The sequence below is a fragment of the Grampus griseus genome (assembly GCF_964374135.1).
Source record: "Grampus griseus genome assembly, chromosome: 7".
Classification (NCBI taxonomy): domain Eukaryota; kingdom Metazoa; phylum Chordata; class Mammalia; order Artiodactyla; family Delphinidae; genus Grampus; species Grampus griseus.
This window is the reverse complement of record NC_139001.1, coordinates 93,742,940-94,016,468: the sequence shown is the minus strand read 5'-3', so window position 1 is coordinate 94,016,468 and position 273,529 is coordinate 93,742,940. Positions and strand designations below refer to the sequence as shown.

The following is a 273,529-nucleotide window of genomic DNA, read 5'->3' as shown; positions in this document are numbered from 1 at the left end:
AAACATATTCCATGCAAATGAAAATCAAAAGAAAGCTGGAGTAGCAATGCTCATATCAGATAAAATAAAGTTTAAAATAAAGAATGTTACAAGAGACAAGGAAGGACACTACATAATGATCAAGGGATCAATCCAGGAAAAAGATATAATAATTATAAATATATATGCACCCAACATAGGAGCACCTCAATACATAAGGCAACTGCTAACAGCTATAAAAGAGGAAATCGACAGTAACACAATAATAGTGGGGGACTTTAACACCTCACTTACACCAATGAACAGATCATCCAAACAGAAAATATATTTTTTTCTTTTCAAACAGAAAATTAATAAGGAAACACAAGCTTTGAATGACACAATAAACCAGATAGATTTCATTGATGTTTATAGGATATTCCATCCAAAAACAGCAGATTACACTTTCTTCTCAAGTGTGCACGGAAATTCTCCAGAATAGATCACATCTTGGGTCACAAACCAAGCCACACTAAATTTAAGAAAATTGTAATCATATCAAGCATCTTTTCTGACCACAACGCTATGAGATTAGAAATGAATTACAGGGTAAAAACGTAAAAAACACAAACACATGGAGGCTAAACAATACATTACTAAATAACCAAGAGATCACTGAAGAAATCAAAGAGGAAATCAGAAAATACCTAGAGACAAATGATAATGAAAACACGACGATCCAAAACCTATGGGATGCAGCAAAAGCAGTTCTAAGAGGGAAGTTTATAGCTATACAAGCCTACCTCAAGAAACAAGAAAAATCTCAAATAAACAATCTAACCTTACACCTAAAAGAACTAGAGAAAGAAGAACAAACAAAACCCAAAGTTACTAGAAGGAAAAAAATCATAAAGATCAGAGCAGAAATAAATGAAATAGGAACAAAAAAAACAAGAGCAAAGATCAATAAAACTAAAAGCTGGTTCTTCGAGAAGATAAACAAAATTGATAAACCATTAACCAGACTCATCAAGAAAAAGAGGGAGAGGACTCAAATCAATAAAATTAGAAATGAAAAAGAAGTTGCAACAGACACTGCAGAAATACAAAGCATCCTAGGAGACTACTACAAGCAGCTCTATGCCAATAAAATGGACAACCTGGAAGAAATGGACAAATTCTTAGAAAGGTATAACCTTCCAAGACTGAACCAGGAAGAAACAGAAAATATGAACAGACCAATCACAAGTAATGACATTGAAACTGTGATTAAAAATCTTCCAACAGGGCTTCCCTGATGGCACAGTGGTTAAGAATCCACCTGCCAATGCAGGGGACACGGGTTTGAGCCCTGTCTGGGAAGATCCCACATGCCGCGGAGCAACTAAGCCCACGTGCCTAGAGCCTGTGCTCTGCAACAAAAGAAGCCACTGCAAAGAGAAGGCTGCGCACACCGCAACGAAGAGTAGCCCCCACTCTCTGCAACTAGAGAAAGCCCACATGCAGCAACGAAAACCTGATGCAGCCAGTAAATAAATAAATAAAATTAATTAATTAAAAAAAAATTTTTAAAAACAAACAACAAAACAAAATCTTCCAACAAACAAAAGTCCAGGACCAGATGGCTTCACAGATGAATTCTATCATTTAGAGAAGAACTAACACCCATCCTTCGCAAACTCTTCCCAAAAATTGCAGAGGAAGGAACACTCCCAAACTCATTCTATGAGGCCACCATCACCCTGATACCAAAACAAGACAAAGATACTACAAAAGAAGACAATTACAGACCAATATCACTGATGAATAGAGATGTAAAAATCCTCAACAAAATACTAGCAAACAGAATCCAACAACACATTCAAAGGATCATACACCATGATCAAGTGGGATTTACGCAGGGATGCAAGGATTCAATATACACAAATCAATCAATGTGATACACCATATTAACAAACTGAATAATAAAAAAAATATGATCATCTCAATAGATGCAGAAAAAGCTTTTGACAAAATTCAACACCCATTTATGATAAAAGCACTCCAGAAAGTGGGCATAGAGGGAACCTACTTCAACATAATAAAGGCCATATACAACAAACCCACAGCAAACATCACTCTCAATGGTGAAAAACTGAAAGCATTTTCTCTAAGATCAGGAACAAGATAAGGATGTCCACTCTCACCACTATTATTCAACATAGTTTTGGAAGTCCTAGCCATGGCAATCAGAGAAGAAAAAGAAATAAAAGGAATCCAAATTGGAAAACAAAAAGTAAAACTGTCACTGTTTGCAGATGAGATGATACTATACATAGAGAATCCAACAGACGCCACGAGAATACTACTAGAGCTAATTAATGAAATTGGTAAAGTTGCAGGATACAAAATTAATGCACAGAAATCTTTTGCATTCCCATACACTAATGATGAAAAATCTGAAAGAGAAATTAAGGAAACACTCCCATTTACCATTGCAACAAAAAGAATAAAATACCTAGGAATAAACCTACCTAGGGAGACAAAAGACCTGTATGCAGAAAACTATAAGACACTGATACCAACAGATGGAGAGATATACCATGTTCTTGGATTGGAAGAATCAATACTGTGAAAATTACTATACTACCCAAAGCAATCTACAGATTCAATGTAAGCCCTATCAAATTACCAATGGCATTTTTTACAGAACTAGAATAAAAAATCTTAAAATTTGTATGGAGTCACAAAAGACCCCGAATAGCCAAAGCAGTATTGAGGGAAAAAAACGGAGTTGGAGGAATCAGACTTCCTGACTTCAGACTATACTACAAAGCTACAGTAATCAAGACAATATCATACTGTCACAAAAACACAAATATTGATCAATGGAACAGGATAGAAAGCTCAGATATAAACCTGCGCACCTACGGTCAACTAATTTATGACAAATAAGGCAAGGATATACAATGGAGAAAAGACAGTCTCTTCAATAAGTGGTGCTGGGAAAACTGGACAGCTACATGTAAAAGAATGAAATTAGAACACTCCCTAACACCACACACAAAAATAAACTCAAAATGGATTAGAGACCTAAATGTAAGGCCAGACACTATAAAACTCTTAGAGGAATACATAAGCAGAACACTCTATGACATAAACCATAGCAAGATCCTTTTTGACCCACCTCCTAGAGAAATGGAAATAAAAACAAAAATAAACAAATGGGACCTAACGAAACTTAAAAGCTTTTGCACAGCAAAGGAAACCATAAAGAAAACGAAAAGACAACCTTCAGAATGGGAGAAATTTTTTGCAAACGAATCAATGGACAAAGGATTAATCTCCGAAATATATAAACAGCTCATGCAGCTCAATATTGAAAAAACAAACAACCCAATCCAAAAATGGGCAGAAGACCGAAATAGACATTTCTCCAAAGAAGATATACAGATGGCCAAGAAGCACATGAAAACCTGCTCAACATCACTAATTATTAGAGAAATGCAAATCAAAACTACAATGAGGTATCACCTCACACTGGTTAGAATGGGCATCATCAGAAAATCTACAAACAACAAATGCTTCACAGGGTGTGGAGAAAAGGGCACCCTATTGCACTGTTGGTGGGAATGTAAATGGATGCAGCCACTATGGAGAACAGTATGGAGGTTCCTTAAATAACTAAAAATAGAATTACCATGTGACCCAGCAATCCCACTACTGGGCATATACCCAGAGAAAACCATAATTCAAAAAGACACGTGCGGTTTCCCTGGTGGCGCAGTGGTTGAGAGTCCACCTGCCGATGCAGGGGACACGGGTTCGTGCCCCAGTCCAGGAAGATCCCACATGTTGCGGAGCGACTAGGCCTGGGAGCCATGGCCGCTGAGCCTGCGTGTCTGGAGCCTGTGCTCCACAACGGAAGAGGCCACAACAGGGAGAGGCCCGTGTACCGCAAAAAAAAAAAAAAAAAAAAAAAAAAAAAAAAAGACACATGCACCTCAATGTTTATTGCAGCACTATTTACAATAGCCAGAACATGGAAGCAAAATGCCCATCAACAGGCGAATGGATAAAGATGTGGGGGAGACTTCCGGGAAGATGGCGGAAGAGTAAGACGCGGAGATCACCTTTCTCCCCACAGATACACCAGAAATACATCTACACGTGAAACAACTTCTACAGAACACCTACTGAACGCTGAAAGAAGACCTCAGACCTCCTAAAAGGCAAGAAACCCCCCACGTACCTGGGTAGGGCAAAAGAAAAAAGAATAAACAGAGACACAAGGATAGGAATGGGACCTGCACCAGTGGGAGGGAGCCGTGACGGAGGAAACATTTCCACACACTAGGAAGCCCCTTCGCGGGCAGAGACTGCGGGTGGCGGAGGGGGAAAGCTTCGGAACCGCGGAGGAGAGCACAGCAACAGGGGTGCGGGGGGCAAAGCGGAGACATTCCCGCACAGAGGATCGGTGCCAACCAGCACTCACCAGGCCGAGAGGCTGCTTGTCTGCTCCCCCGCCGGGGCGGGCGGGGCTGGGAGCTGAGGCTCGGGCTTCGGTCAGATCGCAGGGAGAGGACTGGGGTTGGCGGCGTGAACACAGCCTGCAGGGGTTAGTGCACCACGGCTAGCCGGGAGGGAGTCCGGGGAAAAGTTTGGACCTGCTGAAGAGGCAAGAGACTTTTTCTTCCCTCTTTCTTTCCTGGTGAGCGAGGAGAGGGGAATAAGAGCGCTGCTTAAAGGAGCTCCAGAGACGGGCGCGAGCGGCGGCTAAAAGCTCGAACCCCAGAGACGGGCATAAGATGCTAGGGCTGCTGCTGCTGCCACCAAGAAGCCTGTGTGAGGGCACAGGTCACTATCCACACCCCGCTTCCGGGGAGCCTGTGCAGTCCGCCACTGCCAGGGTCCCGGGATCCAGGGACAACTCCCCCAGAAGAACGCACGGCGCGCCTCAGGCTGGTGCAACGTCACGCTGGCCTCTGCCGCCGCAGGCTCGCCCCGCACTCCTTGCCCCTCCCTCCACCCCGGCCTGAGTGAGCCAGAGCCCCCGAATCAGCTGCTCTTTTAACCCCATCCTGTCTGAGCGAAGAACAGATGCCCTCTGGCGACCTACGCGCAGAGGCGGGGCCAAATCCAAAGCTGAGTCCCTGGGAGCTGTGAGAACAGAGAGAAAGGGAAATCTCTCCCAGCAGCCTCAGAAGCAGCCGATTAAAGCTCCACAATCAATTTGATGTACCCTGCATCTGTGGAATACATGAATAGACAACGAATCATCCCAAATTAAGGACGTGGACTTTGAGACCAAGATTTATGATTTTTTCCCCTTTTCCTTTTTTTGTGAGTGTGTATGTGTATGCTTCTGTGTCAGATTTTGTCTGTATAGCTTTGCTTCCACCATCTGTCCGAGGTCCTATCTGTCCGTTTTTTGGTTGTTTTTTTAAAAATTTTTTTCTTAATAATAACTTTTTATTTTAATTATTTTATTTTACTTTATCTTCGTTCTTTCTTTCCTTCCTTCCCTCCTTTAGACAACGAATCATCCCAAATTAAGGAGGTGGACGTTGAGAGCAAGATTTACGATTTTTTTCCCCTTTTCCTCTTTTTGTGAGTGTGTATGTGTATGGTTCTATGTGAGATTTTGTCTGTATAGCTTTGCTTCCACCATTTGTCCTAGGGCTCTATCCGTCCGTTTTTTTTCTCTTAATAATTATGATTTTATTTTAATAACTTTATTATATTTTATCTTACTTTTATTTTACTTTATCTTCTTTCTTTCTTTTTTCCTTCCTTCCCTCCTTCCTTCCTCCCTTTCTTTCTTTCTTTCTTTCCTTCCTTCCTTCTCTTCTTCTTCTTCTTTCTTTCTACTTTTTCTCTCTTTTATTCAGAGCCGTGTGGATGAAAGGCTCTTAGTGCTGCAGCCAGGAGTCAGTGCTGTGCCTCTGAGGTGGGAGAGCCAATTTCAGGACACTGGTCCACAATAGACTTACCAGCTCCACATAATATCAAACGGCGAAAATCTCCCAGAGATCTCCATCTCAACACCAGCACCCAGCTTCACTCAACGACCAGCAAGCTTCAGTGCTGAACATCCTATGCCAAACAACTAGCAAGATAGGAACACAACCCCACCCAGTAGCAGAGAGGATGTCTAAATTCATAATAAGTCCACAGACACCCCAAAACACACCACCAGACGTGGACCAGCCCACCAGAAAGACAAGATCCAGCCTCATCCACCAGAACACAGGCACTAGGCCCCTCCACCAGGAAGCCTACACAACCCACAGAACCAACCTTAGCCACTGGGGACAGACACCAAAAACAACGGGAACTACGAACCTGCAGCCTGCAAAAAGGAGACCCCAAACACAGTAAGATAAGCAAAATGAGAAGACAGAAAAACACACAGCAGATAAAGGAGCAAGGTAAAAACCCACCAGACCTAACAAATGAAGAGGAAATAGGCAGTCTACCTGAAAAAGAATTCAGAACCATGATAGTAAAGATGATCCAAAATCTTGGAAATAGAATAGACAAAATGCAAGAAACATTTAACAAGGACCTAGAAGAACTAAAGATGAAACAACGATGAACAACACAATAAATGAAATGAAAAATACTCTAGATGGGATCAATAGCAGAATAACTGAGGCAGAAGAACGGATAAGTGACCTGGAAGATAAAATAGTGGAAATAACTACTGCAGAGCAGAATAAAGAAAAAAGAATGAAAAGAACTGAGGACAGTCTCAGAGACCTCTGGGACAACATTAAAGGCACCAACATTCGAATGATAGGGGTTCCAGAAGAAGAAGAGAAAAAGAAAGGGACTGAGAAAATATTTGAAGAGATTATGGTTGAAAACTTCCCTAATATGGGAAAGGAAATAGTTAATCAAGTCCAGGAAGCACAGAGAGTCCCATACAGGATAAATCCAAGGAGAAATATGCCAAGACACATATTAATCAAACTGTCTAAAATTAAATACAAAGAAAACATATTAAAAGCAGCAACAGAAAAACAACAAATAACATACAAGGGAATCCCCATAAGGTTAACTGCTGACCTTTCAGCAGAAACTCTGCAAGCCAGAAGGGACTGGCAGGACATATTTAAAGTGATGAAGGAGAAAAACCTGAAACCCAGATTACTCTACCCAGCAAGGATTTCATTCAGATTTGATGGAGAAATTAAAACCTTTACAGAGAAGCAAAAGCTGAGAGAGCTCAGCACCACCAAACCAGCTTTACAACAACTGCTAAAGGAACTTCTCTAGGCAAGAAACACTAGAGAAGGAAAAGACCTACAATAACGAACCCAAAACAATTAAGAAAATGGGAATAGGAACATACATATCGATAAATACCTTAAATGTAAATGGACTAAATGCTCCCACCATAAGACACAGATTGGCTGAATGGATACAAAAACAAGACCCATATATTTGCTGTCTACAAGAGACCCACTTCAGAACTAGACTCACATACAGACTGAAAATAAGGGGATGGAAAAAGATATTTCATGCAAATAGAAACCAAAGGAAAGCTGGAGTACCAATTCTCATATCAGACAAAATAGACTTTAAAATAAAGACTATTAGAAGAGACAAAGAAGGACACTACATAATGATCAAGGGATCGATCCAAGAAGAAAATATAACAATTGTAAATATTTATGCACCCAACATAGGAGCACCTCAATACATAAGGCAAATACTAACAGCCATAAAAGGGGAAATCGACAGTAACACATTCATAGTAGGGCACTTTAACACCCCACTTTCACCAATGGACAGATCATCCAAAATGAAAATAAATAAGGAAGCACAAGCTTTAAATGATACATTAAACAAGATGGACTTAATTGATATTTATAGGACATTCCATCCAAAAACAACAGAATACACATTTTTCTCTAGTGCTTATGGAACATTGTCCAGGATAGATCATATCTTGGGTCACAAATCAAGCCTTGGTAAATTTAAGAAAATTGAAATTGTATCAAGTATCTTTTCCGACCACAACGCTATGAGACTAGATATGGATTACAGGAAAAGATCTGTAAAAAATACAAACACATGGAGGCTAAACAATACACTACTTAATAACGAAGTGATCACTGAAGAAATCAAAGAGGAAATTTAAAAATATCTAGAAACAAATGATAATGGAGACACGACGACTCAAAATCTATGGGATGCAGCAAAAGCAGTTCTAAGAGGGAAGTTTATAGCAATACAATCCTACCCTAAGAAACAGGAAACATCTCGAATAAACAACCTAACCTTGCACCTAAAGCAATTAGAGAAAGAAGAACAAAAAAACCCCAAAGTTAGCAGAAGGAAAGAAATCATAAAAATCAGCTCAGAAATAAATGAAAAAGAAATGAAGGAAACGATAGCAAAGATCAATAAAACTAAAAGCTGGTTCTTTGAGAAGATAAACAAAATTGATAAACCATTAGCCAGACTCATCAAGAAAAAAAGAGAGAAGACTCAAATCAATAGAATTAGAAATGAAAAAGGAGAAGTAACAACTGATACTGCAGAAATATAAAAGGTCATGAGAGATTATTACAAGCAACTCTATGCCAATAAAATGGACAACCTGGAAGAAATGGACAAATTTTTAGAAATGCACAAACTGCCAAGACTGAATCAGGAAGAAATAGAAAATATGAACAAACCAATCACAAGCACTGAAATTGAAACTGTGATTTAAAATCTTCAAACAAACAAAAGCCCAGGACCAGATGGCTTCACAGGCGAATTCTGTCAAACATTTAGAGAAGAGCTAACACCTATCCTTCTCAAACTCTTCCAAAATATAGCAAAGGGAGGAACACTCCCAAACTCATTCTACGAGGCCACCATCACCCTGATACCAAAACCAGACAAGGATGTCACAGAGAAAGAAAACTACAGGCCAATATTACTGATGAACATAGATGCAAAAATCCTCAACAAAATACTAGCAAACAGAATCCAACAGCACATTAAACGGATTATACACCATGATCAACTGGGGTTCATTCCAGGAATGCAAGGATTCTTCAATATACGCAAATCAATCAACGTGATACACCATATTAACAAATTGAAGGAGAAAAACCATATGATCATCTCAATAGATGCAGAGAAAGCTTTCAACAGAATTCAACACCCATTTATGATAAAAACCCTGCAGAAAGTAGGCATAGAGGGAACTTTCCTCAACATAATAAGGGCCATATATGACAAACCCACAGCCAACATTGTCCTCAATGGTGAAAAACAGAAACCATTTCCACTAAGATCAGGAAAAAGACAAGGTTGCCCACTTTCACCACTCTTATTCAACAGAGTTTTGGAAGTTTTAGCCATAGCAATCAGAGAAGAAAAGGAAATAAATGGAATCCAAATTGAAAAGAAGAAGTAAATCTTGCACTGTGTGCAGATGACATGATACTATATATAGAGAATCCTAAAGATGCTACCAGAAAACTACTAGAGCTAATCAATGAATTTGATAAAGTAGCAGAATACAAAATTAATGCACAGAAATCTCTGGCATTGCTAAACACTAATGATGAAAAATCTGAAAGTGAAATCAAGAAAACACTCCCACTTACCATTGCAACAAAAAGAATAAAATATCTAGGAATAAACCTACCTAAGGAGACAAAAGACCTGTATGCAGAAAATTGTAAGACACTGATGAAAGAAATTAAAGATGATACAAATAGATGGAGAGATATACCATGTTCTTGGATTGGAAGAATCAACATTGTGAACATGACTCTACTACCCAAAGCAATCTACAGATTCAATGCAATCCCTATCAAACTACCACTGACATTTTTCACAGAACTAGAAGAAAAAAATTCACAATTTGTATGGAAACACAAAAGACCCTGAATAGCCAAAGCAATCTTGAGAACAAAAAGCGGAGCTGGAGGAATCAGGCTCCCTGACTTCAGACTATATTACAAAGCTACAGTAATCAAGACAGTATGGTACTGGCACAAAAACAGATAGATCAATGGAACAGGATAGAAAGCCCAGAGATAAACCCACGCACATATGGTCACCTTATCTTTGATAAAGGAGGCAGGAATGTATAGTGGAGGAAGGACAGCCTCTTCAATAAGTGGTGCTGGGAAAACTGGACAGGTACATGTAAAAGAATGAGATTAGATGACTCCCTAACACCATACACAAAAATAAGCTCAAAATGGATTAAAGACCTAAATATAAGGCCCGAAATTATCAAACTCTTAGAGGAAAACATAGGTAGGACACTCTATGACATAAATCACAGCAAGATCCTTTTTGACCCACCTCCTAGAGAAATGGAAATAAAAACCAAAAAACAAATGGGACCTAATGAAACTTCAAAGCTTTTGCACAGCAAAGGAAACCATAAACAAGACCAAAAGACAGTCCTCAGAATGGGAGAAAATATTTGCAAATGAAGCAACTGACAATGGATTAATCTCCAAAATTTACAAGCAGCTCATGCAGCTCAATAACAAAAAAACAAACAACCCAATCCAAAAATGGGCAGAAGACCTAAATAGACATTTCTCCAAAGAAGATATACAGACTGCCAACAAACACATGAAAGAATGCTCAACATCACTAATCATTAGAGAAATGCAAATCAAAACTACAATGAGATATCATCTCACACCAGTCAGAATGGCCATCATCAAAAAATCTAGAAACAATAAATGCTGGAGAGGGTGTGGAGAAAAGGGAACCCTCTTGCACTGTTGGTGGGAATGTAAATTAATACAGCCACTGTGGAGAACAGTATGGCGGTTCCTTAAAAAACTACAAATAGAACTACCATATGACCCAGCAATCCCACTACTGGGCATATACCCTGAGAAAACCATAATTCAAAAAGAGTCATGTACCAAAATGTTCATTGCAGCTCTATTTACAATAGCCCGGAGATGGAAAGAACCTAAGTGTCCATCATCGGATGAATGGATAAAGATGTGGCACATATATACAATGGAATATTACTCAGCCATAAAAAGAAACGAAATTGAGCTATCGGTATGAGGTGGATAGATCTAGAGTCTGTCATACAGAGTGAAGTAAGTCAGAAAGAGAGAGAAATACCGTATGCTAACACATATATATGGAATTTAAGAAATAAAAAATGTCAGGAAGAACCTAAGGGTAAGACAGGAATAAAGACACAGACCTACTAGAGAATGGACTTGAGGATATGGGGAGGGGGAGTGGTAAGCTGTGTCAAAGCGAGAGAGAGGCATGGACATATATACACTACCAAACGTAAGGTAGATAGCTAGTGGGAAGCAGCCGCATAGCACAGGGAGATCATCTCGGTGCTTTGTGATCGCCTGGAGGGGTTGGATAGGGAGGGTGGGAGGGAGGGAGACGCAAGAGGGAAGAGATATGGGAACTTATGTATATATATAACTGATTCATTTTGTTGTAAAGCAGAAACTAACACACCATTGTAAAGCAATTATACTCCAATAAAGATGTTAAAAAAAAATGTGGTATATATATATATATATATATAGAATGGAATATTCCTCAGCCATAAAAAGGAACAAAACTGAGTTATTTGTAGAGATGTGGATGGATCTAGAGGCTGTCATACAGAGTGAAGTAAGTCAGAAAGAGAAAAACAAATATCGTACATTAACACATATATGTGGAACCTAGAAAAATGGTACAGATGAACTGGTTTGCAGGGCAGAAATTGAGACACAGATGTAGAGAACAAACGTATGGACACCAAGGAGGAAAAGCAGCGGCGGCTGGGGGTGGGGGTGTGATGAATTGGGAGTTTGGGATTGACATGTATACACTGATGTGTATAAAATCGATGACTAATAAGAACGTGCTCTATAAAAAAATAAAAATTCAAAAAAGTATATTCACTTAAGATTAACTTAATTGAAATAAATACCCACTTTATATTTTTTTTAGCTTACAGACACCATTCTGAGGCTTCTTTACAATGAAAATTGAACACAAGTGAATTGAAGTCTTCATTTCTGAATATAAAACACTACGCAGTTTTATTAGGTACCTAATAAAAAATTTTAAGTTTATTTTTGAAAAGTCAATATATGAACATGTTAGAAGAGTTCAAAAAGTCAAATTCAATGTATGTCTCCCAGAGGGAACCAATTTTGCCTGTTGTGTGTATATGTGTATTCTTGTAAAGAAAATCTATACAAATATGTTCCTATAAGAGGGTTTCATCTTCAAGGAATTCATGGAAAAGACTCTGACAAGTACAGGTTTCTGGTAACTGACTATACTGCTGAACTGAGTGAATAAGCATTTTCAGAACTCTGATGGAAAACTGATGAACTCATAAAAGTGCTAACAAAAGATCAAGATAAAAAAAAATTAATTACATGGGACTGAGTGAACTGATGAGGATGATTATAATTTTTGTGACTTTCTGTATGAATAAAAAAAAAATCCCACAAGGACTCAGAGGCAAAAAATATACAAATCAATTTTCACTGCAAAGTAAAGGAGCTGTTACAGTGGAGGATTACTGGACTGAATGTCAATATTATGACATAGTATGAGTGTGTTTCCTGTTTGGTAATTGTAATCATTGTTGCTTTTGTTGTGGTCATCCATTTACAATGCTTGGTGTCAGTCTATTTATCTCTTGTAAAAATAAAATACAACGTGTGTGTGTGTGTGTGTGTGTGTGTGTGTGAGAGAGAGAGAGAGAGAGAGAAAATAAATAAATTAATTAATTAAAAAGAAAATCTATAATCATACAAGCACTTACATGTACATATTCCTTTGTTCATGTTACCCAAACAGTAGCATCTTCCTTTTTTTCCCTACTTAATACCTTGGTGGTCCTTCCACATAAAAGCTGCCTTCTTTTTTTTTTAAAGGTATCCTTTTTTAATTTTTATTTATTTTTAAAATAAATTTATTTATATATTTTTGGCTGCGTTGGCTCTACGCTGCTGCGCAAGGGCTTCCTCTAGTTGGGGTGAGCAGGAGCCACGCCTCGTTGCAGTGCACAGGCTTCCCAATGTGGTGGCTTCTCTTGTTGCGGAGCATGGGCTCTTGGCACACGGGCTCAGCAGTTGTGACACACAGGCTCAGCAGTTGTGGCATACGGGCTCAGTAGCTGTGGCGCACGGGCCTAGCTGCTCCGTGGAATGTGGGATCCTCCCGGACCACGGCTTGAACCCGTGTCCCCTGCACTGGCAGGCGGATTCTTAACCACTGCACCACCAGGGAAGTCCCTGCCTTCTTTTTATATCAGTCTATTTTAAGTTGATAACTTAAGTTTGGATGCATTATAGAACTCTGTATTTTAATTCCCTCTCTGCCAATGTTTTATGTTTTTGATGTCACAATTTAACATCTTTTTATCTTGTGTATCTCTTACCTAAGTATTGTAGTTATAGCTTTTATTTACTATTTATGTCTTTTTATCTCATACAAGCTTTGTAAGTGATTAACCTACCACGTTTACAACTTTAAATTATTCTGATTTTTACTGCATATTTACCTTTCCTAGTAAGATTTATACTTTCATATGTTTTCCTGCAACTAATTAGCACCCTCTTGTTTCAGCTTAAGTAAGTCCTTTTAACATTTCTTGTAAGGCCAGTCTAGTGGTGATGAACTCCGTTAGCTTTTGCTTGTCTGGAAAACTCTTTCTCTCTCCTTCAACTCTGAAGGATAGCTTTTTTGGTAGAGTATTCTTGGTTGGTAGCTTTTCTTCTTTCAGCACTTTGATGCCTTCTTTTTTTTTTTTTTTTTTTTTTGCCGCCTTCTTTTTAAGAGCTGACTAGTATCTTATTGCATAGATATATCAAATCATCCAATCCTCAATTCATGGACAGTCATACTTGCAAACTTTTGCAATTATAAACTACTACTAAGAATACCCATATGATATATGATGTCAAACATCTTCTCATATGTCTATTTCCCTTCTGTATATCTTCTCTGTGAAGTATCTGTTCAGATCCTTTGCCTATTTTTAAATTGGGTTCTTTGTTTTCTTATTGAGTTTTAAGAGTTCTTTGCATATTTGGGATACAAGTTCCTTATTAGATATGTGTTTTGCAAAGATTTTCTCCTTGTATTTTCACTCTTAACAGTGTCTTTCACAGAGCAGAGGTTTTTAATTTTAATGAAGTCCAACTTAATTTTTTCTTTCATGGATCATCTTTTGGTGTTGTATCCAAAAACTCATTGCTTATGACAATAAAATGCACAACCTGGAAGAAATGGACAAATTCTTAGAAAGGTACAGTCTTCAAAGACTGAACCAGAAAGAAATAGAAAATATGAACAAACCAATGACAAGTACTGAAATTTAAACTCTGATTAAAAATCTTCCAACAGACAAAAGTCCAGGACCAGACTGCTTCACAGGCAAATTTAATCAAACATTTACAGAAGAGTTAACACCTCTCCTTCTCAAACCATTGCAAAAAATTGCAAACAAAAGAACACTCCCAAGCTCATTCTAAGAGTTCATCATCTCCCTGATAACAAAACCAGACAACGATATCACAAAAAAAGGAAATTACAGGCCAATATCACTGATGAACACAGACGCAAAAATCCTCAACAAAATACTAGCAAACAGAATCCAGCAACACATTAAAAGGATCATACACCATTATCAAGTGCAGTTTATTCCAGGAATGCAAGGATTCTTCGATATATGCAAATCAATCAAAATGATACACCATATTAACAAGTTGAAGGAGAAAAACCATATGATCATCTCAATAGATGCAGAGAAAGCTTTCAACAAAATTCAACACCCATTTATGATAAAAACCCTGCAGGAAGTAGGCATAGAGGGAAATTTCCTCAACATAATAAAGGCCATATATGACAAACCCACAGCCAACAACATCCTCAATGGTGAAAAACTGAAACCATTTCCACTAAGATCTGGAACAAGACAAGGTTGCCCACTTTCACCACTCTTATTCAACAGAGTTTTGGAAGTTCTAGCCACAGCAATCAGAGAAGAAAAATAAATAAAAGGTATCCAAATCAGAAAAGAAGAAGTAAAGCTGTCACTGTTTGCAGATGACATGACACTATACATAGAGAATCCTAAAGATGCCACCAGAAAACTACTAGAGCTAATCAATGAATTTGGTAAAGTGGCAGGATACAATATTAATGCACAGAAGTCTCTGGCATTCTTATACACTAATGATGAAAAATCTGAAAGTGAAATTAAGAAAACACTCCCATTTACCATTGCAACAAAAAGAATAAAATATCTAGGAATAAACCTACCTAAGGAGACAAAAGACCTGTATGCAGAAAATTATAAGACACTGATGAAAGAAATTAAAGATGATACAAATAGATGGAGAAATATACCATGTTCTTGGATTGGAAGAATCAACATTGTGAACATGACTCTACTACCCAAAGCAATCTACAGATTCAATGCAATCCCTATCAAACTACCACTGACATTTTTCACAGAACTAGAAGAAAAAATTTCACAATTTGTATGGAAACACAAAAGACCTCGAATAGCCAAAGCAATCTTAAGAACGAAAAATGGAGCTGAAGGAATCAGGCTCCCTGACTTCAGACTATACTACAAAGCTACAGTAATCAAGACAGTATGGTACTGGCACAAAAACAGAAATATAGAGCAATGGAACAGAATAGAAAGCCCAGATATAAACCCACACACATATGGTCACCTTATCTTTGATAAAGGAGGCAAGAATATGGAGTGGAGAAAAGACAGCCTCTTCAATAAGTGGTGCTGGGAAAAGTGGACAGGTACATGTAAAAGTATGAAATTAGAACACTCCCTAACACCATACACAAAAATAAACTCAAAATGGATTAAAGACCTAAATGTAAGGCCAGACACTATCAAACTCTTAGAGGAAAACATAGGCAGAACACTCTATGACAATATACTTTTTGACACACCTCCTAGAGAAATGGAAATAATAACAAGAATAAATAAATGGGACCTAATGAAACTTCAAAGCTTTTACACAGTAAAGGAAACCATAAACAAGACCAAAAGACAACCCTCAGAATGGGAGAAAATATTTGCAAATGAAGCAACTGACAAAGGATTAATCTCCAAAATTTACAAGCAGCTCATGCAGCTCAATAACAAAAAAACAAACAACCCAATCCAAAAATGGGCAGAAGACCTAAATAGACATTTCTCCAAAGAAGATATGCAGATTGCCAACAAACACATGAAAGAATGCTCAACATCATTAATCATTAGAGAAATGCAAATCAAAACTACAATGAGATATCATCTCACACCAGTCAGAATGGCCATCATCAAAAAATCTAGAAACAATAAATGCTGGAGAGGGTGTGGAGAAAAGGGAACACTCGTGCACTGTTGCTGGGAATGTAAATTGATACAGCCACTGTGGAAAACAGTATGGATGTTACTTAAAAAACTAAAAACAGAACTACCATGCAACCCAGCAATCCCACTACTGGGCATATACCCTGAGAAAACCATAATTCAAAAAGAGTCAGGTACCAAAACGTTCATTGCAGCTCTATTTACAATAGCCAGGACATGGAAGCAACCTAAGTGTCCAGCAACAGATGAATGGATAAAGAAGATGTGGCACATATATACAATGGAATATTACTCAGCCATTAAAAGAAACGAAATTGAGTTATTTGTAGTGAGGTGGATGGACCTGGAGTCTGTTATACAGAGTGAAGTAAGTCAGAAGAAGAAAAACAAATGCCGTATGCTAACACATATATATGGAATCTAAGAAAGAAAAAAATGTCATGAAGAGCCTAGGGGTAGGACGGGAATAAAGACACAGACCTACTAGAGCATGGACTTGAGGATATGGGGAGCGGGAGGGGTAAGCTCTGACGAAGTGAGAGAGAGGCATGGACATATATACACTACCAAACATAGGGTGGATAGCTAGTGGGAAGCAGCCGCATGGCACAGGGAGATCAGCTCGGTGGTTTGTGACCGCCTAGAGGGGTGGGATAGGGAGGGTGGGAGGGAGGGAGACGCAAGAGGGAAGATATATGGGAACATATGTATATGTATAACCGATTCACTTTGTTGTAAAGCAGAAACTAACACACTATTGTAAAGCAATTATACTCCAATAAAGATGTTAAGAAAAAAAAAAAAGGATTATACACCATGATCAAGTGGGATTTATCCCAGGGATGTAAGGATTCTTCAATACACGCAAATCAATCAATGTGATACACCATATTAACAAATTGAATAAAAACCATATGATCATCTCAATAGATGCAGAAAAGGCTTCTGACAAAATTCAACACCTATTTATGATGAAAACACTCCAGAAAGTGGGCATACAGGGAACCTACCTCAGCATATAAAGGCCATATACGATAAGCCCACATTTAACATCATTCTCAGTGGTGAAAAACTGAAAGCATTTCCTCTAAGATCAGGAACAAGACAAGGATGTCCACTCTTACCACTTTATTCAACACAATTTTGGAAGTCCTAGCCATGTCAGAGAAGAAAAATAAATAAAAGGAATCTAAATCGGAAAAGAAGTAAAACTGTCACTGTTTGCAGATGACATGATGCTATACATAGAAAATCCTAAAGATGTTACCAGAAAACTACTAGAGCTAATCAATGAATTTGGTAGAGTTGCAGAATACAAAATTAATACACAGAAATCTCTTGCATTCCTATACACTAACAACAAAAGATCAAAGAGATAAATTATGAAACAATCCCATTTACCATCATGTCAAAAAGAATAAAATACCTAGGAATAAACCTACCTAAGGAGGCAAAAGACCTGTACTCAAAAAACTATAAGATACTGATGAAAGAAACCAAGAATGACACAGATGGAGATATACCATGTTCTTGGATTCGAAGAATTGATATTGTGAAAATGACTCTACTACCCAAAGCAATCTACAGATTCAGTGCAATCCCTAGCAAATTACCAACAGCATTTTTCAAAGAATTAGAACAAAAAATGTTACAATTTGTATGGAAACACAAAAGACCCCCAATAGCCCAAGCAATTTTGAGAAAGAAAAATGGAGTTTGAGGAATCAGGCTCCCTGACTTCAGACTACCTACAAAACTACAGCCATCAAAAAAGTATGGTAGGGACTTCCCTGGCAGTCCAGTGATTAAGACTTCACCTTCCAGTGAAGGGGATGCGGGTTTGATCCCTGGTCAGGGAGCTAAGATCCTACATGTCTTGGGGCCAAAAAACCGAAACATAAAACAGAAGCAACATTGTAACACATTCAATAAAGACTTTAAAAATGGTCCACATTTTTAAAAATTTAAAAAAATTTATAATTAAAAAAAGAAGAAAAAAATGGTCCACATTAAAATAAAAAACCTTGGGAAAAAAAGAAAAGCAGCATGGTACTGGCACAAAAACAGAAATATAGATCAATGGAACAGGATAGAAAGTCCAATGATAAACCCATGCACCTAGGGTCACCTCATCTATGACAAAGGAGGCAAGAATATACAATGGAGAAAAGACAGTCTCTTCAATAAGTGGTGCTGGGAAAACTGGACAGCTATATGTAAGAGAATGAAACTGGAACACTCCCTAACACCATACACAAAAATAAACTCAAAGTGGATTAAAGACCTAAATGTAAGGCTGGACACTATAAAACTCTTAGAGGAAAACATAGGCAGAACACAAACCGCAGCAAGCTCTTTTTTGATCCACCTCCTAGAGTAACACAAATAGAAACAAAAATAAACAAATGGGATCAAGTAAACTGAAAAGCTTTTGCACAGCAATGGAAACCATAAACAATACAAAAAGACAACCTCAGTACAGGAGAAAATAGTTGCAAACAAAGCAACCAACAAGGGATTAATCTCCAAAATATGCAAACAGCTCATACAACTCAATATCAGAAAAACAAACAACCCAATCAAAAAATGGGTGGAAGGGCTCCCCTGGTGGCGCAGTGGTTGAGTCCACCTGCCGATGCAGGGGACACGGGTTCGTGCCTCCACATGCCGCGCAGCGGCTGGGCCCATGAACCATGGCCGCTGGGCCTGCGCGTCCGCAGCCTCTGCTCCGCAGCAGGAGAGGCCACACGGTGAGAGGCCCGCGTACCGCAAAAATAAATAAATGGGTGGAAGATCTAACTAGACATTTCTCCAAAGAAGACATACAGATGGCCAAAAAAGCACATGAAAAGATGCTCAACGTCACTAATTATTAGAGAAATGCAAATCGAAACTACAATGAGGTATCACCTCTCACCGGTGATGGCCATCATCAAAAAATCTACAAACAATAAATGCTGGAGAGGGTGTGGAGAAAAGGGAACCCTCCTACACCGTTGGTGGGAAGGTAAACTGGTACAGCCACTATGGAGTACAGTATGGAGTTCCCTTAAAAAACTAAAAATAGAGCTACTGGGGACTTCCCTGGTGGTCCAGTGGTTAAGAATCTGCCTTCCAATGCAGGGGACACGGGTTCAATCCCTGGTCGGGGAACTAAGATTCCACACGTGTGGGGCAACTAAGCCTGCGCACTGCAACTAGTGAGTCTGTGCGCTCTAGAGCCTATGTGCCACAATTAGAGAGCCCACGTGCTGCAACTACTGAGCCTGCACACTCTGGAGCCCACCACAACTAGAGTGAAGCCTGCATACTGCAACAAAGAGCCCGCGCCGCAACGAAGAATTCCGCATGCTGCAACGAAGATCCGGCGTGCCGCAACTAAGAACTGCCGCAGCCAAATAAATAAATATATTAAAAAAAAATAAAAATAGAGCTACCGTATGACTAGCAATCCCACTCCTAGGCATATACCTGGAGAAAACCGTAATTTGAAAAGATACATGCACCCCAATGTTCATTGCAGCACTATTTACAGTAGCCAGGACATGGAAGCAAGCTGATGTCCATCAACAGAAGAATGGATAAAGAAGACGTGGTACATATATAACAATGGAATATTACTCAGCAATATAAAAGAACAAAATAATGCCATTTGCTGCAACATGGATGGATCTAGAGATTGTTATACTGAGTGAATTTAAGTCAGACACAGAAAGACAAATATCATATGATATCACTTATACGTGGAATCTAAGAAAAGGGTACAAGTGACCTTAGTTACATAACAGAAGTAGAGTCACAGATGTGGAAAACAAACTTAGGGTTGCCTGGGGACAAGTGGGGTAGGGGAGGGATGAGTTGGGATTGACATATGCATACTACTATATATAGAATAGATGACTAGTGGGGACCTGCTGTACAGCACAGGGAACTCTGCTCAATTCTGTAACGGCCTATATGGGAAAAGAATCTAAAAAAAGAGTGTATATATGTATGACTGATTCACTTTGCTATACACCTGAAGCTAACACAGCACTGTGAATCAACTATACTCCAATAATAATTTTAAAAAAAAACCTCATTGCTACACACAAGGTCACCTCCATTTTCTCCTGTTATCTTCCAGAGGTTTTAAAGTTCTGCATTTTACATTTAGGGATATGATCTACTTAATTTTTGTGAAAGTTGTGAGATGTGTCTCGATTCTTTTTTTTCCATACACATGTCCAGTTGTTCCGGCACTATCTGTTGAAAAGACTATCTTTTCTCAATTGAATTACCTTTGCTCCTTTGTCAAAGATCAGTTGACCATGTTTGTGTGGATCTATTCCCAGGCTCCCTATTCTGTTCCACTGATGTATGTGTCTATTCTTTTGCCAGCAAACGCTGTCTTTGGTACTGTAGCTTTGAGGTCGGATAAAGTCAGTTCAGCTTCTCTGGTATTGTGTTGGCTATTTTGGGTCTTTTACCTTTCCATATAAACTTTAGAATCGATTTGCACATATCTATAAAATAACTTCCTAAATTTTTTTATTGGGATTGCATTTGAATCTACAGATCAAGTTGGGAAGAACTGACATCTAATGATATTAAATCTTCGAATCCATGAACCCAGAAAATCCTTCCACTTATATCTACTTTGATTTCCTTAATCAGAGTTTTGTTGTTTTCTGTATACAGATCCTGTACATATTTTAGAATCATACCTAAGTATTACTTTTTGTAAATGGTATTATGTTTTTAACCGCAAATTTCAATTATACGTTGCTGGTATACAGGAAAGCAATTCACTCTTGTATATTATAATCCTGCCATAGCCACTTACTAGTTCCAGTTTTTTTTAGTACTCTGAGATCTTCTACATGAACAATTGTTATCCATGAACAAAGCTAGTTTTATTTCTTTCTTCCCAATCTACTTAGCTTTGATTTCCTTTTCTTATAGGACGTATAATACAACGTTGAAAGGAGCAGTGACAGGGGACATCCATGCCTTAGCAGGAAAGCTTCTAGTTTCTCACCATTAAGTATGATGCTAGCTGTAAGGTTTTTATAAACGTTCTTCATGAAGTTGAAGAAGTTCTCCTCTATTCCTAGTTTGTTAGAGCTTTTATCATGAATGAGCGTTGGAGGTAGCCACTTTTTAAATGCTGCTTTAAGTCAATCTATCCTGGAACCTCTAAGCAGCCTAAGATGTGAGGCAAGGTAGGTAAGAAGTTAGACAATGTTCATGATAGCTGCCTACCAAATCAGCAGCTCAACACTGTGGCCTGACGGGGGCAGGCAGAGCCAAGGTATATCAGTACATTCAGCGTGGGAGCCCTGAAACAATGACAAAAGCCTGGAGATATAATCAAGAACTCAATGAAAAGTAGTATTTATTGCCTTTCGAAGTATGACTTCCTGCATGTATACACTACTATGTATAAAACAGATAACTAATGAGAACCTACTGTAGAGCACAGGGAACTCTACTCAGTGCTCTGTGATGACCTAAATGGGAAGGAAATCCAAAAAAGAGGGGATATATGTATACTTATAGCTGATTCACTTTGCTGTACAGCAGAAACTAACACAACATTGTAAAGCAACTGTTCTCCAATAAAAAGTTAATTTAAGAAGGAATCCTGATATAACAATGCAAACAAAAAAGTATGTCTTCCTGTACGCTGTATCTTTGGCAAATAGCTAAAATTTAAAACTTAGCAACTTTATTCACACATATTAGGCGTTGGCTCAGAGCCAGAGACCCACCGACTCCCAGTCTGCAAAATTTCTTGCAGGCACAGGATAAAGAGTTAATCAATAGATATGTGCGGTATTACCATATTAAACACTAATAACTTTTTAACTCAGTTCCTTTTACACTGTCTGCTTCTCTTTAACCTTCTCTTTCAAATCACAGACTGATTTGAAAACACACTACAGAAAGGGACTCCAAACCTAGTTTAGAAATTCAGCGCCTCTGGTTGCTAATAACCTTTGGCAAGTAATTAAAAAAATAAACCCACGGCCTGCGTGGTCGTAGGATTCAAACAAGATAATGTAGGAAAAAAGAACTAAAGTGCGGCACAAACGTAGGCGGGTGGGGGGGGCGAGGGGAAGCATTTCTTATGCACCCTTTCCCAGGTAGGTCCTTCCGAGGGCCGCCCGCTGGGCGGAGGCTGTCCGTCGAGGACTCCGGAGTCCGCAACCTACGAGACTGCGCAGACCGACGCTAGAGGAAAATGGAGGATGTGCCGCGCGACTGCGACAGAGGAAAGTTCTTCTCTTTTTTAAACCGCCGCCAGACTCCCGGCCCAAAAAGCAGCCGGGATTTCAGAGCCCACGCCCAGGCCCCACGGCGCAGCCGCCCGCCCGCGTCTCTCGCCACCCGACCCAAAACCAGCCTTTTCTCGTCTCTCCTCCCCGCCCTTCTCCCAGCCAATCCTAGGCCCGGCATGCACCGCGCTGACCTTTCCCTTCCAGCCTACCCCCACCTTTGGGCGCCTCCAAATGACAAGCGGCGCGGAGCATTGTGGTCCCGTGCGCGAGAGCGAGGCCCGGGCCGGAAAAAGAAAGCAAAAGACTAGGGCGAGCCGGTAGGGCGGCCCCCGCGCACGCGCACGGGCGGCGGCGGTGGTGAAAAAGGGTGGTGCGCGGTCTACGGCGAGCGGAGTGGGGCGGGGTCGCGCGGCCTTGGCTGGGTGTCCGCGAGCCGGGAGGGGCGGGGGGTGGGTGAGGGAGCGGGCGGAGGAGGAAGTGTCATGGCGTCCGGCCGTGGAGCTTCTTCTCGCTGGTTCTTTACTCGGGAACAGCTGGAGAACACGCCGAGCCGCCGCTGCGGAGTGGAGGCGGATAAAGAGCTCTCGTACCGCCAGCAGGCGGCCAACCTCATCCAGGACATGGGACAGCGTCTCAATGTGTATCCTTTCCTATTTTTGGCCCTGCGCCTCTCACGCCCTGTCCCCCTCACTACTCGCCGGGTCGCCGGGCCTGGTGCCCCGCGAACATGGCGCCGCCGCCTCGGTCTTTCCTGGGCCTCGGCCGCGCCGTAAGGGAAGACAGGCTAGAGTTCTGGAGGCTCCGAGCGGCCGGCAGCGGAGGAGGGGAGGAGAAAGGGAGTCCGGTGAATGCGGGCTGGGAGGCTGCGTTGTGTAATCTGTTTGGGGCCGCGCGTAGTGACGGCGGGGGATGGGAGTGCCGCCCGGGCGAGAGGGAAATCTTAGGGATTATCGCAGAAAAGAGGCGGCTGCTTCTACTTTTAGTCCGAGAAGGGGTTGAGAGCTAGGAGGGAGATGCTGAAAGGCGTAAGTGTTCTCTGCAGCCTTTCCCCGCTCTCCTCGCCGGTTTGATGGCGGTTCACTTGTACCTTGGGAGCGCACGGGACGTCTTCATGTTCCTGGCATGGTTTTGCATGGGTGCGCGCGCGCGTGTTTCAACTGTTTGATTTTGGGTTTAGTCGTAGCCATTGATAAATGCTTCCTGGGCTCGCTTAATAGCAGTATTGGAGCGGAATGCTCGGCGTTTGTTATTATTCCGGCTATTTATTCGGTGGGGAGCCTTTCCGATTCGCCAGCCCCCACGCCATCATCCTGTGGGTATTTAGTTCCTTATTATTACAGTTTGGGGATTGGTTTTGAGTGAACGGGGGCCTTGGAAAAGAACCGTAGATCGGGAATTTTCCTTCAAAATTGTTTTGGAAAAGAGATCTTGTTTTTCTCCGATATTTCCTAAATGTTAACGTTCCAGCTCTCAGCTTACGATAAACACTGCGATTGTTTATATGCACAGGTTTTACATGCACCATTCTTTCACCAAATTCAATAGAAATGTAAGTATTGTTTTATTAATCTGTTTTTGAAACAACCAAATTTTAAGATATAATCGATACGCAGAAAAAAGTTGGTCGTGGATTTTACTATTGTATTTAATGTTCTGTTAACAGTGAAGGTGAATCGCGTGATAAACATTTTGCTTCAAATGTGGGGTTTCTGGTTGGTTGGTTGGTTTTTTTAATTTGTGTTGACAAGCTGCCAGGCGCTGTGTCAGGCTCTGCCAGGTCTTTTGAGCTAAGAGATAAATCAGAAGCATTTTTCTTCTCAAAGAGTATTTATTACATTGGTATTCATTTAAATTTTACACTCAACATTTGAACAATTTATAGGTACGATGTAATTGTAGAAAACCCAGTCATTCTGTTGTACATCTTAATTGTATTGGACTCATTGCTTCAAATACGGTGAATTGGGCTTAGTTTAATTGTAACATTGTTTTCAAATGACCCTTTGAAAGAGTTAAATGTTTAGCAGAAATATTTCATTTGCTAACAAAATTTAAGTTGTAAAACGTTCTTGTTTATCACATTTTAGCATTAGTTGTCTACTTAAATTTTTGGTGGTTTGAATGGTGTCTTGCTTCAGAAATACTATGTCAGAGGTGTGTCTGTGTATGTACAATTAGTTTGAAGTAAATCTTACCTTCCAATACTAAAGTACTGATTTGGAACATATTCTGTAAATTTTGACAAACTAGTAGTGGCGTTTAGTTGAAATTTTCATTTTAAGTTATGAAAATGGCACTTCGGTGTCTGTTCTTTTCAGAGAAACACGAATACTGTATTGTACCTGTTATCAAAGAAAATTGCGTATTGTTTAGAAATATTTAGCTCTACCTTATTTCTCACCATATTTTTTGCTCACAGCTATTTATAGAATGCTATTCTGAAAGGAGTGTGGAAAAGTTGACCCTGGAAGACTTTATGCAATTTGTGGATTGTCATTAGGACCTTTTAAGAAAACAGTCTTTGAAAAGGTCCTTTTTTTTAGTTGGAAGGAAAAGCTTCATAGTTTAGATTGATTCCTATTTTAACCTCTTCTGATCATAAATCTGATTTGGTTTATCAGATTGGCATATAGGTTTATATTAAACAGTATACATTTTGGTTTCTTGCAGTCTCCACTGCTTCTACTTTTCATCTTTTAAATCTGTTTGATTCTTGCTCTTTATATTTTTCCAGTTATTTCTTGTACACAGAACTTAGGTCAGTGATAGTGTTAGGGAAGAGAGAGGAAGCCTTTTTGGTATAACATTTAGATTGAGAGAAATACAGTTTTATTTAAATTGTCTCCTAAGGCAGTAGTGAACTGATGAATACTAATGTAAGTGTGGCTTCCCTTAAGTAGCCCTGGAATATGCTGGTAGGAATCACAAATCAAAATAGTTCTGGAAATTCTTTTTTTTTTTTTTTTTGCGGTACGCGGGCCTCTCACTGTTGTGGCCTCTCCCGTTGCGGAGCACAGGCTCCGGACGCGCAGGCTCAGCGGCCATGGCTCACGGGCCCAGCTGCTCCGCGGCATGTGGGATCTTCCCGGACCGGGGCACGAACCCGTGTCCCCTGCATCGGCAGGCGGACTCTCAACCACTGCGCCACCAGGGAAGCCCAGCCCTGGAAATTCTTGATGTGGCTACAGATGTCCTGTTTGCTTACTTTTCTACTTCAGTAATGATTTCACCACAAGACTACACTTCTCTTTTTGAACCCTCCGTCTTTCATAGTTTGTCTCTATGGCCTGGTTGATGTGCTTTAAAGCAAAACCTTACTTAACAGCCAAAATTCACGGCTGTAACCTTAAGTTGACTGGTGAAGCCCAGGTCACTTGCATTCTAACTCTTATTATTTTATTTAAATGCCATCATTTAATAAGAAAGCCAGAGTATTCATTTTTATTACCCTACTTTCTGTCTTCTGTGTGTATAAAGGCAAACTTCAGTGTTTTGCATTGAGTCATTATTAGAATAATTGAAATCTGATGCTAATTTCTGTTTTGAGAAGTAAATTGCACCCTTCATATCTAACCATTGTCTTTTTTACCTTTGCTATTTTATCAAAAGTGGTTTTAATATTTATTTGTGTTGGTACACTTGCATCAATTGCACAGCCTCACTCTTTTATCTTTTTTTTTTTCCTATTCTTTTAGGGTGAAGGGGGTGGTCTCAAATTGAATGTGAGTCACTTTCAAATTCATACTCCCTGACATCACTGGGAAAATTTTTCTTACAAGGTTATAATGGAATGTCATGGTAGACTTTAAAAAAGCATGAGTCTCCACCACTAAGTAAATTGAACACCATTCGGTAAATTAAACCATAACAAGCTTCAATTTAAAGATGCTAGTAACAACATATATCTAGTTTTATAATAAATATGCATTCATTATGTAAAAATATTTAAAAATATTTATGTGGCTTTATTTTATTTTTTCACATTAACAAATTTAAAAATAAAAAACTCCCCTAAAGGTCAAGTTGGTCTTATTTTAAAAGTTAGTGTCAACAGAGCTGTCGTTTATCATTGTTACTTTCTCTTTTTAGAAGGTTGGATGGCTACCAGCAGGAAATGACTTTTATATGTAACCTAATTAGATAAATCTATTCTTTGCTCACTGGATGCAGTGAGGTTTATGTAATTGAGATTAGTAATTGAAGAATGGCCTTGCTGGATCAAGCTCAAGATAAATCTAATGAAGTATATAAAAAAGCCCTGGAACCAGTAGTGCCTCCACAAAGTATGTACTGTGGGAGAGCATCCTCCCCAGTGTCAGTCGTAGAATAGATAATTGACCCAGCTTTTCCTAGAAACTCTGTTCATTAGTTTGGTTAGTCAAGTTTATGATGCATTTGTTTCTTATATTAATTCCAAGTCTTTTGAGTTCTCTTAAGATAAGGTTGTAATGAACACACTCTTAGTATTTTTGTTGGTCATGGTCTAGTCTCATATCTCTCTCCAATTTGTGTGATCATTTTAATCTTCTCTTTCTTTAGTTCTGTTGCCTCTTTTTTGAGCTGCAGCAGTTGAAACATTATAGTATGCCAAATTTAAATGTAGCTTTGTTTAATGTCTCAAGAGTACACAATAAGTTAAGGGCAGTATTCAGAACTAATGATTTTTGACTGTGATGACATCTAAGAATGCACCATCTATGTCATATCTGAGTTTCACTTAATACATTTAAGATTAGTCAGCTGATACACATAAAGGAACTTGTATTTGCTTGTGCTAAAATTTGATTACCACTTTTTGCTTGCAGTCTTAATCTTTCTTAGTTGGCTTGGTTCTTGACTAGTAGATACCACTTGAAAATTTAAAGATTTTCTTTTTGCATTCGTTTCTTCCCCTGTAAAGACTTAAGTGATTTAAAGGAAAGCCATTCTTTTCTCTCTAGAAAAGTGCCCACAATCCCTGTTCTTTATCTGATAATAAAGCATTCTCCCATTCTAATTTTTATTAATAGTCTTTGCATAGAAATTTATTCAAGATTTTTTAATGGTAGATTTCATTCAGTTTACACCAGCTGTTGCTTATTTATACTCAGATTGCTCATAAAATTGTCATAACCAATTGCCACTTGTGAAAGAATAACATTTTGGGCAATTTGGTGAGTTAAGGATTTTGTTTAAATTTGTATTGTGAAAGCCCTAAATTCCTCTCAAACATAGGAATCTAGATAAAGTTAAATGTAACCTCCCTGCCCCAAAAGGACAGGGGGGGTTTTGTTTCCTTTCTTTTTTGGCTATACTCACCAGTACCTCACATAAAGTTGGTATTTGGCAATAGTTTGTCAATAGAATGTATCAAATCTTGTTGCTCATAGGTCTGTTGAGTGAATTCTTCCACATTTTCCTCTATATTCATCCTCCCCACATAGACACATTTTAAATGTTTTATTATTGAAAACTAACATACACATGGTAAATGAAAACAGTAGAAAAAGGGATATGATAAACCTCCCTCCCATCCAGGTATCTAAGCCCCCTGCCCTACAGCATTTGCTGTGCACAGTTTCTGTGTGCCCTTTCAGAAATAGTTTTTGCTTGTGCAAGCATATATGTGTGTATTTTTTTCAGCACAGAAAAGGGTTTTTGTCTGTTTTTTTCACAATTCTTAGATCCAGCACACAACAGCAATATGAGAACAGACAGAATTGGACTGGTCCTAGTTGGGGTTAGATGTGGCTGTTTCTGGAGAAGTAATTTTTAATATGGCACCAGAAAAGGATAGTATAGATTGACCCAGTGTAACTCAACCAGAGGCAGCTTTGCCCACCAAGGGACATTTTACAATGTTTAGAGACATTTTTGGTTGTCACAGATGGGAAAGGGGTACTACTGGCATCTGGTGGATAGAAGCCGGGAATGCTGTTAAACATCCTACGATGCATAGGATATTCCTGCAAAACAAAAAGTTAACCTGGTACAAAATGTCAGTAGTGCTGAGGTTGAAAAAACCATGGGTAAACCTCCTAAAGTGTTAAGAAGTGAGACTAAAAGCTATGTTATTATCACTAGATTGATTTTGAGTGTTTGGTGAATTTTATCTGTTCTAGTAAGAAATAGCCTATTCATCTGTAGTTCTTCAAGGACCATAAGAACACAGATCACATTTGTAATCTTCTAATTGGGGGCTTTAGGGAAACTTTTTGGTATTTCTAAAATTTAAAGTTTAAATTTAGCTCATTAATAAATGTTGCTTTTCTGTTAAGTACTAATGTGTTTTTTAGCCTCTTATTTGAGTTTGTTATGAATCTTACCATATTAGAAGATGTTTTAGTAGTTTGGCTTCTAATTTTGTTTATGGTGGGGGTTTTTTGTTTTGTTTGTTTGTTTGTTTTTGCGGTACGCGGGCCTCTCACTGTTGTGGCCTCTCCCGTTGCGGAGCACAGGCTCTGGACGCGCAGGCTCAGCGGCCATGGCTCACGGGCCCAGCCGCTCCGCAGCTTGTGGGTCTTCCCGGACCCGGGCACAAACCCGTGTCCCCTGCATCGGCAGGCGGATTCTCAACCACTGCACCACCAGGGAAGCCCTATGGTAGGTTTTGACATAAATTTTTTTGTTACTCAAATCTGCCAGCCTTTAATTTTGCTTTATTTCATTACCTTTATGTTTATCTGGAGATAAATGTCTACCTATATTTATTTATTTATTTCATGGGAAGAGATTCTTGGGTTTTGACATTTGTTTTACCTTGTTAGGTTTATTTTGGTATGTGGTTCCTGAACACTTACTTAAGGTTGATATTCTCTTTCTTACCCCAGATAAGGAAGAAAAGAATCATAAAGGTTAAACACTTTGTCTGAAGTCACACAGCAGCTGAGTGACAAAAGCTAAAAATCGCACCCAGATCTAGACTCCATTGTTGATGCAGTTATCAGTATTTCTGCCTCAAGTATCTGTTACTAGGAATCTTTTCATAGCCCTGAAATTTTTCACTAAAAGCAGTTGATGTGTAAAGCTTTTGTGATGTGCCAGTTGTGATTCACCAACGCTCGGCATGAGAATTATCAGGATGCTCCTCTAAAACATGCTTTAGTGGGCTGTACCTTAAACCTATGTAATCAGAATATTTGTGGTGGGACCTGGGATCCTCTACCTTAACAAGCTTCCCAGGTGATACTGATGCCTGCTAAAGTTGAAGACTGTTCGTTTAAATTTTGATGTTTCCCCTGTGTCTCATAATCTGTTATACAGTCAGCCCTCCATGTCTGTGGGTTCTGCATCTGTGGATTCAACCAACTGCAGATCAAAAATATTTGGGAAAAAATTCATTTACAAAAAGCAAAACTTGTATTTACCCCACACCAGCAACTATTTACATAGCATTTGCATTGTATTAGGTATTATAAGTAATCTAGAGATGACTTAAAGTGTAAGGAAGGATGTGCGTAGGATATATGCCATTACTATGCCATTTTACATGAGACTTGAGTATCCATGGATTTCGGTAAATGTGGAGGGGTCCTAAAACCAATCCCCCACCTGTGGCTACTGAGAGATGACTGTACACTGGCCGTTTTGTAGAAGTTAAATCAGCATGTTTAATTCTTTTACCTACAAAAGTAAAATGTCTTTGAAATCTGAGTGGTTGTTTATATTATAGCTCACTTATGCTTCTGCTTTTTAATTTAATAAAGCAATTAGTCGAAGAAGAATCTTATGTTCAAAATCCATTAATGCTACTGGGAAATACTGTAGGGCTGTCCAGTAGAACTTTCTGTGATAATGGACGTATTCTGTATCTTTTATGTTCAAAATGATATGTACTGACCAAACACGTTTCCTGGATTGTAAATTTGAGATTATTAGACTAGATGATTTCTAAATTCCTTTTCAACTATAAATTGTGTGGATGAAAATTTATTAAGATCCCACTCTGTAGGGCTTCCCTGGTGGCACAGTGGTTAAGAATCCGCCTGCCCATGCAGGGGACATGGGTTCGAGCCCTGGTCCGGAAAGGTACCACGAGCTGGAGAGCAACTAAGCCCGTGCGCCATAACTACTGAGCCTGCACTCTATAGCCCGCGAGTCACAACTACTGAGCCCACATGCCACAACTACTGAAGCCTACGCACCTAGAGCCCATGCTCTGCAACAAGAGAAGCCACTGCAATGAGAAGCCCGTGCACTGCAATGAAGAGTAGCCCCCACTCGCTGCAACTAGAGAAAGCCCATGCGCAGCAACAAAGACCCAACGCAGCCAAAAATAAAGAAATAAAATAAATAAATTTATTTTTTTTTTAAAAATCCCACTATGTAATAGGCGTTTTACTTATGGCAGCTGAAGTATTCTCCTCCTGAGGAAACATGCAATTACTAAGTTACTTGTCCAGAAAGTAGCCGTTACGTGATTGGCATTTGAACCTAGATCCCTAGCCTGATCGCATGCTGCAGTTCTCGCTTGTGTCTAATATGTTTAAGAAATGTTCCTAATGTGTTTCAGAAATAGGGCACACTAATTATTGATGCCAGTGATTTCTAAGGAGGAGATGAGTATACAAGTGAATAATGAAAATACTGTCAGATTTTGATTTGCTTTTCTCATTGGGTGAAATCCAGTGAAGTCCTCTTTTGAGTTAGGCCCCAATTCCTCCTTCAGCCATATATCAATCTTAGGATTTACGCATTGTGCATCCCTATTTTTCCATGTGGTGCTTTCCCTTCACTTTTCATGTGATCCTGACCTGTCAGGTTGTGAGACTGAGCTGACGTTACAACTCTTCATAAACCATTCCCCAGATAACTCCACTCTTTCACTTCTGTTTGATTCTCTGACCTTATCCTTTGGGTCCTGTTCTATTTCATCTATTTGGTATTCTTTAGTGCTGTAGTGTAACTGTGCGTATATGAAATGAAGTGGGGTTTTTTATGTTTTTTGTTTCGTTGGTTGGTTGAGTTTTTTTGGCCATGCCACGTGGCATGCAAGATCTTAGTTCCCCGACCAGGGATCGAACCCATGCCCCCCAACAGTGGAAGCGCTGAGGAGGTGGTTTTTTTTAATTGTTACAAAATGAAACACAAACATGTAAAACCACTAAATATATAGCATAGTGAATTATTATAAGGTAAACAACTTTGTAACTACCACTCAAATCAAACAAGGGAACTTTGCTAACTACCCCAGAAGTGCCTTCATGTGCTACATCCCAATGTCAACCCTTTCCTTCCCTCCACAAAGGGATAGAAAAACTGTCCTATCCTTTCCCATTATTAAGGATTTGGTAGGTTTCTTAAATCTCTCAAGGTACAGGTTTCCCCTCTATCCCTTTCTTTTACTTAAATTTTATCTGTTGAAGGACCTAGGACATTATACCTGTAGAGTTTCCACCTGTCTGGGTTTTACTAACTGTGTATTCATGGTGCAGTTTATTATGTTCCTTTGTTGCTGTATTCCCTGCAAATTGCCAGTTGGATCCAGAAATTTGATCAGACTCATGTTAGATCCCTTTGGCAGGACTACAGGTGATGTTATATTCTTTAATCAGCAGGCACCTGATGTCTGGTTGTCTTTTTGTGGTGTTAGCAGCTGTCGATATTCAATGCCTAGATCCTTTTATTCGTTGTGATACTTTAATTCTGTCATTTCTTCTTCATTTATTAATTGGAATATTTGTATACTGAAATGTTGTGATTCATCACTATTTGGACATCCGGTGGTACAAGTTCATATAGGAAAGGCAGAATAAATACTTGATTCTTGCCCTGTATTTACCACCTTTGTTGAGATAAAATTTACATACCATATATTTCATCCTTTGAAAGTGTACAATTCAGTGGTTTTTGCGTACGTTCACAAAGTTGTACGTCAATTTTAGAAATCTGTATCACCCCAAGAAGAAATCTCACATCCTTTAGCCATCTCTTCCCATTCTTCCAACCAGCCTATTCTGGACATACCCTATAAATGGAATCATTCAATGTGTGGTCCTTTGTGACTGGCCTCTTTCACTTAGTACATAATGTTTTCAAGGTTCGTCTGTGTTGTAGCATGTATCAGTACTTCATTTATTTTTCTTGCTGAACTACCATTATACCACATTTTGTATATACATTTATCAGTTAGTGGACATTTGGGTTGTTTCTACTGTTTGGCTGTTATATTGCTACTATGAACATTTATGTATGTTTTTGTGTAGATAGATGTTTTGGTTTCTATTGAATATATACCCAGGAGTAGAATTGCTGGACCATCTGGTAACTCTGTCTGTACCCATATAGTCTGGGATAGTTTCCTCAGTATCTGTTATAGCAAGATATTCCAGGTTCATCCTGTATGTTTTATATCCACAGCTGAAATGGCCATTTCTTTAAGAAACCCTGCTTTTTCTTTTAGTAGAAAGTGGTATTACAAGATATCAACCTGGACCCTGGAGATACTCATTGTTGCTATGTTTGTCTTGTTTTTAGGCATCTTCAATGAACAGAGCAAGGAAATACATAGTAAATATGTATTCACTATACACGTCAACATATTGTTTTTCATTTAACAGTAAATATATGAACTATACAAAATATAGGTGGACTTGTTATATATATATATACATTTTAAATATATATATTTAAGATATCTTAGGAATTCATTCTGATTCAAGCAACAATAGCATTTTTTACTTAACTTCTTTCTTTTTTCTTTTCTTTAACCTCTTTTGTATTACATCTCTGTGACCTTTCTTTCACACCAAAAATCTTAGTTTTGAAGGATGTGGGAATGACAGGATTTAAATATCCCAATATCACTTGTTAATCCCACATTACACAAACATGTCTCAGAATTACAGTATAACCACCACCAGTGTAATTACTGAGAACAGTTAAATGTTTTTGTTTGCTTTCCCCTCTCACCCCTGGTTTTTAAAAGTTGTACCTACATTATCATAAACAGCCATTGCAAAACTCTCCCTTTTAATCTTCATTCAAGCTTAGTTCTGCAAGTAACTTTATTTGTATTGTTCACTACCAGTGCGTATGTTGAAGTCTCTGTAGTCATTTTGATTGTTTAAAGTTATCTTGAAGATCATGGAAACAATATTGTCTGAATCCTTGGATGTTGATAATTGTTTGTGCCCTTTATATCCAAGGTCAGTTTTGCTGGATATAAAATTTTTGGCTTGTGCTTTCTTTTCTTAAGTATCTTAAATGTGTAACAATTGCTTTTTTCTTTTTTTCTGGTATAAAGCATTGCTGGCAGTTTGGGTGGTGATCTAACTTTCTTATATTTATTTTTGCCTAAGTGGCCAAAGGATTTTTTTTCCTTAAAAATCTAGGTGGTTCTGGGTTGATATGCTCTTATGTTCTGGGTGTGATGTGCTCTTTGAATGTGTGATTTCATATCTTTTTTACTTAGGTTTTGTGTTATGAATCTTTTTTTTCTTTTATTTTCAACATCTTTATTGGAGTATAATTGCTTTACAATGCTGTGTTAGTTTCTGCTGTGTAACAGTGAATCAGTTATACATGTACATACATCCACATATTTCCTCCGTCTTGTGTCTCCCTCCCACCCTCCCTATCCCACCCCTCTAGGTGGACACAAAGCACCTAGCTGATTTCCCTGTGCTATGCGGCTGATTCCCACTAGCTATCTACTTTACATCTGGTAGTGTATATATGTCCATGCCACTCTCTCACTTCATCCCAGCTTACCCTTCCCCCACCCCGTGTCAAGTCCATTCTCTATGTCTGCATCTTTATTCCTGTCCTGCCCCTATGTTCTTCAGAACCATTTTTTTTGTGTGGGGGGATTCCATATATATGTGTTAGCATACAGTATTTGTTTTTCTCTTTCTGACTTACTTCACTCTGTATGAAAGACTCTAGGTCTTTCCACCTCACTACAGATAACTCAGTTTCGTTTCTATATATGGCTCAGTAATATGCCATTGTATATATATATATGCCACATCTTCTTTATCCACTCATCTGTCAGTGGACACACAGGTTGCTTCCATGTCCTGGCTATTGTAAATAGAGCTGCAATGAACATTGTGGTACATGACTTTTTGAATTTTGGTTTTCTCAGGGTATATGCCCAGTAGTGGGATTACTGGGTCGTATGGTAGTTCTAGTTTTTTAAGGAACCTCCATACCGTTCTCCATAGTGGCTGTATCAATTTACATTCCTACCAACAGTGCAAGAGGGTTCCCTGTTCTCCACACCGTCTCCAGCATTTATTGTTTGTAGATTTTTTTTTTAAGATGTTGGGGGTAGGAGTTTATTAATTTATTTATTTATTTTTGCTGTGTTGGGTCTTCGTTTCTGTGCGAGGGCTTTCTCTAGTTGTGGCAAGTGGGGGCCACTGTTCATCGCGGTGCGTGGGCCTCTCTTGTTGTGGAGCACAGGCTCCAGACGCGCAGGCTCAGTAGTTGTGGCTCACGGGCCTAGTTGCTCCGCGGCATGTGGGTTCCTCCCAGACCAGGGCTCGAACCCGTGTCCCCTGCATTAGCAGGCAGATTCTCAACCACTGTGCCACAGGGAAGCCCGTGTTTGTAGATTTTTTGATGATGACCATTCTGACTGGTGTGAGGTGATACTTCATGGTAGTTTTGATTTGCATTTCTCTAATGATTAGTGATGTTCAGCATCCTTTCATGTATTTGTTGGCAGTCTGTATATCTTCTTTGGAGAAATGTTTGTTTAGGTCTTCTGCCCATTTTTGGATCGGGTTGTTTGTTTTTTTGTTATTGAGCTGCATGAGCTGCTTGTAAATTTTGGAGATTAATCCTTTGTCAGTTACTTTATTTGCAAATGTTTTCTCCCATTCTGAGCGTTGTCTTTTGGTGTTGTTTATGGTTTCCTTTGCTGTGCAAAAGTTTTAAGGTTCATTAGCTCCCATTTGTTTATTTTTGTTTTTATTTCCATTTCTCTAGGAGATGGGTCAAAAAGGATCTTGCTGTGATTTATGTCATAGAGTGTTCTGCCTATGTTTTCCTCTAAGAGTTTGATAGTGTCCGGCCTTAGGTTTAGGTCTTTAATGCATTTTGAGTTTATTTTTGTGTATGGTGTTAGGGAGTGTTCTAATTTCTTTCTTTTACATGTACCTGTTCACTTTTCCCAGCACCACTTACTGAAGAGGCTGTCTTTTCTCCATTGTATATTCTAGCCTCCTTTATCAAAGATAAAGTGACCATATGTGCGTGGGTTTATCTCTGGGCTTTCTATCTTGTTCCATTGATCTATATTTCTGTTTTTGTGCCAGTACCATACTTTCTTGATTACTGTAGCTTTTTAGTATAGTCTGAAGTCAGGGAGCCTGATTCCTCCAGCTCCGTTTTCTTTCTCAGGGTTGCTTTGGCTATTTGGGGTCTTTTGTGTTTCCATATAAATAGTGAAGTTTTTTGTTCTAGTGCTGTGAAAAATGCCATTGGTAGTTTGATAGGGATTGCACTGAATCTGTAGATTGCCTTGAGTAGTATGGTCTTTTTAACAATGTTAATTGTTCCAATCCATGAACACAATACATCTCTCAATCTGTTTGTGTCATCTTTAATTTCTTTCATCAGTGTCTTATAGTTTTCTGCATACAGGTCTTTTGTCTCCCTAAGTAGGTTTATTCCTAGGTATTTTGTTGTTGTTGTTGCAGTGGTAAATGGGAGTGTTTCTTTAATTTCTCTTTCAGATTTTTCATCATTAATGTATAGGAATGCAAAAGATTTCTGTGCTTTAATTTTGTATCCTGCTACTTTACAAATTCATTGATTAGCTCTAGTAGTTTTCTGGTAGCATTTTTAGGATTCTCTATGTATAGTATCATGTTATCTGCAAACAGTGACAGTTTTACTTCTTCTTTTCCAATTTGGATTCCTTTTATTTCTTTTTCTTCTCTGATTGCTATGGCTAAAACTTCCAAAATAATGTTGAATAAAAGTGGTGAGAGTGGGCAACCTTGTCTTGTTCCTGATCTTCGTGGAAGTGCTTTCAGTTTTTCACCATTGAGAACGATGTTGGATGTGGGTTTGTCATATATGGCCTTTATTATGTTGAAGTAAGTTCCCTCTATGCCTACTTTCTGGAGGGTTTTTATCATACATGGGTGTTGAATTTTGTCGAAAGCTTTTTCTGCGTCTGTTGAGATGATCATATGGTTTTTCTCGTTCAGTTTGTTAATATGGTGTATCACATTGATTGATTTGCATATATTGAAAATATTGAAGAATCTTTGCATTCCTGCAATAAACCCCACTTGATCATGGTGTGTACCGTTTAATGTGCTGTTGGATTCTGTGTGCTAGTATTTTGTTGAGGATTTTTGCATCTATGTTCATCACTGATACTGGCCTGTAGTTTTCTTTCTTTGTGACATCTTTGTCTGGTTTTGGTATCAGGGTGATGGTGGCCTTGTAGAATGAGTTCGGGAGTATTCCTCCCTCTGGTATGTTTTGGAAGAGTTTAAGAAGGATAGGTGTTAGCTCTTCTCTAAATGTTTGAATTCACCTGTGAAGCCATCTGGTCCTGGGCTTTTGTTTGTTGGAAGATTTTTAATCACAGTTTCAATTTCAGTGCTTGCGATCGGTCTGTTTATATTTTCTGTTTCTTCCTGGTTCAGTCTCAGAAGGTTGTGCTTTTCTAAGAATGTCCATTTCTCCCAGTTTGTTCATTTTATTGGCATACACTTGCTTGTAGTAATCTCTCATGATCCTTTGTATTTCTGCAGTGTCAGTTGTTACTTCTCCTTTTTCATTTCTAATTCTGTTGATTTGAGTCTTCCTTTTTTCTTGATGAGTCTGGCTAATTGTTTATTAATTTTAGTTTTTAGTTTTACTGATCTTTGCTATCATTTCCTTCATTTCTTTTTCATTTATTTCTGATCTGATGTTTATGCTTTCTTTCCTTCTGCTAACTTTGGTGGGTTTTTGTTCTTCTTTCTCTAATTGCTTTAGGTGTAAGTTTTGGTTGTTTATTTGAAATTTTTCTTGTTTCTTGTGGTAGGATTGTATTGCTATAAACTTCCCTCTTAGAACTGCTTTTGCTGCATCCCATAGGTTTTGGGTTATCGTGTTTTCATTGTCATTTGTTTCTAGGTATTCTTTGGTTTCCTTTTTGATTTCTTCTCTGATCTCTTGGTTAAATAATGTATTGTTTAGCCTCCATGTATTTGTATTTTTTACAGATATTTTCCTGTAATTGATATCTAGTCTCATAGCATTGTGGTTGGAAAAGATACTTGATACGATTTAATTTTTCTTACATTTACCTAGGCTTGGTTTGTGACCCAAGATATCTATCTTGGACAGTGTTCCATGAGCACTTGAGAAGAAAGTGTAATCTTCTGTTTTTGGATGGAATGTCCTATAAATATCAATTAAGTCCATCTTGTTTAACGTATCATTTAAAGCTTGTGTTTCCTTATTTATTTTCATTTTGGATGATCTGTCCATTGGTGAAAGTGGGGTGCTAAAGTCCCCTACTATGATTGTGTTACTGTTGATTTCCCCTTTTATGGCTGTTAGCATTTGCCTTAGGTATTGAGGTGCTCCTACGTTGGGTGCATAAATATTTACAATTGTTATATCTTTTTCTTGGATTGATCCCTTGATCATTATGTAGGGTGCATCTTTGTTTCTTGTAATAGTCTTTATTTTGGAGTCTATTTTGTCTGATTTGAGAATTGCTACTCCAGCTTTCTTTTGATTTCCATTTGCATGGCATATCTTTTCCCATTCCCTCACTTTCTGTCTGCATGTGTCCCTAGGTCTGAAGTGGGTCTCTTGTAGACAGCATATATATGGGTGGTGTTTTTGTATCCATTCAGCCAGTCTGTGTCTTTTGGTTGGAGCATTTAATCCATTTATAGTTAAGGTAGTTATTGATATGTATGTTCCTATTACCATTCTCTTAATTGTTTTGGGTTTGTTATTGTAAGTCTTTTCCTCCTCTTGTGTTTCCTGCTTAGAGAAGTTCCTTTAGCATTTGTTGTAGAGCTGGTTTGGTGGTGCAGAATTCTCTTAGCTTTTGCTTATCTGTAAAGGTTTTAGTTTCTACATCCAATCTGAATGAGATCCTCTCTGGGTAGAGTAATCTGGTTGTAGGTTTTTCCCTTTCATCACTTTAAATATGTCCTGCCACTCCCTTCTGGCTTGCAGAGTTTCTGCTGAAAGATCAGCTGTTAACCTTCTGGGGATTCCCTTGTATGTTATTTTTCCCTTGCTGGTTTTAATATGTTTTCTTTGTATTTAATTTTTGATAGTTTGATTAATGTGTGTCTTGGCATGTTTCTCCGTGGATTTATCCTGTATGGGACTCTCTGTGCTTCCTGGACTTGATTGACTATTTCCTTTCCCATATTAGGGAAGTTTTCAACTGTAATCTCTTCAAATATTTTTTCAGTCCCTTTTTTTTTTCTCTTCTTCTTCTGGGATCCCTGTAATTTGAATGTTGTTGCGTTTAATGTTGTTCCAGAGGTCTCTGAGATTGTCCTCAATTCTTTTCATTCTTTGTTCTTTATTCTGCTTTGCAGTAGTTATTTCCACTATTTTATCTTCCAGGTCATGTATCCGTTCTTCTCCCTCAGTTATTCTGCTATTGATTCCTTCTAGAGAATTTTTAACTTCAGTTATTGTGGTGTTCATCACTGTTGTTTTGCTCTTTAGTTCTTCTAGGTCCTTATTAAACATTTCTTGTATTTTCTTCCTTCTATTTCCAAGATTTTGGATCATCTTTACTGTCATTACTCTGAATTCTTTTTCAGGTAGACTGCCTATTTCCTCTTCATTTGTTAGGTCTGGTGGGTTTTTATCCTGCTCTTTCATCCGCTGTGTATGTCTCTGTCTTCTCATTTTGCCTAACTTGCTGTGTTTGGGGTCTCCATTTCGCAGGCTGCAGGTTCGTAGTTTCCATTGTTTTTGGTGTCTCCTTCCAGTGGGTAAGGTTGGTTCGGTGGGTTGTGTAGGCTTCCTGGTGGAGGGGACTAGTGCCTGTGTTCTGGTGGATGAGGCTGGATCTTGTCTTTCTGATAGGCAGGACAGCATCTGGTGGTGTGTTTTGGGGTGTCTGTGACCATGATTTTAGGCAGCCTCTCTGCTAATGGGTGTGTTTGTGTTCCTGTGTTGCTAGTTGTTTGGCATAGCGTGTCCAGAACTGTAGCTTGCTGCTCGTTGAGTTGAGCTCGGTCTTGGCTTTGAGATGGAGATCTGTGGGAGAGCTTTCGCAGTTTGATATTATGTGAGGTCGGGAGGTCTCTGGTGGACCAGTGTCCTGAACTCGCCTCTCCCACCTCAGAGACACAGGCCTGACACCCGCCCAGAGCACCAAGACCCTGTCAGTCACACAGCTCAGAAGAAAAGGGAGAAAAAAGAAAGAAAGAAAAGAAATAAATAAAATAAAGGTGTTAAAATTAATTATTAAAAATAATAAAAGTAATTTTAAAAAGAAGGAAAGAAAGAGTGCAACCAAACCAAAAAAAACAAATCTTCCAATGATAACAAGTGCTAAAATCTATACTAAAAAACAAAAACAAAAAACGGACAGTCAGAACCCTAGGACAAATGGCAAAAGCAAAGCTATACAGACAGAAATCACACGAAGAAGCATACACATACACACAAAAAGAGAAAAAGGAAAAAATATATATATATAAAAAATTAAAAAAGGAAGAGAGCAACCAAATCAATAAAAATCTACCAGTCATAATAAGCTCTAAATACTAAACTAAGATAAACATAAAACCAGAAATAAATTAGATGCAGAAAGCAAACCCCAAGTCTATAGTTGCTCCCAAAGTCCACCACCTCAACTTTGGGATGATTTGTTGTCTATTTAGGTATTCCACAGATGCAGGTACATCAAGTTGATTGTGGAGATTTAATCCGCTGCTCCTGAGGCTACCTGGAGAAATTTCCCTTTCCCTTCTATGTTGCACAGCTCTTGGGGTTCAGCTTTGGGTTTGGACCCACCTTTGCGTGTAGGTTGCCTGAGGGCGTCTGCTCCCCACCCAGACAGGACAAGGTTAAAGAATTGGCTGATTCGGGGGCTCACTCAGGCTCTGGGGTGGGGAGGGGTATGGATGCAGGGCGAGGCTGCGGCAGCAGGCAGCAGAGGCCAGCAGGACGTTGCACCAGCCTTAGGCGCACCGTGTGTTCTCCCAGGGAAATTGTCCCTGGATCACGGGACCCTGGCAGTGGCGGGCTGCACAGGCTCCCGGGAGGGGCGGTGTGGACAGTGACCTGTGCTCGCACACAGGCTTCTTGGTGACTGCAGCGGCAGCCTTAGGGTCTCATGCCCATCTCTGGTGTCCGTGCTGATAGCCACGGCTCGTGCCTGTCTCTGGAGCTCATTTAGGCGGTGCTCTGAATCCCCTCTCCTCGCACACCTGGAAACAGTGGTCTTTTGCTTCTTCGGCAGCTCCAGACTTTTTCCGGACTCCCTCCCAGCTAGCTGTGGCGCACTAGCCCCCTTCAGGCTGTGTTCACGCAGCCAACCCCAGTCCTGTCCCTGGGATCTGACCTCTGAAGCCTGAGCCTCAGCTCCCAGCCCCCGCCCGCCCCGGTGGGTGAGCAGACAAGCCTCTTGGGCTGGTGAGTGCTGGTCAGCACCGATCCTCTGTGCGGGGATCTCTCCGCTTTGCCCTCCGCACCCCTGTTGCTGTGCTCTCCTCCGTGGCCCCGAAGCTCCCTGCTCCACCACCCGCAGTCTCTGCCTGCGAAGGGGCTTCCTAGTGTGTGGAAACCTTTCCTCCTTCACAGCTCCCTCCCACTGGTGCAGGTCCCGTCCCTATCCTTTTGTCTCTGTTCTGTAGCTTGCTCCATATGTAGATGTAGTTTTGATGTATTTGTGGGGAGGAAGGTGATCTCCATGTCTTACTCCTCCACCGTCTTGTAGGTGCAAATTCACCATCTGAATCATTTTTTTAATGTCTGTTAGTTTGGAGGTGTGTTGGTTTGTTAAATTTTTTGGTGTTTTTAATTGTGGTAAAATATAACATAAAATGTAACATTTAAACCATTTTTAAGTGTACAGTTCAGTGACATTAAGTACATTCACATTGTGTGCACCCATCCCCACCATCCATCCATATCCAGAACGTTTTATCTTCACAAACTGAAAGTCTGTTTTGTAATCAAACTTCACATTTCCCCTTTCTCCCCACCCCCAGCAACCACCATTCTACATTGCTATGAATTTCACTATTCTTGGTACCTCCTGTAAGTGGAATCTTAAAATATTTGAACTTTCGTGTCTAGCTTATTTCACTTTACCTGATGTCTTCAAGATTCGTGTTTGTTGTAGCATGTGTCAGAATTTCCTTTCTTTCTAAAGCTGAGTAATATTCCATTGTATGTTTGTACTACAGTTGTTCATCCATTTTAATTTGTTAATGGACAGATGGATAGCTGCTATAAACATGAATATACAGATTGCTCAATTCCTTGCTTTCAGTATTTCAGGGTGTATACCCAGAAATGGATTTACTGGATCACATTGTAATTCTGGGTTTAATTTTTTGAGGAACTGCCGTACTGTTTTCCATAGCAATAGCACCATCTCATATTCCAACTAGTAGTGCACACAGATGCCAATTTCACATCCTCACCAACACTCTTTTTTGGTGTTTTTGGCTGCATTGGGTCTTTGTTGCTGCGCACAGGCTTTTCTCTGGTTGCGGAAAGTGGCTACTCTTCATTGCTGTGGCTTCTCTTGTTGCAGAGCACGGGCTCTGGGCATGTGGGCTCTAGAATGCAGGCTCAGTAGTTGTGGCGCATGGGCTTAGTTGCTCCACAGCATGTGGGATCTTCCCAGACCAGGGCTCGAACCCATGTCCCCTGCATTTGCAGGCGGATTCTTGACCCCTGTGCCACCAGGGAAGCCCCACCAACACTTACTCTTCTGGTTTTCTGATAATAACCATCCTAACAGGTGTGAAATAATATTTCATTGTAGTTTTGATTTGAGATTCTCTGATGACTACTGGTGTTGAGCATCTTTTCATGTGATTATTGGTCATTTATCTTCTTTGGAGAAATGTCTACTCAAGTCCTTTGTCCATATTTTAGTTGAGTATTTTGTTGTTAAGTTGTATGAGTTCTTCATATACTCTGGATATTGATCCCTTATCATATACATGATTTGCAAGTATTTTCTCCCATTCTGTAGGCCAACTTCATATATACGTGTATATATATATATATATATATATAAAATATATATTTTAGTGCACAAAAGGTTTTAATTTTGATGAAGTCCAAATTTTTTCTTTTGTTGCCTGTGCTTTCTTTTTTTTTTTCCCGGCAGTACGCGGGCCTCTCACTGTTGTGGCCTCTCCTGTTGCAGAGCACAGACTCCGGACGCACAGTCCCAGCGGCCATGGCTCATGGGCCCAGCCGCTCCACGGCATGTGGGATCTTCCCAGACCGGGCCACGAACCCATGTCCCCTGCATCGGCACCAGGGAAGCCTGTTGCCTGTGCTTTTGGTGTCATATCCAAGAAATCATTGCTGGGCTTCCCTGGTGGCGCAGTGGTTGAGAGTCCGCCTGCCGATGCAGGGGACATGGGTTTGTGCCCTGGTCCGGGAAGATCCCACATGCCGTGGAGCGGCTGGGCCCATGAGCCGTGGCCGCTGGGACTGTGCGTCTGGAGTCTGTGCTCTGCAACAGGAGAGGCCACAACAGTGAGAGGCCCGCGTACTGCGGGGAAAAAGAAAAAGAAATAATTGCCAAATCCAAAATTATAATCCAAAATTATTTCCCGTATTCTTCTAAGTTTTATAGTTTTAGTTCTTACATTTAAGTCTTTGGTCCATAGTGAGCTAATTTTTATATGTGGTGTAAGGTAAGGGTCTGATTTTTGCATGCGGATATTGTTTTCTCAGTACCATTTGTTGACTTTTTTTTTAAGCAGTTCTTTCTAGTGTGATTTTTGTTGCTTAGGGACAACTCTTCTAATTTTTTTCTTATAGTATCTTTGTGAGACCTAAATACTTTTTGTGATACTCACTTTTTTCAGAGATTAGTTTTCCTGAGTTTTAAGTAGATGTGTTTCAGAGGAGCTTTTCTAACTTCACTGTTATTTTGTGTGATATTCAGAAATGTAGCAGGTTGCTTTCTGGGGTTTCCTGGCTGTGTTCCCCTACCTCATTTTTATCTCTGCTTTGCCTTGTACCTGTCCTGCCAATTTTGCTTTTTGTTCCCAGAAGTTTTTCTTCAATATGGAGTCCTGGAAGAGAGCCTTGGGAGATCAGTTTCAAAAGTTCATAGAAGTTAGCTTCAACCCTTTAAGCCTTATTCTAGGCCTCATGCATTCATCCACTTAATTGGACTTGACAAAATTTTTCCCAGGTTTAGCTGCTGTTATCAAATTGGCCTGCCATGGTTTCCAGTGGGTGCCTGTTGGCTACTTTGAGTTTCTTCTGTTATCAAGTCCAGCACATGCCCCATTACTTCCCTTTCCTTACTGCATAGATGCTGATACTGTAGGTATTGTGGTTACAGTAGCCTGTTTTCTCCTCTCCCATTTGTATTTTGGGATTTCCTTGTTAAGTGGTGTGGTTATAAGCATCCATAGGCTCTTGGTTTTGCTATCTTGTTACTCTGATTTTCTGTGGAGATTTGAGGAAGCAAGAAGATTTGAGTAAGCAAGAAGATCCATCAGAGAGAGTTTGATAGACATATGAAAGCATGTGATATTCTTGTTAGATTATTTTTCAGATTGATTCTGAAAAGAGCTCAAAGTTTTTAAAAAAAGCTTTAAGGTTATTTTGAAACATGGTGCTCTATATGTCTAGTTACATATGTTGACTGGTGGAATGTATTGACCATATCTTATACAAGTCTTTATAAAGTCTTCATGAAGCAGCTTTTTTCCCTCAAAATTAAATGATTGTAAAATATTCATATAATTCATACTTTCTTTCGTGCACACACACATACTTGTGTCTGCTAGTCTTGTTAGTTCATATGCTTCTTTGATGGCTTTAGCTTATTTGTCCCAGAACTAAGAAAGTATTTTATACAACTTGGTGATGTGGTAATTCTAAACTGAGCCTGGTCTATAGAATAGAGCAGATTTTTATGTTAACAAATATGCAAAGAGTGTTTGCATTAGCCAAGGCACACAAAGGTCTCTGTATGAAGACTGACTTTATGTAATTTATAAACTGATTTTGAAGGCATAACAAAGATATTTTTAGTACATAAAATTGTTTACAGTAATTTTTTTAAGTGAAAATCAGATTATATCACTATACATTCTACTATAAACATGTGTACACATTCTAGGGAATGAGGAAAGTGATAAAAACATCCTTACCACCCCACAGCATTTTGGGGCATTAACTTAATATTTTATACTTAAATATAAGTTGTGGTCCTAGTTGTAATGCTGGCATGTTAAGTACTCCGTGTATGTCATATTTAAGGAAATAGATGTGATGTGAACTAATGGGCATAGGGTTTCTTTTGCGGGTGATGAAAATATACCTTAAATTCACCAGTTTAGAATGTGTAATTCAGTGGGTATATTTATAGAGTTATGCAGACATTATCACAATCTAAGTGTATAGTACTTTCATCACCCCAAAAAGAAACCCCATGCCTATTAGCAGTTCGCTGATTTTTCTCCCCCCTCCCAATCCTGGACAACCATTCTGTCTCTGTAGATTTGCCTATTCTGGACATTGCATATAAATGGAATTATGCAATATGTGGTATTACACTTAGCATAATGTTTCCAAGATTCGCCCATGGTGTAGCATATATTAGCACTTCATTCCTTTTTACTGCTGAGTAACATTCCATTCATTGTGTGGATATACCTCATTTTATTCGTCCATTTATCAGTTTGTGGACATCTAGGTTGTTTCAAATTTTTTGCTATTGTGAATAATGCTGGTGTGAACATTCGTGTGCAAGGTTTTGTGTGGAGTTAAGGTTTTGTTTTCTCTTGAGTATATATCTGGGAGTGGAATTGCTAGATTGCATGGTAAACCTAGACCTCAGTAATCTTAGGTAGCTTTTTTTTTTTAAATATTTTATTTATTTATTTATTTTGGCAGCACCGGGTCTTAGTTGTGGCACATGGGATCTTCCTTGTGGCGTGAGGGATCTTTTAGTTGAGGCATGTGGACTTCTTAGTTGCTGCATGTGGACACTCAGTTGCAACATGCATGCGGGATCTAGTTCCCTGACTAGGGATTGAACCCGGGCCCCCTGCATTGTGAGTGAGGAGTCTTACCCACTGAACCACCAGGGAAGTCCCTTGGGTAGCTTTTTTAAAGACATTTTGTGAAACTGCCAAATGGTTTTCCAAAGTATTCATACCATTTTACCTTCCCATAAACAGCGTTAAATGGTTCCACTTTCTCCACATCTTTGCCAACACTTAAACTGGCTTTTTTCAAAATTATGGTTATCCTAGTGAGTGTACAGTAGTATCTCATGGTTTTGATTTGCATTTCCGTAGTGATTAATGGTCTGGAGCATCTTTTCTTGTGTGTGTTGGCTGTTTGTATATGCTTAAGCCTTGAACAGTACAGGGTTTAGGGACCCCACCCCCCCCACACTAGGAAATATGCATAGAACTTTACCGTTGCCCTGCCCTCTGTATACAAGGTTCTACATCTGTGGATTCAACCCACTGCAGTTGCTAAGGCACTGTAGTATGTATTTATTGAAAAAAAAAATCTAAGTTGTAGGACGTCTTTATATATTCTGGGTAATAATCGCTTATCAGAAAAATAATTTGAGAGTATTTTCTTCCATTCCATTGCTTGTCTTTTTCACATTCTTGATGGTGTCATTTGTAGCACATGTATCCAATTTATTAATATTTTTCTTTTGTCACTTGTGCTTTGGTATATCTAAGAAGGCATTGCCTGATCCAAAGTTATGAAGATTTATTGCTGTATTCTTATAGGAGTTTTTTTAAATAGCTTTAGTGCTTACATTTTGTCCTGTGATCCATTTTCAGTTACTTTTGGTTTGTGGTGTTAAAGAGGGAGGGATGGACTTCATTTTTTTGCATGTGATTATATGGTTGTCCCAGCACTATTAGGTGAAAAGACTGTTTATTGAATTATCTTGACACTCTTGTTGAAAAATAAGTTGACCATAAATATAATGTTTATTTCTGAACTCTTTGTTCTATTCCACAACCTGTATGTCTTTATGCAGTACCACATAGTCTTGATTACTCTAGCTTGTAAGTTTTGAATTCAGGAAGTATGAGTCTTTCAACTTTGTTCTTCTTTTTCAAGGTTGTTTTGGTTATTCTCTGTCCCTTGCATTTCCATATGAATTTTAGGATCAGCTGGTCAGTTACTGCAGAAAAGAAGCTGGGATTTGACAGGGATTGTGTGAATCTGTAGATCAATTTGGAGAATCAGGCCATCTTCACAGTATTAATTCTTCTATAATATTAGTTTTTGTTTGTTTAGCCATCTGAAGAAAAGTGGTTTTTTTAAGGTTTATGTGGTATGATAGAATACATATGCAACGTTAATGTTCTTATTTCACAGTACTATGATTGTTTATTATGGGCTGGTAGGAGCTGAATATGTAAGGGAGAGTTGAACACCAACATTTGAAATGCTAAGGGTATTTTAAACTATAAATTGATTTTTTTTTGGTAACAAATTCATAATGATGAGGTACTCCTCAATAAATAAATTTTAAAATGCCAAATTGTGTTAAGCATATTAAATGTATTTAAGTATAATGTAATTACTCTGGAAATCAAGCCCTGTTCTCTTCATCAGTACTATTTTTCAGCCATACTGAATACTAGTATTTTTTCAGTCTTTATTAAGCCAGCTCTTTTTAAAATGTAACTAGATGTTCCAAATAACATCCAACCTGAAGATTTGTTTAAATTCTCAACATAAAATTTCTTACGTTGACAGTATTACACTCACACATAATTATATGGGTAGGAAAACAGCTAAAATGCCAGAGTGAGTTAATGACATTTTCTGTAACACTGAAATGTCAGTCTTTTCAGTGCAGTAAAATTAAGGGTTTAAACCCCTTTTTAACATTGTACTGGAATTTTGGTTTAATTTGTTGAAGCTTGGTGATCTTTCTTAGTAACAAACGGACATTTTGACCTATTCCGTTTTCTTCTTTGTTGAGGGGCTGTTTTTCTTCATATCTAAGTTTTTACTTTACTTTTCCTGTTCTGGGATCCTCTTTCTGTGAGTCTTTGCTGAAGTTAAACCATTACCACTTTTCCGTAACTATAGCCATAGGCAAGTGAGTTCCAGATTCAGACTGTGGTATCTAGAACTAGCTGGATATTTATTAATGAAGCGTCTTCAAGGCACAGAAAATAGTTACTCCTATTCTTAGGGGACAGGAAGTGTTGGGGCAGTTAAGGGACAAGGCAGAAATGGCCTCACCAGCCTGTAGGACCTAAAGATGAAACCTAAGAAAAGATTAGAAAAAGCTGGTTGATGATGTATTAGCAAATAGAAAGCAGACTTGGAGGTCTTTGCTTCTGTTAAGGGCTTTTTTGCATTTAAAGTTGAAGAGTAATAAAACAGCTATGGCTAGTTCTTAAATAAAAATGTATACACAAAGTGTATGCAGAAAATTAACTACTAAAAGAATAAAGACCAGAATGATTTATTTGAAACTGATTTTGATGTAGCCATTTTCAGTGACTTAGAAATCACCCAAGCTTTTTGTTATTGCAAACTGACCTTGCCTCCAACTATCAGGGTTGAAGGCAGCAATGGAGAGTGAAGAATGTCAGCAGTGAGGGCATCATGAGCAGAAGGGGGAGACAGCGGCCAGGAATGGGCAGGAGGAAAAAGATGGAGAAGGAAGGGAGTCAGATCAAGAGGTAGGAATGGAAACATACAAAGGAATAGAATAAGAGAAGAATGTAAAAACAGCTGGAGGGAGAAGGGAAGAGAGGAGTACAAGTGTAATCATTGAAGTAAAGTCAGGTGTCATCATTTCAGTGTTTGAATCTGCTTATTAGTTAGGACTACAATGAACCCTTTAAAGAATTGAGTTTAACCGTGGAAGAAAGAAGGTGAGCGAGAAAGAAGGGAATTTTGATGAGCATGTTAAATCACTTTTTAAATTTAAGATCAACCCTAAAAATACACAACTGTTGTTTCATTTTGCAGCATAGTAATAATAATATTTGAGTCATATTACAATGGGGCACTATTCTAAGTGCTTTACATATATTGATTCATTTAATCCTTACCACAACTTAATAAGCAGATACTATTTCTCCCATTTTACAGATGCGGAAACAGAGCCACAAAGAGAATAAGTAATTTGCCTAGGCTAGTCAGATAACAGAGCCAGGATTCCACTGAGGCAGTCTGACTACTGTGCTACAGCTGGCTTCATCACCTCTACCTCCCCCTCTCCATCATTTGTATGGTATATTTCTGTAGAAATTTGTCTTGTTTTGAGAATGTAATATACCCTTGAAATAGTTGTACATCTGCTAGAGTGACAAACTGTGGACACTATTTAAAGATCAGTTTTTCTTCCCTTTAGTTACAGTAACTTGAGAAAGTTTATTAAACTCAGTACCAGAACACAAAAGATGAATAGTGCATGGTCCCTGTCCCCAGTGAACTGAATCTCAGTTTGTAATTGGTCATTTGAACCAACCAAATGTCTACTCCAATATTGGTGTGAATTCTTTTACTTTGAACCAAGTTTGCTAATGAATGTTTGTTGCCTTCAGAAGTATGCTCACCTTTAAAAGCCACCGACCAACTAGAAGTATTGTCGTTACTTAAAGGTTTTTGAGTTATTTTTGTTTTAATAAGCTAAACAACAAAGTCAGCTTTTCATACAAAAAGCAGTGGTACCTAGTTTGATTACCTTCCTTAGTCATCCTTAAAATTAAAGCCTCGCATGGATAATTCACAAAGTATCTAAAAAGGTGTTTTGTTTTGTTTTGTTTTTACAGCCCTGATGGAGTAAGATGTTTGCAGGCAGTAGAGGAGGAAATGTGAATGGAGGTAGTGGATTTCACCAGGAACTTTGGAAGAGTGTTGGGTATTAGTTGCACTGGAGGAGGATGAGAATTGAGCCCTATTTAGAGGGAGAACAGAAAGACTTCTGTGAGGAGTGTGGGTAAATAAACCAGGAACCTATCCTGAAGATCATTGCTTAGCTCCTTGAATACTTAATTTTTAAAACTTTTTTGTAGAATTTTAGAATCATTCACTAGCATGCATATTTTGTGTCCATTGAGACTGTCTTCTAAGGAGAAGAGCTATGTGGTTTGAAAGTGCTTCTTGATATTGAGGTTTACAAAAAGTCTGAAGAGGATGGAGCTGTGACTGGGAGTCCTAAGAGATTTTACCAAGAAAAACTCATTGGAGACTTTTAGAAGTGCCCTTTAGGCAAGTAAGAGAAATTCTGGATTATTTGGTGTTAGGAAGACAGTTTAAATATTAAGTTCAGTCTAATTTGACTTTTCATTTGAGCCTGTATTGCTTCACTGTTTGACAAAGAGTTCTAGCATTTGAAGGTTGACTTAGCCATTTCCCTCTTAGACATGAACGAGATAATAAATGAGAGATTGTGGGAAACTGAGAGTATCTTCATTTTATTGAGTGTTTCTTGCATTTCTTACCTTGGCATTGGCTCTTAGATTTTTTGTTTTGACATTTGGAATACTCTGAACTTAATATTGGTGCCTTTATATTAATATGTGGATTATCCACATGTCATTCATTAAGCAAGCATTTTGAACAGCAGCTCACAATGCTGGATAACGAATGAATAATTTAGTCTCTGTGTTCAAGCTGCTTCTAGACTGGTAGGGCAGACAAAATTAATAAACCCCAAGTTAGAGTACAGTGTAAGTACAATGATAGAGGAATACACCATTTGCTATTGAATAAAGAAGAGCAATTCACTCTTACTCGGGAATTTTACCTTGGGTGGGTGTGATCTTTTGAGGCAAGCTGTTAAATAGAAAAGGAATTAATCAAACAGACTAGGTAGCAGTGGTAAGAAATTTTCAGTATGTAGACAGAATGACAGAACAGATAGAAGATAATTGTCCACTCTCAGTTATCTTACACTTTCTACATCTCAGGGACCCCCCTGCCCTGGATGACTGCCATATAACTGGTATTTCAAGAATATTGACTAATTTTGGTATTGCTTAATTAAATCTGTTGTAAAGAATAACAGTTTAGTCTGTATCTATGAAAACTAAGAATAAGTTGCTTTTCTGAGCATTCTCAGTTTTTTAAATCATTTCCTGTTGTAATTTTAAGAGACTGAAATAAATTGAAAGTCCAAGATGGAATTATTCAGTCTATTTAAGGTAACATTATTGCTGGTTGTTTGTAGCCAAACTCACTTAATTTTAGGTATGTTTTAAAGATTTATACACAGGAAGAGAACTTCGTGAAGTCATTTTTACTCCATTGACTCATCTGCAAATGCAGTTGGACTAGAGAAGGCCCCTTTCAGATCCAAAATCCAGTGATTAAATTTTATATCTCAAGAATATTTATAAGTTGTTTTAAAAGCTATCAGAAGAAAGATCCATCTCCCCTGTATCAAATTTTCTCCTTATGTTAACTACCCAAATCATGTAGCTTGACTTATGCCCCCCTCTCTCCTCCCCTCCTTCTTTTGGCATTGTTTCTGTATAGTGATTGATAACCCCTCAGATGCAGTTAGACTTAGATACTCATCTCTTGAAAAATAATGTACCTGAATCTTGACGTTTAGAAATTATCTTTCCATGAAAAATTTTTTGTATATATTCCTAGAATGTTATTTGAACTTAAATTATGCCAGTTTTCTGAGTCAGCAATTATTTGGTTTACTACTAAGTTTTTGGGTAAATATTTGCTCAAAATTGGTGTTCTCTTAGTATCTTTATAGTGCAATGTTCTTATGTTTCTGTCCCAAGAACATAACTTACTAAAGCTAAAAAAAAAAAAAGTTAATTTTTTCATCTCCAGTTAGAAAGGTTTCTGCTCTATTGGTTTGTCTTACATGTTTATATTCCCTGGTTTTTTAGCTACTTTTAATATTGCTGTATTGAAGTAATAGAGATATTAGGGAGCAGTTTCATGTTCAGAATCCTCTTATTTTGCCTTGTAGATTCTTTTTCTTTTTCTCTCTTAAGCAAGATTGTATAGCTCTTAGCCGCAAAATGAAGCATTGATTAAAAGAATCCTAGTAAGTGGTGACTGCCTCCAAAGGGAAAATCTGGGTATACTTTACCCACTTTTCTTTTTTTTCTTTTTTCTTTCTTTCTTTTTTTTTTTTTTAAAGCTTTGGCTTCATTATTTTGCTTGAGTTTTTTCCTTTACCTCTACAATGTGCGTTAATATTATTTAAACTCTCTTTTAGCTAAAGTGTAAGTCTTTTTCCTTTTAGAATTCTACTTGCAAAACAAGTAAAACAGATTTTATAGACTGAGGTAACTAGTTCTATCTAATGAATAACTTTTAAAAAATTTAATCTCGTCATAGCCCAACTTCAGTTCATACTATTAATATGGTATTCCTTTTTTGCATGCCCCCTCCCTTAGAAAGTAGAAGGTGTTTCCAAAATTTATTTGTTTTTAAATCACCAAATATTATCTTTTCCACAGATAATATCACCTACTGCATTATTTTTGGCTGCAAAAGTAGAAGAACAGGCTCGAAAACTTGAACATGTTATCAAAGTAGCACATGCTTGTCTTCATCCCCTAGAGCCACTGCTGGATACTAAATGTGATGTATGTAAAAATTGGATGTTTTGGGTTTTGAAACCTTTTCATTATTTAGATTTAATAAAAATACAATTCGATTAGTGTTGCCTTCCAATGCTGCTTATTACTATTACGACTTAGGAATGTAATACTAGGAAGTGATCTGACAGAACCATATTTCATGTTATGTTCATGAATTTCATTGTCATTCTGCATCACGTAAAGCTTTGAGTCAAAGGTACTTTTTAAGTGTTTCACATTTTGTTTATCCTCACAGCAAACCTGTGATATATGTAGAGGGTATATCATATCACCTTCATCGTTTGGGTGTATTTAAGACCAGAGATATATAATTCTCTTAAATTGTCGGCAAGTGAGGGAATAGAAAAACCTCTGGATTTATCTCTAGACCAGTAATTACTCTTTTTATAGAAGTGTTCCTTTATTAATGCGTGTATGCTACTACTATTCTCTGACACATAAAGATTTATTTTACCATGCTTTCATGAGTGTCATTTTGAAATTATTTTTGTTTTCCTAAAGAGTAATATTTACAGGCTGGTTTACAGGCAGCTTGTTCATCACCAATGTTTCAATAGACCTTGTCTGAAAACACCATTTTTAAATGTTCTGACATCTTAAAACAGAAGCTAGCATTCTGGGCCTTTGAAATCCTTTTTCTAGCACTCCTATGTAAGTGAGTTGCTTTATCAGGAACTGTTAACTACTGAATGACTACCAGACTGTATTAATTCAGTTTGATTTGGATCAAGTTTAAGGTCCAAATTAAATATATCTGATTTTATTAATGACAGGTTTTATCCTACATGTTGGCTTTTAGGGACTAAAATATTAATGTAGCTATTCAATAATAGAGAATGTATGATTATTTAAAGTTACTTCTTATAGTTTCTATTAACTTTACAAATTCAGAATTATTTCTTGTGAATGCTTAGGGTATTGTTCAAATAATAGAAAAATCTGTTTTAAAATTCAGTTCAGTGATCTCAAAATGGGCATAAATAAAATTAAAGGTGCTTTCACTCTAAGTTTAGCAATGTGTCCTTAGAAATGAATATTTATATATAATATAGTTTTCTTATCACCTTAGTCAATTGTCATGATATAAGAATGAGATGGCAGGAAAGTTTTCATACCTTTTATTCCCCGAGTAATTACATTAGGGCAATGATTTATTGAAGTTGAGGGAGAAGATCGTCTATTTTTGTCCCCACAGGTGTATGGTACATTGTTTTGGTATTTTATAGCTAAAATTTTTTCTTTTAATCTAGGGGTTTGAGGGATTGTTTTATTTTGTCTTTTCTGAAGAGAGGAATTTAATTCTAAAAAATAACGCACTGACCTACTGTGACAGTCAAGGAATTACTACATGAAATATCCTAGAGTGAGTTGATAAATCCTTTTCTTTAAAGGCCAGTTCGAATTTAATCTTACTTGGGTTGGCGCTTCCTGTCCTTAATGAGTCTTGAAGCACCAATGCCTAGGTAAAGTTTTACGTTACAGACTGGAGATGTCTTTCTTCAATTAACCTACCCCTTTCATATTATTATTTTTAGATTGGTTTTTGTTTTGTTTTGTTTTGTTTTGTTTTGCATTGTTTACATTTCCTGTATTAGAAGTAATTGAATTTAGAGTTTCCTATATTAGAAGTAATTGAATTTAGAATTATCACAGAAAATAGGTTTTCTCTATCACCCTCAGTTTTATTTTCTTCATATTTCCAAACTACCTTGTAGTAGTTTGTAATGAATCTATAATACTCATGAGATTTAACAGCCCCATAGTCTAGTAGTGTTATGTTTATTAAGCATTTTAATATTATTATTTTTACCTGGCAGGCTTACCTTCAGCAGACTCAAGAACTGGTTTTACTTGAAACCATAATGCTACAAACCCTAGGTATGTACTTATGTCAGGTATTATTTGTGTGTGTGTTCTTCAGTGCAGTATTCTAAATAAAGGGAAAGATTTCTGGAGTAATTTTATCATTGAAGAAAGTTTCATTTGAAAATAAAGTTTGGTGCCAGAATAGTATTACCTGGTCCTAAGGAAGCCATTTTTTAAATTTTAATTTTGTTTAGCATTTAATTGAATGGCAAACATAGCCTTCAGTGTGATTTCTTATATTTTCAGATAGTTGAGACACAGTGCTTCATTTTGGATTTGCATTGGGGAATAAAATGGTCCTTTAGGGCTGTGGTGTGTGACTGTAATATGTATAAACATACATGGCAGTCCTGCTCTACTAGAGCTTATGAATTTATCACATCATTTTATTGTATTTTTTAAAATATTTATTTGGTTGCGCTGGGTCTTAGTTGGGGCAGGTGGGCTCCTTAGTTGAGGCAGGCAGGCTCCTTAGTTGTGGCATGTGGGCTCCTTAGTTGTGGCATGCGAACTCTTAGTTGCAGCATGCATGTGGGATCTAGTTCCCTGACCAGGGATGGAACCCAGGCCCCCTGCATTGGGAGCATGGAGTCTTATCCGCTGTGCCACCAGAGAAGTCCCTATCACATCATTTTAAATGTGACATAGTAGTTTATTTAAATGTTGATCGTCCTTGTCTAAAAGTTATATTGTCTGCAAGGTTTGTGCAACTAAGTATCTGTAAAAATTGTTTATTCTAATCTTTTACTTTACTCATGAGGAAATTGAGCCCTAAGCAGGTTTTGACTGTGTACAGTCATATATTACTTCTGGAAGAACCTAGCAGGGTGTAGTGGGAAGAACATAGGCTTTATGGAGATCTGCGCTTAAATGTGTAAGCCTCTTTACTTTCTAAACTTGGTCAGAGTTCCTTTACCTTTCGTACCTCCATCCTGTATGTGCAAGGTGGAATAATAATGTAGCTATAACATTGTGACTTTGAAGATGAAAGATTGTTGTGGGGTTTTTTTTGCTGTACGCGGGCCTCTCACTGTTGTGGCCTCTCCTGTTGCGGAGCACAGGCTCCGGACGCGCAGGCTCAGTGGCCATGGCTCACGGGCCCAGCCGCTCCGTGGCATGTGGAATCTTCCCGGACCGGGACACAAACCCATGTCCCCTGCATCGGCAGGCGGACTCTCAACCACTGCGCCACCACGGAAGCCCGAAAGATTGTTTTTTTAAAACATTGCCACATAGTGTTTCATAAATAATCATTATTTATTATGGTAGTTATTTTTATCTTATTTATACTCCATTCCCAAATGTTGAATAGAAGTCTAACAATCATAGCTTTCCATCGTGACAGATTCTTTTTATTATAAAAGTAGGTTGTTTGAAACACATATAACTTGTTGAAAGTTTTTATAATATAAATATATAAAAATAAAAGTGAGAATATTTTTATTCCCTTCAAATCTATTTAGCATGTTACCATTTTATTATATAAATATGAAATTTTACAAATAATGAAAGTTGAAGGAAAATAACATTTTAAAATAGTTATTTTATCATATGAAATCAGTGTATTGTATTCATATTGTTGATGACAGATTCTTCAACACAGAGAATGAATAGCATTATTTTAAGGGGAGCATTAGAATTTACAAGATATAAATATGGCTCTTGTTAAAGTGCGATTTTGCAGGTTTAATAACAGTAGAAATGTGAAGAGACCACACAATAACTTTATAAATCCAGATAATCTGTTTATTAGGATGTTATTCCTTTACTACTGCTGAAGGCACCATACAGCGACCTCCACTTCAAAAAAAAAAAAAGGAAACGGAAAAACCCTGCCCTACCTAAGGGGTTGACTGGACATGATAGCTTTTCAATATGTTGTCTTTGGTTTTAGAAACAGTGATTTAATCTTGAGGCCTATAAGGTTCACTTGCCTTAACAATTTTATTTTTATTAGTAATGAAATGTAGTTATAAGCTAACTGAAACCCACTGATCTAAGGTACAGTGAGAAAATAAGAGGACCATATTTAAAAGGTCATTTCTCCCACTGTGGCCCAAAGGTTGTATTTATGAAAAATGTTCTTTTCACATCTTCTGAAAGAGTTGGAATATATTTAAGAAATATGTTACGTAGTTGAATTCCCTCCTTAAACTGTGGGGCAAGCTTAATAATTGTATTTGTCATGATTTTAGTTAGTTTTTTTTTTCTTAGTTTGTTTTTAACTTGAGGATAGTCTCAAACTAATTGTAATTGAGAATTTTGAATACATATTACTTACCTCTAAATAACTTTGTCAGTTTTCATAATTGGAACACTATTTTTGAGAAGATATTATTTATTATGTTTGGGGGTATAATAAACATGTCAGTGATGAGAAACTTTGTCTTTGAGTTTTTTTAATAATGAAAAATATACGTTTATGGTTATGAGTGGCATTTCTCAGGCAAGTATTATAGTGGTAAATGACTGGGAAAAAAAGTGCTTTTCATTTCAGGTTTTGAGATCACCATTGAACACCCACACACAGATGTGGTGAAATGTACCCAGTTAGTAAGAGGTAAGTGAAACTTTTAAGTTAAGTTTTAATGCTTTTTATTGTCTATAATTGATAATTGAATGCTATTTTGTTCTAGCCTTGAGTTTTATTAAAATGGCAGAAATGTCATTTTGAAGCATTATTTTTCAGTGTTCTACACCTGCCTATTCATCTACTTCTATTTTTGGTTCTTCCTGGTGAATTAGCTTCCTTTAACTTTAGGTGAGAGTCTTGTTTCTCTAAAAAATTAGAGGGCTTCCAAATACTAGGACTCTTTCTACTTCCCCATTGGGCTATGCCCATCCCAATTCAGGTAGTATTTAAGATGTAGGCCAAATTTAACATATAGGTGCAGAAAATAGTATTGATTTCCAATTTATGTCAAACTTTGATTGACTTCCTGAAAAGTGTTTATGGTTTAAGAATTCAAATCTTTCAGGTAAAAATTGCCTTTCTTAGCGGATTTGTCGTTTTGGGAAATGTTTTGCCCATGTTCGTTTGAACAGAATTGATTTAATACATTTTTCAAAGTTCTTTAGCATTACTAAAAATGGTTTCCTTTTTGTGTATAATGAGGAAATTATTATATAGCATGATATATAACAGCATGTGATGTACTTATTAAACCTTTTATAAACAGGAGTACAGAGTTTTTGTATTGTTTTCTTTACTCCTTATAAAGCATGTGGTATATATTTTTCTACTCTTGTTAATGAATCCTGTGTATCTATCGTTGTATCTCTAGAAATAATTTTTCACACAGATGCATGCAGTACTACTACTTTCCTGTTTACCATGTGAAGTGTTACACACTAATAGCAACCACTTGGAACCTTTAGTGTGCCTTTTTCTGATACTTCTTTTTGAAAATGAAATTTTGCAGTTTCATTCCTTTACCACCAGACTTGTTTAGGTTTATTCTAAACAAAATGGGTAAGACTTTTGAAGGCCTTGAATCTAGTGTTTACCTAAATGTTCTCTTATTCATTCTAAATTGAATTCACTTTATATCTAGGTTAAGGTTTTATTACTATGCTAATGGCTACATATAAAAACAGACAAACCTGTTGTCTGGTACCACAGTTGTCATTGTTAAGAAATGGACTAATAAAAATCCCATTTATATTTTTTTAATCCTAAAAGCAAATGTTATCATTTATAAACTAAACTAGAACATAGTTAATTTTGGTTTCTGTTCTTCATGGTTATATATTTTATAGCACTTTCTCATCCTCAGTATTACAGTGTAGTATAGAATTGTATAGATAACTATTGTAGATGCTGGATTAAGAAATAGAGCTTGAGAGAAGTTCTGTTTTCCTGAAAACTTGAAAGGGTAAGCTGTTTTGTTTAAATAATGGAGAGCCATATAATTTGCCTTAAGTTGAGATTAGTAAAGACAGATGTTGAAGATATTAAATATAGGTTAAAAATATGTACGTGTATGTGCATATACATACACACACACTCTTAGTAGGAAATGAAACTGAATTTTCAGCTTAGTATTGTGAAATTTGAGTCAGCTTCTCTTAAATCCTATCTAGAGAAGCTAGAGACATTAAAGTCCATTTATTTTGCCAAATTGAACAGTAAAATTTAAACATTTACAAAAACTATGAATTTGATATATCATCCAAAGCAAAATATTTAAATCTGATTTTTTTGTTGTTGTTGTTAATGTTTAAAATGTGACCAATTCTTAAATTTTAGTATGACTCTCATATGTGTTTAACATCATTTTGTCTGACTAACATTTCAAGTAACTATAATTTGCATCTTACTGCATTTTTAAAATGTTCTTTCGTGTTTGGTATATTTTTTTTCCTTTGCCCCTAAAACCACTTTCAGCTAACAAAAGAACATTTTCCCTACATTCTTCTCTGTTGCAATGACTTTTAATAGGTTATTGAATTTACATTTGTTCTGAGGTGAAAACTGCAATAGCAATTTAAACTTACTTTTACTTACTTTTCTATATGTTTTGATTCTTTCGTGGGTGGGGGTGAGGGTAAAAGGTTTGAGTTCTTTGAAGTTCTCCCCTGCCCCCGACCTCTGGAGATGAGAAAGTTATTATGCTACTTTGCTGCAGGATTGGCTGATGTCATTTTACAGGGACCTTTCATTTCTGTGATTTCTCCTTCCCTCCCCACCAGGAAAGAATGCCATACTTAAGTCACACTGCCTCCAAGACATCTGATGCTTTGACACTCTTCCTTAGCACAACTCTGCTAAACCCAAATCCCTTTTGTAAACCTTTATGTTGATGATCCACATGGGGCAGCGGGGAATTACAGGTGCCACAAATACAAATAGGAGAGGGCAAGGAATTTGAGACCTGTTAGAGGGGGTGAGCTGAGGTGAACTGATCCTAGGTGAGCAGAGAGGAAAGGTATGTCAGTGATTATGAATGTAACTGGGGAAAGGGGGGAGACTAATAGCAGAGGCATCCCTGTTGGGAAGAATAAGAAGCAGAAGAAGGGAGAGGGGCACTGTTTTCCATTTCAGTATTTCAAGAAGCTAGTTGTTAAAAATTGCTTTTCTATTGAGGACCAGTATTGAAGCATCCTGATTCCCTCTAGAGTACTTGTATCTTTTCTAACGTTATGGTTAACTGGATTATATAATTTAAAAATAATACAGTGGTGTTTTCTGTATCTACATCCTTATGATGTTTCTAGGTTGTTTATTCTCTGTTGATGCTTAGTAGCATGATGAAAAACTGAGCAGTTTGTGCTCTCTGAGTTTGGGGGTTGGGGGTTTGTTTTTGTTTTTTCTTTTGGTGGAAGTACTTAAACCAACTTAAATATGATGACTGAGGATTAAGTCTGGCAGGCAACTCTTTGTATTTTGTATTAGACTTCAAAATCTTTTCTTCTTCTTCTTCTTTTTTTTTTTTTTAAATCCAGGAGAATGCTTTATTGCAACTTTTAGCTGACTAGATGCTTAACTTAGTAACAAGTTTAGCCCTTGTAACTGGCTAGCTAAAAGCAAATCGGCTTGTTTCTCAGATCTTTGGGGGATAGCAAGAAACATTTGAGTGAATGTTGTTGAAGATTTTCAGTAGTATAGAAAATGATGGCGCTCTTGTGATATTTGTAAGTAGTAAGTAAAATTTACTTTTTGTGTACAAATCTTTGAAGTTTTTGTTGTGTTGAGAACTTTTCGATGGTAGCATGTTAATGCTGATAGTATTGTCTTCGTTTTTTTTTCTTTTCTTACAGCAAGCAAGGATTTGGCACAGACATCCTATTTCATGGCTACCAACAGGTTGTTATCCTGACCCTCTTTGTTGCACTGTTGTAGCACACTATAGCTTCCTTTAATGCAGGGCCCCCTCAATGTGTCTCTTACCCTTGTTGCAGCAGGAGACTGGACCATCTACTGTGGTGGTACCTTCCTGTCTGCTTTGCGGTGTATTGTACAAGGGACTTTTGGCACAGAGGGGTTAAATGCACAATGTGAAGTGTAGTGGTGCTTTCTGATGACATATTCTCGATTTGTGAGTGCATAAGTCTAAAATTGGTAGCCTGAATAGCAGCTAAAGATTACAAAGAGCTAAACTTAACGTAGAAATTCGAGCAACTTGGTAAGTATAAAGCTATTTCTAGTTTACAATTATAGTTAAATGACAATTTAAAAAAATTTCACATTGATCCAATCTTAACTTTAAAATAATCATTAAAGCTTTTTTAATAAACAAAATTTATATAACTTGGTTTTTTTTTTCCAGATATTACCCGCCAGTAGTAGATTAGTAGTAGTCACATCCTATCAGTGCCTTGATTTGCATAAGTATAATTTTTACTTTAAAAAAGAAAACTTACTCTTCAGTTCATATAAAGAATGGTATGGGTTTGTGCTTGATCAGTAGACATTTTCATCAATTCTGAAACTGAACTGGAAGAATAGTTTTTGAAAGTCTTTCACATCTAATATATTAATTTTGTTCTAGATTGATTATATTAATGATGTAAATTTGTTTTTAAAGTGAGTCATTAGGGAGGAGTGGACCAAACCATCTTTATGTGGTCCTTAATTTCTTGTGACACTGTTAAGTTTTGTTTAAAACTTTGGATTGGCAAAAGCCAATATATTTTCTTAGGTATATGTTGTTGGGATTTAACCTCTATCCCTAGAAATTCTGAACAACAAGGCCAAAAAAAATCACTTAAATTTAAAACTTTGGTTAGAAGAGGCTAGCTGTGACATGCTACATGCCCAGTGTTTGGCATGTCATGGAAGGAGAGAGGTAGTATTTTTGTAGTATTTAACAACATTGGGCCTTCAAGCTGTTCAGCAAAAGGTAAGTTTCCTCTGTGGCTTTGCTGAGAAGAAGTTAGTTTTACCTAGATAGGTTTTAAGTTGTCTGAGTTACTTAAGAATTAATGTTTGTTAAGCCACATCAAATGGTAATCCCTGATTATGATGTGTTATTGAAATTACCTTGTCAGTTTTATAGTCGTCTGCTTTTTCTTTAGTTTTTTGCCATGACATTACAAAAGAAACAAAAATACCACCAAAGAAAGTTTAAAGCGTTTTACTTGTATGTAGTAATTAGTTGAAATATACTGTCTTCCTCTCCTTTTATAGAGAGGTAAAAATACTTTTAACTTAGATGTAAAAAAAAAATTAGAAATATTAATATATTAGTAGTATTAATAATATACTCTAGGAAGTAAGAGTGTGAAAATGTTCATAATCTATATAGGTTTTTTAGTGTTCAAATTTTTATGACCATAGTCATAAAAAGTGTTATAATGTTAACTTTTAATTTAATAAAATAAGGTTTTATACTCTAGACTTGAAAAAGAAAACCTTTATAATTTTATTTTTGCTCTAATCTTATTGGTAAATGTTTTTCTTTGTTTTACATATTTGAATTTCTATGACTCTTCGTTCCAAACCTGCTCCACAACAGTCTGCATCTTACAACCTTCTGTCTTCAGTATAAACCAACAGTGATAGCATGTGTATGCATTCATTTGGCTTGCAAATGGTCCAATTGGGAGATTCCCGTGTCAACTGATGGAAAACATTGGTGGGAATATGTGGATCCTACAGTTACTCTGGAATTACTAGATGGTAAGTAGAGAAAATAAATCTTTTTGTTACATTTAAATTTTTTCTTTTTATTATGGATTAAAACTTCTATCTACTTTTGTATAGGTTTGAAAAAATACTCAGTCCCCATATACTCATGCTCATTTGAAGTTATCAGTTCTGGCCAATCCAACATCCTCCTTCCCCCATAGTTATTTTGATGCCAATCCCAGACATCATTTCATCTATTAATATTTCATCTATTTTGAAAAGATAAAGACTCTTTAAAAACATAATTCCATTTTAACAATTTGGCAGTAGAATTTAAAAGTATAGTTAATGATCAGGGCTTCCCTGGTGGCGCAGTGCTTAAGAACCCACCTGCCAGTGCAAGGGACACAGGTTCGAGCCCTGGTCCGGGAAGATCCCACATGATGCGGAGCAACTAAGCCCGTGCGCCACAACTGCTGAACCTGTGTACTAGAGCCCATGAGCCACAACTACTGAAGCCCGCATGCCTAGAGCCCATGCTCCGCAACAAGAGAAGCCACTGCAATGAGAAGCCCGCTCTCCGCAACGAAGAGTAGCCCCTGCTTGCCGTAACTAGAGAAAGCCCACGTGCAGCAACGAAGACCCAACACAGCCATAAATAAATAAATTTATTTTTTTAAAAAAAGTATAGTAACATGATCAAATGAACAGGATGAAAATAAGGATTCATTAGCCTAAAGGGGGGGGAAATGAGCATATATTAACCAGCACTCAATATCTAAAGCCTTTTCAGGACTTTTCAAAGAAATATGATTTATAATGCTACAGGTTGATAATACAGGAATACCTAATTTAAAGTATGCTAATTTGGGGCTTCCCTGGTGGCACAGTGGTTGAGAATCCACCTGCCAGTGCAGGGGACACGGGTTCAATCCCTGGTCCGGGAATATCCCACATGCAGCTGAGCAACTCAGCCCATGTGCTACAACTACTGAGCCTGTGTGCTACAACTACTGAGCCTGTGTGCCACAACTACTGAAGTCCACGCGCCTAGAGCCCCTGCCCCGCAACGAGAGAAGCCACCGCAATGAGAAGCCCGCACACCGCAACAAAGAGTAGCCCCCACTCGCTGCAACTAGAGAAAGCCGCCCGTGCACAGCAACGAAGACCCGATGCAGCCAAAAAATAAATAAAATAAATAAATTTTAAAAAATAAATAAAAAATAAAGTAAACTAATTTTGTTGAGTTTAAAATGTATAAGCACAAAGTCAGGTATTAGCTTACTGTAAAAGATGTGAAGCAGTGAGCTAAAGGTATTTTCATGGTAATATTCCTTGCTCTGTTCCACTGATGGTAAAGTGTGTCATTGTTGTCTTGCATTAATAAGTATGAATTCACAAGGAAAGATTGGGAGTATAAGTTCTGTACATCATGGACCTGGAATTTGGAGGTCTCCTGATAGGACGTTTTTCTGGTAGAGAAATAAGCAGGCCAGAGGCAGGGGATTCCTGGGGATTAAGACATTTTAACCAGGCACTCTAGATTTCAGAAAGGAAATAGATAACATTTCTTACCTAATATATGCATAAATCTAAACTGGTATGTTAGGTTTTCTGCTTCTTTTTGTGGGCTTTCCCCAATTTCCTTTACAAAATTGAAGCTAATTTGAAAACTGGATTTGCATGACTTGCGTTATATAAAGTGAGAGACCCCTATGGCTTTGGAATGTGGTTTTCCATTAATATCTTAGATGCTTTAAGACAGAAGTTTCATTAAGGGTCTGCTCCCTTTTCTGTGAAGGGCCAGATAGTAACTATTTTAGGGTTTGTGGGCTATACTATCTATGCACCTAGACAACTCTGCCACCGTAACTGGAAAGCAGCCATAGGCAACCTGTAAAATGAGTGGCTGTGTTCCAGTAAAACTTTATTTACAGAAACAGGATGCAGGTCATATTTGGCCCACTGGTGATAGTTTGTCTACCCTTGTGGTAAAATATCCTCTTTGTTAGGTCTCTTGATTTTGTTTTGGTATTTTTTTTTCCTCCCTGAAAAATTTCTCCTGGATTATATACCTCATGCTGTATTACTGCCGCATGATTATCCTCTTTTCCTTACATTGCCAGAGGTTTTTCTAAAGGTTATTCAGAGTGGTAGGAAATCTTCAGTGAGTTGAAATAACATCTTCTAAAAACTAGTGGCGGGGGGTGCTTCCCTGGAGGTCCAGTGGTTAGGGCTCCACGCTTCCATTGCAGGGGATGCGGGTTCGATCCCTGGTCGGGGAAGTTCTGTGTGCTGCGAGATGTGGGCAAAAAAAAAAAAACATTGTAAAGCAACTATACTCCAGTAAAAAAATTTTTTTAATAATAATAAAAAATAAAAAACTAGGGTGGTGCAGTGGTTGGCAGTCCGCCTGCCGATGCGGGGGGCGCAGGTTCGTGCCCCAATCCGGGAGGATCCCGCGTGCCGCAGAGCGGCTGGGCCCGTGGGCCCATGGCCGCTGGGCCTGCGCGTCGCTCCGTGGCGGGAGAGGCCACAGCGGTGAGAGGCCCACGTACCGCAAAAAAATAAAAAACTAGTAGGGGCTTTTTTTTTTCCATCTGTGACTTGAAATTAGGTTACCTATGCCACCGTCTTATTTTAGCAGTCAATAGATAAAGATAAAATAGGCATAAACTTAATAAAAATAGTTTGTATATATGGTGCTAAAATAAAGCTCACAGAAAGCGAGTAATCTGCCTTTTATCCTGCTCTTAAATTGTATCAATAGGTAAAGTCTTTTTTTGACACAACAGGAGGCACCTAAATATCCCTTTGCTTCTATTCTGAAAAGGCTCCAGTACGTTATTCATTTGGAGAACCACTGAATAGGAATCTTGGACACTTAACACATTGAAAATTTCAATGTATTATGTGGCAGCCTTTTCTCACATTTTTATGGGATCACATCGTGATCCCGTAAAAATAAAGTAACAAAGTATAAGATACTAAGAGTATCTGAATTTTATCGCGGTGTCTGAAGCATCAGTGTTTACTAAAATAATTCATTTAATGACTGTCCCCAAAACAACATTGGCTTGTATTTGGCCTACCTGTAACAGGGTTGGCGGGGGGGGGGGGCTTGGTTGTTTTTAATGATTAATAACAAACCTTCATGTGTTTTTTATAACTTGAATTTTTTCTGAAATTGAGTCAAAACAGTTTATTGTTAATTTTGGACCCAAAGGCATGTGTCTACTAGACTTACTGCTGTGTCCAAGTAGAAAAGTGGTCATTTTTTTTTCAGATGAAGAAATGGTAGTACAGACATTAGATTGTTTTCATCCAGACTGAATCGAAAAGCTCCTGAGTCTTTAGCAGGAATTAGTTGTCACAGCTTGTGAGCATATAATGGTGCCGAGTTTTTGCATGAATCTAGTCTCTATTAAATTGGCATTAATAATATTACGTGACATTGTAATTCATTTGACTAATATTATTTATCTTGAGAGTGGCCAATAACTTTATTAATGACACTATTTTGGAGTCAAAAACTAATTCATCATAACCACACCACTTTGGAAAAGTGGGTCATCTCATTGTAATCCTAAATTTTAGGAAAAAAATTGTAAAAATATAACCAGGGTGATTTACTGATAATGTTACTAGTGTTGATTGCTAGGAAGTTATGAGTATAGGTAAAGGAATTTTTTTCATTTAACTTTGAAATGATTTTAAATCTAAAGAAATTGTGAAGTAGTACAGATTCTATACTATTATACCTTGTACCCAGTTTCTCTAATGTTAACATCTTCTATAATAATAATATGAATATCAAAACGAAGAAGTTAACATTGGTATAATACTATTAACTACAGATTTTACTCAAATTTCCCCCATTTTCTATTCTAGAATCCCATGTTCCATTTAGTTGGCATGCCCCTTTAATCTCTTCTAATCTGTGATAATTTTTCAGTCTTTCCTTTTCTTTCATGTCCTTGACACTTTGAAGAAGAATGGTCAGTTACTTTATAAAATGTTCCTCAATTGGAGTTTTGTCTGATGTTTTCCCATTATTAGAGTGAAGTTATGCGTTTTGGGCAAGAATACCACAGAAGTGGGTTTTATTCTACTGTGCATTTTATCATGGGGTATTATGTTGATATGTCATTGCTGGTAATGATAATCATGATCACTTGGTTAAGGTCATAAAGTTACTGATTTTCTGTTTATAATTAATATCTTGAGGACGGTATGTTGGGATTACACAAATATTCTCTTTTTCCTTAAACTTTTGCCCACTGATTTTAAAGAATCTACTGATGGATCTTGCCCATCCCAATTATTACTATGATGTTTGCGTAATAGAGATTTTCTATTTGGAAGGAATTTTTTAAATGTGACTAAATTTTCCAGAGATTCTAAGTAAGCATGTAAAATCAGGGGGGTGTGGGAGGAGTGTTTTGTTTTATTTATTTAAAACAAATTTTTTTAAGATTCATCTTTGAAAATACCAGTTCAGAGCTGTGTCTGCTTCTGTATGTGCTGATGGTTGAATTAGGAGGGTGATGGTGAAGTAGATGAACTCTTGCGCTTTCTTTCTAATATTGCCCACTTGAGAGAATTCTAAATCTAAAGGCACCTTCTAAGTTTTAAATTTGAATTTTATCTTTAGAGCTAACACATGAGTTTCTACAAATATTGGAGAAAACGCCTAGTAGGTTGAAGAGGATTCGAAACTGGAGGGTAAGAGAATTGGCGGGTTTTTAGAACATCAATTTGTTAACTACATAGCTAATCAGTTTGAATTTTTGTTGTTAAATATTCTTATTTCCAGTATTCGTAAGTAATTACAGTGTTTCGTAAGCTACATACACTCATAATTTATTCAACTACAGTGTCCAGTAGACTTTGCTATAAATACTTTATAAACTCCTTATTTAATTTTCATAGTGATTACCGTGGAAATAGTCTCCTCACTTTACAAACAGGAAAATTAAAGCTTAGACGAGTTAAATTCCTTTCTCAAATGCTGGGCTAGGATTTAGTCTGCATCTAATTTAAAACCAGTGCTTTCAACTATTTATATCCTTTTTATGCCTCTAAATAAGATATTTATTTACTGGTAACATAAAGTGAAACCCCAGGTGATTTTATTTCCATGTATTTAATATAGAATTTTTATAAGCAAAGAAATTTGTATTAAATTCCTTTGCTGTCATTGCTTCTTCTGTGTTTTATTTAAATAGGCTAATCAGGCGGCTAAGAAACCAAAAGTAGATGGACAAGTATCAGAAACACCACTTCTTGGTTCATCTTTGGTCCAGAATTCCATTTTAGTAGATAGTGTTACTGGTGTGCCTACCAACCCAAGTTTTCAGAAACCATCTACATCAACATTCCCTGCACCAGTACCTCTAAATTCAGGAAATATTTCTGTTCAAGACAGCCATGCATCTGATAATTTGTCAGTGCTAGCAACAGGAATGCCAAGTACCTCATATGGTTTGTCATCACACCAAGAATGGCCTCAACATCAAGAGTCGGCAAGGACAGAACAGATATATTCACAGAAACAGGAGACATCTTTGTCTGGTAGCCAGTACAGCATCAACTTCCAGCAGGGACCTTCTGTATCACTGCATTCAGGACTACATCACAGACCTGACAAAATTTCTGACCATTCTAATATTAAGCAAGATTATACTCATAAAGCAGGAAGCAGTAAACACCATGGGCCAAGTTCTGCTACTCCTGGAGTAATTCCTCAGAAAATGTCTTTAGATAAATACAGAGAAAAACGTAAGCTAGAAACCCTTGATCTGGATGCAAGGGATCATTATATAGCTGCCCAGGTAGAACAGCAACACAAACATGTACAGTCCCAGGCAGCCAGCAGCAGTTCTGTAACCTCTCCCATTAAAATGAAAATTCCCATTACAAATGCTGAAAAACCTGAAAAATATATGGCAGATAAGAAGGAAAAGAGTGGATCACTGAAATTACGGATTCCAATACCACCCACTGATAAAAGTGTCAGTAAAGAAGAACTGAAAATGAAGATAAAAGTTTCTTCCTCAGAAAGACACAGCTCTTCTGATGAAGGCAGTGGGAAGAGCAAGCATTCCAGCCCGCATGTTAGCAGGGACCATAAGGAGAAGCACAAGGAGCATCCTTCCAACCGCCACCACCCCAGCAGTCACAAGTATTCCCACTCATACAGTGGCAGCAGCAGTGGTGGCAGCAAGCACAGTGCTGATGGGATACCACCCGCTGTTCTGAGGAGTCCTGTTGGCCTGAGCACTGATGGCATTTCCTCTAGTTCCAGCTCTTCAAGGAAGAAGCTGCATATCAATGATGCATCTCACAACCATCACTCCAAAATGAGCAAAAGTTCCAAAAGTTCAGGTAGTTCATCTAGTTCTTCCTCCTCTGTTAAGCAGTATGTATCCTCTCACAACTCTGTTTTTAACCATCCCTTACCCCCTCCTCCCCCTGTCACATACCAGGTGGGCTACGGACATCTCAGCACCCTCGTGAAACTGGACAAGAAGCCAGTGGAGACCAACGGTCCTGATGTCAATCACGAGTACAGTACAAACAGCCAGCATATGGACTACAAAGACACATTCGACATGCTGGACTCGCTGTTAAGTGCCCAAGGAATGAACATGTAATCATTTGTTTAGGTCAATTTTTCCTTTACTTTTTTAATTTAAAAATTGTTAGAATGGAAAACTTCCTCCTGATCTAGCAGTGGTAACACCTGCTGTTACTGCCACTGCTTCAATATTTGTAAGTGCTGCTTTATTCTTCATTCTGAAAAGAAGAGATTATAGTAAACAAGTCTTTATCTCCACATATGATAGTGTTATAAATACTGTAAAAGCATGGAAGGTGCAAAACTCAGTATTTCTACAATTGCAGCTAAGAACATTAGGGTGAATGGCTGGCTGCTTCTAGGAATATAAGATGCCTCAAGCATTCGTTTATTTATAATTTGAATACTGTAGCTATTTTTTGTTGTTGCTTGGCTTTTGAATGAGTGTAAATTGTTTTCTTTTGTGTATTTATACTCGTATGTATGATTTGCATGTTTCAATGATAAAGGGATAAAACAGTATACTGACAACTGTTTACAAGAAAGTGGAGAAAAATGTACATACATTTTTGTATGTTTAGATATTACCATAAATACTCAGGATTGGAGCTGCTTGTAAGTATAACAATATACAGAATAACTTTATTTTATCTTGTCAGAGTCCATCACTAATCTAAAACAAAGGTGGCACTTTTTCATGTTAACCTTAAACTCTAGGCCTTACTGGAAGCCACTGAAGGGGGACACTTCACTACCAGATGGGTATGCAGTGCCACAGATGGTCATTTACACTGTGAGGCACTGATTCTGCCTTCAGAGGTTCTGACCAGATTGGCTGCTGAAATAGCCCCTAATTTTCTGAAGGCTTGAAGAGGAAAAAATAAAGTTTACATACTCTTGATGTGAAGTGCATTTAAGTGTTTGTTGGCTTGTTGCAGTACTATAAACACAGAGCTGTTAATAATGGTTATGTAGATTACTGTGATTTGAAAACTAAATTCACAGAAACTTACATTAGTGAAGAATTAGTAAGTCTTTTTCTTAAATAGAGAACTTTAACACTACGTATTTTAACAGTAAACAGGAATCGCTTTTCCTTTAGCGTTCAGAAGGACACCATGTTCTTAAACATACTCCTCCCCTGAAGCGTGTTTGTGTGTGATGCCATATTTCTTTTTCAGGTAAATGCAGTCTTCCTTATAAAAATGAAATTAAACTTATTGCTCTTTCAGTTCTTTTATATTCTAACAATAAATAAAACAAAAAGATCACTGACTGTGCATTGTACCTGTATTTATAGCTTATGGTTGTTAACAGGAAGCTCACTGAGAAAAAAAAAAGGTAAGCCTCCAGGTAAACAGCTAGTGGAGGTTTTACATTTGTTTGCACATCTCAGTATATTCCTGTTGAAGTCAAGTTTGCACAGTCTTCTGACTTCGGAACAAACAATAGACTTTAACTTGTTTAAAATTTGTCTTAAATGCCGGTAACATGGCTCTGGTTTATCAGCTAATCTTCAATTCTGTGGTAAATCTTTGGGCTGTTGAGTATCTTTGAGATAGGTTGAATTCAACTTCTGTTGAATTGAAAACTGTCTTAATTTTTCCTCTATGTATATGAATTATTTTTGTTACAAAGCCACTGATATGTGCACAATTGTAATTTTACTCAAGTATGTTGCAGTTGTAAATATTAGAGAGTTTAATCTCGTGCTCTACTCTTATTTAGCAATTACCTGATTTGCCAGTAGCTTTATAATTTTTTTTTTTAAGATAATTGTTCATTATTTTGTCAATGTTATTTGAACTTAGGATACTAGGATCCTCTTTCTAGGGACTTTGCCTAGCTAGCATGTCCTAACTTTGTTCTTGTCTGGCATAACTTTAGTAATCTTTGTCATTACATGTAACTTTGTTACTCTGTATGACATATTATTGTATCCATAAACATGGTAATTTTGATACAGTTATACTTTTACAGTGGTACATAATCCAAGGACTAGTATAGAATTAAGATGAGTGCAAGATGAGGGAGGGAAGGGTTTTGTTCTTGGTAATTTAGATGTGAAACCTCTAAGGAGCTATCATGTGAAACGACGTAGGGTGATTGTGCTACTGTATAATTGGGGTGATAATACCAGGAATTTTAATAAGATTTTGTAAAGAATATCCAGAAAAGTAGTGAACTTATTTTCAGTATGACATAGAAAACAATGTGAATATTTAAGGTCTGTGACTATACTTCACTAAGAATTTGCAGAATTGTTTTGAGATGTGAGAATAAAGGTAATTTTGTTGAATCTTTATTGGTGCTAATGATGGACAGTTAAAAAGGTAGCTAGTGTATATTGTTATGGGTCAGTACTTATTAGTACTTCCAAAATCGAATTTGAAATGCTATGTATTCATTTTTCACTCTGTAAATGTAATTCTTTACAATGACTTTATTTATTAAAGGGCAGCCAGTTGTAATTTTTACAGGATTGTGTGAGCTATTCAAACTCTTAAACCTCTGAACAGGATATTAGCTTCCGTAAACCACAATGGGGATAAAATATGGAATTTCTTTTAAGTTTCGTTTCCATTAAATGAGAACCCTTATAATTCATATTGCCATGAATTTAACCATCTCATTTGCATAAAGTAGTTCATCAGCCTGGTCCCAATAGGCTCAACCAAAGAAAAAGACTCCAATGAATGGACATTATTACTGAGTCTTCTTGTAAGTAGCCATAAATAAACCAAAATAGTATCAAATTTAGGTATGAAATTCCACATGTGCAAAGTACTGTTAAGGTGATACATTTTTGATGAGATTTTTAAAAATATTTGAACTATTAAAAAGCATTATCTTTAAACATCCTATAAAAGAGTGATTCATTTTTTAGTTGTGTTTTCCCTAGATCAAAGATCATAGATTTGTTACCTTTACGCAGAAGCACATTACATAGAAAGGCTTTACTTCTACCTCTTTCAACTAATTTTTCAATATTGAGCTGTGCCCCCTAAATATTTGCCTTAGCTATTTTAAAATACAATATTTTCAGAACCAAAGCAAAGGAGTGGTTTTTTTCACAGAAACATTCTCAGAGGCTTACTTTACCAAATAAACTGATGGTAGTATCCTTGAGTGGTGAGACCTTGCATAATTCCTAGTTCCTATTTCTTGTTTAACCCTGAGGTTCATTTCTTGTTGCAGGTATTTAAATACTGAAAAGTTGTGTAGTCACCCCAAGGTTTATCTTTGAAAACAGTTACAAGTGCATCTTGATCTTCTCTGTGTATGCAGATTTGTTCTTGTTAGAGTTCTTAAGCGTCAAAAGAAAATTTCTACCATGATACGTGGTTTCATGCAGAATGTCATAAGGGGTGCATACACTACTTTGTGCGAACAGATTATGATTATGTAGGATACATTACTTTTCTGGCCTATCCTCTTTGAACTAAAGAAATGACTAGTTTCAGATAGTTGAAAGGAAATGACTATTTCAGATAACCAAATTTGAAATATGTTTGTTAGTTACCAAATGTCTTGCCTTAAAACATTTTAAGCACATTTTCTGGTTGTATTTGAGAACTTAAGTTACTGATTTTTATTCCTTAACTAATCTTAGAAATAAACCACTGCTTGCATATGCATGACTATTATGTACTCTCAAAGTACCCTTGGTTGATTAGATATTTTAGGTTTTGCGTTTACTATGGAAATAAGGATTTTTAAAAACATGGTAATATCTCTAAAGGGAGACAGTTCTACTGTCAAGATATTTCACCGTTCCCGAATTTTATCTACACAGAAAAGCCATTGTTTCTCACTTACTACTGTGCTTAAATAGCTAGATGATTTTTAAGATGTCTTTGCTAAGAAAAATAAGAGCTTTGGTTATGGAGAATTCTTGATTCAGCAGTCTGCTTTCTTGGGATGCAGTAGGATTCATTAACCACATTTACCCAGATGAAGGATTAATAAACCCCATACATGAGGGAAGCTTGGTGACACATGCTAATCTCATGTACCAGTTTGTTTATGATAGGCTGATTTAGGGGTTTTTGCATTGGAAAAGTAGCACATTCTGTTCCTACCTTTCTAGGGTCCCAGGTTATGGTACTAATGTGTTAACTTGAGAATTCACAGCTATATTAATATCCGAAATTTGATTGCTGTAAGCGGACAGATGTAAGCCAAATAATCAGAAGTTTGCTTGTTTTGTAAGAGATGTTTGCCTCTGAAACATCTGTCATTACAGTAGAGATGATCTTGCCAGTGGATCTGGAATGCTCTGAGGGTTTTAGGTCTGATACTATGCATCCATTTTTTATTCCACAATGTTAATTTGGGCACAGCCAGCTTTTGCTTCTATGACTCCTGTTTCTGTTAACTTATTAGTATGTATTCTGCCTGAAATTTCTTAAGGTAGCTAGATAAGCAAGATACATTGAAGGCTGTGTGGCTAGGAGTAATTCTGGTGTCGTAAAAGTGACTTAACCTGTTTGCTGTGATCCATTAATCTCAAAAGTAAATTCTGAGGGCTAATTTCCTTTATCTCCAAGTTCTGGGAAGAAGCCTCACTTAAAACCTGTTTAGTGGTTGGTTTAACTTTATTTGCCTATTGTTAAGTAATGAGTACATTCTTTTTTTTTAAGTTGTGTTTTTCAAGCAGCTTCCTTACTTTGAAAAACTTCACACGTGCTCACTTGTTGTCAGCAAATTGGGATTTCATTTTGTGAATGTACTCAAAACCCCCAAGGACTATTGAACAGGATGTTTGCTGATAGAAAATCTAAAACAGGAGTTTGTGTATATGGTATGAATTCAATCAGACATTGAATTTCAGCTCAGTATCTATTACAAGGAATCATTAATAAAGTTTGTTTATTGACTACATAAATCCAAGGCTCTAACATGTCTTGTTAATGTGAATCAAATAATTTTCAGTCCCTGGGAGATGTGGGAAATAAGGTCTCAATACTCTTTGAGTGACTTCATATATCATCAAGGAGTATGACCACTGAGATCAGATTGTCCATACTCCATTCTCAACCCCATCACTTAGTAGCTGATGTCCTTGGGTAAATTACTTTGTGCCTTGATTTCCTAATCTACAAAATGTCAGTAATAGTACCTATTCATTGGGTTGTGAGGTTTAAGGCTTGGGTGATCAGGGAATAAATGGAATAGATGGCATTGAAAAGAATCCTAATAGAAGCATGTTTTGGGTATTGGGGAGAGTGGTGAAGGCCCAATCCAGGTGCAGTAGACTTGAGTGTGTATTAAACACTGCATGTGTACCGTTTCCAGAATTTAAGTTGTTCATTCTGATTCATACTTTGGGATTTTCTTGTGTACCCTCTTGCGTCACCTTCACAAAAAGCAGAGAGTAATTGTAATTATCTGCAAGGGGAATTATCCCTGAGAAATTTAATCATCAACTGCTTTAATATTGCTGCTCCTTCCAACCCCCTTCCCTCCCTCCCCGATTTTCCTACACCTCACACTTGAGAAAGAAAATGGAAGCCTTGCAATGGCTTTTCATAAAATAGAGCTAAGATAGACAAGTTACTTTCTCTAGCATGAACTTTAAGCCTAAATATAAAAGTTTTGAAATCACATTAAAAGATTTGTCTTCATTTTATGTTGATAACAGCAGTAAGGGCGTCTTTTTTTTTCATATAATAAATTACATGAGCTTTATTTAGGAACATCACAAAGTTTAGTAATTCCCTTTAACCAAAGTTAGTAATCCCATTTACTAATTCACCGTACTCCATTGTTTCATCACTCTTTCACCCCCTGCTGTTTTTAATATAATGGAAAAAATTATACGTTTTTGTTTTAGCTCTAGTGTATGACCTGCCTGTTCCCTCCCCCCAACACCACCTCCCAAAGCAATATAGGGCTTCACTAAATGAGGGTTTTTAATCATATTGCCATGAAATTAACGGGCTATTGAGACCTTACAAATGTCCAGGCATATACCCAAGATCAGTTTTTTTTTTGGTCTTTCAAGTCATAATCCATAGGAGCAAGTGCTTTAGGGACAAATTCAGCCATGATTTTTCACAAGTTTGAGAAGTCATAACAGTGAGACAAAGTGCCACAGCTTTTCCTCAGGACTGTTTGCTATTTCAGCTTTTCACAGCACAGTGCCATACACAACAACTCTTCTTGTTAACGTTCCAGGAAGATGCAGACTGCCTACAGCCAGTACTTTCAAGTCAAAAGCTGTTTTTAAATGCAAGTTGCTTTATTATATAGCTGCCTTAAACTGAATACTTGCAGGTACAGCAAGTATGAGGAATAAAGATGGCCTGGTACGTGATGGAGGCTTTTGATGCTCATTGAACAGATTGAGTTTTTATCTTGGAGCTACTCAGTACACTAAAGGCCCAGGACTGCTGTTGTCAAGCAGGAGAGAGAGGGTAAAGCAAGTAAGTGGAATCCTGTGCACTCCCCAACCCTGTAATCCAGAGCTCGCTCTTTTCCACAACGGCAACTCTCATTCAGACACTGAGAAACGTCCAGTGGGCTGAAGTAGGTTAAAGTTAAGGAGACGCTCTAGAGCTGGAACTACTGTCAGGATTTTACTTGGGGAGTTAAATTTACTTTGGTTGAGCTTGAGACCCATTCAGTATGAAATGAAATGCGCTTCTGAATGTGATTGAAAACTGGGGTGGTGTTCATGGTGAGAAGGGAAGATAGTCATAGAAGGGAAGGCAATGTTGCTGCTAAGTGAAAAAGGAAAAGCTTTTGACAACGTTAAAGTCATCAAAGTGACTGGACTGGTGAATTTGTTTATCAGCATCTATGGAGTTTTGTTTGCGTAAAACTTAAAACTGTAACTGATTTCATTTATAAACTACAAATCTGGGAAGCAGCAGGGAGAAGGCTCTAAAGTCAGACAAATCTGGGTGGCAGTCCCAACTTGACCTTGAGAAAGTTAAGTACCTCTGAGCCTCATTGTGCATTAATAGAATGAGACTACTACCGACCCAAGCAACAGCCAGAATTAAATAATAGGCCTTTCTCCATTAAGAGCTCAAGGAATGCTAGCCCTCCCAGCCCACACCTTTCTTCCCTCTCAGTCTCCTTTTAGGACCTCTGCCCCCTAAAGGAAGATACCTGGGCAATGATAGACACAGTGAATGACAGAACAACAGAAAGCTGTTAATATCAAGCCTTGCCTATTAAAAACACAGGTTTTGAAGGTTCTGTGAAATTAGTGTTCAGTATTTTTCTATATCAGTAGAAGAGGGGTAGGTTTGTTAACAGCAACTTCCTGTGTCCATTACTGTGATCTGTATACACAGTATAAATATGTCTTAGTCCCTGCCCTTGCCTCATAGGGTTTAATAGGGTTGAATGTAAATAGGTAATTGCTCCGAAATCAGATACAATCATTCAGATTTTAAAGAATGCTGAAATCCCTACTAAGATTAAAAAACTAAACCCTACTTGAAATGGTGTTACGTTGATATACAAGTTAGTAAAATAAGGGACATATCCCTTAAATTTTTATCAAATATAAGGGAAGAACTCTGCAAACTGGAGAGAGAAGGAAGGTACACCCGCAAAGACCCTTCTAAACATGTTGGCCAAAGTAAAAGCTTTTATCTCAGCTGGACTGCATTTCACATTTATTTCAAAAACTTCTGAAGTAGCAGCTTGATTTTGACAAAGTCTGACAGACAACTGGTGTTGGAATTCACCTAAAGTTAGTTTGTAGTTGTGCCATGTTCAAATGACAGTAGCTAGTAAAACAAAATCTGTAGACCTAGCTTAAGACAACAGGTGTCAGTGAAATTTAGATGAGTGGAGTCACAGCAACCGAAACCTTACCAAAAATGCTCAGTCCACCAACTTAAGATCTTGTAATAACTGACAACTTGTCCCTGTTCATTTTTGCAAGGTTTTCCAATGTTCTGGGAATGAAAGCGAAGAGTGACCTTAGCAGGGGTGTCCTTCCTTCAGGTGAAGTGAGCAAAAGTGACCTGGAAAAGTTTATGTGCTCACCCAGTCTCCGCTTAACAGATCAGTGAGCTTTTATCCCACCAGCTGCCTTAGGTTTAGCTGGTTCTCGATGCAGTAATGTTCTAATTCACGCTGTAAATACATGAAGACCTCAAAACACAACCAGTCACAGAGAAGGCAGACTGAGGTTTATGGAAACACCTTGAAGAGCCCAGTTTCTTGTAGGTGGAGACTTCTGAGGAGTTAGGGGACCCTCTGGTAATGAAACGCCAAGGCCCTTAGCTCTTCCTGTTAATTTTGAGGCCCCTATAGTCTGCAGCGTTAAGGTTGCTGCCTAAGTAAACTGAATCTAGCGTCTTTCTACTCCTTTTACCTTCTCACCTTCCTCTACTCTCCTTTGTAAGAATTAAATGTCTACCCATCAAGCAAGAAAATACATTTTATTCTTGTTTCTACAATTTAATGACATTAAAATTGACAGGCCAAAAATAAAAGGAAATATCGTATAAAGCGAGAGATTGTAGTTACTGGATAATCAAAACTATAAACACTGGAATAGGTTTTCTGTTGTTAACTCTTTAAGACAATTTTCTTATGTATATGGGTAATTGTGCCTGAAGCTTGAGAAGGCTAACCTGTAACAAACTTTTCAGTTAGTGCCACTGCAGGATCTGGTTAAATTGGGTTAGATTGACTTTCCAGTAGGAAAACAAGGGTCCCTTAGCCATCATTTCCGCAATGAAGCAGTAACGGAGTAATCTATAGTGGAGCTGGGAAAGAAGTCCTGATGTATGTTCAATGACTTCTCTTCCAGAAGGAGTGCTTCAGGATCTGGACAGCAGAAGGTCTCTCATGCTGGTCCCTAAGAAGGGGAAAAAACACATTAGAGTAAACAGCACCCAGTATCGTGCCTGCCAACTAGATTCAGTTGACTCAAAATGCCAACTTTAACAATGGAAGTACAGCCTCTGCCAGTCAAACAGATTTGGATTGAGTCCAGCCTCCAGACTTTAACTGTGTGATCTTAGGTGAGGGACTCCAACTCTTTCCTCATCAGTAAAATGGGGATAACAATAACACCTAACTCACTGGGAGAGTGTTTTTTAAAATTTTTATTGCAGTATAGTTGATTTACAATGTTGTGTTAGTTTCTGCTGTACAGCAAAGTGAATCAATTATATTCATATATCCACTCTTTTTAAAATTCTTTTCTCATGTGGGTCATAACAGAGCATTGAGAAGAGTTCCCTGTACTATACATGAGGTCCTTATTAGTTATCTATTTTATATATAGTAGTGTGTATATGTCGATCCCAATTCATTGAGAGAATTTTTTTTTAATAATGAATTTAAAAAAAAATTTTTTTTTTTTTTTGGTCTGCACCGGGTCTTAGTTGCGGCATGAGGGAGCATTTTAGTTGCAGCATGTGGAGTTCCCTAGTTCCCTGACCAGGGATCGAACCTGGGCCCCCTGCATTGGGAGCAGGGAGTCTTAGCCACTGGACCACCAGGGAAGTCTCCACTGGGAGAATGTTTAAAAATGCATATACAACTTTGAAACAGTGTCACATACTAATAATTCAAAAATTAGTACCTATTATGATTCAAAACCAGTCCCTCCTTTTCCATTGTACTTTCGCTCAATTTGTTTGGGGTATAATCTATACACAGTAAAATTCACACTTTTAGATGTACAGTTTAATGCACTTTTAGTTAGCATGAAATTTATTTTTTAAATTTAGAGATATCCAGGATTGAAAAACCTTTAAGAAGTAGACATTTAAATATGTTTTGGTGATTAATTTGAATAATTCCATTTGGGGCACCCTTGGATGAGCATAAAGGGAGGCAGTTACTTAATTAGTACTATTATGGCTTAGGTTTACTCCCCCTCAAGAAATCAAAAAGCTTTTGCCAATGAACTAGTCAATGAACTAATGAACCAGTCACTGGTTATCTGCAGTGACCTATTCCAAAGGCATTCTTTTCGTTAAACTGGCTATCTTGATCATTTTGGAAGCAGATGACCAGGTAAAAATGGAAATAAAAATAAAATACGTTAAAAAGCAAGTGACCGGGCTTCCCTGGTGGCGCAGTGGTTGAGAGTCCGCCTGCCGATGCAGGGGACACGGGTTCGTGCCCCGGTCCGGGAAGATCCCACATGCCGCGGAGCAGCTGGGCCCATGAGCCATGGCCGCTGAGCCTGTGCGTCCGGAGCCTGTGCTCCGCGACGGGAGGGGCCCCAACAGTGAGAGGCCTGCGTACCGCAAAAAAAAAAAAAAAAGCAAGTGACCAAAAATCATTCTAAAATAAAAAACCTCTCCCCTTCTGGAGGCTCTTTCTCCTGCCTTCAAAATATGCAGAAATCTCTTTTCTCTTCAAAAAATCCTTAAATGACTACCATTTCTAGCTGCCATCCTATTTCTTCTATTCCTGCCAAATTTCTCTAAGTTGGTCAAACCTGAAGATTTCTTTTTCAACATTCACTAACCTAAATCCTTACCATTTGGCCTACTCTTCTCTATAGAAATTGCTCTTTTAAAACTAACCATGACCTTCTCCTTACCAGATTTAATGAGCTCACCCTCCTTGTCATCTCTGTAGCATTTGAGGTATTTCACTACCCCCTTTTCTCTGAAACAGTCTCTACTTAAGAGAAACTGTCCTCTTTGTTCTTCTCCCACACTGTGGCAACTTCCCTCCTTCCCTTTTTTCCAGTTGTGTACTGGACTTAATTCTATGCATATTTTGTTATCTTCTCCCATGAGCACTTTCAAAAACATTTTCCTCAGCCCTCTAATTTTTTCATGATTATAGCTACCAACCTTATGATTTTCAAATATGCACTTCCAATGTTCACTGCTTTCCTGAGCAACAATTCCACAGCTTCAAATGTTTCCTTCAACTTCCTCCGCTGTTCCTCTTTCACAACTTTCTATTACTTCTTCCATTATCCACGTTCAAAACCATGAGATCCTATTATCCTCTATCACCAAGTCCTGATTCACCTTCCTCTGAAATACTGATATATATTTTTTTAATGTTTATTTATTTAGCCTGTGCCAGGTCTTAGTTGCAGCATGTGGACTCTTAGTTGCGGCATGCATGTGGGATCTAGTTACCTGATGAGGGATCAAACCCGGGCCCCCTGCGTTGGGAGCATGGAGTCTTACCCACTGGACCACCAGGGAAGTCCCTGAAATACTGATATTTTGGAATCTTCTTTACACTCCCACTGCTTCCATCACCATCAAAACCCAAATTCTGGATTCCAGAATGGCCTCCATTCGAGGTCCCTCTACTGAATCTGCTGTCTGACCTGCCTCGCCAAAGACATTTTTCTTCATGGCATTCTCTACCCCAAATCCTTTGCAGTCCTCTGGTCTTCACTGCCTATCTCAACAAAGTTAAACTCCTTGGCCTGACTTCCCAAAACTTCTGAGACCTGCCCATAGGAGTACCCCCAGCCATGCTTCTTACTGCTTCCCCAGATTGATTTCTGTTCAGTCCTTGTTCCTGATTTTTACCTGACCATCTCTACTTCTGAATCTTTAAGAGTGCCTTACCCCTTTATTTATGACTATCCACACCTCCAAGAAGTTATTGTCATAGACAACAGGCAAGATTCTAGAGTCCTTAGGGTCTCTGGCATAGAATTGCAGGCTTGCAATATGACACTCATTAGGTAAGGTGTATTAGTATTCTCCCTAAGGGTTATTAACTGTTGAGCCCTAATTACATACCCCAAGCTGTGCTAAGCAATTTACATACACCATTTCCCTTACCCTTCACAACAATGCTGTTAATTGATTACTACTGGTGTGAGTTGTGTATTGCTTAGTTTATGAAGCAATGGTTCAAAAGGAGAGCCAGAAAAAAATATTCCACCCTTTCTCTTTAAAGCCGTGTGTGTGTGTGTGTGTGTGTGTGTGTGTGTGTGTAATGAGAACTAGAAAGAAAATGAGATAGCAAGCACTTTCTGTGGATCAATAATAGATAATTGTTCAATTCAGAACAAAGCAACTGCAGTATGTTTAAGAGCTAAGACCAATCTCCAAGACTAGTACTGGTCTATATGATATTCCTAACACCTTTATGTCCCTTTTGTGAGGCGTTTATTTTTTTGGTGGGGGGGCTGGGGGGGCAGCTCTGTGCCTGGAGCTCTGTCTGCAAAATCCATGCTGGAACGCTTACGGCATCTCTGCATGTAGGGGTGCCCAGAACTGCAACCCTGGAGTATGCGTTGCTGCCCTGGCCTATGTGATCCCCTGAAATCAACCAGGACATGCTGGGAGAGGGAGACAGTCTAAAAGAGACACACTCATCGGCAGACAGGGAGGCCTGTGGGTTCTGGAGGTTAACTGAGAAAGATAAAATTAACCCATTCAGGGAGCTGGAGGTTGCCATATATGTTTGCTGAAAGCTGGGGCACTAGAGTTTTTCATCTAGCAATAAGAAAGCATACTTCCTTGAAAGGCAAGAAATTTTGTTTGTTTCAGGCCTTCCTCATTCTGCACATGCAACTGAATTTTGAGCCTCACTAGGTGGGTGGATTTTAGGCTGTTCTACATCATCGTAGAGGCCAGGTACGTAGGCTTGAGCACCCCTACCCTACTCTTTAGCTCTCCTCCACCGTACACATACACGCATATACATATACACACTTTAACCAGAGCCATCTCTCTGCCTTTATCTTTTATTCTTTGAATTAAGATTTCATATGAGCAGAGAGTGCCTGGATAAGAAAAGTTTGAAAACCACACAAATGAGTAATCTCTAAGCTCCCTACAGTTCTAACATTTTACACAGAACTTTATTCCATAAATACCAGGAAGCCTCAGGACAGGAGAAAACAGGCAACCTTCTGGGGCTTTTCTGCTTCCCCAAACACTACCCATTTGATGCTTGAAACACTCCAATTAGAGATTTGTTCCTTCGGCTCATAATGCTTCCTCTCGCTTTAAATGCAAGTGTTTCTGGGGAAACAATACATTAACTCTGTCAATCATCAATCAATCAGTTCCTATCATTCCCTTGATACGAATGAATTTCTCATATACTCTCCTGAGAGCTGGTTTTAGGAAGGAATGAGAACACTGGTTCCCCGAGAGGGAAGGGAGGCTAAAACATAGGTGATGTCATTTCACCATGGCTAGTCCCTGGGAAGATGTCTCATTGGTAAATAAGTAGATCCTTAGCAATTTTTGCACACCCATTGACTTGAGGAAGTATTGTCTGGACCTGATAAGACATTTCATTGAGGCACTTCCCACTTGAAGCATTACCCCCATACCCTGGTACAACAAGGAACACAATCACCCAATATGGCCAATCATGATTCTTTTCAGCACAAAATCACTCCCTGCTTGATTTCATAACCCAAGCAGAGCTTATAATGGGCCATAAATTGCAGGGGAAACGTCAGCTGCTTGGAATCTCGGGATTTATCCTCCTCCTGCTTTCACTTTCTTACCCGGTGAGGCACACACGCACGAAGTCTGCTGCGTTTTCTGAGAAGTGTTCTGGTAAAGGAGGCATTAGCCCTCGGTGTGCGCCAATGTAAAACATGGCTGCCATCCTGTCCATGGAAGCTAGTGGGGGCTTCCCTGTGGCCATCTCAAACACAGTGCAGCCAATGCTCCAGACGTCTGACTTCCATCCATAGCCAGAGTCATTGATGATTTCCGGAGCCATCCAATACGGAGTCCCATGCATGGACTTCAGCATGTCACTGTGGGTACCATTTAAGCCAGCCCAGGCCAAACACTTGACACAGCCAAAGTCAGTCAGCTTTATTTTTCCATTTGGCATAAGCATAATATTATTTCCTTTGGTATCTCGATGCACCACACAGTTCTCATGGAGATAAGCAACACCTTGCAGAATTTGTTTTGTATATTTACAGAACACCATCTCAGGCAATGGCCCAAAATGGTTTATAATACTAGAGATTGAGCCACCAGGAACAAACTCCATGAAAATGCTTACAACGTTCTCCTCGAAGCATGTCCCCAAATAGGCCACAGTGTTGACATGTTTCAGTGCTTTGAGCAAATCTACTTCTTCCTGCAGTTTCCTATATTCTTTTTCAGTAGTTAACTTATCAGAGGTATCCAAAGCCACCTGTTCTACAGCTATTAGCTGTCCTTGGCAAGTAAGACGACAATATACCTAGAAGCAAACCAATGCCTTATTATTAAATGTAAATGATGACACTTGTTCACAAAATGCCTCCCAAACACTTGTCTTTCTCTAAGCTGATACATCCCTACCTAAATGCAAAGTACTTAAGCAAATTGAATGTTTCACTGGAGCCAAGATGGGGATAAATAAGTAGCATAGTGAATGTGTATCATAATGGCTTGGGTTCAGTCTTCTCTTTACCAATCTGTGTAAATATTATCTAAAGTGCTGGGAATTTAGATGATCTTTTATGCAATTCACAAAATGTAAGGAACATCTTTTGTTTTTGCCACTCAGCAATGATTCTTCCAACTTCTGGTAACATAACTTGAACCGTTGAACAAAGAGACTTCTTTCCCACAGGACTTGGACCTCAGAGAATTAGAGGCTTGAAATACAATGGCCATTGTACTACCCCGTGGAGCCTGAGAACCAGAGCCAGAAGGAGACACAGAGAGGCCAGATCCCCAAGGACATTGTCTGACCCCTGAAACCAGCTGTGCCCAGAGCCAGTCCTACTTCAAATCCTTCAGTTACATAAAGCTGTGGACATCCTTTTCCTCAAGCCAATTTAGGCTGGGTTTCCTATTACTTCCAACTGAAAGAGTTCTAAGTAAAAGAGTATACGGGGTGGGGAGGGCACTCAGGAAGATTAGGGAAGAGGGAGGAGTCGAGCAGGAGTGGAGACTTTTTATTTCAACATGTTTCGTGTTTCACTTACTGTGCCGTAGGCTCCCTTCCCAAGGGTCTCACCCTTGGTCCACAGGATAGGTTCTTCATACTTTAAACTGTTTTCAGAAAATGTCTTCTTTTCTTGTGAGTTGAAAAATCTCTCCTCTTTGTCACATACCCCAAAGCCATTACTGTATCTCTGGGAGAATGAGACACAAAGAAAAGTCATCATTACATTCTGAGTCCTTGGGACGGAGAGAAAGGGTGGAGAGTAAGGTCTTCCTTTCTTCTAACTTAGGACCAACCAGAGAAGGCCAAATATGCACCCCTCACCAATCCCGTGGGAGGCCCCTTCTAGTTAGCCCACCTACAGCTTCCCCAGGACAAGAGCCTCCAATCAGGGCACACCTGAAGCCTTTTTTCCACTAGAAAGCTTTCCTACTCCTTGCCTGCTTTTGAGTCTCAGCCAAACACAAGTGATGGCGGTTGACTCCTTTGCTATAGTGAGCTCTGAATAAACAACCTTTGTTCTATTTCCACAACATACGCATACACTCAAATATACACATAGGTAGGCACATATGCCTACACTTCCATACACATACACATTTACACACAAATATACATACAGATAGATACTGTCTCTCTTACACATACACGCACATACATTCACCCATGCACAGCCATGCAAGCAAGTGTAATGGTCAAGACCGGCTGCAGTAGACTCAACATCCATAGTCCTCTAGACCCTTGCTGCTCAAAGGAGAACCTACAGACCAGCTGTTAGACTTTCAGAATCTCAGGCCTCAGACATACCAAATCAGTGTCTACATTTCAGCATGACCCTCAAGAGATGTGCATCCACAGTAGACTTTGAAAGGCCTTCCCCTGGAAGTCAGGAAACAAGTATATTTCTGTAGCGCTTAGACCATGTTTACCAATTGTTTGATTAGGACCAAAACTACTTTGTCTTGATCTCCTCTATGAGTTCTTAAAAATAAATGATGATGGTGATGTAGAGGCACGGTGACGGTCCTTAAGAATAAGACAGGGCTTCCCTGGTGGCACAGTGGTTGAGAATCTGCCTGCCAATGCAGGGGACACGGGTTCGAGCCCTGGTCTGGGAAGATCCCACATGCCGCGGAGCAACTGGGCCCGTGAGCCACAACTACTGAGCCTGCGCATCTGGAACCTGTGCTCTGCAGCAAGAGACGCCGTGACAGTGAGAGGCCTGCGCACCACGAAGAAGAGTGGGCCCCGCTCGCCGCAACTAGAGAAAGCCCACGTGCAGCAACGAAGACCGAACACAGCCAAATAAATAAATAAATTTATTTTTTTAAAAAAAGAATAAGACATTGCACAGGATTTCCTTCCTCAGGAATGAGCACGGGTGCCTCCTGAGGGCCATTTGGGTTCCTCCTCCCCAGCCTCTCATGTTTCTATCCAAACTGAAATTTAAGGATTGCTTAGAGATGAAAAGATCACAAAAGGTCAGCTTTTGACTCTGTGATTGCAGGGTAAGGTTATGGGCTGATTGTATTTACTAGCTTGTTAGCTTTTCTTGAATGTGAAATGGCAGGCTGGTGGACCCATCTCAGACACACAGGCATGCACACACGTACCCCCAACTCCCAGCCAAGCCTGGCAGCCTCTGTGAATCACTGCCCACGTCCCAGCCAAGACCAGGCTCACCATGAGGGTGAAGCTGGCCTTTTACAACCAGGAATATTCCCACTGTGTAGTAATTAAGAGTGTGGGGCTGTCCTCACCACTCACTACCTGCATGCCTTTCTAAACCTCAGTTTCCTTGTCTGCAAAATGGGGACTTGTTATTACCTTTAGTATTGATCTCATGGAGCTGTTATGAAGTATAAAAAGGAGACAGTATGATGTGTCTCACTCATATGTGGTAAGTTCTCAGTAAACTTAGCTATGGTATAATTATTTACCTTGTGTATTCTTCTGATCAATTATTTAAAATAATGATTCCTGATCCTGAAAGAGTGTGATATAACCTGAGTTAGTGTACAGTAAATAATGTTTCAGCTAAACCTACTGTTTGTCTTTAAAATTTAGTAGAACAGGGGCTTCCCTGGTGGGGCAGTGGTTGAGAGTCCACCTGCCGATACAGGGGACACGGGTTCGTGCCCCGGTCTGGGAAGATCCCACATGCCGCGGAGCGGCTGGGCCCGTGAGCCATGGCCGCTGAGCCTGCGTGTCCAGAGCCTGTGCGCCGCAACAGTGAGAGGCCCGCGTACTGAAAAAAAAAAAAAATTTAGTAGAACAGGAGGCTCATATACTTCAGTGAAAACTAAAACAAACGTAACCTTACTACCTGCTGATATTCTTCTCACCGCCCCACTCCAGTGCCAAACAAATTTTTAAAAAATGTGTTCAGGATTGTTGTTTATGCTTCCCTGAGAGCAACGGCTAAGTCTTGTACCCGACCATGTCTTCAGTTCTTATCCCAATACCAAAAACACAGGAGGCATCAATAATATTTTTGTGTTAAAGTAAACCATTTGGGAACAAATGCTCAGGTGCAGGGAATCTTTGAGAAATGAGCTTTTCATGTTTTCATATGGTCTTTTGGAACTAGATGGTGAGCTACTTCGGGGGCTGTGTTAATTTCTTTCTATCTCACACACCACTTAGAGTAATGCTTTACCCATAATTACCTCCCTGCTGTTACTTGTTGATTGAAAACATCATCACTGAATATAATATCTACCTATTTCAATAAGTAGCTTTGCTATATTAATGTAACCAAAGTGATTCCATTGCAGTGTCAGGCTAGCTAAATTCTAGAAGTAAGGCAACATAATGAAAACGTCTTAGCCCGGGAGTCAGGGGATCTGGATTCCAAACTTGCAACCAAACAATGAGATCTTGATGAAACTAATTGTTTAGGGTTACTGATTCCTCATTTGAAAATAAGGGGTTTGAAACAGATTGTCTCTGAGATCCCTTCCCGCCCCAATGAATCTCTGATTGTAATTATACCCACCTGTATTTTGACAGTTGTCTCTCCGCCTAATTCTTGCATGGTATTTCCTCTCTTACTGCGGGCAAGATTTCGGCTTTCAGGATCTGTTTCATCTGCCATTATTTGGCAAGAGTTGTCGTCTTTCTCATCAAGAGCTAGTAGTTCTGCAGCTACACAACCTAACAGTTCATCTGGAGATTCTTCATTCTTTACAGGGTCTAGAATTTCTTGGGCAATTGAATCTGCATCATTTAAAGTTTTTCCAAATGTTTGACATGGAATTGACTTATTAGCCAAACTATCATGATCCAAAGAATGTGCCCAATGTTGATATGCTTGAGAAGATGCACTTTCTTGTTTCTCTTGGAAAGAGAAACTCATAAGTGTTTTAGACTTATCTGAAACACTATCAAACTCTACATCGTTAGTTAAAATTTGATTAGCAATTAGTTTCACCAGGAGATACTACAGTCTGCTTTTCTTGCAGTACATGCTTGCTGGAACTCTTCTCACTGGGCAGTGCCCAGCTGTTTTCTGAAAGGACAAATGGGGTTTGGTGATTTGCTCTTCGAGTTCATGCAGATCTCTGAGGCTCGTGGCAAGTATCCGATTGCTAGAAATGTCTCCTTCGTCAAGACTTCCTCCACAATGGACAAATCTGAGACAGGAAGGAATTCATTCTGTTCGGTGGACTGTTCATGAGTCTGAACCATGTTCATGGGCAGAGCTTCATCTTTGGAAGATAGAAAATCATTTCCTGAAGACTTTATCTGCTATTCTGGTTCTGAAATACCATCACCATTTTCAGTGTCATTGCTACTTACAGGCTGGCAACACTTTTCTTTTCTTTTTTTTTTTTTTTTGCGGTACGCGGGCCTCTCACTCCCGGGGCCCCTCCCGTTGCGGAGCACAGGCTCCGGACGCGCAGGCTCAGCGGCCATGGCTCACAGGCCCAGCCGCCTCGCGGCATGTGGGATCCTCCCGGACCGGGGCACGAACCCACGTCCCCTGCATCGGCAGGCGGACTCTCAACCACTGCGCCACCAGGAAAGCCCCAACGCTTTTCTTTAGAAATTAAACTTTTGTGCTTTTGTTTAATGCCAAGAGAAGACTTTGGGGGTTTAATATGTGGTCTTTTCTGAGAGAGTCTGGTTCGGCTCTTGCTGGTCCTCTCGCTGTGTGAAGATCGACATTTATTGGTGATACATCTGCCCGATGGAGCTGAGCATATCTCTCGGAAATATTTGTTTTCATGCTGTTCAGCCTCTCGCATCTGACGATAAATAGGAGTCCTGAACGTTTCGTAGATTCCACGTCCATTTGCAGTTGAACTGATTTCTTTGAACATGTCACTGTACTTCAGATCTAAGTAATTTAGTCTTGGCTCTGTTGGTTGAGCAGAGAGAGGAACAGAAGACATTTTTATTCCTGGATTTTTACAGATGCAAGAGAATGATTGCTTTTCAGGTTTCAAAGCCCGGTAAGTGGATTGCTTGTTTTCTATCTGTGGCATTCTCTTTTGAAACTTGGGTGATTGCCGAGGTCTGGGGTCCACAAGCCCCAGAGCAGGAAAAACTTGAGTTTTTATGCTGGTTTTGTGCATGGTAGGCTTCATGGAACTTTCAATGGAAACCATGAAATTCTGAGGTGTCCTGTTACTGGCCTTGGTCTTTGAATCCAACTTATTTCTATGGGTTTTCATTTTATGCCTGTCGTTTCTTGGTCTGCAAGTATGTTGAAGCTACTGTTGTTATGAAGGATGCCCTTTCTTTTTTGGAGGCTTGGTTTAGTTATTGCTGGTTCCTTGGGAGTTTCATCTCCAGGGAAAGTGATGTGGATAAGAGGCACCATCCCGTTCATTTCTGGTTTGGTTGCCTCTGCTACTGATATTTTTATGTTTGTCTCCATGCTTCTGTGATCTTCTGGGAGCTTTTCAATGGGGTCATGAGGAACTATATTGGACAAACTTTTAAGAACAGTATACTCTTCTGAAATATGATTTGGCTCAATTACTTCCCCTTTATGTGCTGAAGCAGTTTTTGAATCCGCTTTATCATTTCTAGTCCCTTCATCCTGGCTTAGAGTTATTTCTGAATGCAGGGCTTCTTGGAACTTGACTGGTTTGATATACCCAGCTTCTGAATCTTGTTCATAGTGTCTTTCCTGATGAAAGAGATTGAGTGTTCTCTTCTGCTCTTCTCACTTCAGCACCATTGCAGTCAATATCCACTTCCCTATCTGTAGGAAAATTGCCTTCCTTGAAATTCTCAAAGGACACCAAAGACTGTCCTTTTTCAAAGTGAGAGATTTCAGTGTTGACACATCACTCTGTTTCCTTGGATTTCCTACTCTCCTGTCTCCAGGTGTTGTCTGTGATGGTGAGCCTTCCAGAAAGAGCACATGTTTCTGGACCAGATAGAGCTATCAAATGACCTGAGAGTCTGATCCTCTAACACCTTGAACGGTGCTTCCTTCTGCTTGTTTGATGGTCTAAACTCATCAGATCGACTAACAGGCTCTGAGAGCTTAGGTATGAAAGATATGAAGCTTGGAATATTTCTTTCTCTCTCTTTCTGATCCTTATGATTTGGGGGTATAGTAAGAAGACAGGATCTCACAGGCAAGGGTGACAATGGTGGCTGAGGGAACTAAAAGGAAAGAGAAAAAGAATGAATGCAGAAACACATACGCATATCATATTAATAAAGTAATCTGAAGAAATTTCAAGATTCTCTTTAGGAAGTCCTTTAAAGTACAAAGTTATCCTGGAGATCACAGTTTTAAAAACTAAAATCTTATGCCTGGTGTTTTTTAAGAACCAAGGTAAGACAATACTTTTAAAAACCAATGTTAACATATGTAAAGATTCATGGTTATATGTTTAAAATAAAGGCCCTACATTGTAAACAATAGAACTTTTAAGTTTTTTAAAACTTCTATTCTCTTTTCTGTTTACTTTCTGTTTTATTTCATTCTCTTTTCTATTTACTTTCCATAGAATTGATCTAAGATTTTTAAAATTCCCTCTTAGAACAGCTTAAAATTGCTGTTACATTTACTGTAATAGTGATCCTTAGGTTGCAAACCAACCCAGAATTTGTATTCAGAACACAACTGTTCCTCATTATTTGGCTGAATTGTTTTGTTGAGAGTGGCTTATAAACGTGCCTCACTATACACTTGAGAGTTAGCTCCCTAAATGGGTTTTAATTCTCCTTGGCCCTCCAACTATTTTCAAATTAAGCAAGTTTATATTATTATCAACCTCTAGAGGTCAGTGTAACCCAATATATAATATTCAGCTTTTTGGTTGGTTAAGCTGTAAGCTCTAACTTTACAGTTTTCACTGTGGCCTTCCCCCTCCACCACCCCACCCTCCGGGTATAGAGATTTGATAACTAATTATATCAGAATATTTATAGGCATAGATCACGAGTGGTAATTGAGAGCTTTATGTTTAATTTTCATTCTGTTGCCACCTGTGTGTAAGAAGACAGGAAAAGGAAACTGACACTAGAAACAGGCATTAGAAACAGGTGAGATGCAGTATAATCCCCTAGTTTCATTACCTAGATGACTTTCTTCCATCTCTCAAAATACAGATTCTCCCAGTGCTTAAACACCTCTGCAGTAACAGCCATTATTTCATTTATTTACTTTTTAGGCCAATGAAGTCCTTTTTTCAACACTGAGCAGTACCTATGCATTTTCTCAAAGGCTCACAGAATACAGAAGAGTCAGTTGAGAGAATTGCAAGGCTCTTTCCAAACGCTTTACTTACAAATGAGACAACTAGGAAAATCTTTCTACCAATGGAAAAAGAATTACCTCATTTCTCAATATGTTAAAAGAAGAAAAATTAAATATGTCCAAAAGAGCTACTCACTTCATTATGTGGACAACGGGAAACACCCCAGAAAAGAAATATACGTGTCAAGATATAATTTTCCCAGAAATTAGCTCCTCTATAAACTGTATGTGAGTTGTGGTTTTTCCAAGATATATGCTGAGGATTTGGGCTCTGAGTTTTTTTTTTTTTTTTTTTGCGATATGTGGACCTCTCACTGATGTGGCCTCTCCCGTTGCGGAGCACAGGCTCTGGACGCGCAGGCTCAGCGGCCATGGCTCACGGGCCCAGCCGCTCCACAGCATGTGGGATCTTCCCGGACTGGGGCACGAACCCGTGTCCCCTGCATCAGCAGGCAGACTCTAAACCACTGTGCCTCCAGGGAAGCCCTGGGCTCTGAGTTCTTTGATAGGATTTGTCTCTAACAAGATGCTTTGGTTAATCCTTAAGTCAAAAATGCTCACACTACTCTTACCTCAATTCTCCGGCTACTATACTTCATATTAGAAGAGGAAAACACTGTAACAAGAAAAATTATTATTTTTTATAAGTTTTTTTTAAAAAAGATAAATTTATTTATTTATTTCTGGCTGCATTGGGTCTTCCTTGCTTTCTTCCTTTCTCTAGTTGTGGTGAGCAGGGGCTACTCTTTGTTGCAGTGCTCAGGCTTCTCATTGCAGTGGCTTCTCTTGTTGCGGAGCACGGGCTCTAGGAGCGCAGGCTTCAGTAGTTGTGACACATGGGCTCAGTAGTTGTGGTGCACAGGCTTAGTTGCTCCGCAGCATGTGGGATCTTCCAGGACCAGGGCTCGAACCCTTGTCTGCTGCATTGGCAGGCGATTCTTAACCACTGCACCACCAGGGAAGTCCCCAAAATTATTATTATTATTATCAGATATTCTTAGTAGTAGAGTGAACACAGTCGGCCTTAAGCCAGGCGATGGCGATGGAGTCATCTTGGTGCTGAGGTTTGAGGAAATGTTGTCAAAATGAAGAATTTTTCCAGGTGTAATCCACATGGCAGTGGGTACAGAATGATTACACAAAACTACTGCTACTGAAGAGGGTTGTTGTTTTATATACAATGTTGTTTTTTATATATATATATATGTTATATATATGTATATATCTCTGTTTTATATTTATAACATTTGCGTATATATAGTGATATTTATTTATTTTTATTTATATTCCTTTTGGAAGCACATGACCTCTGGATCAGAAAGCAGAGCACTTATCACCCACAGGGCATCCTAGTGCCAGTTCCCTGCAGCCCAATTTCCCACAGGTTGACACAAATGAGAACCAGGTGCTTACCTGCACCGGTAGTGAGGCTGCACCGTAGGAGGAGACCCTGAAATTATGAGACTCAGAGCTTATGTATAGAGTTCTGGCAGTTCAACCCATCTTCCCCTTCTGAGAAAGAGAGACCTTCACTATGAAATGTAAGCAAGTGTCTCCAGGAGAAGGGGGAAATGTGTCTCTGGGTTTTGTCTGTTTGTTTTTTACCCTATTAAGTAAGTAAATAGCTCTTGGCAAAGCCAGCTTCAGTCTTTCTGGAGCAATAGCTTATCTCTAACTTCCAAGGCATGTTTGCCATTCAGTCATCTTTCAACCCAATCTCCTAGTGCTTTTTGCTCAGAAAACCCAGACTTTGCAGAAATGTGAGAGTATTTATGTATAATTGTCTCCCATCCGTTGTTCGAACTCAAACATGGGATAGATCATAAATTCTGAAGGAGTGCGGGGAAGGGCGAGATGAGATTTACTAGGTAGGGTAAAACCCAGACACTGTTTTCTTCTTACCAAAACATCAGAATGTTTTGGTAAGTGGGGTAAACCACTTTGGTAAGTGGGGTAAACCCCACTCACCATCATGGGTTAAAGCTGAAGCCAAAAGCTCCAATGTGTTCAGGGTCAAAGTAGGCACATAAATGAATGAAGTGGGGTAAGTAGGGACCGTGGTGAACTGAAATTATGTGCCCCAATTACAGGGATATCCATTCCCCAGTTCTAGTTGGTGTTGTCCATTCCAGATGGGTAGTCCAGCACTGCTGGATCTTCCAATTGCCAAGAGAAGCCAGAGAGCTGGAGACTTTATGTGAAATCTCCTTCCCATTCCTTTTTAAAATACTTTGAAGGCCGAACAAAATATGCCTGTAGATCCTTTTTGGCCACAGGCTGCCATTTTGAAATTTCACTTAACAAGACCTCTCTGAGATGTACCACAGGTAGAAGCCATTCTCAGGTGAAAAATGGTCACCTAAGAAGAGGATTCCAATAGGAGGGGGATGCGGGCATTCCCCTTAGCCACAGCTGGCCAGAGCACCACCCCAATTCTTTTTTTTTTTTCTTTGCGGTAGGCGGGCCTCTCACTGTTGTGGCCTCTCCCGCTGCGGAGCACAGGCTCCGGACGCACAGGCTCAGCGGCCATGGCTCATGGGCCCAGCCACTCCGTGGCATGTGGGATCCTCCCGGACCGGGGCACGAACCCGTGTCCCCTGCATCGGCAGGCGGACTCTCAACCACTGTGCCACCAGGGAAGCCCCACCCCAATTCTTTATCCATTTATTTAACCAATATTCACTGAGTGCCTACTGAGTAGCCAACACTGTCCCAGAAGATGGCAATATAATTGTGAACAACAAAGACAAAATTCTTGCCCTCGTTGAGGTTGTATGCTAGAGGTTGAGATTTTCTGTTGAAAAGATATTACGAGTTAATACTAGAAATATAACTGAATATGATTTATAGTTGGGTGCTTATGTATAACACCTTGAGTTTAAAAAAATAGGGTATTATAAATATTTAGATGAGTAATGTCAAGTATTGATAAGGAATGACGTGAGATATAAAGGCACTCTTAAGCATTTCTGGTGAGAATGTAGAGGTAAGATCTTTCCAGTAGGTAATGTGGTAATATATATTGAAAGCCTTTTTAAATGTGTATAGAATTCCAGTTAAAAGATTGAATGTACAAGCTTTTCTCCACTCTCTCCACAAACCTCACTAAAATGATGGTAGACTAATTTTTTAAAAAGGTAAAGAAGGGAATTCCCTGACAGTCCAGTGGTTAGGACTCAGTGCTTTCACTGCCAGGGCCCGGCTTCGATCCCTGGTCTGGGAACTAAGATCCCGCAAGCCATGCAGCCAAACAAAAAAAAATAAAAATAAAAGGTAAAGAAAAAGAACAGCAAAAACCTAGAGGGTAAAACCACACATGCACGACATCAACAAAATTTTGGAAGGTGAAAACTGTATGGATGAACTTCCTTGGTGGCGTAGTGGTTGAGAATCCGCCTGCCGATGCAGGGGACACGGGTTCGAGCCCTGGTCCGGGAAGATCCCACATGCCGCGGAGCAACTAAGCCCATGCACCGCAACTACTGAACCTGTACTCTAAAGCCCACAAGCCACAGCTACTGAGCCCACGTACCACAACTACTGAAGCCCGTGCGCCTAGAGCCCATGCTCCGTAACAGAGAAGCCACCGCAAGGAGAAGCCCGTGCACCGCAACGAAGAGTAGCCCCTGCTCACCACAACTAGAGACAGCCCGCACGCAGCAACGAAGACCCAACACAACCATAAATAAATAAATTTATTTTTTAAAAAAACTGTATGGATGAATAATAACCAGTTTAGTAGTCAGCTTTCTCTGTTCTGCTCAATGCCTGCAGAGGGTAGAACTCAACAAGAAATAATAACCCCAGAAAGGAGCAGGAATTAAAGATACCAGGTACCTCTGAGGGTGGGGTTGCAGGTGAGTCTGAAACAAGGGGTTGCTTCAAACTCTGTACAAGGAGTTGGTTCCAGATTCCCTGTCCTGTGTCCTGCCCCACTTGTCAGGAGTTGCTCTTCTCCATTCCTGGCTGGAAGTTTATTCTCTGAAGAGCTTGAAACAAAGATGCGAAGGAGCTAGGTACAGCTGAGAGCAGAAAAGGGGTGCTGGACTGAAAATGTGAGGATAAATGAAAGCCTCCACATTGACATGTGAAGCTCCAGCCTTATAACCTACAGGCAGGAGCTTGGATTCTCCTTCCCTCGGGCAAACTAGCTGAGAGAAAAGCCTACCTACGCATCCTGACACTAGGGGAATCCGTCACCCAACCACCAGGTCTCTGTCCACTCCACAAGCCCTTTTGAGCCTCTGGCACTTTTTAGTCTCCCCCTCTTAAATACAAATAATCGCCAAGGATCAACTGATATATGGGAATAGCCTCTAACAATGAAAATACACAGAACAAAACAGAAAGAAAGAAGAGAGCTCAGAGGAAATAGAGACAATGAAAAACTACCGTTAATATCATTCATGTACCTTCTTCAGGAAGCTACAGGAAAATTTACCTTCCTAAAGTGAATGCATTAATCAAGAGAGAGGAAACCGTGTACCCAGTACACAGGGGTTCAACACAGAGGGTAGCCAAGGGCATTTCCAGGATAATGGTGAGGAACTCCCAAAGAGACAGCTGGTCAGGAGGTCCAAAGACCAAGTAACACAGAGTGAAACAGGAGGGCAGAGCATTCCAGGAGCAACGTCTTAGAAAACAAAAGAAACCAATGGATTACCTGGTGTGCAGTTGCTGTATTGAGGTGCGTTTCACAGGTTCATCAGACAGGATGGGGATGACTTAGTGACAGATATACAGAAAGTAAGCAAATGGTGAAATGAGGCAAGTGTTAAAGCCGGGATAAATAGAATGTCTCAAAAGAAAAGCAATGTAATCATAGCACACCCTGGGGCTCATCTGTGAATGGTATTTTACCTAGTCATAATAAGGGAGACATTGAATATTAATTTTTTTAAAGCACAAAGATTTCGAAGGTTGCCTGTGTGTGTACAGAGTAATATAAAATTGTTAAACCCTAATAGATAATGCCTAAATTAAGCAATCAAGCAATGTAGTTATAAACATGTTATTTAGAAAAGTGGAATTACATTCTAGAAGAAACGGTCTTGAAACAGTATTTGTACTTCTTATTTCCTTTTATTTTTGCTCACCTGTCTTTTCTGAATTTTTCTTAATCGACATATATATTGATCGTCTAAAATTTAAGATTGCATTTAAACAAAAATATTTTTAAAAAGGGAACAAACACCAGCCTGGTAAACCCAGCTGACTTCTTCAGACAAGATCGTAACACCAATGGAGCAGATCCCATCACAGAATACCGACCTAACCCAGTTTGTTCTTGTTTGAATGTGCTACTTTGATTACGTCTTCAAGACTTTCTGTGGTTTGGCCAGGAGAAGAGGATATTTCCATGATATCCAATTCAATCTCTCCATCCATCCTTCCTCCAGTTTGTACCTGAACCAACTGCCCTCCCTTTCTCTAAATTCACCTCCACCACAAGACTACATGTTTCTCCTTTTTTTCCCTCATAACTAAAGTGGGGCTCAAATGGGCAATGTGAGCTCTGAACACACATGACATAGTGCTTAAGCACGTTGGCTTCAAAGACAGGGGGTCCAGGTTTGAACGCAGCCTGTGTAACCCCTTAGTTAATGTGACCTGGGCATGCACTTAACCTTCTGAGGCTCACTTTCCTCATTTCTAAAACAAGCATGCTAATATCACCTATATCAGTGAATATTTGTGCCTTGAGGTAATAGGCACTCAATAAATGGTGACTGCCATTGTTATTAATTCAATATACATTTTAAAATAGTTATGTGTCAGATCTGGAGCGAGGTGTGCAGAGGTGCGATGGTTTTTGCCTTTGTCATCTGGTGAAGACCAGCACAAAAAAAGACAGTGACAATTCAGCATGATGGGTGTTATGTTGCAGACAAGGTCAGGATCCTATGGGAGTCCAAAGGCCTGGTGACTCCCCCAGTCTTGGGGACATTCAGGAAGACTTCCCATAGGAGGGGGTTTCTAAGGGGAGAGCTGAAGGATGGCTTAATGTTCCGGCAGAGAAAAACAACATGTGCAAATATTCACATATTTGTTCTGGGAACAGAAGGCGTTTGGTTATGCTTATGTTTAGCATCTGCTGAGGAAGAGTGGCAAGAGAGGAGGCCGAAGAGAGGCTGTAGACAACTGGGAGTGAGATTTCTGGATTTCAAGGAAGAAGACCCTGGGTCTACATCACAGTCCAGACCTGATGTTAACACTTTTATACACAGCCTATTGAAACTCGGCTTCAACATCATGTTAAATGAAATCAGCCAGACAGAAAAGGACAAATGTTGTATGATTTCACTTATATGGGGGACATAGAATAGTCAAATTCATAGAGACACAAAGTAGAACAGTGGCTACCAGGGGTACGGGGGGAAAGTAGAAACGAGAGTTAAAGTTGAATGGGTATAGATCTTCAGTTTTGCAAGATGAAAAAGTTCTGGGGATGCATAGTGGCAATGGTTGTGCAACAATGTAAATGTATTTAATTCCACTAAACCGTACACTTAAAAATGGTTAAAATAGTAAATTTAATGTGATGTACATTGTACCACAATAAATTTAAAATTAAAAAAATTTTTTAAAACACCACTGCGTCATTTAAATTTCATTTGAGCTCTACCCTTGCACCCAAATCCTATAAAAATAATTCTATTTTTTTCCCTTTTTTTGGTGAAATGCTTCACATTTCCTCCGCTGTGCGATATCTCTCATTGCAATAAGCCAATAAATGCAAAATTTTGGACAATAGGTTTGCCCTGGTGGTTTAGGCCACTTGGTTTCGGACAGTGGTAAGCAGACATCAATGAGAGCAACGTCCTAAGGGGAAACACTGGCACCAGTGTGCTATCTGGTAAATAAGTCTTGGGCTAGATAGAACAGCTAACTCAAATCTTGGAGGAAAGCATCCTCAGGAGGCCCCCCAAACTCCCATAGATAAAAATAAACCAAATATGAGTTCCCTGTAAAGATTTTCAAACGCTGAAGAAAAAGGTCAGTAAAGAAATATTTATGGACGAAAGAATAAAGGAATAACTGTGTAATTAAATGAACTCACCTTCAGATTTTCTCGGCTGCCCCTTCAGAAAGTGAGGAACATCTTCTCTGGCTACAGACTTGGAGATGTTCGGTTCTAAGCAAGGTCTTGGCAAAAAAAAGCCCAAGTTCACATTGCAGAGCTACTGGTAATGTTCCTCTTTCTTCAGGAGTAAAGGCTGCCTGGTCACCATATTTGTCCTGGAGCCTACCATCTCAATTTAATTGGAAGTGAAACAGAATGTGCTGGTACCCATTCCTGATGCACTGAGGTTATCTGACTAAAAGGCAGGAGAAACGGTTTGATTTAAAAGTCATTCCCCATGTCTTCTGGGTCTCCAGTTCTCAGCCCAGCCCAACATCACTAGAAAGTTTGGAGGACTACTTCCAAACGGTGCTGCTGTGTGGAATGGCTGTATTTCTGAAAGCACAAGACCTCCCTGTCCTCTGAGTTGCTCCCCACCTCATATGCCCTCTGCCCCTCACACTTTAGTTTTCCCATTCCCTGTTTCCTCAAGCAGAGAAATCAGAGGGGCAAAGGGGAGACGTAGGGGGTGCATCCTTGTACTTCTCCAAAGGTGTTGACCAAAGGCCTTTGACCATTCTCCAAAGGCCCAGTGCTTCTCAAACTATCTTTGGTGAAGAATGCTTTTAAAATTTTCCATTGCATTGTGGGCTGAAACTTTTGTAATATGTAATCAAAGTGAAAGACTATATGAAATGAACATATGAAAAATTAAAAGAAATTCAAAAACATGAAAATGAATTATAAGACACTGATGAAAGAAATTAAAGATGATACAAGTAGACAGAGAGATATACCATGTTCTTGGATTGGAAGAATCAACATTGTGAAAATGACTCTACTACCCAAAGCAATCTACAGATTCAGTGCAATCCCTATCAAACTACCACTGGCATTTTTCACAGAACTAGAACAAACAATTTCACAATTTGTATGGAAACACAAAAGACCCTGTAGCCAAAGCAATCTTGAGAAAGAAAAACGGAGCTGGAGGAATCAGGCTCCCTGACTTCAGACTATACTATAAAACTACAGTAATCAAGACAGTATGGTACCGGCACAAAAACAGAAATATAGATCAGTGGACCAGGATTGAAAGCCCAGAGATAAACCCATGCACATACGGTCACCTTATCTTTGATAAAGGAGGCAAGAATATACAATGGAGAAAAGACAGCCTCTTCAGCAAGTGGTGCTGGGAAAACTGGACAGCTACATGTAAAAGAATGAAATTAGAACACTCCCTAACATCATACACAAAAATAAACTCAAAATGGATTAAAGAGCTAAATGTAAGGCCAGACACTATCAAACTCTTAGAGGAAAACATAGGCAGAACACTCTGTGACATAAATCACAGCAAGATCCTTTTTGACCCACCTTCTAGAGAAATGGAAATAAAAACAAGAATAAACAAATGGGACCTAATGAAACTTCAAAGCTTTTGCACAGCAAAGGAAACCATAAACAAGACCAAAAGACAACCGTCAGAATGGGAGAAAATATTTGCAAATAAAGCAACTGACAAAAGATTAATCTCCAAAATTTACAAGCAGCTCAATAACAAAAAAACAAACAACCCAATCCAAAAATGGGCAGAAGACCTAAATAGACATTTCTCCAAAGAAGATATACAGATTGCCAACAAACACATGAAAGGATGCTCAACATCACTAATCATTAGAGAAAGGCAAATCAAAACTACAGTGAGATATCATCTCACACCAGTCAGAATGTCCATCAACAAAAAATCTAGAAACAATAACTGCTGGAGAGGGTGTGGAGAAAAGGGAACACTCTTGCACTGTTAGTGGGAATGTGAATTGGTTCAGCCACTATGGAGAACAGTATGGAGGTTCCTTACAAAACTACAAATAGAACTACCATATGACCAAGCAATCCCACTACTGGGCATATACCCTGAGAAAACCATAATTCAAAAAGAGTCATGTACCACAATGTTCATTGCAGCTCTATTTACAATAGCCAGGACATGGAAGCAACTTAAGTGTCCATCAACAGATGAATGGTTAAAGAATATGTGGCACATATATACAATGGAATATTACTCAGCCATAAAAAGAAAAGAAATTGAGTTATTTGTAGTGAGGTGGATGGACCTAGAGTCTGTCATACAGAGTGAAGTAAGTCAGAAGGAGAAAAACAAATACCATATGCTAACACATATATATGGAATCTAAAAAACAAAACAAAACACAACAAAAATTAAAAACTGGTCATGAAGAACCTAGGGGCAAGATGGGAATAAAGACGCAGACCTACTAGAGAATGGACTTGAGGACATGGGGAGGGGGAAGGGTAAGCTGGGACAAAGTGAGAGAGTGACATGGACATATATACACTACCAAATGTAAAATAGATAGCTAGTGGGAAGCAGCCACATAGCACAGGGAGATGGGTGTCTTTCATACCAGTTTTATAGTCATCCTTGAGGGCAAACACTTAGCTGACAAGTTGGAGTAAGAAAAACATACAGCATACTTTCCTAATAACTAAACTGTCAGTGAAAATGATGTTCTAGTAAAGGCTAGGTACAGTTAGTATTTTGCTGTGGAAATTAGAAAACTGGGCAGTGTATTCATGTGAACACGTTCTTAAGAATGACTGTACTTTTACAATCATTGAGGACTAATAAACCCAGGTTATTTTTTTTTTTACCCAGAATATTTTTAAGCAAATTTAAGGTGTTCAAAATCTGTTAATTGGTTGATTTCTTCTTTTATTTTAAAACAAGGAGCAAAGATACAATAAGCGAGTATGAGAAGTACCTGCCTTTTTAGACATTGTGAAAAGTTAATGGCTCCTAAATGGAAAAAAAAAAATTTTGGTCCTAAATGGCGGAGGGGAGGGGGAAAGATTATACAACATTCTGGCTCTGAAATCATCTTGGAACACGTCTGTTCTCTTTTTGTCTTTTGAATACTGTGAGTAGTCACGGGAGCCTCTAAACATATCCAGTGATCCAGGAAAGAGGATGCACTGTTAACATGTAAAAATAAAACACTTGCTCCCATCTGAGTGAATCTTTCCAGTAAGAGGATGTATTAATAAAATAACCCTGGGACTTCCTTGGTGGTCCAGTGGTTAAGACTTCACCTTCCAGTGCAGAGGGTGCAGGTTCGATTCCTGGTCGAGAAGATAAGATCCCACGTGCCTCACGGCCAAAGACCCAAAAAATATAAAACAGAAGCAGTATTGTAACAAATTCAATAAAGACTTTAAAAAAATGGTCCACATCAAAAGAATCTTTAAAATTAATTAATTAACCCCACCAGAAAATGTTACAGTGGAGAGAAACTAAAAGGCAACATTTAAACACAACCAGAAACATAATTTCCTTGCAGAAGAGGTGCAAATGACATTCATAAAAGTTTGGAAATGATGATTAATTTGTTAATGTAAGTGCTAAATCATTAAAATGAATATTTAAAGTTGGCCTAACCTAATTCATTCAATGAAGAAAAATTATTTTCTCCAGAAAAGTCTTACTTTTCTGTGTTTTCCACTTGTTCTATTTAAATTGATGGGAATCGAGGTTCAAAACATTTTGATAACCTCTCCATGTTTTGATAGTTTCCTAAATCATGATTTTCAACAGAATTTTTTAAAACTACATTTTCCAGCCTTTTTTGCCACTAGAGTTCAGAAAGCTAACTTGAGACATGGATTCACGTGGGTTACATGAGAAAAGATAAGGCACAGGCATCATTTGCTGACGTGGGTGTCAACAGAGGAGGGAGGTTCTGAGGTCAGTGTGGGAGCAGCTCCTGGTTGTGGATGAAGCAGCATGACCTGGGGGTCAGTAGCCAGTTTTGAGATGTAGCTACAAGAATTCTTTCTGACAATCCAACCTGGGGTCTGTTCTTCTCCTTTGGTTTTTCAATCGTCTGTGAACTTTCTAGTATCTTTGAAAACTTCCTTGCTTCTTCACTCAAGTAGAGTAGATTCTGTTATCTACACTTAAGAATTCTGATGATACACAATTAAAAATAAATTAAGCCCAGAAATTTCAGAAAATAGGTTCTTATTCACTCATGAAAAGGGTAATTTTACACGCTCAATTTCCAGTCTATGAGGTTTGCATCTGATATGTTCTGGGAAAATAGCTGATTGAGGAATGCAAGATTTTTACACTAAGGAAAAAGATGAGGGATTTTGCGGGGGGATTTTATTTTACAAGTTACCATCTGTAAAAGCCCATAATAAAGCAAATGTATGCTGCAGGAATACTTAGTTGTTAAAAGACCAGGGGGAGGGGCTTCCCTGCTGGCGCAGTGGTTGAGAGTCCGCCTGCCGATGCAGGGGACACGGGTTCGTGCCCCGGTTCGGGAGGATCCCACATGCCGAGGAGCGGCTGGGCCTGTGAGCCATGGCCCCTGAGCCTGCGCGTCCGGAACCTGCGCTCCGCAGCGGGAGAGGCCACAGCGGTGAGAGGCCCGCGTACCGCAAAAAAAAAAAAAAAAAAAAAAAAAAGACCAGGGGAGTTATCCAAACATTATATAAAGTTTATACATACTTTAGTCAGTGATGCTCCCTTTTTAAAAGAATAATACAATGAACAGATATAAACTAAACGTGCATATCTAGAGGTTCCCTGGTGGCACAGTGGTTAAGAATCTGCCTGCCAATGCAGGAGACATGGGTTCGAGCCCTGGTCCAGGAAGATCCTACATGCCGCGGAGCAACTAAGCCCGTGCGCCACAACTATTGAAGCCCACGTGCCTAGAGCCCGTGCTCCACAAGAGAAGCCACTGCAATGAGAAGCCTGCGCACCGCAATGAAGAGTAGCCCTCTTTCGCCGCAACTAAGGAAAGCCCACATGCAGCAACGAAGACCTAACACAGCCAAAAATAAATAAATAAAATGTTAAAATGTTCATATCTACAACAGAATAGTCACATGGTATGTGCATAAAGTCTTCATAACATGTGCAAGCACTTTAACATTAACAACCTGGAATATGTTATTGGTAGAAACATGTAAATGGGATTTAAAGAGATTTATTGCTATTTAAGATGTAGACAATGCACAATAATACCCCAAACAGTTTTATTTCAGGCTTTGTGACTTAAAAGAGTAACTAGCTCTAGTGAAGACTCTTATCAACTATGAGAGGAAAATTTAGAAACATAATTGCTTCTTTCAAATGTGTAACCCAAGTTATGAAAGCTTAAAACTACAAGGGCCTAGTCGAGATGCTGCATAAGTGTTATGGTTCCTATATGAAAACCTAAAATCTTGCAAATCGATTTTAAAAGAATTATAAGCACCTCAAATGGCAAGTCACTTCCAAATGGAGCAGAATAAACACATTATTTTAACCTCTTGGAAGATGATGGGAAACACAATCAGGCTTCTGAGAACTCAGCTTTGAAACCTTTGAAAGTCAAAGGCAGATCACATAGACTGTTTGGAAGGGGATCAGAACTTGTTTATTTTAATTAGGTCTTTCAGGGTTCATGGAGTTAATCATTTCAAATGTTATTAAATTATTCCCCGCCCTCCGCCAGGGGAGAGGAGATACCGAGTGAGTTTGAGAAAGACTGAAGACTCCCCAGAAGAGGGCAGCATCACATAAGGGGCCAAAGGAGACAGCAGCTAGGACAGCACTGTGGCATTCAGGGTGGCTGACAGGGATGAGAAGAAAGACATCCAGAGAGCAGCTTCCCTGGAGTGTTAGAAATACAAATAGGAAAATTATCAGAGATTGGAGCAGTTCAAATAAACATTTCATTTAAGAAGTTTGTAGGGGGACTTCCCTGGTGGCACAGTGGTTAAGAATCTGCCTGCCAATGCAGGGGACACGGGTTCGAGCCCTGGTCCAGGAAGATCCCACATGCCGTGGAGCAGTTAAGCCCGTGCCACAACTACTGAGCCTGCGCTCTAGAGCCCGCAAGCCACAACTACTGAGCCCACGTGCCACAACTACTGAAGCCTGTGCGCCTAGAGCCTGTGCTCCACAACAAGAGAAGCCACTGCAGTGAGAAGCCCACGCACCGCAAAGAAGAGTAGTCCCCGCTCGCCGCAACTAGAGAAAGTCTGCACATAGCAACGAAGACTCAATGCAGCCAAAAATAAACAAATAAATTTATTTTTTAAAAAAAGTTTATAGGCGAATAGATGACAGACAAATGTGATCTCTGTGATGACTATTTTTTGACGTGAGAATCTGCAAATACTTTGTGATCTGTTCAATGCAAGGACACTTATGGGTAGGACAGGATGACATATTTGGAATGGGCATTGTTCTGGAAAATTCCAGACTTATGACCTCCTAGAATACAAGAGTGCAACTTGGGGCTTTAGTTCTTTGTTCAGGCCCGCAACTCCCCCTCAAGGGAGGAGCTCTGGGATGACAGATAGTGGAGAAATGCTTGGTCCTGGAAGAGAACAGATCCCTGGAGCTGATGGAAGATTCTGAGAGGAAAGAAATGAGGAAAAAGATGTTATTAGACAGAAAAGATAGGAGATGAGGACAGTAGGCTGAGCTGGAGTCGGGTAGAACAAAGAGGAGAGACAGAAGAGGGATGCCCATTTTGGCTGGGCAGACTGACAAGACTCACTGATTCAGGTATGGACCAAAGGATAGGATTATAAGTGATTTTTCTTTTTCTTTGCGCTTATCTGTGATTTCAATGTTCCTGCACTGAGGACTATCAAAATTAGGGGGGAAATCCAAATAATCCATGTTATCTTTGTAACCATATCAAGGACAGAAGACAGATACCTTCTGTCCTGGGTTGCCAGTCTAGTCCATCACCACTTGGATCTCCTTTTTCATTAATCAATATGGAATGAGTGCAGACATCATCTTGGTCAAACTCCTGAAATATCATAAAATAGAAACTCAGTTGTTCAATGTCGTACTTGGTTGGCAGAGTGAATGTTGATTTTTTTTCTAGGCTAGAGTTTCACACTGTGGATTCCTTTTAAATCGGATAAAGCATTTAGGACTAAAAAAAATGGGAAACTATTCGCCTCCAGAGCACCAGGCTCAGACAGACACGGACGTGATTAACTGCATAATCAAAAATGAAGATCAAAGCTGAAATCACTGAGACACAGAGAAATTCAATATTTTATACTTTATCATGTCCGCGTCCAGGCTGTTAAACTGCCCCAAATTCCATCTGGGTGGGTAACTGGAAAGAATCCTTTGGCCACAGTCCGTGAACAACCCCAAAGGAACATGATCTTTTCCATAATGCCTCCCTGGGGCATCATTTGTAAATGATGAGGGTAGAAATCCCTGCCCCATATGGAAGCTGCAGATATAACCTTAGACTGAAAGGAGGCAGCAAAGCTGATTAAAGTTTTCACTATGACAGCTTTTTGATCTAATCGTGGTATGCAACCTCTAAAGCTTTCCTTTTACCCTCTAGAAAATAATCATTATGCTGAAAAACATGGTTGAGAAACAGCTTGATTTATAAAAAGTACTCCTAACTCTCTAAAGAAGAAATGTTTTCTATTAGAATTCATTGTTGTTGACAGTTTCCTTCATTAGAAGTTGTTGCTGGTGATTTTGCCCTTTTTAATGTCTAGAACAGTGATAGATGCAAGTAGTAGTTAAGATATCCTGTCACAACCTGGATGTTACAAGTGGCTCTCTGGCTTCTGTGATCTGGTTGAACCGTCTACTTAAGGAGACTGTTGGATAAAAAGTCTTTGCCCTAAATGCAGATGCCTGTTGGACAAGCAGGTAGCCTTTATCACCAAACATCATCTGATATTTCATTCATTAATTCCCAAGAGAGCTTGGGAATCTTTTCTTTTTGCTCTGTTCATTTTAATTATCACAGAAAAAAATAAAAATAAAACCCTGCATTTATACTGCCATGAAAATATTTTAGGTGTTCAATTGTAATAACTTAGCAGTACATGATTTTTAATATTTTTTTTGATGTGGACCATTTTTAAAGTCTTTACTGAATTTTTTTCTATTTTTTTAATCTTTATTAGAGTATAATTGGTTTATAATGTGTTAATTTCTGCTGTGCACCAAAGTGAATAGGTTATATGTATACATATATCCCCTCCCTCTTGAGCCTCCCTCCCACCCTCCCTATCCCACCCCTCTCAACTGCTTAGTTCATTCATTAGCTGGTCCTTTAAGAAAAGTTGGAAGACACAGAGTGTGGGCACACCTACCTACAAAACCCATAATGACAACTAGCATTTACACATAAAGTGCCAGACACTGTTGCACCTTTCACATATTAACTAATTTAATCCTCACAACAACTCTAGAGGTAGGAGGTCCAGAGAAGTTAAGTAACTTTTGTACGTGAGGTCCAGAGAAGTTAAGTAACTTACCCAAGGTCACATAGCTAGCCTATGGTAGAGCCAGAATTCACACCCAGACTCTGTAGTCTGGTTACAGAGGTCTTAACCACTCTGCTTTCTTGTTACCATAAAAAACTTGAAACAGAGTCTCAACAAGAACCAGAAAGAAAGGAATCAATAACAGTGAGCAAAATTAAAAGAAAGAATACTCAAACCTGATTTATAGGTTTTGCACAGGAAAAGATAAAATAAAAGATGTGTGATGCCTACAATCTCCTGACAAAAATTTCTTCCATAGAATAAACTGAAAAACCATAAGTATCACAAACAAAAAGGATGTAGGGAATAATGTCTACTTTGAAGGTTATAATGGAAATGAAGACAAAAGTAGAAACAGCTCAGAATTTTCTAATTTCTTTTAGAATACTAAATATGAATGACTTTAAGGAGTGCTTGGGTGCTACAAGGAGGAAAATTAAAATAATGACACTCAGTTGTGAGTGAAGGAGAGAAAATGTTAGAATAGCACATCCCAAACATAAATGGAGTTCATAAACCATTGACAGTGATGCAGGAGGTGACAACAGACTAGATAGAGGGCATAGCATTCTAATCTGTAAACAACAGAATGCCAACCACACAGAAAAGAGGCATAGAAATCATACGTAATTAAATTTAGAAAGACGATTCTCCTTAGATGAAAAGAGATTGGGAGAGGGTATAAAGAGCCTCTCAGGAGCAATCCTATAAGCAAGGCAGCTGCTTATATTTGTAAACTATGAAAACCTATTATAGACAACCCAAAAGAAAAGCAAGCTTTCATTCAAAGGAAAGAAGTGAAGAGTGACCTTGGGTTTTGCAATTTAAGCACTAGAGAAAGCACTGAGAAGAAGAGGCAAATTCAATAGTGAGAGTCTATTTCTCCTTCAGAAATGAGTTCAGTTATTTCAACCATAATAAGGAAAATATAGAGTGAAAGTTCAGAAAATGTTTTGCACGAAAAAATATACTAATATGAAAGGATTTTTAGTCTTTTTAAGAAAGAAAGTTCCTAACTATACCACAAAAAAAAAAAGAAAAGTAAATGAGTTTTTGTTTATCAATTTCTGATGCATGACACACATTTTAAAGATTGGTCTCTAGATATTTTGTTCCAATTACTATGTAATATCAGTAATCAAAAACAATACAACCTTCAATGTTGTGACAAAGCCTACTACACAGCAAGGTTTCTAAGCCTCGCTGCTACTGACATTTGGGGCTGGGTGATTCTTTGCTGTGGAAAGGCTGCCCTGCGCACTGTAGGATGTTAGCAGCATCCCTGACCTGTACCCACTGGATGCCAGCAGCGCTTCTGCCCCGGTTGTGACACCAAAAATGTCTCTAAGCCTTGCTAACTGCCTCCTGAGGGGTAAAATCACCCCCTTTTGACAACCACTGTACTAAAGCAACTTTGGTGAGAAGCAGGCTAACCTCTTTAGAAAAGTTGCAAATGCACAATAGTAAAATATTCAAATAGTATTAAAAAGAAATGTTTCCATTCTACCTCATCCCATCCCATGCCCCAGAGAAGTTGGGATTTAACCATTTCTGTATTTTAATTTTTAATTCGTTTTCATTGTTACCTAACTTATACATTTTTTAAAAGTCAAATAATGGTTAAAAACAAAAACTTATAACAAAAAAGGTCATCAGTTACCTTCCCCACTCTTTCCCCCAAAGGCAGCCAGTTCCAGCCTTTTAAGTGTTTCTTTTGGTATTTTCTTCCATATCTCTAGATAATGTACTTATCCTGCTGTCACTAAAGTGATATATTACCTACTGGCTTCTTATTATTGCAGTTGACAATTTAATATTCTCATACTTTGCCTCTATCTTCCCAGTAAATTCACCCTCTGTTTCTTGTTAAATCAATAGGCAAAGTTCAAATTATGATTATTTGAGTATTGTACTATACTGTATGTATTGCACTGTAGTAGTGCAATCGTAGTGTAGTATGTTTATACTTTCCTGAATAACTTCCTGCACAAAACCCAAAACCCCTATTTTTATTTCATTCACAATTTAATTTAATATTTAATTCCTTTTCTTATATTTTTTAACTCAAATCTTCCAAACATCCTGTGGTCTTTTCACTTGGTTAAATATATCAGATAATATATCAGTTCCATCTTCTTCCTGGAAATTTCCATTATCCTGTTCTCCCTTACTCCTCCCATCCCCCAAGGATCAGAGCTCTTTGTTCTCTAGACTTCATACGTTGCTGAAGCCCTGGGACTTGCTTTCTGCTTTATACCAAGGATACCCTCCTCTCTTGTGTTAGGTTTCAGATACCCTGAATCACGGATCCAATTTTCCCCTCCATTTTTATCTTATTTCGTTAATTTAACAGAGCACATAGTAGCTTCCTTAAAAGGTGTATGAAATGTAAAATGTTTGAGCATTTGTGTGTCTGAAAAATGTTTTTATTCAACCCTAATACTTGACTTATAGTTTGTCTGGATATAAAATTCGAGGTTGAAAACCATATTTTTTCTCAGATATTTGAAGGCATACCCCTTCCCTTTAATTTATTTTTAAGTATAGCATACATTCAGAAAAATGCACATATCATAAGTGTATAGACTAGTGAATGTTTATAAACTGAACACACCCATGTAACCAGGACCCGGATCAAGTAAAAGACTTCTTAGATGTAAAAATCAAGACCAGTAAAGGAAAAAGTGGGTACACTGGTTTTCATCAAAATTAAAAACTTCTGTTTGATAAAGGAATTGTCAAAAAGGTGAAAAAGTGCTTCCCTGGTGGCGCAGTGGTTGAGAGTCTGCCTGCCGATGCAGGGGACACAGGTTCGTGCCCCGGTCCGGGAAGATCCCACATGCCGCGGAGCGGCTGGGCCCGTGAGCCATGGCCGCTGAGCCTGCGCGTCCGGAGCCTGTGCTCTGCAACGGGAGAGGCCACAACAGTGAGAGGCCCGCGTACCGCAAAAAAAAAAAAAAAAAAAAAAAGGTGAAAAAACCTCCAAGTTTTTCTTATTGGCTAGCAGAAAATATCTGCGAGTCACACATCATTCAGAATATATAAAGAATACTCTAAACCCAACGATAAGAAAACAAACAATTCAATCAGAAAATGGACAAAATATTTGAACAATTTATGCTGATGGCAAATAAATTTTTTTTTTATTATTTTATTTTATTATTATTTTTTTTGCAGTACGCGGGCCTCTCACTGTTGTGGCCTCTCCCGTTGCGGAGCACAGGCTCCGGACGCGCAGGCTCAGAGGCCATGGCTCACGGGCCCAGCCGCTCCGCGGCATGTGGGATCTTCCCGGACTGGGGCATGAACCCGTGTACCCTGCATCGGCAGGCGGACTCTCAACCACTGCACCACCAGGGAAGCCCGCAAATAAATTTTTTTATAATGTTCAACATTGGTAATTAGGGAAATGCAAATTAAAACCACAATGAGATAACACCATATACTTATTTTGGTTTAAATTTTTTAAAATGGTTAAAATAGAAAATACTGATAGTACCAAATGCTGGCAAGGGTGTAGAGAAACTGGACATCTCATTTATTGCTGGTGGGAATATAAAATGGTAGAGCCACTCTGGAAAATTGTTTGGCAGTTTTTAAAAAAACTAAACATACATTTACCAAATGACCCACTAATTGGACTCCTGGGCATGTATCCTAGAGAAATGAAAACATAAGTCACGCAAAAATTTATACATGAATGTTCATAGTAGCTTTATTTGTAATAGCCCCAAACTAGAGACAACCCAAATGTCTTTCAACAAGTGAATGGCTAAAAAACTGTGAAACAAAATATAATTGTAATAGAATACTACCTAGCAATAGAAAAACTATTGGTACACACAACAGATTGGCTCTATCTCAAGAGCATTATGCTGAGTTGAAAAAGCAATCTTAAAAGTTCACATGTATGATAATTTCATTTATATGACCTTTGTGAAATTACAAAATTATACAGTTGGAGAATAGATCAGTGGTTGCCAGGAGTTAGCAGGGAGGATGTGGCAGTAAAGAGAGGAGTAAGAGCGCGTTCCTTTGTGGAGACAGACCAGTTTTGTATCTTGATCATGATAATACAGGGGATAAAATGTCATAGAACTGTACACACAGGCACACGAAAACAGAAGAAGAAAAAGGAATGCATTCACAGACTAGTGAAATCCAAGTAAGGTCTGTAGTCTAGTTCCTTGTATTGTGTCAATATCAGTTTCCTAGTTTTGACAATCAGCTATAGTTATGATGATAATTCCAATTGGTGGTAGCTTGTGAAGGTTAGACAGCACCTCTCTGTACTATTTTTACAAGTTCTTGTGAATCTATACTTATTTCAAACTAATTTTTTTTTTTTTCTGGTACGCGGGCCTTTCACTGTTGTGGCCTCTCGTGTTGCGGAGCACAGCCTCCAGACGCGCAGGCTCAGTGGCCATGGCTCACGGGCCCAGCCTCTCTGCGCACGCGCGGCACGTGGAATCTTGCCGGACCGGGGCACGAATCCGTGTCCCCTACATCAGCAGGTGGACTCTCAACCACTCTCAACCAACTCTCAAAATTAGTAAAAAACCACTAATTTTTTACTCAAATTTTTGTTTTTTGTCTTCTTGTTATTTGGGGATGGTTTTTGGAAGGAGAAAGGGACTGAAAGATCTTACTCCACCATCTCCAAAACTCTTCGTATTGTTTATACATATTATAGTACATACCTCATTACCTTTTAGAAATAGACAATTGTGTGGTCATATTCTTTATTACCAATAAAATATAGGGTAGGAATTTCTCTTTTTTTGGTTGGGATCAAATCCAGGTCCCCACAGTGAAAGCACCAAATCCTAACCACTGGACGACCAGGGAATTCCCATAGAGTAGTAATATTTTTAACAGTTTGGGCTATGTTAATTTTTATAAAAATTCAAAAGGTACACATGAGTATACCTTTTAAAGTTTTTCTCCAATTCTGTTCCTTTAGGTAACCACTTTACCAGTTTACTGTACCTCTTGGGAATCATTCCATAATTTTCCATGGGCACGATGTTTGTTACCACTACTGCTACTATACTTTATGGAGTCATTCATCATGGGCAGGGGGTGATGACCAGGGCCAAGAGGAGGTACCTCCTTTGTCGTACCCTGTGATGGATTTGACATGATCAGAATAATGATTTTCTCCTTTTCCACATTAACATACATAAAGACAAGCTACATTTTACTATTTAGTATGGATTCAACTGCAGTAATATTCTGTGGTATTCCATACACACAAACACACACACACACACACACACACACACACACACACACAGTGCATGAGACTCAGAGTTGACTAACTCATTACTGCCCTGAGATTAAACTCATGATAGACTGTCATTAATTGTACTTTAAGTTTCTTTATAATCACATTTAAATCTATAATTGTAATATATGATTGTTATAAATATTCAAGCAACACAAATGAAGTAGATGTAAATACAGTTAAGTGTAGATGGAGTAGCTTATCCATTTTTCTTTTACTTTGTTTTTTTAAAGAGAGTTTCTTACCTCCCTGCTGCTGATGCTCTGCAAGATTATATTTTGGTTTTTAGTGACTGTCATCATATCAGTTGGAGAAGAGTTTGTATCATGACAAATGTCAAGCAATGATTCAGCATGTCTTTCTGCCAAAAGAAACATAATAATGTGTTTTGATGAGATGCATCTCCAGCAGTTTCACAGCAAGATCTAGCTCTAGGTTCTAAAATCAGTTCCATTTTGTCTAAGATTTTCTTGAAATAGTGGACTGGGATCCTGATGAAGCTTCAGGGCCATAATTTTCACAAGAGTCCACCTAGAGGGGTGGGATAGGGAGGGTGGGAAGGAGGGGGACGCAAGAGGGAAGAAATATGGGAACATATGTATATGTATAACTGATTCACTTTGTTATAAAGCAGAAACTAACACACCATTGTAAAGCAATTATACTCCAATAAAGATGTTAAAAAAAAAAAGAAAAATAAGGAAAGAGAAATTATTATCATACAGACAGGAAGGTGATGGATGGTAAGGTAAAAACATACAAAAATGTTTGTCATTAATATTAAGTGGAAATATAGAAGATAACATAGAAAATAGATTAAAGATAAAAATATGTGAAAAATATGCATGTAAATGGACAAAAATCAAAAGAAAACATGGAAAAATGTTTATGTGTTATTAAGATTATGACAATTATTAAACATTTAAAATTTATTTTAATGTAATAACAAAAAAAGGAAGGAAATAAAAATTGTCCTTAGTTTAAAAAAAAAAAAAGTCCACAGAATGAACGGGGTTTTGTCTGTTTATTTTTAAAAGGGGGCCAAAGTTTCGAGCACACTTCCTGTCCAGCACTTGAAGCCACATTAAACTGATAGAGTTCTAAACACCAAACAGTGAATTTCCAGTTAGTTCTTGGGGGACATTGCTCTCATATTCATCCCTCTCCTGCTATCCTGACTTCTTCAAATAAGCACAGGCTTGTCCATGAAAACTTCCTCTTGCAATCGTTCTTCCATTTATCCTAATAACTGAAACAAATTTGAACGAGTGATCTATAATCATATCCTCCATTTCTTCACCATATCCTCTTTCTTTACTCTTTGCAACCTGTCTTCTGCCTCTATCCTGCCATTGAAACTCTCACTTCCTTATCACATCTGCTTTGTAACCTCTTTTCCAATTTGACGTTGTTTCCCACTCCTTCCTTCTTGTAACTCTCTCCCAATTCTCCTCCTTTTCTCATTCCCCTGAGTCTCTATGTGCACAGCTCTCTCTAACTGTGGGCGCACCTCCTCTGTTCAGCCCCTGCAATTTTCTTACCATCATCAGTACTTTAGTGATCTTACCTACTCTCAGGTCCTCACAATCTCCTTGTAGAGAACTCCCAAAAGAACATATCAACCCATCCATTCCCACAAGCCCTGTCCTACAGAAAATTGCTACTTTGAACATCCTAAGTTTCCATCAAATGTAGTGTTTTACAACTCATTACCTTCAACATCCTCACAAAACCAAAGTGTTCTCCTATCTTGTTGATTGTATTTCTATCTCCCCACTTCCTAGGGCTGAAACTTTGGAATCATGTTTAACTCAACTCCCTCAACCCTCGTCTCTGTGTCTCCTCTATCAATGTTACAGTACTAAATTCTGTGAATTCTTTCACAATCTCTTAGACTCACCATACCCAGCACTTCTCAGGACCACTACACACCATGACCAAGACTCTTCTCCTGGTTCTTATAACCGCACACAGGTACTTCTGTAGTTTCTTAAGAGAGCTTCCCTGGTATGAGTCTCTTCCTTCAAATTCATCCAACACAACGACAGGTTAAGTTTCCTAAAACATGGCTTTCATCATTACCTGGCTTAAAATTCTTTAGTGACTCTATTTTATTGGGAAAAAAAAATGTCCTTCAGGCTGACATTTAATGAGTCCTCAATGGACCCAGTTTCTTACTTTTTTTTCCCTAATAAATTTATTTATTTTATTTATTTATTTTTGGCTGCTGTGGGTCTTCATTGCTGCGTGCAGGCTTTCTCTAGTTGCAGTGAGCGGGGGCTACTCTTCTCTTCATTATGGCCCGCGGACTTCTCATTGCGGTGGCTTCTCTTGTTGCGGAGCACAGGCTCTAGGCATGCGGACTTCCGTAGTTGCGGCTCGTGGGCTATAGAGCACAGGCTCAGTAGTTGTGGCGCGCGGGCTTAGTTGCTCCGTGACGTGTGGGATCTTCCTGGACCAGGGCTCGAACCCGTGTCCCCTGCATTGGCAGGCGGATTCTTAACCACTGTGCCACCGGGGAAGTCCCTGGACCCAGTTTCTTTATGTATCTAATCTTCTGTATTCCTTTTTCCTGACATGAACTGTTGGTTCTAGTCTCCCATTTGCTCCTGGGATAAGCCATGCTCACTTACAGCATGATGCCTCTGCTCCACAAAATCAAATCTCATCATTTTTTAAGGACCAGATTGAGTCTCACCTCTTCCATGAAACCTCCCTGGGGATAACCTTGTTCCCTGCCAAGAAGCTTCCAAAAAAAGCCAATCAAACAGTAAAGTCAAGCAGCTTTCACAGTCACACGTGGTTCAGTGGCATTTTTTCTATTACACTTTTCTCTGTGGCTGGTTTTTTTGTCCTGCTCAGACTCTTTCTCCCTGCCTATATCACACCTTCTCTCTTCTTCTCTTCCTTCCTATCTTATCCAGCATATGAGAACCACTGTAAGTCCTTCTTCCCCTTTCAAGTTTACAACAAGCTGTTTCTCCTCTGACTTACATGATGTGTCCCTGACTGTACTGAACACTTTCAGACGTTTGGACCATGTCTTAGACTTCTTCGTCTGCCTCAGAGTATCTAGTTTTGGGTCTTGTACAAAGTCCCTGCTCAATAAATAGTTGTTCACTTGATTTCTTTTTTAAAAATTTTATTGAAGTATCATTGATTTACAATGTTGTGTTAATTTCTACTGTACAGCAACGTGATTCATTTATACATATATACACATTTAGTTTGATTTCTTTAAACGGATCCATCAAGTCCATGTAGAAAAAGAAAGATTTCTAATAGGGCTTTTGTAGTTAGAGACTTTTGAAAGTGGAATAGAAATATTTATCTGGTTTTGGCATAGAATTCATTAGAATGTCCAATAACTGCTGTTTCCTGAAACTTCCTATTTGTGACACATAATGTATTGCTGATTTTCCACTAAAATCACAGAGTTTAGGATCTCTAGGAAGAATAGAATCAACATCAAAGATTATTTAGTTTAATCTATTGAAAAAGAAAACCATTGACATCAAATAAATAAAAGTAATTTTATATAGTTTGGGGATAAAAATAATGACTTCAAAATGTATGAGAGAGAGTGACAAATTTTCAAGATTTTTTTAAAAATAAATTTATTTTATTTTATTTATTTTTGGCTGCATTGGGTCTTTGTTGCTGCACACGGGCTTACTCTAGTTGCAGGGAGCAGGGACCACTCTTCATTGCAGTGCCCGGGCCCCTCATTGCAGTGGCTTCAGCTGTTGCAGAGCACAGGCTCTAGGCGCGTGGGTCTCAGTAGTTGTGGCTCTTGGGCTCCAGAGCACAGGCTCAGCAGCTGTGGCGCACGGGCCCAGTTGCTCCGCAGCACGTGGGATCCTCCTGGACCAGGGCTCGAACCCATGTCCCCTGCACTGGCAGGCGAACTCCCAACCACTGTGCCACCAAGGAAGCAGAAATTTTCAAGATTTTTAAATGAGAAGAATATGCTGTATATCTTATGCCTCTCCCATTCTAAAAACCTTCTAAAGCAGAAAATTTCCAACTTTGGACAAGAAGTTTCATAATTCTTTAATAATGCCTAAATCAAGTAAAGATAAAAAAATTTTTTTTTAAATTTTTATTTATTCAAATATTTTTGGCTTTGTTGGGTCTTCGTTTCTGTGCGAGGGCTTTCTCTAGTTGTGGCAATCAGGGCCACTCCTCATTGCGGTGCACAGGCCTCTCACTATTACAGCCTCTCTTGTTGCAGAGCACAGGCTCCAGACGCGCAGGCTCAGTAGTTGTGGCTCACGGGCTGAGTTGCTCCGCGGCATGTGGGATCTTCCCAGACCAGGGCTCAGAACCCGTGTCCCCTGCATTGGCAGGCAGATTCTCAACCCCAGCACCACCAGGGAAGCCCTAAAAAAAATCTTGATTAACTGTTGTCTTATCACCGCCACATAGCTGACTTGACTGTTTTTTTCTTTCCAATGGTTTAGTTAATTGCTTAGTCTTGATATTTCTTTTTCCTAATGCTAACAGCTAGCTCTTTTATCATTCAAAATAGTAGAATGGCCTAGCATCTCACTTTGAAATTAAACTGATATGCTTATTTCACAGGCTTTTGGTTGAGTGGAGTGATCGTATCATAAAATCTCTCTCTGCGTGATTTTTTCATTCCTCTTTGCCTTGCCCTGTGACTGTTAAGCCCAACGGACTGGTCTTAGGTCACCTTGAATCAGCACAAATCTCCTCTCTCTGCTGTACTGGATCCTAGAATTAGACATGAGCTCAGAGAGGTCCAAAGGGTAAATGATGGGAACTCTTATTAAAAGATTATGGTGAGAGAAACAATGACTAAACTTGCTTCACTAGTCACATTCTGAGACCAGGAGCGAATTGATCATGGTTTCCAACCTAACACCTTTGAATTTGAATCTCTTTATTGCTATGGGACAGGGTAATGTTTTATGATCTGCAACAATATTCTTATGACCTTTTCTCCATCAAAAGTCATGATTCAAAAGAGTTAGCATGGCACCAAGAATCGATGAACTGCCACTACCTTGATATGTGGCCTTAAGCAAGTCATTTATCTTGTTAGGACCTTGTTTTGCTCATCTGCCTTGATTAGTGTTTCTTCACGTGGTGTCCTTTGATCTCCAGTATTCTGGACCCCACTCCAGGCCTACTGAACACCATCTCTGGGGTGATGTCCAGTAATCTCCATTTTTAACAATCTCTTCAGCTGTTGTTTAACACTAAAGTTTGACGTAGCTTCAGACTTCCATCTTCATCCTATTATACTAATTGATCCTTTTACAATAGATCATGTTCTTGACTATACTTTTGTTCTGGAAGTTTCATCTTCCTTTTTTATTCCCAAAACAAAATTCATGTGAAATACTGAGAAAGAGCTTTGGCTATCTTTTCTTATTTGATAACAAGATAAATAGGTAGCAAACAGAATTAGGAAACTGCAATTCTGACATGAAAGACTGTTTATTAACCCTCTAATTTTTAAAAGAAATTGTTTCGTCTCCTATCCTAAAAGAGCAGGCTGACATGTAATCTTTAGATAACTGTAAATCATTACTATAAATTGTTTTTGATAATTGACAATGCTTTCTGCAATAATTAGTAACATTTGGGGGTAGGGAGCTGTATACTCAAGAATTATTTGACATTCCCAGGAAGTACCAAAAGAGTAAGTATTTAAACAAGTAAAACAAAGGACCAATATCATAAGAATAATAGATAGCAACCTCTAACATCTGTACATCACTTTGCAACTTCGAAGTCCCTTTTGTGACCATGCATGTGCGTTTCATATATATATACATTATATATATATATCTTATATATATACAGCATTTAATATATATTCACTATATATTTATATATATATAAAGAATTATATATATATAGCAATCTATATGTCTAGGTTTGCAAATGACTTTGTAAGTAACAATGGCAGAGACCCCCTTCCTTGGGTGCTGACTAACCACTTATACTCACGCGTGATGCCTGAGGAGCTCAGACAGAACCTCCGCATGTCTACAGAGGGTTAACATCAAGACTCTCACACAGGTCCACATCTCTCACAGCCAGCATCAGAGGGGTGAAGCCATGCTGGTTTGGGAAATTTATATCTAGGAACTCTTCAGATGCCTTTATTTTTATTTACTTATTTTTTAACATCTTTATTGGAGTATAATTGCTTTACAATGGTGTGTTAGCTTCCGCTTTTCAGATGTCTTTAAAAACATGAAACTTTATTTCTGTTATGTCTTTACTGCATGTCTCTTAATACTAATCTTTGCATTTTCATTGTTTGGCCAAATTCTCAACTTTAAGTCATTCTTCCTCAATATCTTGAGAGGGAGCTGATTAACTGAAAGAACACAGGCCCGAGAGACAGACAGATCTCTGTTTGAACTTGAACTCCTTAAATTGGTTATTTAACCTCCCTGACAGGGTTATATCAAGGACAGTCTGTTAAAAGTTGATCAAATCACCCTGATGAAATAAGGGACCCCTAGTTAAATAATGAATACTTTTCATCTGGGACATAATCATACTAAAAAATTATTTGGTATTTATCTGAAATTCAAATTTAAATGAGTGTCCTGTATTTTTTTTTTTTTTTTGAGTGTCCTGTATTTTTATTTGCAAAATCTTGCAACCCTATACACTGAACTTCAGGGGCTTCAGCTGCAAAGTGGGAATAATAGTGTTTTCCCTGCAGGGTTGTTTTGATGATTGGAGATAGATAGAATATGAAAAGCACTGAGAAGAGTGTTTGCTACATGCACAGTAAACATTTGTGGAATGAATGAATGATTTACAATTACAAGGTAGCTTATTTAACAGTATTTATATAGTCAAATGGATGTGAATATATAGATGTTATATGTTTTTTTAATGAAAGTAAAATTTAATTTGGATAATTCAGAACTGAGAAGCTACTGGAAGGCCAAATTATCCAAATTGTTTATTTTCTAGACCAAAGTAACTCAAGAATTTCCATCTCTATTTCACTTTATGCCACGTCAATACAGTCGGTGTCTCTACCCCAGTTTCTCCAGGGACAGACTGGAGATAATGATACTACCTCAGAGGGGTGCTGTGGGAATTAATCAGTTATTATTTTTTTAATCTCTGAAAAGAAACCACTTCTTATATCAATGTTTATTATTAGTTAGAACTAACATGAAAGTTTTGAGCTGAGAATAGTTTTCCAATAGCACAGTAATTTGAGGATCTGTTGATTAAGCTCTGGATCCAGTTACAGGTACCAGTTTTTTAAAACTTAGAGGCTTATCTTGAGGAGTGAAAAATGTGGTTATGAAAACAGACATTGTCCCACTACTGGGAATATACCCTGAGAAAGCCATAATTCAAAAAAAGCCATGTACCAAAATGTTCATTGCAGCTCTATTTACAATAGCCAGGATGTGGAAGCAACCTAAGTGTCCATCAACAGATGAATGGATAAAGAAGATGTGGCACATATATACAATGGAATATTACTCAGCCATAAAAAGGAATGAAACTGAGTTATTTTTAGTGAGGTGGATGGACCTAGAGACTGTCATACAGAGTGAAGTAAGTCAGAAAGAGAAAAACAAATACCGTATGCTAACACATATATATGGAATCTAGAAAAAAAGAAAATGGTCAGAAGAACCTAGAGGTAAGATGGGAATAAAGATGTAAAGATGCAGACCTACTAGAGAATGGACTTAAGTATACGGGGAGGGGGAAGGGTAAGCTGGAACAAAGTGAGAGAGTGGCATGGACATATATACACTACCAAACATAAAATAGATAGCTAGTGGGAAGCAGCCACATAGCACAGGGAGATCAGCTCAGTGCTTTGTACCACCTACACAGGTGGGATAGGGAGGGTGTGAGGGAGGGAGATGCAAGAGGGAAGAGATATGGGAACATATGTATATTTATAACTGATTCACTTTGTTATAAAGCAGAAACTGACACACCATTGTAAAGCAATTATACTCTAATAAAAATGTTAAAAAATATATATATATATATGGTGATGGAGCTAACAGATTAAAAAAAAGAAAAGAAAACAGACATTGAATGACAGCAACAACTGTTGAAAATACCATTAAAATAAAATTTAGTGTCTTACAAAAATATTTCTAAACCTCAGTTTATGATGTATGGCAATTTTAGACTATCGTTTAGTACAACAAAATAAGTTAGAGTCCTTTGGATTTTGTTGTCTGTTTCCTTGAACTCTAGGTGACCAGAATATCTTTCACTTTTTCTTTATCTGTGTCTCTACCATAAGGGAATAGAAGAAACTTTCTTAGCAGCAATTGATTTTCTTTCAGTTGGAAAGTCATGTGATCTGACATTACCTCTGAAGGTAAATGCCAAGAGTAGCCAGTTGCCATTTACCAGTAATTAATGTCCTTGATTATGCATGTGGTTTTGCAAGTTACTTTGGGAAAGAGTCTCTATGGCCAGAAAATCTAAATAAGAAGATCAATACCCTAAAAAGACAGCATGTAAAAATGTATTCTCTTAGCATTTAAAAATGTATTCTCTTAACTTTAATCACAACTAAATATTATGCAAAGCATAGGCTCTCTGATTCCCTTTTCAAGATAAAGATAATACCTGCAAATGGTCCGAAGGGATCTAAACAGCAATCGTACAAATGGCAATGATGTCAAGGGAACACCTGTGAGCAAGTTGACAGTGGTTCTCCAGGGGTATCCTTGGGAGCACATCATTTCCCAGGGGTGCCACATGACTTCTCCTCGCATCCAGCCGGAAGAAGGTGTAAATAGGCTGCTGCTGTGTTCTTTTATTATTTTGTTTTCCACCCCAAGTGTCCAATTTAATTCTGTTTCTTTCTCATATTTCCTGCCTGAAACTTTCTGGAACTGCATTTGAAAAGAACTTATTTTTCTTTAAAAGGAGTCATACGTAGTCTGTTCCCTTCTCACCCCTCACCCACCCACCTACCCAAAGACAGAAGCAAACATCAGATTAAATGACCAGCAAGAGCTGAAGTTGTTCAAGGTCATCTTGCCATGAACTTTGTAGAAGTTGCATTTGGGGAGCCTGGATTCCATTGATGGCCAAGAGTTGCCTTTGGACATCACAATTAGCCACATGGACCGCAGTTTGATTTCTGTAATTGCAAAGGGTGATATCTACTCCGTTTTCCAGAAGAAATCCAACAACCTGCAACACCACAGCATTCTAATTTAGCCTTTTTGAGTACCAATAGTGTCTTCTGGGTTGGGTAGAAAACTTATTTAGTGGGGCACAGCTCTGATTCATGATATGAGAAAGGAGAATAAGAGAGGCATAAAAATGAAGGATCGATTTGGTTGCAGGTGACTGCTATTGCCTTTTTTTTAATTTGGGAAACAAAAAATCTCCATGATATGGTTAGTTTGGGGATACCTTTTTTTTTTTTTTTTTTTGCGGTACACGGGCCTCTTACTGTTGTGGCCTCTCCCATTGCGGAGCACAGGCTCCGGACGTGCAGACTCAGCGGCCATGGCTCACGGGCCCAGCCGCTCCACGGCATGTGGGATCTTCCCGGACCCGGGCACAAGCCCGTGTCCCCTGCATTGGCAGGCGGACTCTCAACCACTGCACCCCCAGGGAAGCCCCGATCTTGTTACTTTTTAACGTGACATGTTGTTTTTAAGATTTAACCTTATACTTATGTGTACCCCTGGTCGTTTGCTTCTAATGGCTGAATGGTATGCATCCGCCATATTCAATGTCTCTTCCCTTGGTGATGGACATCTAAGTTGCCTCCAACTTCCCACTCCACAAACAACACTGTGGTAAATATCCTTGTTCAGGCCTTGTTATGCACTGTGCAAAAGTTTCACGGAGTGAATGGTTTGAGTTCATTTAATTTCACTAAATACTGCTGGGGTTGTTCTCCAGAATGACTGCACCAGTTTACATTTCCACCAGTAGTGCCTGTCTCATTCCTTAAAGCTCTTCTAAATGAAGCAGACATTTGGCTGATCGCTTCACTTAATCATCATTATCCTAATCATTAACATTGAGTAAGCAGGGTATTTGGAACTTTAAAAAAAGCTGAGGAGCAAATGATACACTCAGAATCAGGCCACAGAAAAATTTAAAACCAATATACGTGTCTATTCCAGCAAACTGCTTTGCAACTTGGATTTATATACTTATTTTTGAAAACAATATTTGCAGTATCATTTCAGTTAAAAGAAAAGCTTTCAGAAACAAAAGATAATTAAAACCTGTCCTTCAATAAAGATGAAAACTGGATAATCAAATAACTAGACTAGAAATACATATTTATATCACCAGCTCGTCTATAAAGTGGAAATAAAACCCCAAAAATATTTTTTCCCAAGATTATTACCCCTAGCAATGAAATGACAATGCATGTTATGGAATTGTGGCTTAACTCTTAAGGGAGAGCATTTCAAAAGTAGTATCTACCTCAAAAATAAAAACTACAATTAATGTTTAAACCAACTGCAACTCTAAAGTTATTAAGTCAAATGACTACAGTACTGGGCAATGTGGTCGTTTATTTGGTAATCTACTGTCTCATACACTCAGCAGTGACTGGAGGAGGAAAATAATGATTGAATTGACATACAGCAGTATCCCTATACACAGGTAGCTCTTTCAATGAGAGTGGACGGACCCACCCTGCTTTTTATTAGTAAGCTCCATTTCCTTTTCTGATCTTCAGTCTGTACATTTCCATCTTAAGTTTTTTCATGAAAAAGCTTTTCTCAATTTTTCTTTTAGGATTGCTTTGATCAACGATTTTTTTAAGCAATAACATTTCATTCCACAGGGATTGCTGGTTTAGCATCTATTGAAGCCCCGTTCTTGTATCTTTAATTGTATGTATGATTAATCTACAATACTTGTAAAACAAAATCTTTATTATACCTTACATATGATTTGGAATCTTATGTAATTAAGACTTAAAGCAATGGGAGTCTCCTTTTATGTTAAGAAAATATAGCCAAGAACACATACAATACTGAGTGGCACAAGAAGGTTTAAACCATGTGAAGTTAACACATATATAGGTGATTAAACTAAAATGAAAGATTGTTGCTGGGTATAATTCAGTGGACATAAGGTTTGTTTGTTTGTTTTTTGCGGTACGCAGACCTGTCACTGCTGCGGCCTCTCCCATTGCGGAGCACAGGCTCCGGATGCGCAGGCTCAGAGGCCATGGCTCACGAGCCCAGCCGCTCCGCGGCATGTGGGATCTTCCCGGACCGGGGCACGAACCCGCGTCCCCTGCATCGGCAGGTGGACTCTCAACCACTGCGCCACCAGGGAAGCCCAACATAAGTGTTTTTATATACTTTTCTTGTCCTTCCCAGTTTAGCCTACTGGTTTAGAGGCATTTATATAAAGTATTGGTTGGGATTGTTTCAATATCTGAAAAGTCAAAAATAGCTTATTACAACGACTCTAAGGATATAATTATTTGAGATTAGGACACAGTTTCCTCTATCAGTTTACCTGATGTTCCTCCTTTGGGACATCCTTGGGGAGAAAAAAAAAAAGTTGCAACATTTGGTATTATCCAAAATGTGATGAAAAGTGGAGATTTGGCTTACCTGTGGTATGTTTTGCAGAGGAAGTTGGTACACTGTTGAAGAAACACCAAGCCAAACAGCAGTCAACATCATCCTAATTCATCGTGGCACTGATTTCTGGGACAGCTGTCAACCCACACTTCAACAAGGGATCCATTTAAAAGCAGCATAGATATCGATTTTTTTCTTTGATTATTTTCCAGTGGTTCACAGCTCACAGTACTTGGAAAAAAAGATATTTAAAGCTGGTTCTGCGTGTACAAACCCTTCAGTTAGCTGCAGGGACTGCTTAGTTTACGGCCTGTCACGTGGGCAACCATCCACTGTGCATTTAGCTTGGAGATTTGAAAGCAGTACAATTTCATTCAAGAAGGAAAACAAGTGTGTACACTCTTCGAAGTTGCTGTTTAGATGTTTAAAAGAGTTCGACCCCTATGGACTTTCACGGTTGGCACAATTGCCATTATCACCTTATCCACTGAGATTTTTTCCAGGAAAGCTGTACCTTTATAATTGCTGTAATGTGCCAAAAGGGCCCCTTTCCAAATCTGAATATGGGTTACAGAGTGAGAATCCTATAGATTACACCCAAAGTTGTTGTATTCTTAGAGTCATGCTTGAGAAAGCACTAGTGAATGGAAATTCTTATGTGAGAACATATTTCTTGTCTAGACTTGTGCTATTTCAGAGCGAAAGCTTCAGTAAATGGACTGGATTTTTGTCTGAGTCATAAATGGTAATAAATCCAGCTGAAAGAGACTTTAAACTGTGGTCTACAAAAACATACTCATGAGGAAGTAGACTCAGGGCACTCCAAAAAATAAGGTCACCTGGCATCCCTGTGCCGCCAAATTCTTTTCCACCACTTACTGAAGGATGCAGGGGTTTCTCTTCTAAAGATGTACTTAACACTACATATATTCAACTGAAAAGGATTTAAATATTTTATCATAACAACAACTAACATTTATTAAATGCTTCCTAGGTTCGTCTTTTACATGAATGATGTCATTGAACCCTCACAACAACTCTATGGAATAGATACTGTAATCACCATCTTTCCCATGTTACAGATGAGGACAATGAGGCTTAGACATTTTAAGCTAACAAATGGTAGAGCCTGGGATTAAATCTAAACAGCCTGGGGCTTCTCTGGTGGCGCAGTGGTTGAGAGTCCACCTGCCAATGCAGGGGACACGGGTTCGTGCCCCGGTCCGGGAAGATCCCACGTGCCGCGGAGCGGCTGGACTCGTGAGCCGTGGCCGCTGAGCCTGCGCGTCCGGAGCCTGTGCTCCGCAACGGGAGAGGCCACAACAGTGAGAGGCCCGTGTACCGCAATAAAAAAAAAATCTAAACAGCCTGACCGCCATGTTGAAATATTCACCACTTTTACTAAGCTAACATGCAACACACACACACACACACATTTACACACTCGCTCACACACACTTCTCTGGTGAGTGAACACGACAGGGTAAAAACCACTCAGAGATTGCTAGGTTTCTGTATACTCTTTCATCAACCAATTCAGCCTGACGCAGATTGACACGAATCCAAGTACAAAGCAGTTTGTTACTGCTTTACTTCCTACATCCTACCTTGTTTCTACTCCCAGGAGGAATAGTACTCTCTCTTAGCTTTTATGTCAAGAGAAAGTTACAAGTACTGTAGTTTCCGATGTTTAGCACTTTTGCAGCGTTACCCTTGGGTTCAGGATGGTCTGCAATCCATGAATCTTTCACTTGGTTCCCCAAAGAGTAATCCTCCTCCTGTGTCTCGTTTTGAGAAATAGTCATTCATTCAAATCATGTTTTTTCAAGAAACTCAGGTTTTCAGAAAAGTGATGAGACAAACATGCAAAACTAGGGCAGTATTAGGTGATAAGGCCACCAGAGAGCTGTGTAAAATGCTCTAAGGAAGCGCGGGAGAGGAGTGTCTAACTTTTGGAGATATACCATGTTCAGAATTAGGAGGCTTGATGTTGTAAAGACATAAATTCTTCTAGAAGTGTCACAATCAAAATCATAAAGTTATTTGGGGAGCATTAACAAGCTGATTTTAAAATTTATATGAAAATTTAAAGGGCCCTAAATAATGAAGATACTCATAAAGGGGAATAAGGTGCTATTTGAATGGAATAGCAGAGAGATCCCATAAACACACCCATACATACATGGTATACACACTTGATATGCAACCGGGGTAGCATTGCAAATAGTGGGAAAAACATGATCTGTTCAATAATGTGGAGCCAATGCGGTACCCATATGGGAAAAATAGATCTTCTCCTCACACTATATGCAGAAATAAATTCCATTACTTCAAGAGCTATATGTGAAAGGTAATACTAAAATGCTTTTAAAGGGACTTCCCTAGCGGTCCAGTGGTTAAGGCTCCACACTTCCACTGCAGGGAGCGTGGGCTTGATCCCTGGTGGGGGAGCTAACATCCTACATGCCCCGTGGTGCGGCCAAAATAAAATAAAATAAAAATACTTCCAGAATAGATTATAGTAGAATATCTTCATGAGCTCAAACTAGGGCAAGATTTCTTTTTTGGGGCGGGGGGAGAAGATTTCTTAAAAAAGACACAAAGTACAGTAACCATAAAGTAAAGTATTGAAATTTTGACTACATTAAAAGTAAGAACTTCTGTTCATAGAAAGACACCATTAAATGAGTGTGACAGGCACAGATGTGCCACTCAGAGCCCCCTTCAAGAAATGACTTGCTGCCCAGCTGCAAGTAGTGTGGTTTGATGACCGCCTCCAGCTATTAGCTTAGTCACGTTTGCCTAGCTGTGGAGCCAAGGTCATGCTATTCTTGAGGTGGTCCCCAGGCAAAAACTGACCAGTGATAGTCAAGGTCACTCTCCTCTTGGGGAGGTCCCTGGCCAACGACTAACTGAACTCGGCAGTGGTACAAGGGGCTTGTCATTTCTGCCCAACGGAACACTCATATAATGGAATATTTCTGTCCCAGTGCTCCCCGTGGGCTGGCAGAGACTCTCTGAGGTTGGAATTTTTGTCTGATGGCAATCCCTGCCCAACCTTACCTCCTCCCTTGTCCTTCACAGGTGTTACTCCTCAGTAAAATCTTTTTCACTTTCAATTCCAGCTCAGTGTCTGCTTTGCAGAGCACCAATTTGCCAAAGCTAACAGGCAAGTCACAGAGTGGGAGAGATATTTGCTGCCTATATAAACAATATTGGGGTCATGCATAGAATATATAAATAAATTCTAGATGTCAATAAATGACAGCCCTATAAAAATAATTTTAAAACTCAATTTTCCACTTTCACACACACACAAAGGATATCCAAATGGCCAATAAGCAAACAAAAAAGTGCTTAACCTAAACAGCAATAGGGAACTGCCAATTAAGATCACAGTGGAGGGCTTCTCTGGTGGCGCAGCGGTTGAGCGTCCACCTACTGAAGCAGGGGACACAGTTCGTGCCCCGGTCCGGGAAAATCCCACATGCCGTGGAACAGCTAGGCCCGTGAGCCATGGCCGCTGAGCCTGCGCGTCTGGAGCCTGTGTTCTGCAACGGGAGAGACCACAACAATGAGAGGACCACATTCTGCAAAAAAAAAAAAAAAATTATCACAGTGAAATACTCCGTACACCCATTGGAATTGCAAAAATTTTGTAAATCTGAAAATTCCAAGTGTTGGTGTGGATAAAGAGCAATGAGGATTCTCATAAACTGCTGGTGGGAATATAATTTGCTAAACCACTTTGAAACACCAGCATTATCTAGTAATGTTGATAACACTCTTATCCCATAACCTAGCAAATCCACTCCTAGTATCTCTCACAAATATATACCAGGGCACAAGTACAGGAATATTTACAGCAGTATTACTCACCAAAACCTGAAAACAATCTAAATGCCCATAAGTAGTTGAAGAGATAAATAAATTGTGTTATATTCATATGAAGGAATACCACATAGCAATAGAATAAATGAATTACTACTATGCATAGCAGTGTAGATGAATCTCGAAAGCACGATGTTGAACAAAAGAAGTAAAATACACGCAGAAAAATAGAATGATTCTATTTAAGGCAGGCAGCACTAACATATATTGTTTATGGATAGAATTTTATTACAGGTAATAAAACCACAAAGATTAACAAGGAAATCACCCCACAAAAGTCAGGATAATACTTGTGTCTATAGTGAGGTGGGTCTGTAATTGATAGGGGGCACATGAATGCTGGAAATATTCTATTTCTATTTCATCTGGTTGATATGTGGATGTTTGATTTATGAAATAGTAAGAAAACTAATGAAATTTTTCTTACAATTACAGAAGATACACAGGAGCTGAGACCTGGCGGATGAGAATGAACACGTCATACAAGAGCCTGTGGAAGAGCATTCCACAGAGAGGGTGTTGCCAGTGCAAAAGGCTAGGGAAAGGGAAGAACTTGAAGCTCTGTTCAAAAAACTAAATGGAGGTTGTGACTCAAGCACAATTGATTAAAGCAGAAAGTGGTAGTGTATGAGGATTGCATAGCAGGGTAATGCCGGACCATGCAGGTCACAGTGAGGAGTTTGAATTTTATTCCAAGGGCAATATAAAGCCATTGAGTTTTTAAAATTAATTAATTAATTAATTTTTATTTTGGGCTGTGTTGGGTCTTCATTGCTGTGTGCAGGCGTTCTCTAGTTGCAGCAAGCGGGGGGCTACTCTTCGTTGTGGTGCGCAGGCTTCTCACTGCGGTGGCTTCTCTTGTTGTGGAGGACAGGCTTTAGGTGTGCTGGCTTCAGTAGTTGTGGCTCACAGACTTTAAAGTGCAGGCTCAGTGGTTGTGGCGCCCGGGCTTAGTTGCTCTGAGGCATGTGGGATCTTCCCGGACCAGGGCTCGAACCCGTGTCCGCTGCATTGGCAGGCGGATTCTTAACCACTGTGCCACCAGGGAAGCCCCCATTGATGGGTTTTAAACAGGAAACTGGCATGGTCTGCTTTCCTTTTTTTTCAGAAGGTCATTCTGGTTGATGTATGGAAAACGAATTGGAGGATGGATCCACTTCTAGAAATGGTAAAATAGCTCCTGTTGGGATAGGAAGGGATCAAGGAAGACTATTAAATTTGGAGCTTAAGCAAATGTAAAAATGGGATCTCATTTATCAAGATGTAGAGAGTGGGAGAGGAACATTTGGGGCAAAAAAATCAAGAATTGTTTTTTAGACCTACTTAAGTTTGAGATGTTTGTTAATCTTCTAAAAATTGTTATAAGTAAGGCAGCTGGATGCAGAAGTCTGCAGTTCAGGGGCTGCTTTTTGGCTAGGAGATAAAAATTTCAGGGTCATCTACATATAGATGACATAAGATCACGTTTGAAGGTCAATGGTTTGGACCCTTTATTCTTTTCTAATGTAATCATAAAGGCTATACATTTTGGGAACTCCCTAGTGGTCTAGTGGTTAGGACTTGGTGCTTTCACAAAAAAAAATAAGAAAAAAAGGCTATACATTTCCCTCTAGGCACTGCTTTTGCTGTATCCCACAAATTTTGATATGCTGTATTTTTATTGTCATTCATTTCAAAATATGTTTAAATTTCTCTGATGATGATTTGTTCTTTGATACCTGGCTTTCTTATAAGTGTGTTGTATAATTTCCAAAGAGTTGAGAGTCGTCTATATATGGATGTAAGGTTAAACTACCTGAACGTGTACCTGAAAGAAAAGGAGGGCCCACTCATTCATTCATTCAACATCATATATTGAATGTCTTTTTTTGTGAAAAGCTTTATTCTAAGCACTGGAGAAATGCCAGATAAACAAGATAGTAGGATAAATGAATACATAATCAAGGTATTATACCATCAAATTGTTATAAATGCCATGAAGAAAATTAAAGTGATAGAGACTGATAGTTGTGGGTAAGAGAGTGTTTGTTTTATTAGATTGTATGCTCATGGAAGGTCTCCATTACAGGTAAACATTTGATCTATTACCTGAATGAAGAGAAGCAGCCAGTCCATTGTAGAGTGGGTGGCAGAGCATTCTAGGCAGTGGGAATAGCTGGTACAAATGTCCTAACGTATACATAAATATAACATGTTAAAGTTACAGAAAGAAGGAAGATGGTGAAGGTATTAGAATTGAGATTGGAGAGGTATGTAGGGGCCAGATCTTGAAGGACCTCATAGACATAGTAAGGAGTTTGATTTATTCCAAGTGAAATATAAAACCATCAGAGCATTTTCCTCAAGGGAGTGACAAGTTCTGATTTGGTTTTTATAAAAAATCGTATCAATAGTTCTACAGAGAAAAGATTGTAGGGTGCAGCAGTGGAAGTCAGAGGTGAATGTAAAAGCAGCTGGTGCTTGGTTTACCATAAGTAAACCCAGGGAGTGGAAGCTTTGAAGGCAAAGAATATAACTATAAGAGTGCTCTTGGTTGAAGGACATTCTTATGAGTATATTTTTGTAAAAACTAAGGCAGAGTGAAATAAAAGGCCTTGGGAAATGACTGCTTGCGTGAGGTTTCTATTACTTCTTTGGCACAAAGAAAGCAATTTGGAATAACATTTTTATAGGCTATGATTAAAGATGCTCAGAACCAAACTTCTAATACTTCTATTTCCTCACCACTGGCCACCTCTGATCATGGTTAAATATGGAAAAACTACAGGCTTATTTTTTTCTCTTTCCCACTACGGAGAATCTGGTAGTGTTTGGGAAGACGTACACGTATGGGGCCTATTCCTTTTTTTGTTTTAAATAAATACATTTATTTATTTTTGGCTGCATTGGGTCTTCGTTGCTGTGCAGGGTCTTTCTCTAGTTGTGGCGAGCGGGGGCTACTCTTCATTGTGGTGTGCAGGCTTCTCACTGTGGTGGCTTCTCTGTTGCAGAGCATGGGCTCTAGGTGCATGGGCTTCAGGAACTGTGACACGTGGGCTTGGTACTTGTGGCTCTAGAGCACAGGCTCAGTAGTTGTAGCACACGGGCTTAGTTGCTCCGCGGCATGTGGAATCTTCCCGGACCAGGGCTCGAACCCGTGTGCCCTGCACTGGCAGGCGGATTCTCAACCACTGCACTGCCAGGTAAGTCCAGGCCTATTTACTATTTATTGAATATTTAAGTATTAAGCAGGAAGAAGTTAAGACAGCTGGCCTGTCATCAATTTCTCTCCTATTACTGGGAGTGGAGAGGTCAACATACTCTTAGACAAAGAAAGAAAGTAGATGACCCAGTATTGTAAACATGACAATAACTGAACCTCTTGGAAGATACATGGTTATTTGCTAAGAGGAGCATCCTTGTTCGTGGAATGATCTTTACACGATATCCCTACTTCTTTAGGATTGCTTGTGGTGAATCTATGAATTTAAGGAACATGGCTTCCTGAAAAATGTTACAAAACCATTCAGCTATATGCCCATAAAATGGAAATGTTTCATTACAGAGAGCTTATGTCTTACATGGGAAGAAAGGACCTGGGAGCTCGCCTCAGTTTCTCAGACCTTCCCCTGCTTTGCCTGTTCCTGTTGATTGATTATATTCCTGAAATTATTCATAAAGCTTGATACTGGAAGAGATCTTAGATTTGCATGAGTCTGATTTGACAATATGATCCTTCGTGTTACACACACACACACACACACACACACACACACACACACATATTCAGCTACTGGATGCAGTTATCTTTGAAACATGCCTTTTGAGTTCCCACCTGTAGGTGACATCAAACACTGATATTTTGAGACAGAAGAGCAGAAAAGTTAAAACAATAAGCAAAGATTCTGGGGACAGCAAGGAGCCCTAGAAGAGGAGTCAGGATTACTGAGCTCTCTTCTTTAATGTTATCTAGCTGTGTGACTTGGGCTTAGTTTTCCTATTTATATATTGAAAGGGTTGTGTAATATGATTTCAGAAACCACCTCTGGTTCTAAAAATTTGGGAATCCAAAACAGAAAGTAAGAAAAACAATTTCATTGTATGAGAAAAACCAAGAAATGAGGGACTTCCCTGGTGGCGCAGTGGTTAAGAATACGCCTGCCAATGCAGCGCACAGGGGTTCGAGCCCTGGTCCGGGAAGATCCCACATGCCGCGGAGCAACTAAGCCCCTGTGCCACAACTACTGAGTCTGCGAGCCACAACTACTGAGCCCGTGAGCCACAACTACTGAGCCCGTGAGCCACAACTACTGAAGCCCGTGCACCTAGGGCCTGTGCTCCACAGCAAGAGAAGCCACTGTAATCAGAAGCCTGTGCACTGCAACAAAGAGTAGTCCCTGCTCGCCGCAACTAGAGAAAGCCCACGCACACAGCAACAAATACCCAACGCAGCCAGAAGTAAATAAATAAATTAATTAATTAATAAAAACAAACCAAAAAAAACCCAAGAAATGAGAAATAACACTGGGATCAAGCCTCCCTCTGGTGGTCACCGCATTCAAAAGCCTGCCCTCATTCAGCCATATCCTCAGGGCCTTTGTATTCCCAGGTTCTTCTTGCCTCTCAGATCCAATATGTACCCCTCCAATCCACTTTATTCTCCTGTCATTTTGTACTTCTATTATGACAGAGGCAGCCTTGTTTTAGAGTTATTTTAATCTCTCCATCAGATTCTAGTTTCTAGAGGACGAGGAATGTGTTTTAATTATCTTTGTTTCTCCTATTGTGTTTATGTGTTTTACCCATAGCAAGTTCTTGGTGACTATTTCTCGAACTGAATATATGCCCAGAAGAGCGAAAAAACTGAAGAATTTTATGTAGTGGCACATTGCTTACTATAGGCACTTTGCTTACTCAAGTTCTCAGTAGAGCTATGTTTTTTGTTTGTTTGTTTGTTTGTTTTTATTACATTCTGGCGAGGTAGAGAGGAGGAGAAAGAATCTCAGTGAGCAGTAGTAGCAAATGAGATGCTGTAAGGTGGGGGGGACTTGAAAAGGACAACAGTTAAAGTTTTGAATCCAAAGTTAGCTATAAGAATGCATTAATGAATAATTGAAAAAATCTGGGCAACCCCAATGTATTGAGTAGGAAAGGATTAAAGGATTTTAAAGTTCTAAAAAGAGCTCTTCTGCTGAGGCAGCAGTGGTTTGGATGTGAGCTACCTCTTCTGCATGTTAAGCACGACCTCTTTGTCCCCTGCAGCACAGTTGTAGAAATAGGTGGAAGCCTCTTCAGGAAGCCCATGAAGGGGGCTGTTAAGGAACACACTTTTCCTAGGAACACTTTCTCCCAAATCTCTTCTTTTCCACTTAAAAGGTGGTGGAGGGAGTGGAGGGTTGGGGGGTTGGTGAAGGAAAGGAAGGAAGATAAACTGGGCATCTTGGTGGATGGAGAAGAGAGACAAAGGAGATCACTGAGGTCCAAGGGGCGTAATAGTCTAGAGAAATTTGATAGAGAGAGACCAGGGTTTTCTGTGATGCTGAATGCAGGGGGTGGTGGTATTTTCGTTAACTAAGGTGTTTTGTTTTACAGCCCAGAAAGAGAATGTGAGCAGGGACAACTCCGGTTCTATGAGATGAAGCCAAAAATGACATTCCTTAAAGCCTTGGCAACAAAATATGGTTTAATGTCAGCTTCATCTGGACAGATTTTATAAAAGACACAGAGTCTGGGATGAAAAACAAGTGAAAGATTTGAAATCACTCTTTATAGGGGAAGGATATGAATGGCCAACAAATGCATGTAAAATTGTTTAACCTCACCAGGGATCAAGGAAATGCAGATCAAACCACTTTTTGTTCAGCATGCTGGCAAAATTTTAAAAGATGCCTGATATTAAATGTGTGGGGAAATGACTATTCTTTTACACTCTTAGTGGGTATATAAATTAATAATGCTCTTTTTGGACATTGCAATCTGGTGCTATCTATTACATTTTAAAATGTACGTACTCTTTAACCCAGCATTTCCATTTCTCACTATCCACCCTAGAGTAATTCTCACACCTGTTCACAAAGATGTAGGTATAATGAATTTTTACCCGAGGTGTTTTTTTTTTTTTGGAGCTCTTTTATCATAGAAAATTTCAAACATGCAAAGTAAACAGTAGTAGTATAATGAGCCTCCATGTACTTGTCACCCATCTAAGGATGTTATTAATAGCTTAAAGTAGTAAATAGTCTACATGTCAAGTCATGGGAGAAAATTAAATAAAAAGTAGTACATCCATACTTTGAATTTTGGAATGCTTTGCAGCAGTATGAAAAAGGTGGAAAGAGCTTTATATAACTTTCTAAATGGGTTCCAACATATAGCTAAGTAAAAAAAACTGAGTTGCCAAATAACCCACATAGTATGATACTGGTAGGTTGAAGAGGTTCAGAGCACATGCTCAGGAGCCAGCCCTACCACTTAGGAAGTGTGTGACTTGGGCAAGTTACCTGTTCTCTTTCTGCTTCAGTTTCCTCATCTGTAAAGTAAGGATGAATGAAAATAATAGTATCTACCTCATAGGGTAATTGTGAGAATGTTTGGCATGCATTAAGTACTAGACATTCTTACTTGTACAAAAAATTGATCAAAAGAAGGTAAAACTCTGTATTTTATATATACAAATATTTATGTAAAAGCATAGGAAAGATTCTGAAATTATTCACACTTAACTGGTATTAGTGATTTTATCTTGGGGGTATGGGAATTGAGAGGACGGTCAAGGAGGCCATTTGTTTTATGTATATCATTTGACCCTTTTACTATGAGAAGACATTCCTATTACTTGTATAATGCTTAGATAAATTAAACAATTCCCAGGCTCTACCTTTGGAGATAAATAGTGATTTAAATATTTCTTACTTGGAAGTATATTGCAGTATATAGATGGGCAAAAGCAAAGAGCAGGGATAAATGGAAGATATAAGATTCACTGCAGCAGAACTGCAGAAGCAGTTGAGATGGAAATTAGTCCATCTAGTCTCATTATAAACTAGACTGAAGTGGACGGTGAAAGGGATTTGAGGAGCAGATCTGAAGAGCACATAAGCACACATTTGGAGATATTATTAATGTAAATGTAGTTAGTGGGACTTACTAATATTTTGCATTTATTCATCATCTGTGGCTAGAATAGTTCTTATCCCTCACAAGGAAAGACTGGAGATTAAATAAGAATATGCCTGTGTAAAATATGGTAATGGTCCATATATACCCAACACCCGTAGAAGAATATGCTTATTCTGTAAACTTGTACATAATTCTTATGATTCTTTTTTTTTTTTTTTTTGTGGTACACAGGCCTCTCACTGTTGTGGCCTCTCCCGTTGTGGAGCACAGGCTCCGGACGCGCAGGCTCAGCGGCCATGGCTCACGGGCCCAGCCGCTCCGCGGCATGTGGGATCTTCCCGGACCGGGGCACGAACCCGTGTCCCCTGAATCGGCAGGAGGACTCTCAACCACTGCACCACCAGGGAAGCCCTCTTATGATTCTTTTTAATTAATTCTTTTGTTTTCCACATTCTGAGTTCAAAAATACATTAACCTTAAAATATTTTAAATAGAAAAACATTAACTTGGGCAAACTAAATCAACCTGGCAACAGGTAGTGTCCTTGCTGGATCTACCAGATGAGAAGTTAAGTTACAACTTTAGGAATTAGAACTAGCTGTTCTTGACTTATTATCATCTAGAAGGACTTCAATTAATTTATACTTGAAACTTCCTAAAGGCAGGCACCTTGTTTTTAAGTTTTCATTTCCCATTTTCTAAAACAGCACCAGGCACCTAACAGCTGCTTTTAACAGGTGTTTATTGAATGAAGGAAGGAGTGAATGAATGGTGAGTGAAGGACGGTTTAAATCACTTCTCCTGAAATTCTCTGGAGATTCCTGCCTTGGTGAGTGTACCTCTTTCTAGTTCAAGAAATAGTGGACTACTTATTTAGGATATATGATATTGCGTGTGTGTGTTCAGAAAGGTCACTTGATTATTTTCCCACTACTAATTTTACAAAGAGCTTTAAAAAGTTGGATAATCATCATGCATCCCTTTCTAAATCATATTATAGTTCTTCATGTCTTATCTCAGACTGTGGACACCTTGAGGGCAGGGATTATTATTCTTTGAATCACTCCTTACAGTTGACCATGACATGCCATGACAGTGGCTACTTGATAAATATTATTGAATTAATGAATGAATAAATGCTGACAATTTTCGTAACTTTGATTTAGAGAATTTCTCATACTCTGTTCTCATATTGTGTCTTCCTCTTCCAGCTGTACCTTCTATTGCAACTGGTCTCACAGCTGTATTGTTGAAAATTCCTGATTCTCTTTGCACTGAGGGCATCAAGGCAGGTGAGGATGGTGTAATCCCACAGCTGTTGCTTCTCTCACTAAGACCTAATTAAACTGTGATGCCCCTACATTCCTCTGGGGACTAAGCCTAGGGTGACTTTTCCAGGCTTCTAATCTCTTAAATTGCCTATGCGTCAAAATTCTCCCCGGGGCCATTATTGGTAACACCTTGAAATAAGTGAAAGTTAAGCCAGAGAGGGAGTACACTTGCATGGAAAAGCCCTTGCCTTTGGACTTGTAGCAAAATAGCTCTTAATACTGAAGAAACAAAATCTTTTCTGCTTTGTGAACCAGTGAAAATCTAATAAAAGCGTGTCTCTCCAGAGTACTTTACATTATTAGCATCCTGGCTTCACACTTCACTTTAACAAATAACTTATTTTAAAAGTTTCTCCAGGGAGGAGATAAGGAACCAAAAATATCTTGGAAGAAAACTTTACCTAGCAACCTGATCAGGCTGTTTCATACAGTTTCTGAAATTTAACCCCATGCAGCAAAGTGTTTGTGGCTTTTTTAGTTTCTGATTTTGGTATGTACAGAAACTTCTTCATGGTTAAGCAAGCAGGGAAAAAGAGCAGTGCCTTACACGTGAGTAGCACTTTATGGCTTTCATTATATAAAGCATTCATTATAATTGCTACTATCATAATTGATCACTTACTACAGGACATTGTGCTAACCATTCTACATATGTACAGAGAACTTAATCTTTGCCACAGTCCTATGCGGTAAAGGAGTATTACAAATCCTATTTTACTAATGAAGAAACTGAGGTTTAGAGGAGTTATGTAATTTGCCCAATGTCATATAGTTAGTAAATGGCTGAACCTGGATTTGTTTGACCTTAAAACCTGCAAACTTATTTCACTTGGAGAGAACCTTAAAAAGTTTTACGTGAACAGCTCTTTTCCTTTCATATGTACCACTGTCCCAATGTCTATGTCTGTCTCCAGCTTTTTCCTCCCTTCTTTCCGTTCTCAAGAAAAGCCAACCTCACAACATATCCTTTCCCTCCTGCTACATGTGCTCCGAATTCCTGGTACCACCTTGCTCCACAACTCCAGGCAGCGCTGTCCACAAGGTGCTTTCTGTGGGTGGCACCTCCTGAAGCAAGACTTCAGCATGCCATGTGAATGCTGCCCCCTGGGGTTGTGTGACTGCCAGCTCTGTGGATTTCCTGCCTCTCACTTTATGAAGAACTTCAGTCTTGCATCTCCCCTCCATCATCAATCTCTCTCTCATGCTCCTAGATTATTCGAATCAGCATACAAACATAGACACTATCCTCTACCTTAAAGACAAACAAAACCCAAGAAACAACACCAACAATCACCCTTGACCTTATATTCCTCTTTCACCTGCTTTATCAACAGCAATCAATATATTTTTAAAAAATATTTACTTATCTATTTATTTGGCTGCACCTGGTCTTTAGTTGCAGCATGCGAGCTCTTAGTTGCAGCATGCGGGATCTAGTTCCCTGACCAGGGATCAAACCTGCGACCCCTGCATTGGGAGCACAGAATCTTAATCACTGGACCACCAGAGAAGTCCTAGCAGCAGTCAATATTTACCATCCCGAAACATTCTCCTTTCTCGAGTTCTATGCCATTACTCTTTCCGTGTTTTCCTATTTCTCTACCCACTCCTTTCCTCTCTCACTATATACTTTCCTTTATCCATTCTCTAAATACAAAATTTCTTCAAGCTTTTTATGAGGCTCCTCTTCTTCTTTCTATATTCTCTTAAGTCTTCTCATCTGTTCTTGTGATTTAAAATACTCCCAAGTGCATATCTTTACCCCAGACCTTGCCTCTGAGTTCTATTCTTACACCCAATGTTCTCCTTTACAGCTCCCCTTGAATATCTTACAAGCATGTCAAACTTAACGCTTCCCAAACCAAACTCTAACTTTCTTGCTCCTTCCCATCTTCATCTCAGAAAATGGAATCATCCTCACACAGTTGCTTAGGCCAGAATCTTGCAAAATATCTTTGATTCCTACCTTTCCCTTATCCCTGCATTTAATCCATCATCAAGTCCTGTCTATTGTTTCTCCAAAATACATATCAAATCAGTTTACCTTGTCTGCTGACCCCCCTAGTCAAAGCCTCCACACCATCTCTCTTTGGATGCTTTAATAGTCACGAGCTGTTCCTATTTCTTCTTTTGTCCCCCTCCCCAATCCGTTCCTGTAGCATCCAGATTTTTGCAAAATGTAAATTGGATCACAATACTCTCTTGCTTAAAACATTTTAGTGAGGTCCATTGGGCTTCACATAAGGGCCATACAGAAGGCCCTATACGGTCTGGCACATGCCTACCTCTCCAACTTCATTGCAACCACTGTGCTCTAAGTGTCCTCTTTCAGTTCACTAGACAGATCAGACTTTCCTACGTTTAAGCCTCTGGATATGCTATTCTCTGTCCTTAAAAGTCTTCCCTGCCCCCAACCTGGCTGCCTCCACCTTATCCTTCAGCTGGCCCCCAAGATTCTTCTTGTGAAGGTCACCAATGACCTCCACGTTGCTAACAGTGATACTGATACATGTAGCATCTCCTCTTTCTGTTTGTGCAGTAATTTCCAGTTTCCCTGCTTGATCTTGAGTTCCTTGAAATCAGGGATTGTATCTGCCGTATGTCTTCATTTCCCTGCCGTCTACCATAATGGTTGGCTTATAGTAGGTATTTAATAAATGCTTATAAATGAATGAAGGTGGAAGTTCAGACCTCTTGGGAAAGATTGCTGCAGTAGTAACCCCCAACTCCCACTAGTGTAGTGAACAGAAACTAGAAAGAATATTAAGAGACAGGGATTCAAGTCTTGGCACTGGCAATAATTATCAAATTCTTCTGACCTAATTTAACTCATCTGCATCATCTACATCACTAAATTTTTGATATCTCTTGCTCTTAAGATTAAAAATTTTAATCGCTAAAGCTGTATTTCTGAGTCCTCTACCCACGAATCCCTTCTTGTGAGTTGCAGAAAATCAATAAATGAGATTTAATTTTTAAAAAACTTTAAAAAAATTTATTTTTTAAATTTATTTATTTTTTGCTGCATTGGGTCTTTGTTGCCATGCATGGGCTTTCCCTAGTTGTGGCGAGCGGGGGATACTCTTTGTTGAGGTGCATGGGCTTCTCATTGGGGTGGCTTCTCTTCTTGAACTGCATGGGCTCTAGGACTGCAGGCTTCAGTAGTTGTGGCACACGGGCTCAGTACTTGTGGCTTGTGGGCTCTAGAGTGCAGGCTCAGTAGTTGTGGCGCATGGGCTTAGTTGCTCCATGGCACGTGGGATCTTCCTGGACCAGGGATCAAACCCGTGTCCCCTGCATTGGCAGGCGGATTCTTAACCACTGCACCACCAGGGAAGCCCTTTAAAAAACTTTTAAAAAGCTTTTAATTACGAAAAATTTCAGGCCTAACAGAAGTAGGGGATAGTATAAATACCCAGGTAACCATCAGCAGCTTAAACAATAATCCACTCATGGCTAATCTTGTTTTATTTCTAGCTCTATCCACTCCTCCCTCCCCTCATTTTGAAACAAATCCTGGACATGGTATGATTTCCTCTGTAAATATTTCAGAATGTATGAGATATAATTACTAAATGCTAGCTGGCACTCCTTCTGTTCCTCAGTGACTTAAAAAGTGTTGTGTTCATTGCACAGCATGTTGCTCTTCTCAGAAACCAGATAAATAGCATAATGATTTTATTTGATGACTTACCCAAACTAAACTCTCTGAGGGGTAGGGGTAAGGGAGGGTGGATATTATGGCATCTAGCTCAGTGCCTTGCAATCAATCAACAGAGGTGGAAAGAAAAACAGAAACACAAGCGATGTGTTTTAGGTTTTTTAATACACTGGTACCCACATGGGTCTAGGGCCTTGTCTTACCTCTTTGCTTCTGTTCCTTTCCTGAATTCATTGCTCTACAGGAAAATTTTAAATTGTATTAAATCAGCCAAAGAACGGGGACTTGAGGGCAGAGTAAATTCTTCCTCCTCAGGAACAAAAAACATTAAAAAAGAAAAATCAAATGATTTCAACCTGAGATTTTTCCTAGCGGGACTCCGAGGGCGGGGCTGCGCGGAGGCCCCGCCCTTCCCCTCCCCGCCTCCGCCAGCTCTCGGCTCTCCTCCCCGCCACCGCCCCCCGCCCTCCGGCTCTTCTTCCCGGCAGCCCTAGCGCCCGCCTCGGCGCTCTTCAAGATGGCGGCCGACAGTGAGGTGAGGTGTTTACTCCCTCCGTATCCCTATCTCTGTATAAGTTTGCTCCTCCGTGTCAGCGCCCCGGAGCTCAATCTCTTTCTTTCCTTTCACTTCCCACAGCCCGAGTCCGAGGTATTTGAGATCACGGACTTCACCACTGCCTCGGAATGGGAAAGGTGAGTCGTTATCATTGGTTACCAGCACTTTGGGACCCGGCGTCTCCTCCCGCTACTCCCCCAGCATAGACTCCCCCAACCCAGACGCCACTTCTGCGAGAATAGTAAGACCCGTGGGTGTCCGGGTCTCCGCCTCCTCGCTGCTGTGGTCGGCCGCAAGCCTCTTCTGCGTCTCGCGTCTGACCAGCCCCGGCCCGCCCACATCGGCCAAACCCCGGAGGAGTTTAGTTTTCTCCGCTCTCCGGCCACTCTCCTTAGACCTTTGGTTCTCCAGAAACAGTTCCCAGGCTACCGCTGCCGTTCCTGCGTTCCTTTCCGTGTACGTCATTTTGTTATAGTGAGCAATAAACTTCGCAGGTGCTTTTTTCATCTTGCCGTGTACGTCCTTTTTAGGAGGAGGCCTTTCTTCAGAGTCCTGGTGGTTGTCCGTCTGCCACTCCCACCAGCTCCATCTTGTCTTTTAGAATAACCTTTTGAAATAGTCCGCGTCTGGCTTGGGAACGCTTTGATTCGAGTTGTTCCATTTCAGTGGGTAATGGGCCCAGGCTTCCGGTGCCATTAAACTCCCAGTTGAAACAGCTACGTGAAACTGTAGGATCGCTGGAATTAGTTGAAGGCCAAGTTTGGGGAGGAGTGATAGCTTGGATCCAGGTGTTATCAGTTTGATGTCCCAGAGACCCTTCAGGTTTTCTGAGTGTTGAGGTCAGTAGTTAACTTGTTGGAACATTTTATAATCTTTCTGGTTGGGAGAGGAAATCCATCTGGATGTGAATGTCATGTCATTAAACGGCATAGAAGAGATCCCTGCTGGGCTACTTGTTTGACCTGTTGTCCCTTCCCCCGCCCCCCCCCCCAAAAGTCGGTAAGACACAAGCACAGTGGCAAGGCTTTATTGAGCAAGTACTGTGTGTTCAGAACTATACTAACAGAGAAGAACAAAGCCAAAACAAAACTCTTTTTCCATGTGTTAAAAAAACAAAACAGCAAATAGTTAAATTACTTTAAGGATGCTATTGCTGTGCATTATAATTGTTGGAGGTATTTTCATAGAAAAGATAGGAAATGTGCTGGGCCTGGAAAGTGGAAAGTAATTGGTTAAATACGAGAAGGCCCTGACGTGAACAGAGACAGGTGAAAACCTTTGGGATTTAATGAAATGTCTTTACTGGAGTGAAGGCTGTTTGTTGAAGGGAAGTAAACAAGATTATTAAGGAGGATAGGACCAGGTTATAGATAGCTTCCAAAGCTAAGTAAAGGAATCTAAATTTGGTGCTTTAAGACCAGTGATTCTCAAACTTCAGTGTGCGTCAGAATCATAGTTGATGATTCTGTATGCCTGAGATTCAAAAATTTGCATTTCTAACAAGCTCCCAGGTGATGCTGCTGCTACTGCTGGTCAGGAGACCACACTTTAGAACATTAAAGAGCAGTACTGAGGGACCCTTGATTTTAAAGTGGCAAAATGATATGAGAGTGGTTTGAGGAGATGAGGTAAAATGAAGTTACTTTGATTAGGTTGTTGATTTGGAGACTGAAGAGAGAGGCTAGGAGGGAAGATTGTTAGACATTTCAAAGAAGTCGATGATAGGCTTGATGAAATGTACAAGTAGAAAAAAAAAACCGTGGAAATGCAGTTTCTTGCCTGAGAGAATGAAGATACGAAAGTGGCAAAGTGAGAAGAATCCAGTTTTAGACCTGTTGAATTTGAAATAATAACTTAATGTCTTAAAGGTAGTTAGAAAATATAATTTGAATCTTGGAGAGTGGGATGAGGAAACAAGAGGAAACAAGAGTATTTAATGGAAAAATGATTACTTTCCACTAGCTAAATATTTAAAGTATCCTGAAGTGGACTGTTAAATCCTTTAGCTCCTTATTTGGAAGTAATTGTTAACACAGCTTTGAAAACTACCACAAAGTAGGAACTTTGAGTTTTGACTTTTAAGCTCTTGTTTCTAGAGTAAAACCAGTGTTTTACAGTTTGTGGGAAAATGTTAAGACTTTGGAGTCTTTTAAACCTTGAGTTTAATGTTTGAATGAAATTTCTTGTCAGTATGTTATGAGCCATATGGACAGTTTATTGAGAGAAGCCAATAACTCTTTTTATCCCTTGTCAATTGAAAAAATACTGAGTACCCATGTGTCAGGCACAGTGCAGGGCATTAGGGATGTGGTGGTCAGTGAAAGCATATGGTTCCTGCTCTTGCTGAACGTACAGACTAATGGAATAGATAGATATGAATCAAATAATAGTACAGGAGCCTGTAATTACAATTGAAATACTGAGAAGAGAAAGAAACCTGGTCTTTTAAGAGCATATAACAAAAAAACGTAATACAGAATGAGAAGTAAGAGGAAGTGACTCTTCAGGTGAGATCTGGAGAGCTTTCAGGGATAAAGTTATTACATTTTTCTAATCAAATATCAATACTTACAGGATAGAGTCCTATTTTGGTTTGTTTTAGTACTGATAGGATTCATACAATGAATATTTTAAGATGTTCCTTCTTTTACCGTGAAAGCTGTATTATTTTAAATTATTTTTATTATAATACATCATTATAAAATAAAAAAGAAAGAAAAATCACCTGTAATCCTACCAGCAGGAGATAGCTACGGTTAATATTTTGAGAAAATTCCTTGTAATCTGTGTGTTGTAAACTTTTTGTGTTAAACTGTATTAATATTTATTTCTAAAATCATTTTTTAAAATTTATTTATTTTTGGCTGCGTTGGGTCTTCGTTGCTATGCGTGGGCTTTCTCTAGTTGTGGCGAGCAGGGGCTACTCTTTGTCGTGACATGCGGGCTTCTCTGTGCGGTGGCTTCTTTTGTTGCAGGCAACGGATTCCAGGCATGCAGTCTTCAGTAGTTGTGGCACGTGGGCCCAGTAGTTGTGGCACACGGGCTTAGTTGCTCTGCAGCATGTGGGATCTTCCTGGACCAGGACTCAAACCTGTGTCTCCTGCATTGGCAGGCAGATTCTTAACCACTGCGCCACTGGGGAAGTCCCAATATTTATTTCTATAGCTTCCATTTTTTCATCTAACATATGGACATTATCTTATTTCCTCAAATGGGCTTCAAAACATGATTTTTAATGGGTGCATATTAGTCCTTTGAATGGATGTACCATTAATTTACAGCTGGTTGCTGCAGTTGGACTTTAAGGCAGTTTCTAGTTTTTTACCTTTATAAATGTAATGTGTATTTCACATACAGATTTTTGCTCACGTATGCCTACATTTAAATTTTTTAGTTCTTTTTTTGCAAACGTGTTTATTTATTTCTAGAGCACTCTTCATAAAAACTGATAATTGCCATTTTAACCCCCTCAAAATATTGTATTAATTAATATCTTTTTTTAAATTTTAAAGAGGAGGTAATTAGAAGGTTCAGTTGAATCATAAAAACTCCCATTACTACCGTTACACCAAGAATGTAAATAAATAATTTATAATGTCACTGACAGGAAAAACCTGTTACTTTTGAATATATTTTGACTAGAATTAACTCTAGTACTCTAGCACTCTAGCAATACTATGTAAGTGTTTTAGGAGAGCCGTGTTGCTGTTAGATTGCATCATACATATACAGTGTAAGAAGGCAGCTTATTAGAGTAATAACAGGTCTTCTGACAGTGTCCTTTAATATGTATTGAACACTGCTACTGAGATGTGACGGTGTTCATTTGCTGAAATTGAGCATGTTGCTAGTCAGCGTTCATTCTCTTTAATAGTTCTGCTTGATCATTAGAATTAAAATCAGACAGTGAATAGTTTAAAAATCTGTTGATTATTCCTTAAAGCTGACAAATCTACTTTCAGTTTCTTGCCAGCTGTCCCTTAAAACTTGTTTTGTTTTAATGGGAAAGTTCCCAAATAATATTTTTTGGGGGAGGGGGAGGCAAATCAGGGAATTCATAAGTATCTTTAAAGGAAAAGTTAATTTAAATAGATCAGTTATTTGGAGGGTAGTGAAGAAATCATTAGCTTCATAATTATCTTTACTAGTATCATTTTAGTCTGTCAGTTTTCCTGTCTCAAATTTATTATATTCATTTCAATATGGAGGGATTTACTCTTATATTTTATAGAAGGCAGAACAGGTTTTGTTGGGTTGGCAGTAGACTTAAAAAAATCAATCTAAGAAATCTAAACAATTTTGCATTGTTTTGATTTTTTTTTAGCAGAAACTTTAAATCCACGTATTATCAAGGGAATTTATTATTTTTTAAAATTTATTTATTTTTGGTGGCGTTGGGTGTTTGTTGCTGCACACGGGCTTTTTCTAGTTGCGGAGAGTGGGGGCTACTCTTCCTTGCAGTGCGCAGGCTTCTCAGTGTGGTGGCTTCTCTTGTCGCAGAGCACGGGCTCTAGGTGCGCGGGCTTCAGTAGTTGTGGCACACGGGCTGTAGAGTGCAGACTCAGTAGTTGTGGCACGTGGGCTTAGTTACTCCGCGGCTTGTGGGATCTTACTGGAAAAGGGATCGAACCCGTGACCCCTGCATTGGCCGGCAGATTCATAACCACTGGGCCACCAGGGAAGTCCCTCAATCTAAGAATTCTTGGGCTAAAGATTATTTTCATTTTCATTTCACATCCATAAATTAGGCTAACAATACTAAACTTACTCAGCCTTCTTTGTTGAAAGTGTTAAAATATTAAAAAAAACTTTTAAAGGAATTATATAACAATAGGAAAAAATGTGGTTACATATTTAGAAAGTTTTTTCCTCTTTCCTAGGTTTATTTCCAAAATTGAAGAAGTCTTGAATGACTGGAAACTGATTGGAAACTCTTTGGGAAAGCCACTTGAAAAGGTCAGATCTATTTGCTGGTGTCTCTAAATGAGTATTTGCTTTAAAACTTCTATTTTTAAGTCTTTTGCTGCATTTGGTACATTTAAAGTAAATGCTTTTCAAGTTATATATAATCTATGAACATAGAACGGCATCTGGAAGAACTTGGATTGGAATCTATGGCGAACAATATTTGTAAGATACTTGTGACCTGTTTTTTAAATAATAAAATTTTGTATGTGTAATGTCATTCTTTGTGAGTGATTTTATTTCTGTTTCTCCTGATGTTTACTTCTCTCTTGCTTTCTCCCTTAGAATGTTCAAAAATAGTTTTTCAGATTTTTTTGGTCAGAGAAAAATTGCAACTACCAACTTCTTGGGTAGTATTTTGCGTAACTAATGAGGAAAAATCTTGGTTTCAAAAACTAACTTGATGTCATTAGTAGTTATTTTTCTCAGTTTTTGTTTTTTATGATACCACTAATAATGTTTGTCCTTCCCCTCTTCTTTTATAACTTTATGGATGTTTTGAGGATATTTGAGAATGAAAAACAAGAATGAAAAAAAAATTCAAAATTGAGGTGAAACTAATCCTAATTTAAGATATTGATAGTTTTGCTCATAAACCATGCTCCAGATGTTTACTGAAACACATACTCTGAGAACAAACCTAGATTTCCTGTATTTCACTGAAGGGAACTAACAATTTGATTTTAAGCTTATATAGATGCTCTCTTTGTTAGGTAAATGCTTTTCAAGTAAATTTGATCATTGTTTTTGTTAAAAATCTATTCTTAAAAAAAAAAAGAAAAATAAATCTATACTTAATTGCATTTTATCCCTATGTAAGGAACTCTCAATTCTCAATATTTGCTAGGGTTTTTCAGCTTTAAGTGTGATGTTAGCAGAATTTGAGACTCTCAAAATACTATGATTTTTTTCTTTATCCGTATGAATAAGAGCAGAAAAAGAAATCACATCATTTAATATAGTGTAATATATATACATTAAATCAACTGTGTTTAAATATTTTATGATTGTATTTTTGGATAGAGGAAATGTGAAGTTCTGAAACACAGATATTCTATTCCACTTGAAACAAAAACATAGCAGTTGATATAAAAGCCAATAAAAGGCAAAATAAGCTGGATATAACTGGAGTGGGAAGTGATTTGTACTGTCAAAAAGAGAGCTAAACTGTGTATTTGTGAGCTCTGATATTATATTCCTTAATGCTTTGATTTACACATATTCACTGGGTATCCTTTATGTGCCATGTCTGAAGAAGTAGTGAATAGGATAAGATCCTTGTTTGCCATTGCACATGAATTTTCATGAGAGAGAGGTAATTAATAAGTAAATAAGATTAAAATTCTAGATGCTAAATTCAACTTTGGGATTTAAGTTGGGTAATGTATTCAAAGTAGGTAGCATATTGCTATCAGGTAGTAGGGGCAAAAGGAGTGTTTTCTCCCTACAGGTAGTAGTAAATAAATCAAATATGGAAAATATGAACACATTTCAAGGTGAGCTGTAACTATGATGAATAAGATTAAAGAAAGTGTAAAGGAGTATATATATGCTGTATATATTCAGCATAAAAAAGAAAATTTAGAGCATACCTTAGTAAGAGATTGTAGTTTATATCATGGACAGTGATTACCAGTTTTCTTCCTCCACTGAGGGAGAATTAAGAGAAATTATTTTTTAAATACCTTTAATTATGGAAAATTTCAAAAATAGTATAGGGAACCTCCATGTGTGTGTCACTCAGGTTCAACAATTCTTTTATTTCTTATTTCAATATTACCACTATCTACTCACCACCCCTACTAGATTTTTTTTAAATAAAGTTACATAATGCACAAAACTGCTTATTTTGATAAATGTTTATATCATGTAAGATTCCTCACTCAAGAGATTGGACATTTCTGTCATCCCAGAAATGTCCATAGTGAACCTTTCCACTTGATTCCCATGTTCCTCACTCATGTCTTCTCCCTGCAACCCCCCCTGCCCCCTGCCCTTCCAAGGCATCTGCTGTTCTTTTCCTTTTTTCTTTTAAACCATAGATTACTTTTGCCTGCTCTGTGATTGGATATACATGCTATCATACAGTACATGCTCTTTATGCTGGCTTGTTTTACATAATATTTGAGATTATTTTAGGTTGTTGCAGGTATCAGTATTTTTATTGCTGAGTAGTAGTCTGTTGTATGAATATACCACAGTGTGTCACTTGTTGACAGACATATTTGCTATTATGAATAAAGCAGAACATTCTTACATGAGGCCTTTTGTAGAGGTATGTTTTTATTTCTCTTGGGTAAATACCTAGGAGTAGAATTACTGGGTCATAGGCTAAGTGTATGCTTAACTTTATGAGAAATTGCTAGATCTTTTGTAACATTTTACCTACCCACTAGCAATATGTGAGAGTTTGGGTCATTTCATATTTTCACCAACAGTTGTTCGTTTTCAGCCTTGTAAATTTTAGTCCTCCTAATGGGTATGTAGTTTGTGGAATTAATTTGTATTTCTCTTTCTGGTTTTACTTTTGTATTTCTGTGATGAATATTGGTATTGACTACTTTTTTCGTGTGCTTGTTAGCCATTTGTGTGTTGTCTTTTGTGAAATGACTGTTCAAGTTTTTTGTCCATATTTTAAATTGGGTTGAGTTTTTATTGAGTTGTAGAGATCTTTTAGTTCTATTATATATTTTGCTTTTAAGTCTTTTCACAGATAGTACTTTTGCTAGGTTGTGAAGATATGTTGTCTTCTAGAATTTATCATTTTAGCTTTTATTTAGGTATATGACCCATCATGAACTAATGACATGTATGGTGTGAGGTGGGAATCACAGTTCAGTTTTTTACTTATGGCTATCTTGTTCTAGAACCTTTTGTTGAAAACACTTTTTTTCTCCATTGAATTGCTTTGTTGCCTTTGTCAGACAGTTGACCTAGGGGGATCATCTTCTGGAATCTGTATTCTGTTTTATTAATCTGTTTGAAAATCCTGATGTCAATACCACATTGTCTTGACTACTGTAGTTTAGGGTTTCCCAGTTATGGCACTATTGAAATTTTGGGCCAGGTTGTTGTGGGGCTGTCTCGCGTATTATAGAATTTTAGTAGTATCCCTGTCCTCTACCTGTTAGATCCCAGTAGCATCCTACCCATGGTGAAAACCAAAAATGTATCTAGACATTGCCAAATGTCCCCTGAGGTGCAGAATTGCCTCCAACTGAGAACCACTGAATAGCTTTAGAGTAAGTCCCAAATTTAGTTAATGTAAATTCTCTAGCTTTTGTTGTTTTCCCAAATTGTTTTGTCTATTCTAGGACCTTTGTTTTCATTATTAATTTCAGAATGATCTTGTCAGTTTATATAAAAACATTATAATTATGCTAGGACTATGATTGGGATTGTGTTGAATTTATAGATTACTTTGAGAAGTAACATTTTGACAATCTTGAAGCTTGACATCCCTTCACTTATTAAGTTATCTTTATCGCAGCAATGTTTTATAGTTTTTGATGAGGTCTTGCATTTTTTTTGTTAAATTTATTACTAAATATGTTATATGATGCAGTTGTAAATGGAATTGTTTTTAAATTTTCTTTTTCGTTTGTTGCTAGTGCATAGACATACAATGAATTTTGTATATTGATTTGGTATCTTGAGACCTGGTTAAATGTAAAGATTCATAATCTTTTTGTTAATTCTTTTGCATCTTCTACATGCATAGTCATTTTGTTTGCAAATAGGGACAGTTATACTTCTTTTTCAATTTTTGTACCTTGCATTTCTTATTTTTAATTGCACCAACTGGGACCTTTAATAAAATTTTGAATGGAATTGTTGAGAGTAGACATCCTTGCCTCCTTCCCAATTTTAGGGGGGAAATGTCCAGCATTTCAATACTCAGAATTGTAGATTTTTCATATAACACAGGGGAAATTCTGTTCTTAATTAGCTGAGAGGTTTTTTTGAAATCATGGGTATAATTTATTCAAATCTTATTCTGTACCTATTGAAACAATCACATGGTTTTTCTTTTTTTCCTTTTTTTTTTTTTTTTTGTGGTACGCGGGCCTCTCACTGTTGTGGCCTCTCCCCGTTGCGGAGCGCAGGCTCAGCGGCCATGGCTCACGGGCCCAGCCGCTCCGCGGCATGTGGGATCTTCCCAGACCGGGGCACGAACCTGTGTCCCCTGCATCGGCAGGCAGACTCTCAACCACTGCGCCACCAGGGAAGTCCCTGGTTTTTCTTTTTTATTCTCTGAATATGGTTAAGTATGTTGATTAATTTTTTTTTTATTGTGGTAAAATATATACAGATGGTCTCCACCTTATGGTGGTCTGACTTAGGATTTTTCGATGGGTATGGTACAAAAGTGATACACTCAGTGGAAATTGTACTTTGAATTTTGATCTTTTCCCAGGCTAGCCTGTGTGGTACAGTACTCTCTTGTGATGCTGGGCAGCAAGCTGCAGCTCCCAGTAAACCATTCAGTCACGAGGGTAAGCAACTGATACACTTAAAACCGTTCTGTACCCGTGTAACCATTCTGTTTTTCACTTTGAGTACTCAATAAATTACATGAGGTAGTCAACATTTCATTACAAAATAGGCTCTGTGTTAGATGATTTTGTCTAACTAGGCTAATGTTAAGTGTTCTGAGCATGTTTAAGGTAGGCTAGGCTAAGCTATAATATATGATAGATTAGGTGTATTATGTTGACGTAACGATATTTCTAACCTGTTACGAGTTTATTGGGCCATAATAACACCATCATAAATCAAGGACGATTTGTACTTATGGTTTACCACTTTAACCATTTTTAAGTGTAAAATTCAGTGGCGTTACATTGTTGAAGTTTTCATCAACCCAAACTGAAACTCCCCTCCCCACCAACCCGAAGCCCCTGGTAACCACTGTTCTACTTCTGTTTCCATGAATTCACTAATTTACATCCTTCATATAGGTGGGATCATACAATATTTGTCCTTTTGTATCTGGTTGGTTTCACCTAGCATACTTAATGTCTTCAAGGTTCATCCATGTGGTAGAATGTGTCAGAATTTCATTCCTTTTTAAGTTGGAATAATATTCCATTGGATGTATATGTACCACATTTTGCTTATCCATTCATCTATCAATGGACACTTGGGTTATTTCCACTTTCTGGCTTTTGTGAATAATGCTGCTGTGAGCATGGGTGTGTAAATATCTGTTTGAGTCCCATTCAGTTCTTTTAGATATGTACCCAGAAGTGGAATATTTGCATCATATGCTAATTCTATTTTTAATTTTTTGAAGAATTGCCATACTGTTGGCTGGCTAAAAATACTGTTTTTCTTTATCTAAAAGTATCTTTATTTTACTTGATTTTTGAAGAGTAGTTTTGCTGAAGAATTCTGGCTGAAAAGTTTCCCCTCCAGTTCTTTAAAGTTACAGTTCCATTGTCTTCTGTTCTCTATAATTTCTGCTGAGAAGTTAGATGGCATTTATATTTTTGTTCTAGCTAGGTGTTTTTTTCCTCAGGCTACGTTCAAGATTTTTTTTTCTGTATCTTTTTAAGCCGTCTTAACTATGAATGTGCATAGGTTTATTTTGTTTGTATTTTTCCTGTTTAGTTTTATTAATACTGAATAGGTAAATTTTTTGTTTTTCACCAAACTGGGGAAGTTTTGGCCATTATTTTAAAAATAGATTTCTGGCCTATTCTTTTTTTCTGTGATTTAAGTTATGTTTGACTTCTTGATACTGTTCCACAGGTCTCTGAGGCTCTGCTCTCCTCAGTCTTTTTTCTCTCAGATAATTTCTCAGGATTTATCTTCTGTTGTCTCCAGTTTGCTGTTAAACCCACTTAATGTATCTTACAATTTAATTATTGTAGTTTTTAGTGTAGAATTTGTATTTGGTTCCTTTTATAATTTCCAATTATCTGTGATTGCTTATCTCTAAAGTTGTTTGAAAATATTTTCCTTTAGTCCTCCAATTGCAACATCTACATCTTGAGGTTGGATTTTGTTTACTGTATTCCCTTGTGTATACGTCACATTTTCTTGGTTTTTTATTTGTTTTGTGTTTTTTCTGTGTGTATACTGGATAGTAATTTCTTAATTTTACGCTTGTATTTTGAATGAAATTTAGGAACTAGATTCTGTTGTGTTCTCTGAAGAATATTTTTTTGTTCTAGCAAGCAGTTTGCCTAATTGGATTAAAATTCCATTCTCTTTTCAGTGGTGACAACAGCTGAAATCTTTTCTTTTAAGTTCCTTCTTTGTCACTGTACCCTGGAGTCTCTACAGCACATGCATGGTTTAGCAGTTAACCAAGATTTGGGGCAGAGTTTATATGCAAATTTTGGGGCTTACCCCCTAGTTGTGCACAGATTAGACTGCCATTAGGTCAGAAATTCTCATGGTGTGGTCTGAGGACCTCTTTTGGACCCTGAGAGCCTTTCAAGGTTGACAAGGTCTTGCCTTTTCCAACTATATTGTGTATGTGATGCCTTTTTTTCTTTATATGCTTCAGGAAGAACAATGGATTACAAAGAGTGAATGAAGATGCAGATATGAGAATCCAGTTGTCTTTTAAAAACTATATAATAAAGAGATTTACAAAATGTAAAACTCTACCGTTCTTCTTGTTAATATTTTTTTGTTCTGGAAAATATTAAAATTTTATTTTAATAGGTAATAAGTTCATTGTCATTTTAAATGAATTTTTTTTTTTTTTTTTTTTTGCGGTACTCGGGCCTGTCACTGTTGTGGCCTCTCCCGTTGCAGAGCACAGGCTCCGGACGCACAGGCTCAGCGGCTGTGGCTCACGGGCCCAGCTGCTCCGCGGCATGTGGGATCTTCCCGGACCGGGGCACAAACCCGTGTCCCCTGCATCAGCAGGCGAAGTCTCAACCACTGTGCCACCATGGAAGCCCTAAGTGAATTTAAAAATTAAATTTTTTTTCCTTTTTAATTTCTTACATGGGGTACTCAGTACTTTTAAGAAAGTAAAGGAATCCTGAGGCAGAAAAATTTGAGACTGCTGTCTTAGACGAGAAGTTACAAAATGCAGATCTCATTGGATGCAGTTTCATTTTTTCATGGATAAACTCTCAAGTTTCTGTCTCCATTTGGTCACTCTCCAGAGCCTTGAAAAAATGTTTTTTTTTAAAAACAGATTTTATAAGTTTTATCTAAAGGAGGGTTAATCTGTCCAACCAGGCAAGGAGGGACTTCCCTTGTGGCGCAGTGGTTAAGAATCCGCCTGCCAGTGCAGGGGACACGGGTTTGATCCCTGGTCCGGGAAGATCCCACATGCCATGGAGCACCTAAGCCCGTGTGCCACAACTACTGAGCCTGCGCTCTGGAATCCATGCACCGCAACTACTGAGCCCATGTGCCGCAACTACTGAAGCCCATGTGCACTAGGGCCCATGTGCCGCAACTACTGAGCCCATGCACCGCAACTACTGAAGCCCACGTGCTCTAGGGCCTGCTTGCCACAACAACTGAGCCCATGCACCGCAACTACTGAAGCCCATGTGCTCTAGGGCCCGCTTGCCGCAACAACTGAGCCCGTATGCTGCAACTACTGAAACCTGTGTACCTAGAGACTGTGCTCTGCAACGAGAGAAGCCACCTTAACAAGACGCCTGCGCACCGCCATGAAGAGTAGCCCCCGCTTGCTGCAACTAGAGAACGCCCATGTGCAGCAATGAAGACCCATCACAACCAAAGATTAAAAAAAAAAAAAAAGAGGAAGTGGCAGTTATTGACTATTAGCTATGGTACTGTGCAACATAATTGTGACTCCGCCTGTTAATCCTTAGACAAATTTTGGTGATGAACTATTACCGTATTTTATGGACAAGAAATGAGGCGTGGGTGCTTGTAGTAATTTCCCCAAAGCCATGTTGTCAGAAGTTGGTTTAAGCAGGATAGTAGGTCACGCTTGCCTTCAAAGACCCACATTTCTATTTTACTCTGCTCTTTTTGGCTTCAGAGATTTAAGAAAATGTAAAATTACATAAGGAAGTATTAGAATAGGTTTCTAAGGCAGATTTTGGAATTTTAGTTTCTTGGGCTTAATAAAATAGATAAAAATCTTGGTGGTATGAATATGATCCTGCTTGAAGACAAGGAAATTAAAGAAATGACCTTTTAAATTCTTTTTAGTCTTGTAATTTCGTGATTCTATGTATCTAGCAAAAATTTGAAGTACTTTTCATGAGATGTTAAGTTTAGGTATGGCATGATCTGAGAATAGAACTGTTTATGCTCTTTTTTTTTTTTTTTTTACTTATTTTGGCTGCACTGGGATCTTCATTGCGGCATGTGGGATCTTTAGTTTGCGGCACGCGGGCTTCTTAATTGCAGCATGAGAACTGTTAGTTGCGGCATGCGTGGGGGATCTAGTTCCCGACCAGGGATCCAACCTGGGCCCTCTGCATCGGGAGTGAGGCATCTTACCCACTGGAGCACCAGGGAAGTCCCAGTCAGTGACTGACTCTTATCTCACTGAAAGATAAGAAGAAAGATGGAAGAAAGATTATTATGGAAGAAAAATTCTTTCTTATGGAAGAAAGATTATTAACTTTAGAATATTAATAAAAGAAGAATGACTTTAATAGTATTGAAATGTGTTGAGATTTTTCATACCCACCCAGTAGACTGGAATGACATTTATTTCAGTACTTAAATTTCATAAGGCAAATGTAAAATAAATTTTAATTATAGTTTTGCTCTTGTTGAGAAACTTCCCAAACTACAGTAACAATAGGTCAGACTTGTGACTGATACCACCATTATAAACAATTTATATTTCTTTATTTGCCTTCTCTCCAAACACCGAAGTGTCACATGGATCATTAGAGTGGGGGGAGTGGAGATTTTTTAAACGCTAAAGTTTTGGGAGACTAGACAGTTGAGGATCAGTCAGTGATGAGAATATGGTGTTTCTGAAATGAAGTAAATCAAAATGAAAGAACATTGAGTTGCCTGTAACATTTTTAGGAATAGGATTATTTAAATTAATGTTTATACTCTTTTTCCTTTAAATAGTAATCATGTCTGTAGCTTTTCTGGATATTATACAGAAGGAAAAATATTTTATATTTCCTCTGCTTTCAAATTGGAAGTTTTTGGAGTTCTTTGCTGTTACTGTGTTAAAAATTTTATTGTAATAAATGGCAGACGATATCTTTAAGAGACAGCATAGCATAGCGATGAAGAGTACGGGCCCTAGGGAATTCCCTGGCAGTACAATGGTTAGGACTCCACGCTTCCACTGCAGGGGGCACGGGTTCGATCCCTTGTCAAGGAACTAGGATCCTGCATGCAGAGCAGTGCAGCCAAAAAATACATAAATAAATGAAGTGGTCCAAAAAAAAAAAGAGTATGGGCCCTACAATCATATGGCTTGTATTAGAATTCTAGTTTGTTTCTTTTTTTTTTTTTTTTGTGGTACGCGGGCCTCTCACTGCTACGGCCTCTCCTGCTGCGGAGCGCAGGCTCAGCGGCCATGGCTCACAGGCCCAGCCGCTCCGTGGCATGTGGGATCTTCCCAGACCGGGGCATGAACCCGTGTCCCCTGCATCGGCAGGCGGACTCTCAACCACTGCGCCACAAGGGAAGCCCCTGCTTAACTTATTTTTATTAAGGTATACTTGATGTACAATATTATATAAATTACAGGTGTACAGCAGTGATTCACAGTTTTTAAGGGTTATGCTCCATTTATAGTTACTATAAAATATTGGTTATACTCCCTGTGCTGTACAATGTATCCTTGTAGCTTATTTATTTTATACATAATAGTTTGTACCTCTTGATTTTCTCCCCCTTCCCTCTCTCCACTGGTAGCCACTAGTTTGTTCTTCATATCTCTGATTTTATTTCTGTTTTGTTACATCCATTTGTTTGTTTTATTCTTTAGACTCCACATATAAGTGATTACAGTATTTGCCTTTCTCTGACTTACTTCCCTAAGCATAAGACCCTCCAGGTCTATCCATGTTGTTGCAAATTGCAAAATTTCATTCTTGTTTTATGGCTGAGTAATATTCCATTGTGTGTGTGTGTATATATGTATCTATATATCACATCTTTTTTCCTTTTTGCTATTTAAAAATTTTTATGCCATTTTTAAAGATTATTTTCCATTTACAGTTATTACAAAATATTGGCTATGTTCTCTGTGTTGTACAATACATCCTTGAGCCTGTCTTACAGACATAGCTGTTACCTCCCACTCCACCCCTATAGTGCCACCCCTCCCACCCCATAACCACTAGTTTGTTCTCTGGATCTGTGAGTCTGCTTTCGTTTTTGTTATATTCACTAGTTGGCTGTAGATTTTAGATTCTACATGTAGATGATATCATACAGTATTTGCTTTTCCCTGACTTGTTTCACTTAGCGTAATGCCCTCCAAGTCCATCCATATTGCTGCAAATTGCAAAATTTTGTTCTTTTTTATGGCTGAGTAATAGTCCATGTGTGTGTGTGTGTGTGTATATATATATATATATATATATATATAAAAAAAAACATATCTTTATCCATTCATCAGTTGATGGACACTTAGGTTGTTTCTATATCTTGGCAATTGTAAATAATGCTGCTATGAACATTGGGGTCCATGTATATTTTCGAATTAGGGTTTTTGTTTTTTTCAGATATATACCCAGGAATGGAATTGCTGCGTCATATGGTAGTTCTGTTTTTAGTTTTTTGAGGAAACCTCTGTACTGTTTTCCACAGTGGCTGCACCAACTTACATTCCCAATAACAGTGTATGAGGGATTCCTTTTCTCCACATGCTCACCAACATTTGTTATTTGTGGTCTTTTTTTTCTTTTTTTTTTTTTTTTTGTGGTACTCGGGCCTCCACTGTTGTGGCCTCTCCTGCCGCGGAGCACAGGCTCCGGATGCGCAGGCTCAGCGGCCATGGCTCACGGGCCCAGCCGCTCCACGGCATGTGGGATCTTCCTGGACCGGGGCACGAACCCGTGTCCCCTGCATCGGCAGGCGGACTCTCAACCACCTCGCCACCAGAGAAGCCCTATTTGTGGTCTTTTTGATGATAGCCATTCTGAAAGGTGTAAGGTGATATCTCATTGTGGTTTTAATTTGCATTTCTCTGATGATTAACAATGTTTTCATGTGCCTGTTGGCCATCTGTATATCTTCTTCGGAAAAATGTCTATTCAGGTCTTCTGCCAATTTTTTCATTCATATTGAGTTGTTTTTTTGATATTGAGTTGTGTGAGCCATTTGTATATTTTGGGAATTAACTTCTTATCAGTCATACCATTTGAAAATATTTTCTCCCATTCAATAGGTAGTCTCTTTGTTTTGTTGGTGGTTTCCTTTGCTGTGCGAAAGCTTTTAAGTCTAATAGGGTACCATTTGTTTATTTTGGCTTTTATTTCCTTTGCTTTAGGAGAAAGATTCAAAAAAAAAAATTGCTACAGCTTATGCCAGAGTGTTCTGCCTATGTTTTCTTCTAGGAGTTTTATGGTTTCTGGTCTTACGTTTAGGTCTTTAATCCATTTTAAGTTTATTTTTGTATATGGTGTTAGAGAATGTTCTAATTTCATTCTTTTACACGTAGCTGTCCAGCTTTCCCAGAACCACTTATCGAAGGCTGTCTTTTCTTCAATGTATATTCTTGCCTCCTTTGTCATAGATTAATTGACTCTAAGTGTGTGGGTTTATTTCTGGGCTCTCCATTCTGTTACACTGATTTATGTGTGTTTTTGTGCCAGTATCTTACTGTTTTTTGTTTGTTTGGCCATGCTGCACGACTTGCGGGATCTTAGTTCCCTGACCAGGGATTGAACCTGGGCACTTGGCAGTGAAAGCGTGGAGCCCTGACCACTGGACCTCCAGGGAATTCCCCATGCTGTTTTGATTACTGTAGCTTTGTAGTATAGTCTGAAGTCAGGGAGCATGATTCCTCCAACTCTGTTCTTCTTTTTTAGGATTATTTTCACTATTTGGGGTCTTTTGAGTTTCCCAAGAAACTTTAAAATTATTGGCTCTAGTTTGGAATTCCCTGGTGATCCAGTGGTTAGGACTCTGCTTTCACTATGGGGGGCAAGGGTTCAGTCCCTGGTTGGGGAACTAAGATCCTGCATGCTGTGTGGCACAGACCAAAAAAAAAAAAAATTCTAGTTCTGTGAAAAATGCCTTTGGTTTTTTTTTTTTTTTTTTGTGGTACGTGGGCCTCTCACTGTTGTGGCCTCTTCTGTTGCGGAGCACAGGCTCCGGACGCGCAGGCTCAGCGGCCGTGGCTCACGGGCTTAGCTGCTCCGCGGCATGTGGGATCTTCCTGGACCGGGGCACGAACCCGCGTCCCCTGCATCGGCAGGCGGACTCTCAACCACTGCGCCATCAGGGAAGCCCATGCCTTTGGTATTTTGATAGAGATTGCACTGAATCTGTAGATTGTCTTGAGTAGTATGGTCATTTTAACAATGTTAATTCTTCCAATCCATGAACACGATATATCTCTCCATCTGTTTGTGTCATCTTTAATTTCTTTCATCAGGGTCTTACAGTTTTCTGAGTGTGGGTCTTTTACTTCCTTAGATAAGTTTATTCTTAAGTATTTTGTTCTTTTTGATGTGATGGTAAATGGGATTGTTTCCTTAATTTCTTTTACTGATAGTTCGTTGTTTGTGTGTAGAAATGCAACAGATTTCTGTATACTGATTTTGTATCCTGCAACTTTACTGCATTCATTAATGAGTTCTAGTAGTTTTCTGGTGATTTCTAAATTAAAATTTTTTTTATTGAGTATAGTTGATGTACAATGTTGTGGCAATCTCTGCTGTACAGCAGAGTGACTCACACACATACAGACATTCCTTTTTTCATATTCTTTTCCATTATGGTTTATCACAGGATATCGAATATAGTTCCCTGTGCTATACAGTAGGACCTTGTTGTATATCCTTCCTGTGTATAATAGTTTACATCTGCTAATCCCACACTCCCAATCCTTCCCTCTCAGGAATTCTAGTTTTAGTGCTTATTTCCTTTGTGGCATTGGGCCATCTCAATTAGTTTTTGCTGCTGCTGAGGTTGCCTCTCTTAAAAGTATTCACCAGAAGCTTTAAAATGATATTTGCTTAAGTAGAATAGAATATAAACTAATAGAATTACTTAACATTTATTTGCTATAAAAAGTATCATTTGCTTCCTTAGAGCTCCTAGAAGTTAAAAACTTAGCACCTAGCTGGGAAAAAATAAAACTACGTAATGTATTTTGGCTGAAAAGTTTCAGGTAGAGGTTCAGGTTTCATCAGAGATAGATGAGACGTCTCTTCAGACATTTTTAGTTCTATTATTTCATAGTTTTTATCTTCGTATATTTTAAAAGATTTTTGGGGGGCTTCCCAGGTGGCACAGTTGTTAGGAATCCGCTTCTCGTTGTGGTGGCTTAGCATGTGGTGGCTCTGTGCGTGTGGGCTTCAGTAGTTGTGGCACGTGGGCTCAGTAGTTGTGGCTTGAGGGTGCTAGAGTGCAGGTTCAGTAGTTGCTCCATGGCATGTAGGATCTTCCTGGATCAGGGCTCGAACCCACATCCCCTGCATTGGCAGGTGGATTCTTAATCACTGCGCCACCAGGGAAGTCCCTGGTGTATTTTAAAGTAAGTTAGTATTTAGTTGAATTTGTCTGCATTTAATTTTGTAGGTAGTCCTTTTCTTTATATTTTGATTTTATTTTTTTCCTCCTTTGACTTAGTAATTTTTCTCCATTTTTCTTTGATTTTGATTTAGTAATTTGATTTTTTCCTCCTAATGAATTTTATATATACTGCAATTGGGAAGTCTAATGGGTGAGTCATTTTCTAAAAATTTGGTTGTAAATATGGCTGTTGAGAATTTTGACTGTATTTTTCTATAGTGAGGAGGAAATGTTTAAATTATGTTTTCAGGGTAGTGCCCAAAATATTAAAATTCTCTCCCTATTACTGGAGCCATGTAGTAAGTCTCTTCAGCTCCTTCCTTTTGTTTATTTATTGTTTTATTCACTTTTCATTCATTCATTTATAGAGTTCCTACTATGGATCAGGAATTGTTATTCTGCTTCCTGTTGATTAAAACAACCTCTCGGCTTCCCTGGTGGCGCAGTGGTTGAGAGTCCGCCTGCTGATGCAGGGGACACGGGTTCGTGCCCCGGTCCGGGAAGATCCCACATACCGCGGAACGGCTAGGCCCGTGAGCCATGGCTACTGAGCCTGCGCGTCTGGAGCCTGTGCTCCGTAGCGGGAGAGGCCACGATAGTGAGAGGCCCGCGTACCGCAAAAAAAAAAAACAAAACAACAACCTCTCTACCCTCCCTCACCTCCAGATTGTTAAATACTTTAACTCTTTACTCCATAGTCATTTTATCTATTCCTCAGCTATCAGTATAGTCAACCCTCTGTATCTGTGGGTTCCACATCTGCAGATTCAACTGAGGATCAAAAATATTGTAAAAAAAAAAAAGTTCCAGAAAGTTCCAAAAAGCAAAACTTGAATTTGTGGCACTGGCAACTATTTACATAGTATTTACAACTATCTATATAGCATCTACATTGTATTAGTTATTATAAGTAATCTAGAGGTGATTTAAAGTACACAAGAGGATGTGCATAGTTTCTGTGCAAATATTACACTATTTTATGTAAGGGACTTGAGTATCTGATGATTTTGGTATCTTAGGGGGCTGTGGGAGAGACGTCCGTAGACCAGTTCTCTGCGGACACCAATGGAGGGCTGTATTCTTTCTGTTCCTCCCTCCATAAAGTGTACAACTAATGACTTGTAGGTGTTCAAGCAGTTAATCCCAAATTAGATCTCTGAACTCAGTTGCTTAAGCAAGTTATGGTTGGGACTTCCCTGGCAGTCCAGTGGTTAGCATTCCACGCTTGCAATGCAGGGGGCATGGGTTCGATCCCTGGTCAGGGAACGAGGATCCCACATGCCATGTGGTGCAGCCAAAAATAAATAAATAAATAAAAATAAAAAATTTAGGAAAAAAAATTATGGTGGAAGTTAGGTTTTATCATGTTAGTAGAATTAGAGTTAAGCCAGTTTAAAGGATGAAGTTCTTTGTGGACAGAGGGAGTCTTAACCCAGAGTCTTACGTCTCTTTAATACGAGTTCTTAACCCAGAGTCTTAGGTCTCTTTAAATTGTGTACATGCTTAATTTTTTTATACATGCTTAATTTTTAATGTGAATATGCATGATTTTCCTGGCAGATGGTCCAGAGCTTTCATTGGATACTTAAAGGAACCTGTGACTCAAAAAAGATTAAATAAAAGCTACTATTTTAAATCTTGTTTCGTATGCATTTACTATTTAAAAAATTAATGTATTTTGTTTTGGTTGAGTACATATCCAAAGGCTTACTTGATCTTGAAGTTTTTTTCTTTAATTAAATTTTGGCTGCATTCTTTGTTGCTGCTCACAGACTGTCTCTAGTTGCAGTGAGCGGGGGCTACTTGTTGCAGTGCGTGGACTTCTTGCTGCAGTGGCTTCTCTTGTTGAGGAGTACGGGTTCTAGGCGTGTGGGCTTCAGTTGTGGCACGTGGGCTCAATAGTTGTGGCTCGTGGGCTCTAGAGCGCAGGCTCAGTAGTTGTGACGCACGGGCTTGGTTGCTCTGCAGCATGTGGGATCTTCCCGGACCAGGGCTCGAACCCGTGTCCCCTGCATTGGCAGGCGGATTCTTAACCACTGTGCCACCAGGGAAGTCCGATCATGAAGTTCTGTACCCCACACACAGGTCTAATAATTTTTAAGACAGTGAAATTTGTCCTTAATATACCTCTACCTCCCTAGTCTTTTACTCAGTCTCTGGTATCCTGGCCTCAAGTTTTGATGGTCCGCCCTACCCTTAAAATGTTGAATGCTCCAAAATTACCTACTTCTTTCCTTTGTTTTCTGTTTCTATCCCCATCTCCAAAATATAATGCTAATCTTACTTGGGTTAGTAGAGTGTAGTTTTTTATTAATTTATTTAAAAAAGATTTGAATGGATGATAATCACTTGATCTTACAAGAAGTATTTTGGTTTCGTATGTTACTAAAATGCTAAAGGAAAATAAAAATGAAATTGAAATTGTTACTCTTCCAGGGAGAGTTCCTTATCCTATCAATGACTAAAGTAATTCACAGGAACTGCTTTTGGGCTCCTAGCCTGAATTCCTTTCCACCATATAATGCTCAAGTTTTTAATGTTTTTAAGAGGACACCAGTGGAATTTCAGAAAAATGTAAGAAAAGTAAATAAACAGCTTTAGATTGTATGGAGAAATATTTGGGGGCAAGATATCTGTCATATGGCCTAGAAGGTTATCTTCTGAAGTCAGTTTCCTGAAATTGTCTTTCCTGTCCTTTCCATTCTGTAGTTTTGAGGTCAGAATATTTTTATTAAAATTTAAAATACCCTGTAATTACAAAAATAATATAACCAAATCAAATAATGTTTGTATTTCAAAAGTGACAGTTTCCTCCTCATCACTTCCTTTCCGCCCATCTCCTTTTCAGAGCTAACAGTGTTTAACTGTTTGATATTCTGTCCCGTGTGTGTGTGTCATACCTTTAAAAAAAAAAGATCTGTTTTGTGCTACAACTGCCTTTTTTAAAAAACTTTATATTTTGTTGGCTTTTTTTCCAAGATAAGACACAGGCATTTATCTCATTATTTTAATGCTTGCATTGTAGTGTACTGTATAACTGTACCATAATGTCTTTGTTTATATTCCTATTGAAAGGATATTTAATTTTCAATTTTTGCAGTTGTAGCACTGGGGTAGTAAGCATTTTTGTACATACATTTCCAGACTTGTATGAATATTTCTATAACACTTCTAAAAGTAGGATTACTAAGTCAAAGGGAATGTGTTTTTTATTTTTGATAAATACAGCTTTGTTTTCCACCAAGATGATTGAATGTACTTCTGCTCTCCTCATGCATGGCACATGAATGCACACATTTCCTCAGTCCTCCAACACGATTTTCATTATATTTTTGTCAATATAAAACTATCTAATTTTTATGTTTATTTTCCTGAGCACTGTTGAAAATGAGTGTTCCTTCATGTTTATTAAACATTAGAATTTCCCTTTCGATTGCTCATTGCTCATTATATACATTGACCAATTTTCTACTGTCTTTCTTATTGAGTTATAGAAGGGCTTTGTTAATAACTGTGTTTCAGATCTTTTGCCTAGCCTGTCATTTTTCTTTTAATTTGAATGTGTCTTTTGCATTACAAAAATCATAAATTTTTCATTTTAGTAAAGAACATAAGAAAACTTGTAAAAAAATTACCAATTTAACCATTGTTAAGTGTACACTTCAGGCATTAATTAAGTGCATTCACACTGTTGTGCAATGATTACCACCATCCATATCGAGAACTTTTTCATCATCCTGAACTGAAACTATACTCATTAAACACTAACAATATCATATGAGAGGAATCATCCAATATTTATGTCTGGCTTGTTTCTCTTAGCATAGTGTCTTCAAAGTTTACCCATATTGTAGTGTGTATCAGTTTCATTCCTTTTTAAGGCTGAAATAAAATTCCATTGTATGTATATGCTACACTTTGTTAATCCATTCATTTATTTGTCATTAGACACAGGTTGCTTCTACCTTTGGCTATTGCAAATAATGCTGCTATGAATATGGTTGTACAAATACCAGTTTGAGTCCCTGCTTTTAAGTCTTTTGGGTATATACCCAAAAATGGAATTGCTAGATCATTGGTAGTTCTATTTTTAAGTTTTTGAAGAACCACCATATTGTTTTCCACAGGAGCTGCATCATTTTACATTTCCACTGGCAATGCACAAGGGTTCCAGTTTCTCCTCATCCACACCAACACTTGTGTTTTTTTTTTTTTTTGTGGCCATCTTAATGGGTGTAAAGTGGTTTTGATCTCATTGTGGCTTTGTTTTGCATTTCCCTAATGATTAGTGATGTTGAGCATCTTTTCTTGTGCTTATTGGCCATTTTGTATATCTGCTATGGAGATGATTTTGCTCATTTTTGTTTAACATCTTTAATGGAGTATAATTGCTTACCAATGGTGTGTTAATTTCCGCTTTATAACAAAGTGTACCAGCTATACATACATCCCCATATCTCCTTCCTCTTGCGTCTCCCTCCCACCCTCCTTATCCCATCCCTCTAGGTGGTCACAAAGCACCAAGCTGATCTCCCTGTGCTATGTGGCATCTTCCAACTAGCTATCTGTTTCACATTTGGTCCATGCCACTGTCTCACTTCGTCCCAGCATACCCTTCCCCCTCCCCGTGTCCTCAGGTCCATTCTGTACGTCTGTGTCTTTATTCCTGTCCTGGCCTGAGGTTCTTCAGAACCTTTTTTTTTTTTTTTTTTTTTTAGATTCCATGTATATATGTTAGCATATGGTATTTGTTTTTCTCTTTCTGACTTACTTCACTCTGTATGACAGATTCTAGGTCCATCCACCTCACTACAAATAACTCAATTTCTTTTCTTTTTATGGCTGAGTAATACTCCATTGTAAATATGAGCCACATTTTCTTTAGCCATTCATCAGTTGATGACACTTAGGTTGCTTCCATGTCCTGGCTATTGTAAATAGAGCTGCAGTGAACATTTTGGTACATGACTCTTTTTGAATTATGGTTTTCTCAGGGTATATGCCCAGTAATGGGATTGCTGGGTCATATGGTAGTTCTATTTGTAGTTTTTTAAGGAACTTCCATACTGTTCTCCATAGTGGCTGTATCAGTTTCCGTTCCCACCAACAGTGCAAGAGTGTTCCCTTTTCTCCACACCCTCTCCAGCATTTATCGTTTCTAGATTTTTTGATGATGGCCATTCTGACTGGTGTGAGATGGTATCTCATTGTAGTTTTGATTTGCATTTCTCTAATGATTAATGATGTTGAGCATTCTTTCATGTGTTTGTTGGCAATCTGTATATCTTCTTTAGAGAAATGTCTGTTTAGGTCTTCTGCCCATTTTTGGATTGGGTTGTTTGTTTTTTTGTTATTGAGCTGCATGAGCTGCTTGTAAATTTTGGAGACTGATCATTTGTCAGTTGCTTCATTTGCAAATATTTTCTCTCATTATGAGGATTGTCTTTTGGTCTTGTTTATGGTTTCCTTTGCTGTGCAAAAGCTTTGAAGTTTCATTAGGTCCCATTTGTTTATTCTTGTTTTTATTTCCATTTCTCTAGGTGGTGGGTAAAAAGGATCTTGCTGTGATTTATGTCATAGAGTGTCCTGCCTATGTTTTCCTCTAAGAGTTTGATAGTGTAAGGCCAGTTTGATAGTGTCTGGCCTTACATTGTGTTTAATCCATTTTGAGTTTATTTTTGTGTATGGTGTTAGGGAGTATTCTAACTTCATACTTTTACATGTACCTGTCCAGTTTTCCCAGCACCACTTATTGAAGAGGCTGTCTTTTCTCCACTGTGTATTCTTGCCTCCTTTATCAAAGATATCTCCTTTATCAAAGATAAGGTGACCATATGTGTGTGGGTTTATTTCTGGGCTTTCTGTCCTGTTTCATTGATCTATATTTCTTTTTTTGTTCCAGTACCATACTGTTTGATTACTGTAGCTTTGTAGCATTGTCTGAAGTCAGGGAGCCTGATTCCTCCAGCTCCGTTTTTCTTTCTCAAGATTGCTTTGGCTATTCGGGGTCTTTTGTGTTTCCATACAAATTGTGAAATGTTTTGTTCTAGGTCTGTTAAAAATGCCAGTGGTAGTTTGATAGGGATTGCAATGAATCTGTAGACTGCTTTGGATAATATAGTCACTTTCACAATGTTGATTCTTCCAATCCAAGAACATGGTATATCTCTCCATCTATTTATATCATCTTTAATTTCTTTCATCACTGTCTTGTAGTTTTTTGCATACAGGTCTTTTGTCTCCTTAGGTAGGTTTATTCCTAGGTATTTTATTCTTTTTGTTGCAGTGGTAAATGGGAGGGTTTCCTTAATTTCTCTTTCAGATTTTTCATCATCAGTGTATAAGAATGCAAGAGATTTCTGTGCATTAATTTTGTATCCTGCTACTTTGCCAAATTCATTGATTAGCTCTAGTAGTTTTCTGGTAGCATCTTTAGGATTCTGTACATATAGCGTCACGTCATCTGCAAACAGTGACAGCTTTACTTCTTTTCCGATTTGAATTCCTTTTATTTCTTTTTCTTCTCTGATTGCTGTGGCTAAAACTTCCAAAGCTATGTTGAATAATAGTGGTGAGAATGGACAACCTTGTCTTGTTCTTGATCTTAGAGGAAATGGTTTCAGTTTTTTACCATTGAGAACGATGTTGTCTGTGGGTTCGTCATATATGGCCTTTATTATGTTGAGGAAAGTTCCCTCTGTGCCTACCTTCTGGAGGGTTTTTTTTTTTATTTATCATAAATGGGTGTTGAATTTTGTCGAAAGCTTTTTCTGCATCATTTGAGAGGATCATATGGTTTCTCTCCTTCAATTTGTTAATGTGGTTTATCACATTGATTGATCTGTGTATATTGAAGAATCCTTGCATTCCTGGGATAAGCCCTGCTTGACCATGGTGTATGATCCTTTTAATGTGCTGTTGGAATCTGTTTGCTAGTATTTTGTTGAGGATATTTGTATCGATGTTCATCAGTAATATTGGCCTGTAGTTTTCTTTCTTTATGACATCTTTGTCTGGTTTTGGTATCAGGGTGATGGTGGCCTTGTAGAATGAGTTTTGGAGTGTTCCTCCCTCTGCTATATTTTGGAAGAGTTTGAGAAGGATAGGTGTTAGCTCTTCTGTAAGTGTTTGATAGAATTCACCTGTGAAGCCATCTGGTCCTGGGCTTTTGTTTGTTGGAAGATTTTTAATCACAGTTTCAGTTTCAGTGCTTGTGATTGGTCTGTTTATGTTTTCTATTTCTTCCTTGTTCCGTCTTGGAAGGTTGTGCTTTTCTAAGAATGTGTCCATTTCTTCCAGGTTGTCCATTTTATTGGCATACAGTTGCTTGTAGTAGTCTCTCATGATCCTTTGTATTTCTGCAGTGTCAGTTGTTACTTATCCTTTTTCATTTCTAATTGTGTGGATTTGAGTCTTCTCCCTTTTTTTCTTGATGAGTCTGGCTAATGGTTTATCAATTTTGTTTATCTTCTCAAAGAACCGGCTTTTAGTTTTATTGATGTTTGGTATTGTTTCCTTCATTTCTTTTTCATTTATTTGTGATCTGATCTTTATGATTTCTTTCCTTCTGCTAACTTTAGGGTTTTTTGGTTCTTCTTTCTCTAATTGCTTTAGGTGCAAGGTTAGGTTGTTTGAGGTGTTTCTTGTTCTTGAGGTAGGATTGTATTGCTATAAACTTCCCTCTTAGAACTGCTTTTGCTGCATCCCATAGGTTTTGGGTCATCATGTTTTCATTGTCATTTGTTTCTAGGTGTGTTTTGATTTCTCCTTTGATTTCTTCAGTGGTCTCTTGGTTATTTAGTAGTGTATTGTTTAGTCTCCACGTGTTTGTATTTTGTACAGTTTTTTTCCTGCAGTTGATATCTAGTCTCAGTGTTGTGCTCGGAAAAGATACTTGATACGATTTCAATTTTCTTAAATTTACCCAAGGCTTGATTTGTGACCCAAGATATGATCTGTCCCGGAGAATGTTCCATTAGCACTTGAGATGTATTCTGTTGTTTTTGGATGGAATGTCCTATAAATATCAATTAAGTCCATCTTGTTTAATGTATCATTTAAAGCTTGTGTTTCCTTATTTATTTTCACTTTGGATGATCTGTCCATTGGTGAAAGTGGGGTGTTAAAGTCCCCTACTATGATTGTGTTACTGTTGATTTCCCCTTTTATGGCTGTTAACATTTGCCTTATGTATTGGGGTGCTTGTATGTTGCGTGCTTAAATATTTACAATTGTTATATCTTCTTGTATTGATACCTTGAGCATTATGTAGTATCTTTCTTTGTCTTTTGTAATAATCTTTATTTTAAAGTCTATTTTGTCTGATACGAGAATTGCTGCTCTAGCTTTCTTTTGGTTTCCATTTGCATGGAATACCTTTTTCCATCCCCTCACTTTCAGTCTGTATGTGTCCCTAGGTCTGAAGTGGGTCTCTTGTAGACAGCATATATATGGGTTCTGTTTTTGTATCCATTCAGCCAGTGTGTGTCTTTTGCTTAGAGCATTTAATCCATTTACATTTAAGGTAGTTATCAATATGTATGTTTCTGTTACCATTTTCTTAATGTTTTGCGTTTGTTATTGTAGGTCTTTTCCTTCTCTTGCATTTCCTGCCTAGAGAAGTTCCTTTAACATTTGTTGTAAAGCTGGTTCGGTGGTGCTGAATTCTCTTAGCCTTTGCTTATCTCTTAAGGTTTTAATTTCTTCCTCGAATCTGAAAGAGATTGTTGCTGGGGAGAGTAATCTTGGTTGTGGGTTTTTCTCTTTCATCACTTTAAATATGTCCTGCCACTTCCTTCTGGCTTGCAGAGTTTCTGCTGAAAGATCAGCTGTTAACCTTATGGGGATTCCCTTGTGTCTTATTTGTTGTTTTTCCCTTGCTGCTTTTAATACTTTTTCTCTGTATTTAATTTTTGATAGTTTGCTTAATATGTGTCTTGGTGTGTTTTTCCTAGGTTTTATCCTGTATGGAACTCTCTGCCCTTCCTGGTATTGATTGACTATTTCCTTTCCCATGTTAGGGAAGTTTTGAACTATAATTTTTCCAAATATTTTCTCAGTCTCTTTCTTTCTTTCTTCTTCTTCTGGGACCCCTATAATTTGAATGTTGGTTCATTTAATGTCCCAGAGGTCTCTGAGACTCTCCTCAATTCTTTTCATTGTTTTTTTTTTTAATCTGCTCTGCAGTAGTTATTTCCACTATTTTATCTTCCAGGTCCCTTATCCATTCTTCTGCCTCATTTATTCTCTATTGATTCCTTCTAGAGATTTTCAAATTCATTTATTGTGGTGTTCATCATAATTTGTTTGCTCTTTAGTTCTTTTAGGTCCTTGTTCAGTGTTTCTTGTATTTTCTCTGTTGTATTTACAAGATTTTGGATCATCTTTACTATCATTACTCTGAATTGTTTTTCAGGTAGACTGCCTATTTCCTGTTCCTTTGTGTGATTGGTGGGTTTTTACCTTGCTCCCTCATCCGCTGTGTGTTTCTCTCTCTTCTCAATTTGCTTACCTTACTGTGTTTGGGGTCTGCTTTTCACAGGCTGCAGGTTCGTAGTTCATGTTGTTTTTGGTGTCTGTCCCCAGTGGCTAAGGTTGCTTCAGTGGGTTTTGTAGGCTTCCTGGTGGAGGGGAATGGTGCCTGTGTTCTGGTTGATGAGTCTGGATCTTGTCTTTCTGGTGGGCAGGACAGCATCTGGTGGTGTGTTTTGGGGTGTCTGTGGACTTACTATGATTTTAGGCAGCCTCTGTGCTAATGGGTGGGGTTGTGTTCCTGTCTTGTTAGTTGTTTCACATAGGGTTTCCAGCACTGTAGCTTGCTGGTCGTTGAGTAGAGCTGGGTTTTAGCATTGAGATGGAGATCTCTGGGAGAGCTTTTGCCATTTATTACTTGGAGCTGGGAGGTCTCTGGTGGACCAATGTCCTGAACTCGTCTCTCCTACCTCAGAGGCACAGGCCTGACAACCGGCCAGAGCACCAAGACCCTGTCAGCCACATGGCTCAGAAGAAAAGGGAGAAAAAAAAATTAAAAAAAAATAGTTATTAAAATAAAAAAATTATTAAAAATAACAAAAAATTAAAAAGTAATAAAAAAAAAGAAAAGAAAGAAGAGAGCAACCAAACCAAAAAACAAATCCACCAGTGATAACAAGTGCTAAAAACTATACTAAAAAAACAAAAACAAAAACACAGACAGAACCGTAGGACAAGTGGTAAAAGCAGTTATATAGGCAAAATCACACAAAGAAGCATACATCTACACCCACAAAAAGATAAAAAGAAAAAAAATATATATAATCCTTATAAAGAGAGAGAGCAAGCAAATCAATAAGTCTATCAATGATGATAAATTCTAAATACTAAACTAAGATAAACATAAAACCAGAAATAAATTAGATGCAGAAAGCAAACCCCAAGTCTACAGTTGCCCCCAGAGTCCACCGCCTCAATTTGGGATGATTTTTTGTCTATTCAGGTACTTCAGTGATGCGGGGTACATCAAGTGGATTGTGGAGACTTAATCCGCTGCTCCTGAGGCTGCTGGGAGAGATTTCCCTTTCTTTTCTTTGTTCGTACAGCTCCTGGGGTTCAGCTTTGGATTTGGCCCCGGCTCTGCGTGTAGGTCTCCTGAGGGCGTCTGTTCCTGCCCAGACAGGATGGATTTAAAGTAGCAGCTGATTAGGGGGCTCTGGCTCACTGAGGCCTGGGGGAGGTGGGGGGTAGAGAATGCAGGGCGAGCCTGCGACAGCAGAGGCCGGTGTGACATTGCAACAGCCTGAGGCCCCATGTGTTCTCCTGGGGAAGTTGTCCCTGGATCACGGGACCCTGGTAGTGGCGGGCTGCACAGGCTCCTGGGAGGAGTGGTGTGGATAGTGACCTGTGATTGCGCACAAGCTTCTTGGTGACTGCAGCAGCAGCCTTAGCGTCTCATGCTCGTCTAGTGTCCGTGCTGATAGCTGCGGCTCGCGCCCATCTCTGGAGCTCGTTTAGGCGATGCTCTGAATTCCCTCTCCTTCTGCACCCCGAAACAATGGTGTCTTGCCTCTTAGGCAGGTCCAGAGTTTCTCCCGGACTCCCTCCTGGCTAGCTGTGGCGCACTAGCCCCCTTCAGGCTGTGTTCACGCAGCCAACCCCAGTCCTGTCCCTGGGATCTGACCTCTGAAGCCTGAGCCTCAGCTCCCAGCCCCTGCCCGTCCCGGTGGGTGAGCAGACAAGCCTCTCGGGCTGGTGAGTGCTGGTCAGCACCCATCCTCTGTGCGGGAATCTCTCCGCTTTGCCCTCTGCACCCCTGTTGCTGCGCTGTCCTCTGTGGCTCCGAAGCTTCCCCCCCTGCCCACCCTCGGTCTCTACTAGTGAAGGCGCTTCCTAGTGTGTGGAAACTTTTCCTCCTTCACAGCTCCCTCCCAGAGGTGGAGGTTCCCTCCCAGAGGTGCAGGTTCCGTCCTATTCTTTCGTCTCTGTTTTTTCTTTTTTCTTTTGCCCTACCCAGGTACGTGGGGAGTTTCTTGCCTTTTGCGAAGTCTCAGTCTTCTGCCACAGTTCAGTAGGTGTTCTGTAGGAGTTGTTCCACATGTAGATGTGTTTCTGATATATTTGTGGGGAGGAAGGTGATCTCCATGTCTTACTCCTCTGCCATCTTGAAGGTCTCTCTGCTCACTTTTTAATGCACATGTTAAGTTGTAAGAGTTCTTTATTACATTCTAGATATTAATCTCATTGAGTTGGCCAAAATGTTCGTTCGGGTTTTTCCATAAGATGTTATGGAAAAACCCGAACGAACGTTTTGGCCTACCCAATATATGATACATAACCTGCAAATATTTTTTCCTATCCTCTTCCCTACCTTAGCTCTTTCCTATTTCTTCTTTCCATCCAGGGTGTTCAGAGGAATTCTCCTCAACTAATACCGTTATCTCGTTACAAGCCTACACAGAAGCCTTCAAAGGCTCTTCATTGCCCACAGGGTGAAGTTGAAACTCCTAGAACTGATATTCATAGACATCAACTGTCAGGTCTCTCTCTACCTTTTTTCTCTATTCCTTCTAGGAAACTTCAGCTGAATTGGACTATTTGTTCCCTAAATTTGACATCCAGTGTCCTGCCCCAGACCATTATCTGTTCTTTCTTATTAGCCTTACCTTACCTACAGACTAATGGGGATCCACTTTTCTGAATGAATCCATTTCTGACTCACTTGATATTTATCCAACCATCTCCTTAAGCTCTGACCCATATATTGTTCTCCTTGTTTATCTTGTTCGCATATGTACTATTGAATTTATATATGTATATGTGCGTGTTTATGTCTATCTGCCTTAGCTTCTACTGGAAAGAACCAGGCTGTGGTGGATCAAATTCTAGCTTTAGTACTTAATGGTATGGTAGCCTTGGACAGGTTTTTAAATCTTTGAACCTTTTCTTATCTATAAAATAGGGTTGAAACTTATATGACAGCGTTAGGAGATTTTATGTATGCAGACACACAATCATGAACATACACATATAATTACACATTAATTACTTGACTTAGTAGACACTCAGTGGGTGTAGTTCTTATCCTGAAGGTCAGGGAAGTAATCTGTACAGACATTTAAAAAATGTCTGGGGCTTCCCTGGTGGCGCAGTAGTTAAGAATCCACCTGCCAATGCAGGGGACAGGCGTTCGAGCCCTGGTTTGGGAAGATCCCACCTGCCGCGGAGCACCTAAGCCTGTGCACCACAACTACTGAGCCAGCGCTTTGGAGCCCGCAAGCCACAACTACTGAGCCCGTGTGCTACAACTACTGAAGTTCGTGCACCTAGAGCCCATGTTCCACAACAAGAAAAGCCACTGCAATGAGAAGCCCGTGCACCGTAACGAAGAGTAGCTCCCGCTTGCCACAACTAGAGAAAGCCCGCATGCAGCAATGAAGACCCAGTGCAGCCAAAGATAAATAAATAAATAAAATAAATAAATAAATAGCTAGAGGTGCTGGAGAGGTGCTTGGTGTGGGCCAGGGTGCCCACAGTTTGTGTGTGGTTTTGGGAAACCAGCCAGAGCCCAAGGAAGTTTCACTCTTCTTCCTAGGCCTTATTCCTGGGAGTAAGCAAGCATGTGTGTGCATTCTTCAGGAGTAGAATCTCAGTTTCTTATAGCCCTCCTATAAGTCCCACTAGTTTTCAAACCAGCTAAGGAGACACATCTTCCTGGTATTGAACCCCAGGGAGGTGGTGCTCAATATGTGGCTTGGACCGCTCAGTCCCCACGGAGGATCTCTGAGCCTGTGATATCCATCTCCTCTTCTGTGTCGCCTCCTAGTGCTGCAGATCCTGATTGCTTCTCCTCACTTTCTACCTGACTTTGTGTGGATCTTTCCTCATAGCTTTGGTTGAAGAAGAGTCCTTCTGTCATTCTCCAATTTGTTTTCAATAAGAATTCCTCATGTAGCTGTATTGTGATGTGTTCCTGTGGGGAGGTGAGCTCAGCATTCTCCTACTCCACCAATTGATCTCCTCCCTTGATGTTATCTTTTAATTATAGCCATCCTAGTGGATATGAAGTGATGTCTCACTGTGGCTTTGATTTGCAGTTTCCTAATTGCTGTTCATGTTGAACATTTTCTCATGTTATTTTAATTTATTAATTTATATTTTTTGGCTGCATTGGGTCTTTGTTGCTGTGCATGGGCTTTCTCTAGTTGCGTCGAGTGGGGGTTACTCTTCGTTGCGGTGCGCAGGCTTCTCATTGTGGTGGCTTTTCTTGTTCCAGAGCACGGGCTCTAGGTGCGTGGGCTTCAGTAGTTGCAGTCTGTGGGCTCAGTAGTTGTGGCTCGCAGGCTCCAGAGCACAGGCTCAGTAGTTGTGGTGCCTGGACTTTGTTGCTCTGCAGCATGTGGGATCTTCCCAGACCAGGGCTCGAACCCATTTCCGCTGCATTGGCAGGCGGATTCTTAACTGCTGCGCTACCAGGGAAGTCCCTTTCTCATGTTCTTATTGGCCACTTGTATATCTTCTTTAGAGAAATATCTTTTCAGATCCTTCGCCCATTTTTTTTCTAAAGTAGATTTATTTATTTATTTTTATTTTTTTGGCTGCACTGGGCAGCATGTGGGATCTTAGTTGCTGACTAGGGATCAAACCCACACCCCCTGCAGTAGAAGCTTGGAGTCTTAAGCACTGGACTACCAGGAAAGTCCCTGCCCATTTTTATTTTTATTTTATTTTATTTTATTTTATTTTTTGCGGTTCGCGGGCCTGTCACTGTTGTGGCCTCTCCCGTCGCAGAGCACAGGCTACGGACGCGCAGGCTCAGCGGCCATGGCTCAAGGGCCCAGCCGCCCCTCGGCATGTGGGATCCTCCCAGACTGGGGCACGAACTCGTGTCCCCTGCATCAGCAGGCAGACTCTCAACCACTGCGCCACCAGGGAAGCCTCCTGCCCATTTTTAAATTGGATTATTTATCTTTTTATTATTCATTTGTAAATGTTCTTTGTATATTCTGGATATAAGTCCCTTATGAGATATATAATTCATGCATTTTTTCCCATTTGCCATGTTGCAGCATGTATTGTGGTCTGTCTTTTCACTTTCTTGATGGTGTCTATAGTTATTGCTCTTCCATTTAGGTCTGTCATCCATTTTGAGTTAGTTTTCATGCCTAGTGTAAGGATAAAGGTTCCAACTTCTTTTTTTTTGCATGCGGATATTCAGTTGTCCCAACATAGATAGATGGCTTTTTAATATTTGTATTTCAATACTGCAAACGTTCAAAAAGATTTCCTCCATCAGTGCATGAAAACTTTCATTTTTAGCTTTATACCAAGGTTTTGATTACCCTGGTTGCACATTAGAATCACTTGGGGAGCTTTTGAAAAATTCTAGGGTTTAGACACAACCTCAGAGATTCTGATTTAATTAGTCTGTTCTGGAGCCTAGTTATCAGTATGTTTTTGAAAGCCTTGTAGTTGATTATGAAGTCTAATTAGGGTGAGAACCACAGTTCTGTGCTCTTCAAAAAAAGAAATGGAAAAAAAACCCACTAGGTTTTATGCTTCACTATATTTTTTTCCTCTTCAATAATGTGTTGCTTTTGTCAATAGAAGAAAAAATTTTTTAATAATTTGTTAAACAGTAATTTAAACAGAGTTTTAGTTTTATAATGAAAGATTATATTTTTAATGGTAGCTTGTTTATGATGTGAAATTTGATTCTGGTAACCAATAAATCTTAAAGATGGCTTATGTTTAGGTGTTACAGAAAATCCCTTAATCCAGGAAGGCAGTGAGTTTATCCACGTGTTTGATTTATACCATGAGGAAATTAACTTCACGAGGAACTCAACATGAGGACTGTGATGTACATATGTCAGTTCAAGTCAGAGAGCATACCTTTAGGGACTGGGTTGTGTGGTATTTCAAGTTGTTAGACTAGACCTCTGACTATATATTCTGTGTACTTACTGAAATATTTCCAGTATATTTGGAAAACATGGGTTTCTTTGTGAATACTGATAAAGGTAATTCCTAAGATACTTATTAAGCATGTAGGCACTGTTAAGTTCTGGGCTGCAAAGAATAGACTGTAGTCTTTGCTCTTTACAGTCTAATGGAGAAATAGATATATAAGTAAGTGACTTGAATAAGAAGCCATTCTAATGATTTGAACAAGACATTGAGGATCATTACCTTTCATGGAAGTAAAGCAGATTTTCTACAGGAAATAACATTTAGGATGAGTTTTGAAGAATGAATATGTGAAGGGTATGCTAAGAGGAAGTAGAGAAGAGCAGGATAAATAGTCTGTGCCCAGATGTCAAAGATAAAGCACACCTCTGAGGAAATACAAGTTGTTAGGATCCTAACACAGGGTAGGTGGAAGGTAACCATGGGAGATAAACCAGCAAAGGGGTGGGGCCAAGTCTGGTGGGTTTGTGTTTCTACCAGTCCAAGAAGTGCCTTCGGTTTTTAAGTAAAAATAAAAGATACATTCTTCATTTTCACCAAGAACTTTATTGAACAACGTATTCACCCTTTTGTTCCACTACCTTCTTCCATTTTTCAGGCAACTTCATAATTCCATCTTCCCAAAACTTTTTACCTTTTTAAGCAAAGAACTCTTCCAGGTGCCTTTTACAGTCTTGCAGGGAATTGAAATTTTTTCCATTAAGAGAATTTTATAAAGACCAAAATAAATGGAAATCCAAAGATGCAATGTCTGGTGAATACAGTGGATGAATCAGAACCAGCCAAGCTGTAACAGTTTTTGCCTGGTCATCAGAGAAACATGCGGTCTTGCGTCATCCTGATGGAAGGTTATGCGTTTTCTCTTGACTCATTCTGGATGCTCTTTGTTGAGTGCTGCTTTCAGTTGGTCTAACTGGGAGCAATACCTGTTGGAATTAATCGTTTGGTTTTCTAGAAGGAGGTCATAATAAAGGACTCCCTTCCAATCCCACCATATATACAACATCACCTTCTTTGGATGAAGACGGGCCTTTGGTGTGGTTGGTGGCGGTTCATTTCACTTTCCCCACGATCTCTTCCGTTCCACATTATTGTACAGTATCTGCTTTTCATCGCCTGTCACAATTTATTTTAAAAATGGAACATTTTCGTTATATTTGAGTAGAGAATTGAATACAGAAATACAGTCAAGAAGTTTTTTTTCACTTAACTTATGTGGAACCCAAACATCAAAGCAATTCACATAACCAAGCTGGTGCAAATGATTTTCAGTGCTTGATTTGGATATTTTGAGTAGGTCGGCTGTCTCCCGCACTGTATAACATTGATTGTTCTCAGTTAATGTTTTGATTTGATCGCTGTCAACTTCAACTGGTCTACCTGAACATGGAGCATCGTCCAGCGAGATATCTCCAGCACAAAACTTCGTAAACCACTTTTGACACATTCGATCAGTCACAGCACCTTCTCCATACACTGCACAAATCTTTTTTTTGCATTTCAGTTGCGTTTTACCTTTCTTGAAATAATAAAGCATAATATGCCGAAAATGTTGCTTTTTTTCTTTCATCTTCAGTATTAAAATGGCTACACAAAAATTCACCAGTTTTGATAAATCTTTTCTTAAATGCATGCTGATATGACAGCTGTCACATACAGTCTAACAAAATTGTTTCAAATGAAGTTAAAGACAACTAAGTGCTACTAGAGCCATCTTACAGAAAAAACCAAATGAACCTTTTGGCCAACCCAGTAATGCCACACTTAGAGGTGCTTGTGATGAGCCATTTTTGTATTATGACTTCTAATTATATTACATGTTTATATCCCTTTTTAATGTTTTTGTTTTATATATCATATGCATAATATATTGCTACAGTAATGCTTAATTTGTTAATAAAAATATACATATATGGAGGTGGATACTCAAAATCTTTTACTGATAGAATACCTGATTAAACATCTCTGGAAGCCACTTATAGGTTATGGAAATCACTAAAGTATTTTAAACAGAAGAACAATATCAGATTTATATTTTAGGAAGAAGGATTGTAGGGTAGGGATACGGAGACCACTAGAAAGCTATTAAAATAGTCTGGGCCTGACATTGTGAAGGGCTCAACTAAAAGAGTGACCTTTATCTTGCTGAGGTCTTTGGCCCTCCAAAGTTCTGGCTGAGAATATTTCTTAATTACCTAAAATTTATTAAGTTGAAAGATGAGTGGAAAGGATTGTTGGGTCCACATGATGATGTTTAGTGCATGTTGTTCTTACATAATTGCCATTATCTTTTCTCTTGGGAAAAAAGCATCTTCCTCTCTCTACCTACCGCATTTTCCTCAGAAGTTTAATATTCCCCCATATCTCCTTATCTCTTTTTAAAGAGGTGTTCTATTGGTGTTTTTTCTTTGTTGGGTTATAGTTTACATACAGTAAAATGGACAAAATTCAGATTTACAGTTTATTTTGACAAATGTATGTACCCATGTTACTACCATCTAAAGTAAAAAATAATTTTCATCATCCCAGAAAGATTCTTTGTTTTTCTCTCTATCTCTTAAGTAACCATAGTTCTTATTTCTTTCACTATATATTAATTCTACCCGTTCTTGAGTTTCATATAAGTGGAATCATACACTATGCATTCGTGTCTGACTTTTTGCTCAACATAATATTTTAAGAATTCATCCATGTTACACACATCATTTTTTGGATCGTATGACTGTACCACAGTGTGTTTATCCTTTCTCCTATTGATAAATATTTAAATTGTTTCCATTTTTTTCTTATTATTAATAATCTGCTATGAACAATTTGGTGAACATATGCTTTGATTTTTCTTGAGTATATTCTTAGGAGCAGAATTGCTAGGTCTTGTGTTCAGTTTTATTAGAAACTGCCAAACTTTTCTAAAGTACAAGATTGTACCATTGTATACTCTTAGCAGTATGTGAGATTTCAAGTTGCTCTACATTCTGACAGTTGGCATTGTCAGATTTTTATTTTTAGTCATCTTACTGGGTGTGAAGTGGTATCTCATTGTGGTTTTAATTTGCATTTCGCTGTCGACTACTGAAATTCAGTAGTATCTGGTGATTCATCACAGTTAACTATTTATTAGTCATTCATACCTTCTTTTGCTAAGTGTCTGTTCAAGTATTTTGCTCATTAAAAAATATTGGATTGTTTCGTTTTAAAAATTATTCTTGTACATCCTGGTTGTGAGTCTTTTGTCAGATATATGTATTTTGAGTTTTCCCATTAGTCTATGGCTTTCCTAATCATTTTCTTAATTGTGTCTTTTGATGAGCATGTTTATTTTAGTGAAGTTCATTTTCTCAGTTTTTGATTTTATTGTTAGTGACTTTTGTGTCTTGTCAAAGGAATTTTTGCCTATTTTAAGGTTGTGAGGATATTCTGTGTTCTCTTCCATATGAATATCTAATTATTTCAGAACCATTTGTTGAAAAGACCATCCTTTCCCTACTGAATTGTAGAGGCTCCTCTGTTGTAAAAGGAAGTATTAGTGTGAATATATTTCTGGACTATCTGTTATGTTTCATTGATCTATTTGTCCTTATGCCAGTACTGTACTGTCTTAATTGCTGTAGCAAAGTAAATCTTAAAATCAGGTAGTATACTTTTCATCAAAAATTATTTTAGCTATTCTAGGGTCTTTGGATTTTCATGTTAGTTTTAGAATCAGCTTGGCAGTTTTTACGAAATGCCTGCTGGGATTTTGATTAGGATTGCGTTGAAGTTATAGATCAATTTGGGAGAATCGACATCTTAATGATGTTGTGTTTTCCAGTCCATGTACATGAAATATCTCTGTTTAGGTCTTTAATATCTTTTAGTAATGCTTTGAGGTATTTTAGGTAGAGTTCTTACTCATCTTTCATTGTCTTTTCACTAGATATTTGATTTTTTTTGATGTTATAAGAGTGGTATTTAAAAAAATTAATTTCCCAAGCGTTTGCTCAGTATATGTATATAAAAATTCACATGATTTTTGTATACTGACCTTGAATTCCACAACTTTATAAACTCAGTTAGTTTTGGTACTTTGTAGATTCCTTTGGATATGTTATGTACATAATCATGCCATCTGTGAATGCAGACAGCTTTCTTTCTAGTCTGTGTGCTTAATTCTTTTTATTTTCTAATTAGGGCCATCAGAAGTTATTTTTGATGAATTACTAGATTAATTCTGAACTAGAGTTATCCTTTCTGGTTCTAGTAGTAAATATACACCATACTGGAATTTGGTGTCAAGTGACTGTATCATAATGGAATGGAAGGAGGGAGGTTGGAGTGTTGTTTTTCAGTTAAGCTAAATTATCTTAAAAAGTTTGTTTTGGATACAGAACCTGCATGCCCTCTATATTGAATACAACCAAATCCACCTTGAGATAGCTGTTCAGTAAGGTTGACAGTTGTACCTAGAATGCAGGATTAGGGTCAGATAATGTTTCTTGTATCATTTTAAGGGAATATTTCATAATGCCATTTGCAGCAACATGGACGGACCTAGAGATTATCATACTAAGTGAAGTAAGTCAGAAAGAAAAAGACAGATACCATATGGTATCACTTATATGTGGAATCTAACATATGACACAGGGCTTCCCTGGTGGCGCAGTGGTTGAGAGTTCACCTGCCAGTGCAAGGGACACGGGTTCGTGCCCCCGTCCGGGAAGGTCCCACATGCTGCGGAGCGGCTGGGCCCGTGAGCCATGGTCGCTGAGCCTGCGCGTCCGGAGCCTGTGCTCCGCAACGGGAGAGGCCCGGGTACTGCAAAAAGAAAAGAAAAATAAAATATGACACAAATGAACTTACCTATGAAACAGAAACAGACTCATAGACATATAGAGAACAGACTTGTGATTGCCAAGGGGGAGGGGAGGACTGGGAGTTTGGGACTAGCAGATGTGTAAACTATTATATATAGAATGGATAAACAGCAAGGTCCTATTGTATAGCACAGGGAACTATATTCAATATTCTGTAATAAACCATAATGGAAAAGAATATGAAAAAGTATGGATTGTATAACTGAATCACTTTGCTGTACATCAGAAACTAGCATAACATTGTAAATTGACTATATTTCAATTAAAAATATGGCAAAAAAAAATTTCAGGTTTTCTGCAAGCTTGAAAAGGGGACTTATCTCTCACTTTCCGGACTTTCCCCCCCACCTTAGTTTTAGCTTTCACTGCTTTATTGTGGGCATTCTTCCTAGCAAACCAAGCTCTTACGTATATCATTTATTACTTACTGCAGTTTGAGACTTTTGGTACAGGCCATATATATCTTAACACAGGTTAACCTCATTTTAAAGAAACCCAGTGTATAAAAATCATAGTTTTTGATATGTATCATACATGGTGATTATTCTCCTAATAAAAAGATTCAGAATTATAAATACCTTGCCAGGAACACATAAAACTTAGGTACAGTCTGAAAAACACTTTTAAAAAATTCAGTAATGCAGAGCATCATTCCTTACATTTTTCCTGTCTAGTTTTGGGCTATCTGTATTTGGAAGTTGCTGAGTTGGTATTTCTGCCTTGTAGTGGTGGTGCTATGCTGTAATGACTATCTGTAATATCTCTCCAGTGGAAAGAATAGCTATGGGAGACTAGAGGACTTGTGGCAAAAATCCTTTTTTATGGTTATGTTGTGTAAGTAAGAGGGCTGTTTGGAATTTTTAATTAAAATATTTTCCAATGAAGAAGTTGCTGTTTAATTGAAAATATTTGAATGCCAAAGGTTGATAAAGAAGCTTGCAGAACCTGTTAAGCAAATAAGTACTACAGATTTCATGTGACTTAAATTGATTTTACAAATTTGCTTTTCTTTTTCTGAAGCAATTTCTGATATCCAGTAATTCTGTGTACCATGTAGTGATGTTATTAGATTTGAGATCTTTATAATAAAAATAATATTGTCGTGTATTTTTTTATAATTTTTAAAATTTATGAAACTTAACTTCAGTTAAAAGCTACTCACAGATTCTGCTGTTGGTAGAGAAGGTGTTGGGGTTTTATTGGTGTGTGAAGAGGCATGGGATTTACTGTATATTCATGATTTTATATAGAGACTCATCTTACAAAAATTACTTGAAAATTACAATTTTGTAAGTCACTTGATAGTTAATATTCTAGGGGAATTTTCTTCTAAAGGAGCACTGATAAATAGTTTATAAAATAATTTCCTCTTTGTTTATTCACTTACATATTTTTCCTTTTCCTTTTATTATGGGAAGGATAAATATAGGATCGAACTTTTAGATTAATGGGCAGAAAAAGGGAAAAAAGATCTGGTTAATAAACCTAATGGTAACTATTGAATACCATAAAGTAGATGTTTTTCCTTTTTTTGTTTTTTTTGTTAAATACAGGGTATATTTACTTCTGGCACATGGGAAGAGAAATCAGATGAGATTTCATTTGCTGATTTCAAGTTCTCAATCACTCATCATTATCTTGTACAAGAATTCCCTGATAAAGAAGGAAAGGATGAAGTATTAGAAGGTAAGTTTGTACTACATATTTTTAAACTCTTGTAAGAGTGATTATAATTTTGAATTATGAATTTAGTTCTCTTAATTAAGTAGTATACTCTGGAGATATTTTACATATGCAGAGTCGTTTCACATCTGAAATAGAGTATGATCTTTGCAGAGGAAAAATTGCAGCATCATTTATTTTAAAATTAATTAAATCAGCACATATTTATTGAATGCCTGAGATGTGCTCGGTACTCTGCTAAGCCCAACTGAGAAAAGTTTACATTCCAGTAGGGGAGATAAGGTCTATAAGTAAGTAACAATAGTAAGAGGTAAAAAGTGGTAAGTGCCATCCCAAAGCACAAAGTCTTACTGGAGTTCAGAATAGGAAAGATCACTTTTAGTCCAGAGAGATTAGAGAAGATGTTATAGAGAATTAAGTAACTAAGCTGGGCTTTGAAGAATTTTAAAAAAGTTATTGATTAGTCAGTGTCATGTTTTGGATATACCCCAGACTTCAGAGTCAGATCAAGTGGATTAAAATTCTGGTTTTTCTACTTACTAGTTACTTGACCTTTCTAAATTTGACTGATCTCATTTGTAAAATGGAGTAATACTACCTGGAGGGTTAATGGGAGGATTTAATAAGATACTGTACATAAGCACCTATCTCATGATTACTGATGTTTACCAGGCTCTTGTATAAGCATTGCAGTTAGTATTCAAGTTAGCAAACATCATTTGCAGCTTAATAAATAATTTTAAGAGTTAGTTTCTTCCCCAAAAAGGCATATATTTTATTTGCTAGGCATAATTTACAAACTTGCAAAGGCAACTTGATTTTATATTATCAGTCATTTTAAGAGAAAGATCCATTTTAAGAGTTTTTTTTTTTTTTTTTTTTGCGGTACGCGGGCCTCTCACTGTTGTGGCCTCTCCCATTGCGGAGCACAGGCTCTGGATGCGCAGGCTCAGCGGCCATGGCTCACGGGCCCAGCCGCTTTGCGGCATATGGGATCTTCCCGGACCGGGGCACGAACCCGTGTCCCCTGCATCGGCAGGCGGACTCTCAACCACTGCACCACCAGGGAAGCCCCTAGAATCAGTGTTTCTGAGATGAATAGAGATGAGAGAATAGATGAATAGATGATGAGAGAAGGTGAATGGATTTAAGGTAGTTAAGGCATTATTGCTGCATGTGTGTATGTATTGGGCAGTTTTAATTTGGTCGTGATTGAAGCTGTAACTAATGGTAGAAGCTACAAGCAAACCATTAGCTCAGTTAATTTGGAGATACATATTTAAAACGATTATCAGAGGTCAGAAGATTTGAACACCGGTCTTTTATTTATTGGAGTTGCTTATTGTTTTAATTAGAGCATCAAGTCATTAGTGTTCTCCTATTCTTTTTTCAAATTAACAAAATACAAATTTGCTCAGCAAGTATAGCTATACAGCAAAAGGAAATTGGTTTTTTTTTTTGGCTGCACAGCGTGGCATGCGGGATCTTCCCCGACCAGGGATCGAACCTGCGCCCCCAACAGTGGAAGTGCGGAGTCCTAACCACTGGACCTCCAGGGAGGTTCCAGGAAATATTTTTATAAACATTATTCTTTATGCTTTGAATTTATTATGCATTTACGAGTGTAAGTAATTATCATTGATGTTAGTATCTTATTATGGATAGTAATGCATGTACTTACAGATATATGGGTTATAAAGGAGAAGCTGCGTAGTGGTTTTACAAGAATATTTAAGACGGCCAGGGGTGAGCAAAGGCTAGCCATGGGAGGTGTATAGAGTTGACAGACGTCTAAGTATAATTTTGAAGAAAAGTAAAGACAAGGGCAGGCTAAGAAGAACAAATAAAACAAGGTTTTCTAGTAAGGAATGAGAAATTGTTTGAATCATGATTTAGAAGAATGGAAAATATAAACATGGGAATGATATATATATCAATATATATTTTTTTATGGACTTTTTTTTTTTTAAAAGAAAAGGGAGAGAGCAAGCGAGACACTGGTCTTCCTCCAAAGCTTAGAGTTAGCCTTAGATACAAATCGTTAAGCAGTCGCAAAACTACATGGACTAGCAAGACATGTCATAGAATGATTTCTTTAAATCATGTGATAAAATTCTGCCTTAGAATGAACATACTCACTTTTTAATTATCAAATATTTCTGTAGATGTTATTCCACAATCTATGCAAGATTTGCTGTGTATGAATAATGACTTTCCTCCCAGAGCACATTGCCTGGTAAGATGGTAAGTATACATTTTACTCAGATAACTTTTAGTATGTATGTCAGGAAGGCCCCATGACTGACTCCAGGTTTGATGATTTTCTAGGAGTTCCCACTGGGCTCAGCATGTAGTTGCTCTTATTGCTAGGATTTCTTAGAGTGACAGCATGCAAAGCAAAATCAGCAAAGGGAAAAGGTGCCTTAGGCAAAGTTTGGAGGAAGTGCAAGTGTTTAAGAGTCCTTTCCTAATGGAGTCACAGAGGACATATTCAGTTCCTTTAGCAACAAGTTGTGACAACACATATGAAACGTTTTCTACCAGAGAAGCTTGTTAAAGCCTCAGCTCTCAGGTTTTTAATTAGGGGCTGGTCACGTAGGCACCCTCTGACTGTTACATAACAAAATTTCAGACTACTAAAAGGAAAGCAGGTGTTCAGCATAAACCGCTTTGTTTGTACAAACAGTTTAGGCACAGTAACTCATCAGTTAGGGAAAATGGTGAGACGCCTCCACAAATCCAGGTTCCCAGGTACCAGCCAACGGGCAGCCTTAGAAGTAGGCATTTCTGAGGATAGCAGTCATAGTCCTGCTGTTAAATCCTTTCTGAACAGTATGTGTCATAATCTAGGTTGTACCTAACTATAATTCTGATGACTAGCATAGAACGCTTAAATATCATAGGAAACTTAATATATATTGCTGAAAATTGAATTGACATAAAATGTTGATCTCAAACAGTTATGTGATAACATCAAAACTCTCTTACGTCTATTAAACTTTCTAAAGGTCTTTTAATCTTTTTTCAATTATTCTCAGCATCTCTTTATTTTGAAGAGGTTGGTGTTAAAACATACTACCATCAAAATGGCCCAAGTATGAGTATATGGTCAAGGAAGGAGACCTAGTTGAAGGAAATTTATATACTGGTTTTAAATTATTCTGTTGGTGTGAGTTGGTCTTTTGATTTTTTTTATTAAAGAATTTCTAAGGAAAGGGAAAATGACAGTATCTGTGTTTGTTTCTTTTTTCTTCATTCCATTGTGATTACTATATCAAGTAGATTATGTAGCACTAAAAAGAAGAAAACTATTTGCAAGTGCAATAAACTGGTTAATGTTTCACAAATAGTCCTGTTATTTTAATCTGATCTTTTAAAAACTGTGAACTTAACTACAAAAGGAATTTAATGAATAAATTACCCATTTAATTTAATCCATCTAGATTCTTTTATCTTTTAAAATGTGAATACATACATTTAACATGACAAAATATGTCAGAAGGCAGCTTGTATCATAGAGCATGCATTTATGTGCATTCATTCATTCAGCATTAATTGACCATCTACTGTTTGGTCAGACGCTGAATTAGACAAACTAATGTTTAATTTCTAGCTCAAGTACTTATTATCTCAGCAACTTTGGGCAAGTTATTTAATTTCTCTGATTTGGTTTCTGCATTGGTAAAGTAAGAATAATAAATAATAAGTGCCTTTGAGAGTAACTGTGAGGATTTAATAAGATAATAACACATAGTGCATATATCAAAATCTCACTGCTGTTATATAATTTCTGTTCAGCTTTTTAATATATATTTCAAAAAAGTGTATTTGACAAGTAGTCCATAGTTAAATATTCATTGAATAAATACATGAAACCTTTCTATGTATGAAATTAATAAATCACTTGTTAGTGATTTCTTTATTAACGGAAGTCACTTGTTAGTAGTTTTTTTTTAAAATAAATTTATTTGTTTTATTTATTTTTGGCTGCGTTGCGTCTTCGTTGCTGCACGCGGCCTTTCTCTAGTCGCAGCAAGCAGGGGCTACTCTTTATTGCAGAGGACAGGCTTCTAATTGTGGTGGCCTCTCTTGTTGCAGAGCACAGGCTATAGGTGCGTGGGCTCAGTAGTTGTGGCTTGAGGGCTCTAGAGCGCAGGCTCGGTAGTTGTGGCGCATGGGCTTTGTTGCTTCGCACCATGTGGGATCTTCCTAGACCAGGGCTTGAACCTGTGTCCGCTGCATTGGTAGGTGGATTCTTTTTTTTTTTTCTTTTTTGTGGTGGGCGGGCCTCTCACTGTTGTGGCCTCTCCCGTTGTGGAGCACAGGCTCCGGACGCACAGGCTCCGGACGCACAGGCTCAGTGGCCATGGCTCACGGGCCTAGCTGCTCCGCGGCATGTGGGATCTTCCCGGACCGGGGCACGAACCCGTGTCCCCTGCATCGGCAGGCGGACTCTCAACCACTGCGCCACCAGGGAAGCCCTGGTAGGTGGATTCTTAACCACAGCGCCACCAGGGAGCTCCCAGTAGTTTTTTTTTTAATATTCCCATTTGCTTTTTAAACATTTTATTTTTAAAATTAGCATAAAGTAAATTGACCTTTTTTTGTTTTTGGTGAACAGTTCACTGAACTTTAACACATGTATAGGTTTTTTTTTTTCCCTTAACATCTTTATTGGAGTATAATTGCTTTACAGTGGTGTGTTAGTTTCTGCTTTATAACAAAGTGAATCAGTTATACATATACATATGTTCCGATATTTCTTCCCTCTTGTGTTTCCTTCCCTCCCACCCTCCCTATCCCACCCCTCTAGGTGGTCACAGACCACCGAGCTGATCTCCCCGTGCTATGCGGCTACTTCCCACTAGCTATCTATTTTACGTTTGGTAGTGTATATATGTCCATGCCAGTCTCTCAGGTTGTCACAGCTTACCCTTCCCCCTCCCCGTATCCTCAAGTCCATTCTCTAGTAGGTCTGTGTCTTTATTCCCGTCTTACCCCTAGGTTCTTCATGACCTTTTTTTTCCCCTTAGATTCCATACATATGTGTTAGCATACGGTATTTGTTTTTCTCCTTCTGACTTACTTCACTCTGTATGACAGACTCTAGGTCCATCCACCTCACTACAAATAACTCAGTTCGTTTCTTTTTATGGCTGAGTAATATTCCATTGTACATATGTGCCACAACTTCTTTATCCATTCATATGTCAGTGGACACTTAGGTTGCTTCCATGTCCTGGCTATTGTAAATAGAGCTGCAATGAACATTTTGGTACATGACTCTTTTTTTTTTTTTTTTTTTGCGGTACGCGGGCCTCTCACTGTTGTGGCCTCTCCCGTGGCGGAGCACAGGCTCTGGACACGCAGGCTCAGCGGCCATGGCCCACGGGCGCAGCCGCTTCGCGGCATGTGGGATCCTCCTGGACTGGGGCACAGACCTGCGTCCCCTGCATCGGCAGGCGGACTTTCAACCGCTGCGCCACCAGGGAAGCCCACGTGACTCTTTTTGAATTATGGTCTTCTCGGTATATGCCCAGTAGTGGGATTGCTGGGTCGTATGGTAGTTCTATTTGTAGTTTTTTAAGGAACCTCCATACTGTTCTCCATAGTGGCTGTATCAATTTACATTCCCACCAACAGTGCAAGAGTGTTCCCTTTTCTCCACACCCTCTCCAGCATTTATTGTTTCTAGATTTTTTGATGATGGCCATTCTGACCGGTGTGAGATGATATCTCATTGTCGTTTTGATTTGCATTTCTCTAATGATTAATGATGTTGAGCATTCGTTCATGTGTTTGTTGGCAATCTGTATATCTTCGTTGGAGAAATGTCTGTTTAGGTCTTCTGCCCATTTTTGGATTGGGTTGTTTTTTCGTTATTGAGCTGCATGAGCTGCTTGTAAATTTTGGAGATTAATCCTTTGTCAGTTGCTTCATTTGCAAATATTTTCTCCCATTCTGAGGGTTGTCCTTTGGTCTTGTTTATGTTTTCCTTTGCTGTGCAAAAGCTTTGAAGTTTCATTAGATCCCATTTGTTTATTTTTCTTTTTATTTCCATTTCTCTAGGAGGTGGATCAAAAAGATTCTTGCTGTGATTTCTGTCATAGAGTGTTCTGCCTATGTTTTCCTCTAAGAGTTTGATAGTGTCTGGCCTTACATTTAGCTCTTTAATCCATTTTGAGTTTATTTTTGTGTATGGTGTTAGGGAGTGTTGTAATTTCATACTTCTACATGTACCTGTCCACTTTTCCCAGCACCACTTATTGAAGAGGCTGTCTTTTCTCCACTGTGTATTCTTGCCTCCTTTATCAAAGGTAAGGTGACCATATGTGCGTGGGTTTATCTCTGGGTTTTCTGTCCTGTTCCATTGGTTTATATTTCTGTTTTTGCCAGTACCATACTGTCTTGATTACTGTAGCTTTGTAGTATAGTCTGAAGTCTGGGAGCCTGATTCCTCCAGCTCCATTTTTCGTTCTCAAGATTGCTTTGGCTCTTCGGGGTCTTTTGTGTTTCCATACAGATTGTGAAATTTTTTGTTCTAGTTCTATGAAAAATGCCAGTGGTAGTTTGATAGGGATTGCATTGAATCTGTGGATTGCTTTGGGTAGTACAGTCATTTTCACAGCATTGATTCTTCCAATCCAAGAACATGGTATATCTCTCCATCTATTTATATCATCTTTAATTTCTTTCATCAGTGTCTTATAATTTTCTGCATATAGGTCTTTTGTCTCCTTAGGTAGGTTTATTCCTACATATTTTATTCTTCTTGTTGCAGTGGTAAATGGGAGTGTTTTCTTAATTTCACTTTTAGATTTTTCATCATTAGTGTATAGGAATGCCAGAGTCTCTGTGCACAAATTTTGTATTCTGCTACTTTACCAAATTCATTGATTAGCTCTAGTAGTTTTCTGGTAGCATCTTTAGGATTCTCTAGGTATAGTATCATGTCATCTGCAAACAGTGACAGCTTTAGTTCTTCTTTTCCAATTTGGATTCCTTTTATTTCTTTTTTTTCTCTGATTGCTGTGGCTAAAACTTCCCAAGCTATGTTGAATAATAGTGGTGAGAGTGGGCGACCTTGTCTTGTTCTTGATCTTAGTGGAAATGGTTTCAGTTTTTCACCATTGAGAACGATGTTGGCTGTGGGTTTGTCATATATGGCCTTTATTATGTTGAGGAAAGTTCGCTCTATGCCTACTCGCTGCAGGGTTTTTGTTATAAATGGGTGCTGAATTTTGTCGAAAGCTTTCTCTGCATCTGCTGAGATGATCATATGGTTTTTCTCCTTCAATTTGTTAATATGGTGTATCACATTATTGATTTGCATATATTGAAGAATCCTTGCATTCCTGGAATAAACCCCACTTGATCATGGTGTATGATCCTTTTAATGTGCTGTTGGATCCTGTTTGCTAGAATTTTGTTGAGGATTTTTGCATCTATGTTCATCAGTGATATTGGCCTGTAGTTTTCTTTCTTTGTGACATCCTTGTCTGGTTTTGGTATTAAGGTGATGGTGGCTTCGCAGAATGAATTTGGGAGTGTTCCTCCCTCTGCTATATTTTGGAAGAGTTTGAGAAGGATAGGTGTTAGCTCTTCTCTAAATGTTTGATAGAATTCGCCTGTGAAGCCATCTGGTCCTGGGGTTTTGTTTGTTGGAAGATTTTTAATCTCAGTTTCAATTTCAGTGCTTGTGATTGGTCTGTTCATATTTTCTATTTCTTCCTGGTTCAGTCTCAGCAGGTTCCTTGTGCATTTCTAAGAATTTGTCCATTTCTCCCAGGTGTCCATTTTATTGGCATAGAGTTGCTTGTAGTAATCTCTCATGATCCTTTGTATTTCTGCAGTGTCAGTTGTTACTTCTCCTTTTTCATTTCTAATTCTATTGATTTGAGTCTTCTCCCTTTTTTTCTTGATGAGACTGGCTAATGGTTTATCAATTTTGTTTATCTTCTCAAAGAACCAGCTTTTAGTTTCATTAATCTTTGCTGTCGTTTCCTTCATTTCTTTTTCGTTTATTTGTGATCTGATCTTTATGATTTCTTTCCTTCTGCTAACTTTGGGGGTTTTTTGTTCTTCTTTCTCTAATTGCTTTAGGTGCAAGTTTAGGTTGTTTATTTGAGATGTTTCCCGTTTATTAAGGTAGGATTGTATTGCTCTAAACTTCCCTCTTAGAACTCTTGCTGCATCCCATAGGTCTTGGGTCATCGTGTTTTCATTGTCATTTGCTTCTAGGTATTTTTTGATTTCCTCTTTGATTTCTTCAGTGATCTCTTGGTTATTAAGTAGTGTATTGTTTACTGTCCATGTGTTTGTATTTTTTTACAGATCTTTTCCTGTAATTGATATCTAGTCTCATAGCATTGTGGTCAGAAAAGATACTTGATACGATTTCAGTTTCCTTAAATTTACCAAGGCTTGATTTGTGACCCAAGATATGATGTACCCTGGAGAATGTTCCATGAGCACTTGAGAAAAATGTATATTCTGTTGTTTTTGGATGGAATGTCCTATAAATATCAATTAAATCCATGTTGTTTAATGTATCATTTTAAGCTTGTGTTTCCTTATTTATTTTCATTTTGTATGATCTGTCCTTGGTGAAAGTGGGGTATTAAAGTCCCCTACTATGATTGTGTTACTGTCGATTTCCCGTTTTATGGCTGTTAGTATTTGCCTTATTTATTGAGGTACTCCTATGTTGGGTGCATAAATATTTACAATTGTTATATCTTATTGGATCGATCCCTTGATCATTATGTAGTGTCCTTCTTTGTGTCTTTTAATAGCCTTAAAGTCTATTTTGTCTGATATAAGAATTGCTACTCCAGCTTTCTTTTGGTTTCCATTTGCATGAAATATCTTTTTCCATCCCCTCACTTTCAGTCTGTATGTGTCCCTAGGTCTGAAGTGGGTTTCTTGTAGACAGCATATATACGGGTCTTGTTTTTTTGTCCATTCAGCCAATCTGTGTCTTTTGGTGGGAGCGTTTAGTCCGTTCGCATTTAAGGTAATTATCGATATGTATGTTCTTAATCCCATTTTCTTAATTGTTTTGGCTTTGTTATTGTAGGTCTTTTCTTTCTCTTGTGTTTCTTGCCTATAGAAGTTCCTTTAGCATTTGTTGTAAAGCTGGTTTGGTGGTGCTGAACTCTCTCAGCTTTGCTTGTCTGTAAAGGTTTTAATTTCTCCAGCAAATCTGAATGAGATCCTTGCTGGGTATAGTAATCTTGGTTGTAGGTTTTTCTCCTTCATCACTTTAAATACGTCCTGCCAGTTTCTTCTGGCTTGCAGAGTTTCTCCTGAAAGATCAGCTGTTAACCTTATGGGGATTCACTTGTGTGTTATTTGTTGTTTTTCCCTTGCTGCTTTTAATGTGTTTTCTTTGTATTTAATTTTTGATAGTTTGATTAATATGTTTCTTGGCGTGTTTCTCCTTGGATTTATCCTGTGTGGGACTCTCTGTGCTTCCTGGGCTTGATTAATTATTTCCTTTTCCATATTAGGGAACTTTTCAACTGTAATCTCTTCAAATATTTTCTCAATCCCTTTCTTTTTTTCTTCTTCTTCTGGGACCCCTATAATTCGAATGTTGGTGCGTTTAATGTTGTCCCAGAGGTCTCTGAGACTGTCCTCAGTTCTTTTCATTCTTTATTCTCCTCTGCAGTAGTTAATTCCACTATTTTATCTTCCAGGTCACTTATGCGTTCTTTTGCTTCAGTTATTCTGCTATTGATCCCTTCTAGAGTATTTTTAATTTCATTTATTGTGTTGTTCATCATTGCTTGTTTCCTCTTTAGTTCTTCTAGGTCCTTGTTAAATGTTTCTTGTATTTTCTCTATTCTATTTCCAAGATTTTGGATCATCTTTACTATCATTATTCTGAACTCTTTTTCAGGTAGACTGCCTATTTCCTCTTCATTTGTTAGGTCTGGTGGGTTTTTACCTTGCTCCTTCATCTGCTGTGTTTTTTTCTGTCTTTTCATTTTGCTTATCTTACTGTGTTTGAGGTCTCTTTTTCGCAGGCTGCAGGTTCATAGTTCCCATTGTTTTTGCTGTCTGTCCCCAGTGGCTAAGGTTGGTTCTGTGGGTTGTGTAGGCTTCCTGGTGGAGGTGACTATGCCTGTAGTTTGGTGGATGAGGCTGGATCTTGTCTTTCTGGTGGGCAGGTCCATGATTGGTGGTGTGTTTTGGGGTGTCTGTGGCCTTGTTATGATTTTAGGCAGCCTTTCTGCTAATGGATGGGGCTGTGTTCCTGTTTTGCTAGTTGTTTGGCATAGGGTGTCAAGCACTGTAGTTGCTGGTCGTTGAGTGAAGCTGGGTCTTGGTGTTGAGATGGAGATCTCTGGGAGATGTTCGCCATTTGATATTACGTGGAGCTGGGTGGTCTCTTGTGGACCAGTGTCCAGAAGTTGGCTCTCCCACCTCAGAGGCACAGGATTGACTCCTGGCTGGAGCACCAAGAGCCTTTCATCCACATGGCTCAGAATAAAAGGGGTTAAAGGAGCAGCTGATTCGCGGACTCTGGCTCACTCAGGGGGCGGGGATGGAGGGGTACGTGTGTGGGGTGAGCTTGCGGTGGCAGCAGCCAGCGTGATATTGCACCAGCCTGCGGCACGCCGTGCATTCTCCCGGGCAAGTTGTCCCTGGATCTTTCGACCCTGGCAGTGGCAGGCTGCACAGGCTCCCAGGAGGGGAGGTGTGGACAGTGATCTGTGCTTGCACACAGGTTTCTTTGGTGGCCGCAGCAGCAGTCTTAGCGTCTCATGCCCGTCTCTGGGGTCCCCGCTGATAGCCGCGGCTCGCGCCCGTCTCTGGGGCTCCTTTAAGCAGCGCTCTTAATCCCCTCTCCTCACGCACCAGGAAACAAAGAGGGAAGGAAAAGTCTCTTGCCTCTTCAGCAGGTCCAGAATTTTTCCCGGACTCCCTCCCGGCTAACCGTGGCGCACTAACCCCCTTCAGGCTGTGTTCACGCCGCCAACCCCAATCCTCTCCCTGGGATCGGACCGAAGCCCAAGCCTCAGCTCCCAGCCTCGCCTGCCCTGGTGGGGGAGCAGACAAGCCTCTCGGCCTGGTGAGTGCCGGTCGGCACTGATCCTTTGTGCGGGAATCTCTCCGCTTTGCCCCCCGCTCCCCTGTTGCTGTGCTCTCTTCCGCGGCTCCGAAGCTTCCCCCCTCCGCCACCCGCAGTCTCCGCCTGGGAAGGGGCTTCTAGTGTGTGGAATCCTTCCTCCTTCACAGCTCCCTCCCACTGGTGCAGGTCCCGTCCCTATTCTTTTGTCTCTGTTTTTTCTTTTGCCCTACCCAGGTACGTGGGGAGTTTCTTGCTTTTTGGGAGGTCAGAGGTCTTCTGCCAGCGTTCAGTAGGTGTTCTATAGGAGCAGTTCCACGTGTAGATGTATTTCTGATGTATCTGTGGGGAGGAAGGTGATCTCTGCGTCTTAGTCTTCCGCCACCTTCTCAAATCACCTCCATGTATAGGTTTTTTAAAATTGCTACCACAGTCAGAATGTAGAACAGTTCTGTAACCTCCCCCAAACTCCTCTTCTCTGTTATAATGCTGACAGTCACTGATATGTTCTGAATCACTATAGTTTTGTCCTTTCAGGAGTGTCATAGAGATGGACTCAAAGAGTAATCATGTGAGACTGGCTTCTATCACTCAGCATAATGCTTTTGAGATCCTTTGAAGTAATTTTTTTTTTTTTTTTTTTTTTGCGGTACACGGGCCTCTCACTGTTGTGGTCTCTCCCGCTGCGGAGCACAGGCTCCGGACGCGCAGGCTCAGCGGCCATGGCCCACGGGCTCAGCTGCTCTGGGGCATGTGGGATCCTCCCGGACCGGGGCACGAACCCGCGTCCCCTGCATCGGCAGGCGGACCCTCAACCACTGCGCCACCAGGGAAGCCCCTGAAGTAATTTTTTATCAATAGTTTTATCCTTTTTATTGCTGAGTAGTATTCTGTTTTAAGGATATACCACAGTTTAATCATTTACCTGTTGAGGGGTAGTAGGATTGTTTCTAGGATTGGACATTTATGAATAGAGCTGCTGTAAATATTTTTGTATAGATGTTTTATACGAAAATATAGTTTCAGTTTACTTGGGTAGATATCTAGGGTGGGATTAAGTCATATGGCGAGTGTATATTTAACTTTATAAGAAACAGCCAAACTGAGTTCCAGAGTGACTGTACCATTTTGCATTCTCATCAACAATGTATGAGAGTTTCAGTTGCTCTATATCCGCAGTAGTACTTGGTGTCAGTTATTTTAGTTTTAGCCATTCTAATAGGTATGTTGTGATATCTCATGCTGGTTTTAATTTGAATTTTGAATATCTGTCATGTGTTTATTTGCCATCGTATATACTCTATGGTGAAGTGTCTGTTCAAGTCTTTTGTGCACTTTTTAATTGGGTTGTTTTCTTACTGCTGTGTTTTGAGAGTTCTTTATATATTCTGAATACCCATATTTCCTCTGGACAGTAGTTTATCTTTTCATTCTCTTACTAGTGTCTTTTCCAGAATAAAAATTTTAAATTTGATGAAGTTCAGTTTATTAGATTTTTACTTTATAGATCATGCTTTAGTGCCATGTCCGAGAACACTTGCACAAGGTCACAAAGCCTTTCTTCTATTTGATAAAAATATATAAACTTAAAACATTTTTTGGCTTATTTTAGATTTATGAAAAGTTATAAAGATAGTACAGACTGTCCCGGGATACCCTTCACCCAGTTTTCCCTACTGTTAACAGTTTATGTTACCATGGTATGTGTGTCAAAACTGAGAAACTGGGCTTCCCCGGTGGCGCAATGGTTGAGAGTCCACCTGCCGACGCAGGGGACACGGGTTCGTGCCCCGGTCTGGGAAGATCCCACATGCTGCGGAGCGGCTGCGCCCATGAGCCATGGCCGCTGAGCCTGCGCGTCTGGAGCCTGTTGCTCCGCAACGGGAGAGGCCACAACAGTGAGAGGCCCGCGTACCGAAAAAGAAAAACAAACAAACAAACTGAGAAACCAACAGTGGTACATTATTATTAGTTAAACTTTATTTAACTAGTTTTTCCACTAACATCCATTTTCTGTTGCAAGATCTAATCTGGGATACCTCATTGCATGTAGTTATATCTCCTTAGTTTCTTTAGTCTCCGTTCTGTGAAAATTTCTGTCTTTCCTCATTTTTCATCACTTTGAGCTTTTGAGGGGTACTAGTCAGGTATTTTGTAGAATCTCCTTCAATTTGGGTTTGTGTTTTTTTAAAAACTTTTTAAAGTAAGAAAAATTATTTTATGGTTACACGTGGGTTATGACTTTTGGAGAGAATACCATAGAGGTGAAATGCCTTTTTATCATATCATATCAGAAGGTCATGTTATCATCATGACTTAGTCACTGGTGATATTAACTTTGATCACATTGTCAATTCTGTGTTTTATTCTAAAAGTTTTACATTTTATATTTAGAGCTATTATCCATTTCAAGTTAATTTTTGGATAAGATTCTTTTTTTTGCATGTGGATGTTTACTTGTGCCAACCTCATTTGTTGAAGAGTTTCCTTTCATCATTGACTTACTTTTGCACCTTTGTCCAAGATCGTTTGGCCATATTTGTGTGGGTTTGTGTCTTGGTTGCTATAGTTTTGTAATAAGCCTTTAAATTAGGTAGTGTGATTCCTTCAATTTTTTTTTTTTAATTTTCAAAGTTGTTTTGGCTACTCTAGCTCCTTTGCTTTTCTATTTAAATTTTAGAATTGGTTTATCTGTGTCTACAAAAAGTCCTGTTAGAATTTTGATTGGAATTGCTTTGAGTCTGTAGATCAGTTTGGTGGAGAATTGGTATGTTTACTATGCTAACTCTTCCATTTTATGATCATGGTTTCTCCAATTATTTAGGTCTTCTTTGATTTCAGCAGACAGATCCTGTATATGTTTTGTTAGATTTGTATCTAATTACTGCTTTTTTAAAAGGAGCTATTGTAATGGTATTATTTAAACATTTTTCATATCCAGCTCTTTGTTACTAGTATGTAGGAATATGACTGATTTTTGTGCATTGACCTTATATCCCATGACCTTACTAAATTCAGTTATTAGTTCTTGGAGTTTTGTGATGTCTTTTGGATTCTCTTTGTAAACAGTCATGTTGTCTGTGCATAGGGGTAGTTTTATTTCTTCCTTTCCAATATCTGGTTCTGTTTTTCTCCTTGCCTTTTTTTGTTTTTTTTTTTTTGCGGTACGCGGGCCTGTCACTGTTGTGGCCTGTCCCGTTGCGGAGCACAGGCTCCGGACGCGCAGGCTCAGCGGCCATGGCTCACGGGCCCAGCTGCTCCGCGGCATGTGGGATCTTCCCGGACGGGGGCACGAACCCGTGTCCCCTGCATCGGCAGGCGGACTCTCAACCACTGCACCACCAGGGAAGCCTTTCCTTGCCTTTTAAACTGGCTAAGGCTCCAGTAAAATACTGAATAGGAATGATGAGAGTGGACGTCTTTGTCTTGCTCCTAATCTCAGAGGGAAAGCATTTAGTCTTTTACTATTAAATATGTTAGGTGTAGTTTTTTCATAGATGCTCTTTATTAGGTTGAGAATGTTCTATTCCTAGTACGCTGAGAGCTTTTATATGAATGGATGTTGAATTTTGTCAAGTGCATTTTCTGCTTGAATTGATATGATCATTTCTTTCTTGTTTCTTTTTTTTAAAATTATTTTTTGGCTGTGTTGGGTCTTTGTTGCTGCGCGCGGGCTTTCTCCAGTTGCGGTGAGAGGGGGCTACTCTTCGTTGCGATGCGTGGGCTTCTCATTGTGGTGGCTTCTCTTGTTGCGGAGCACGGGCTCTAGGCGCACACGCTTCAGTAGTTGTGGCTCGTGGGCTCTAGAGTGCAGGCTCAGTAGTTGTGGTGCACGGGCTTAGTTGCTCTGCGGCATGTGGGATCTTCCCGGACCAGGGCTCGAACCCGTGTCCGCTGCATTGGCAGGCAGATTCTTTTTTTTTTTTTTTTTTTTAGCGGTATGCGGGCCTTTCACTGTTGTGGCCTCTTCAGTTGCAGAGCACAGTCATCCAGACACGCAGGCTCAGCGGCTATGCCTTACGGGCCCAGCCGCTCCGCGGCATGTGGGATCTTCCCGGACCGGGGCACGAACCCGTGTCCCCTGCGTCGGCAGGCGGACTCCCAACCACTGCGCCACCAGGGAAGCCCTGGCAGGCAGATTCTTAACCATTGTGCCACCAGGGAAGTCCCTATTTGTTTTTTCTGTAGATTTTTAATATGGTGATTACATTGGTTGATTTTGGTAGATAGCTCTTTAGCTTTGCATCGCAAGATGAACTCTACTTCAGCTTCTTCATGGTGTAATTTGTATTTGTGCTTATGTGTATTGCTGAATTTGATATGCAGGTATTTGGTTGAGGACTTTAGTGTCGGTGTTAATAAGAAATATTGGTCTTTAGTTTTCCTGTATTTTGATTTTGATGTCAGAGAAATGCTGGCCTCATAACATAAATTGGGAAGTAATTTGTTCACTTCTGTTTTCTGGAAGAAACTGTGTAAAATTGATGTTATCTTCTTTAATATTTGGTAGAATTGCCATTGAAACCATCTGGGCCTGGAGTTGTTTTATTGAGGTGGCAGTCTCTTCTAAGATCCAGGCTTTAAGGAGAAGTCGTAGTTCCAGTTCCTTGCCTCATGTACACCCATATCCCTGAGGGGCCATTCAAAACGTTACAACCTGTGTACTGATTTGGATTGATGGAAAGTCTGTGCACAGACAATGCTTGATTAAATATAAAGGATACAGAAGGAAACTGATGTGTTTAGGGTACTTTGTAGAGAGATTGGTAACATCATCAGAAAAAGTATGCAGCTTCTTACTCTCAGTCCCTCATAAGCAAGGGATGCCAATATCTGAGTCATATTATACTTTTGGAAGCATAGTTTCGAGACCTAGCCTTATTTATATTTATTATGAGGCTCGGGCAATTTAGACATAACCTAGCCTGGATACCTGCCAAAGACAGCTTCCCTTGGGCTGGTTATACCTTATCAGTCTCAGAGTGATATAATTCATATTATTTATGTGAATTTAGCTAAGCTAAATATGTGGTATTCTCAGACATAAACAGACTTTTCTTCCATCACTCTCTGTCTAGTCTATCGAAGCACCTTCAGTTTTGCAGACAGCTTTGTGAGCCGTACTAATAGGCTTTTAGCATCTGAAAGGCTTATCCTGTAAAATCCCAATCCCTAGTCCCTAGCTGTTAGGGCCTATATCCAGAGTTGATAATGCCCTGGTTTTCTTCAGAGTCACCTTTGCATGCTTACTTCTGCCATTCAGTTCCCTCTTTGTTTCTGTGACTCAGGAATCGCCTCTTTATTCTTTCAAGTTCAGCTGTGTATTTCAAAAACATCATCATGTCTTATTAGGTATTTTGGTGTGTTTGGGGGGAAGGAGGACCTGTGTCATGTCAATCTGCTGTATCACTTCCATTTTTTAAATTTGATTTTTCTTAAAGGTTAGAAGACCAACAACCATCTTTTGAGAACTATTTGAAAATTAGACATATTAAAAGTATGTGTGTTTTCTTTTACTCAGCAAACATTCTTTTTAAACACTTACTGTGAGCCAGGTACTGGAATATGAAAGATAAAATGTGGTCCCTGCCTCAGTGAGCTTTGGGATTAGAAGAGGGATAGAGACAAGGGAACAAATGGCAACACTGTTGGTAAGTGCTCTCATGGAGGGCAGCACAGGGCTTGATGCAAACTCATAGGAGATACTGCCTTTCTAGACAGATCAAGTCAGGAAAATGTTTCCAGAAGAGGTGATGCCTTACCTGAATCCTGCAAGGCAAGTGAGAATAAGCCAGGTGAAGTTAGATGAAAAGGTATTCAAGGCCGAAGAAGAGCATCAGTAGACGTGATGATGCCTAAATGAACTTGAAACCTGTGAGTAGTTTGGTAAGCCTGGAGTATGGCAGCTGAGTGTGGAGAATGGCAAAAGATGAGGTGGTGTCTGTGTATTTGGAGCCTAAGGTGAACTGGGCATCTTAAGGAGATTTCATAATGTTTGCATACTTATGTTTTTTTTACAGAATTTTAAAATTATAATTGTTAAAAATAAAAATTCTTAAAATTTTCAAGGATACAAATTAATCACCATGGTTCTTAGCAACTGAAGAATAAGATACACAGAAGTTTTCACCTATAAATATTTCATTCTTTTAATTGAACTAAAGTTAATAAAGCAGACACTGAAAATTTGAGGTATTATGCAAAATATTTATACCATACATAATACAGTTAGTAAAGACTGACCCTGTCAGAATGAGAAAAACTTAACATATGATTAATCAAAATTCTATTAATCTATTAAAGATTCTATTAATCTTTAGAAAATAGAACATTTATGTCAAATGCTGAATTTTGATGGTTTAAGTTTATCAATCTACACCTATTTTGATATATCCTAGTTTCAGTTTTTATATCAGGCACATGCCAGATTAGTTTTAAGCCTGTTTAACTTTTTAAAGGATATTTTATAAAACTGGTCTCAAGAAGATACGTGGGCATGATTGCTGCTGAACCTGGACTTGGGTCTGCACAGCACAGCCAATCAACTAAAACCGCGTTGTGGTGAAGTAAAGTGCATCATTTATTGCAATGTACCAAGCAAGGAGAACGGGCAGCTCATGCTCAAAAGACCCAACTCTGCGATGGCTTTTCCAAGGCACCGCATGGTCCATGATCAGCTTGTGCTCTGTTCTTGGACTGGTTGGCATCAAGGTGAAGTTTCACACATCATCAGTCTTCTGGCTCCAACCAGTTTGGGGTCTTCGTGCTTGGGGTCGGCAGTTTTCATCTGGTGGGGATCTGGTTTCTGTAAAAACAAGTTAGGAATGTGTGTGAGACCTTTATATCTTTCAGGGAACTGGGAGTTCAGTGACTCTGCTATATGGCTGATTTATAGTCTAAATTGTTACCAGTTTCTTGGCCCAACATCTTTGCTTTGTCTCTACATGCTTACATTTCCTAATAATTAACTCTTGAGCCAGCCTTTTGAGATTCAGGGGAGGTCTGGGAGACTAAAGCAAAAGCCTCTTGCTTCAAAAAACAGGGACACAAAGGCTTGTTTACAGTTTCACGATCAAGTTTTATAGTCTAGGCAAGGTAACTGTTCTTAATGATGTGATCTGTTGGCTGATTCTCTCTGCCTCCTTATATAACCTATCCTTTAAATACCTTCTAATGGCCTGATGCTGAAATCATCGTTAGAGATTTATTCCCTTCATTATTTGTTACTTATTAAAAGAAAATTAGCCCTAGAAATGACACAGACATTAGCCTTAGCAGACATTTATGTCCAAAGGTAAATTTATGAGATACTTCTTGAGCAGAGGGTGTGGTGGCCAGGATAATGAACCTCTGTACCTCCTAAAGATGTCCACATCCTAGAACATGTGAGTATAGGTTATGTGGCAAGAAGGAATCAAGAGAACAGATGGAATTAGGGTTGCTAATCAGCTGATTTTAAGATGGGGAGATTTTTCCTGTGTTATCTGGGTGGGCTGAGTATAATCACAAAAGTTCTTAAAAGTAGAAAAAAGAGGCAGAAGATAGTCAGTGTCAGAGTGTTGTGATGTGAGAATAACTTGGCCTGCTGTTCCTGGATTTGAAGATGGAAGAAGGTCATGAGCCAAGGAATGAAGGTAGCCCCTAGAAACTGGGAAAGGCAAGGAATGGATTCTCCCTTAGAGTCTCCAGAAGGAATATAGCCTTGCTGACACCTTGACTTAGCCTGGTGAGACTTGCGTCAGACTTCTAACTTATAGAACTGAAAAATAATAAATTTGTGTTTTTCTAAGCTGCCAAGTTGGTGGTAATTTGTTATAGCAGCTATATGAAAATAATACAGAAAGTGAGAGCATAAATGTTATATGCCTGAAGAGACTTTACTGAGATTAGAAAAATACACTGAAAGTACAGCTAGATTTAACTGAGGACAGATTTTTGTCTCTGATTTTGCCTTTGTCTAGACTGGTCTTTGGGCTTTCACCTTCAATCACACTTCATTGGTCACCACAAAGAAACAGCAACAGTGTAAGCAGCAGTCCATAAGAAATCTTGTCAGCTGTGTAGTTGAATAATTACGATAGCTTTTTAAAAAAAGATTCATATTTGTGATTTTAATGTATTTTTTTTCTAGTCCTAGAAAGAGATACGTGTAAAAGAACCTGATAGTTTTGAAAGAATGGTATTTAGCCCTAAGGACCTGTAAAATGTTCTTATTCTTTCAGAAGCAAACGTTTAGAGGACTTCTGGTAACTGTGACATGAAGAATTGTCAATTCCTCTCTGGAAAAAAAAAGTGTGAAAAAAAAGTATGAAACTGGAAAAAAAATAATCAAAACAACCATTTCAAGGCACTAGAGGCAAATAAATTTAGGAGCATTTATTCTTGAACAACTGCTAGAGCTTAGGTAAGAGTAGAGGGAACCTCTGGCCCTTTTGCCCGTTGCTGTTTCTGTCACCTCCCCCTCTTCTCCCCAGTCTGTGTTGATGAGAACTGTAGCTTTCCAGTCTAGGTTGGCCATGAAAACCATAAGCTCTATTGCCAGATGGGCAGATTTGATTCTGGGTGGAGGGCAAAAGCCTGTGGCTTTGCCTACTAAAAGTAGCAGACTCAATTGAGAATGGATGGGGAAACCCTGTACCTTTGCTAGGTCAAGGTTCCACACCTAGTCCAAAGCCAGTGGTGGATTATTCAGAAATGTAACAGGGAGATCCTGTATGAAAGCCATAGTAGAGCTGGATACACTCTGTACACATCCCTGTGTGATAGGGAAACTACATGTGTGCGTGGAAGACCCAAGAGAGCCCTAACTTGAGAACTGGTTGCAACTTTGTATGCATTCCCCAACCTGGACACACAGATCAGTCAGCAGAAGGAAAGCGTTATGGGCTCAGCTATTTGAGCACAATCTGTGCCCAAATTACTGATTTGCCACTAAGCTATACAGACAAGGGGTAGCCCCTAGGGAGCCAGGCTAAAAAATAAGATTACTGAATAGAGACATAAGTAACAATACTTTGGGGAATACAGATTGCACAGTTGTAGTCTGCAATTTACTAAATACAAACAAACAAAAAAGAAACTAACAACCAGCAGAAAGTTAAACAGGACCTGATTTTACTACAATATGTTATCTAAATGTAATTTTCAACCACAAATTAATAGATTTGCAAGGTCACACAGGGAAGTGTGACACGTGTAAGTAGAAAAAAACAGTCGGTAGAAATGGACTCTTTATTGGGTCCAGAGGTTGGATGCAGCAATAACTTCAAAGCACTTATAAGTGTGTTCAAAGAATTAAAGGAACTGTATCGAAAGAATTAAAAATAGACTAACAATGAGTCAAATAGGAAGCCTCAATAAATAGAAATTATAATAAAGAACTAAATGGAAATTCCTAGAGTTGTAAAGGATAGCTGAAATAAACTTTGACCAGATATGCTCAAAAGCAGATCTGAGATAGCAGAATAAAGAGTTGGTAGATTTGAAAGATTAATAGAAATTATCCAATCCAAAGAATAAAAGAAAAAATTAGAGAAAGATGAACAGAACTTTAGAGATGCATGGGTCAGTATCATTGTTCCAAAGTATACTGTAATGGGAATCCCAGATGAAGAGAAAGAAAAGGGCAGAAAATATTATTTCAGAAATAATGGCTGAAAACTTCCCAGGTATGATGGAGAAAAAAAAAAAAAATTCCTCAGGGACCCTAGAATCTCAGTGAACTCCAAGTAGGATAAACACAAAAGAGAACCACACCTAGATACATTCTAGTCAACTTGCTGAAACCCAAAGACAAAGAGAATCAAAAACAGCAAGGGAAAAATGACTCATCATGTACAAGAGGACAATACTGCTTGCTGACTTCTCATTAAAAGCAGTGGGAGTCAGAGGGCAGTACAGTGACATATTCAGAGTGCTGAAACAGAAAAAACTATCAACCAGGAATTCTATAGCCACCAAAACTAACTTTCAAAAATAAAGGTGAGGGGGCTTCCCTGGTGGTGCAGTGGTTGAGAATCCACCTGCCAATGCAGGGGACACGGGTTCCATCCCTGGTCCGGGAGGATCCCACATGCCAGGAGCAGCTAAGCCCGTGAGCCACAACTACTGAGCCTGTATGCCATAACTACTGAAGCCTGTGTTTCTGGAGCCTGTGCTCCACAACAAGAGAAGCCACTGCAATGAGAAGCCTACACACTGCAATGAAGAGTGGCCTCTGCTCACCACAACTAGAGAGAGCCCACGTGCAGTGTACAACGAGGACCCAACACAGCCAAAAATAAATAAATAAATTTATTAAAAAAAAATAAAATGTGAAATAACAACATTGTCATATAAACAAAGCCTGAGAGAATTCATTGTAGGCTCACCTGCCTTACTGGCAGTATTAAAGAAAGCAGTAACGCGTATCCACAGGAAGAAATGAAGAGCATTGGAAATTCCCTAATAAATACAAAAGATATATTCTCCTATTTTTTTAAAACATAAGTTTGCTTAAGCAATAATTATAGCACTGTATTGTTGGGTTTGTAACATGTATCCATAATATATATGACAATATTGCACAAAGGGGAAGAAATGGAGCTATGTTGTATAAAATTGCTAGATTTTACCAAAATTAATAACCTAGCAGTGTTACTGAACCAGACTTGGGTCCATTTGCCTGTGTGCAGGCAAGCCAGTCTACTGGCACTGGGTTGTGGTGAAGGAAAGTGCAGCATTTATTGCAGGGAGCCAAGCAAGGAGTCCAGGGCAGCCAGTGCTTAAAAGACCCGAAGGCTTTCAAGGAAAGGTTTATAAAGACGGGGTGAGGGAGGGGGTGGTTTGTGGGGTGTGTGATCAGCTTGTGGACATTCTTCTGATGGGTTGGTAGTGAGGTAATTGGAAGTCAGCATCATCAACCTTCTGCTTCCAACCAGTCTGGGCCCTACATGGCCACAGACAGTTAACTTCTCCCACCTGGTGGGGGTTTCAGTAACTTCAAAACAGCTCAAAGGATGTGGCTCAGAATATTTAATTCCTCCTCCCTTGAGGAATTAAAGGTCCTTGACTTTGTTTATGGCTAAACTATTACTATTTTGTCTTGCTTGACTGTTTTTCTTTCTGCATTTTCTCACTTCTCTGATTAAGTTTATTCTTTGACTAAAGTTTTTCTACAGACAGAAGGTAGGCAGAGGACATGGGTGGGAGTCCTGTTCCAGGAAGGGCCCAGAGGGTCCTGCTAGGTTATAGTAGATTATAAATTAAAGATACAGAATGCAATATTAAAGGATCATTGGGGGAGAACATTGAAAAAAAGCAGTTGTTTATTGAATACTTCCATTTTCTCACTTTTTTTTTTTTTTTTTTTTTGCGGTACGCGGGCCTCTCACCGCTGTGGCCTCTCCTGTTGCGGAGCACAGGCTCTGGGCGAGCAGGCTCAGCGGCCACGGCTCACGGGCCCAGCCGCTCCGCGGCACGTGGGATCTTCCCGGACCGCGTCACGAACCCATGTCCCCTGCATCAGCAGGCGGACTCTCAACGACTGTGCCACCAGGGAAGCCCCTCTAAGTTACTTTTGTAGATGCTAGGGATTTAAATATGTCAAAGAAATGGTTTTGTCATTGTTTACCACCACCGTTTTTGGTGATCCATTATTTTATGCATATATTCTTTATACTGTTTGAAGAGGCTCTGAATATATTTCTTTCTAAAGTAATACATGTAAGGATTTTAAAATTGTAGCAAGCAAGAAAGAAAAAGCCATCTCAAAAGAGACAAAAGAGTGGTAGATTGTCCTATCTTTCTCAATTGGAGGATGTGATGCTAAGGCTCATTTATATTTAAACTTAGTATTTAGTATACATATGTAATTTGTTAGATAAAACAACTCTATTATTAAGTATTGCCATAGTGGGATTTTTATTTTTTATGTTGATGCATTTGAGGTCTGAATAAATTTAAATCGCTAAAGTAGAAATTGTAGGAAATATAAAGATTTATTAATGAAACTCATTATCTTACATCACATTCCCCCTTCACTTTTCCCACTCTCTCCTCCACATCCTTCCCTTTTCCACATACACAGAAATGTGGGCTAAAACATCTCATGCTTTCTTAATTTTGGATAACCAAGCACAAAACCATGTGAAATGTGTGTTATATCCATCATATACTTTTTATGAATATGTGAGATATATGTATATGTATTTTTGTGCATTGGGGAATTTTTTAATATGGATTTTACTATACGTATTGTTGTGATAAATATTTCTTTTTTCTCAGCATTTCATATAGCCTTATATCATTAAGTTCAGATTTACCTTATTTTTTTAATGACTGTTAAATTTTTCCTAGTATAGGGAGGTACTGTAATTACCCATTTCTCTGTTGAAGGAGCTTAAAGTTGTTTCTGGTTTTTCACAATTAAACTATTATAATGAAGTTCATTGTACATATATCTTTGTGCATTTGTATGAATGTTTTTGTAGCATAGATATAGAGAGATATAATTCAAATTTTGTGATTTTTTTTTTTTTTTTTTTTTTTGGCTGTACGCGGGCCTCTCACTGCTGTGGCCTCTCCCGTTGCGGAGCACAGGCTCCGGACGTGCAGGCTCAGCGGCCATGGCTCACGGGCCCAGCCGCTCTGTGGCATGTGGGATCTTCCCAGACCGGGGCATGAGCCCATGTCCCCTGCATCGGCAGGCAGACTCTCAACCACTGTGCCACCAGGGAAGCCCAAATTTTGTGAATTTTAAATATTGATAAATTTTACCTTTTTGTCCTATGGAAATGTTTTAAGAGTTTATACCACCACCTGTGTGGCATATCCCAAGCTCTTGCCAACACTGGATCTTATCAGTGTTTTATATTTTTTGCAGATTTAATAGGTTGTGATATCTTTTTTTTAAAGTGATTTATTTATTTATTTATTTATTTTTTGCTGTGTTGGGTCTTTGTTTCTGTGCGAGGGCTTTCTCTAGTTGTGGTGAGTGGGGACCACTCTTCATCGCGGTGCGCGGGCCTCTCACTGTTGTGGCCTCTCTTGTTGCGGAGCACAGGCTCCAGACGCGCAGGCTCAGTAGCTGTGGCTCACGGGCCCAGTTGCTCCGCGGCATGTGGGATCCTCCCAGACCAGGGCTCGAACCCGTGTCTCCTGCATTGGCAGGCAGACTCTCAACCACTGCGCCACCAGGGAAGCCCCTAGGTTGTGATATCTTGTTTCATTTACCTAGTCACTGTTGAGGTTGAAAATCTTTTAATAGAATTATTAGCCATTTATATTTCTCATTATTGGAAATATATATTAATTTTGCTTATTTATTAATTTTTTATTGTGGTGACACACAACAAAATTTACCATTTTAACCATTTTTAAGTGTACCATTCAGTGGCGTTAAGTACTTTCAAATTTTTTGCAGCTGTCACCACTGTCCATCTTCGGAACTTTTTCATTTTCCCATATTGAAACTCTGTATTCATTAAACAATAACTCCCCATTCCTTCCTACCCTAGCCCCTGCTAAGTACCATTCTACTTTCTGCCTCTATGAGTTTGACTACTCTGTGTACCTCATATAAGTAGAATCATAAAATATTTATCCTTTTGTGACTGGCTTATTTCACTTAACATAATGTCTTCAAATTTCATCTATGTTGTAGTATGTAGAATGTCTTTCCTTTTAAGGATGAATAATATTTCATTGTATGTATGTCCCACATTTTGTTTATCCATTCATCTGTTAATTGACAGTTGGTTTGTTTCCACCTTTTGACTGTTGTGGATAATGCTGCTGTGAACATGGGTGTTCAAATATCTGTTTTGAGTCTATGCTTTTAATTCTTTTGGGTATTGGCCCAGATGTGGAATTGCTGGTCATCCTGTGTTTTAAATTTTTGAAGAACCACTGTGTTCTTTTCCATAGCAGCTGTACCATTTAGCATTTCCACCAGTCATGCTCAAGCATTCTAATTTTTCCATATCCATGTCAATACTTGTTTTCTGCGTTGTTTTGCTTTTTTTTGTGGTATGCGGGCCTCTCACTGCTGTGGCCTCTCCTGTTGCGGAGCACAGGCTCCGTACGCGCAGGCTCAGCGGCCATGGCTCACGGGCCCAGCCGCTCCGCGGCATGTGGGATCCTCCCGGACCGGGGCACGAACCCACGTCCCCTGCATCGGCAGGCGGACTCTCAACCACTGCGCCACCAGGGAAGCCCTGTTTTGCTTTTTTAATGATAGCCATTCTAATAGATGTGAAGTAGTATCTTGTGGTTTTGATTTACATTTCCCTAATAATTAGTAATGTTGGCTACATCTTTTCATGTGCTTATTTGCAATTTGTATATCTTCTTCAGAGTAATGTATATTGAAATCCTTTGTCCTTTTTTTTTTTTTTTTTTTTTTTTGCGGTACGCGGGCCTCTCACTGTTGTGGCCTCTCCCGTTGCGGAGCACAGGCTCTGGATGCTCAGGCTCAGCAGCCATGGCTCACGGGCCCAGCCACTGAGTGGCATGTGGGATCTTCCCGGACTGGGGCACGAACCTGTGTCCCCTGCATCGGCAGGCGGACTCTCAACCACTGCGCCACCAGGGAAGCCCCCGTTTGTCCATTTTTTAATGTTTTGTTGATTTTGCTCATTTTTTAAAGCTCCCACCTAATGTTTGTTTACTTGATGAAGGCATGATCTCAGGCTCAAGTAGTTCTAGTAGGGAAAGTAAATCAATGATTTATATTGAACTTTAAAAAAAAATTAATTCCTCGTTACTGCCACTAGGAGGCTTAGCAAGTGTAATCAGGTTTCTTGACAAAGCCAGTGTGCATAAAAACAACCTTTTTTTTTGGTAAGGTATAATTGATATATAATGTTATATTAGTTTCAGGTGTACAACATAATGCTTTGGTATTTGTATATATTGTGAAACGATCACCATAGTAAGTCCTGTTATTATCTGTTAGCATACACAGTTACAATTTTTTTTCTTGTGATGAGAACATCTAAGATTTATTCTCTTAGCAACTTGCAAATATGCAGTACAGTATTATTAACTGTAGTCACCATGCTGTACATTACATTGCCATGACTTACTTTATAACTGGAAATTTGTACCTTTTGATCCTTTCACCCATTTCGAGCACCTCCGACACACCACCTCTGGGAGCCAACAATCTGTTGTCTGTATCTATGACCTAGGTGTTTTTTTTGTTTTTTTCGTTTGTTTTCTGGTTTTGTTTTTTTTTTGATTCCATATGTAAGTGAGAATCATATGTTATTTTGTCTTTCTCTGTCTGACTTATTTCAATTAGCATAATGTCCTCAAGTCCATCCATGTTGTTGCAAATGGTAAGATTTCATCCTTTTCTATGACAGAATAATATTCCATTGTATATGTATACCACCTTTTTTTAATCCATTCATCCATCAATGGATACTTAAGTTGTTTCCATATCTTGGCTATTGTAAATAATGCTGCATTGAACATGGGGGTGCATATATCTTTTTGAATTAGTTTTTGTTTTCTTTGGATAAACACCCAGAAATAGAATTGCTGGATCATATGGTAGCTCTGTTTAAAAATTTTTTGGAGGCACCTCCATACTGTTTTTCCTGCTGGCTGCACCAATTTACATTCCCACCAGGGTTCCCTTTTTTTTATATCCTTGCCAGTACTTGTTTTTCTTTTTTTTTAATTTTATTTATTTATTTTTGGTTGCATTGGGTCTTCGTTGCCTCTTGCAGGCTTTCTCTAGTTGTGGCGAGTGAGAGCTACTCTTCTTTGTGGTGCGCGGGCTTCTCATTGTGATGGTTTCTCTTGTTGCAGAGCATGGGCTCTAGGCTCGCGGGCTTCAGTAGTTGTGGCACGTGGGCTCAGTAATCGTGGCTCATGGGCCGTAGAGCGCAGGCTCAGTAGTTGTGGCGCGCAGGCTTAGTTGCTCCACGGCATGTGGGATCTTCCCAGACCAGGGCTCGAACCCATGTCCCCTGCATTGGCAGGCGGATTCTTAACCACTGCGCCACCAGGGAACCGCTTGTTTTTCTTTTCTTTTTGATGATAGCCACTCTAAAAGGTATAAGGCGATTTGTCATTGTGGTTTTGATTTACATTTCCCTGATGATTAGTGATGTTGAGCATCTTTTCATGTACCTGTCAACCACTTGTATATATTGATCTCTTAATGATAATAGAAAAAATACATTCGAAATCCAAGAAGAGAGCATATTTAACACGGGTAATGGGGTGGTATTTGAGATAAATCTTCAAAATAAGAATCCATTGCTATTCTGTGATGGCAGTTGAGTGTAGGGGAAACATTCCAGGTAATGGAAACAAAGTACTGATCAGTAGGGGAGATGAACCTTTGAAAAGAAGGTACAAAAAGTATATGTAATGCAATCTTTTTTGAGGATAGGATGAGTAAATGGATGGATGGAATAGTTCTGGAAGAATGACCAAGAAACTGTTGGCAGTGGTTTCACTCTAGTGCCTGGGGATACCAAGGCAAAATATTGTTTTGTTTCCTTTCTTCCAAGGACATTAAGAAAAGAAAGAAGAAAACTGTATTTAAAGACCTTTAGAGCTTAAAAATCACAGCTCTGGGTTCTTTACAGTATTTGATGCTGCTTCTACATAACTAATTTTGATTTCAGGGGTAGGAGGGTGGAGGTGAGGTGAGAAGATGAAAGAAATTTTTGTTATCTAAACAGTAAACAGGTTATGGGTTGGACTTTAAAATTTTTTTTTTTTTTTTGTGGTACGTGGGCCTCTCACTGTTGCGGCCTCTCCTGTTGCGGATCACAGGCTGCGGATGCGCAGGCTCAGCGGCCATGGCTCATGAGCCGAGCCGCTCCGCGGCATGTGGGATCTTCCCAGACCGGGGCATGAACCTATGTCCCCTGCATCGGCAGGCGGAATCTCAACCACTGTGCCACCAGGGAAGCCCTAAAATGTTTTAAATCTTTTTTTTTTTATTGCTGTTTTGGGGGATTTCTTGAGAATGTTCATAAAAATAAGCATTCATAACTGTTTACATAGAGTTAAAATAAATTAGGCAAATGAGTAATGCCTTTTATAAATTTATTTAAAAAATATTATTAAATAAAAATACATTGGGGAGTGAATAGGGTAGGAATTTTCAGGAGGCAAGATCACCAATTTGACCTTAACATTTTTGTAAATTTTGGCTACAAATCTGTGGTTTTTAAAGGACTTGTCAACTAAATGAGAAGTTTTCATTACTGTGGGATACCGTAGCAAGAATAAGCCATTTTCTGATAATTTTGTGATTCCTATCTAATATGTTATTGAGTAAAAGAATATAAGAATTCCTTAATTAGAATACTAGAGTAAACCGTGTTCTCAGCACAAGTACATCATGGCTGATAATTCTTTTCCTGACATTTAGAGAATCAATTAAACTTTATCTTTCCACATTAGTGGACTTAATGTTATCTGTTAATTAACGCAAGATGTCAGTGCTGGCTTTCATCTTTTATTTTTGAAAGCTAACTTTTAAGACAAACCTGTTATTTAATGTTTTTTCTTTGTGATTTCAGTAAACTGCTCCTAATTTGTAAAGAATAGAGAGAAAATAGTAGATGAATGATGGAAATTTTTCACCAAATGAAGGAAATACAGGTTGTTATAGATTCAATTGCCATTTAAGAAAGAAAGAAAGACCTGTGGTTCAAGCCTAATTTCCTTCAGGGAAATTTTTTCATGTTTCTCAAATAATAAATTTTTGTATTCTGACATTTTCCCCTGTTTAATGGCAGTTATTCTTTTTTTTTTTTTTTTTTTTTTAAGGTATGGACTCCGAGAGTTTGTGGTGATCGCCCCTGCCGCAAATAATGATGCTGTTCTCAGTGAATCTAAGTGCAACCTTCTTCTGAGTTCTGTGTCTGTTGCTTTGGGAAACACTGGCTGGTAGGTGGACATTTCGAAAAACCTTGAGATGAGTTTAAGAACTATTCTAAATTATAATTTATGAGGGAAAATGATTACTGTTAGGTTTTTGATTATGATTAAGATTAGTACTTGTACATTATTATATCGGAATAAGGTATATAAGGACAAACTCAACAAAACCTTTAGGGAAAGCATTTCTAAAGGGAAACTTACTGAAATATTACATGAATATTTAAAATGGAGAATAAATGGTATATTTTTGTATTTTGCTTCCAAATGTTTATTTAAATTTTGGTGCAAAATCTAATTTTAAAACTTGATGACAGAGCATCGCCTTGTTCAGCCTCAGCTAGGAACATGCATTCAGGTAACTCAAATTTTTTGTTTCTCTGCACATGTCTTCAAATGCTTTGAAAGTGCTACGAGTATTGATTTTGAGATTACAAATAGATTTTAGTGAGTAGGCTAATTTGCGGTTATGGAAATCTTTGAATAAGGAGGAGAACTATGTCCTCAAATGATAAAGTACAAAATAATTCACCACTAGTGTGGGTTTAATTTATATTGCTTAATACCTGTGAATCAAGTTTTATTATGATCTTGGAAAGCCTCATATGATAGGATCACTTTTATTCAAGAAAATTTTTATTCTGCTTTTTTATGACTTTCAGCCATTTTAAAATAGTTTTCTGACTACAAAGTGCCACTAAGTGATAATTTCTTCAGTTTATTAGTGTAAGGAGAAAAGGAACTAAGTGTTTTTGTTTTAAATATAAGTCTGTGGAGTATTCCTTGTTTAGTGCTTTTAAATAGTTGAGATTAAAATAATGTAATAGTGGAAAAACTTGAGATTTAGGAGTTATTCAGTGTTTAGTGAACTTACAGTCTATTCCTTTTTAATTATGCCCTATAGCCAGGTGCCACTCTTCGTGCAAATTCATCAGAAATGGCGAAGAACGTATGTGGGAGAATGTCAGGGTCCTGGTGTCCGAACTGATTTTGAAATGGTTCATCTTCGAAAAGTGCCAAATCAGTACACTCATTTATCAGGTCTGCTGGATATCTTCAAATCAAAGATTGTGAGTTGGCATTGATATTTTCAGTCTTATAAAAGCAGTAATTTGGTAATTTTATCGATTACATAGAAATATTTCTAATGTTGAAATGTAATTACTTAGAAGAAAGATGTAATTGACTACATAAATTACTGTGTTGTTTCAACAAAGAGTCCAATTAGATTTTTAGTGTACTAATGCTCTGATTTTGTTTGTTCAGTTTGTTAACATTTATCCCCTACGTTATTAACTCTTTATACTCCTTTTCCTCTAATGAGTAATGTTGCCAACTTCACCACATGAGTGAGCTTCAGCATAGTTGCTTGTTCAGGGCTCTGACTATGAGTAACTGAGATGTGAACTCTTTGGGTTCTGAATTGCTTTTTTTCCCCCAAGGGTCTATTTAATTTGATGTTTAAGATTAATCAGTCTTATATTCTATGACTGAGAACAGCAGGGCTGAATTGGATGTGCTCCGTATATCTTTGGTGTTTTTTAAAAACACTATCACAGAGATATGGATGATTTGCCTGTGCTACTCTGGGGGAAGAATTAGGGTCTAGATTGAGGAGCTATTTGTGAATACCTCTAGAAAAGAGAGCAAAACAAGGTAAGTAAGTGGTGGAAGGGATTCTCCACTTAGAGAAGTAGTTCCCTTGAGTGATTAAGTTGACATCCGTTACACTAAAAGTGATCAAACTTGATTAACAAACTGATATTAGATATCTCCTGGTATGGTACATTGAATAGGATATATCATCTGTGTTGCATTCCTGCTAAAAATGTTTAACATAAATCGAAACATGAGGAAACAATCACATATTTCCAAAATGAGCCATATTTTATAAAGTAAAGCCCAGACTCTTTAAAAATGTCAGTATCATGATAGGCAAAACAAAGGTTGGGAGCTGTTTAGCCTAAAGGAGACTGAAGTAACATAACATGCATGATCCTTGATCAAAACAAAATAGCCACAGAGGACGCAATTGGGACAGTTGGGACAATTTTAATATGGACTATATGTTAGAAAATAGTATCAATATTAAACTTCTTGAGTGTGATAACCCTTGTTCATAAGAATTACATGCTAAGTATTTAGGGGTGAATTGCCATGATGCCTACAACTTACTTTCAGAGGTTCAGCCAAAAAAATTATTTATGTAAATATATGATAGTATGTGCGTGTATCAAAATGTTAATTGGTGAGCTTGGTGAAAGTCATACCGGTATTCATTACGCTAGCTTTGCAACCTTTCTGAAGGTTTGCAAATTTTGAAAAGGAAAAAAATGTGAGAAAAAACGCTGAAATGTCTTTTTTAACATACATTGTTTGTAGAAAGATATTTAGGATTAGAATTTAATTTCATAAAAAATATGTTTTCAATTTTGAGGCCATAAATAGCAGGGTGGTAGGATTATCACCACCCAGATAAATCCGTTTGATATTTTTTAAAAAGTCTGCATATACTGGGTTAAGAAATTTAAGTATAAACTTCTCTATACCCTTAGTCCCTTTCCTCAAAATAACTATTGTTAGCTGTTTCTTGTGATTATCTCTATTAAAAAAAGCATAGAAGCATATCTTTTAGAAAGTTCCATGTCTGTATGTAACTTTTTTTCAGAACCTTTCTGGACTCTGAAATGCTTTAAGTACTGCTTAATTCTACACGTGTTGCTTTGAGAAATTTTTGAAAAAGTCAAGTATGCGTTATTTCTACCCCATTAGTTTTACTTTGTTCTCACCAGAAGTCTTCAATTATATTTAATTATTTTAGATCAAATTCTAGTCAGATGCAAATATTAATGCTTTATTCCTCTTCTTAAAAAACATTAGTGAACGTTATTTTCATGGATCTTTTTTGTCACTCTTTTATGTTACTCAATTTCTCTTTACTGAAACTGGGGACCACCTTGATCTGTGGAGCCTGACTTTCATTATGACTATTTACTAATTGTACTTAAAAAAAAAGTGTTCTTAATCAGTTTATCACATCATCTGTCAGAACTTTCACAAACCTCTTGTCTAAATATGAAACATTTCTCAAAGTTGATTTGATAGAGTTGAACTTAAGATAATTGAGACCTGGTTTGGGTACTTTAGTTGTTTTACATAGTTAAAGCTACCCAATATGTGGCTCTCTTATACTTTCTTTATAAAGCTATCTTTATAAATATTACTCTTTAAATCTACTAGAAGTGTTCCAAGGCACTCACCCTCCACTAGCAGCTTATTTCATTTTCACATGGATCTAATTATTAGAAAAGGCTTCATTGGCAGGGTGGCAGCAGAGGGTGGTTGTCCTTGGAATCACATAAAATTTAAGTTTAAATCCTCTTTTGCCATATAATCCTCTAAGTATTTGAAAACTCTCTCATACCCTAGTCTTTCCTTTTTCAGTTTAGACATTCTTCATTCTATCAGATGTTCCTTATATTTCATAGTTTTATATTCTGATTGTTGTTTTGGATATTTGTCTTTTTTAGAACTACATTTCTTCATGTTCTGGGGAAATTTTGTTTGCAGGCTCATTTTGAATGAAGGCTTTATTTACAGTTTTTAACTTTCTCTCCCATCCTCTCTAGTGGTTTTGTAATTTTGTGGTTGCTCCTTACCTGCAGAATATTTCAGACACTGGTCTTAAAATGGTGTTTGGAGCCCTTTGCTCCATATTGGTATTGGGGTATTGCACATTGAGTCTTGGACTCATTGGATTGCTTGCTTGGGTCATGAGAGTGGGTTTGTCCCCCGCTCACACAACTTTCCCTAGCCCCATACCTTCCAACAAAGCCACTGCATGAAGCAGGAGTGCCCTGCCCCAGCGTCTGCCTTAAGCCGAGAGTCTTACAGTACCCTCATTCTGGGCGGAGTACTTTTGGTTCCATTTAATGCAGTCTGTAATCCTGGCTCTCACTGCCTTCGTCTGCATGTGGAACTCAGCAAGCATATGCCTTGAACCCCATTTAACACTTTGGATTTTCTGTACCTTTTACAAGGCCCACAAAGATATTCATGTCATGTTTGGTCCTAGACATTTCTTTTTGGTCATCTCTTTCTGTATTTGTCTATATTGCTATGTGACTGGAGCGGAGGTTATGTGTCAAAGTGACCTTGTTATGGTTTCTAGATCATTTACACCCAATTACAGGTGAATGCTCATTTGATATCTAGACCTGAGTAAAAAATAAATATTCCTGACCAGCCAGAATCTTACCTTGCTTGTCTAGGACACAGCAGCCCAAAACTGAATTATTCGCTTTTTTTTTTGGCAGCTACCTTATTTTGTGACTTGAGATTGAGTTTGTATTCAGTTAAAGTTACTAATGACTCTGGAAACTGGGTAGATATGCAGAATACTATTGAATCTACATTTTCACAAGCTTACTAGGTCATTCCTATGCATATTTAGGTCCTATTTCACATTAATATAGGTTAACCATTATTAAGGGAAGCTGAAATTGTGGGATGTTTGGATGATATTATTAATTTTTATGATTTTTAGTGAATGTAAAGATAGATCTAAATTTTCTGATTCATTAATATAAACTACATGAGTGGCCATTTGTCACAGTCTAAAATTCTGGTTAAATATTTAAGACTGGCTTTAATTTGAGTTTATTTTCATTTAAAAGAAAGAAAAGACATCATCTTCTCAAACCTAGTGTTATACTTTATATAATAGTTTTACCTTATTTAAAAAATGAGTCACATTTTTTTCCACATTCAACATGGCTGAAGAGAATAGTAAGAAATTTGTTTGTATAATTAAAATTGTATAAGATATTTTGAAAGAGCACTTTACATAATAAAATTTAATATCTCTTTTCCTGGTAGTAGTTTAAACAGCTTTATTTTAATGTAATTTGCTCTCTGGCATTAATTCATCTCTTGAGCTTTTAAGCTGTGAGAATTTCTCCCATGAAAATGATTTCCTAAATTCTGCACCTTTGGCTCTAATAACTTAGTGACTTTGTTTTCCTTTTTAATGGCTAGAATATCATACATTTTTCATGGCTAGAATGTGCGTGCCATATCTAACACTGTAATCTGAAAATCCACATTTCATGAAGGTAGTAATTTATCCATTCCAGTAGTTTGAAATTTGGTTCTGGTATTTACAAGGGTACTAACATTTACATGGTATTGTCTTTGCATTTATTTCCTAGGGATGCACTTTAACTCCATTGCCTCCAGTTAGTATTGCTATACGGTTTACCTATGTACTTCAGGATTGGCAGCAGTATTTTTGGCCTCAGCAGCCTCCAGGTGAGATAATTTAAAACTATATTTAACTTACTGAATATAAATGGAGAGAAAATATATTCAGAAATTAAAACTGTTTAACAATGTGTTTCAAGTGTTTGAAATATTTGTAACTCACTTTAAATGTAATATTGCTGATTTCTTTGCCTTTATCATATTTTTTCTCTTAAAAAAAGCTGTGTAGGTTGTTCTAGAGACAGAATTATTCTATACTTGACAATCTGTTTTTTTTTTTTTTTTGGTGGTACGCGGGCCTCTCACTGTTGTGGCCTCTCCCGTTGCGGAGCACAGGCTCCGGACGCGCAGGCTCAGCGGCCATGGCTCACGGGCCTAGCCGCCCTGCGGCATGTGGGATTTTCCCTGACCGGGGCATGAACCCGTGTACCCTGCATCGGCAGGCGGACTCTCAACCACTGCGCCACTGGGGAAGCCCTGACCATCTGTTTTTGAAAGCTAATATTATTTATAAAGCATTCCCTTGCCGTGGAACATCGTGTGCTGCAAATTAGTACGTAATGAGTAAAATGTCTACTTTCAGAATATAATAAGAGAAGCCACCCTCATAGGCTGCGAACAGACACGCACAGAACCTTATAGAGAGTAGAGTTTGAAGAAGAGGGCTAAATAAGGAAAGCAGAAAAGAGAAAAAGGTGTATATACATATACACTTATGCTGGGAAGAGCTGTAGAGTATTTTACTTTAACTTGCATTTTTATAAAACTGTGATTAAAATCATTTTACCTACTTAACCATTGATATACTGATTCATTAACAGTCATTAATTATTAGCCTATAATAGGCCGGCTCTGCCAGGACACAGATATGAACAGACATTATCTGAGTTCTAGAAAAGCTCAGCCTGGTGGACATTTAGCTTAATTAAGTGAGGTTTAGGTTCCTGGATGTTTCTCTCACAAAAAGTGCAATTATATCCAAGTCTATCTAATAAGAAATTTAATATAAACTTATAAAATAATTACAAGGATTTTACTAGCCTGAAAACATTTTCCATTCTACCTTCCTCAAAGAGAAATAAATTATAATAAAATAATATTCTTTACTGTTTATTTTTGTTCCAAAATGGTTGGTTTGTTTATGAGATTGAAAATAGTAAATTAATTATCTTGGGATGTTACTAAAATTAATGTAGTACATTTAGCTTTTGGTGGTTATATATACTACTGTTTTATTTTATATACCACTGAATAATTTGAAAGTAATGTGCAGTAAAAGAACTCCATCTAAACTACAGCAGAGGGAAATAAAAGCTAAGCTGAGATTTATATTAGAAGACTCAAATGTTTGTTTTGGTAATTTTAGTTTCCAGACAACAGTACGCCTTTGTTAATGTTCTATTGCTAGTTTTTTAAAATGGGCATCAAAATATTAACCTTCTTTCTCAGTGGATTGAAAACCATATAAATTTTTAATATTTTCTCTTTTAAGGGGAAGGGACTGAACATGTAATATGGGCCAGACACTGTGCCTGGCATTTTATATACTGTTTCAGGTAATTCCCATTTACCTATGAGACAAGTATTGTTATCTTTCTTAGAGAACAAAAGTAACTGGCCCAAGGCCACATGGTCACCAGGTGATAAAGTTCACATTTAAATCCTGGTCAAACTCCAAGTCCCATCATCCTTTCATTCTACAGTGTAGCTTTTCAACTTTTAATTTGAGTAAAAGTTTTGTACAGTTATAGTCTATTAATAATTTTTAGCTTACTGGTTTAAAAAATGTGCTTAGGACTTCCCTGGCGGTCCAGTGGTTAAGACTCCATGCTTCCACTGCAGTGGGGGCATGGGTTCAATACCTGGTCAGGGAACTAAGATCCTGCATGCAGTGCGGCGTGGCAAAAAAAAAAAAAAAAAAAAAGTGCTTATTGTAAATTTTGAACTCTTAATTCACATCTTATAGTAAAGCTAGTCATTGTGATCTTTATTGTAAGCATTCTTTAGTTGGAAAAATGGAATGAATTGACTTGAGAAAATTTACTGAATCAAGTAATTGAGCCATATTTAATAACTAATTTTAATAATTTAGTTAGGGTGTAGATAATTGTCAAACATAATTTTAGCAAATCTGGGAGTGTTCATAACTCAACAGTAGACTTTAATTTTAGAAATTCTTAGTGTAGTGTGAATAATTAAAAACAACCATCTATTATTTCAAAGGGAAATGTTTTTGAAGTCTTTTAGAAGTGTTTATTACTTCTTCAAGAGGGATGGAGCTAAGGGGTGATATACCCTCTAAATTCTCCTCTAATCTCAGATACCATTCATAATGGAATGGAAATTCTTTTCTGAACTTCAGATATTTCTGTGTACTGTCAGCTAATATAAGGTTTTATTAATGATGACTAATTTGGGCTATTCAGAAATTATTGACAGCAAAACTGATGAATGTAGGTTGATGATTAAATTTTTTAATACTCAGATAATCTTTCTTTTAGATGCTATTAATCACATTCTGAGAAAATGAAAAGAAATTTACAGGAATATTATTCTTTTGAGTGATATTTAAGGACTATTTCCGAAGAGTAAAATTTAGAGTGCATAGCTTGAATACAGCACTTTACAAATAGGAATTAAATGTGTCCTTTTACTATAACATTCTTGGGGGAAGTCTTTAATATCTGACTGTTCTCTAACTTGCTATATGTATCTTAATGTAGACACTATTAAAACTTTAATTTCTCAAAGGGCTGACCTACCTAGATTTAAATTCTTATTTCTCCATTTTTGGCTAACTGATGGAAAATTTTTTTTTTTCTTGTTCAGATATAGATGCCCTTGTAGGAGGAGAAGTGGGAGGCCTGGAGTTTGGCAAGTTACCATTTGGTGCTTGTGAAGATCCTATTAGGTGCGAATTTCATTATATCATTTGAATTATGGGACTTTTACTTTTTAAATTATATTGATGTTGATTTTACTGTGTTTTATAATACTGCAGCCTCCTGGAATGAATGTAGTACTGGAAATAGAGACCTACATGTAACAATCTGTCCATCTTTGTGTTTTTCTCTGTAACTTAAGAAGTAAAAGAGGGTTTAAAGTAATACATAAAATGTACAGAATATAATTTGTTGATTATTCCATATAGAAGTGGTTCTTGGTATACTTTGGGGGAAATATTTTAAATATTGAAAAGGACAGACAATATTTTAGAGTTTGGGTGTCAGAAAGACTTTTTTTTTTTTTTTGGCACGTGGGCTCAGTAGTTGTGGCTCTCAGGCTCTAGAGCACAGGCTCAGTAGTTGCGGCACACGGGCTTAGTTGCTCCGCAGCATGTGGGATCCTCCCGGACCAGGGCTCGAACCTATGTCCCCTGCATTGGCAGGCAGACTCCCAACCACTGGGCCACCAGGGAAGTCCCCAGACAATATTTTATATAACAAACTTTCATATGTCCATGACCCAGAATTAACAGTTGTTTTCATTTTTCGTGGCCACTTCTTCAAAATACAGAAATTAAGACATAAGTAAGAGACACAAGTGTGACCTTATAGGTTACCCAGTTGCTTTTCTAGAAGAACTACTGAACTTAAAAAAAAACTGTTTCACAAGAAAATGCAGGGGTTGAAAAATTTAATCACTGATAGCAAAATATTTGGAAAATATAAATGGTGCAGATATAAAAACTGTCTCATTTTTTAAACTATTTGGTTATTTAAAAAAATATATTCACATGTATACATATATCTTTAATACTCTCACATAAAGGTAGAAATAATAATACTTTTAACTTCAAAATCATTTAAGGGAGACAATAAAGTGAGTATCTTTTAAAATTGATATTTATTATATGTGCCTGGCACTATACCAAGTAAGGAAGATACCTAAGTAAATAAAACAGACAGTTTCTGCCTTCTTGGCATTTACAGTCTACTTAAAGGAAGTAGACGAACTAATCACCTAAATAAACATACAATTACAAATTGTGGGATAATTTGAAGGAAAAGTACAGGATGTAATGACAGTAAAATGAGGAACTAGTTTAGATTGATATGCCATCAGTAAAGTCTTCTCAAAGGAAGTGAAATTTATTCTGAGTGTCAATTAGGGGAGGATTTAGCCAGGCAAAGAGTGAGAGAATGACCATTCCAGGTGGAAGGAACAGCATGTGCAAAGTGCCTTGATGCAGGAAAGAGCTTGGCGAGTTTACTGAAGAAAATAGAAGGTGGCTATCATGGCTAGAATGTAGTGAGCAATCGCAAAAAAAAAAAAAAAAAAAAAAAAGGGCTTCCCTGGTGGCGCAGTGGTTGAGAGTCCGCCTGCCAATGCAGGGGACGCGGGTTCGTGCCCCGGTCCGGGAAGATCCCACATGCCGTGGAGCGGCTGCGCCTGTGAGCCATGGCCGCTGAGCCTGCGCGTCCGGAGCCTGTGCTCCGCGACGGGAGAGGCCACAGCGGTGAGAGGCCCGCGTACCGCAAAAAAAAAAAAAAAAAGAATGTAGTGAGCAAGGGAGAAAAGGTGTAAGGTGGATTACAGATATATTTGTGGCCCTCCAACTGGTTCATTTATTTGAATTTCACTTAGGGAAAATTTTAGGGGGAGAGAAATAAATTGACCTGGTAGAAATCTGAAGGTTTAATGATTAAATATTTCTTCCACATTTATATCATGATGTGGAGTCAGTCAGCAAAGGAACAAGTGATTGAAGAAGAACACAGAAATAAGTTGAGGATAAGATGGTGTACATTGGCAGACCATTTAAATCAAACAGTGATTAGCAAATGTTGTGGGCACTATGCTTTTGAAAAGGCATCTTTGGTAGTGGAAGAGGAAATGAAGAGGCTTTTTCTGGTGTCTTCTCTCCTTGTCAAAGAAATTGTTCTATAGTTAGAGGGAGAGGCGAGGCCATAGTCATAAAAACTTAGGAACTGAATCTGCGGTTCATACCTAAAAATATTCAGGAGTGTATAGTTTTAAACCTCTAACCATTCATGTCCTCTGATATCACATACTGTTTGTGGTCATTTTTTTTACATTAAAAAGTAGTTTTATTTAAAGTAATAAATTCACGTTCAGTGGAAAAAATTTAGATAACGTTAAAAAAGGCAAAAGTCATATGTTTAGTAGTCAGATTGTTTAGTTGCAAATGGTACTCGTCAACTCTAATTCAAGCAAATAATCAGTTTATTGGAAACGTATTTGGTAACTCAAACTCAGAAGTTTAATTGGGTCCATTGTAGAACTGGGCTCAGAAAATAGGCTTGAGCCAGTGGTGCCTAGTTGTCCGGTTCATAACCAAGGTTACACTGCATTGTTGTGTAGTGCTGGCCCTGCTCTCACAGTGAATTCCTAACTGTACTTGTAGATTCAGTGTCTCAGACAGGAGTTGCTAGTTAGTCGAGCATCACCAAATATCAGAGAAGTGAAATAATTGGCTCTTTTGGCTTCTGTATTCTACAAACATAAGAAGTGAGTTCAGAATCTAGACAGGAAAAAAACAATCAGTAAATTCATAACCCCCCTAGTCATAGGTGATCACTGACAACAGCTTGTTATATGTGCTTCCAGTATTTTTCATATGCATGAAGTTGGTATATATATGTACATGTTTATGTATATATATGCAACAAGGGCTCCCAACACCACCCTTAGGTTGATTTGCTAGGAAGACTCACAGGACGCAACCATAGTTGTGCTCATGCCTATGATTTATTACAGCAAAAGGATACAATGCAAAAAATGGCAGAGGGAAAAGGCACATAGGGTGAGGTCCAGAGAAAACCAAGGACAAGCTTCCTCTCCCAGTGTAGTCACACAGGACACGTTTAATCCTCCCAGCAATGAACTGTGACATGTATGAAAGGCTGTGTACCAGGGAAGCTCATTAGAGGCTCAACACTTGGGGTTTTTAATCAGAGACTGGTCATGTAGGCACCCTCTGCCTAGCATGTACCAGAAGGAAACCAGATGTTTGCATAAACTGTATTGTTTGCACAGGTAATTTAGGCAGAGTGAACCATTCTTATCAGGGAAAGGTAGGAATCCTCCTGAAATTCAAGTTTCCAGATGTCAAGCCAGGGGCCAACCTTGCAAGTAGGCCTTTCTAAGTATCAGGCCTGCTATGATAACTCTTTTCTGCACAGTATTTTTGTACATTTTATAAATGTTTGTCATCTTGTACATTTTTTGTGGCTTGTTTTTGATTTTATAATTTCACATGAAAACTTTCTGAAATTTAATATTCATCTATAATAAGAGGTCAGCAAACTATGACCGGTGGACCAAATCTGGCCAATAGCCTGTTTTTGTATAGGTAATGAGCTAAAAATGCTTTATACATTTTTAAGGGTTTTAAAAGGAAAAAAAACAAGAATATAACAGAAACTACATGGTCCATAAAAAGCCCCAAATACTTACTTTCTGGTCCTTTGTAGAAAAAGTATGCCAATCCCTGATCTGTATCATGGTGTTTTCAAAATTGAGATATAATTTATGTACCATAAAATTCACAATTTTAAAGTATACAGTTTAGTGTTTTTAGTGTTTACAGAGTTGTACAGCCATCATCAGTATCTAATTCTGGAACACTTTCATTACCCCCAAAAGAAACCCCTCACCTCTTAACTGTCTTCCCCTCCTAGGCTCCTTAGGCCCTCTAGCTCTAGACAAATATTAATCTACTTTTTGCCTGTATGGATTTGACTGTTCTGGACATTTCATATAGATTGGGTTATACCATATATGACCTTTTGTGTCTGGCTTCTTAGCATGTTTTAGAGGTTCATCCACATTTAGCATGAGTCAGTACATCATTGCTTTTTGTGACTGTATAATATGCCATGGTATGCAATACTACCACATTTTATTTATCCATTCATCAGCTGATAGACATTTGGTTTACTTATACTTTTGGCTATTATGTATAGCATAGTTTTTTCTTGCAGACATTAACTTTATATGAATGTGCTACCGTTTGCTAAACTGGGTGTTTACAGTTTTATTGTATTATAAATAATGACCACTTTTAACATATATGTACATCTCTGGTTATTTACTGAAGATACAATTCTAGAAGTAGAATTGTTGAGTCAGGATGTATATATACAGTATTAAAGCTTATGGACATATTCTACGTTTTGTTTATTTTAGTGAACTCCACTTAGCAACTACATGGCCTCACCTGACTGAAGGTATCATTGTGGATAATGATGTTTATTCGTAAGTATGTTAAGAGTAGTACTTAGAGGTTCACAAACTTCAGTAGAATAAATTAACTGCCAAGTGGTTAGCAGTTTTTCTTTGTATCAGTTTCTGATACAGTTGGTTGTTGTTTTTCTGTTTTTAAAGATCACTTTTTAGACTGATTGATATGTATTATAGATGTGTTTTAAGCTGTGGGCTTTGGAGATAGGGTCCTTAGTTCTGGGAAAATGAGCAATCTGAATCTTACTTGGTTTTAGCAAAGGTGTTTTTAAGCAGTTTGGGATTCAATGCATAATTCTGTTGAACTTTTCTTAGCTGGTAAGAAGCATTTGATAAAGGACTTTGAAGAGATGATGGTTATCAAAATATGTGGGAATAATATTTCATCATTAAATGTCAAATAACAGAACATCCATGTCATATACTCCTGGGCAATACAAAATTGCACAGGAAAAAATTGAAAATTACAGCGAGCACTATCCTGGAAGAACATGGAGAAGGAGGAACATAATTTTAGTATAGTCTCATGGTTGATGCAGAACAGTGAGAAATAGATGACTTTTTTTTAATAATTAAAATAAATGTGTTGTATTTTCTGACAGTAAAAGTAACATGAACTTTTAAAATCAGATGATTTAGATGAATAAATTAAAAGAAGAAAGTAGGGCTTCCCTGGTGGCGCAGTGGTTGAGAGTCCGCCTGCTGATGCAGGGGACACGGGTTCGTGCCCCGGTCCGGGAAGATCTGACGTGCCGCGGAGCGGCTGGGCCCGTGAGCCATGGCCGCTGAGCCTGCGCGTCTGGAGCCTGTGCTCCGCAACGGGAGAGGCGACAACAGTGAGAGGCCCGCATACCGCAAAAAAAAAAAGAAGAAGAAGAAGAAAGTAAAGACTACCTACAATTCCATTACTTAAAAAATAACCAGTTAGCATTTTGGGGGTATATCTTTTTAAGGTATAAATTTATATATTAATTTGCTTCATTCATTTAATACCTTTATTCATTTAATAAATGTAGATCTGTGTTGTCACTTTTTAAATTGCTGCATAGTATTCCGTTAAGTGAATGCACCATAATCTGATTAACTGAGAAAATGGGGCACTTTTGATCTTGTGGAAATTTTTATAGTTTCTTTTTTTATTAATAAATAATGTAACAAAAAGCAGATTAAAATTATTATGGATTCTTGCTTGTTTCTCATTTCATTTTCTTTATTCCTAAAATGTAATTCTCATTAGATTATCATTGTATGTTGCCTGTCAGGATCATTCTTATGTTTTTTGATTAGTTTGTTTTGTTTTTCCTTTTGTGCTTTTTTTGTCTATGAACTTTGATGTCTTAAGGTTTTATTTTTTTTAACTTATCTAAAGGGTCTGCATATGAATAACAGTAAGTTTAAGGGAGGCAAAATGGATTGCTTGTCCTTCTGTATAATGTTTTTATTAGACTGCATTTTGGTAAATGTATGAGTCTTGCAGATTGCCATAAATAGGATCTTGTGTTTATTGTTTTGCCTTTTAGTGATTTGGATCCTATTCAGGCTCCCCATTGGTCTGTTAGAGTTCGAAAAGCTGATAATCCTCAGTGTTTGCTAGGTAAGATATTTATGTTCCTTTCCTGAAATAACACAAATCTGTCTCTCCTCCAGATCAGGAACACTGAATGTATTCTTTATACTTTATTTCACCTATCCAAAAAGTATTTTTTATTTTTATTGTTTTACATTGTGACCTCCTCGGTTAACTCCATTAAAAAGAAATCTTTGTCAACAGCAGTGAATCCTTCTAGTTACTCTTGAATAGTACTAGCAGACTTGCTTTCTTGTCATTTGGGTTTTTTTTTTTTTTTTTTTTTCAGTACGCGGGCCTCTCACTGTTGTGGCCTCTCCCACTGCGGAGCACAGGCTCCGGATGCGCAGGCTCAGTGGCCATGGCTCCACGGGCCCAGCCACTCCGTGGCATGTGGGATCTTCCCGGACCGGGGCACAAACCCGTGTCCCCTGCATTGGCAGGCGGACTCTCAACCACTGAGCCACCAGGGAAGCCCCAAATCTTTTTTCTGATAGAGGAAAAGAGGTGTTAATAATCTTGTACACATCATAGGGATATCTGAAGAAGTCAATGGAATAACATAAATAGAAATACTTTAAAAGCTATCCATTGGTATTCAGATCCTATTATTATATCCCATGTCTAGAATTATCTTTCCCTTCCCATTTTTGTAGGTAATACCTCTTTCATGAAATCTTCTGAACCTATCTCCTCTTTCCAGTCTTTTTCTCTTATATTTAGTACACATGAAAATTATTTTCTCCATTTCTGTGTTCATCCATGCCACCTTTATTTCATTTAACCTGATAAATTACCGTTCAACCTAGGAGTTACTGATGACAATATTAGGGCATTTCTCTAAAGCATTTTTTCTTGGGCTCTTTATCATTCATCATGTGCTGTTTATTAAATGCTTATTAGCACTGCCATCTGTGCTAACTAAATAATAGTGAACACAAAGATAAGGTAAAATTCCTGCCATCAGTGAATTTGTCTTGGGGTATAGGGAGATAGTAGAGGGTTTATATCAAGAGTTTGAGTTGGATAGACCTTGTTTGAAATCCTAGATCCACCAGTTTGAGCAAGTTTCACAATCTCTTCCAGTGTCAGTCAGATAGAGGTAACAATAGTACATACTTCAGAGTGTTAGTAAGAGGATCAAATAAGATCATGTACGTGTGTGTATGTGTATCACATTTAACGCAGTGCCTACTATAATGAGTATTCAATAAATGGTTTCTCTTGTTTAATCATTGATTTACTAAATTATTAAATTTAGTCACTGAATTTCTTCCTAGTTCCTTATTATTCCTCAGCTGCTGACTTTTGTGATAATTACAGAGGACCTTAGAATTAAAAGTATTCTTCTCATTTTAAGCTTCTGCCCCTTAATCTCACCCTGTCTCTTTAACTTTATGTTTATATGACTAGATTATAGGATTATGTAGTCATATACTACAATAAGCTATAGTCATATAGTTTATATGACTAGATTATAGGATTTTCCTACTTGTCTGAAGAACTCCAGAAAATGTTCCAGGTTTATTCAGAACTAGTTGGTGAATTCTCAAACTTGGATATAATTAGTATATTGTATTGTCTAATAATTTTAGTACTGATGGTTCTTGTTAAGATTTAATTTCTTTGTGCAAACGTATCTCATAGAAGCTCTTTAGAAGATATCAAACCTTTTCCCCCTTTCTTATAATGACACAAAGCATATCATTAACATGCAGTTGAAGCTGAAATAACTTCATCCTACATGATTTTTTAATCCTGTAGAAACATGTCTTTAGAATTTATTTTTATTTTTCTAATGGATTCAGAATTCTAGTAGGGTGGCAGCTAGGGAAAGAAGACCACTACATATATATAGTAATATTCTTGTTACTTGTACAACTTAATGAGAATAGATACTATTTGTCTTATTCAGGCAAATAGTAACTGCTAATATATCAGGTTCAATTATTTTTTCCTTTCATTCTAGAAGTAATTCTAAGGAAAAACTTTTACTATCCTGGACTATGGAGAGAAAGCAAGGCTACCTTTTAAATAGGATTACTTTTTGGATTGGGTAGAAAAACTGAATGGTTCTTTTTCTATCGTATCTTAGCTAATAGCTTTTGTGAAAAGACATGTACTTTTATTTATAGGACTGATTTCTTTCAGTTACGTTTCAAAAATGAGTAACATTTTTTTCTATGTAGGTGATTTTGTCACTGAGTTTTTTAAAATTTGCCGTCGAAAGGAGTCAACTGATGAGATTCTCGGACGATCCACATTTGAGGAAGAAGGAAGAGGTGACACCTTTCTCTTTTTTTAAAAGTTATTTTCAAATGTTCCAGCAACTTTTCATCTATTTTTCTAATTTGAGTTATGTTGGGGAAGCAAGTTTTGATGAACTAGGCAGCTACCATTTTCTCCAGGCTATATATACCCTGAGTTAAAACATTGTGTGATTAATAAGTTCTTTCCACCAAAAATGTAAGATATTTTGAAAAGAGGTTTATTTTTGAAGTTCCCTGGGCAGAAATTATGTTACACCTTTGTCAATCATGCATCCATATAAAGCTGAACCTGTGTATTAGTAAAAAGTCACTAATGAAAAGAGTGACTAAAATATTCTGTACAGTCATCAGTTTATTCATCACTTTAACCTGCCAAGGTTGGTGATATAATATGTATTCATTTCTATTCTTTTTATAGAAGCTGCTGATATAACTCATGCTTTGTCAAAGTTGACAGAGCCTGCACCGGTTCCAATTCATAAATTATCAGTTTCAAATATGGTACACACTGCAAAGAAGAAAATACGAAAACAGAGAGGTGTAGAAGAATCACCACTGAATAATGATGTCCTCAATACAATTCTCTTGGTAAACTAAATGTAATGTTTTTATATGTCTATATGCACACTCATTTATTCATTATCTATTCAGTCCCATCTATGTGGCAGGCACTGGATTGGGAACATAAAATGAGTAAAACATCGTCTCCACAATGAGTTCCCACTAGTGTAGTGGGAAGAAGGAAAGTAAATAGTAGTTACAGTACCATGTTACATGTGAGAATTCTGGCAAAGGGGCTGTGAGAACACGGCAGAGGGTTCATCTGTCTCTGTCTGAGCAGTGGGGATCAGGGAAAGCTTCATAAAGAGGGACAGAAGGTTTAGAAGCAGAGGAATAGCAGAAGCCTGAGAGAGCATGTTGGACAGTTTGGTGTATGGCAGGGTACTTCCCAGAGGGTGGCCAGGGACGAGGAGAGTAGGAGGTAACCTGCCATGTTGAAGCACTGGGCTTCATCTTAACAGTTTAATGCCATTTTAAGCAGAAGGTTGACATGATCAGAATGGTATTCTCGAAAACTTTCTTTCACAACAGTCCAGAGAAAACTTCATAGCGAGTACTAGAAGGGGCTAGGGTGTCCCCTAGGTATAGGGTGGTGGAACAGGCCTGGCCTAGGAGCCATACACAGGGTTTAATCCTGACTTACGGTATGACTTTGAACAAGCCATTTAACTTCAGTTTCTTCATTTGAAATGAGTCTAATGAAAACCTGTGAGATTGTTGTGAGTACTAAAGGACCTTCTGTTACACTGGCATAAAACAGGCCTTTGCTAGATGATAGCTCCTCTTACTATAATTGTAGTTAAAATCGTACTTCTGGCAATTTGTGCACTGAGACGTTCTTGGGAAAAACCTTCAAGAGTAGTGCAATGAAAAGGATATAGGACTTGAAAACTTGATGTTAATCTTATCCCTGCTGTTTACTTGAGCAAGACTTTTAGCCACATTTTTAGTTTGTATATTTGTAAGATGTGGGCACTGATACGTAGCTCACGTAGTGGTAGGAGAATAGGATACTGTTTGTAAATGTGCTTAGTAGTGGAGGTTGGCACTTGGTAGTTCCTCTCATTTAAAAAAGTCTGTTTAGCATGTTCTGTAATATGTGGCAAAGTATGCATAGTAAAAGGAGTTACAAATCAGCAGTACCACAAAGCACTTGGGAGGAATAGTGATAAAAGGATTGAAAGTAAATTTCTGTAGAGAAGGCCCCTTCTTGAGAATGTATCCTTAGAGATTTTATTCCAATTATATAGCTTTTTACCACTTCTCCACACCCTCTCTCACACACAGACACACAGACACAGACACACATACACACACACACACACACACACTCCCTCACACATGTTAACAGAAATCATGTGGAAAGGATACACTGGTCATTACAGGTTTAGTCTGCTTCCCACTTTCTATGGGTATCTCGTAAGATAAAATTACGGGTCTTTAATATCATACTTGTAGCATTTCATGTATAAAAACCCATGGATGATTCTTCTCTACAGAGCCTCATGAATGTTTGGGTGTTTTAAAATTTTCTTTTATAATTTTGTCTTTTTAATAATAACGTTAAAAAAAATTTAATGACATTGGATGAGCCTGAAATCATAGTGAAGAGATTCTGGTTTTACATTCTGTAAACTGAACAATTCACAGAACCAGGTGGTTACACAGTCAAGAAAAATCTGATTTTAAAATTGACTAGTCACTGAAACAATGTATTTTTGAAGAAAAATAGAAAATGTTTGAGGTATTGTAGAACTAACTGGGCAGTACAGTAAGAGCATTCTCATCATTTTAAAAACAAAACCATTAAAAAGTCAGTGTTTATATGAGTTACAAAAGTCAACAAAATGAGAAATTTCGTTGAAGATGTGATTATTTTCTTTCTTCCTCCCTCCTAAGTTCTTATTCCCTGATGCTGCTTCTGAGAAACCGTTAGATGGGACTTCTTCAACAGACAACAGTAATCCTCCATTAGAGAGTGAAGAATATGTAAGTTAATTAATATTAAAATATTTTATTTTTTTATTTATTAAAAAATTTAAAAAAATATTTGTTTTATTTATTTATTTTTGGCTGCATTGGGTCTTCGCTGCTGCGTGCAGCCTTTCTCTAGTTGTGGCGAGCGGGGACTACTTTTCGTTGCAGTGTGCGGGCTTCTCATTGGGATGGCTTGTCTTGTTGCAGAGCACAGGCTCTAGGTGTGTGGGCTTCTGTAGTTGTGGCACGTGGGCTCAGTAGTTGTGGCTCACAGTCTCTAGAGCGCAGGCCCAGTAGCTGTGGCTCATGGGCTTAGTTGCTCTGCAGCACATGGGATCTTCCTGGACTAGGGCTTGAACCGCTGTCCCCTGTATTGGCAGGCGGATTCTTAACCACTGCACCACCAGGGGAGCCCTAAAATATTTTAAATGCATTGAATTTCTAGGGGTTTTGCTATATTTCTAGCAACTGTCATGAAATCTAGTTCACAACAGTGACTACTGTAAACAGTTTTATAGCTCTACATCTGTCATTTAAGCTTTCTTTTCTCAATTTATCAAAGACTTGGATGAGGAAAACGTGAACATTTTCTAGCACTCACTATAAAGCTTTCTCTGTTTTGAAATAGGGATCTTTTTATTTTAAAAATCACCTTAGTAAAACTTGAGTGAAGATGATATCATGGCCTTCATTCAGACAATGCCCTACTATAGAATATTGGCATAGATATATATTTTGGGTAGAAGAACTTTTCTGGAAACAGTGAAAAAAATAACAAACATATTGTGCATGGTTATAGGATTGCCTTCATTTTACACTTTTCATAAATCATCAAATTTTGCAGCAGATTCTTCTGTGTATTTCAAAACTGGACAGAGAGTGGAAAATTCTTTAATGAAGTAACATGTAAAATGAAGTAGAATTTTCATGTTTTCCTCTTTCAAGTCTTTGATAAATTGAAAAATGAGAGTTTAAATGACAGGTGTGCAGATATATCAAATTGTTAACAATAGTTATTTTGGGGAAGTGATTTCATGAACTGAGGAGGAAAAGTAGGCTTTACATTTTCAGTTTATACAGTTCTGATTTTATGTTTTTGATTTTGACAAGTGGGTACTCATTTGTAATTAAAAGATTTTTATAACAACACATGAAATTTGGAATATATCTTAAAGATTCCACAGAAGAAATTGAAGGCTATAACTTTAGGCTCACTAAACTATAGCTTCACTTTTTGATACTTACAGAGATCTTGAAAACATGGAGCTGCCTAAGAACAATTTAGGCAATAATGTATTAGACATATGATAAAAGCAGGTTTGGTAGGATAGATTAATTTCAGTATTAAAATCTCTACCTACACAGTTTTTGATTATACATGTAAATATGTTGTTAACAAGTTTGCTTTGTTTCTGTTTTGTTAAATTTAGAATCTCTACAATCAGTTCAAATCTGCACCATCTGATAGTTTAACATACAAATTGGCTTTGTGTCTTTGTATGATCAATTTCTACCATGGAGGACTGAAAGGAGTGGCACATCTCTGGCAGGAGTTTGTTCTTGAAATGCGTTTCAGATGGGAGAACAACTTTCTGATTCCAGGGTAATAATTACAGTTTCCAGCTTTAGAGATAGGATTTTTGTTTGTTCGCAAAATTTGACTTTTGACCCATTAATTCTCCTCTTCTAGGAAATCTGCCCTAAGAAAGTGGTAAGAAACTTAGGACACGATTTCTGTTCAGAGGTATTCACTGCAGCAAATTTATAATAGGAAAAAAAAAAAGTTAAACAACCTAAATATCAAACATTAAAGAATGGTTAAATAAATCATGATGTGTCTCTATAATGGAAAGTTTTTTTCCCAAGAATCTCTAATAACATGGAAAGTGGTCACAATATTTGTAGTAAAGTAGAATATAGTGTTATGTATACAGAGTGCTTTCAACTATGCTTTCAATTATGCTGATAGAGAATACTGAAAATATATAGAATATATATAGAAATATGTATAGAAAAATAATTGGAAAGAAATACAACCAGATGTTAACAGTAGTTTTCCCAGGTGTGAATTATGTTTTTATTTTGCTCTTTATACATTTGTGTGTACATTTGTGTTCTAAATCTTCTGTCATGAACATACATTTTTATAGTTGGAGGGAAAAAAACATCTTATAGTTCATAAGTTCAGGTATTAGACATTACCTATAATTTTTGGGTATAATTTATATTGACATTTCATTTAAAGAGTTTAGTTAGCATATATGTTGGTACTGCATAGGTTACTGCCCATTTACCTGTGCTACTCAAACTAAGGGAGGAGAGTCATGATATAAGTAATATAAAGTGGTATTTGATCCAAAAATGTTTACTCTTGGGTCATTTGCCAGCCTCTGCTTAGCTGGATTCTCTCTTGGCTGATTACTGGGAACCTAGTGATTTAGCCTAGGGGCAGTCCAGGCTCCCTTTAGCAAAAGGGAGGTGGAGATCAATGGAATTTATATTGAGAATCCACCATGATTGAGAAATGAATATATAATATAATCTCTTTTGTAAGGCATGAAATACTACATGCTAGCTACTTCCTAGGGTGAATTTCTAGGCTTTAAATTTTTTTCAAGTTTCTGTTAGCTTGAGAGCTATCACTAGTTTGCTGTTACTGTTGGTGAATTATGGACTAGGGGGATAAAATAAATTTTGATCTTTTAATTTTATTTGGTCCATCTCAGTTGCCTTATCTATAGAAACCTAGTTTTGATTTATCAATGTGGCTAAAATATAGAAAAAGTATAAAATATGAATATCTGAAGCAATTTTACTAAGCTGTTTTTCCCATTACTTTATTTGATAGATTAGCAAGTGGACCCCCAGATCTAAGATGTTGTTTACTGCATCAGAAACTACAGGTAAAGATTTCCCAGTGACAGTATATAAATGTGGTCTTGGTTCAATCGGAGCTTATTCTGATATTAAATGTGATAATGGATTATAGGCTATTCTCATTGTGGTGCTGTAGGTTACTTAAGTCATTGTCATTCACAACAAGGTCCAGGGAAAGGGTGGAGAATGAAAATAAAATATTCAAGTAGTGGATAGATTTTTATTTTACTGTAACTGTCACTGACGGAACGGCTATTTCCTCAGTCCTTGTCCTCCCCGAGGAAAAACTTCAGTCGAGAGACATAGAGCAGTTTTAAGCAGCAGAAGTTTTATTAAGCAAAGCGGAAGTACACTCCTGAGAAAGGATGAGAGCGGGCTGTCTGGAAACCAGAAGCCATCCTGTAGTGGGGATAGGGTTGGTTTTCAGGCAGAAAGTCCCTTCGTGTGTCATTTGACTGACAAGTTGATTGACAGCTTTAGGTTACGTAACTTTTCTCCTTGTGCGCAGGCGCTTAACGCATAAGCACCCAAGTGAAGCCTGTGGGCGTGTGGGGAAAACTGTAGTGCTCATTTATTACAAATACGGCAAAATGAGCCCTGGGTTACTTTGAATCACCTTTTAGGTCTTGGTGCTCCTGCGCCAACCTATGCTGGTGGGTTTTATCTAGGTTGGTTGTAATAAGGCTGGAAACTTAGCAGTCCTTGACCACAAAAGGGAGGATCTCTGGGCATGTTCTGATCACCGGTGTCCAGGTTGGGGAGAGAAGGATGACCCTGTCCAGAATGGGGCAGGGACCTGCTTATGTCTGACTAACTGCCTGACAATTCAAATATGAATGTTTTTTCAGATGTTAAATTGTTGTATTGAACGAAAGAAGGCACGTGATGAGGGGAGAAAGACAAGTCCTTCAGATAATGTAACTAATACATATTCAGGGGATGCTGGAAAATCTGGAGACCAGCTGGGGCCAGACAATCTAAAAGATATGGATAAGGAAAAGGGAGAGGTGGGAAAATCATGGGATTCTTGGAGTGACAGCGAGGAAGAATTTTTTGAATGCCTAAGTGATACTGAAGAACTTAAGGGAAATGGACAAGAGAGTGGCAAGAAAGGAGGACCTAAGGAGATGGCAAGTTTAAAGCCAGAAGGACGACTCCATCAGCATGGGAAACTTAATCTGCTACATAATGGAGAACCTCTATATATTCCAGTGACCCAGGTAGGACATGGACTGGTTCTTTAAGTTTTATTTTTTGTTGGTTATATAACTTCATCCTAGTAAGAAATAATTGCTTTGGGTAGAGGCAATTCTTTAAACAGTTCTATGTTCAGAGATCTATAAATTTGACTTTTGGGGCTTTTAGGTCTACTATTTGTACAACTGAGAAATGTTTTGAAGTTTCAGTAGATAGTAGCTCATCATGTATAAGGTGATCTATTAGTTCATCTTAAACTTAGTGGTGGGTACTCAGATGTTTAAAAAAACAAAATCCAAAAATATTGGAAGAACAAAAGTAAAAATTCTTTAATTATATAATTAGTTTTTATCTATTCTAATATGCAGTTTGAATCCATTTTATACCATTAGGAAGTAGAATAGCAACAACTCAAAACCTAAGGAAGAGCAATAGTTTTTGTTGGGTTTTTTTGCATAGGTAATAAGTGAATACATTTTATTGTGAAAAACTCAACCTAGAAAAAGTAAAAGCCACCACCCACTAATTCCAATTCTAATCTGTAGAAGTAACCACTATTATTGGTTTGGGTTATAATTTCTTACACCTGTTTCTGTGCTTTGATGTATGTATGTGTATGCATATGATACATAGTTTTGTGGATTTTTAAAAATGTGTGCATTGGTGTGTAGTTTTTTAACTTAATGTGTCTTGAAGATCTCTTCATGTCATTACATGTGGATCTACTTCATCTCTTTAACTGCTGTGTAATATTCCATGGCATGGAAGAGTGATAAGCTTATTGAACCATTACCCTCTTAATGTACAATGTTATTTGCAGCTTATTGCTATTACAGTGCTACAGTAATGTAGCAGATTCTTGTAGTTTTTCATATATTATCTGTTCACATATGAGTGTTTCTCTAAGGAAGAAATGAGAAATGGAATTTCTAGAAAATCATATATATAAGCTATAAAATTCCTCTTCAAAAGGGCTGCACCTATTTTATACCCTGTCATTGATGAATATAGGAGTAAGGGAATAACATTCTCTCCCCAACTTCCCTTTTACACTTTCTTCCTCCATAAATATGTAATGAGTGTCTAATATATGCCAACCACTGTCCTAGGCCTTAGGATTTTAGTAGCAAACTATATAGTAAGGTTCTTGCACTCACGTTACTTGTATTCATATTTAATTTAATTTTTTTAATTGACATTACCAGTCAAAAAAATTTTTGCCAATACGATGGGCAAAAGTGGTATCTCAGTGTTCTAGATTGTAGTTCCCTGATTTTTGATGAACCTAAGTATCTTTTAATATGTTTATGCCATCCTTTCCTGTGAATTGCATTCCATTTTTCTTTTAGGTTGCTGTCCTATTCTTATTGATTTATATGAGTCCTTCATATATTAGATATAAATCCTCTATTATATACATTGTGTATGTTTTCTCCTAGTTATTTTTAAAACATTTGTTTACTTATCTATTGAGTTAATTATAACTAAATAAAGTGCACAAATCTTAAGTGTACAGCTTGGTGAGTTTTTTCGTATTTAAAAACCCATGTAAAACTAATAGAATGTTATATGTCAATTATATCTCAATAAAAAAATTAACTCAGAAAAATAAAAAATAAAAACTCATGTAACTACCACCCATATCAAGATATAGAAAATTCTCAATATCCTAGAACAGCAATAATCAGTAGAACTTTCTGTGAAGATGGACACGTATATTTTCTGTGTTCTCTAGTACTATAGCCATTATCTGTATGTAGCTATTGAGTGCTTGAAATGTGGCTAGTGCAACTAAGGAACTGAATTTTTAATTTAATCTTTTAAAATTTAAATAGGCAGATGTATTGAGTACTCCCCTCCAGGTAATTCTGTTTTCTAACTTAGCATAGGTTAGTTTTGTCAATTTTTGGATATCATAAATGTAATCATACTTTGCTTGCTCTTTTGTATATGAATGGAATTATGTACTCTTGTGTTGTGCTTTTTTATTTAACAACCGTCTGTGAGATTCATCTATGTCATTATATGAATCAGTATTTATGCATATTGTATTACTTTATAGTATTCTGTTACATGAATGTGCCACTCAATTCTTATATTGCTTATCCATTCACTTGCTGATGCAATTTGAGTTGTTTACAGTTTGAGCTATTATAAACAAATGAAAATTCTTATGTGTCTTTTGGTGAACATACTCATTTTCTTTTGGATATATTCTTTTTTTTTTTTTTTTTTAATTTTATTTATTTATTTATTTTTGCTGTGTTGGGTCTTCGTTTCTGTGCGCGGGCTTTCTCTAGTTGCGGGGGCCATTCTTTATCGCGGTGCGGAGGCCTCTCACTATCGCGGCCTCTCTAGTTGCGGAGCACAGGCTCCAGACGCGCAGGCTCAGTAGTTGTGGCTCACGGGCCTAGTTGCTCCGCAGCATGTGGGATCTTCCCAGACCAGGGCTCGAACCCGTGTCCCCTGCATTAGCAGGCAGATTCTCAACCACTGCGCCACCAGGGAAGCCCTGGATATATTCTTAAGAGTAGAATTGTTGGGCCCTGTGGTAGCAATATGTTTGAGCTTTAGTAGATATTGCTAAACAGTCTCCCAAAGTGGTTGAACTAATTTACATTCCCTCCAACAATGCATAATAATTGTGGTTTATTCCACATAATCTCTTACATTTGGTGTGTCAGGGGTCCCAACACCACTCCCAGGTTTGGTGATTTGCTTGGAGGACTCACAGGACTCAGTATATAGTCATGCTCACAGCTGTAACTTAATAGAGCAAAGGGACACAAAGTGAAAGGAAATGGCACATGGGACAAAGTTCAGAGGATATCAAGCACAAGCTTCCAAGAGGCTCCTCGCAGTAGTCACACAAGATGCACTTAACTCCACAACTGATCGTGACCACATGTGAAATGTTATCTACTAGGGAAACTTGTCAGAGGCTCATTGCTCAGGGTTTTTTTTTTACTGGGGCCTGGTCACAAAGCACCCTCTGCCTAGCATGTGCCAAAATTCCAGACTCCCAGAAGGAAAGCAGGTATTCAGCATAAACCATATTGTTTGCACAAAGAGTTTACACATAGTGAACCATTTTTATCAGTTTGGAGTATGGTGCGACTCTGCCAGGATCCAGGTTCCCAGAAGCCAGCTGAGGGCCAACTTTGCAAACAGGCCTTTCTGAAGATAATAGTCTAAGGCCTGCTATGTTAACTCTTCTCTGCACACTTGATAATTTCAATCATTTTAATTTTTGCCTTTCTGAGGGGTATGTAGTAGTATCTCATGTTTTCACATTTCCCTGATGAATAATGACACTGAACACATTTTCATATATTTATTGCCCACTTGGATATTTTCTTGGTCAAGTGCCTGTTCAAGACCTTTACCTATTTTTTCAAAATTAGTCGTCTTTTTCCCTATTGCTTTGTAGGAATTCTTCATATATTCTGGATATGAGTTCTGAGGTGTATATATCTGTATCTGTCTGTCTGTCTGTCTATAACAAATAATTTCTCCTAGTTGGTGGCTTGCCTGTTCACTTTCTTAATGATGCCTTTTGTTGAATAGGCATTTTTAACTTTAATAAGGTCTGATCTACCAATATTTTTCTTATGTGGATACTGCTTTTGTCTCCTGTTAAGAAATTAACTACCCCAAGGTCCTGGAGATACTCTCTTGTGTTTTCTTCTGGAAGCTTTATGGTTTTACCTATCACATTTATGTTTTTGATCCACCTCAAATTGACTGTGTTTGGTGTGTGGAAGAGATTAAGATTCTCTTTTTTCTGTAAGGGTGTACAGTTGTGTTCCAACACCATTATTCAGAAGACCTGCCTTTTCCCACGGAGTGGCAGTGACATCTTTGTTGTAAATCAAGTGATTGTATGTGTGTTGGTCTCTTTCTGGACTATTTATTCTGTTAGTCTCTTTGTTTATCCTTGTGCCAGTAATGTACTGTCCTTATTACTATAGTTTTATAAAAATCTTTCTATCTTGTAGTTTAAATCTTCTAACTTTGTTCTTCAAGATTATCTTGACTCTTCTTTTCCTTTTTATGTAAATTTGGGAAACTGTTTGTCAGTTTCCACACATAAAATAATCCTGCTGGGATTTTAATTCATATTGTATCAAATTAGATTTAGAATTAGCATTGCATTGCATTGGAGAGAATTGATATCTTAACAATATTGAGTCTCGTGACCATGAAATGTCTTTCATTTTATTGAATGTTCCCTTTACTTTCCCTTATCAGTGTTTTTTAGTTTTTAATGTAGAGGTTTTGCATATCTTTTATTAAATTTATGTCAAAATATAATATTTGTAATTTTTCAAATATTGTAAATGGTATTTTTAAATTTCATTTAAAAACATTTTCCCTGATATGTAGAAATAGTTTATTATTGTATATTGACCTTGAATCTAACAACCTTATTACATTCACTTATTGTTTCTAGTATATTTGGAGTTTTCTATACACACAGTCATGTTATCTGTTAATAGACAATTTGAATTTTGATTTTCTGGCCTGTACATTTTTTAATTCTTCTTCATTTCCTATTGTACTGGCTAGGACCTCAGGTACAGTGTTGAACAGTGGACATCCTCCTCTTGTTCCCAGTCTCAGAAGGAAAGCATGTGATAATCTTTGAGTGTATCTGGTGTAGGTATCATTTATCATATGAAGGAAATTTTCTCCTATCCCTAGTTTCTGAGAGTTTTTTTCATGATCAGGTATTGTATTTTATCAAATGTTTGTCTTGCATATTGAGGTAATCATAAGATAATTGTGAGTTCTAAATGAAATAGTGAGTTTTAAATATGATAAGTGAATGATACCATGTCTAGTCCAAAATAAGTACTCAATTTTTGGCTATTCTTTTTTTTTTAAAATTGGAGTAAAATTGCTTTACAATGTTGTGTTAGTTTCTGCTGTACAATGAAGTGAATCAGCTATATGTATACCTATATCCCCTCCCTCTTGGACCTCCCTCCCACCCCTCAACCCATCCCACCCATCTAGGCCATCACAGAGCACCAAGCTGAGCTCCCTGTGCTGTACCAGGTTCCCACTAGCTAGCTATTTTACACATGGTAGTGTATATATGTCAAACCTAGTCTCCCAATTTTGTCCCACCCTCCCCTTCCCCCCAACCCCCCCGCCGTGTCCACATGTCTGTTCTCTACATCTACGAATAGGTTCATCTGTACTGTTTTTCTAGATTCCACATATATGCGTTAATATATGGTATTTCTGGCTTACTTCACTCTGTATGACAGACTCTAGGCTATTATTCTTTTTTTTTTTAGGCTATTATTCTTTTGAGGACTTTTTCTTATATAAGACCTAAGAGGCTAGTATCGCTTCTCAGGCTGCAAGGATTGACTTAAAGGTTTTTTAACCAGTTTTCATATTTTGAGATGGGTTGATCAGTTGTAATAATTGTGCAGTGGGATGTTGGAATGATTGCTTGATAATTTTAAACATGGATTCTCTTAACTTTTTTTCCCATGCTTACATTGTTTCTTTGCCAGGTGGCTGTCATTTATGACATTAGTTTTGTTTGTTTGACAGGCCTTATCTTTTTGCTTCTTTATATTATTTTAAAAGTAATTATATTTTAGATACTTCATCACTAACTGTTAGTACTAGGACAGACTATTCTAATGCTAGAAACCAAGTGTATATTTTTTCAAATTTTGTTGGGGTGCATGCAGTTGGTATTGAGGTCTTGTGGCATAGACTGGGATGTTGGAATCTAGCGGAGCTAGATTTGTAGCCTGGCACCACCCTTATTTTTAGCTAGTATTGCTAGTAGAGGCTATGTTTCCTTTCTGAGCCTTGTTTTTCTCTCTTAAAAAAAAGTTTGCATTTTCTAGAATTTTATATAAATTTTATGTAATTACAGTATGGTTTTTGTGTGTGTGAATTCTTTTAGCATAATTATTTTGAGATTCATATATGTTGTTGTGTGTATCAGTAGTTCATTCATTTTTATTGCTTAGTAGTGTTCCTCAGCATGGATATAGCACAGTTCATCTATTCACTTTTTGATAGACTTTCCAAAAATGGGCATAAGGAAGCTTTTTATCTTGATTGTAGTGACTGCTTCATGGGTATGTAGTTAACAAATGTACCCTTTAAATTACTGTATGTTGATTATACTTCAAAAAATACTGTTTAAAAATTTGTCATATGATCAGTGGTTGACAAGAAGAAAAAAATGAAAGTATTTCTGTCTTGTTCTAATGTATCTTCAGTTTGAAAACCCTGCCTATTTATTTATTTAATAAACAAATATTAAATACTTTAAAAGCCAATAATAGTTTGTATTACTTTGGGTTGTTCAGGGTTAAATTACACATCATATTTACAGATAATTGGCATGTAAGTGTTCAGTGAAGTTTAATATTTTATGTGCTTTCTTTTTCCAAGTTTTAATTAACAGTACTCCCTATTTTTAATGAACTTGTTGCATATATGTTGGTTTGATTGGGTTAATGAAGAATCAGAGGAAGTTGTTCTGGAAGCTCAAGCTTTATTTTTCTTCAGAATGCTATATCTTCCTCATTTATTTCAGATGCTTTAGTTTCCACATTCAAATTTGTAATCCAAGTCTGGAATAATTTAAACTTACTTTTCTCTCAACATGCATCTTATGTATTTAGAAATTAATTTTTGTCTTACCTTTAGGTAAATCGGGGCAAATTTTTAATCTGTTTTACTTTCTTTAAAGTTAATCTTATTTGAATTATAACCATTGTATATGTACGTATAGAAAATGTTTGGAATTCAAAATGATCCCAGTTGAAACCATTATAATTTCAGACTTTAGAAATTAGCTTAAAATGTGCTGTTAATCCATTGCCATTTCACCAAAAAGAAAAAGTAAATAATAAGACTGTATATAGGTCCTACTTCTAAGAATTTAAATATACTCCCTTATTCCTTTCATGTAGACTTAGGTCAACCTAAAATTTATGGCTAGGAAAGGCTTAAAAATTTTTCTCAGCATTTTAGAGCAGGGGCTAGAAGAGAAATTTGTAGAGAATCTGTTAAAGCAGGAGTTCTTAGGTAGTGGATTAGATCCAAACTAATAGTTCTCAAAGCCAGCGTTAGATAGATGTCCTAGATTCTCCCTTCAGTTTGCCACTTGAGAGTTTGCCACTTCGATGATGTTGGGCAAGATGCTGTCTCTGCATTCGGTTTCACCACATGTAAAATGCACTGATGACTTCTCAGTGATTAGCGATGAGATCATGTGTATGAGAAAGCTTTGGGCATATTCAGAAATGGTACATATAAGAATGTGTGGCCCTCATGCTCTTTGCTGCTTGTATTCCTCTTGATCAAGTTTTTCACTTACAGTTGGCCAGAGTTCCCAGGTGGGAGGGGTAGTCAGTATCCTTTCAGTATCTCCTCCCTTCCCTCAGGAGGCTAAAGGACAATGAAAAGGAGTTCCTTTTTAATGGAAATAATGAGGGCCTCTGCTCCTGAGTATACTGCTTCATTGGAGATTCATGTTATTTTTGAATCTGAGGAATTTTGATATCATAGGGAAAGTAGAGTAAAAAACTTAAAATACAGCCTAAGTATTTTGTCTCTAATTGCAAGTGTTTATTGAGCTTGTGCCAGGATCTATTCTTCACAACAGTGAGTCACATAAAGCTGGAGTAATTGCCCAAGGTTATACAGCTGGGATTCAAATACAGGCATGTTGTTTCTAGAGCCCAAACTCTTAACCGGTCTGTCATACTGTCTTACCAATTATTATTCAACCCCAAGTATCAGGGTGAGACTTTGAAAGTGATGCATGTTCACTGTAGAGAAAGCAAAACAAAAGCTCGTATTTCCATAATCCAGAGGTAAACTGTTAAAGTAGTTCCTCCCCATTTTTTCCTATATCAAACCATTTCCGTTATTGTACATTCAGATTCTTTCCAATTTTCACACTGTTATAGATAATACTACAGTGATATTTCTAGAAGTGGAATTCTTGGGTCAGAGGGCATGATCATAAATGCTTGCCATGTATTGATTTCCAGATTGTTGTCTGGGAAGATTTATATTCTCTCCAGCACTGTTTGTAAGTGCCCTTGTAGGTTTGTTTCAAAAATGAGAATGATATAAGAAAAAAGTTACTTTCTTTTGTTTGTTGCTGTGTTTTGAATGCCATACCTTTACCATGCTTCTATTTTATTTCTGACAGATATCTGCAAAAATTATTTATCTCTGTGGAAGTGGTTCTCAACTGGGGAGTGTGTTTTGCCTCCCAGGGGTATTTGGCAAGGTCTGGAAACATTTTTGATTGTCATGAGGTGGAGTGGTACTACAGGCAGTAGTGGGCAGAGGCCAGAGATATGCTGCTAAACATCCTACAATGCATAGAACAGGCACCACGACAGTATCCAGTCTAAACTGTCAGTAGTACTGAGGCTAAGAAAACTTGCTTTTATAGTAAGCTCCTGAAATCTAGAAGGAATCTATTTATTGACAAGACACTTACTTCTGCTAGGTCTTATCCTATTTAGGAATAAAGGAGTTCATGTTTTTCTGGCTTTAACAACAAAGCAGGCAAGATTTGTTTGGTTAGTCTCTGGGTTGTTGAGTTCTTCATATTTCAAATATAAAATCTAATGGAATCAATTCTCAGAGAACTTTCCTAAGCCCCCCTGAACAGTTTTGAAATGTTTTCTGTCTCTCTCTTAATGATTCTACAGTTGTATTTTCCTTTAGATTTGCCTTAGCTGCTGTTTTATTTGGGGTTACCATTAAAATATATAATGTCTCTGATTCCCCAAAGTAAAAAACAACTTCTTGTGGGAATTGGTAATTTGAATGTGTTTGGAACATAAACTCAAAGCTACTCCTCCAACATAAAATATAGTTATTTGGGGTTCAATTCTTTTCAGTTTTCTTCTCTTACTAGGTATAATAAAAACCTTGTTGCAACTAATAATGGCATTCATAAAAATATCTTAGGACTTCATTTCTTTATCATTAATAGGCAGGAAGATGTTCAGTGCATCCAGTTCCTCTCTTAGCTATGGTCAAGGAAACATGAAAATCTTATCTGTTGGCTGGCGGGGCGGGGTGGGGGGCAGTGCACTGACAGTCATACTTACTCTTCTTGTTACTTTTTCATGTAGGTTCCAGAAAACTTGCAAATTTCTCTGAATTCTTTTAAATACATATCTTGTGACTGCTATAGCTGAAATAATTGTTGTCTTTGTTCTATTTTTATAGTTCTGCTTTCTCTAAAAAAAGCTATTCACGAGCTTTGTCCTTTTGTGCTTCGCAGGAACCAGCACCTATGACAGAAGATCTGCTAGAAGAGCAGTCGGAGGTTCTAGCTAAATTGGGTACATCGGCAGAAGGGGCTCACCTCCGAGCACGCATGCAGAGTGCCTGTCTGCTCTCAGATATGGAGTCTTTTAAGGTGGGTCACGTTATCAGAGCTCGGGAGTCTATTTTGAGCTATTCTGGGATGAAGCTGTGAAAGTCACTCTGTAAAGTGGTGTAAAGGCCTGCATGTCTTTTTTTTTTATTAAATGTTTAAATTTCATTCGTAGTTACAACACCCTACCTCCATCCCCTAAAGGTCATAGTCAAACTTGCTTCTTGAGTTTAAAAAAGAAAAGAACAATCTTTTTTAAAAAAATGATTCTATATTTTTAAAATAAATTTATTTTATTTATTTTTGGCTGCATTGGTTGGGTCTTCGTTGCTACACGTGGGCTTTCTCTGGTTGCTGTGAGCGGGGGCTACTCTTTGATGTGGTGCATGGGCTTCTCATTGCGGTGGCTTCTCTTGTGGCAGAGCACGGGCTCTAGGCATGTGGGCTTTAGTAGTTGTGGCGTGCGGGCTCTAGAGCGCAGGCTCAGTAGTTGTGGTGCCCGGGCTTAGTTGCTCTGCAGCATGTGGGATCTTCCCAGACCAGGGCTCAAACCTGTGTCCCCTGCATTGGCAGGCGGATTCTTAACCACTGCATCACCAGGGAAGTCTGAAAAGAATAATCTTTGAATAATGGTTGGAAGTTGAGAACTGAATCATTTCTATATGAGGATTGGGAAGTTTTCTTCCTTTAGGTATGTTCAGTCAATTTAATGCAAGGTTTTTAGAAATCCTTAGGATTTAACATAGGCTGCTTCATTCAGCAAACCTTTGGTTACCTGCTTTGTGACAGACACTGTGATTAGGTAATTAAGAAGTACAGTGTTTATCCTCAGTTACAGTCTATTGAGGTTGTGGGAGGAGATATGTAAATAATTACTATGTGATGAGTTCTCTTAGGAGAGCAAGGTCAAAAAGGTGACTGACTGTACTGAGTGGAGGTCATGGAAAATTTTTCAGAAGCATCACAGTTTAGGATGAACAGGCATTTGCTACCTGGAGAAGAATATTTTAGGCTTAGATACAGGCCTGTATCTAGAACACAAAGGATTCAGAGAATGGTTACACTTAGCTTATTAATTTAAAAACCAAGTGATGAAGAAAGTCTTTCTGGATCATTTATTTTTGAAAGCAGAGGCAAATCCATGTACATTAAAAAAAAAAAATGGGTAGCTCAGTGGGTCACAGGGCTTCCTTTTCCTATTATTGATACTCTGAACTGTCTCCCATGCCCAGACTTTCTTCCTTAACCTACTGCTACCTGTGATGGCCTCCATTTTTTCATTCCACAGCTCCTACTCAGTCCTGTTTTTGTGCTAGGTAGGCCAGCCTGAGTTTGATATTTCAACATAAACACCCCGTGAAAACCTATGCTACTTTCATCTTCCCTGCTAGCAGAGAGTGACAATAAGAGGGAGTCTTTTTATTCCCTGCTTGTTTCCCCCATCTTTCCTAAAAGAAGAAATCTTCAGTAAACTTCTCAAGAGCTGCATGTTTTCCATAGAGATTAGAAAGATACAGAAAATCTTTGAGTTCTATTCCGCTGTGAGGCAAGAAAAAGAGATGTGTTTTAAAGCAGATAGTTGGTACAGTGGATAAAGAGAAGCCAATTGGCTCTCAGGGTATGTGTTAAATCAAAAAGTTAGAGGAGGGAATTGGCTTAGGGTGTGTGTGCACAGTAGGAAGTACTGGCCTCCATAGCAGCTATTTTTTTTACCTGACCTTTAGCTGCCTTCATATTCATCTGTCCCTCTTCTGCTGCAGTGTCCTTGTAGAAGCATGTACAGGAGGAAATTCCAAATTGGAGCTGTAAAAGCTTTTCCCCATAGAAACCTTTGCTCCTCAAGGTGCTATATAATTCCTTTAACACGGTGCTTCAGCAAAACTGTGGTTCGTTAGACTCTTTTGGACTAACCTGGGTAATGTAAAAATCTCTTCAATAACATTGTTTTAACCAGAAAATAGATTATATGACAAATAACCAACTTACACATCTGCCCATATGTGGGAATCAGATAATATATTTAAGGAAATACGTAGTCATGCTAAAATAGGTATGGTTGCCTTTCCCTTTTTGTATAGGGATGACTTGGTATTAGGGGCCATGGGAGAGTCCCCAGAGCTTTGCATAAATGCTGATAGGTACATGAGGCACCTACACTGCACAGTTCCAGAAGGACAGGGCCTGTTCTCGAGCATGCCCTTGGAGTATATACCTGTAAGAGTAGAAGGAAGATCAGCCATAGCTGAAGTGAGTCTTGAGCCTCTCCTAGTAGCGCTATGTTCTGTCTGGTATAATAAAGACAACCAGAAGGAAGAATTCTGGTGTGAACTGTCTTTCTTTAACCCATTCTGTAGTACAAGAGTTCAGTCTTGTTTTCTTTTTCAGGTTCATTCTCTTCGCTCAAGGCCTATCTCTCTAGTTTCCTGAGATGTTTTCATGAGGGTGTGGTGTTGCCTGGTTAATATCCAGTCTTAGTACATGAATCCTGAATCATGCAGTAATCTTGACCCATTGCAGTTCACAGCAGTTTTTTGTTGCTGTGATGCCATAGCCCTTAGAAGTTTATGTTGTTGGCTGTCAGTTAAGAACCCTCCTAATTTCTTATCCCTTTGGGGATTTCCTAATATTGGTGGGGATGATTATACTGGCAGCCAGTAAGCTCAATAAGGAGAAGTTGGTAGTTTTGCTCTTCACATTTAAGACTAACCATTCTCATCATGTTGGTTTTCATTTTGGTGTGAGGTTAATTTAATTTAAAAAGAAAGAAAATGACCATAATGCTTAACACTTTTTAGTAATGCTTACATCACTTACTGTTTCAGGCAATTAAATATAGTACTCATAGCAGGATGAATATGTTGTGGTAGAGAATTATAACCAAAAAGGTATGTGTTTAACATGTGTACACATACCTTTTGAATATTAAGGGGATGATATATATGCCCATCCTTAATACTCTACTAATATATTACTGGGCACTGGCAAAAAGACCTCCATGCCTTACCACTAACACTGTAAAAGCCTCTCCCTTTTTTTTCAGGCTTAAATGTAGAAGTACTTAAAGGATTTTGGCATGCATCATTGTTAATTCTATGGAATTATCCACTAAATAAAACTTTAATTAGTTTGGTTTCAGAAGCCTGAAAAACAGTGATTTTAATTCAAATTCCTTAGTGGCACAAAAGCACATTTTAATTCCAATTCCTTAATGGCACAAAAGCAGTTTATGTAATGGTAACTTGTTATATAAAGCATGAGAATTTGATGGTTGAATAGAACATTTTTGAGGTTAGCTGATATTTATTGCAGTATCAGTATTGACTTATCGAGGAAAAAAAGAGCAGAACTTTTCCATCATTGGGTTATTATTCTGATCATATTGTGTATTATTTAATTTACTTGACTTGAGCTTATTGATACTTTTCTAAGTATTGAGTAGTTATTATACTATAATTTTAAATTAACTTATATAACTTATAGTCTGAGATTTATTTTCACTTTACATCAAATTTTTATTTCCAAATTCATCAAATGAAAACGTTTTCTTTTTCTTTAAAATGGGGGCAGCAAAAATAAAGTACTTTTGGTGCTTTAACATCTGATCTGATTTAAAGGTGACATTGTAACTCAAGTCACATACTAGATTTTGTAAAGATTGGTCTTTTTGTGAAAGTGAAAGTATGATTTTTGAAAACAGGTTTATCAATAACTGTTGATTTTTATTTGATTCTGCTGAATTTTTTGTCTGTTTTAGGCAGCTAATCCAGGTTGTTTTCTGGAAGATTTTGTGAGGTGGTACTCACCCCGGGATTACATTGAAGAGGAAGTGATTGATGAAAAGGGCAACATGGTTCTGAAAGGAGAACTGAGCGCCCGAATGAAGATTCCAAGCAATATGTGGGTAGAAGCCTGGGAAACAGCTAAGCCAATCCCCGCTAGAAGGCAAAGGAGACTCTTTGATGATACACGGGAAGCAGAAAAGGTAACTGATGTTTGAGTATACTGCTAATTGTTGTTCTAGTATTTTAAAATCTATGATAGATATGAAAGCTTTGGACATACTTGAGAAGCAAAGCATTGAAATGTAATGAACCTTTTACATATTGAATATTCACATTTAAGATTTTAGAACTGGTTACAGGTAGTCCAAAGGATAAGACATGCATATTTTACATAGAATGTTTACCATTGGACCATCTCACAGCATATGTCAAAAGCCTTAAAAATGATCATGTCTTTTGACTTAGCAGTTCTACTGCCAAAAAAAAGTATTAAAGGAATAATGAGAGATACATAAAGATCAGTGTTCAAGAATGATGTTCAAAAAGTTTCATAGTGAAAAAGTAGATACAGCCAACATTTCCAAAAATAAGGCTTTGTTTAATAAATTATGATATATCATTTAGTAGACTACTTTGCAATTATTAAAAAAACATTGGAGTTCTGGAGAATATTGGCAGCCACCTGATATCAAGTTGTCCCACATACCCTTCCACCCACCCAACTCCCAAAAAACCCCATGAAATTAAGTAGAGTACAGAAATCCATGCTGTCAGCATTACTACAGTTAGAGACTACAGTGATCTTTGAATTAACTAAGTAAGTAGAGAAATAAGCCAGATTCCAGTGGATTTCCCACCGTTGTAAGCCTGTGGGTGTAGAGAGTATGGACAGGGAGTCTTAAGAAGAAATGCTGAGGGATACAGAAGACTTAAATGCAGCCCAGTCACTCCAGAAAGACTGCTCCTAACACTAAGTGTCAAAATACTCAACACAGGTAGGGCTTGAGAGTTAACAGCACTGGCTACAGGGAAGTGGCTTGACAGTAAGCAGGACCAGAAGTGGACATTCAGAGAGACTCTGCCTTAGGAAGAACCAGGTAGATAAGTAGGAATGATATACCCCTTAGAGATAAAGCATTGATGGGAATGAAGGAAACAAGGGGAAGATTAAAGATTCTGTAGGAATGAAAGAGAAATAAGACATATCAACCTCCCTCATCTCCCGCCATCCATTAAAGAAATTATGCAGAAGAGGGCACTTTTGAACTGTGACATGACCAATAATAGTAAAGAGCAGACCACATCTATATAAAACTACTATAAAAAACAGAAAGCACAAATTGGATCATTTCAGCTAATAAAAACATTTCCCAGAAAACTGACCACAAAGCAGAAGAAAATTGTAACATAACAGTCCATACGGAGTCAAATATTCTCAAACAAGCATGGGGGATATGAAAAATCACGTTTAATTAGAAATACTAAAAACAAGAGCACAAATGAATCCAAAACCCCACAGAGAAATGAAACTACTGTTGATTTAACTCAGGATAGAAGTATAAGAAAAAGACAACCATATCAAAAACAAAGACTAAATTACATGGCACCCACAGAAGAATAGGTTCATATTTAAATTTAATAAAAGGCATTGAGGAAAAGCAGCAAAACAGCCAAGAGAAAGAAAATGAGATAAAGGAGTAAAGGGACTGGGGAGAAAATAGTAAAAATGAAAGATAGGAAAAGTAGGAATAATACTCATTTTATCAGAGTCCTTGAAGCAGAAAAATCAAAGCACTAGAACAGAACTAATACTTAAAACTGCAATTTAAGAAAAACTTTCTGGTTATGAAAGAAAACCCAAATTTACACATTGAAAGGGCTCACTGGGTACAGGGGAAAGTTGACTAGGAGTAGTGAACTCCAAATTATGTCACTGTAATACTACTAGACCTTAAATATTTAAAAAACAAAAATAAGAAACTCAGACCCTGCAGGCAAAAACATGAAAATAATTTACAAGGGAAAGAGAACGAGAGAGTTGTCAGATTTCTCAACAGCAGGGCAGTGTGGAGCAGTTTTCAAGAAGTATAAGGAAAAAATACACACTAACGATTTTACATTCCACCAAGATGTCCAGGTAGTGAAGGCTATAAAAAATGTTTTCTCTGAGTTTTTGCCCAAATAACTGTATACGTGTGCCCTTCCTGAGGAGTCCACTACAGCTGCCCCAGTCCAATAGAACTTCCTGCAGTGTTCAGAATGGTTATAGCTATGCTGTCCAAAATGGTAGCCCCTGGCCATATGTGGCTTTAATGAGCACTTGAAATGTGGCTTGTATAACATAGGAACTGGATTTCTAAATGGCTGCATTTGGCTAGTGGCTGCCTTATTGAACAATATAGTATAGGAGGATGAACTTAACCAAGAGATGACTAGGGAAATTTTGGCAAAGGGCTTATGGGTGAGCATTTCATTTATTTAATTTTAGAGCTAAGACTAAAACTAGATGGGGACATGGGTAGAAGAAGAATATGTAAAAACTGTATATTAGGGCAAAGTAGAGAGAATGCAGCTATAAAAGTTGGGATGGAAAAAGAGAGAAGGAGGAAAGTAGAATGAAATCATTGACTGTTACATAGATAATAAGTGGTAAGCAAAGGATACCATTTAAAATTATCAGACCAGTTCATAAAATAGATAAAGATATAAGTGAATTAAGGGCAGCATAAAAGGTATTAATACAAGGTTATATACTAGAATAAAAATATAAACCTTCTTAAGTACAATGGAAAAATTATTCAAAAGCAAAGAACACACACCAAATAGAGTAACACACATAATAAAAATCATATCACATGCAGAGTAATTACAGTATAAGATAGTCATATAAAACCCAACTCTGCTGTCAACAAGGCATTCTGTTATTCTTTTTATGAAGTAACTATAACAATGTACCTAAACCTGTAGCCTTCAGAAAGGCTACAAAGTAAACAGTGGACAGAGATTTACCAGGTAAATGAAAACATTAAGAAAGCAGGAGTTTTAATCCTAATGCCAAACAAAATAGAATTGAAGCAGAAAAGCATTAAATGAGATACACAAGGATGCTTTATAGTCTAAAAGTGATATTTCACAATGAGGATATATAGTTGTTAATGTTTATGTACTAGATAACACAGTAACCATTTGTATAAAACAGAAACCATGGGAGATGCAAAAAGAAATAGATCAAAACACACTAATAACAGGACTTTTAACACACTCAATACAAGACAGGTAAACAAAACTAAGAAAAGATCTAAACAAGATAATAAGGTTGATCTTTTAGATGTATCTCAAACACTATACCTTGATAATAGAAACTGTACTTTCTTTTCAAGCACACATGGAACATTCACAAAAACTGATAGTAGGGACTTCCCTGGTGGCGCAGTGGTTAAGAATCCACTTGCCAATGCAAGGGACACAGGTTCAAGCCCTGGTCTGGGAAGATACCACATGCCGTGGAGCAACTAAGCCCGTGCGCCACAACTACTGAGCCTGAGCTCTAGAGCCCACGAGCCACAACTACTGAGCCCGTGGGCCACAACAACTGAAGCCCACGCACCTAGAGCCCATGCTCCGCTACAAGAGAAGCCACCTCAGTGAGAAGCCTATGTACCACAACAAAGAGTAGCCCCTGCTCACTGCAACTAGAGAAAGCCCGTGCACAGCAACGAAGACCCAATGCAGCCCCCCCAAGAAAGAAAAAGAAATTTATATAAAGAAACAAAAACAAAAAACTGATAGTATGTTAGGGCACAAAGAAAACATCAGTGGGTTTCATAGTGGCAATACGACCAATACTCTGATCTCTGCAATAAAACTAGTAATTAAAAATTTAAAACCCTAGGCCTTCCAACTGGAAATTTAAACAGCACTTAGGTGAAAGGGGAAATACAAAGAGGAACTATAGAATTCCTGAAAAATAATGATGATGCAAATACTGCCTAACAGAGCCTATAGGATATATTTAAGAAGCGATCAAAGGAAAATCCATAGCCCTAAATACCTACATCAAGAAAAAGCAAAAGAGGTGGTGCAGTGGTTAAGAATCCGCCTGCTGGTGCAGGGGACACGGGTTCAATCTCTGGTCCGGGAAGATCCCACGTGCTGCGGAGCAACTAAGTCTGCGCCACAACTACTGAGCCTGCGCTCTAGAGCCCGCGAGCCACAATTACTGAAGCCCGTGCACCTAGAGCCTGTGCTCCGCAACAAGAGAAGCCACCACAATGAGAAGCCTGTACGCTGCAACTAGAGAAAGCCCACGCACAGCAACGAAGACCCAATGTAGCCAAAAATAAATAATAAAATAAATTTATTAAAAAAATTATTTAAAAAAGCAAAAGAATGAAAATTATTGGATTAATAAATTCCTAACTCAAAAACCTAGAAAAAGAACAACAAAGTAAAACCAGATGAAAATTAAGGGCAGTCATAAAGATAAAATGCAGATAACAGTGAGGTAGAGAACAGAAAAACAGATCAAATTAATCTGGTTTAAAAAAAAATCAAAGTAGATAAGCCGTTAGCTACCTTAATCACAAAAGAAAGGGAAAAAAGCACGCATATGCAAAATAAATGATGAAAAGGGCAAATGACTATTGATTCAGAGGAAGTATTTTTTTAAACATACTGAAAATTTGAAAACTGAGATGAAATGGATGATTTTTTAGGAAAATGCAGTGTACCAAAACTGACCCCAGTAAAGACAAAGTATATATAAACAGACCAGTTTCCAAAGAAGAAATAGAGACAGTTATCAAGGAATAACCCTGTAAAAAAGCACCAGGCCTAGATGGTTTCACAGGGGAATAGAGAGACCATGTAGTTCCACTGCTGCACAAATTGTTTCAATGCATAGTAATTGAAGGAAATTTTCCAGAGTCTTTTTATGAAGTAACTATAACAATGTACCTAAATCTGATAGAGACAGCATACAAAAAAAAAGTTACAGACCAGTAATAAGAAATTGAATGCAAAAATGCTAAGTGAACAGACTCTATTATCACTTTAAGAAAGTAACACATGTTGATTGAATGCAAGGGTGATTATTTGGAACTCTATTTATACAGTATAATTGACTGGATTAACAAGTCTAAGAAAATTGTATCATTATGAAGCAGAGGCATAGGAGCTAAAAAGAAAAAAACTTTGCAGATTATGTGGCAGTATACTGGAAAAAATCTAAAGAATCATTGTTAAAACTAATTCAAGCAAAAGAATTCAGCAAGGTAGCAGGATATAAAGTTAATATACAACTAGTAGCACTCATGTACACAAATAATAGCTATTCTGAAGATGTAAATGTCATTATCTTTTCACTATAAGAAGAAAAAAAGCCATTAAAATACTTGGGAATAAACTTTAACAAGAAATCCTTGAAATCTGAATAAAGAAAACAAAACGCTCCTGAAAAACACAGTTGAACAAATAGAAAGATAACCCTTGTTCCTGGTTAGGAAGTCTCAATATCATTAAGGTCAGTTCTACCTAAATCAATTTATAAATTTAGTGCAATCCCAATAAAAACACTAAAAGGCTTTATTATGGAGCCAGACAAGTTGGTACTAAAGTTCATATGGAGAAATAAAAATGCAAGTTAGGACTCAGGGGTTTGGAGAGTAGACGTTAATGGATTTCTTTTTGGGGTGCTGAAAATGTTATAAAATTGATTGTGGTTTTTGGTTGTACAACTCTGTAAATATACCTAAAACCACTGAATTGTACACTTTAAGTGGGTGAATTGTTGTTTAAAAAGCACATGCAGGAATAGCTAAGAACAGGTTGAAAAGAAAGAGCTATGGGGGAAGGGAGGGAAAGGGTGGCAACTAACCCAACCAGATTTTAAAGCACAGTACAAAGCCTCACTATTTAAATAATGTGATACTGGCGCATAAATAGCTCAGTGAAACAGAATGGAAAAGTCCATAACTACATGTGGAAATCTAGTATATGATGAAGATGGCATCTCAATCACTGGGGTATAGATGGCCTTTTTAATAAATGGTCTTGAGATAACAATAACCTTTTGGAAAAAGATAAATTAGTTCTCTCTCATATACCATAGACAAGAATGGACTGAAGATGAAGCTGTAGGAGCACTAGAAGAAAACATGGGTGAATTCCTCTGTAACCTGAATTTAGAGAAAGGAGTCAAAACCGAGATGCAGTTAAAAATATGATTGATAGAATTTGTTTAAAAAAAAAAACTCTTGCATGACAAAAAGAAAAGTAAATTCAAAAGACAAATGATAAACTGAGAGAAATATTTGTAAACTGGGAGAATATGTATTGCAGATAAAGGGCCAAATACTATAGAAAAATGGTCAGGAGATATGAGTAGAGAACTCACCATGAAAAGGATAATTACCCTTAAACCTATCAAAAGATGTTCAACTTCATTCATGATAAGAGAAATGCAAATTAAAACTGTACTGAGATAACCATTTCTCACAATCAGATTGGCAAAAATTCAAAAGCTTGATAAATAGTGAGACCATGAGGCACCAGGCCCTCTCATACAGTACTGGTAAGAGGCTAGATGGTCCAAGCCCCTGTGGAGGGGAATTTGGCAGTATTTAACAAAATTTACATATGCATTTACCCTTTAACCTAGAAGCAATCCCATTTCTAGGAATTTACCCTAATATTTTCAACAGAACAAAAATACAGATGCATTAAGTTATTCATTGCTGCATTACTTGTAATTACAAAATACTGGAAACTATCTACATGCCCAAACTTAGGAGCTTTGTGGAATAAACTGTGGTTCATCTACATAACTGAGTACTATGTAGCGGTTTAAAAAAAAAAGAAAAAAGGAGAAAAACCTTTATTAACTGATAGAAATCAGCTTCTAGGATATGTTTTTAAGAGAGAAGTATTAAAAGTGTATAAAAGTAAAGTATAAAAGAGTATCAAGGAGTATAGTAAAGAAAAGTATAAACGAGTATAAAAATAAAGTATAAGAGTATAGCTTCATTTTGTGTTTAAAAAAACGGGGGCGTCAATTAAGAAAACATATCTATTTATGTTTACAAAAAGACACTCAGTAAGGATAAACCAGAAAACACTGAAATTAGTTACCCAGAAGGTTTGGAGGGGGAGGGAAAGATAGAGTGGGAGGAATATGGGGGGCAGGGGTTACACTTAGAAAAGAGTGTGCTTTCTGTATACATTTGACTCTGGAAAAATGTCATGGTCTACATTCAAAACTTAAATCAAGAAGAATAGAAAGAGGGGAAATAACCTAAGACTGAAAGCAAGCTGAGATAAACTAGCTGTATTTCAAACAAATAACATCTACACTGAAAGGGGGATGGAGTGGGAGGAAGAAATCTAATTCAGGTAATTAATGGACAAAAGATATGTTTGACTGTATACCCTCAGGTGTGGTGGGTGGCGGGAGACCACAGGAAACAAATCTTAAACTCGTACTTTCTAGGTTTGTTTTTATAGTGATATGGGTAAGCAATTCTGAAACTTGTAGATGGATTATTGTTTGAGCAAATGAGTAATTTGGTATTGTTGGGAGCCAGAATTCTCATTGTGGAAGTGAGATGCAAACGTGGAATTGAGGAAGGCAAAGAAGACCCAGTGGCAGTGATTGGAATTGGAGGTATTGGTATGGACTCATAGGTTTCTAAAATACGGATAGGTATGTGGGTATGTACATATGTATATATATAAGCATACATTTCCTAGCTCACTTCTGTAGGGATCTAGAAGCAGTGACATCCTGGTAGCAGTGAGCACATATATTTTGATTTCTGGAACATTCCTTACTAAAAGGAACCATGCTTTCTTCAGAGAAATGGCTGATTTCAGGATTGGGGCAGGGAAGGTGTAAGATGTATGGAAGATCATGTGTTGCCAGAAAATAAGGAAGTGTTTTTTAAAAAGATGGCAGCATTTCATAAGTAGCTAGGTTGAAGGGGCTCTTACTGGCCAAATCTGGACAATTTGAGTGCCAGATAAGGACAGTAATGAATTATAAACCATTGGATAGAAATCATAACCCATGGGTCCACATTGATAATATGTAGATAAAGAAATGGGAGAGAAGGGAGGGCATTTCAGCACAAAGATGAATGATAAATATAGAGGATACGTTGGAGTTGGAAACTTCATTTTACAACCATATTTATAGTAACTGGTTCAGGTAAGAATCATCAATAGATATTAAGTCTAGGTGGAAATCTGGGTAAAGAGTGTCATACTTGCATGGTTTTAAAGTGGCTCTTGACAGATTATACTTCTGAATTGCAAGGGAATAAATAATAAGTATGCACTGGAGAAATGGGACAGTACCTTGACTGAATGATCAAAATGAATATCACCAATAAGGGGCAGATTGTCTGCATTGAGATGTGATAATCTGAAGAGTCCAACATCACTTATGTACTGTTTGGTCCAAGAGTGCATAATCTGCATCTAATAATGAGGAAACATTAGAGAAACCCCAAATGAGAAACACTGTGTTTTAAAAAGAGCTAAAAAAAAAAAAAAAAAACACACAACTGTGGGAGAAGATTAAAGAAACACAGGAACCAACTGAAAGATTACCCAATGGCCAACACTGGAACAATTTGTGCAATAATAAATAAAACAGTATTGGATTATAATCAAAATATAAATATCCTTGAGTCTATAGTGATAAAAATAAATCATGGAATAAATTGGAGAGGAGAGACAAATATCCCATGCATAAGAACTCTAAATCTACTCTGCCATCAAGGAAATGGAGCATATCTCTGCACTCCATAAGTGTGGGCTGTGCACGGTGACTTCCTTCTATAGTACAGTGTGCAGCGTAGGGGAAATGAGTAGCTGTACAGTGCAGAAACCTGACAAACACCACCTTAGCCAGGTGAGCAAGGGTGACAACAGGGATAATAAGTCACATCTTGATATGATATGATGAAAATGGCACTCTACCTCTTTGGTCTTCCTCCCCAAAACATATAACTGCAGTTTAATTATCAGAAAAACAGCAAATAAGTCATAATTGAGGGACTTTTTACAAAATACCAGACTAGAATTCCTCAAAACTGTCTAAGGCCAGTAAAAACAAGAAAGTCTGAGAAACTGTCACATCCAAGGGGAGCCTAGAAACATTACTACTAAATATAATGTGATATCCTGGATGGGATCCTGGAATAGGAAATGGACATTAGATAAAAACTAAGGAAACTTTGTACACAAATATTGAGAGCCTCATTATTCATAATAGCCCCAAAGTGAAACTAATCCAAATGTCTATCAACTGATGAATACATAAGCAAAATGTTGTATATCCATACAATGGAATATAACTCAGCCATAAAAATGGAGTTCTGATATATGTTGTAACACAGATGAACCTTGAAAGCATTATGCTGAGTGAAAGAAGCCAGAAACAGAAGGCCACATATTACATGGTTCCACTTACATGGATTATCCAGAATAGGCAAGTCCATGGCGAAGGAAAGTTAGTTTAGTAGTTGCTGGGGGATTGGGGGTAGTGACTGCTTTTGGCCACTGGGTTTCTTTTTGGGGTAATGAAAATTTTCTGGACTTAGATAGTGGTGATAGTTGCATAACCTTGCAAATATGCTAAAAACCACTGAAATGTACATTTTAAAGTGGTGAATTTTATGGTATGTAAATTATATCTCAATTCCTTAAAACTAAGGAAATAGAAATAAAGTATGGAATTTAGTTCACCAAAAAAGGGAGGATGACTATACTCAAAATGTCAGTGTTATAAAAGACAGACTGGAAAACTTCCAGATTCATTGAGATTAGAGAGGTGTGATAACTAAAGCCAATGCATGATCTTTAACTGGATCCCGTATGGTGGTGGGAAAAGGTTATAAAAGACATTATTCAGTCAATTGACGAAGTTGTACTAAGGATAATAGCTTAGATTAAAAGTATTTGATCAGTGTTAATTTAGTTTAACTACATTCTTAATTTTAGGAAATACACACAGATACTTGGAGTTAAAGGGACATCGTATATGGAACTTGATCTCAAATTATTCAGAAAAAAATGTATGTGTGTATATATTTTATGCACCTACAGAGGAGGAGAGATACATGTGATAAAAGAGATGAGGTAAAAGGTTAGCAAATCAATGTAGGCCAAGGGTTTACAAATACTTTGTATTCTTGGAAATTTGTTTTTCTGTGAGTTAAGGAAAACAGCATTTGGAATAGTGTTAACAAGGATGTTCAACAGTGGGAGCTCATATTATTACTCTATATAAGAATGTAAATCTGTTCAAATACTTGGTAAAATAATTTGGAATATGACTTCAGTATTTGAAAAATAATAATTTTGGCATTGTCTATTTTTAGATAGATATCCTGAAGAAATTCCTCTACATGTGCACCACAAACATATGAAATAATGTGACAGGAACATTATTTTAATAGCCAAAAAATGGGGGGGGGGCATTTTAATACAGCAGTGAAAATGAGTAGACTAGAGCATGTATCAGTATTAACATCTATGCATCTCAGAAATAATGCTGAATGAAAAACAAGTCACTGAGGAGCATAACCAGAAGCAATCCATTTATACAAAGAATTAAAACCAGACAAAACTAAGCAACACATTGTTTAGGGCTACGTACATATGTGAGACAGCTATGAAGAAAAACGAAAGAAGGGAGGGCACAAGGGGGACTTGGAAAGTACTGGTGATCTGTTTCTTAAGCTTGTTGGTGTATAAACGAGTGTTTGTGTTTTCTGTATTTATAAAATACTCTGGGTATGTGTATTTTTAAAAAGTTTTTAAATTTTAAAAACGTTTCAAAACGCAAAACCCTCCAAGGCAAATAATTTTAAACCATAAATCATTAAATGAGCAAAGCAAGTTATGAAATTGTGTATGAGTTTTTGTTAAGAAATTGCATATGCATCTGTATCTTTGTGTTTATAGAAATAAGTCTGAGAAGAAAAACACAAAACTGTTGTTCCTTAGGAAGTAGGATTTCTAGAGAACTTTTGCATTATACTTCTTTGTATTTACTTATGTACTTTTGAGATCTGTGAGCATTTATCAGCCAGGCTCATATTTTGAGATTATATTTCTTTTGTCTTTACTGCTGTTGAATAAAGAGCTTAAAGGTAGGGTCCAAGTGTTATACATACTTTTCTGTGTGTTTTTTTTAATCAGAAAAATAATAAAACAATTTCCATTTTAGAAAATAAAACCAAAAAATTTAGAGGAAGGTCACTAGCAATGTTTAGAAATCTTAACTGAGGAATGCAGGTTACAAAACAGTATTTTACATACTTAATAGTAGTTCACTTAATATATTATGTATATTCAAAATCTTAAAAATATCCTGGAATGAAAATGCTCCACCGCTAACAATTATTATTTCTAGGTGGTATAATTTTCAGGTGGTTTTAATTTTCTTTGTATTTTCCTAATCTGCATGTATTACATATGGAAGTAGGAAAAAAAAATTATGAGAGTATTCACCATTATTAAGGACTGAAGTTCTTAGATGATTTCAGTAACATTATTCTTACCTTTGGGAGTAGCAGCTACTTACCTGACTGAGCAGCGGTAGGTACTAAGAGAAGAGAAGAGAAGAGAGCTCATCTCTACCCTTGTTACAGATGTGAGTTCAGTGGTACTCTTTCATCGGGTTGGCCAAAAAGTGCCTTCGGTTTATCTTTTTGAGCAAAGAACTGTTCCAGGTGCCTTTTACAGTCTTTCAGGGAATTGAAATTTTTTCCATTTAGAGAATTTTGTAAAGACCGAGATAAATGGAAATCCAAAGGTGCAATGTCTGGTGAATACAACCAGTGAATCAGAACTTCCCAGCCAAGCTGTAACTGTTTTTGTCTCATCATCAAAGAAACATGTGGTCTTGCATTATCCTCATGGAAGATTATGCATTTACTGTTGACTAATTCTGGATACTTTTCATTGAGTGCTGCTTTCAGTTGGTCTGATTGGGAGCAGTATTTGTTGGAATTAATCATTTGGTTTTCTGGAAGGAGCTCATAATAGAGGACTCCCTTCCAATCCCACCATATACACAACATCACCTTCTTTGCATGAAGACCAGCCTTTGTTGTGGTTGGTGGTGGTTCATTTCGCTTGCTCCACGATCTCTTCCATTCCACATTGTCGTATTGTTTCATTGCCTATCACAGTCTGTTTTAAAAATGGAACGTTTGGGACTTCCCTGGTGGTGCAGTGGTTAAGAATCTGCCTGCCAGTGCAGGGGACACGGGTTCGAGCCCTGGTCTGGGAAGATCCCCCATGCCACGGAGCAACTAAGCCCGTGTGCCACGACTACTGAGCCTGCGCTTGAGCCGACAAGCCACAACTACTGAGCCCATGTGCCACAACTAGAGCCCGTGCACCGCAACAAAGAGTAGCTCCCGTTCGCCATAAGTAGAGAAAGCCTGCGTGCAGCAACGAAGACCCAATGCAGCCATAAATAAATAAATAAACAAACAAACAAAAACAAACCCGGAACGTTTTCATTACATTTAAGTAGAGAATTGCACGCAGAAATATGGTCAAGAAGGTTTTGTTCCCTTAACTTATGTGGAACCCAAACATCACATAACCAAGCTGGTGCAAATTTTCAACGCTCGATTTGGATGTTTTGAGTATGTCATCTATCTCCCGCGTGGTATAACGTTGATTGTTCTCAATGTCTCAGTTTGATCCCTATCAACTTCAAGTGGTCTTCCCGAGCGTGGAGCATCATCTAACAAGAAACCTCCAACACGAAACTTCTCAAACCACTTTTGACGTGTTTGATCAGTCACAGCACCTTCTCCATACACTGCACAAATCTTTTTTTTGCATTTCAGTTGCGTTTTTACCTTTCTGGAAATAATAAAGCGTAATATGCCAAAAATGTTGCCTTTTTTCTTCCATCTTCAATATTAAAATGGCTACACAAATATCCACCAATTGTGCTAAGTCTTTTTTTAAATGCACACTGATATGACAGCTGTCACATACGATCTAACAAAATTATTTCGAATGAAGTTAAAGAAAACTAAGTTGCTGCTAGAGCCATCTCACGGAAAAAAGTGAACGAACCTTTTGGCCGACCCAATAAATGGCTGCTTTATTCTTTGACAACTGCATTGATCAGTTATCTAACTTCATGTCTCCTTCAGGTGCTGCACTATCTGGCAGTACAGAAACCTGCAGACCTGGCTAGGCACCTGTTACCTTGTGTAATTCATGCAGCCGTACTCAAGGTAAAGGAGGAAGGTAAATGTCTTATTTGATTAGTCATTAGTTCATTTCCAAAATAAAAGTAGATTTTGCCTAACTTATCTGATGATGGCTTTGATATTTTTAAAAATAGAAAGTCTGGAAAACATTTCTTCAGTTAAGAAGATTATAAAGCAAATAATATCTCATTCCAGTAAAGTTTTGCACTTCCCCAATCCAGAAGACAAGAAATTGGAAGTAAGTCTGATCTTTCCAAGTGTTCTCCCCAGTTGGCAATAATTATTTTAAAGATACATTTTTTAAAGGCTTTTTGCTGTCTTCCAATGTATGCCTCTCCCCTTTCGCACTGTTAGGAAATCATCCATCAAATTACTAATGTAGAAGCTATAATTGCTAGAGCCCGCTCACTGAAAGCCAAGTTTGGAACTGAGAAATGTGAACAAGAGGAGGAAAAGGAAGATCTTGAAAGGTAATTGGTATCTGATTAACTCATTTTTATCTGCAAATAGGAAAAGCCACCACTCTCTTTAGAAAATTTTTGTAAAATATTGAGAATCTTTTGTAGTGTTCCTCTATTTTTTGTAACAAGCATTGGCTAGAGACAGAGAAATATTTGTTTATCATAGGATTTGACCTCTCCTGTATCTCGAGTATTTGCCACGTGTTTCCATTCCTCCCACTTTTAGAACGAAGGCTTCCAGGTCTCTCTTTCTAGGAGTGTCCTTGTTCGCTCTTGGAGTAGTTGCCTGTGGAGGAACTGGCTGTTTACTCTTTGTTACTTGCAGGGCCCCAGAGCTTTGCTTTCCACTCTCTGTTCCTTAAGTACAGGCAGAGGTGTTCTGAAACTATTTCTGCTGAATATTCCTAGTTTTTACACAAGATTTACTAAAGAGTTACTAAATCTTCTGAACCAGATTTGTGGTAGCAAATGTGCATACCTTCTGTGCTTTGTGAATGTGTTTTGAAAGAGTGACCAGATGGCCTCTCCATGATGAGGCAAATGATTGGGTCAGTCTTTTCCTCCTTCCAAGATTTGGACCATTTCGAAGGGATCCTGTCACTGTGGGTCCCTGTCCATTTTTTGTCTGAGGTACTTGAAAGGACGATGTTGTTTCAATAAGTGATAAAGTGTTTCCAAATTAGCTACTTGAGCAGCTTGAATTTGTTATAACTAAAATTTTCATCAGTCTTTCCATGAGAAATGGCATTATTGATGATAAATAATTAATATTATATGACAAGGCATTTGCTATAGCTTTTAACAAGTTCTTGTTTGAATATTATATTTTTTGTTGAAATTTTTGCCCAGCCTTCTTTGCTCTTGAAAATTCCTTCCTCTTAAATGAGAAGAATATGCTCTAATCACAGGAATTGTTTCTAAGATAGCAGTATGAGTTAGTGAGCAGGTGGTGCAGAGTTGGTGGCTCTGTGCCTTCGACTCTCTTAGCTCCACCATACGTTGTCTGTGATATACTTGGAAGTAGAGTGTTTCTAGCACATAATGGCACAGCTTACAATTGAGACTTTGCCCAGCAAAACATGTATTTTAAGCACATGCACACACACACACTCACACTCACTCATACACCTTAAAAGAACAAAAATAAGAAATAAGGACCATTGCTTTGCTGTATAAATTAAACATGGTTTTTGTTGTTAAAAATATTTTTAAAAATCTTTTATTTAGTGTAGCATCTTCTATAGTCTGAAAGAAATAGACTGAATATTTTTTTCTTACACTTTGACAGAGATGGGCTTTTAAAAAAATTTACAAAAACAGTTGAAAGGCAGTAAGATTGTCATTTGAGTCGATTTTAATTCCAAATGTTGATCTGTCCTGTTAAAAAATTTCCACTCCAGCCTTGGTGTAGGGTTTGCCAGTATCATTTTGACGGTTTGTCCCCGAAATGAATCAGGGAGGATTGACCCAGTGTGAACTGAGCAGCTCGTTTTCTATCCTTTCATTACCTCTCTCTTCCAGGTTTGTGAGTTGCCTTTTGGAGCAACCTGAGGTGTTAGTTGTCGGTGCAGGAAGAGGACACGCTGGCAGGATCATTCACAAGCTGTTTGTGAATGCTCAGAGGGTATGTGAGATTCCTTATTGACTGTGTCATGATCTCTCCAGGCCTCTGCTCAGTAAGGTACTGTTTTGATTCCCACACATGGCCGATTCTACAGCTGCTAATAACAGCATTGGATTCGAACACTGAAGAAATAATGACTCTCAACAGTAACTTTTTAGTCTTTGAAATCCATCTGCTTTCTTACATGTTTAAATAAAATGATAAGTTTATTTTAGTACCTAAATTTCAGAAGTTAAAATGGCCTGAAATTCCTTGTTAACGAATCTGATAGGGACTTGTTTAGCAATGGCCAGTGCTGTGCTGTGGAAAAAATGTTTACTACTTTCAAATTAGAGTTTAGTTTTACCAGTTTTAAATTCCATGTACTGCAATGGATTCACAACTTAGCTTGGAGTTAGTAAATCTAACTATTCTTATAATGGTGAAGAGATCTAACCTCAGAGGGTTCCTAAGAAGGAAAAGCAAGATTCAGATTTTTAGGACTATGGAAAACAGTCTTCAGCACAGAAAGAAAGCTCAATTTGAAAACTTTCCTGGGTCATTAGCTCTACTGATAAAAATTTTAAAAATCGTATAGTACCTCTGACATTCTAAAACTGTTACGATTTGGATTTTTATGAGGATGGTATTAGTTATACTTTGGGTTGATTCTCTCTGTACTGATCTTGTTTACTGGTTAAGAGGTGCTGGTATTCCGTAGGTGATTCTCACATCAGGACTCATTAAAGATTATGATAAAAGTATTTTGAAGTGTACTAAATACAGGGTGCCCCTTATGTAGCACTGTGATGACACTAGAATGGCCCAGTTTTGAAGGTATAATTCTCACAGTCAAATGAGAAAAAGAATTTTCGTGGGTTTACACATGGAATAAAAACTTCATAATCTCCTTTGAGTCGGTCTGGAGTGCATCGAATATATGAATTTGAATATATTGAATTTGAATATATTCAAAATCATAGCCAAATATACTGATAGAAATTTTAGCAAGAACTAAAACCTGAGATTATTTATGGGGTGGCCCGCTAAATTTAAGGATTTCAAGTTAAAAACCAAATATTTCCTTATAAATTAAAGTTCTAGGAAACAATAGATGCTTACTTTGATTTACTTTGTTTTTCTCTCTGGCATGAAACCAGAACCAAGTCTGTTTTCACATCCTGTGATATATTTGCCAGTTTACTAGCCAGCGCTTATAAGCACATTTACTTGTTAACACCAATATGAATTTTCCTTATACTGCAAAAATTCTTTCATTTTTTAAAACCTGTGTGTTAAGACAATTTAAAATCTGAAGTATTTATAAAATATTTTTAATGCTGAGAGTAGAACACTCTCATTGTTCTAAATACGTAAGCAAAATTATTTTCCCCAATATGGAAATAAGCTTTTTCCCTGAGACTGTAAGTAAAGTCTTACTGTAAAAATTTGGATAATACAGAGAATTATAATGAAAAATTAATGACACTGAAAAATGAATCACATTAATCTCACTACCCACTGGTGATCACTGTCAACATTTAACATCTAGTATATACAAATATATGTAAATTTTACAAAATAGGATTATATTACATAGTTTACTTTGTTCTTACTTTCCGCTCAATGTAATTATCTTTCTGCATTAGTAAATATAAGAGTGTATCATCTTTTCCCTGGGCTCATTGTATAGCTAATCCCCTTTAATGGATACTGAAATTGTACATTCATCCCACATTTTATAATTTTAAAATATTTTAAACTTTCAAACCTTGAAGTGAATGTTTTTAGGGAATTGGCAGACTGTAATCCATATAACAAGCACCTGGTTGGTACATTTTTAAACTCACCTTTTAAATATCTGCAATTAATAGAAACCATTCAAATTTATTCACATAATTTTTCATAATTGATACTTTATATCAATTCTATTAAATCAAGATGTTAACTTTTTTAAAGTTATAAAATTTCACTGAAAATATTTTATAGCCTACAGTAATTTTACATATTTAGAACTTTTCCTTAAAATCATACATTTTAATAAACTTTCATCATGATTTTGTCAGTGGTATATCCATATTTAAATGGAATTCAGCAAACAGACCACTGATTGGATTTTGCCTTAGTCTTTCTAAATTGAATAAGTCAGACATCTAGTCTTAAATTCATTGGGTTATCTATTTTTCAAGACATGAGTACTTTTTTTAGTATCTTAATCTTTGGGAAAAGAGCTAGATTTTTGCTGAATCATTTCCCCATTAAGTGACACTCTGTACGTTGCCTCTTTAGCCATCAGATGCATGAGTAGTGAGATTTGTCTGCTCAGTTGGACGGCTAGGTGTGTTGTATGTGGTGTGTTTTTGTCTTGATATTCTTTTGATAGGATCATGTTCCTTAACGTAGTGCATGCTGTCTCTGAAATAATCTTGCAGTCTCTTGTCTAGCTCTTTTTAAACCATCTTGCTTGTTTCCCTTTCATCACTGTTTCTTTTCTCACCCTTTCTCAAGCTGACTGAATCTTCTGATGAGGTAACAAAATAGCCTTTGTCCCTCATAGTTCCTTGTTCCTTCCCATCCCTCTAACTTCATAAGGTCATTAAGACTAACCAACCACCTCTTTAGCAGTCTGGGTTTGGCATACCTTTCTTGCTGGTGTTTAGCATAACATGATTTCATATTTCCATTGCCAAAGCAATTATTTTTTTCCAAATTGATGGTATTGTGAAAGAAACATAGTGATCACAGTTAAAATGAAAGCTCTAGTTGAATACGTATTTTATTCAATTATAATGAAAAAATAGATGCCTTTAATATTGAGAACTTCTCTTGTGGCCACTGCTACATTTCATGGACCTCTGTCACTTCCGCGTTACATTAGTCACCCACCCAGCAAACAAAACCAGTGTCCTCAGTTTTAATTTGACAAATGAACCTTAAAAAGAATTGAAAGAATCGGTAAAAAAATCATCTTTCCATACTCTGGAGAGCAGCATTTCCTTACTGGACTGAGGACATCAGACTTGGACTTGGGTCATTGCTAGAAGAAATGTATAGAAACCAGAACAGCTCCATTGTCCCTCTTCATCAGATGTCTGAATATGGCCCTCACTTTCCAAAGCAGATTGCCTGGCAGTCATTATCTTCTGTCTGTGTCACCAGTTTATTTGTAATCTCTGGCTGCTCATGCAGTGTTTCAAGCTTCTTGCATTTTCTGTGTTGTGATTTTTGAGCAATCATAACATAACTGACTGCATTACTGAGTAATGTAGAACATTTTAATGTATTTATCATGCTTATTCAGCTGTCCTTCAAAATGATCTGAGTTTAGCATTCGGCCTGCTCTTGAACTAGCATGTGATTCTCTTCAAGGCTGCAGCCATGGCTCCGCCGGAGGAGGATCTGAAGAGGATGGTCCCCCCAGAAGAGAAGAGGCAGAACCTGGCGGCAGACTTCCCACCCGCTGCGGGCCGGGAGCTCATTTTGCGCACGACCGTGCCCCGCCCCGCTCCCTACTCCCGGGCTCTGCCTCAGCGCATGTACAGTGTCCTCACCAAAGAGGATTTCAGGCTTGCAGGTGCCTTTTCATCAGATACCTCCTTCTTCTAATCCTTCTAGAGTTCCCTCATTTGTGGCTTCACAGACAGTGCTAACCCCTTCTGTGGGAAGGAGGTTGTGCCAGTCAGAACCTGAGAGGCCATGAAGAGGACCTGTCCAGTTTGGTGATCAAGAATCATACCAGCATCTGAGAGACTTTCCACTGGGCTGTCTAGGGTCTTGTGGGGGCAGAGGAATGGGCTTCAGCTATTGAAAGATTTCTTTCCCAAAGAGATGGCCCTTGTTGTTTGGGGGATGGGGGGGACCAGAACAACAGCAGGAGGTCTGTGTACTCCCTCCAGCAGGATTGTGTTCATTTTTTCTTTTCCATGACTATCCCTTAGGCTATTGCCCTGCATTCATAGTCTCTGTAAACACCTATTATATTTATTAGTATCAAGTATGCAAAGTAGAGTACCAGTTAACTCAGATTTCTGGATATTTTGGTGGTAGCTTCTACTCCCAGAATCTGTTTTTAAAATACTAAATGACATTCTGTTTATTCAGTCACCTGGTGGCCATCTTTACTGTACTAATTGACTTTTGATGAGCATTTTGAATATTCTAGGAGAAAGCCTGGAATTTCACAGTCTATGTGTTTTTCCATGTAACTGTGACTTAAATGTATTCCTTCCGATAAAAAAACTATATATTAAATGTCACTGCAAATTAGTTTTATATCTCTCGTAAGGTTTGTTTCTCTGACTTGTTTTTTCTTTGGTTGCCCTGGAAGATATCACCCTGCAGATCATTGTTCTCTCTCTTGCTGTACAACATGCATTCCTTTTTTTGTGGTTGCTTGCAGTATTTAATGAAGCAGAGATGAGCACACGCTAAAAATATAGCCTCTGAACGTAGAGATTATCGTGCAGTTAGTATAATTTGGCATATGTGCTAATGTAATGAATAGAAGATTACTTCAGTGAACTATTTTGCTTTTGTATTATAGTTAAAATGAAGATAATTGATGGGGGATGTGTAGCACCCAGCATAAGGATAACAACAACATATTTCTAGTTATATGACGATCAAGATTTATCAAGTCTGTGTTGCTATATGGCCTCTGTTCAGTAATCTTAAATCTATTTTTAGGGCTAAAATTCCCACTTTAATCCAAAGTAAAAAATGATTATACTGAAGCATAGACCTTGCCTATGTAACTTTAAAGAATTAATAGAGCTCTGTAAACCCTATATTATTTTCGTTAAAAAAATGTAAATATGTGTGTACATATATGTATATATATGCATATATATATATGTATGTATGTATGTATGTAGTATAGGAGGCTCTAGCTGATTACCTCCTGGCCTTCACAGCACTCTTCTCTGAGATGCTGGATTTGACTGCTGCTGGTAAACCACACAGTGCAGCCCGAGGACTGAGCGCAGTACCAAGGAGAAACATACCTTTCAAGGACAGCGTTTGTCTGCTTTCTAATGAGGAAGTTAATAACAAAAAAACATTTTTCAAAGAGAGGTTGGACTTTAAAAAGGCGTTGTGAATCTAATAAAAGGGAAGGTGTTGCTTTCTCTGGCTAATTTTCTCTTCTTTTCTCCCCTCCAGTGGGCATTTTGTTCTTATTTCAATTAGTTTTATGCTGTCTCAGATTTTCCTAAATATTTGCAGCCTGCTGAGTCTTGCAGGGATCTCAGGAACACTTTGTGCCTTTTTTAATGACATTATCCCATTTTACTTTTATTATAGTTAATGTGTTTGTTGATTTTAAGATATTTTAAAGTATCTACTTCGTATCAGGTACTGTACTAGGCAATTAAGGTAAAACAGAAACCGAACATACTCCCTCCTTTCAGTGACCTTCCCATCAGGTAGGGAAGACTGAGGTAACATTGCTATAAAACGGAGAGTGCAGTCAACTCGACGGTATGAACTAGAGGTCCAACGTTTATTTAGTAATTCATTCATTTGTTGGTAGTGGAGACTAATACATGCAGTAATAGTGAATAGAGGACTTCCCTGGTGGTGCAGTGGTTAAGAAGCCGCCTGCCAACGCAGGGGAAATGGGTTGGAGCCCTGGTCCGGGAAGATCCCACATGCTACGGAGCAGCTAAGCCTGTGCACCACAGCTACTGAGCCTGCGCTCTACAGCCCGCACGCCGCAACTACTGAGCCCGTGTGCCTAGAGCCCATGCTCTGCAGCAAAGAGAAGCCACCGCAATGAGAAGCCCGCGCACCACAACAAAGTAGTCCCCGCTCGCCACAGCTAGAGAGCCCGCGCGCAGCAGCGAAGACTCAACACAGCCAAAAATAAATAAATAAATTTGTGTTTTTAAAAATAGTGAATATGAGGGGTTATGGGAGAGGTTTTTCAGTCAGGCTTTAGGGATCAGGGAAATCTTTCTAGAGGAGATGATTTCTAAGTAGGAGCTGAGGTGGGAAGTATGGAAAATTGCTTGCAAAGAAGAACTACAGTTATTTCCCCGTCCCTGTACGCTTGCCCTAATTGTGATTGTGCCGCTGCTCCCATGAAGTGGACTTTATCTTTCCAGCCCTTCATTCTGGACTTTGCCGTGTCTTTCTTTGGTCAATGGGATGTTAGCAAGCGTGACACAGGCAGAGACTTGAAAAGTATTTGCACGTTGAGGTTTGCCTTCTCTTCCTCCTGGGAACTGTGAGACATGCAAAGAAGCCTGCAGAAGGAAGAGAGTTGGCGTGGTCTTTTATGCTGCAAAAATGAACCGATACAGGAGGGCGTAGGAAGATTGTTACGGGTAGAGAACACAGAATGTGCAGAAAACTCAGGAGCAAAGGAAAATGTATCTTGGGAGAATAGCCAGCATTTCAGTTTGGCTGGGTGAGGTACCCAGAGTAGAAAGAGGCAAGATGTGAAGATGGTGAGGTCACTGAGGTGAGATGAGGAAGTTCTGGGTAAACCACAGCAAGAAGTTAGGGCCGTGTCTTTGGGGCACTGGTGAGTCAAGAGTTTGAAGCAAGGGAGTGACGTGGTGGGTTTTAGACCCACCTCTCTAAATGGATTGGAGAGGCTAAGAAGTATTTACACGTCCTAGATCTGGTACTAAATTGGAAAGTAGCAATTATATCATCAGTGGCTTTTTCCCCCTCCTTTGTGCTTTGTAACATGTTGCAGAGAGCCTGACAAGTGCTTGCGGAACCAACAGGAAGTGTCCTCACGTGGGCCCTCCCACTTTATGTGTCCCTATACCACCATAGTAATCCAGATTTTTCTTCAGGATGGGATTTTTAAAACTCTCTAAGCATTTATTTTTATATTCCATTCATTAGTTCAGCAGACGTTTATTGAGTGCCAGCTATGTGCCAGGTACTGTCCTAGGCGATGGGGATACAGCAGTGAACAGGACAGGTAAAAGGCCCTCAATGGCGTTTACATCAAGGGATAAGTATGATCAAATTACCTGAGTGGGGGGATAGTGGTTTATGGACAGGTGATAAAGGAAGGCCTGTGAAGCAGTGACATTGAACAGAAACCTGAATGAAGTGAGGGAGTTGGCCTTGTGGGCGCCTGGGAGATGACCCCAGACGGGATAGAAAAAGGCAGAGGTATGAGTAAACGTGGTATGTCAGAGGCGCCGAGAAAAGGCCAGAGTGGCCAGGGAGCAGAGTAGGGGAGGGAAAATGATGAAGAAATGAAAGTTGGGCAAAGGTGCAAAGACCAGATCACACTAAACATTAGGAGTTGGGATTCGTTTTCTTGATTGAAAGGGAAAGCCAGTGGAGAATTTTGAAGGGGGCGGGCGGGTGGGGCATGGTGTCATGATCTGACATTTGGAAACTCTTCACTCTGGCTGCTGTGTGGAGAATACACTGCAGAGGCAGAGGTGCAAGCAGTGAAACTAGGAGTGTTGATGGTTTGCACTGGAGTGGTAGCAGCGGAGGGGGTAAAAGGTGATCAGATTTGGTACACGTTTTGGAAGCAGAATGCACAGAATATGCTGACGGAATTACTGAGGGTATGAGAAAGAGTCAAGGGTGAGCTGGAAGTTTGGGGCCTGAGTAACCGAGTGATGCTGTCACATACTGAGATGGGGAAGGCTGAGGGGAGAGCAGGTTTGCAGGGAGGATGCAAATAAAGATTTGGAGTTAGGACTTGCTAACTCTGAGCTAACAATTAGATCTACCTGGGGGAGCCAGCGTCTGGGGTGGCCGCAGTGGCTCCCTGCCTCCTCCCTCCTGGGATTCACACCCTTGTGTAGTCTCCACCCCAAAATTGTACCAGAGCTGGGCTTTGTGGTGAGAAGAACACGGAAAAAGTGTTGGTGTGTCACTCCCAAGATTAGGTTTGGAAAGACATGCGTCTCAGAGTGGCTTTCTCTCTCGGATCACTCACTCTGGGGGAAGTCGACTGCCAGGTTGCAAACAACGGTAGGGAGAGGCCCACATCCTGAGGAATGGGGGCTCCTGCCAGAAGCCATGTGAGCTTGGAAGTGGATTCTCCCCAGTCTCAGAAGACTGCAGCCTCCTGAGGGACCTTGCACCAGAACTGCCAGGCTAAGCTGCTCGTGGTTTGCCGACCCTCAGAAACCGTGAGAGAATGTTATTTTAAGCTTCTGAATTTGGGGGCCATTTTATACAGCAATAGATAATTAATACAGTTAGAAGTGATTGTGTAAGTTTGGAGTTTAAGGAAAAGGTTAGGGCTTGTGCTATAAATTGGGAAATTCAGATACAGTACTTAAGCCATAGGACAGTATGAGACCACTCAGAAGTGAACACAATGCAAAGAGATGGTCTGGGGATTGAACCAGATATCAGGAAGAGGAGGAGGACGGCCAGAGGACACAGGGAAGGAGTAACCACTGATGTAGAAGGAAAGCCAGAAGTGTGATGTTCTAGAAGCCAAGGAAAAAAAAAAATTGAAGGAGGGAGTTGATCAACTGGGTCAAATGCCATTGAGACACTGAGTAAGATGCGGCCTAAGCACTGACTGGTGCGTACCTGTGCTTGCAGAGTAACAAATGCAATCAGAGAGGTAATACAGTTCTTACTGGGAAAGAACAGAGGTGACCACCGGGTGGGAAGATTCGTGTCCCCGCCAACCAGTGCTGCACTTAACACTTCCTCCCTATACCAGATGGGGTTTTGGTTGCTGTGTACTCCTCCTTGCCAGGAACTGAAGGACTACTCAGCTGGGTGAGTAGGGGGTGGGTGCAGGAGGGTAGGATGAGGGAGAGGGCAAGAGCATGAAGCCAGTTCAGTCTGTTTCAAGCCGACTGTAACCCGCTCTTGCTGCCTGCGCATTTCTTCTGGGCATGCAGGGTCATGGATAGGACTTGGCATTCAGCAAACAGTGAACGAATGAATGCATCTCAGTGGCAAAACTTGTCTTTGAATCTTCTCAACTCAATTTCTTTGTCACTGGGCACCATAAAACCAGAGTGTCGCAGGATATTAGCTCCTGAAAGCCAAAGGCTGCTGCCAGCATTTCTCTAGCTCTGAGAAGTGGAGCTTGGCATCAGCCTGTGAAAGTGGGCTGGCCTAATTCTTGAAATACAAAATAAAGCTAGTTCATATTAACACAACTTCTTTGCCAGCAGTTTTTCCCCTGGGAGCTTGTGATGTCTGACTGGTGGTCGTGGATAAATTGCCCCATGAAGGCTGGCCTACTGCAGGGATCATTTCTGGGCTGAGCTTACCTGCCAAGGAGGGCAGCCGGACCGAAGGCCCCTGCTTGGCCCCTACCTGGAGAGGACAGGAACGTGGCTCAGTCTCTGATTGGGTCTCTGGGGACGCGCCCCTCTCGTCCCCTCCCCGAGGCCAACCTCGGCAGTTCCTGGCAGAGATCTTAATGTCGCCTCAGAGGCACATTTCCCTCTGCTGCTTTGCGGCTGAGTGAGCCTCTCAAAGGAAGGTACATATCTGCCCTATCAGGTTGAAAAAAAAAAAAAGCTGGATTTTTTTTTTCATGCAAAACCATGATAGAATGTTTATTTTTTGTTTAAGTTTGCAGGTTTGTCTCCATCTTTGTCCCAGAATAAGGTAGACGAATGGCCTGTGAGGGAGCCATGTGCAGGCTGGGCCGGCTGGTGCTGCAGATGCTGTTAGCTGGGTTCAAAGCTGGTGAGTTGACCGTCTATAGTACTGAGCAGGCCTGTGATAAAAAGTATTTCCCAGGAGAGAAAAAGAGAATTCGTCACTATTAGTTTCCTAAGGCTGCGGTAATAAAGTATCACAACCTGGGTGGCATAAAAATGGCAGAAATTTATTGTCTCACAGTTCTGGAGGCTCCAAGTTGGAAATCAAGGTGTTGGCAGGACGGTGCTCCCCCTGAAGTGTGTAGGGAAGGAGCCTGCCTTGCCTGTTTCTAGCTGCCGGTGGTTGCTGGCATCCTTGTTCCTTGGCTTACAGCTGTAGCGCTTCTGTCTCTGCCTCTGTCATCACATGGCAGAGTGTCCCTCCACCCCACCGTTGAGTCTGTGTCTGTTTTTTTGGACACCAGCCATCCTGCTCCAGTATGACCTCATCTGAACTAGTTATATCTGCAGTGACCTTATTTCCAAACAAGGTCACGGTCTGAAGTACTGGGGTTAGGACTTCAACATATCTTACTTTTTTGGACGGGCGCTGGGGTCACAGTTCAACCCCTAAAAGCGTCGTTCAAAAGACATCCAGATGGATATGTGCCCCTCTAGTTGCTGGTAGGCCCTGGGCCTGATGGCAGAAGCACAAACCTGGCTTAGGAGAGATCAAATCCCAGCTTTTATCAGCCACAAGACGCCAAACCTCTTCCTCTGCAAGATGGGGTGTTACAAAAACTAAACAAGATAATATCTGAAAAGTGCCCAGCATGCTCCAGGTACTTAGCTGTACTAAGTGGCCCAGCTGTGGACGAATGACCGCTTAGCTGTTGGCTACAAGCTCTGGTTTTCACGTGACGACACGTCCAGCAGCCGGTGTTCATAGAGATGATGCAACGAGAGAGGGACTTCGAAATCTCCTACCCTCTCATCAAATGAGTGGTTTTCTTTTGATTCCTTTCCCCCTCCTTGGCACCCGGCTCCATGGAGGAAGTTACAGTTAAAGGCTGAGTAGACTTTATCGAGGCGGAGGGCTGGGGCAGGAACCTGGGAAGAGTCCTGGCTCGTTCCAGGCTGCAGGCTTATCTGCAGAGGCCCCCAGCCCCGATGCCAGTGTGGCCAGAGCAGAGAGGGAAGCGGCGGCCGGTTCAGCACCTCACATGCCCCTTTGGGGAGTTTGGAGCTTGTTGAGTGAGAACAAAGAAGCTCTGGAAGGTTTTCAGTAGAGGAACAGAGGTGTGAGACGAGACTCACCCATCAGGAGCTAGAGTGGTCGCCATGGTGATCCCCGCACGAGATGGCAGTGGCCTTGACCACGGCAGTAGTGAGGGGGTGAGAGATTCAGCAAGCGACACTGGCAGGACTTGGAGAAGCCGGGGTGGTGGTCAGTGAAAGCCGGGGTGAGTCTGGACGCCCTGCTCTGACCCCTGAGGGGCAGTGGCTCTGCTGGGAGAGGGACCCGTGGCTCGTAACCAGCCACCTGGCGGCACGACAGCCTCCAGCGAGGGTACCCGGCTGGGCGCTCCAGTGCGACCTGCACCCTGTCTGTCACCTGACAGGATAGGCTGCAGTCTCGCGAGGGAGCCCAGTGCTCCCAGCGTCAGGGAGCCCCAGTCTTACCGCTGGCTGATAACGGGGGAGGGAGTGTGCACTGCGCGACTTACCTTTCCTTGAGCGGCCTCCGCTACAAACACTTGTCAGGACGCTGACCTGGGCTCCCTCCGTAGTCACATGATGTGACACACTAATGTGTCAATGTGGATCAGAACTTTCCTCAGGTTCTTCAGCCATTTGACAGTTTGAGTAAATAATGACTTGTCAGTGCTATTTATTCACATTCCTCTTTCTCAGCCCTGTTTTTGGCCCAGAACACTCTTTATTTTTGTCCGTGTTACATAATGAGGGAACGGCATTCTTAGTAACCCACTGTCACTCCTGTGTTATCTTGCCTACATGAAAAAAGGAAATATTTTTAGAGTGTGAATTTCCCAAACGTCCTCTACTATTTCTGGGGCTGAAGGCATAACGTCATGGCGGGAGGGTGGCATGGGGAGAGGGCCCAGTCGTCTCCTGTTTGGCCGGGGCTGACCCTGGGCCTCAGGAGCTGGCTGGACATCCTGTCTGCCCCATCCTGTCCCGGCTAAGTGGCGGAGGCTCCTCTCTGCCCAGGGTTTTACGTGTTCAGCAGCGGATTCAGGAGCCTAGGAATAATCTTAATTGATATTCTTCATTCCTATTGTTTCAGGATATTCAAAAGAGTGGTCGGGGGGGGGGGAATGACCACAAGCAGTGAACCCCTCTTCTTAAGCACACAAGTGACAGGCTCATCCCCTATGTGGGGGGTGCCTGTCAAACCGGGGAGGCGAAAGTGCCTTGCATAAGTTTGAAAGGCTCCTTCCTGGCCAGCCATCTGGAGGCTTCCCTGAAATGGGTGTGACGGGGCCAGTGAAGTCCCAACAGGATGGGCTCGGCTGAGCCAAAGAACGTCTATAAAAGCAAATCTGGGGGCTGCCCTGGGGGCGCAGTGGTTAAGAATCCGCCTGCCAATGCAGGGGACCGGCGTTCGAGCCCTGGTCCGGGAAGATCCCACATGCCGCGGGGCAACTAAGCCCGTGCACCACAGCTACTGAGCCTGCGCTCTAGAGCCTGAGAGCCACAACTACTGAGCCCACGAGCCACAACTACTGAAGCCCGTGCGCCTAGAGCCCACGCTCTGCAACAAGAGAAGCCACTGCAATGAGAACCCCTCGCACTGCAACGAAGATTAGCCCCCGCTCGCCGCAACTAGAGAAGAGCCTGCACGCAGCAATGAAGACCCAACACAGCCAATAACAAAAAAGTTTGTCCAAAGAGCCTGGGCGTTTCAGGTCTTGCCAATCTGGCTGGAGAGCCAGACATGTTTCCTTCCTGTGTTTATGGGATTCCCCAACAGCGTCCTGGTTGAAAACCACTTCTGGAAGCTGGTGCACAACCACCTGTGGGGAAAGGTGACCCACCTCTAGGCTGGGAGGAGTCGAGACAGACCTCCCTGGGCTGTAATGGGAACAGTTGACCCAGCAAGTCCTGTGGGAGAGTCAGGAGACAGGGGACCCTCACCACTGAGAAGTCATCTGAAACCTTTGCAAATGGCCTCATTATACATGATCTTAGGGCAGATCATCTCCCACAGTTAAATAAACTACTCCAGAGTTTCTCAAACATGAACAATGTACGGTGCCTCTTAAAGGACGAGCTTCTTGCAGACCCTGGCATTGCCTTTGGCTCACTTAGCAGCACTGTGATAGTAATCTCAACTGGGGACGTAGGCACCCCAGTCTTCAGAGGAGCCAGAATAGCTGGTAGTCATCGCTTAGATTATCACTGAAATGAAAAAACACTTTTAAAAGGATCAGAGAACTCAGACCCCAGAGACTACATTCTCAGACCCTGTGGTGGGAGAAAGGCCTGTGCAACCTGTGGGACATGGCAGAGAGCTGCTTCCGGGTGGAAACACAGCACATTAGCTTAATACTCACAGTCCTGTGAAAAATGAGCAACACCCAGCTGAAACTACACATCCTCTCCAAGGGTTTACTGCACACAAGATGTTCCTGGCCTGAAGAAGTATACTTAGGCCCATGGGCGCAGGTGTTCTCCTAGCCCTCCTCCCACCTCTGTGGAGAGGACAGTTCTAGGTCTGTCTATGACCATCGTACGTACTCTCAGGGTTAGTGATGGGAGGAGCTGTGCAGAGTGGAAGCAGCTAGTCTGAGAGCTGAAGGGCCTGGCCAGATGCACGGGAAGGTCAAAGGTTCAGTCCACATGCATGTCTCGGGTGCAGCTTGAGGTAGCCATGACGTGTGGTCACTAGGCTGATGCACGGATTTGAATCATTCCTGGAAATAAGAAGGCTAGTGGGTGACTCTAGCTGACCACCCAGCATCTGCCTCTCCATGTTCACGTAGGTTCCATGAGAAAAACTGGCTCTGTAAAGAAAGCAAGCTAGAGGGGGAAGAGATTTAGTAAAAGGGTGACTGGATGTTTGTGTCCCCCTGGAATTCATATGTTGAAATCCTAATCCCCAGTGTGATGGTATTAGGAGTTGGGGTCCTTTGGAAGGTGATTAGGTCATGAGGGTGGAACCCTAACAAATGGGATTAGTATTCTTATAAAAGAGACCCCAGAGAGCTCTCCCCCTCTTCCTGCCGTATAAGGACACAGTGAAAAGTCAGCAGCTGGTGTCCCAAACGAGGGCCTTCACTAGAACTTGGCCATGGTGGCACCATGATCTC

General features: G+C 38.6%; 3 protein-coding genes across 7 annotated transcripts; 2 read left to right on the top strand and 1 right to left on the bottom strand.

Annotated features, from left to right (window-relative positions):
- Positions 1-23,037: 23,037 nt before the first annotated feature.
- CCNT2 (cyclin T2) lies at positions 23,038-73,139 on the top strand. Of its 3 annotated transcripts, XM_082659056.1 has the most exons (10): positions 23,038-23,197; positions 24,025-24,106; positions 52,134-52,262; positions 54,095-54,155; positions 56,641-56,703; positions 59,904-59,949; positions 61,601-61,764; positions 66,368-66,438; positions 66,942-68,100; positions 68,202-73,139. In XM_082659056.1, the coding sequence occupies exons 1-10, from the start codon at positions 23,040-23,042 to the stop codon at positions 68,267-68,269; spliced, it is 2,001 nt and encodes a 666-aa protein (XP_082515182.1). In that variant the 5' UTR covers positions 23,038-23,039; the 3' UTR covers positions 68,270-73,139. The 3 variants fall into 3 exon arrangements, with proteins under 3 accessions (XP_082515182.1, XP_082515181.1, XP_082515183.1); XM_082659055.1 differs by having other exon boundaries at positions 56,626-56,703; positions 66,942-73,139; XM_082659057.1 differs by lacking the exons at positions 23,038-23,197; positions 24,025-24,106; positions 52,134-52,262; positions 54,095-54,155; positions 56,641-56,703 and adding an exon at positions 58,564-59,784 and having other exon boundaries at positions 66,942-73,139.
- A 3,917-nt stretch (positions 73,140-77,056) lies between these two features.
- MAP3K19 (mitogen-activated protein kinase kinase kinase 19) lies at positions 77,057-122,217 on the bottom strand (the record flags this gene model as incomplete). The annotated part of the gene is given in 21 exon segments (XM_082658924.1): positions 77,057-77,123; positions 81,735-82,432; positions 83,166-83,315; positions 86,124-86,561; positions 86,563-86,666; positions 86,669-86,731; positions 86,734-86,875; positions 86,879-86,929; positions 87,139-87,821; positions 87,824-88,259; positions 88,261-88,425; positions 88,429-88,459; positions 88,461-88,750; positions 90,425-90,468; positions 103,664-103,760; positions 110,794-110,909; positions 113,880-113,995; positions 116,531-116,572; positions 116,574-116,683; positions 119,549-119,737; positions 122,149-122,217. Coding segments are annotated over 21 exon segments (4,101 nt in total).
- Positions 122,218-138,608: 16,391 nt separating this feature from the next.
- On the top strand, positions 138,609-263,934 carry RAB3GAP1 (RAB3 GTPase activating protein catalytic subunit 1). 3 transcript variants are annotated; one of them, XM_082659045.1, is made up of 25 exons: positions 138,609-138,634; positions 138,737-138,792; positions 143,536-143,611; positions 179,148-179,280; positions 181,443-181,521; positions 208,136-208,255; positions 209,151-209,316; positions 213,457-213,556; positions 216,338-216,419; positions 220,661-220,729; positions 222,235-222,308; positions 224,471-224,563; positions 224,970-225,139; positions 227,012-227,101; positions 228,520-228,692; positions 229,938-229,992; positions 230,815-231,186; positions 240,462-240,599; positions 244,312-244,539; positions 257,527-257,623; positions 257,721-257,824; positions 257,941-258,056; positions 259,569-259,671; positions 262,159-262,179; positions 263,020-263,934. In XM_082659045.1, exons 1-25 carry the CDS (start codon positions 138,617-138,619, stop codon positions 263,254-263,256), a joined length of 2,970 nt encoding a protein of 989 aa, XP_082515171.1. In that variant the 5' UTR covers positions 138,609-138,616; the 3' UTR covers positions 263,257-263,934. The 3 variants fall into 3 exon arrangements, with proteins under 3 accessions (XP_082515171.1, XP_082515173.1, XP_082515172.1); XM_082659047.1 differs by lacking the exon at positions 220,661-220,729; XM_082659046.1 differs by lacking the exon at positions 262,159-262,179.
- Positions 263,935-273,529: the final 9,595 nt, after the last annotated feature.

Bases quoted from the DNA above. Each gene is read 5' to 3' on its own strand.
- RAB3GAP1 (XM_082659045.1), top strand. The intron at 208,256-209,150 runs GTAGGTGGACAT...TATGCCCTATAG, and splicing joins GCTTTGGGAAACACTGGCTG to CCAGGTGCCACTCTTCGTGC. The intron at 220,730-222,234 runs GTAAGTATGTTA...TTTGCCTTTTAG, and splicing joins GTGGATAATGATGTTTATTC to TGATTTGGATCCTATTCAGG.
- CCNT2 (XM_082659055.1), top strand. From the start codon at position 23,040: ATGGCGTCCGGCCGTGGAGCTTCTTCTCGCTGGTTCTTTACTCGGGAA. The intron at 52,263-54,094 runs GTATGTAAAAAT...TTTACCTGGCAG, and splicing joins TGCTGGATACTAAATGTGAT to GCTTACCTTCAGCAGACTCA. The intron at 66,439-66,941 runs GTAAGAGAATTG...TTATTTAAATAG, and splicing joins AGAGGATTCGAAACTGGAGG to GCTAATCAGGCGGCTAAGAA.